Source organism: Zosterops lateralis (genome assembly GCF_965231275.1).
Source record: "Zosterops lateralis genome assembly, chromosome: 19".
NCBI classification, from domain to species: Eukaryota; Metazoa; Chordata; class Aves; order Passeriformes; family Zosteropidae; genus Zosterops; species Zosterops lateralis.
Window position 1 is genome coordinate 972,363 of NC_139779.1, and position 282,961 is coordinate 1,255,323.

Here is a 282,961-nt window from a genome sequence, read left to right on the forward strand (position 1 = left end):
TTTTGTCTTCCAGGGACCTCGCAGCAAGTAGAGAAAGTGCTGAGCCTGATTGGCAAGAAGTTCAAAGAGCTGTGTCTCACCAACATCTACACCCTCCCTCCGCCGATGCCGCTGCCGCTGCACTCCCTGCTGGTGTCTGCCTGGGTGAGTCCTGGCTTGGGCTGGGGATGGAGCTGGGGCTGGAGATTGCCTTACCAGGAACACTCACAACAGTTTTTCCTCCCCGTGGCAGCTGTTCCTCCCCGATGGAGTCACGGTGGAGGTGGTGGTGGCACACCAGGTGGACGCAGGGCACATGTTCCTGCAGCAGCACACGCACCCCACGTTCCACGTGCTGCGCAGCCTCGACCAGCAGATGTTCGCCTGCTACTCTCAGCCTGAGATTCCCACTCTGCCCACTCCAGTGGAAGGCAAGTCATGGATGCTCACATTGTTCTTTTGAGAAAGTTCTGGGCTCCTGTGCAAACCTGCCCCGAGTTAGGAAGTTCCCAGTGGATGAGGATGTGATAGCTCACGTGTCATCTCATCTTTAAGCTGCTGCCAGAGTACAGATGTTGCTCTGCTCTCCCTTACCCTGCTCATCCCTGGAGTACCTCCCGAGCCACGTAGCTGCATGTTGAAATTCAGAGTGAGATCAAGCCTGTCTCAGCTTATTTCCAATCAACTTGGCATCTGGGGTATTTCTGCTGACAAAGTGTGGAGCTGCTCCCACACCTTCATGGTGTCACTGTGTCCGTGTCTGTCACTGTGTCTGTGCCTGGTGTGAAGTGAGGGCTGCATCACTTGGAAAGGGGTTGTGTGTTCCTTTGTGGAGACAGACCTTGCTGTTAGTGCCCCAAAGCTGAGTACTGGGGCAGGGCAGCTTGCTTGTGGCAGACAGAGCTGAGAGTAAAACTCACCAGTTCTGTGTCTCAGCTGCAGGCCTGCTGTGCTGGGGCTGTGGAGGAAGATGGAAGCAGCCTAAGAAATGCTGTTGGTTCTCCATAGATAACTAAGCAGCACTACTCATGCCTGAAGTGCTGATTTTTGGAAATCCACTTATCCTTTCTTCTCTGTGCTCTGGTGTTTTGCAGTTGGTATTATCTGTGCAGCTCCAGGCCTGGATGGGGCATGGCTCCGGGCTCAAGTCATCAGCTACTTTGAGGAGACCGATGAAGTGGAGCTCAAATACGTGGACTATGGAGGATATGATAAAGTGAAGGTTGACACACTCAGGCAAATCAGGTCTGTAGATCCTCTCCCATGGCCTGAGGCCATGTCTGGCTCAAATCCTAATTAGAGGAGTCTGTAGAGTTTGAATTCTGAAAGGTTTTTCCACAGCTGAAGTGGGAAACAGTGGAAAGGTTCAGCTCAGCAATGAGTGTGGGTTTTTGGGAGCGCAGCAAGCTCCTGCAAGGTTTTCTTGAAGGGAAGGGAGAGGAAATGGCAGCTTCTGCCACTTCCACTTCAGTGTGGAAGCTGAGGAAAAGGATGCCTTCAGGAGGCCTTGAAGTGTAATTGATTGATGAGCCAGGAATAAGCTCCTGATTCTTGGTGCTCTGTCCCCACTGTCTGGGACAGCTATGTTGAATCAGGGGTTTCTTACACGAGACCAGTAAATATTTGATTGTGCCCCAGAGCTGGGAGACAAGGCAGCACAAGCCTTTCTGATGGAGGTGGGTTTTGCTTAGAGCCTGATCCAGCTTGGCATGTTAATCAGACAATTTATTGCTGCTCTTAGATTGCTGGGAGAATTGTCTGATTTTTTTTTTTTTTTGTTTGGCTGTCATTAATTTAAAACTGAATTCCTGTAAGAGCAATTTGATTAATCAATGTCACATTGAAGAATGTAGGAGTGATTTAAAGCCCTGTTCTTACTCTGATCCTCTTTTCTTTAAGGTCTGATTTTTTAACACTACCTTTCCAAGGAGCAGAAGTTTTACTTGACAATGTGGTGCCACTTCCAGGTATTGGAGCTCTTGATGTGCTGTTGGCCCTTCTCCTGCAGGTTTCCATGGATGCAAGATGTGTCCAAGCCATGATTCTGTCAAAACCTTCTACCTCCTATTGCCAGTGCAGCCTCTGATGTGACAAGAGGAAGGATTGGAAAAAATTGTATTGTATTCTTCTAAATGTGCTAGCGTGGCATAACCTGTCAGAATCCAGGGGAAAGATGATAAATGTCCAGGCTGTTTCCTGCCTGGAGGAGAGAATGAATTACTGTCCTAAGCAGCATGTTGGCAGCACTGGCAGGGTGTAGGTGCAGTAGCTGTAACTGCTCTAATTCTTCTGTCACAGGGCTCCTGTAAATGCAAACTTAGTTTTTAATCTGCAGACAAATACCTGACATTTTCCTCCTGAAATGACTGATTTGTAAAGTTCTGTGTTTAAATTGCCAAGTCTGCAATGGGAGAATGTCAGTCACTGCCTAGAAACACTTTGGTTTGCTTTTTTTGTCCTTGGCTCTGCTCAGGTGCTGGGCAGCTGTGGTACAGACACTTTGGGTTCCCAGTGCCAGGGGTGCCCTCTGTGCAGGGTCACCAAAGCCCTGAGGGACCTGAGCTTAGTTTATTGAGGAGTAAAACACCAATGGCAGCTCCAAGGTGCTGCAGAAATGTACTTTGCTATCTTTAAAGCCTCCTGATTCATCAGCTACTTGTGTTCACATGATTATGGCTGGTGGCTGTTGGAAGCTCCTCATCCCTTCCCTGCAGAACCAACAGCTCCAGGGGTGGGATCAGCTGGCCAGGAGGTTTCTCAGGCCCAGTGTCTGTAGGAGGACAGAGAACATTTGCTCAGTAGTCCTTTCTGGCCTGGGAAGTCTGTGGAAGAGCTCACTTGCTTTCTCTGCTCTCCTTTCCCCAGATGAGGATCACTTTTCCCCGGAAGCCGACGCCGCTGTCAGTGAGATGACCAGAGGTGCTGTCCTCGTGGCACAGGTACTGCACACATCTACAGCATGTGGCTGGAGAAGTCTTGTTGCTGGTGGCCCTGCTGGTGTCCCAAAGCCCCAGAGCCTGGCTCCTGGGAAGTCCTGGGGCTGGGAGTTTCCAGCAGCACTGCTGGGGACTGGAAAGGGATGAGTATTCCCCCTTGTTTCTAATGCAGGCATGGGGAAGGGAACCTGAAGGGTTTACAGACCACAACAGGGCCTGGTGTCCATCAGGTTTGGGGTCCCCTGGGCCTGCTCTGCTTTGCCAGTCCTCACTGGTTCTGCACCATGGACATGAGGCTGGACAGAGCCAGCACTGGGACGTTGGTGATGTCCCAGAGACTTTTGCAGGCAGCAGCTGCTCACAGTCCAGGAGTGTTCACCTCTTCTGAAGTGCTTCTGGTAGTGGCTGTAGCTGTCCATGCAAGTGAATTTGGGACCAGAATTGCTGCACACTCACATTTTTTTGTGTTTCCAGGTCACAAATTATGACAGTGTCACAGGGCTGCCACTGATACAGCTGTGGAACTTGATGGGAGATGAGGTGGGTATATTGATGTATATGCTGAAAACTCCTTTAATCATAAACCTTTTATTGATTAAGAACTTGCAGAACTCATATTTGTTGCTGTGGCCTCACAACCATTCCACAACCATGTTCATTTATTTACTCTTTGGGTTTTCTCCCCCTCCCTTTAGGTGGTGTCAATAAACAGGACTCTGGTGGAAAGAGGGTTTGCTCGGTGGCTCGACTACTAGCAATGTCCTAGATGCCTTGACAACTCTTTCTGCAGAGAAAAAAAAAAAAACAAAAGACAAAAATCTTGTTTTGCACTGTTACAATTCGGTTTGGCAACTTCCCCCCCGAGGAGACCCGTTCACACCTGCCTGCGGAGTTTTGTGGTCCATTGAAACACGTTCTGCTCAACTGTTACCATTTCACTAGAACAGATACCTCATCTCCAGAAAGGGGGTGTTCAAAGCCATAATGACAGATACTGTAGCTTTAAAGCAAAAAAAAAAAAAATCCTCCCCGGCCACTGCTCAAAATTTAAATGGAAAAAACCCTAAAAGCCTTGGGGGGTGGCTCAAGGCAAAAACCCCCCAAAACGGTAACGGCGCTTTGGTTCGGGCTGTGCCGTGCCCCACGAACTGTGTCTGCTTTCCCCAAAAGTTACATCGGTCGTCCTCTTTTTTAACAGGCCCTGCCTATGAAATTAATGAATGTTATTAAGGAATTTAATGTTCAGTTATGGATTTTCCTGTATTGTGCCAGTAACCTGCACAAACAGCATCCATCTTGTGTCTTCCTTGCGCCGGGAGGTGGAGGAGTTGCGTTCCCGTGTCTCGCTGCAATCATGGATTTTAGGCTTGATCTGCTCTCCCTGCAGGGGCTTGGAGTGCAGGATTGTTACCACTACAATTTTTTTTTTGCTCTGAATTGTCATGTATTTAAAGAAAAGAAACTGCTTGCCAAGCCCAATTGTAGTTTATATTTTTCTAGCCGTGCAAGTCTGTAAATATATATAAAAAAAAAATCATTGTAATATTTTGTACAAGAAAAAAACACTGGAAACAAAGGGAACTTTACAGAAACTTTTTCACACCAAAATGTCCTATATAGGTAGAACTGGTATGGAGTGCATTAGGGTAGCCAAATTATTTGGAGCACCCAAATGTGGGGAGTGTTTCAGCGCTGCTGTTTGAGGATCAGTGTCCCCTTAGGTTGCTGTCTGGTTGAAATTGTGATCGCTGCATCCTTTGCTATGTTGCTGTACAGATCTGTTTAAAAAAAAAAAAAAAAAAAAGTAACAACTTGGCATTACTCTTGCAGTGGTGTTCTCTCTCAATTTTTTTTTGTTGCTCCTTTTTAGATTTCTATTACGTATTTAAAATTTTGCTCAAGTAATTTAAGCTGACATCATGCTCTTAAAAGACATGCCCTCTAATGTGTATCATTTTAGATATGGATTGAACTGGGATTTATTGCTGGCAGAGAAGACACTTGCCAGAAATTGTTGATGTAGTCAGTCCCCAGGAGCTGCTTCAGGTGATTCAAGGATGTGCTCACATCCTGTGAGCAGACACACCAGGGCATCACACATTTATTTGGACAGTGGCCTACAGCAGCCTTTAGTCCAATCCCCTCTGCTAGGGAACGGTTATATCCTTTCTTGGAGTTCTCTCCTCTTTGATTTAATGTTCATGTTTGCAGTAACATCCAGGGAAACCTAAACTGGGTAACTCAGATCTATAAAAAAAATATATCATTTGAAATGTTTCTTTCCATTTCAATTAAAGCTCGAATTTTAAGCCGTCTTAGTGAAACTGTGATGAATTAAGAGCCTTCGTTTCCTGCCTCCATTAGAGCAGCCCTGAGCTCCTTGCTCTGCACCCATGGGGTGGATGTATCGCTGCTTTATTGTTCATGGCAAAGTTTGACTTGTCTGAATGTCAGTGTTTTCCCTCCTTTGAGAGGTGTCAAAGTCAGGAATCTACAACAGGGGTGGGGAGTTCTGCCAGTGTCAGCTCTGTGTTTTCCTCTGGCTCTGCACTGTGCAAGAACATCCTGTTCCCTGTTTGTGTTGAGAGCTGCCTGGTTTTTAAACTGCAGTAAAATAGAACATTGCAGGGAGAGAGGAACTGAAATAAAGAGGTGTTGGCAGGTAACAGATAGGCAGCTCTTTCTTCTTTAAAATCACAGCTCTCAGTCTATGCAGGAACAGAAATTGGGGGAGCTGTTTTAGGTTTGGGTTTTCTTTTGTATTATGGAGAAAAGTGAGTGTATTTGCAGAGATGAGGAGGGGTGTAGTGAATATGGACTGCTTGGAAAAGGCACAGGTCAAACAAGGCCCAGGGGAGGTTGTGGCAGTGGTGCCCTGTCACACCCTGGGGATGAGGCTGTGCTGGGTTTGGAGTGGGTTGTGCTGCTCACAAATCCATCAGTGGCCCCCAGGCAGCTCTGTAAGCCTTGGCTCAGGCCTGGGCTGGCCACAGGCATGTGGAGCTGAGCTGTCCCACGGGCTGCTTTGACTGAAGCCCTTCAAAGGGGCTTTTCCCTTTGGGAAGTGGTGATTTTATTATGGGTGAAATGAATGAGTTCTCTGAAGATGCTTCATTTATAACTTCCTGGAGAGCTTCCACGGGCTGCACAGCACACTCCAGCACTCCCTGCATGCCCAGATCTCCTCTCCAGGCTCTTTCCATGGATGAGAGGTGTTTCCTAGGAGGCCTCCTCCTCGTGGCTGCTGCCCCTTGTCCTGCCCAGGATGGAGGATCAGGAGCCCATCTCTGGGCAAGCAACACCTTCCTCCCACATCCTCTGCAGTGCCAGGGCTGCTCCTTTGGCCGAGCCTGGAGCTGATTTCCCTGTGGTACATTGATCTCAAGGCTCCTCAGGGAGGAGGGCAGAGTTTCTGCAGCAGATGGAGAGTAAGGAAGCCCCTGTCTGACACTGGTGTGTGGAGCACTGACACGAGGAGCAGCTCAGCTCCTCACCTCCCACAGCCACAGGTGCAGCCTGGAGCCTGCCTCAGCACATCCCTGGGGCTTCACTGGCAGAGGTTTCTTCCTAAGAAGAAAGGAAAACGAGGTGCAAGCTGTATTACCCCTTCCATTCTCCTGCATCACACAGATCCATGGGGTCCCACCTCGGTGCTGTCCCTGGGAAGCTGGTGTGTAGGAGGCTGCTGAGCAAGAATCAGAGAACATGTGTCTTGCCTGTGGTTCACAGCCTCAGGAGCTGTGTTTGGCTTCAGTCACCTCTGCTTCTTCCCCCCTTTCTTCCCACCCCATTAAAAAAACACAACAACAATGATAGAAGAAAAATTCTGGCTGCATTGGGCAACAGGGGTGAGGATGGCAGCTGGAGGAGAGACTTGGGGCTCTTTGCCAGAGGAAATGTCAGAGCAGCTTTGCCCTGACACCCCCAGGTCCCAGCTCCTGGGCACTGCTGAGCCTGGTGCTTTCACAGCCTGTGCTTCACACAGAAACTCCCGTGAGCTGCTCTGAGGGCATTTGAGGCCATTTGTCCTTCTGACCTTCACAGCTCCCCGTGGCACTATATCCCACAACTTAATTACCTGTGAGTGGGAAAAGTGCTTCCTGTTTGTTTTCTGCCCCAAAGCCTCCCCAGCTCATCCCTCATCCCCGTGCCCAGGAAGGTGAGTAATGGCCCTGCTGGGGCTTGTCCACACTGCCCTGAGTTCACAGCCTCCTCTCCTGGCCTGCTCAGGCTGAGGCTGCTGAGTTTTGCTCCCTGGGTTGGGGCTGACCCTGAGCCCTGCACCCTTTGCAGCCCTGCAGAGCCTTTGCTGAGGTGAACACAGCTGGAAGCTTTTCCCCTCCTGCTGAACTGAGGCTGTAAAGCTGCTGGACGTGCCCAGGTGTGAGTTTTGGTGACTGAAAGCAGGGTTGGATGTTCCTTACAACACTCTCAACTCTCGTGGAAAGCAGGAGAATGCAATAGGAGTTGTGCTGTAGCTGTGACTACAGCAAGGTTTTAACCTTCCCCTGGGAGAGGGATCAGAGGGACTCTGGCTTGTGTCCTTCACGTCCCAGCTTCAAAACCACCCTGCGTGTTGCCTGGGGGATGTTACTCTTTTTTTGTGCCCTGACTCTGCACTTTGGATTCAAGAACGCTGAAGAGACATTTCATGCTGTTTCAAGTGAGGTGCCCTCATTTCTGGATAGCAGCACTCACAGTACTCCATCCAGTGGTCTGTGTTTCTCTGCTCTGTGTTGTCTCTTGCTCTCCAAGTGCACCTGAAGCACTTCTCTGGCCCTCAAGTGCCGTTCTTGTTCACAGCCATGAGTGGTAGCGTGAGCATCTCCTGCTTCTGTCACATCCCCTGAGCTCTGCCTGCTGCAGGGACCTTCCCTGGCTGCTCCAGCATCTCCCACTGCTCCAGCCTCCTGTTCTCCCCCAGCTTTCCTGTCCCCAGAGTGGGGGGATGCTCAGGAGGGACTCTGGGGAACCCAGCCCTAAGGGAGACACGGCAAAAGTTGCTTTGTCAGAGCAGGAAGAAATGTTTGGCTGCCTTGTCAAACCTGTAGCTCTGAATCTGCTCTGGGACAGCGACACGGATGATTTCACACACACAGGATGGGGTGAGGGATGGCAGAGTGAGCTGCTGCAAGTGCCCAGCCCTGTCCCCACACACTCCTGAGCCCAGCAAGACACCACACATAATGAGAAATGAGTCTTAGTGGAGAAAACTTGGTTTGCTTTTTATGTCTCTGCCCTGTCCCGTTCCCACCCACGCTGATGCCGTTCCCGAGGGGAGCAGCAGCCCCGGGCGCGGGGAGGAGGAGCAGGAGCAGGAGCAGGAACAGAAGCAGGAGCAGGATGAGGACTCTGGTGCGAGCAGGAGCAGCAGATGGCACTCGAGCTCCAGCCCAGCCCCGCTCCGAGCTGAGCTGAGCCGAGCGGGGAGACGCGGCCGCTCGCAGTCCTTGAAGGGAGATGTTTCATCCCAGCCATACACTGCGTCTATAGGACCTCGATTTACATGCCTGGGATGTTCCTCTCCGCTCGCAGGTCCAGATTGTATCTCTGCTTGTGCAGGTTTGTCCTTACACAGTGTCTGGATGGGAGATGATAAAGGGAGAGTGTTCCTTTTCACTCACAGAGACAGACAGACCCCTAATTTGCTTGGATGTGTTTTGTGATCGTGGCGTGCCTTTCCCTCAGAGCTGCCTCAGAACACAAAAACAAGTTCATTTTTTTTTCCTCAAATAAGACCATTTTCTCCCCACAGCCAAAATGAAGTGAGCTTGTTGTCCTCACACTGAAAATGGACTTGCAAATGCAGAAAGTGAAAAGCAAAGTTCAGCGTGATTGTTACAGAGGCAACAGCCAGAGAGGTGTCAGTGAGTCAGGTAAAAATGTTCCTGTAGAGATGGTCACAGTGTGTGCTGGGGATGGACAGGGAGCTCCCCTGGCTGAGGAGCTCTGGCTCCCCTCGGTGTCCCAGCACTGCTGCTGCTCCTGGCAGAGCTGTCACATCCCAGGGCTGTCTGTTTGCAGGGACAGCTGAGCGTCCAAGCACACAAGCCCTGACCCCGGATTCAGACCATGCTCCTTCTCCTCTGGACCCCCGGGACACTTGCCAGTGGCAGCTGGGATGGCACAAGCCCCTGGAGGTGCCACAGCCTGTGTCAGGCTCTGTTTGCCCAGGTTTTGCCCTTGAACAGGGCAAGATACCCCTTCACACCCACACCCCAGCCCCAGGCTGAGTGTGCTGGGACCCCTGTTATTGAAAATGGGGGGGAAAAGCACTTGTGAGCCCCCATGCGTGAGATCCATACAAATCCAGGGATTTTTGTTAGCAGAGTGACCTCTCGGGCAGCATTCTGGCTCTGCAGTGAAGAGGTGCCCTCGTTCTTCCCCTTGCCTGACTCCTGTGTAATGGAAGGGCTAAATGTTTATTACTTTTTTTGTAGCCTTTTCCACTTGCCAATCAAACGTGTCTGGTTGTGGTTTGTTTTGTTTCCGTGTTGCTGGGGCTGTGCAGGACACTCCATCTCACTGTAATTATGGTTCCATCATTGTCTTGGCACAGAAACATCTGCTGTCTCCCTGCGATCTCCACTTCCCTATTTCTTTGGAGAATTCCGTGGATCCCGATGACCTTCTATTTTCCGTGACATCTCAGTGTACGCAGCTGTTCCCCCAGCGTTCCCCTGATTCTCCATCTACCTCTTTTTTTTTTCCCTATCAGCATCTCCAATGCATTTGGAATTTCAGCTCATCTGCTTATCAAATCAATATCTCGCCGTCGCCTCTGCGGCGCTTCGCCCCCCACTGCTGGGCTGCCTTTCCTCTGAGCACAGTGCATCCCCCAGCTTCTGCCTGCAGCCTTTGCTTTCCTCATTTAACAATTTAAAGTCCATTTTCTCTGGCTTTTTATTTTGATTGCGTTGTGCCCTTTGGCTGTCTGGGTCTGAGGCCCGTCAGTGCTGCAGCTCCTCCTGAGCAGCAACGTGCCCTGGGATGGATGGATGGATGGATGGATGGATGGATGGATAAATGGATGGAGGGATGGATGGAGGGATGGATGGATGGATGGATGGATGGAGGGATGGATGGAGGGATGGATGGATGGATAGATGGATGGATGGATGGATGGATGGATGGATGGATGGATGGATGGATGGATGGATAAATGGATGGAGGGATGGATGGAGGGATGGATGGATGGATGGATGGATGGATGGATGGATGGATGGATGGATGGATAAATGGATGGAGGGATGGATGGATGGATGGATGGATGGATGGATGGATGGATGGATGGATGGATGGAGGGATGGATGGATGGAGGGATGGATGAATGGATAAATGGATGGATGGATGGATGGATGGATGGAGGGATGGATGGATAAATGGATGGATGGATGGATGGATGGATGGATGGATGGATGGATGGATGGATGGATGATGTTGCCACTCAAGGTGATGTCACTCCTGGTTGCCAGTGACAAACTGATCAAAGCTGGAGTGTGTGAGGAGAGGAGCTGTGCCGGGGCAGTGAAAGGGGCTGGAGAAATACAGGCTCAGCTGCTGATTTTGTGTGACCTTGGAAAGAGTGTGAGGACCATGAGAGTGATGAACAGAGATACTTCAGGTTTTATTCTGTTCTGGCACCTTTTATTACTAGGATTTTACTCGTGTGCCTATTCTCTTAAAAATATTAATTAAAATCAGTTCTATAGCTGTTGCAAAATTACTAATAAAACTCTGGGATATGACAGGACCTTAAATCTCTGCTTTGTTCTCTGTCTGAGAAGTATGCATCCCAATTCTTCCTCTTCTGTCTCACTTGCATGGCAGGACCCCAGCCTGGCACTCCATGAGGCTGCAGCAAAATTGATCCTAAAAATATTAAAGGCATATGGATTTTTGTTATTTTAGTCACCTTCAACCCATGGTCTGTGTACATCTGAGCTAAGAATATCCTATTCCTGAAAGGTTTTGCAGAAGTTTGGCACCTGGAAGGTGTGACAGAGGAGGGGGGAGCAGGTGGAGATGAGGAATCACACAATAACTTCCTAGATGGATGGAAATAACACCATGTTTGCATCACAGCTTTTCCTCTTTCAGGGGTGTGTTTATGCAGAGCTGGGTTTTAAACAGATCTGCTTTGCATGTGGGTGCTTGTACCTAAGTAGGGCTGTGAAATCATGGATTAAGGGTTCTAGTCATCCTAAAGGAGGGATGTGGCAGTTGGAGTGGATAATGACTCCCTGACTGGGGAGGAAAACGCTCCCATGGAGATGGGAAGCAGCGGGTTTGGGGAGGACTCAGCTCTGTATCCTCACCCAGGCAGAGCTGTGGGAGCATCACCAGCAGCAATTCCTGTTCCCAGGGGACAAGGACAGGGCACCTTCCCCTGGGCTTTTGCCCCTGTACAGGGAGAGGTGCACAGGAAGGCACAGCAGCAGCCTGGCCCCCACACGGGGGCTCAGGTGTTGGGCCAAGTGTGGATCTGGAATGGGCCAAACCAGAGCAAAGGAGTGGGAATTGCACAGGGAATAAGTGTTAGAGGGAATAATCTGCATCACTTAACGCTCCAATGACTCTGGAATAATTGGCTCTTTCCTGGGCATATCCAGAAGAGCTAAAGTGTTCTCCCTGTTGCCTTTTGCCTGGTGATCTTCCAGAGACCTGATTGCCTGCCTCTCCCTCACCCTTTACCTCCTGGGCCCCCCTCCCTCAAATTTCTCCCAGAGTTTGTATTTCCCCCCCAACGACGTCTCTAAAGAACCACAAATGTATAATGTGTATCCCAACGCTTGGATTTTAATAACGTGCAGCAACCCCCATCAGCAGAGGCAATTTCCCATTCAGCACATTATTGCTATTTAAAGCGCCGAGGTATAAAAATGATTGGCAATCCAGCTCTGCCAGCCCGCGCCGCCGCCGCCAGATTGTGATTTTTAATATTGGCTGCTCCGCACAGTCGTTCCCTCACCTTTGACTTGCAGATTTCCCGACGTCAAAACAGCAAAATCATTTTGGGTTGTACCGGGCACATCGCTCGCTGCTGAAAAGAAGCAATTAGCATTAAATATCCCCCTGGCTGGATGTACACAGACACACCCACACGGGCTGGGGCTGCTCTGTGCTTCCAGCTGAGCGTTTCTTCCCCAGCTTTGCAAATATCCTTTACCTGAGCTGCTGCATTTTGGGGGCTGGGGGGCCATGGGCAGGTGTTGTGTTGTCTCTCTGTCGTGGTTATTGAAGAGGGAGGACACCTGGATTCATCCCAGAGGTGCTGCTCAGGGAGAGCTGATGATTTTTGTGTTCCCAGGGTTGTGGCAGAGATCTCACACAGAGCCCAGAGGTGTTGGTTGTGTCAGGGCTGTTCCCATGAACGTGTTGCTCTGGGTTAATGTACAGTGTGAGTAAAGATTGGACCTTTGAGAATTTCTGTTTGAGGCAACCTCACCCTGCTTGCCTTGAGGTGACCAAGGCACAGCCCTTCTTACGTGGAAACAAGACTGTCTTTACTGAGATAATGGCCCTGGAGAGTTCTCTGTGTGCCATATAAAATCCAGTGAGACATGACAGGTGGGTAATTTCTCCTCTGGGGTTGCTTTCTGAGGTCCCTACTCCAGGCCCTGCTGCAGGGTGTCTGGAGGAAGGCAGGAGCAGCCTCATCCTCAGCTGTGCTGGAGGAGCTGTGCAGGAGCAGGACCCACAGGGGGGTCCCTGGGCAGGCAGTGCAGCTCTGGGGTCACACCTCGGGCTCCCACAGCTGCTCAGCCCAGAGGTGACACCGGGGACAGCTGGGAGTGGGGACAAGACTGGGGTGAGGGATGGCATGAGCTCACCAGCAGTGGGACATTAAACAGGGGCCTTTCTCTCTTCTAAAAATACCTTTTCCCTCTTGCTCCCCACAGCAGTGGAGGAGCCACAGTGCCAAATCCACCTGCTCCAGGCAGCTTTGGGGGCAGGAAAGAGGAAATCTTTTGGGAGATCTTGGGGAAATCCTGGTGCCTTGTGCAGATGTGGAGTGAGCAGAGCCCTGGGAAAAGGTGGCCCCTGGAGCCCGGGAGCAGTGGCAGCACTTTGTCACCATATTTACACTTCCACTTGCCCAACATGAAGCGTTTGGCTCTCCTCCACTTGCGGAAGGGATTAGCTACTTCATAACATCTAGACAAGATAATCTCTCCAATTTTGCCTGGAAGAAGTCCCTGACAAAGAGCAGCAACGCAACAATAATGCCAGATGAAACAGTAATTGAGTTTGCCTTCTTATTACTTTCTCCGCTAAGTTTGTGTTGGTTTGAATTTTATTTTGTTGTTGTTGTTGTTGGTACAGAACAGCAAAACAATGTCCCTGAGCTGATTCAGGCCAGCAGAGTCCCATCTGTGGGGAAATGCAGCCACACAAGGATGTGAGCAGAGAGGGGAGGGGGGATGACTGCAGAAGGTTACGTGCAGAGTCAGTAACGTTACACACTCCATCCTCACTGGAGCAGTGCTGCTCTGATGGTGCATCACAGTAACACCCCACGAGAGCCACAGAGCTTTAGTGCTGCATCAATCCAAAATGGCCTCAGCCAGGAGGAACAACACATCCAGCAGCCTCTGCCCACTCCAGCTAAGCATTTTTCAGCTCCCCCAAGCTTTTCCTTCCCTTGAAAGAGCACCCTAGTATGAAATAGCAGGAAGAATAGCCCTGCTGGGCTCCTGAGGGCCTCCCGGCTTGGTTCCCCAGTGATGCAGAGAGTTTCATTTGCAAAGGTGAAGCTGAAGTGCTCTCGAGTGCCAGCCAGGCAAATGTCACCTCCTGAAGCGCTGCTGGACCGTGGGCTGGGCACGGCTGCTGCCTCAGCCCAGACAGCCCCAGCTCAGCACCTGCTCCTGCAAAATTGGGCAAGCAATGGTGCATGCAGGAGACGTGTGTTATCCCAGCAATATTTTAAGGATAACATAAGAGGCTGCTGTCAATCCTGGCCTCGAAGCAAAACACATCATCCTTGTTTCCTTTCTCTGCTTGCTAAGTGATAGCCGTGTATATTTTTAAGGGAATTGTCCTTTGGGTTCTTTTTATTTGTCACTCGGTATCAAAGCTCTAAAGGTCACATTTTTCAAGTTCTTTCCTTGGAGCTTCAAAGACTATACATTTACTTTAAACAAAAACTAAAACCCCAGCAATTTTAGAAAAACTACTCCACACCCAGGGACTGGGGAAAGCTCTAAATACCACTGCCAAAGCCCTGTGCTCTCAGCTCAGCTTAAAGGCAGTTTGCTTTTGCTTCACTGTAACCAGTCTGTAAGTGTATTTACACTGAGAAATTGCACGTTTGTAATTGTGCCCGTTCATAAGCAAGTTCTGACAAACCAGTGTGGAGTGCCCAGTTCTCATTTGAGGCAGGTAAATGTTTGGTCCTGCTCGCCCCATCTGCAGGCTCTGCACCAGTCCCTGATCCCACGGGGACACCAAGGCTCCAGGTGGAGCACGGATGTGCAGGGATGTCCCCTCGGGGCTGTGACAGTCACACAGAGCACACACAGGCACCGGTGCCAGCCTGACCTGGCTGGGTGCCACCTCCAGGACAACACTTGGTGCCTGATCTGGAATCGAGGCACAGGGGAGGGAGATGGTGCCTGGCCCAGCCCTGAGCCTTCCCTGCAAAATTAACCCATCAACGTGATTTGGGTAAGTCGGAAGTGGCAGAGTGACTTCATTAGAGCACAGTGCTCCATGTGGGATCCCAGCCTCCCTTCCTTCAGTGTCTGGAGCCTGGAAGCCACTTCTGCTGGGCTGTCACAGGTTTTCAAACAGTTCTCACTGTGAGCATTAAGCAGGTGGATGAGGCTGGAAGGGAAATGAAAGACCCAAAGATGTGGATCCAGCTCAGGAAGAGTGAGAGGAGCATTCTTACAGACTTTGTCATCCAAAATCTCTTTTGGATCTTACTCTCCTGACAAAGCTTGTTCTAATTATTTGCATAGCTTGATCTTGATATCAATGGAAACTCCAGCTGAATTTTGGCCAAGAAAGGACGGGTATGTCAGGGCCAGTTGCTTAATTATGTTTACAACTAAATTGCTGCAGTACATCTTCACTTCCTCGAAAGTGATTTTCCTCTGCTCTTTAATTTCATAGAACAATATGAAAGACATGAATCTTCATGAAACTCCTCTCCTAATGCAGCAGAGACTCCACAGTGTTTGCAGGCTTTGCTTTTCATCACAAGAGGTCCCAGGGGAGGTTCAAGGTAGGATCCTTGCCATCCCGGCTCAGCAATCACAGAAGGCCAAATAAATAAAGCAGGAAGTTGGCAAAGCCCTGATTCAGCAAAGGCAGAAGCACAAATTCAGCATTAACCTCTGCTTAAAATGATTTGGTACAGAAGAGTTAATCTCATGGCTGCCCAAAAGTCAGACCAGGAATCCAGGGCCTTGACAGTGGGCACATCAGTGCTTTAAATCTAGTGGGAGAGGGTGCTTAAAGCTGAGGATTGTCTTAAATATGGGAGAAGCACTTTCCCTGGTAGGAGGCAGTAACTCAAGGATGGTTTCCAGTCCATGGTAGTGGTGGGGTGTGATTTTGGCCAAGGCACTGATGCCCTCAGTGAGGCTGATGTTGGATGGGTGATTCCAGGGGAGGCTGCCCAGCAGCTCCTCCTCACTCCCATCGCTCCCAGATCCCTGCGGGGAGGGCTGGGCACTGGAGGGGTGTCAGGGCTGCAGCTCAGCCAGGGGCTGCGGGGCTCCCCCTGCTCAGCAGGCACCGCCCTGGGGAAGGATGCTGTAGGGTCGGGATAAGGCTCTGTGTGTATCAAAACACCCACAAGGGAGGGATGCAGGGTCTGCCCTTTGGGTACAGGGCTTTCCCTGGGCACTGGGTGGGAGCAGAGGAGGCAGTGCAGAGCTCTGTCTGTGGTTTAACCCTGTGGGACATCCCCCAGGGGGGAGCGCGGTGCTCCCCCGGCCCCAAACGCCCCAAACGCTGCGGGTGCCGCAGCCGGCAGAGCCCGGCTCCCTCCTCTGCGCGCTTATCTGATCTGCACCTCCGTAATGATGTGGTTAGAATTGAATTATGGCGCTTTAATGTAGTTACGGCTACATTTCCCAGGCACATTTCTTCCTGACGTACAATGCAGGAATTTAGGACGTGGCCAGAGGCTGTGCGGGACTCCTTGTCTCCCGGGCTTGCTGCAGCCTTGCCCCGGAAAGGCCGACTGAGGGGCTCCATCCACATCTGCTGCTGCAAAATCGGCGAATTACACGGAAAACCAGGGAATTGCATTAAAGGTGACAGCCCTGTGTGCAGGAGTGAGGCTCCTGGACATGGCCAGGCATGGCTGGACAGCAGCCCCGTGGCCCACAGCTGGGTCTGGTTTTGTCCTTGTTTTCCAGCTGCAGGAAAATACCTTCACAGATCCATGGACAGAGGGGTGATCTTTAGCCAACATACATGGCAGTGTGACTGTGAGGATTTTGTGCCCATTGAATATCTGTGCTGACAGAGTCTAAAGCCCCGTGGAAACTTTCTTGCTCGTGTGTCCTTTGATGTTACCTTAATGACCATGGAATTTGCTGTATCAGCAATAAGGATCATTTGATTAACTGGAAGGAAGCAAACAAAGTAGTTAACTCTAAAGTCAGGCAGGAAATGATGGGTTTGCCATTTCCATCGTGCCATAGGTGCAGGAATGCCCAAACTTCAAAATGTGAGGGATCCCCACCATCCACAGAGAGGGAGCTTTGCTTATCAACCTCTCAGGGTGTTTTCATCAATTCTGATCTGCCTGTTGTTAATTTGGAGCGATGGTGTCCTCTGGGGAGTGACTTGTTTTTCCTACCCCTGATTCAGCTCCATACTTGAGAATTTTAAATGCATGTGCATATACAAATGAGTGTCTGTATTTATCCACATCCTGCCAGCACACGTTTTGCAATAACTCTCCTTGGATGCTCTTGCTTTCTCCCGCAGTCGATTTTTTTGAATGACATGGAACTGATAATGGATGTGGTTTCAGTGTGATCGGGCTGACTCGTCTCATTCCACCTCTCCTGCTTTTGAGCAGGAATGTGAGGACTTGCTGTGTCTATTTTAGATTCCGTCATGAAAGGAATAATTGAGATTGAGATTCTTAGTCACTCAATGTGGAAGGTCAGGGAATTAATGCTGTGTTACACCAGGCCATTCATTTACTGGGCCTCCTTTTTTTTTTTTTTATTTTTCCCTTAACTGTCTGTAGAGGAAAACAAATGTGGCTCAGGGAAGGTAACGCATCTTCAACAGCACACACAGCCCCAGCCTCTGATAATACACACTGTTTATCTTTATTTTGGGGGTGTTCCAGGGTAGTTTTATCATCATAATTGATTAGTGGCGACAGGGAGAAAAAAATCCAGGAGTAACAGGAAGAAATGATTCCAGTGAATCCATTGACTCAGTGGTAGTAGCATTGATCTACTTCTGGGAATTATTTATGGGAGAAGATTCATAGTTAATAATATTAGTTTGGACTTTGGGAGCAGTTTATCAGAGGCTCTTAAAGGCCTTTGGTAAAAATTAATCAGGGAGAGAAATAAGGTAGACAGCCTGGTTTTGGGAGAGGGAAGGAAATGGGATTGTGGCATAACTCCATCCACCCCAGGGTGAGAGACAACACGAGGGGTAACTTGGGGTGCTCGGATATGTCCAGGCACAGGAGTGAGAGGCTGGATTTCCAGCTGCTCTATCAGACAACAGAGCTGGGGAAACCTTTGGAAAATTCCCCACTAACCCCCTCCTTCAGGTGAAGCCAAGGTGCCCCCAGGACAGTGACCCCCACCAGATTCAGCAGGGAGAGCTGCCCAGGGACAGCACAAACCCTCCTCTTCCCCTTCCTCTCCTCCCTGCTTTGTTTTTGGCTTTAGCTTAATTGATCTGGATCCTGCAATCCTACCCGCAGGAGGAATGACACATCTGAAAAAAGCAGGAGGATTTGTTTAAAGTGAGCTGCTTGGGTTTTTCCTCTGTGTGTATATATAGAATTGCCTGGAAGTAGTAAATAGAATTAAACACTGTGGTTCTGAAAAACAAAATTCTCAGGGCTGTCTGTTGATTTCAAAGCTGATGAAAACAAAGCAGGCTTTGAAATCTTTCCTTGCAGAGCTTCCCCCTCCTCCCTTATCATATGAAAGATGGGCCTGATAATATTTGGGTTTTATTCTTCTTTTGAAACAGTTGAAAAAACACTGTTTTCTCAGTTAAGATGAAAATCACAATGTTTTTAATAAGGTCAGTGTAATGTCTTCATTAGCAAATGCTGAAATAATCTGATGGAGACCTGGGACTCGACAGGAAAAAACTCCAGCATGTACCCAAAATACAGAGCCACATTTGGACCAGGTGTGAACCAGTACTGCTTCCCTAAAATTACTGGTTCTGGGATAACCTATTCCTGTTTAGGGCCTGGCTGCTGTGTTTTTAAGTAACTCCCTCCTGCGCAGCCAGACTCTGTGGTTTATGTTGGTTTTCCTGCCTGGCCCTGGGCTGCTGTGAGCCCCAGGGCTGGGCAGTGCTCACGGGCCTGGGGTTTGGTGGTTTCCTTCCAGGTGATGGAGCAGGTGGAAATAGAGGGGTTGGTAACATGGGAGGAGGAGTAGAGCTCACCACGAGGAAACACAGGTGACGTTAATGGATGGGCAGCCTCAAATTAAATCAAAAATAACCAACACACTAAGTCTGCACTCTGCTGAAATTTTGTCTGCAAGTATCACAAGCAAAGCTGCTGAGTGCTGTGCACTTAAAAGCCTGTCCTCTGCTGTGAATCCCAAGGACACACAGGAAGTCTTTGCCCAGCTTTTTGGAGATGTGGATGATACCTAGACCACCCTGACACCCCAGACCATGAAGACACCTCTTCCATCCCCTGTATTGTGTCTCCCCCAAGGCAGGGCTGGCACAGCCCCTCTCCTGCTGTGGTTCTGTGGGGCGCTGCAGGCACTGGGGTAACACCCAAGGCAGATACACCAAGAAGACCAATTGTTTGCAATGACATATTCTGCATTTTAAATGATCTTTGACTTCCTGGCAGCTCCCCAGCATATCACCCCCCCCTCCTGAATTGTATCTAAATAATGTTTGTCAGGTGAAGCCACAGCTGGGCAGCAGGCAGGGCCCTGCTCCTCACTGGGGACCTCCCAAACCCACCGGCCGATCAATCTCCACAACCTGCTAAATGATAGATGGAATGTAATATAGGTCATTATTTCTTCCCTATGCATGGAAATGAATTATTCAGCAGATTTAGATCCTTTTTTATTATGACACTGAATTTATAGAGCATACAAAACATAAATGCAGATTTCTACAGCCCCAGATAGATGAACTCGTTCTCCAGGCAGCGTGAGGTGGATGCAGCCCCTTGGCATTGCTGCATGGCAAAGATGGGATGTCCAAGGAACAGCTACAGCCTGGGAGATTGGATCTCCCACCTCCCTCACCTGGAGCAGCATTCCTAATCCATGCCCAGCTGGTTTAGGAGCCCAGGATCTCATTGTTTCAGATGTCAGGCTTTCAGGACCCACGCATCTCCAAGGACACTTGGGGTCTCATATCACTTTGGCCTTATAAATACTGATCTTAACAAACAAAATTGTAAAAATTGAAAGGAAATGGATGAGGCCAAAACCTGCCAATGAGAGTAGGTGCTACATAAGTATGTGGACAGGTGTGATAATCCTGAATTTGTCTGCCCTGCGGAGGATCTGGGCTGGTTTGAATCAGTAACTTTCCTTGTTATTGGACTAAATGCTCCAACTTTTAATTGTGCAGCCAGGGAGAACGTTATCCCCGGCCGGCAGTTACAGATGTCAGCCTTGCAGTTCATTAGCTACTTCCCAAATTCCGCTGGGATTTTTGATTTTTAGCATGAACATTAGAGGTTGGAGAGGAGGAGAGCAGAGGGCAAGCCTGCAAACTCTCAGTGGGCTGGAGGAAAAGCTGGGCTTGGGGCTGGGTGCTGGTGAGTGCTGCCAGAGCAGCAGGACAGCGGGTCCTGGTTTGGCACCTGGGGGCTTCAGGTGCTGAGTGTGTCCCCAGAGCATCCCTGGTGCTGTGGGTTTGGCTTCTGCTGTGACAGCAGAGTGCTGAGAAAGAGCAAAACCCACTGAACAGATTGAAAATGGCCACCCCCTGAACCCAGCCTCAGCTCCGGGGGAGGTGGAGAGAGAATAAACTGATAAAGTCTTCCCAAAACCATTTGACCTGTAACGTTTGCTGATGGAAGGGATAGCAGTGGAGATTTCCTTTTAATATATAGCAATCCAAATTTCTTTCTGAGCCATAAGCACCTGCACTGAAGTTTCTTCTGTCCATCAGCAAAATCTGTCTTGTGCTTGTTCATTCTGGAACCCCTTTAAAATTCTGCTCCGCTGCCAGGGAGATTAAAGGGGTAATATAACCCCAGGAACTGCTCTCCTGACTAGTAATTTCCCGGTGATTATTACAAGAAATAGCTAAGATCTAAAGGAGGCTCAAAGGGGGGAGAAAAAGACTGTTCTTTAATCCCCCCCATCCATTTCCTTTGCACATTGGTGCTGCTCACCCTGCTGGGGCAGGGCCAGGTCAGCCCCTTTTCCCACTCTGGAGGAGCAGAGCCTGCCCCACTGCTGAGCCAGAGTTCAGCACTTCATGGCAAAACAAACCAAATAAAGGGAATTATATCCCCTTTTACAGTGGTCAGCATCAGGAGGAAGAGGCATGTTTCTCCAGCAGGCCCGACCTCCCAGCCCTGTGCACATCCACTCATTCCCACCTTGTTCATTAGCCCCTGCTGGAAATACATCCACATACTTCCCCCAGCAAAAAAGATTATAATCACTTATCTGGAAATAGCTGGCAAGCCCAAAACAGCTGTTGCAAGTCTTGGCTGCTGAGCTAGGAGGCACTCCATGCTGGACAGGTGGAGGAACTCAAAATCCACGGATATCTCTGAAAATGTAGGGGAACATGGCTCAGTCCCTCTGGCCTGTGCTCCCACCAGCCCTCCTTCTTTTAAGCAAACCTGATTGCTGTAGGTAATTACACCAACTCCTGGTGTAGGTAATTACACCAACTCCTGACAGCCCCATCCCGTCCCTGCCTGGTGCTGCAGAGCACTGGCCAAACTCCGAGTGGGAAATGCAGGAGCTGAGGGGGAAGCCTGGCTGGGCACTGCCTGTGGCTCCGTGGTGCTGCTGGAGCCTTGGCATGGGGGATATCAGATATGGGAACACTGGGATGAGGGAACAGCAGGAAACAGGGATGCTGGAGCCTTGGAATGCCATGGCACTGGGACATGGAGGAGCCCCAGGACATGGGGACACAGGGACATGAGGGCTCTGGGGAGCACCGGCCTCCAGCCCCTTTCTCTGAACAGCCCCAAAAAGCTGCAATTTAAACCCTGTTCACAGGGTCCGGGCAGTGCCAAGGGCAGAGTAAGTGCAATGCCCAGCCTTGGTGATGGGGTGACAGCTCTCAGTAACGCCCGAATTCTTCCCGAGTGGCTAAAATTTAATTTTCTTCTCCTGGACACGCAGCAGGCACTTCCCGGCCCCTGGAATTGTCCCCCTGGGCCCGCCTGGGCTGTGAGGGGAGCGGGGCAGGGGGGCCGGGCCCTCGGGACGGGTGTCACTGGCCTGAGGGGACAGAACCAGGAGGTCAGTCCCGGGTGTGATGGGCCTGAGGGGACACTCCCGGGTGTCACTGACCCAGGGGGACAGTCCCAGGGCTGTCACTGGCCCGTGGGGACACTCCTGGGTGTCACTGCCCGAGGGGACAAAACTAGGGGCTGTCACTGGCCCGTGGGGACATTCCTGGGTGTCACTGGCCCAGAGGGGACAGTCCCGGGGGGTGTCATTTGCCGAGGGGACAGTCCTGGGGGGTGTCATTTGCCGTGGGGACACTCCCGGGGCTGTCATTTGCCGAGGGGACACTCCCGGGGTGTCACTGCCCCGAGGGGACAGTCCCGGCTGTGGCGGACCCCAGGGTCACTCCAGGGGGGTGTCACTGGGCCGTGGGGACACTCCCGGGGGTGTAATTTGCCGAGGGGACACTCCCGGGGTGTCACTGCCCCGAGGGGACAGTCCCGGCTGTGGCGGACACTCGTGAGGGACAGTCCCGGGGGTGTCACTGGCCCAGTGGACAGTCCGGGGCTGTCATTTGCCGAGGGGACAGTCCCGGCTATCGCGGACACTCGTGAGGGACAGTCCCGGGGGTGTCACTGGCCCAGTGGACAGTCCGGGGCTGTCATTTGCCGAGGGGACAGTCCCGGCTGTGGCGGACCCCAGGGTCACTCCAGGGGGGTGTCACTGGGCCGTGGGGACACTCCCGGGGGTGTAATTTGCCGAGGGGACACTCCCGGGGTGTCACTGCCCCGAGGGGACAGTCCCGGCTGTGGCGGACACTCGTGAGGGGACGGAGGGACGCGCGAGGGGGAGGCGGGGCGGGCGGGCTCTGCGCGGTGACGTCGCGGTGACGTCACGGCTGGGGGGCCACGCGCCGGCGGCGGAGGCCCCGCCCCTGAGGGGAGGGAAGGAGGGAGGGAGGGGCGGGATGGAGGGAGGGCAGGATGGCGGCGGGGGGAGGCGGAGGGAGCGCCGGCGCGGCGCTGAGCTAAGCCGATCCCACGTGTGACGGATCTGGCTGCTGCCCCAGCGCCTCTCCAGTGAGATCCTCCGGTAGCGGAGGGAGGAGGAGGAGGAGGAGGAGGGGGGAAGGGAAAAAAAAAAAAAAAAAAGGGGGCAAAGCAAGCGGAGCGAACCGAGCCGGAGCCGGGCCGGGGGGGGCGGGTTGGGCGGGTTGGGGGGGGTTCTCTAAGGGGCTTCTCGCTCGGCGCGGCCATGGAGGCGGACGGGAGCCAGGCTACCTCGGGGAGCCCCGCAGAGGCGCAGCACGACCCCGGGTAAGTCGGCGGGGCGGCGAGGGGCGCGGAGCCCCGGCGCTGAGGGGCCGTGAGGCGGGCCCGCCCCGCTCCGCTCCGCTCCGCGCCCCTCCGCCCCGCCGGGAGCTGCCCCGTCAAAATGGCCGATCCCGCACCGCCGCTCAACTCCGCTCTGCTCTCTCCCTCCAGCAAGATGTTCATCGGCGGCCTCAGCTGGCAAACCTCACCAGGTAACCCCCGCCCGCCGCCCCCTTCCTTCCCCACGCGTGTCCCGCCCCGCCTGGGCCGCGTCCCGCCGCGCCGGGCCCTGCCCTCACCCTCCTCTCCCTCTCCGCTCTCTCTCTCTCTCTCTCTCTCTCTCTCCGCAGACAGCCTTAGAGACTATTTTAGCAAATTCGGAGAAATTAGGGAGTGTATGGTCATGCGGGACCCCACCACCAAGCGCTCCAGGTAAAAAAAACCGCCGCCCACCCCGCTCGGGATGACAAAACTTCGCGAGTTGCGGTCGGGGCGGGTGGACCCGCCAAAGCCCCGGATCCCACCCCGAAATCAACCCCAAAACCATCCCCGTGCCGGGCTCGGGGCGCTGCGGGACGGCTGTGCCCGCCCGCATCCCCCGGCCCCCAGCAGGGAACAAAGCTGCAGAGGGGCCGGGGGTCGCCCCCGGAGCCTCCGGGGGAGGGCAGAGCGCAGGAAGGAGGGGGGACCCAGCGGTTTATTTTTATGACTTCTCCCTTTGGCTCTAATTCTCACCCCCCCTCTACTCCCCCACCCCCCCTTTCCCCGCCATCCCCTCGCTCTTTGTCTCTCGCAGAGGCTTCGGGTTCGTTACGTTCGCGGATCCGGCGAGTGTAGACAAAGTCCTGGCTCAGCCGCACCACGAGCTGGACTCCAAGACGGTAGGTGCTGCCGGGGCTGCCCGGGGCTGCCCGCCTCGCCGGGGCCGCCTCCCGCCCGCCCGCTGCCAGCCCCGCTCGGGCCGCTGTCAGCCTGTCATTGAACCGGGACCTTGCGCGCCTCGCCTCCTCCTTTAGGGTTTTTTTTTTCCTAGACTCTGCCTTTTAACTTGCCAAAAAGCGGTAACTTTCTTTCTTTCTTTCTTTTTCTATTTTTTTTTTTAATTTTTTTTCCTATTTTTTTTCCTATTTTTTCTATTTTTTAAAATATTTTTTCTATTTTTTTCCTATTTTTTCCTATTTTTCCTATTTTTTTCTATTTTTTTCCTATATTTTTTCTAATTTTTTTCTAATTTTTTTTCTGTATTTTTTCTAATTTTTTTCTAATTTTTTTCTGTATTTTTTCTAATTTTTTCTATTTTTTCTGTATTTTTTCTATTTTTTTTTCTATTTTTTTTTTCTATTTTTTTCTAATTTTTTAATTTTTTTTTTCTATTTTATTCCACACCCCCCCCCCCCGAAAATCCCGAATTCGCCCATACCAACCGCTGGCTCCTCCCCCCTGGCCTTATATTTTATTGAGCGGTGACATTGAAAAAAAAAAGCTGTGGAGTAAAATCCAACTTTGTTTTTTTTTTTTTTTTTTGGTGTTGGGGCTGCAGCATGCTTTCTGCAGGGAACTTTGTGATTCTTTTGATTGATTATTTATGTGTTGTTGAGCGCGTTCCGAGGTGTGAGGGACTTGCTGTCAAAAAGCTGCTGCTGGTGTCATTTCCCAAAGTCATTTTTTGGATTGGTCCCCTCACCTGTGCTGGCAGGGCCCCTGTGAAATGCACTCGGTAATTTATGGGAAGCTCTCATGGTAGAGAAGCCCAAGTCCTAATGTGGTTTTTTTTTTTTTTTCTCCAGAGCTTTTTGCTGCTCTCAGTCTCCAGTGCATAACATAAGGAAAAAAAAATGCTTGTGAGATGCAGCTGATCTTTTTTTTTTTTTTTTTTTTAATAAACATAACATTTATTTGGGATTTTTTTAAACAAAAATTCCCACACCTGAGTTTGCCCCCTGCCTCAACATGCTGTTTTCAGTGTTGGGTCAAACAAAAGGTATGGGGCAAGTGCAGCTCTGTTTTCTCCCTGTGGTCAAAGCCAAGCAAAAAGATGAAGTTTTGTGCCTCCTACTTGGTTGTAGTTTTGAAGCTCGGCAAAGCTGGGAGGGGAGGGGGGAAGGACACTGCTAGAGGTCATCAGAGCTCTGGTGCTGCTGGCTCTGGAGGGGGCTGTGTTTTGGGAAGGAACTGTGCAGAGACATCCTGCTGGGCAGACCCAGCCTGGTCCTTGCTGCCCCTGGGGTTTACAGCCTCTGCTCTGGGGCTTAAGGGTTTTATTTTAACCTCAGCCTGGTGTTAGGAGCAATCCTGCAACATCTCCTGGCTGCCTGTTGTGTGTGCGAGGTTATAGTTAAATGAGGGAAGGGAGAAGCAGGAAGCAAACGTGAGGATATGTTGTTTTTTTTTTAAAAATATAATTTGTATGGAAACAAAAAAGCCTAAAGCTCTTGTAGGAGCAGGTGGAATCTAGTGTTTTAATTCGACCTACAGATTCTGCTGGGCTTGCCTGAACACGAAGCCCATGCTTTCACATGCCTTAATAATTTGATTTTAGGTTTAATCAGATATGGTAAGATAACTGATTCAGCCGTGCTCCTGAAATTAAACTCACCAGACTTTTCATGTACAGCTATATTCTCTATGTGTTTTTAAAGATAAATTTAGATAAGAAGAACAAAGGCAAACAGTATCTTGAACGAGAGTTTAAAAAAAATAAAAAAAATCATGGGAGGACACCCTGTCATATTTCTGACTATAATTAGGTCCTCCCCCAGCTTTTTTCTTGTATCACAGTCTAGTCCCTGCAATGTATTAATTTGCTCTTCTCTGGGGGAGGGGTGAAGAGCTTCACCAGGGCAAATCTGCCTCGCTTTTGGTTTGTGTGATAACGATTGAATCAATCCAAATACAAAACTGACCTTAGAAATCAGTAAGGCAGCTTTACAAGTAGAGCATGGAGCCAGGCAGGTCCTTTCAGGCGTGTATTTGTAGAGTATTGTAGTAACTGTTGTGCAGTATAACAAGGCATTTGACTCTGTTTCAACGTTCAGCACAGGAGGCAGATCGGTTGGGTATTGGCATGGAAACGTCGCTCTTGTTTACAGTTACGTTAAAAGCTTTGTTTAGGTAATGGCCATTCATATCAGAAATAGTATTATAGTCATTTCCTAGAGGACTTGTAGATACAGTAAGTAGAATTGTACCTAACTAACTAATTTTTTTATTTTTTGGTAGAACTTTGATTTTTTTTTTTTTTGTTTTGTTTTTGTTTTTGTTTTTGTTTTGTTTTGGTTTTTTATTTTTCTTTTTTTGGTTGTTTAAATAGTTGACAGGGTTATGCAAAAGGTATGGATTTGCCACGTTGATTGCTAGTGTTTGTCTTCAAAGGCTGATGGTGTTTATCCAAAAGGTTTTGGGAAGGAAAATTCAGTTCTTGTAGAAAATCTGTCGCTGCGGTGCAAGGGACTCCATGCTCTTTGAACTGACCTTCAAAAATGAATGTGTTGCTTTGGAGTTTAATGGCTCTCCCAGCTTTTTACCAGCAGGACTTTGTAGTGCTGTCCCTCTGGTGGGCCTGGTGTTCTTTGGTGGGAAAACTTGTAGTTTTGCAGCAAACAGAGAAATGTGCATATTTTCCCACCTTTGGGTATCGCTGTGGAAAATCCGTACCTGTTGTATTTCCCCAGTAGACAAATGCCTAGTCAGTGCTGAATATATTTGTAGATAATGTTAATCTCTATGAAAAGGTTAGCTTTCTAGATAAATAATTTTACTTTTTATGCTTTTTGAACAATAAAGTGGCATGTAATCGCTCATTTCTCAGGTGTGTCCTAAAAAAAGAGACAATATTTGTGTCTGATGGAGGCAAATCAGTTTATCAGTTGCTCATCAAACGTCTGCGGTATTTCCCATTTTGACAAATTAATTGAGTAAAACTGCTTTTTAGGAGAGGCCTGTGGTTATTTAGCAGTGACAGGAATATTTATCACCACAGGAATAACTGTACCAAATGGAAACATCTCCTTTTCTTCATCATGGTTTGCTTGGAGGGAAAGAAACACAACAAAAGCCAAAGCCAGACTCTAAAAGAAACCCTGTCCTTCTAACACAGTCAGTTATCAGTTGGTTGTACAGACAACCCCGAAAGCAGTTGCAGGTTGCACAGTTCAGGTAGGATCCAGTACTTTAAAACATCCTTTTCCACAGGTAGGATCCAGTACTTTAAAACATCCTTTTCCAGAGCCTTTACGTAGAAGGTGTCTGCGTGCAGGTGCTGCTGAGACCCAGGAGTGAAACCAGCAGCACACAGTCATTTTACTGTGGTTTAGGGGGGGCTGTTGTTAAAAGATCTGATATTTTTGTTTACATCCAGCCTTCTGCTGCGTGCTCCCTCCAAACACCACCGGGTGCCATTTCTTTGCGTCTGCGGTGGTGCCTTTTTGGTTTCGTGTAATTTTTGAATGGGAGAGAGAGAGGAGTCCCTTTTTAGAGGTGACCCCTGTGAAGCTGCCTGTGAGGGTGCAGAATTAGCATTTTTGGGATGCAGAGGGGACGTGCTAATTCATGCAGTGCAAGGGGAGCCAACGCTGCATCTTAAAACAGGGCGGGGGGTAGAGCAAGGATTTTTTATTTTTTTTTTCCCCTGGTGACGTGCTTCATTCATGGATAGTTCAAGTGACTCCTTAATGGGAAACCTTTTTTAGGAAGTTGTTTACTTCTGATTTCGGTGTGTGTATATTTCACGCACATCAAACTCGTTTGTAACTTACTCTCCTCCCTTCCCAGAAATGCCCCTTTGGAGTTCTCCATTGCTCACATATTTTCTTTGAAAGGGAATAAGTCAGATCAGTTGGGCATATTATTTGAAGGAGACCCTAGTCCTTTGAATGTTTCAGTTTTAATAATTGAAATGTGAATAATTTGACTTTGGTTTGACTTTCCTTTTTTGCGTGGTGTTGCTTGTCAGTTAGCAAAACAAAGCAGAAAAGAAGAAGTAACCGCAGAGCCGAGTGCAGGAAGGGGCAGGTGTCAAAGCCACCAAGTTCAGATGTTGGTCAGGAACTCTGGCCCTCTTTCTGTGCAACCTCTAGGGCATGGGGATCATCCTCACCATGCAGTTTTGGTGGTAGAGGCAGCACGCAGGGACTGATCCTGAGCACCCACGGGGATTGCTGCCCAGAAGATGATGGAGGAGAAATGCAGAACAGATGTTTCCTTCCTCTCTCCCCATCTCCCTGCCCAACTCCCCAGACAAACCCAGACTGTGCCCTATCATTTCCAGAGCAGCTCTGGATGACCCGGTGTGCTGAATTACAAGCCTGAGAAATGAGGGATTAATAATTCAGTGATTTAAAATCAAGAATAATGTAAACTGACAACCAAAGCTACCCCCTTTGTTGATTTCCCCCCTTTCTCTTTCCTCAGATTGACCCTAAAGTTGCGTTTCCCCGACGAGCACAGCCCAAGGTAAGTAGGAGGATCGATAATAGGATTTCAGGCACACAGAGAGAATCATTGTTGCCAGGCAGTTCGGGTTTCAGCCGGGGGATTGGCAGGGAAAGCTTTCAAAGCCAAGTGCTGCTCTGGGAGGGGGGAGCAGTGCGTGGCTGTGGCCCCAAAGCTGCTCCGGTGCCGGTTCTGCCAGTGCCGGTTCTGCCGCGGCTCGGCTCCGTGCAGCAGCATCGCGGTGTGCCTGGTGTTTGTGAACAGTGTTTGGATTAAGTGCAAGGCTTCAGGCTTGTTTTGAGCTGAGCTTTCAGTTCTGCGGTTGTGATGGATGGGGAGACATCTCTGCCTTCATTGTTTGCAAATTTTCTTTTGTGTAACTCGAGGGATGCGTTGCGGGGTTGTGTGCGCGAGCCTGGGATGGTGAGTTTGGGATGAGGCTCCCAGCTCTGGGGGCCACTGGGGGATGTTCTGCAGGAGCAGGGGACAGTGAGGTGTCAGTGTCCAGCTGGTCAGGCTGGCCGGAGCGGTGGCCTGGCCGTGGTGTGGCCAGTCCTGGCGGTGGCACAGGGACACAGACACCTCTGCCTGTGCGCTCCCTCCAGGTGCCGCTGGCTGCCATTTCTCCTGTGGAACACAAGTGGTTGTTGCTCTTTAGGTCGTGCCTAATGAAAACAAATCAGTTTCGAAGCCCAACTCGCAGCCTGTGAATTTTGAAAGCCAGAGGCTGAAAGAAAACTTTTGTAATTGACTTTTTTTTTTTTTAATTTGTTTTTGAGAGTCTTATCGGAAAAAACTTAATTTAACTGATGTATGGCACTTGTGTGCACACTTGTCATCTTGGGTAACTTCAGTTTTCTGGTGAAAATGGGAGGAAAAGGCTGCAAAGTTGTAGATGCCAGTCAATAAGGAAGAGTGGTTTGAAGTTGGTGGTGGGAGGATTACCTGACCAACTGCCTGAACTGTTTTTGCATACAGCTCCTCATGAAAGCAAGCAGTGTAACTGTGTGTGTCGAACCATGATGTTAAGTATCGCACAGAATTGGCATCTAGGAAAAATGCTGTCATTTAAAACCCCCAGGCACAACACGGGAGAGGTGCTGGGGAGTTCTTAAAAAGAAAAAAAAAAAAAAAAAAAAAGAGACAACTTACTTGCAGAATTTTAAACCAGACTAATGTAGGCAAATGTTTAGAGGTTCTTTTCTTCCTAGGACATATCTAATAACTAATTGGTGAATAATAGTGTGCCTGGCTTGCTTCTGCACTGAGCAAAGAGTTTATAGTGTGTGGGGCTTGTGGCTTCTGGATTATGTTGCTGGATTGATGCCATCTGTAACATACAATTTAAAGTTACCAGAATTCTGATCTTGTGCTCGATGCGCCTCTCCCCCTTCTCAATGCCTTTTAAAGGTTAATTTACATTTTAAACTGTCTTCGGTGCCAGTTATCTGTTCTTACAGTGTTATTTGGAGAAGTTTGTAATGCTTACAGCAGAGCTGTTAAGCTGTCCCGTGTGATTTCTTCTCTAACAATTAAAAAATCCAGGACATGTTTTACATCGAGGATATTAGTGAGTTAAATTTTTGTGTTAAGGAATGCAAAATCAGGTCGTATTGACAAAGGAGATTTTGTTTTTTCTACACGTAGGGGGGATTTTTTTTTCCTTGGTTTTTGGTAACAGACATCTTTCAGGCGTGGGGCAAATGCTGGAATGGACGTTAAATTCCACTCTTAGCAGGAACTCGCTCTCTCTGGAGAGGTCAGCAGTGTCTGTTGCTGCTTTTTACACATTTGTCCTTTCTAAAGTGTTGGGATTTCTACGGGGCACTTGAAAAAAAATCCGAAGATTGAAAACAGCCTAATTTGAAGACTGAAGAAAATCAGATGCAATAAAGAGCAGATTTTCCATCAATTATGATGTATTATTCTGGCAAGCATTTCATAATCTGAATATTTTGTTTTCTGTTTTTTTTAATTAGATACTGAATTAAGGTTTGGGACTTTGGTTGTTCATTTATCCCAGTTGAATAGCGAATGTTCAGCGTTAAAATGTGACTGTACTTTAGTCTAATTAACCAGCTAATGCTTGGGTCTGTGGAGATTAATGGCATTTAATGAAATGTCTCTGTCTCTCTCTAGGTGCAAGGGGAGAATTGGTTTTTTGTTTTGTTTTGGATTTTTTTTTCCCTGAGTAATCTTCCTTCTTGGTATGTTTAGCAAAATGGGGATTTGTTTGGGTTTTTTTTTTTTATTTTCCTGTGGTTTTCTTGGCGGGGATGGGGCTGAGGTGGAAGAGCAAGGCTGGGGGTGCATTCCCCATTCTCTCCATCCCTCCATCTCTCCATATCTCCATCCATCTCTCCATCCATCCCTCCATCCATCCCTCCATCCCTCCCTGTCTTTAACTCCTCAGTGGGCACAGCTGAGCTTTGCCACTGCCTTTGCTGGTCCCTGTCACTTCTCCCTTCCCTCCTCCCCTGCCCTTGCAAACCCCAGCCCGGTAAAACTCTTTCTTGGAGGATTTTTAAACCCCATCTCCGTGGTTTGACACCTCTCTCTGGTGATGCAAATCGGCTCCCGAGCAAGCAGTGGCAGGTTGTAACAGCCCGGCATTCCTCCCTGATTTCCTTAGAATGACCCTCCAGAAAATCCTCCTGATTGCCTCCAGTGGATTAGGGGATGTGTAATCCTGCTCTCCTTGGGAAGGCCGGCACCACTTGTAGCCATTGTTTTAGGAAATTTGCTGCAGGCTTTAACTCGTTGGGCTTCTGGTGAATATATATGTCTCCTTCCTCGGGGCTGCTGTTCCTTGATAAAGATCTGTCTTGCTTCCCACTGCTGGAAGGCACTTTGTAACAGGAGATCATTTATAACTCTGCTGACTTAAAAAAGTCCTTAAAACGCAGCAGTGATGGGGCACCAGTAGTTTTGTACCCCCTTTTGAATATTGAACACTACAATAATTTGATTTACTATTATAGCCTGCCATATTTGATGTTACCTGCTGTGTTAGGTTGGAGAAGCCTTATCCAATTTAATATGTTCATTAGACATTTTCAAATGTAAGCAAGTTCCTCCCTCAGGGATTTATTTCGAAAACAAACCAAAACAAGCCTGAAGAGCAAAAGGACAGCAGCCTCAGTCAACGAAGTAGCTCCTTGGCCATGAAAATGTCTTTGGTACAGGAATTTGGATGCTTTGAGCCAAAGTTCACAGTTAGTGAGGCTGCCCACAGAGATGTATTTTGTCCTCAGGTTCCTCCAGGGTGGGATTGAGGTCCTTGTACTTCCTGCACTTACTACAGGAGTATAATACTTGTGGTTGTGAGTTGCTCCCAGTGACACAAGCTGCATAAGGTGCAGTGACAAAGGCAGGGAGGTACCAACTGCTGCTGGAGCTGCTCCTGTGGATCCCTGGCATGGGCTGGCTCTGTGTCTGCTGTCCTGAGTGCAGGTGTCCACTGCATATTTTAATTTGGGCTCTAGTCTGTGTGGATTGAGTGTAGAACATCGGTGGCCATTTGGTCACAGAACAGCAGAAGGGCTTTATTTGGTGTGAGAGGTGTTTTGTCTGGCAATGGGCTGGGGATGCAGGACACTGCTGTCTTTATTAGATGTGTCACTGTCACAGAGGTTGGTGCAGGACTGGCCTGGCCCCTCCGTGCCCCAGCTGGGTTTCCTGTCTGCCTGGGCACTGGGCTCTGAGCAGTTCTGCACATCTGGTCCTCCTTCTTGGGCAAGAGGCAGAGTCAACAGCTCTCCTTTCTTGTGAGGAGCTGCTGGTTGGAGCCCTGTGAAGCTGCTGTTCCAGAGCAGCAAATGGAGGGCATGCCCTTCTGGAATAACACCCAGCCTAACCTGGGATTTTATTTTTTTTAAAGCCAACCAGTGGATTTGGATGTCTGATTCCAATTAAGTTAACTGTGGGTGGGGTGTCTGAGTCCCTTGGCTGTCTGATAAGCCTCAGCCAGAGTAGCAGGGAGAGATTTTATTCCAGAGCAAATCATGGACCTTGAAAATCAGGAGTTCTATTTGTTTTCTCCCCTGTTTCTGCCTGTAAACTTCTCCAGGTTAGTCCTACTACTTTCCATCTAATTTTAGGTGTTAGATAGACTTTGAAGTTTTGTTTTATTTCCTCAAAAGAATGTGAACTGGGCACAGTAGCAGAACTGAGGATTCTTCCTTTCCTGCCTCTCTTCCTTCCCCACCAGGCTGTAAAGAGCAGCAAGGTCAGACCTTTTCCTGATGATTTTTTAAAAATTCTTTTTAGATTCCCCCTGCATTTGCAGGTCTGGGTGGAGTGAGAGAGGACATATTTCCTGCTCTTGGCATCAGGCATGGATGTGTAGCTTGATAATAATCATGGTGTCATCTGTGTCAGAGTGGTGTGAAGCCCTTCCCAGGTGGTCTGGGGGCATTTCTTTGGGTGCTCCACAGCCAGTTTGGTGTCTTTTCCAACCAGCCTTGCTGTGGATCCCTTGTCCAGGGTAAGCTGCTCCAAGAATTTGCTTCCCTCTGGCATTGGATGGTCCAGTGGAAAAGTTTCAGAGTCTGAGTGTTGGCTGATGAAGGCAGCTGCAGGCAGTGGGGAATGAGGGTTTGGAAAGCCCTTGTCTTTGGGCTGGGGTTTGTGTTCTCTCTGGTGTGGCTGAGGCAGAGGGTGATCTCTGTCCTTGCATGTCACAGCCAGAGGAAGAAGGGGCTGTGCAGTGGGTTCTGTCAGAAGCAAGAGCTGAGCTGGATTGTTGTAACTCTGTTGTTTTTTTGAGATGTAAACATTTATTTCTTCTCCCCAGTCACTCAGGTAGATTGTTCATGTTGTCCTGAATCCCCACAGACTGTCTTGTACTTGTTAAAATATCTGTATTTCCATTCTCATTGCCTAAGGATGTCTTTCGTGTTAAAAACAGTCCTAATGTACTTTCCTTCACTTTGACATTCTGCTAACTAGAAATTAAAATTGGACACTTTCTAACGTGGGTTTTTTTTTAGAAAAGGAGGTTCTGCATTGCCTGTGTTTTCCTGTATTGTTGGATTATTTTTAATGGCCTCTACCAGGTGACTTTTGTGCACTTGTATATGCCAGGAAAGGTTCTGAGGTGGGGAGGTCAGGGAAATGGAAGGAGAGCAGCCTGCTAACACCCCTGTGCATCCCCCTCTGCTTCCAGATTGAGCACATCTCTGCAAAGTGCTGAGCCTTTATCAGCCCGGGGGTAGGTCTACTAATGACTGATCTAAAACCATCAAATTCATTTATTTGTCACTGCCAGTGACAGGCCAGTTAATGCTAATGGATTCTTTTTTTAGCCTGTTGACTCTGGTGATAGTCTCATAAATGTTGTGAAATCCAAAGCATTAAGGGAACTTGGAACTTATTTTTAGAGGAGGGCCACTGAAACAGGGCAAGGTGGGGTGTGTGCATCAAGATGTGTGTTGTGCTGAGATGGAGAAAAGAGCAATTCTAGTTCATTAAGCTCTGCCTTGAGTCTTTGCTGTTCCTAATACTTATTTGACTGCTCAGCTGTATTTTAGTGTTCTCTTTAAACACGTTTTGGGTCACGCTATGGAGAGAAGCTGTAAATAGTCAGTCATCTTAGGGAAAAATGGCTTGTTTCAGAAAATGGTTCATCTCAGGGCCTGAATCTTCTCTGCCCCCATTGTGTGAGAGCACTTAAGCATATACTTAAGTTGGCATAAGCGTGTGGGTAAGTGCTTTGCTGAATCAGCATGGGCTCAAAGCACGTTATTAAATGCTTTGTTCAACTGTGAAGCCCGTAGCAGAAAAAGATTAAAAGATTACTTTGTGTATTTGACAGTACTTTGTATATGGTCAGTTCCATCACTTCTCCTTCAGACAGGCAGTTTCATCTCTCTCATATTCCCCCTCCACCAAAGGATCTCACTCACAAGAAAATACTGATCTGCAGTTTCCTCAAAAAAACTGATTACCGGGTCTGTGTAGCATCAGACTTTAAAAAAAAAATCATTATTGAAGCTTAATTTAGTCTCTAGCCCTGAAATCACACATTCTGTTTGCCTTAGTCACTGGAATAATTCTGTAAACTATGTAAGTAGTGTTCAACGTGGCCTATGATTTTTACAATATTATTGCTGTAGAAATTGTGGTTTGCTGAGTAATTTAAAAGTTACTGTGAAACTTTGTAGTCAGCTCAGCATGCGGTATTAATAAGTTACTTCTAAACTTTGGCATTTTACTGCTCTCCTGTTGAAAATATTTCTTCTGGGTTTTTTTTTTTTGAGTGCAGAGAAAATCTGAAGAATGTTGGGAAGTTGTTCTCCCCTGCTCAGTCCTTCCCTGTGCTGGGACATCTGCAGCTGGGTGCATTGTTGTGACTGAGAGGCTTAAATTAAGATTGTACTTGGTGTTATAAAGAAGGACCCTGCTAAGGCTTATGCAATTCTGCACATGAGGAATAGTCCCAGAGACCTCAGCGAGCTCAGAGAAATGCAGACAAGGCTCCTTAATATGTTGGTGAAGTGTCTGTGGCAGGAAGGGTGAAGGAAAAGAAGTATTGACAGCAGCAGAAAGCCTCGGTGCCTCTGCCCTGCCCTCCCCCAGCAAAGACTTGCATTAATTTCCCATTGACTCTGATGTACAATAGGGAAGAGGTTTCAAGCTGACTGAAGGGGCAAAGGTCCAAGAAAACTACTGTAGCAAGAACTGATGCAGAGTGACAGTAATGAGGTGGCCTGGCAGGTGGGAGGGAAAAATGGTGGGGTGGGGGAAAGAAACTAATATCTGGTGAATTAAGTAGTTCCCAGGGTTTGAAGTTGTTAAGTCCCTCTGGTTTTATTTTCCTTCGTGTGTGCCACACAGCTCTGGGATGGGACTGAGCAAGACTCCTTGGACATGGGTCCTCCTGGCTCAGAGCTGGGCCCCAGGGGGTACAGAATTCCTCTGCACTGCTCCCAAACCTGTGCTCTGCTGGTTTATTCAGTGTTTTAGCATTCCTGACTCAGAGCTCACCTTTACGTTGTTTCCCTGGGTCAGTTTTGCATCAAAGAGAAGGTGAGGAGCACAGGGGTGAAGAAGTGTTTTGAAGTTTTGGTTTATTTAAAATAGGGACTGTGAAGTGTAGACAAGACTTTCAGCTCCTTGAATGCTGGTGTGAAGAGAATGCCTGCTAGGTAGGGAGTCTGGGGAGGCTTTAACAATTGCTGGATAAACACTGTTCAGGAATCTTCCCCAAAGGTTATGTGATGTGGTGTGAAAAGAGGTTGCCAGGAGCTCGGCATTTGTCCTAAGTATCTGTGAATCCCACTGGACTGGGAGATGTTGCTCAAGTCAGGGGCCTGGTTTATGGCAAAAGCCCTCAGCTGCAAGCCCTCAGCTCTGGCAGGTTTGGTGTTTGTTGCACTGCTGGAAGAAGGTGTTGCTGAGGGGGATGTTGCCAGGGATTCTTCTGCAGTGCTTGCTGAAGGAGTGAAACTCCATTTTTCCTTTTGGCTGTGTTGTCAGTCGTTTATGTTCAGAGCTGTGTTGGTGTGATTCCCTGCACCAAGCCCGAGCTGTGTGCAGGGCTTGATATGTACAAGGAACGTTTATATTTTTGCCAAAAGTTTGCAAAGTGCTGTAAATGAGTGTAAAGAGGTTTCTTTGCTGGTGAAATTCACTTCTGCTGTCGTATTTGGCAGACCTGCAGAGCCTATAGCAGCATGTTGTGTTCAGTGAATTGTGGGAGGGAACAGAAAACATTGAAAAGCAATCCAAAGGTAATGCTGAGATGGGAAATAGGATAGGAATTTTCTGAGGATGGGTCCCTTTTGGTCTGGGTCTGCTACCAGCCATTGTGTTGGGTGGTGTCAGGTCTTGTTCTGTGCCATGTCCTCAGACAGATCTCTCCTGTGAGTGCTGAGCAAGCCCTGAGACCACTTACAGCAAGAGCTGTTGGCTTCTTGCAGCAGGAGCTCCCTCTCCCCAGAAAGTCTCTACTGTAAAGTGCTTGGGGTAGTTTAGATTGATTTTCCCCAGACAGCTCATCTTCCTCCCCAGTCACTTCTCTAGGTCAGCTCTGAGACTCTGGCCCTGGATGGGTGCCCTGCTGAATGCACACCAAACATTTAACTGTACCCTCTTCATACACTTCTGGTGAAAAAAACCTCATAAAACCTGCTATGGAAATATCCCAGGCCTGCTGTTGGCTGGGGTTGGGAGCTGAGGAAACAGAATCACTGTTGGTCAGACTCTGGTGGCCTTGGCATTGCATGCAGGAACCCAACTCAGGTCCTGGTGGGCCTGGTACTGATGCTGCTGCCATTGAGGCAGGAGAGGAAGGGTCAGAGAAAAAAGGGCAGCAGGGGATTATGCAGAGATCTCAGCATGGCACAGAGCACAGCCCGGTGTGGTGCCACAGTAAACGGCTGCCTGTGTCTGAAGGGGATGTTGGCAGCATCCCTGGGCACTGGGGAGGAAGTGTGGGAGGCACAGCAGCATTGTACCCTGCCAGCTCTTTATGTGACTTGTCTTTGAGGGGTTAAACTGGGTTTTTTTGTTGTTGTTCTTAACGACTTTTGACTGTATAATTTGTAAGGGAGGCCCTGACTGTTGTGGCAGTGCTCTGGTTCTCTGCTGAGGCTGTAACTGCTGAGGTTCCTGCTGCACACACCAGCACTTCCGAGCTTGGGAGAGGGGAAACAAGATAAGGATGTGAGGCCACGGCTTGTGAAAGGTTGCTGGTGGTGTGAATTATGGCTCATGCTGGTTTCACGGCTACAAACCAGTGCTGGGAGCAGGGGGGAGCCTGGCAGAGGATGTGGTGGGCTCCAAGGCTGCTCCTGGTGCCCTCAGTAAGGGAAATAGGTGCAGGCCTGGCTCTTTGTGCTGTTCCTGCTCCTCCCTGGGTGGTTACCCCAGGAGTTGGGGCATGGCTGCTGTGGTACCTCATCCTGTGCACGTGGAAATGGTGTCCTGATGTGTTCCCAGAGCTCTGGGGACAGGCTGCCCCAGCATCCTGAGCCTCTGTCTCCCCTGTGCCTGCCTGGGGGCATTTCCTGCCCCAGCCCAACCCCAGGGGAGGGTGGTGAGTGAGAATCTCCTGCCACAGCACCTTTTGTGCTCTAAACTCCTGCCTCACCTCATCCCAGGAGCTGGGATGGAAGCAGCAGGTTCTCTGTGTGTGACATGCCTGGCAGTTTATGTATGAGGAGGGAATTGTGATAGTCCTGTGTGATTTTTATTTTTTCCCTTCTCTCTTTTTCATCCAGTCACATCCACTGTGTCATTAATCTTCCTGATCAGATACAATGGTAGTTGAAAGTCTTCCACAGTTATGGTTCCCCCAAAGTTTTGTGAGCGTAGCTTTGATTTTGTGGTAGTCATAAGAAGTCAGTTTAGATTTCTGGACCTTTTTTTGTAGGTATTTCCAGTGGATATTTTAGTAGAGGCATTTGTCTTCTCTCTCGATTAAGTATGAGTATGAAATAGGAAAAGAACAAAATATGGAGTAGGAAAAAAATATTAAAACAATTCAGTTACCAGTCCAAAAGCCTTAGTGCTAAAGAGCCATGAAGAAGCTTTATTGGAACTATAATTGCAGACATAAGCAGTGATTATCTGTCTTGGTGCCTTTATAGCCCCCATCACTGTCATCTGAACGCGTGAAGCTGATGATAGTGTGAGCAGAACATTATTCAGCTGGTGCTGTGTAATCCTGATCTCTTACACTATGTAGAAAGTAGCATAAAGAGTCAATTCATTTGAAAGTGATGGGGAGAGAAGCAGGTAGGAGAGGAACAAGTATTGTTGTAGAACACCTTACTCATGAATCTTATTTCATCCTGGTTGCAGCTGAAGGAATGCAGGGGCAGGGTAAACGTCTTACATGGACATGGTCAGACAAAATTTTGCTGCTTCTTAATGTTCTTAGAGGTCTTGGACAGGTGCAGCCCTTCATCACTGAAGAGTGCCTTGGTGTGTTTCCTTTAAAATGCTTTAAATTGGCTCCAGCTGAGAGAAGGGCAGCAACACCTGTTTGTCTCACATTCCTGAGAACTGGAGATTGCTGGATCAAGGCAGACAAACAGATGCTGCCAAGCACTTCTTGAGGTGGAACAGAGATCAGAGAGCAAGTCCTGAATTTCTTGGCTGATTATTGGTGCTGGTTATGCAGGTGAAAATGTGCTCTGGGCTGTGAAGAGGCAGAGGGAGGAAGAGGTGGTTTGGTGGTTGGGCAGGCGAAGGAGCAGCGTGTGCAGAGTCTGGATTTTGCACCAATTGGGGAGCCCCAGATTGGACACAGGTAATTTGAGTTAATCCAATCAAGGCCAGTGCTGGGGGCTCTGCTGGAGCCTCCTGTCCGTTGCTCCCCTGCTGTGATGCTCGTTAGCCCTCATTAGTCCCTCACCTGGTGGCAGTTACCTGGTGGCAGTTACCTGGTGGCAGTTACCTGGTGGCAGTTACCAGGCCCAGGTTTGATTGCAACCACCTGCTCTGGGTGGAGGTCGTTACTGGGGGAGCTCACAGAGGAGCCAGAACTGCAGTGCTCTCCTCAGGGACAGTCCACCATGGTCTGGGGCTGCTTTGAGCCATACCAAGGTAACATTTTGGGGATGGTTTTTGTGGTGAGGGGAGATATTTGTTGGATGGGAGACTGGTTATGCTTTTTTTCCCATTTTTTTTCCTGGAATTTTGAGACAAAATACAGCTATTTTAAATGAAAGTAGATGCAGGGGAATCCAAGACTTGTAAGCCTGTTTTTTTTACTCCTGCACTGAATTAGGACCAGGTGAAAACTAGACCTGATAATACATGTTTATGATGGAATTTTCTTCATTTCTTAGTAGTAATTGTCTTTGTTTCTGTTGGAGTAGAAGGAGTTAGCCACTAACTTCTGTTAAAGCAGCTCAAAGCAAAACTTCTAAGTTGCTTAATACACTCCAAGGGCGTTTTAAAAACAAGACCAGAAATCTGGTAGACAAAGACTAGGGACTGTAGTTTTTGGAGGTGTGTGCCTGTGTGTCCACTATCTGAAAATAAAATGAGATGGTGATGGTTTGAAAGTTTCTGGTCTTGAGCTGTGAGTGAAGAAACAGATTCTCAGAAAAGTTTTGTTCAAAATGTTAGTTGATAGTCTGTGGTGTGTGCATTCCTGGAGACTCCAGCATCCTACTTTTACGAAAGGCTTGTGTGCTGAAATGACTTAAACTAGTTTAAATGTGTCCCTTGTTCTCATCACGCAGAGATGAGGTAAGTGCCATCACCCTTGTTTTATGGATGTGCAAAACAGAACGCTGCTCATGTGTTCTGCAGTACTCGAAACGGGGAATTGCTGGTGCCTTAGAGGAGGGTTATTCCAAACCTGGTCTGTGCTGGGGCTGCACTTGGCTGGGCTGTGTGTTCCCAGGTGCTGGGGAGGAGGGGATATGCAGGTTTTTTGGGGGGCTGAGGTGTCCTGGGCAGTGCTGGGTGAGGAACTGCAGTGCCTACGAGGTGGTGAGGCCGTGTGTGGAAATGGCCTGGGTGTTGCATCATGGGAGATGGAAGTGAGTCAGTCGTGAAACCCTCTGTAAAAAGGCTTTTGTAACCAGTACTGGCTTATTAGAAACAGTTGTTGAGGATTGGCCTGGCTGCACTGGGCAGTTGAAGCATCTTAAGAATGGTGCCAGTGGTGCTCTGAGTCTGAGCAGGGCACGAGCAGACACAGGGGGAGGCTGTAAAGTCTTTAAGATGGAGAAGAACAGACTGGAGCTTCCAAACCTCTAGTGAGCTCCAGTGGTATGGGGTGAGAAACAGGGAACACGGAATTGCTGGTGCCCTTCTGGGGGAAGGTCTGTGTGTGTGAGTGCCCAGCAGTGCTGCCTCCCAGCACAGAGGTGTGCTGGGCTTCTGCTGTGGGCACGGGCAGGGGAGGCAGCATTTGGCTGGAGCTGTGCTTGTGAGTGCTCTGCCTGCCCCTGTGCCTGAGAGATGCTGGGTTCCAGCCCTGCAGCTCTGGCACATCCCTGCACAGAGACTGTGCCCAGGGTGGGCTGGGCAGCAGGGACAGTCCTGGGTTCCAGATCAGGCAGGGGCAGTCCTGGCAGGGCTGATCCCGGGTTCCAGGCTGGCCAGCAGGGCTGGTCCCAGGTTCCAGGCTGGGCAGGGAGAGTCCCAGGTTCTTGCCTGTGCCTAGGGCAGACTGGGCAGGGACAGTCCTGGCTGCTCAGGGATGGTCCCAGGTTCCAGGCTGGGCAGGGACAGTCCTGGGTTCCAGGCTGTGCAGGGACAGTCCTGGCTGCTCAGGGATGGTCCCAGGTTCTTGCCTGTGCCTAGGGCAGGCTGGGCAGGGACAGTCCAGGCTGGGCAGGGACAGTCCCGGGTTCCAGGCTGGGCAGGGACAATCCTGGCCAGGCTCTGGTCTGTGGTTGCTCTGCCGGGAGCGCCGGGTGTTGCTGGGCTTTGGGCTCCTGTGGCAGCAGCGCTGCAGAAATGAGGAGTATCATTGTGTTTTATTGTGGCTTCTAAGAAACGCAGCGTGTTTGTGCTTCGGGGAGCCCCAGGGGCTTTGTTTTTCACCAGGCCCGAGCTATTCTTCGGCAGAGCCTTCCTGGAGCGTGAGCCAGTTCTGCCCATTAGGACCGAGAGACAGGCCTGACTGATTTTTGCTCCCTGCTGCATAATAAATCTGATACTAAAATTAGTGTTGGTCTCCCTAGGCCATAATTCTTGCTGAGATTATAGAGAATTGTGTGTGCGGAGAGGAACTGTGGTTGTGTGTGTTTGGGTTTTTTTTATAACCTTGAGTGTCCAATTTCCAGGTTTTTTACTTAACCCCCCCCATCTTTTTCCCCTTTTCCTTTCTTGTGGGAAGTGCTTAGCCTTTCTGTGTATTTTGGCTATTTAAGCCTCTGTCACTGCAGGCAGATGAGTTCCTTGGGAGCTCTTCTGAAGGTTTTGTAATTGAGTCTTTTACCACGGCGACAGGATATTATTAACCTTCAGTAAAGCAATTTATTTCATACTCCTTTGTGGGGATAAGCCTTTTTTCCCCCAGGAAAATACGTATGTGGAAAGGGTTTTGCGTACGGAGGTAGCTGGACTTGCAGCAGTGATTATGATTTTAGAAAAAAATAATAATTGACATGAAAAATAGGCAGTTCTGTTTGCATCAGTTTAAAAGAAACCTTTGGTTCTGAATGATCCCACTCTTGACCAGTGTTTTATTTTCAAGAAGAGACTTTTTGCCTGTTGGTGGCTTTGAAAAGACATTGTATTTCATTTTAGAGCTGTTGATATTTAGCCTGTGTGAGCAGTAAACCATTTTGTTGTCGTCTTTCAGATGGCCTCAAGAATGACCTGAGAGCTGGAGGGAGGAGTTCCTCACGGGGGCTCCCTCTGGGCACGGCCTTTGCCCTGAAATCAAATGCAGACTAGTCCAGAAGTCGTTAAAGATTGGATAGCTCCTGGAATAGCAATTTCCAGCCAGCGGGGGGATGCTGGATAAGTGGCCAGCCTGGCTGAATCCCTCGTGCTCTCCACTGAGCACAGTGACAAAGGCACTGCTCTGGGATTTGGGGAATTCAGGCTGGGGTCTCACTGCAGCTCCCTGCACCCCGATTTTTATTTTAAAAAGAATCAGAATATTTCTTTCCACGTGTCTAGTTAGACTTTTTACTTTGGTATTCTGTTAACTTAAAAAAATTAATTAACAATGCACTTTGTCCTGTGGTTCAAGACACTTGAAAACTCTGTGCTGTCACAGCACTGCTTTCCAAGGAGCTCACCACACCTTGCAGTAGGAATGTGTTATTTTGGCAATTATATTAGATGGAGTAGGGGGATTATTCCCACGTCATACAACGGAGCTTGGATGAGAGGCAAAGGGCTTTGTCCAGAGCTTTACATTTATTAACACACTTGAATCTCTTGGCGCCGTGTGGAGGCTCTAATTGCAGAGTCATCATTTCCCCACACTCTGGATGTGCTGCCTTGGAGTGAGGTGGGAGTCCTGAGTCTGTGGGACTTGTGGTGGCCTTTGCTAGAGCTGCACAACCACCTGCTCCTGATCCTGCTGTGCTCAGCCACCTGCTGCTGTTCTGTGGTTCTGATAGAAACTCCCAGCGCCTCTTTGGTGCTTCCATCCCTTTTCCACGGGCTGGGCTTTTCCATCCATGTCAGAAGGTGTTCCATGGAGCTGGGGAACACTCACCTGCTGCCCCTTGGGGTGAGGAGGAGAAGGGTGGGCTCACCTGGGCACACAGTGTTCTCTGGGGTGTCCTGCTGGGAGCAGGTTCTGCTGAGAAATGTGTTTTGTGGAAGCCCTGGGTGTGCACTGTCCTGTGGCTGTGCCTTGTGGGATGTGCCTGCCCCTTCCTCAGAGCTCATGGGTGTCACTGTGTTCTGTTGGGAGCAGTGAGCTGAGACTTCTGAAAACACAGATAAACAGCACAGCCTTGCTTTTGTCCTGCAGCCTTCACTGCTGGCCGAGCAGGCACTGGTGGTGGCTACAATTTGGTAATATTGCCATTATTAGTGCTGCAGGAGGGCAAAAGGGCCTCTCAAGAATCTCACTGGTGCCTGTGCTCAGCCCCATGAGAAAGGGCCCTTTGCTGTGTGGTCCTTCAGCCTCCCCTCAAATTCCAGAGACACGTTACATGAAAATGTTTTTGTTACGAAGAGACTTCCTGGTCCCTTCACATGCTGGTTTTGTAAAACTTTGCAGCTGGTAGATTTATTCTTAACTCTTCAACCAGAGAATCTTTCTATTTTAAAAATGCTTAAAATACATTCCCCCCTCCACCCCTTTTCTACTCTGTTGTTGCAAATGAGCCCCACAATCTGAAATTTTTTTTTTTCTTTAAAGCTTCCCCACCAGAGATTTAATTAAAATATTGTGAAAGGCAGTCATTGAAAATGAGAAACCTTTTGAGTGGAAGGCACCCTGATTTCCCTCTGCAGAGCTTTTTGTCACCATAGAGATGAAAAGAGAAGCTCAAAATTGCACTTTCCCCTTGTGTGTTGCTACTGAGGGGCCGTGGCTGCAGGTAGCAGCTGCACCAAGATCAGCAGGGCTGGCTGGGGCTGAGCCTTTAACTCTTTGCAGGGCACAAGCCCTGGGTCGGGATTTCCTCCCCTGCTGGAAGCATTTTTCTTAGTTTATTATTCTGTTTTAATTTCCTGTACTTCAGGGCTGGAATTTATCTGGGTCTGTGAAGGGAAGGAACGCAGGGGCCCATCCTTTTGTTGTCTCCATAAAAGCATAACTCAGCACCTCTGAGCACAGCAGAGCCCATTGGGTCTGCTCTGAGCATTGCCAGTGTTCTGAGGTGTTCCTGCACTGCTGAAGGAATGGTGTTGGAATCTCACTCGGCCTTTTTAATTTTCTCTTTTTAAAATATTTTTAGTGTATAAATCATAATTCCTCTTTAGGGTTCAAGCCTGTCTGATTCTCATTTAAAATAGCTAAATGTTGGGCTTTTTTGTTGGTTTTCTTTTTAAAATCAATGGGTTAATGTGTTGGTTTTTTTTTTTTTTCCTTCCAGCAACCCCTCTGGAAGTGTAGGGATTACTAAATCAAAAATACATGCTGTGAGTGGTAAAACTGCTCTGCTACAATTTCAAAGACAGTCCCACAAATTGAAGATTATTGGAGGGGACATGACACTGGGCAGTGTTATGCTTTTAATCATTTTAAAAACAAATTTTTCTCCCTAATCGAGTGAAGAGCAGGCTCAAGTGGATTCTTGGCACAAACATCTCAGACAAATGAAAGTAAAATGTATATTGAAGCTGTCTGCTGTTGTATATTTTATACCATACCTGTCTTGGTGACTGATCTCAAATGGGTACAGTGGTTTAATCTTCAGCTGTTTGTGTGAGACCTGTTGTGTTTAAACTTTCAGATAGAAAGTGAACATAACCCATGTAATGGCATTATTAATGGGGAGTATTACTAAATTGTAAGTTCCAAATTAATGGTTTAACTCTGAGACTAAATATACAGCTGTGTTCTTGTGTAATGTTACAAGACAAAATTAGATCAAGCATTTAAAAGCAGAAGGGCCTCATCCAAACCCAGCGGGTGTTTTCCCAGGGACTTCACTGGGCTGTTCCACCTGCAGTGAGGGTGCAGACCTGGAACCCCAGCAAAGTCACTAAAGTGAGTGTGTGTCCTCCACATGGGCTGTTAACATCTGACTGCCTGAGATACCCGTGTATTTGGAGCAAAATAATAACATTACTTGTTTCCATGGTGGTGGGGACTTGGTTGGGTTCAGTGTGTACCTCATGTGTGTCTGAGCTCCTGCAGGATTATATGTTAATTTTTAAACAAAACACTATTTGGGAGCTGGGCTTGGCTCTGATGCAATTTGCCCTTGTGCTTTCCTTGGCTGTTGCTAATAAGAAGTGCTGGTCTAAATCAGCGTCTTGAAGAATCATCGATTTGCTAATTGCAGATAATCAAGTCCCTGCTCCCTGCTCACGCTGAGACCACTTTTGTTTCCTGCCATTCTGGCAGGGTTTGGGCAGCATCTCCCAGCCTTTGACGTAACCAGCAGAGTGGGTTTGGAGCACTCGTGTTGTTCATTCTCAGAGGTGACAAAGCTGTTGGTGCTCAGGTTTGATGGATGAGGAGCTGTGATACCACTGCCCTTTCTGGCCGAAATGAGCTGTGGAGGTCAGAGCTGGGGGGCTGAGTTGGGGATGGATGTTCATGGAGCTGTGGTTGTACAGCTTTGCAGTGCTCACAGGTTAGTGCAGTCCTGGGCAGTGTCTGTTGTCATCAGCCTCCTGAAATTGTTCTGAACATGAAGTAGTTGCTTGTTATTTTATATATATTTTTTAATGTGCTTCCTCCTGCTCTGTGTTCAGTTGAGGGGGGTGTTTCTGTGAACACAGACCATGCAGAGTGTTTGAAATGAAGCAGGGGCTGATGAAAATTTGTGTCCTGTGGTTAGCACAGTCCACAGTCAGGAGAGTTGAGGACAGGAGGCTGCTGCTCTGGTGGCATCTCCCAAGTGTCCAGGCCTGTGGGTATGGCAGGCTGTGCGTGGGTGCTCTGTGTTCTCTCCATGTTCCCATGCTTTGCCCATCAGGCCTTTTTCATTCCCTGGCTGGATCAAGTCTCACTGAAGGCTGGTGAGCTTTTCTGATGACTTCATATGGAATATCAGTTTATCTCAGATGGTGAAAAAACAGGAGGGCAGTAAGAGCCTTTCTGAGGAGGACCCCATTAGCTGATGGGCATTGTCCTTCCATAGGTGTTAGTCCTCTGGGTCAAGGAGAGCAGGGCAAACCCTCTGAAAGCCCTTGCTTGGCAGATGAGAAACTGGAGCATATTGCCTTGGCTGGAGTGTTTTGACAAAGTAAAGGAGAGTTCTTCATGTTGTCCACGAGGCTGGGAGCAGTCCCTGTGTGCAGGGCAGGCTGTGCCTCAGAGACAGCTTTGCTCTGGCTGCAGGGATTTGCAGCAGGGATCATGTTCAGAGGGCAGAGCCCAGCTGCCCCCAGCCCTGCCCCGTGCTCTGGGGCTGCTCTGGGGTGTGCTGGTGATGCCCAGAGGGGGATGGCAGTGCCCAGGTGTCACAGGGACACTGAGTGCTCCCAGGGGCTGCTGCAGCCGCTGTCAGCCCCGCTGCCGCTTTAAAGCCACACCAGGGGAACAGATGATCACTGGACAGCTTAGGTTACATAATCTCTTTTGGGTTTAATGTCAGGCCTCCCTGAGCCCCATCCAGTGCCAGCTCCCAATCTGGCTCGTAATACTCCTGAATGTCCTTTTAATTTTTATTAATAGCTCTCTTACTGTAGTGTTCCCTGTGCCTGGCTTTGTGTGCTGTGCGTGCCTTGGAGTTCACTGCTCTGCCCCCCTAGGCATCCACTGCCTGGGCTTCCTGCTCCTCCACCAGCCTGGAGCCATTCCCATCTGTTTGCTTTGCTACTTCCAGAGGTACTTTTCAAAAAATGTTGTGGGGAGGGAGGCAGGAGGACTGTCCAGGGTCATAGCCTGTGTGGATTTGGCTCTTCTCCTTCATGGACAGAGCCTGGTCAGAGCAGACCAGGACAGTGGTGCTGAGAGTGATGAAGGTGAGACAGCACAGATGACAAGACAAGCTCTGGCTCCACCTGGATGGGCTCCTACTCTTTGCAAACACAGATTTGTCAGCTGGACTAGCTTTTTTTCCAGTTTAGCTTGTTCATGTCTAAATGAGCTGGTTTGTGGAGACAGAGCACCAGTGATTTGAGATGCTGAAGAGTTGTGTGTTTCAGAATACCAGTGCTTTCTACCTCATCCCTAACTCCATAAGTAGGTGCCTCTGCAGATATTCTCCACTCCTGGTAGGATTGGTGTCAATTCTGTGTGTGTCCCCTGGTGGCTGGTGTTCCTCTGAAAGCACTGATTGTTTGTTTAGTATTTAAAAGAATAACATAATTAAAGTATATGCAGAGGGGAGAAGGAGCTGAGATGTTATTTCAGACCTGAGTAGGAATCAAATAGAAATCTTGCAATAGGTGTGGTTAAAGAGGACATGGTTCAGCAGCAACACCAAGGCTTTGGAATAGTTCTGCATTCCCTGGGACAGCTTCCCTTCCATTATCTCCTGCACGACATTCCGTGCCAGTTAAATAGTTGAAAAATATTGCGGGGAAGATATTTAATGCATTGTGAACATCAGTGTGTTGTAGCAGCTGTTTAAAAAATGGATAATAAAGCCCTGAGGAGCAGAGTGCAGTACCCAGAGTGCTCTGTGTGGCTGCTTTGGGAGCATGCTGGACCAGGGCAGGATTCTCAGCTCCTGGACTGTTTTACTCCCCCTTTTTGGTTTAATTTTCCTACTTTAAATGATTTCTTTGCTGGGAGGGAGGCAGGAGGTAGCTGAGGGGGGCAGGGTGGATCTGTTCAGCTTTTTGGAGACCTCAGTAACCATTGCTGTGGCCACCTTCCACACCAGTAGCTGCTACTTCCTAAACTCTTCCTGTAAGTAAACCATGGAGCAGAACTGATAATGCCATCACGATCTTGACTGTGAGCCAAACTGTGCAAAATCCAGTAGCGTGTCTGAATGGCTAAAAAAGCCCAAAATAAATCACAAAGTGCTGGTAATACAGTCACTGCTGCTGTTTGCCACAGGGGTGGATTGCAATCTGTGATCCCTGGGTGAGTAAGTCTCTAAATTGTATTCAGAGGTGGTGTGTGGCATAGCTGGAGTACCACAGCATCACTGCTGTGTAGCATCGAGGAGCAAGAATCCACTACTATTGTTTTATTTTGTTTGTTTAATTTTATTTATTTATTTCTATTTATGTACTTTTTGGGCTGTGTTGTTTTGCTGGTAGATCTGTGCAAATGAAAGTCAAGACCAAGATGTGTGTGGAACATTAATTTTATTTTATCTATAAATATATGTATGAACACACACATAATAGGCGCCAGAATCTCTTACATATTCGTGTTTGTTCAAGTGTACAAGAAATGTGATTGACACCACTGAAAAGGGAGAGGGAAAACAAAATGAGTTATGGCTTTTGGTCCCTAAACTGCCATTTCTTAGTGTATCCTAGAAGAGCCTTCACCCTAATGATGCTGAGCAATAAATAACACAGGGAAGAGTAATAGCTGCCTATGGTAGCAAATTATAGTTGATTTATTGCACATAATATATACAGGTGCAGCTAATTTAATTAAACACAAGACCTTTTAAATGCTGTAAAGACATCCCTCTCCAAAGCCAATCAGTACTGTGGTGCTGTAATAAGGCTTTAAGTGAAATAAGCAGCATTACAAGCACAGCTCTATTGGTCTGATCAGCCTTGTGTGTGTTTGAGGGGAGGGAGTATTTTTCCATAACCATTAAAGCCACTTTAAGTCAACTTATGCCATGACAAAGTCCAATTTAATGTACTGATGGAAGTTATCCCATTTCTGCCTCATCATGGAACAGCAGCTCCCATGAACCAGCATATGTAGCTTGTTATTTTCTTGGCCAACCGAGGGGTGCTGTGCAGGGGTGGAGGCTTGGATGGTGTGGGATCTCATCCTGGGGATGGGAACAAATGACAAACAAGAAGTCATGATTCCCTGGAGCCTCTCTCTGTTTGCTAATGGATTGTCTCCTATTCATCCCTCATCTGAGATGGGAAAAAGGGACTGTGGAAACTCATGTAGAAGAGCCCAGACATTGCAGAATCCTGAAAAAGCTTAGGATAGAAGGGGCATTATTAAATCTAACCCAGTTCCAACTCTCTGCTGTGGGCAGAGATGTCACTCACTCCATCAGGTTGCTCAGGACTCTGTCCAGCCTGGCCTGGAACATTTCCAGGGATGGGACAACCACAACTTCTGTGAGCAACCTGTGCAGGATGTCCCCACCCTCCCAGGGAAGAATTCATTTCCATTTCCCATCTAACCCTGCCTTCTGTCAGTGTGACCCCACTGCCCCTTGTCCTGTCACTGTCTGCCCATATAAAAAGTCCTTTTCCATCACACAGGTAACACAGGCAGCACTCTGGGCTACCTTATCTGTGTATTCACTTTTCTGGGATTTTTATCCCAGATTTTTATCCCCTCTCTTTTTTTTCAAATCACAAGTTGCACTGGGTATATGTGTGTGTGTGTGTGCATAGAAATCCACCTTGAGCCTGGCTGGGAGCTGCTCCCTCTGCTCCCTGCTGCTGTAATTTCCCCAGAGCAGGGCTGCTGGCTGCCCTGCAGTGCTGCCTCCCTCAGCTCATCACGATGCTGAGCTCAATCCCCACCCTGGGATAATGGGGGAGATGCTCCACGATACTTTGCCACCATTACTTGATTATTTGTGAAAGCGTGAAAGGCTCAAGTAGCTGATTGATTAATTTTTCTCTAAGTTTTTCTTCCCTCTGTTGCCTTCATTTGGAACATGTAATCAGGGAAGGAAGAGGCATTAAGAATAGATGGGTATGCATATGAATGCTTAATTTTTTTTCTAATTCAGGCATTCATGTGGGCACATGTATCCCGCTGCACGCCGTGCTAAACAAACCTCTCCCAGCACTTCTGGAGGCAGATGAGTGAGTTTGGGGTGGTTTTCTCCTCCAGAACTGGAGTGTCTCTGCTCTGGAGCACACTTGGGGAGCGTGAGGAGCGTCCCTGGGCAGGACTGGGGGTGGCTGCGTGCTGGGCTTGGTATCTCAGAGCACAAATCAAACATCTACTTGACCTTTTTATCCCTCAGTGCTGGGAGGAAGGCCAGCAGCTCTGCTGGAAACCTTTCTGGGCCATTTGCTCTGCTCTGTCACAGTTGGGGCTTCCAGTTGTGGGTTTGGAAAGGTGTTTGTTGTCAGCAGCTGCTGGGGGAGGTGTGGAGGGGAGGCAGGAGCATCCTGAGCTGGGGAAGGGAACAGGATGTGGTTCCTGAGTAGCTGCAGCCACCTGGTAACAGGTTTGGTGTAGAGGCAATTGCTGTGCTCAGTGTTGGTGGAGGGTGAATTGTCTGAATTAAGGTGTAATAAGAAGAAAAGCCCCAGATAACTCATTTTACCAAATTGCAAAACAGCTCTGATAATTGTTTTTCCAAAATAAATAGAATTCCTAAGCAAAAGAAAACTAAAACAAAAGCAGCTTCTGTGTTGGTTGATGTGGTGGCTCTATCAAAGGAAAAATCTTGGGTTTCTTTTATTCCTTCTGTTAAAGTTCTTTTTCTGAGTAGTCCTGTCTGTCTCTGGATGCTTTCTGGATGAGGATCTCCATGCCTCAGTTTCTTATCTGTTTAATGGATAGAGTAACAATTAATCTCACTTCTCAAGGATTCTGTTGTGAAGTGCTTTTGAGAAATCTGGCCTCAAATGTCACATTTGATAAGGCTGCTTGAGAGCTTCCATAAAAACTGCTTTTAATTCAAATTATGTTTGATGATAAAATATTGCACGATAGATTGCTCCTTCTCCAGGCTCACTTTCTGTCTTAGGATGTAGAAGGGAGCTGAGACCTTGGGGCCAAAACTGGAGCATTTTTTGAAACCTGTAGTTTATTTAGTGATTGGGGCAGAGGGGAGAAAATTGTCAGAACATTACCCTGAGAGCGAGAATACCAACTTTATGTTTTAATTTCCTTTGGAAAAAAAATAAATAACACCGTGTTCTAAGTAGGTCCAGTATTTGCCCTTCTGTGCTGTACTAATTCTCTTCTTGTACTTGTAGTTCTGATTATGTTCCCTCAGCTGGTACTTCAGGAAACGTGTTTGTCTTTGAGCATGTCTGGTGACTCAGAGACACGTCTCCATAGCATCTGGTGAGCGTAATTGTCATTATTAATCTGCCCCATGCCAATCTGTCCTCGCAGCAGCAGTGGGAGGAAGGGAAGGTGCTGCATGACTGGGAGTGTTCTGCAGAGAAAGGTTGGCTGAGGGTCTTTTGCTTCTTGCCACTGCCTCCAGAACCATCAGGGATGGGTGGCAGAACCATCAGAGGGATGGCAGAACCATCAGAGGTGGCAGAACCATCAGGGATGTCAGTCAGGGCCTCTGCTCAGCTGGGGCTCCCAAAGGAGAGTTCCTGCCTAAGGTGGAATCTCTGTCCTGCCCCTGTTCTAATTCTGTAACACTGCCGTTTCCAAACTTGTGGGTAAGTGTGTTGTAAGTTAATACCTGACTGTAGAGTTCAGGGATTCGTTGGAACCAGATACAACTTGGCATTATCTCCAGAGCTTTGTGCCTTTTCCATTTTAAACGCAGTTGAATGAAGTCTCCCACAGTAAAGTTCCTTCTTCCCTCTCTGGCTTGTGTCAGGGCCCTGCTGCCCTGTGCCCTAACCACAGGGTGAGCCATACATTAGTTTTAAAATGATTTTTTTTCCTTGGACCCACATGCTCTCTGTCCTTACAGGAGGGCTCTAAATGCTCTTTCTGCTCTCTGTCTTCAGTACACTTCTTCTCTGTCTTCAGTAACTCTTCCCAAATAATTCAAATAATCACAGGCTTTTCCTTCATTCCTGTTATTAATCAAACTTGACTGCCTGCTTTTAATGCTTTTTTTCCTTTTTTTTTTTTTCTGATGTGGTGATTTTGGTTGTTGCTTCCATAACAGGATTTTGTTGCCTTTGGCTTCACAATAAATTGGGGAAATTAATGGTGTATGATTGAGAGCACACACTTTAAAATAAGTTAAATGAGAAATAGATATTTTTCTATTACTATTAAAAATACCTTTTTTGTCAGGCCTTTTGTTTTGAGCAAAGGGCACACTCTGCTTTAACTATTTTATCGTATGTGTGCTATTGTAATTTACATAAATGAATTTTAAATACAGTTATAAGCTGTGGGAAGATGTTATTGTCTCTGCACAATGAATGTGGAGATTTATGCTGTGCATACATCTTGTGTGAGATTAACATTTGTTCCCTCGTCTCTGTTGGATAGTGTCATGATGGAGCCTTGAAATCTTTACACAGGTACTTCTCATGCTTATTTAAAACAGCATTTGAATTCTTCTTTTTCCAGTCCATTCATTTCATGTAAATATGCCTTTGGATATTTGACTCAAATCTGATGACATTGACAGAAATAATAAAACTTCTGTTAGGAGCGAGATGGGAACTGCTGTTACACCCTCCCACCCCCTAAATACCAAACAATTCCCATTTTTCCAGGCTTTGTGTGTGTGGAATTCAAGCTCTTGAGCTGTTCCAGTGAAGTTTGTCCAGCCAAGTGCTTGGACTTGGGTTTCTCAGACGGGCTGGGACCATTTTCTGCAGTGCCTGTCTTTTGTCCAAGGCTGGTGACGGGCTGGTTGAGCTCCTGCCAGGATTATTACAGCCCTCAGCTGTAGTGCCTGTGACCTGCAAGGTGCTGGGTGTGCACATCACACTCTTTGGAAGGAAACCTCTGGACGTGCTCTGAGTGTCCCAGGGGGAGGTGATGGCAGGGTTGGGAAGGGAATTACAGCAATCTGGACTGAGGACCTGCTCTCTTCCCACCCTTGCCAAGTTCTTGCTTTTCCTCTGACAGGAAAACAACCTGGAAAAAAGGCAGTTTGCAAATTCTGCAAATCCTTTTTCAAGGGGACGTGCTAGTGAGATTAGGATGGGAAAGCACAGTGTGGAAGAGGAGTTTTTTCCCTCCTGGAGCTCTAGGCTTGGGCAGGAGGGCTGCATGTGCCAGGATGAGTAAGAGAATCTTTGGAACACGTCTAGAGAGTGCAGCTATGGAGCTGGAGCAGGGCTGCTTGCTGACTTGCCAAATACAAGCCACTGGTAAATGCTCTTGTGGGGGCACTTAGCCTGTGTGTTGTGGGGGAGGAGAATAACAATTTGACTTGGGGCTGGTGATTATTCTGTGGCTGTGGTTGAATTTTGCTCAGCTGTAGTGGTGTTTTGAGTTCTGGGGGACAATTACCAGCTCTTCTAGATGTCTCTTTATTTCCACAGCTTAAAAATGGCCTTTGGGGGCAGATCCACCTGAATGATGTGCCTTTCTCCGAGGCTGCCTATTGAATCCTGACTATCCAGAGTCAGATTTTACTGCTTCCCTGTCAGGTGAGGGCCTGTTGCTGGGAGCTGGGCTGGGGTTTATGCACAGACACGCAGAGGGCTGTGAGGGATCCTGAGCCCCAGTCAGACATTCCCATCCTGGAGCCCACGATGTGGGTGTGCAGAGCTGCCAAAGAGAGGGGCAGTGGTGGTGTTCAGTCACAGCTTTGCTTTTCCTGCCAGCTGGAGTCTGTTCCCATTGTGATCGAGAGCATTGTACTTACCATAAATGTTTCTTCTTAAAATAAAAAATGAAAACGAGGAGAGCAGAGCAGCGTGGGTCTGTGCCGGAGGGCTTGGTGGTGCTGGATCTGTGCTGGTCACCTCCTGGGAGCCCAGAGCCCACGGGGGCTCCAGGGGCTTGCATGGCCTCCCCAGTGCTGGCCACGGGCTGGGGATGGGCTGGGACGGGCAGGGCTGGGGACAGGATGGGCTGAGAGGACAGGTTGGGTTTGGGACAGGCTGGGGATGAGCTGGGACAGGCTGGGGACAGGATGGGTTTGGGACAGGCTTGGCCAGGCTGGGCACAAGCAGGCAGTGCCATGTCTGTCCCTGCCAGCAGTTCCTGCCCATGGATGTCACAGGCTCAGCTGTCACTGTGTCCCCACCTCAGGGATGTGAGCTCTGGGCTGAGCCTCTGGGTGTGCCAGGGGTTCTGTTTCCAGAGGCTCTGGGGTGAGGATGTGCAGGGAACAGTCTCTGCTCCCTGCAGCCTCAATTCTCTTTGCAGGCTCTGCAGGGAAGCTCTGCCAGCCCTGCTTAGAGAGGGAGCAATGTTCTGCAAAACCCTGGTTTTAGTTTCTCCAGCTAGTTTAGAAGGATGGGGGGACAAGCAAGAGTAAAACTGCAGTTGAAAAAGGGGAAAAGAACAAATAATGCAAGTATTTTTTTGTTCTTGCTGGTTTTCTGTTTAAAAAGGAGTTAATTTGTTACAGGTGTGAGTAATGACTGGTTATCTGTGAAGCAAAATTTTTTTAGGTGCCTGTGGAAAATAGACAATGTTTGTTTTCAAGGGATAGGTTGTTCTTTTTTTTAAATATTGGCTGAATGAATTCTGCTTCTAAAAATGTATGTACATGTTTCAATGAGGTTTGGTGGTTTTTTAATTTTTTTTTTTTTTTTTTTTTTTTTTTTTTTTTTTGTATTATACAGTTGCTACAGTGAGAGTTTTTGATGCTTTAAGTTTGCATTGTTGCTCCCTCTCTCCCTGGTTTTGGCATTGCCTCTCATGTCCAAGGAATGCTCCAGTCTTAATTTCTTGCTTTTGGGCTGTTGTTAGCTTTCCTGGGAAAGGTGTGAATAATGCTTATTGTTGGGTAAATATAGGTGCCAGTGTGGTTTTCCATAGCAACACGCTCACCTGGAGGTGGTTTCAGGCCTCTGAGAACTCCCTGGAGGGGTTTGGTAAATTAATCCACTGGGAGATGTCCTGCTGGGCAGATGTGGTCAGGGTCTTGTGGTGTCCCTGTAGCCTGGCTGATGTCACCTCAGCCAGGGGAAATAATTAATTGGTGATGTTTGAGCTGCTGTTTTTTTTTTTCAGGTGGCTGTTACTCTTTGAGGTTGGCTCTCTGTGGTGTGGGGTGTCTGTTCCACCTTTTTCTCAAAATTTTCTCAAATTTTTCTCAAACCCTTTGCTCACTGTGTCCCATGAAGGAAGGCAGCTCTGACAAGAAGTTTCTAGGCCAGAGTTGCAGCTATTTACATATGACAATGATGATTAAACTGCTGGAGAGTAACTGCCAGAGACCAGAGGAATGTTTGTGCACTGGTGGCCCCTGCCTCGACCTCCTGGAGTCATCACAAAAGCACAAGGAAATAAATGTTTGGAGTCAGAAGCTTTATCTTGGGAGACAAGGATTGTTGAGCCTTGCCACAGGGGCACAGCACAGACTGAGAAATCAGAGTTGGGAATAGTTCCAAACCCCTGCCATGGGCAGGACACTTTGCAGGAAGGTGGTTATTGCTGAGGTGGATGCTGTGAAGATCAGAATAATCAGAGGGGGTTGGTTTGAGATGGAGCTGCACATGTGTAATGTCTTTAATTTCCAAAGTATGCAGTCACTGAACTCTGCACTTGGAACCATCCCTGCCTGTTCCATGGATGTGGGAAACCAGGGCCAGGTGGGTGACAGAGCCTGACAGTTGATGCTGGAGCTGGATTTAAAGGAGTGCCTGGTTTTGAAATCCAAGTTGAGTTAAATAAGCTTCATCATGATGGCTTGAGCTAATCAAAGCTGTGGTGGGCCTGCTGCAAACCATCCTGTGGTCTTTTGTTTTCTTTTCAGCTCTGTTAGTGACTGTGACATCAGCACAATACTGTGAGGTTCAGGAATAGTCAAACTGAAACCAAAGAGCTGCTGCTGGAGCTTGAGACCAGTGCTGTGGCTGAGTGCAAACAAACCACCTTCTCTCCCTCCCCCTCACCTGTAAATTCATGTTCCATAACATTATTCACTAAAATTCCAGCATGGATAGCTGAAGCTGAAATGTTCTAATGCACAGAACAGCTTGGGCATCCCCAGGCTGACCTTACTTCCCTGTCTGATGGCTGAGGGAAGGGCTGAGCCTTGAAGTCGATGCAGAAATTATATTTTGCAAGCTGTTTTTGAAGGATCCAGCTGGTGTTTCTGGCCAGCCTCACCCATCCCTTGGGAGCAAACATGAGGTCATTCAGCCTCCATTTGCAAGGGCACTGAGCAGGGCAGGAGACTGGGGTTATTTTAAGCTTTTACTGACCAGTGCAAGATTTTAGACAATAAAAAACAGTCATGTCCTGCTGCCTGCCACCTCCAACAGCCCATATTTGAGATTTTATATCATCTGTGTGCGAGCTGCCATGCAGGAGGAAAAAAATCCAGCAATGGGAGTAAGTTTGTGCAGCTCTGTATTTTTGGTAGGTGTTTTTATATCCTGGGGAAAGCTTGGCTGTGACAGCTGTGTGGGGGGATGCAGTGTAGTGACAGCTTTGGGTTGTGCTGAGACTCTGCTGCTGAAGGAGCTGCAGCGTGTTCTCCCTCTCAAAATGCTGCTGTGGGGTTTGGTGTGTGCTCGTTTCTGGAGCTCTGGCAGGGCAGGGTCAGCCTGGAGAGCAGGAATTCTTCCCCCAGCGGGTGCTGGGCACTGCCCAAGGCTCCCCAGGGAATGGGCCCAGCCTGAGGCTGCCAGGGGTGCCCAGGGTGGGATTTTTGGCTGCTTTGCAGACAGGACTGGGTTATCAAAGGTGGGTCTGAGCACTGGGAGGCAGCTGGAGTCAGTGGGCAGGGCAGCCTTGCTGTGCTGGGCATCCAGGCTCTGCTCAGCTCCTCCTCCTGCAGGAGCTGGGGCTTGTCGTGTGTGTCCTCTGGGTGACTCCAGCGCTTTCCTGTCTCTGTTTATCTTGTCTGCCCTCCCCTGAGCTTCCTGGAGCAGGAGAGGAGGGACTCCTGCTCTGTCTCCACACCGTGCCTTGCCCAGGGAAGGGCCCTGATCTCCTCTGCACCTCTGGGGGTGCTCCTCTGTGTCATGAGGAGAATAACTCTGCTGATGAAAGTGTCCTTAAATGCCGTTTGACACGCACACAACTCACATTCCCAGAGGAAAATGTTGTAGGCAGTTTAATCCATAATGCAGGAGAATGGTGGGGAGTTTTAAAATATTGTGGTAAAGAGCTGCTGGTGTGTGGAGATGTTGGGGTTGAGAGGAGTTGTATGTACTTCAGTTCACATCTTTTTTGTTTGTTTTGGGGGTTGTTTAGGACATCTCCTGATGTCATTGCAGGTTTTAGCAGAGCCTTGTTGGTCCAGGAATGGAAGTTAAGGGTAAAGAAGGGAATGTTTGCAATTAGCTACTTCCATGATAAACATATATATCATAGTGACTGATCTATCTATCATAATATGATTTCCATCACTTTGATGTATTTGGGTGATACTGAGGGGAGAGGGAAGCTTGCTTTCCCTGAAAAATGAATCCGAAGCGCATATTGATGTTGTTTTCTGTCCTTCCAGTCTCCTCCCTGGCAGAGTGTAAAGTTTGTGAGGCAAAGTAGCTTTAATGCCATCACTGTCATTCCTTTGCATCTTGAAACGTCGCTTGCAGCTGCCGTCCTACAGATAAAAACTTGTTTCCTAAGCCAGCAGGGCTGCTGTTGGAAAATATGATGCATTCCCTTTGCCAGGCACTGAGAAGTCCTTTTTCCCTGTGACTGAGAGTCAGGGCCCCTTTGGGTGGTGGTTGTGGTTCCAGGTTCCTTGTGCTTTTGGCACAACAGGGTATTCCATTGAGGGAGCCCCTCTGTGAGGGGGAAAATGAAAATGCATTTTGACTTCCTGCAGGAGTCCCACGCAGGAGTGCTGGTGATGCAGGGTGAGGATTTGGCCTGGATGTTGTAGTGACCTCACAGACCCTCATTTTTCAGAGCTGCTGATGTAATGGAGTGGCTCAATTCTGAAAGCTCAGCCTGTGAAATCTCAAATGTGCCCTGATGTTGAGTGGGTTCAGGGATGCTGAGTTGCAGCTCCCAGAGGAGGAGAGTGGCTGGGCAGTGCTGTGGGCAGACAGCCCTGCAGCCTCCCAGAGCTGCTGCTGCCTTGTGTGGCTGATGTTAAGCAAATAACTTCTTCTCTGCTCGCTGTTTTTTATGGCTTTTCCCTTGTTTAAGAATGGATGCTTGAGCTACGTGTTTACCGAAATCCTGTTTTGCTGGGAGATCTGAATGTTTGCCAAAATCTAAACACCAGTGACCTTGGGATTTGGAGCCCTTATGCAAGGATCCAGGAAGGACAAGATCTCTGCTGGGATGCTGCCTGTGACTCTGTGTGTGCAGCAGGGAGGCTCTGCCAGAGCTCTGAGATCCTGCTCAACTGCTTCAGGATGTGCCTTGAGTAGTCCAGAGGAGGAAAGTTTGCCTCCTGGATCAGGAGGGGGAATATTGTTGAACAAGTTGCAGCCTAAAGGGCGTCTCTTGTTAATGAAATTGGAAGGGAAGTTCTTACTGGAAGGAATCTCTTGATCTTGTTTTAATGAGAAGTGAGGAGCGATTGAGTGTGTTCTTTAGCAGGGAGAGCTGGGTGTCAGGCCCAGGGAGAGCACACTTGGAGGCCTTGGTGCAAACTCTCCTCTCTCTTGTTCCTGCCCGTCCTGAGCCCCCTCAGCAGTGTGTGACTGTACTGTTCTTGCTCCAGCCTTGTTTGCACAGCACCAGAATCTCACCAGCAGAGCTGGTGCTCTGCCAGAACAGGGTTTCTGCACACATTGCTGACAACGAGGAGATCCAGCCCTACCCAGCATGAAATGGAGGAGACTGAATCAAATCTCCCTCCCTACCCCATAAAACGAATATTTTCTTTTCTGTCATGAGAACCTGGGTGATGTTTCCCTTGTGTTGACTTGTATAAATCACGTCTGCACGAGCAGCGGTCTCCTCCTCTGCCATAGATAAGCCTTTGATCATTGGTTTTGCTTCTCAGCAAAGTGCCTCCATTGCAGCAGGAGGGCGGCTGGCAGCAAAGGCTGATCGATACTGACTTTTTTTTTTAAACATTTCTAGTTTCAAAGATTAAATATTGTACTAGACTTTATGATTTGAGGTCATTTTAACCTCCTACCTCTGGGCTAAGACAGCTCATCTGCCTCTCATTTTTTTCAGGCTTTGTTACATATGTATTTGAAGCCATATGTAGAATAGTAAAAGCTTGTAGCTCTCCACTGGTAGCAGTTAAAAAAGGGAGGGAGCAGTGTGAGAGCCACGGGCTGTGTGACAGCTAATACTCCCCCAGCTTCTGATTGGAATTCAAAGTGGGTTTGCACCATTTGCCTTCTGTCTTATTTCCCCGCATTAGTGGTTAACCTCAGCAGGACACTCCCATATTATTGTTATTTTCTTGCAGGAAAATTGCCCAAAGAAAATGAAGTTCAAGTCATATCAAGCAGATATTTTTTTCTAAGCCTGTAAGGGGAATTCCTTCTGAATGGGGCACTCCTGGGGAAGGAGAGAGGCAGGAGCCTTATTTAAGACAAGTCAATCAGGAGATGTGTCTCCTCCCACAGCCTGCCAAGGCTGGGAGATGTGATGGTGAAAGAGCTTGATACTTGTCCTCCTTTTCCTTTTGCACATCTCCTGGTGACATTAGCCAGAGGAGATAAGTAAAGAATATTAATTCTGGTGCCATTGAAGTGAGCCTGAGCTGTGAGGAGACCCTGGCACTGAAAACTCAGGCTGCCTCTCTTCCTTCTCTTCACTTTCTCAGTAGAATAATCTGCCTCCTTGAAATTCTCCCTCTACATCTTTTCTTTCTGGTTGTTTGGTTTCTCATTAAGGCAGTGGTTGTGTTTTGCTTTGGGGATGATTGTGTAGCTCTGATCAAGCTGCATCCGATACGTTTATTCACTTTGGAAAGCAAGTGGGATCCTTTAGGATTAAAAGCCCGCATGAATGAATGGGATTTTCTGGTTTTGTGCATGTCTGTATGTACTTGTGTGTGTAATCTGCTCTATTTTTGTACTTTGGTTTTTTAGCATGCATACAGGATGGGTTCAGGCTGGTTTTGAGGGGCATTTTAGAGAGGTGAGGCTGATGCTGGGGTGTGCTGCAGGTCTGTGCCCTGGTCCTTCTTTCCCCAGGGGGTGTTTAACATTCCAGCAGCAGGCTGCTGTGGCTGAGTGTTCCCAGCCAAAGCTGGAATGCTGCTCAGAGAGGTGCAGGTGGTTTGTATTGATAGGTATTTCCATTACTCTTAAGCTGGATTCTGATTTCTGCAGTCGGGTTTCCATGTCCCGAATTGGTTTTGGTGATGGAAATGCTCACTAGAAAAAGTGATTTGCTGTGCACTTCTCTACCCCCTAAAGGAACGTTGTCAAGAATTGCAGGGGAAGATTAAACACTTAGTCTTGCTCTCCTAATCTGAATTGTTCTGTGAAAGCTTAATTTAAAGAGTATGCTCCTGATCCAAATTTGCTGCTCCCCACTGGCGTTCAGCTCTGAGAGCGTATCTATAACACACAGGATGGTGAGGGGGAGGCATTTTAACCTCTGCCAAGATGAAAACACAACAGTTGGGAGAGGCACAATGTAATGGTAAATATTTTATTGACATGTTCCAAACATATTGGATGTAAATTTAAACACTAGCTGAGATTTGTTAAGTTTCCTTGTTTGGATTTTTTTTTTTTTTTTTTTTACGTTCCCCATAAATCCCGGTTCATTAATTTGCTGTAAAGTAACGAACATCCGAGGCAGAGCTTTGCCAGCAAGGGGAGCCTGTGGTGGGTGGTGGGAGCCCCTTGCCATGGCACAGCCCCTCAGAGCAGCCCTGCTGTGGGCTCAGTCACACCTTGGGAGGCCCTGGCACGGGCACAGAGGGCTTGGAAAACCCTCTTGGCTTCATTCCTCTCCAAAAGGCAGAGGAGATAAACCCACACTTGTGTGAGTGATAGCCCAGGAGGTGTAGAATGGGATTTTCTGGCTGCTAAAAGAGGGTGTTGGGGTCTCCAGAGAAATGGCAAGCCCTGTGTAGACTTAATAAAGGCAATAAAACCTTTAAAACTTTTCTTCAGGTGTTGCCACTGTCTTGTTTCCCTTGCCAGTTAGCCCTGATGTGGCTACTGGTCAATAAATTGTGAGGAATGACTCTGAATTTGACAGTGGCTGTAAAAGAAGCACAGCAGCTGCAGGAGGAGCAGGTGTGGGTCCCTCTGCCCCGTGTCCCCAGGCCTGTGGAATCATTCCCCCTGTGTTTCCTTGTGCAGGACAAGAGGAGAAAACCTGGGGGCAGCAGGAGATGGGAACTCCCATATTCCCACTCCCATGGAGTGTGGAGATAGTGAGGGGACCTGGGCTGGTGGAACAGTTCCTGGGGAATCTCATCTTCCGACACCAAGCCCTTGATAAGGACTGGAGGTGGAATTGTCCCTTTTGTGGCTTTAGAACCTGAGTGTTTGTCCAAAAAGCAAAGAATAAAAAAAAAAAAAATAGGATCGGGTCTGCAGCTTGCTGTGAATGTTGCACTGAAATGGGATTTTATAGAGATGCATCCCACTGACTTTTATCAGCACCCTCATAAATCGAAGGTTCTTCATTAGATGTGCAATAAAAGATTTTACTCTCTGAAAATGTTTCTGTTACCTACCCTTGGCTTTCTAATGGGTGATCAGTAAAAAAGAAAAATAAATCCACTTTTGGGTATACAGTTTTGCTCCAAAAGGTTATACAGCATTTATTTCAGTGCAGTTCTTCTAAAATTCCTTTGCTGGAGTATTTTGAGGCTCTTTTTGATTTTCTAGTCTAGCTAATTAGATTTCTGGGGCTCAGAGGACTTGGCTGACTCTGTCTTTGATGCTGTGAGGAGTCCAGAGACAATGATGATGTGTGTATTTCAGCTGTTAACTGCAGTGCTTTGCAGGAACCAGTGACTCAGAAGCTTTGGCTTTCCATCCAGAGGTGGCCTGGTCGTAGCTGTTGCTTTGCTGAGCTTGTTGTAATGTTAGGGTGGGTTGTGTGTTTGTTCCTTTCATAGACTTTCCAGGAGCCAAACCTTCCATTCAGACCTAAGGTCGAGAAAGCAGCTTTTAAAAAATAAACAGAACAGGCTTATCTGCTTTTTTTTTTTTTTTTTTTGAGCCTTGAAATAACTGAGTCGTTACTAAATTTTTTTGAAGGATGCATCTTCACAAATGAGGAGCTGGTGGTGTGGATAAATTCCTGGCAGTGGGGATGCCCTGACGTGGTGCAGCACATCCCCATTGTGGTGAACACATGAACACACAGGGCTGTGGTTGTTAAACCAGCCCCTGCTGCAGCCACACCTTCCACATACCGAATCCACAGACTTGTCTGTCACCTCCACAGCAAGACCTGAAGGATTAAGACTTGAGCAAGGCTTTTGGGAGGATGTTTATGGGCTGGAACACCTGTTCCGGTTGGGATTTGGGTGTTGACTTGTGAAATGTGAATTTTCTGACGTTTATTGAATTGGTGCAGGCAGGAAACGTGTATGAACGTGCCTCTTACCCTTCATTTAGTAGCATCTCATGCAGAGAGGTGCTTACTGATACCCATTTGCTCAGAGTTTACTCTGGAGCTTTTTTTTGAGCAAATGTTTTGGAGCCTTGCCCTCCCCTCTGCTGTTGCTCTTCACCTGCCCTCCCTTGGTTCGTTTTCCCCATTATCTCTCATTAGATGGGCTGCTGGATTAGATGTTAATGATTACAGGCTCCAGCTCTGCCTGCTGGAAGGACTTGTGGGTAATCACAGGAGAACAAAGCTCTTAAACTTGCCAATAGCCATAGGAAACGTTGCTTGGAAGGAAGCAGGAAACGAGGCATCTATTATTATTATTATTTTACCTACAACCTTGATGAGAAATCTGTATATCCTACAGGGACCTTCTCTGTCCCCACCTGGGACCTTACAGGGTCCTGTTGAGGACACAACATTATGCACTAACATCTGGGAGTGTGGATCAGAGCCAGATCTGTGGCTCACCAAAGAAAAATACTTAAAAATCCTGTTGAGGAGGATGAAGGGAAAGATCAAAAGGAGCCATCCTTTTGTCATCTTCTAACAAGCAAAGCACTCTTGTCAAACGTTAGTTATGGAAATGTCCCTTTTGCAGGAGGAAGAGTGGTCCTCCCAGCATTGTGTGTTGAATCTGTGCTTGACCTCAACACAGCAAGTCCTCTTACACACCTTTTATCTTGCCTTGGCTCCCCTGGCTCAGGTGGTGTGTGCAGATGTGCCAGTGCAGATGTGATAGGACTTGAAGAGAGTTGCCACATTAGCTGAGCAATGCTTTTTTTTTTTTCTTTTCTCATTTTGCCATTTTAATCTTGGTTAAACCTCTTAGTCAGAGGGTGATTTCCATTTCATCTTGAGTTACGTTGGGCTTCCGTGCTCATTTCAAGCTCTAGCTTGCCTCCTTAAATTTCTGATGTAACCCCTGTTTCTGCATTGCCCATGGCTGCAAGGAGCCTACCTACTCCTGGGTGTATAAATATTTTCTATTTTTTGTCTTCTTTTGTCAGGCGTTTGGGTTTGGTATGAGCAGGAATGGAAAAGTTTATGCTTGTTTCAGGGGGAAGGCAACAAATGTTTATCTGAATGATCAAAGCAGAATTTATGAGGAAATACAATGGAAACTATTCCTGGCTGTTTAGAAGCTGATGTACAGGGGTAAGCCAAGAGGAACAGAAATGAGAAGAAAAAGTGAACTGAGTACACTCAAGCCAGACTTCTCCTGGGCCTGAGCTGCGGTGTGTTCCCACTAAGCAAATGCTTTTTCTTCACATGTATTTAATACTCACTGTGGATTTGTGATGTGTAACAAAGGACTGGGAAGAGCAATGGTTCTGCTTGTTGTGAAGTGCTACCTCAGTGAAGCCACAGAAAAAGATATTTTTATTCTGAAATATTTCTGAGATACCTAGTATTATCTGACAGCTTTCCACCTCCCTCCTTACCTGGCCTGGCCTTGACCAGTGTGTGCTGCAGGGTCAGAGCAAACCCGGCTCCCTGGGCAGGCCAGGTCTGCTGCCACGGTTGCTCTGCTGCATTCCAGGTTAATGAGCCTAAACCTGTATTCTCAGGCCTCCATTTTGTGTCTCTTCCAAAGGCTGCTGTCCCTGGGATGAGGACAGGAGGCTTGACCAAGCTGTGGTCACTGCAGCCAGGCTGCTGCTCTCCTTAGGGTGACTCTGATGAGCTGTGACAGCCTGACGAGTTCAGGCAGCGGCTGCTGGAAGGGAGCCGGGGCTGGACCAGGCAGGGGCTCCAGCATTTCTGTTACCTGGCCTCAGCAAATGGATTTCAGCACTTCAGGATGTGACAGCCAGGCTGAGGGACTGATGGGAGACACACTTGACAGGGAGTTGGAGTCAGTGCTGATACAGCAGAGCCGTGACTAAAGCTGGTTCTTTCAAGTGGCTGGGCTGTGTCCTGGGTGCTCCTCCTCTGCTGGCATCCCCAGGTGGTTCTGGGCAGCCTCACACACACTGGGGTGTGTCCCTTTCCCTGCCAGCCCATCTGGAGTGACTCTTCATCTGCAGGAGGTTATCTCTGCAGGTCCTGGTGGCTTCATTTCCTTGGCTGTGGCCTGTCCTTCAGAGGACAGTGAGGCCCCTTGACTGCTCTGAGTTACTGCTGAGGAAAACCAGCTCTGTGTGTGTGTGGCTCATTTGGTAACAAGCCCCTTGACATCTCACTGCTGTTTGTTCCACTGAGAATTAGGATGTATCCCCTTGAGGCAGCTTTCTCCTGTCTTGTTGATGTGCCTTTGGGGCCCAAGGTGGGACAGCTCTGCCACTGCAGAGTGGGCTTTAATCTGCATTTCACTGCATTGTAACTCTCTCTGCATTCTCCAATAGTCTTCCTGCAAGTTCTTAATTTTGTTCATTAATCCAGTGGATACGGATACTCCCCTGCTTGCCCTAGGCAGGATCACTTAGGGAATAGTTTCTCTCTTATTCCTTGCAATGGCAGCTTCAGGCTGTTGCTGAACCTTCGTTCTTTAGATGGAAATCAATGCAGTTAATGTCATGCCAGGTAAAGCTATGCTGATACTAGAGGACTGTGTGCTTGAAAATTGAAAGTCTTTGGAGTTCAAAGAACTTCTGTTGCTTTCTTCAAATTCCAACTTGGTTTAGGCTGCTCTAAGTGAACAAAATGGGTGGTTGTATCTATCCATAGTCCTGGTGTGTCAGAAAAACCAGGTTCCAACTGTTGCATCTGTGATGAGGCTGCTCTGAATTGATGAATCTGGCAGCATTTGTCTGGTTTTCTGCTCACAGGGGTGATGGGGACAGGATTGTCCTGGTTTAGTTTAGAAGTGCTTTCAGAGACAGGAGTCTTCAGAAGGCGTGGGAGATGGGAAGGTGCTGTTTCAGCTTCTCAGAGAGGAAAAGTGAGCTGTGGCACCGTGACTTGGGCAGAGCTGCCAGGGGCCATCGAGGGATCACCTCTGAGGCTCAAGCAGGCTTCTGTGTTTATATTAACATATATTTAGAATGCCTCCCTTTAAGAGGGTTCTCCAGGCTGTCTGCTGTGGATTTATACTGCAGGTCACAAATGGAGGCTGGGTGACTCCTCTTTAGAGTTTTTTTAGTTCTTTTTGGAGTTTCATGATGCATCTTGGTTACTAAGTCTGAATTCTTTATTTTGCCAGTAACCAAGTGTTAAACAGCCCTCTCTTGCTATAAAGAGAAGGAGCCACATCTCTGCTGTGTGTCTTCTTTGGGGCTGGACTGTGTGTGTAGCATTAAAGTCAGGTTGTACATGACGTGGTGTTAAATTTTTAACAACTCTAGTTGCCACAGGTTGTGTTTTAAAAGTGTTTTAAAAGGAATGCTCTGTTGCCTGCTCACAGCAGTAAGATTAAATAAAGCCTGTTCCTTCCATTTCAGGCATGGGTTTAGGTGAGGCTGTGAAACTGGTCAGGCTTTGTCTTGTCTGCTTGTCATGGCAGTGTTGAGAGCATCTCCTGGAGCCCACCTGTCCTTGTGCTCTTTGCAGTGTGGGGACAGAGCTCCCACCAAAGGAAACAGTGAAAGAGTAGCCACTGGGAGTAAAGAAAAGGGATAAAACTTGCCAGCTGAGTTATGTTACTGGTCTGCCCTCCACCTCCTCTGGAGGAGTTGTTTGTTAACAAAGGTACTCACAGCTTGGGGAGTGCACCATAATCCTTACAAGTCATTTAAAGCAGTGTAGGCAGTTAAAGATTAATTTTGCATGCAGTGACCTCTTTATTTTTAACTGCTTTGCCTCCTGCATCTTCAGAAATAACAAACAAATGCTCCAAACATACCAACCCCCTTGGAAGACAATGATTTCATTGTGGCTGTGAACATGACATACATTACATAAATATTGGTGCTTACATGCCTGCTGATTCTTTGTCCTTGGATCAGAGTCTTCCAGCCCCGCTGGTCGTGTTTCATAAGAGCTTGGGAGGAAGCACAGCAGTGCAAGACACTGACGTTAGTGCTTGGCCCAGGCCACTTTTCTAGCTCAGGCTGCTTTGCAAGGTGGATATTTTTCAATTAATGTGACGAGACTGGTTTATCTGTCACTTGTGTTGAGCAGGCCACAGCTGCTGTGGCACTGCTGTGCCTTTATCTCGAGCTTTGAGGTGTCTTTATGCTGGTTATTGCAGGATGCAAAAGAGCTTTACACAGACAGTTCGAGCCCTGTGTCATCTCTGGAAGAGGAGCAGCAAGGCCTGATCCCTGTGAAGGCAGAGGAAAGATGCACAGGGCCCTTGTCCTTGCAGCACACAGTAAAGTGTGTTGGGTTCTGCTCAGGGCAGCACGGTCCTCCCACAGCCACGCTGCTCTTTTAGCTCCAGGATGGTGTTTTGTGCTAAGGAGCTGCAAGTCCCAGTTTTCAAACCCTGCTGATGGCTGGTGCTAGAAGTAGTTTTAATTTCCTGAGGGCTACATATAACTCCAGTGGAGCTACGAGTTGCTCTCTGCTTGTTTCTGTAGCTACACCACGCTTGCTTGCAGAGAATGAAATCTAAATCTCTACATGATCTAACAGTAGTTTCCTAAAATATGAACAAAATCAAAGAATGAGGAATGTGTGTTGTTCAGAGCAGCTTGAGAGGCTGAAATACTGACTGAAGTAGCTGAGAGAAAACAAAGTAGGGGGTTTATGGGGTTTTTCTCGATTGTTTAAATGCGTTAAATTAATCTTTGCAGCAAAGCCTTTTAAATTAACTCAAAGTAATTGTGTATATGTGCTCCTGTAATTGTGAGGTCACTGCCTGGATACAGGCAAAAGAGAGGGTGATTTTGGTTCAGTATCTCAGGGCTTGGATCAAAGATACTTCATCAGGCTGAGTCTGTGAGAGAGAGAACTGGTGTGTAACCTGCCCAAGGAGCCTGGGTGGGAGCAGAGCATGGTCAGCTTGTTTAACCTTTGAATGCCTCTTGGCTCAATGGCCCTTGGATACTGCTACTTCATGGAAAAAGTTCTAAATATAGGACTTGTTTGTTGTTGAATAATGACTTTAGAGGGTGGATGCTGGGGTTTCCAGCTCCTTGCAGGCCCTAAGCTGTGCATGAGCGAGATACTGGAAATGGGACCATTAATGAGTCCAGGAATACTGCTGAGCACTAATGCAGCTTGTTGATTTATTTGTAGAATATTCTCTCGATAGTCTGTTTGTCAAAAAAACTCCCTGAGATTAAACCTGAGGGTCATTTTTAACCCACTTTGTTGACTTTTCATTCCCCTTGTTACCTGGTGTGTTCAGCTGCCAGGCAAAGGTTCTGTTCATAAGTCAGCTTGTAAAGGGGATAAGATTTTGAAGGCAAATAGAATGGGCAGGAAATGTTTTGGGGATGGAGATTAACAAGACCATCTTTCTGTGGAAGAGGGAGAAATAAAATCCAGGGAAAAGTGCAGAAATTTGCCTGGGGACCCCCAGGAGGTCAGTGGTGAAACTGGGTTCTCAAACAATTATCAGTCCTTTAACTAAGATGTCATCCTTCACTGGAAGTCCAGAAACCCTCTTGATTTTAACCACCAGCGAGTGAATCTGCTTCCTTTGTGGCTCTGTTTCCCCAGAGCTTTTACCTCAGAAGACCCTAACATCTTGAACAATTTCCCCGTGCAATGCTTGCTTCATTGCTGTTTCATTTCACTAACTTTCACTTGAAAATCAGATGCTTCCCTATCTTTTCTTTTTACTTCCTTGTACAGCTTTTCCCTGTTGCTGCAGCTCATTAAATCCTGCAGCTGTGTGTTATTTAACATCATAAAGTGGTTGGAGATATCATTCATATAAAAGGATACAAAATGAATGTGCATTGTAATTCCAGTCTCGAGGTAGCAAACTTCTCTCTGGAGTTGTGACTTAACTTGTGGCTTTGTAAGAGCTTTGACTTGCCTTTATTTAGCTCTTTTCTGATTCTTAATGATTTGTGTGTAGGTAAATATATTTATAATGCAGTTATTAAGTAATCTGGATAATTATGTACATCAATCTAGGTGTGAAGGTTGCTGGAAGCGTCAGTTCTTTCTCCTGCCCTGAGCTGAGCACAGGTGCTGACTGTGCTGCTGCCCGCTGACCTGTGGTCACACAGTTCCTGTTCTGCTGAAAGCTCATGCAAATAAAGCCATGTACCAAACCCTCTGGGGAAGGCAGCTCTGCCGGTGCCAGGGGCCAACCTCCCAGGAGGAGGAGAAGGTGGCAAAGCTTTGCTTTTCAGTAATTTGGGGATGGGAACCTCGCTGGCGTTTGGCGCGGGGATTTGTCACAGCCATGGCAGCTCTGATGGATTGGATTGGTGCTCATGGCTCGTGGGTGGAATGGAGCTGGCTCTCACCTCTGCTTTCTTTTTCTTTGCTTTTTCAAAGCAGTTTTTTCAAGGCATTTCTGTGCCTACCTTTTCAGTTCTGGAGGTCAGGTATTTCCTCTCCAGGAACTTGGTGAGACTTGATGTGTGTCAATCACACAGGAAACCAGGGCTGATAGGATCTGCTCTGCCTCTGTCTGATTTTCTGGATGGTTTTGTGTGTGTTTGTGTGGTTTGTTGTTGTGTGGGCTTCTCTGTTTGTTTGTTGTTTTTAAATCCAAGTGCTCATTTTGGGGCCTAATTGCCATTGTTTCTGTGTGCGTTCTGGATCTGTGTCAGGGAGTTTGGTGGCTGTGCAGAGCCAGGGAGTTTGGTGGCTGTGCAGAGCCTTTCTGTGCACAGGAACTCTCCTCTCTGCAGGGATGGCCAGGCTTGCAGTGTGCCCTGCTCCTGGGGAGCTGCAGCTTTCCTGGCTGCTGGCAGGATGGCAAACCCTGGGCTGCCTGCCCCGTGGGCTCTGGCTGTGTTTGCAGTGCTGGATGTGTGTGATTCCAGGGGCAGTGGGGGAAGCTGGGGGTGCAGAGTGTGTCCCATGGGGTGCTGTGCTCCCCTGGCACTGCAGTGGAACCTGTACCTGCCTGTGTGTCCACAAGGCTGTTTTGCAGCCTGGCATCCTCAGCTGTGGGACCTGGATCTCCTCCCCAGCTCTGTCCTGTGAGTGCCAGCACTGCACAGGGGCAGCAGGATGCCTTTAGGACTGTCCTCGTGCCTTGTAGAACATCTAGTAATGCCTTTTCACATACTCCCTTGAATAATCATTAAAAGCATTTTCTCCTTTTTTTTTTTTTTTTCTCTTTTTTTTTTTTTTTTTAATCATCCTGGCCAAAGCAAATAGGATAAGGAATTAGAGCAAGCCGAGGCTGGTATGATATACTAAACTATGACTCCAACAGCAATTAACGCAAAGGAATGAACATTTACAGTGCCCTGCAGTTATCCTTACTGCTCAGTGGTAAACTGAAATCAGCCTGCTGTCTGTGGGCTCGCTAGACTAACTGCCATTTCTATTACATTACATGGATTATTGCTCATTTTTCCTTCCATTTTCAGACTTCTCTCAGGCTTAACCCTCCTTCCCTTAACAGTGACCCTGAAAGGTGGGTGCTATAGTTAGTGCAGCTGATGTTGGACACAGCTGAGGGTGTGGAGTCTCCTCACTGGAGATATTCCAGACCTGTCTGGCTGCAATCCTGTGCTCTGGGATGGCCCTGGCTGGGCAGGGAGGTGCAGCCAGGTGAGCTCCTGTGGTCCCTGCTGGGATTCCATGGCTGTCCCTTTGGAAAGGGACTGGATATACTCTGCTGCTCCCTTTCCCACGGCTTTGCCTTGGGCTCTTGAACTCAAATTTGGGGCAGAAACTGAGCAAAGAAGAACTTTCTGGAGAGGTTGGTTTGGTGGTGGACACAACACAGCCATGAGCTGTTAGTGCTTCCCAAATTACCACGGAGGTTACCACGTCCTCACCACTTGTGTGAGGAGAGGGGAAGAGAGCCTGAGCTACAGCAACTCACTGCACATGTGTAATATTGGTGTATGGAGAACATCTGTGTGAAATACACGCTCGGGGCAAGAAAAAGAGTGTGTAATGTAAGAAAATACTGTTACTTAATACAGTTTTTGCTTGGAGGCTACAGTCAACACATGCTGTAATACTTCTTGCTCGTGTGATACAGTAGCAGCATGACACTTCAGATTTATTACTTTTGGTTTCTCTTTAAAGAAATCCTGAATCTGGAATCAGAAGAATGCTTTTTTTTTTTTTGTCTCGAGCCACAGAAGGGAAAATGTTTCAAAATGTCATAAATCAAAAATATATTAAAGGCCAACAAACCAGATGAAAACTTTTTTGGAAGATTGTATATAATATTTGGCAGAAGAGACTAATGCGCTGTGGTTTTTGGCCGAGTTTAGAAATGTGAAATACTCTAGGGTCCCTCTCCTTGAAATGAGCTATTTTTATGTATTTTATCTGTCTATATATTAAAACAAGACCAGAGCTGGTTGTGTGTATAATGTATTAGCGTGTGAGTGTGATTTACGTTAAGTATATTTAATGCATTATATAAACTCAATTACACTTTGATATAGAACGTTCAATTACAAAATGATTTCTGTAGTGCAAGCACTCACTGGATACCTCGATTGTAGCCAACAAATTCTGTATCCTTGTTGACTGCAGGGCTGGCAATGTGTCATTTTTTATGTAGAGTCGTTTCTCTCAGGTCCAAATACCCCCAGACTTTACAACAGGTGTGTTGCTCTGTGTGTGTGTGTTTTCTCTTTTCCTGATAACTCAAAGATGCGCCAGGGAAGCTGTGACTGAGCTGCCAAGGATGGAAGAATTCAGCTCTGATGGGTCTGAACGAGCTGCCTTGGTGTGTGTTTGCTCTCGAGTGAACTTTAATGACCTGTTCCTTCCCCTTTCAGCGTGTGCTCAGGTCGGGCTGTGTGGTTGTGCTCAGGGTAACCGAGGTGCAGAGCAGAGGACGTGCTGTGGGACCATCAGTTAAAGCCGCTGTTTCCTCCTCCGGGGCTTGGCCTCCTGCCGCAGATTTCGAGGATGTTTCAAGCAAGGACAGTCACCCTCCAGACTCTGCTCCTTGGCTTTTCATCTGGGCAGGCTGTTCCAAGTCAGCCCTTTTCTCTTGCTGGGAGTGTGGTACCATCACTGCCCCATGATACACCTGCTGCATGGATGGCTTGTTCCCTTTTTCTCCCCAAACAGAGACTGCAGGTTTTTGGGGATGAGCTTTAGATCCTCACTCCCTGGTCATGTCAGTGATTGCGCTCCTGTACACAGCTGCTCACTTAGGGCTCAGGTCATCTTACAGAGATCTACAAATTCCCAGTTTAAAAACACTTTTTTTGTGTGTGGAATTCCTTGTAAGCCCCAGGCTGCTGTGAGCTCTCCCTGAAAATAATAGCAGAGGCTTCTCTTAAACCCCTCGGGGTCAGGGCCTGAGCCCACACCTGACCCACAGGGACTCAGCCCTTCTCAGGGTGCTCCCAGTGGTAAAAAAAGCCACACAAAACCCTCCAGCTCTTCACATCCTCTTCCTTTCCTGCTGAAACTCTTCCCTGGTGCAGTGATGCTCATAATGCTCCCGAGTTTTGCTGTTTGCAGTGGGGACATAACAACTCAAAGCTACATGTAAACAGCTTTGTTGGCTACTTTTCCTTTCCTTGCTTATATTGTACACCTTAAATGTGCTATTTCTTTTGGCATAATGGCAAAATCACCGCTTATGGGAACCGCGGTAGATAATACAAAAAGCTCTTTGAAAAGAGCTTTATCAGAGTACAAAGTACTTGGAATTGAAAGCCCCTAGAGGGTTGCTTTATTTTCCCCCTTCATTCAAACTTGTAGTGGTGCAGGATCGAGATACATCATGCCCTATTTTCAGCTGATTTGCATGTTAGAGAGAACGGAGTAATTGGTGTTTAACCAGAACAAAAGAGGATCTGTTTGCTAAAAGAAAAAGAATTCTTGAAGTAGACCCTAATACATATACTGCCTTTGTCTCTCGTCTCATTAAGAATTGAATAGGATGGCCTAGTAATTAGAATGTGGAAGGCATTGCTTTGGTGTTGATGCTTTTTGAGCTAATTGGTTTGAAAATTATATTTGATGTAGCTGTAAGGGATGTTGGCACAACACCTTCTTGGGACAGGGACATCCTGTACTCCCATTTCGCTGCAGAAACGGGCACTCTGAGGCAGGGTTTTGTCTCCTGGTTCGGTTCTTTAAAATTTTATTTATTAAAGCCATATTTGCCTTCCCAACTGAACACACAGGATGCATTGTCACATGTAAATAATTCTTCTCTCGCTGGTATGAAAACCTTGAAATGACCTTGGAAGGAGCTCAGCCCTCTTTTCCCAAATAAGTGCGTAGTTCAGCCTTCAGCAAAGTGGAGGTTTGAGCTCAACTGGGTTTGGATTTCTGCCCTTCTGCATTCTTGGAAGGGTTTTGTTGTTGTTGCTTGTTTGGTTGGCTTTTTGTTTCATTTTTGTTTTGACAAAAAGATTAAAACAAATGTTGTTCTTGAGCAAACTGAAGGAAGACAGGTCTGGGATTGTGCAGGAGGCTTTCTTTGGTCAGTGTTTGTGCTTCAGCCTCATCCCTGGTGGTGAGGAGGACATTGGGGTTGGGAGGGTGATTGTTACCTCCCTGGATCCTGACATTGAGTTGCCTTAGTGTGAAAACTTGTTAAGTTAAAAACATTTTTCGTATCTCTTGAGTTGCCAGAGGGAGCTTTGCTTTGGACAAGCCTTTTGAATGGTGTCCCCTGTGCAGGCGCTGGATTTTGGGTGGGTTGAGGGGAGCAGGGAATTGCATTTCTTAGACTGAGAGATCCATAAGACTCAGCTAAAGAGAACTTAAGGGTGTTTTATTTGCTAATGCTGTTGTTCTGTGGAACAGATTGAAGTCTCAAGCCTGTTGTTGGTTCTCTGCAGAGCCCTACACAATCATCTTAATAAAGTATTGCACCGTGGAGGAGTCATTGTGTTACGAGGATGAAATGAGCTTCTAAAATTTCCCCCAAGGTTTCAGTGATAAAAAGAACAGTTTTAAAAACGACTTTAGGTTCTGGGGAGCGTGTATTTAGCAGCGTATTTGTAATTTAGATGGATTCAGCCTCGCAAAGAGCTGCAGCTTGTTTTCTTTGCTTTCCAGGGGTGTTTTTTCTCCTTCCTCGTGGTGGGTGGGCACAAACCTGCCTTTCCTCAGTGCTTGTGTCTGGGGGCTCACCAGGGTGTGTGTAGCATCAGTGTGGAGTTTGGTCCTGCTTTAACATCTGTGTGTTTATTGTATTGCAGCTTTGGTGCTGTGAGGCTTCAGCTTTACGTTGCCCGGGATCTGAATGTCTTAGATATCTTATCTTTAGATATCAGTGACAGTAAACAGTGTAAAACCCCAGCCCAAAGTGTCCCAGTGAGGCCCAGGGTGGGACTGATCTGTTAGGATGATTTTCCTAACCCAGATTAGAAGATGCTGCCTCTGCTCCCTCCCACCTGTGCATTGGTATCTTCAATAAACTCCCATTATTTCCCTTCCTGCATTCTCCGTGTTTAAAAGTGGCCCTGAGAGGCAAAAGGTTTAAAAAGGGGTTAAATAAACTGAAAAACCTGCAGTGTATTTCCGCTCAGAGTTGAAACAAGATGTTGTGGATTGACTCAAAATGAAATTTTTCTCTTTTTTTTTTTTTTTCCTCCCTTTTAAGTTTTGCCAAAATGAAAACATGTTTGTTTAATCATAGGCAAATTCATCCTTCTGGTTTTTTGGTTCTGTTTTGTTTTCAGTTTAGCCAGCAAATTGAGAAATGAAACTGTTCTGCCAGCCCTGCTTCCAGTTCAGATTGCTCTGAGGAGAGCTGGGTGAATCTCCCCCTTGCACACTTGATTTAGGAACCATCAGAATTTCGCTGAATAATACCTTGGAAATGATAAATTAACCATATGGAACTACTTCAGTTTAAGTAACTTGTATGTTCTGGTGATAGCTAATCCCCTTAAAGCGTGGTTTTAATGACCAGTTTGTTTTCACCTGAGGTCATTAATGCTCTAAAACCAGCTGTTAACTGCACCAAAGAGGTTTTTCCTGCCCAGGGAGGAGTGCTGCTGGGCACCCCGTTTAATGGGCTAATAATGCTTTATTTCTGCCCTACCTTCCGGACATACTGGCTGGTTTTAATGGCCCTGTTGGAAAAAAAAAACCTGTTTATTTTCTGCCTGCTAAGGGCTGATCTCGCAGCCAGCTGGGTGGGGGATGCAGGGCACTGGGGCAGGAGTGTGAGCAGGTAAAAAGTGGAAGGATGAGCCTGCAAAGCCATTGCTTTGGGCTCAGGGCATTGTCTGCTCCCATGGCTCTGCCAGACTGGGAATCATAAAGTCATTAGGAATATTAAAACTTCAGACAATGGGCTGTAGTAATTCTCCGTCTCCTTCTGCTTAATTTTTGTGCTAATTTATTGCTCCTCTCTGTTCCTACTTCTGTCACCTAAATGCAAATGCCCTGGCAGCCTGCTTTATGGATAACACTTAAAAAATAATGGTGCAATAATGAGTGGTGAATTGCAGCAGAGATCCTGCTGAAGTGCCTGCAATACTCGCATTAATTCCAAATGAATTAATTGCAGTTAATACTATTGTATTTAAAAGCTGTCAGAAGCCATAACAATGATTAGGGTGTAATAAGTAAAATGTTATTTCAGAGCAGCATGGACGTGTTTTAAAATAGCAGTAGATGGTGTTGAAGTGTGTCTGACCTAATGACCATCAGCAGCTTTTGTGTGGAGATGAATCAGAGGCATCTGAGGAATGAGGGGCCCTAAACCCATTCATTTCTTCCCCTTGACTGGGAGCAAAGGGGTTCTTTGCCCCAGTGCTGTAGGTGGGAGCAGAGGTGGGGTGAAGGAGGGATTTTATCTGGCAGGGCTGTGGATCCCATTGATCTCTGCTGCTGGACCTCATCTGTTCCAGGGGAGGGTGGGAACAGGCTCTGTGGAGCTGTGAGAGATCACAGCTTTAACGTTTATTTCCAGTCCAACTTGGTGCTGTGGCAATTAGATTTATTATTCAGTAGTTAATACTTGTAAAGTAAAAAGCATTCCAGAGCCTTCTGCTTGAGTCTTTGGCAAGGCAGGAACTTCCTTCAGTTTAACCACTTGTATTTGTATTTTAGTTCTTAGTGTCTGGCTTTGAGGAGCTCTACACCTGCAGTTTGTCTGCTGATAGTGGAAAGCACAGAATATAATCTGGCAGATGAAGACAGCTGCATTCTGTTCATCTCAACTCTGAGTTCTGCTTGATGATTTCTAGATACAGTTTCCATCTGACACAAAGGCAGGGACTAATTCTGGCGTGTGTGGGACCGATAAGATTTCAGACCAGATCTTTCTTCAAAAAGAAAAAAAAAAAAGGGAAGAAAAACCCCTTGATGTGTTACACAGTGCAGTAATAAGTTTCCAGGTTCTTTAATTAGATCTGTACTTTAGCTGATTTAGCTGCATGTCTCCATACACAAACGATTTATAAACGGAAAAAAAAAGTGTGTGTTAATCTTGACTGAGTGATAGTCTCTGCACTGTTTGTGTTACATATCCTGCAGCATTCAGTCTTTCCCTTTAACATGGAATTGGACTGAATTTCTTAAAAGAAATTACAGAGCTTTACAGTTGTATTATTAACAGCTTTTTATTGATGTAGGTTTATACGTGTGTTTACATTTATATGTAAATGTAATTATTTAGTGAGGATTAGCAGTCAGCGAGGCCCTCTCTTTCCATTTCATGTGTTACTAGTCATTTGCAAATTCATTTTAGTGTAGGTCAGAAATTATGGTTACTGTTCTATTTAATGCATGAGGTATCCAGGATTCACCATTTCCTTGGACAGCCCTTCTCCTCCAAATCTTCCCTGATTTCTTTCAAAAGCAGAGAGGGTTCATCAGAGTCTTAATCCCCCCCTCCATGGCATTTTGGAAGTGGTGAAATCTGAGCTGTGGAACCTGTTGAACCCAGAGCTGAGTCCTCTGTGTAATGAATGAAGTGGTGGTGGGGACATTGGGGGTGACATCAGGGTGAGCCCTGGGTGCTGGGCAGGGCAGTCAGTGGCTGCTGTCTGCTGGTGGCTCTGATGGTGAGGATGTTTGGAGTGATATCAAGGTGAGCCCTGGGAGCTGGGCAGGGCTGTGGCTGCTGTCTGGTGGCTCTGATGGTGGGGACATTGGGAGTGGCATCAGGGTGAGCTCTGGGATCTGGGTCAGAGAGCCCAGCTGAGCTCAGTGTGCTGCTCACCTCCAGCCTGTGCCAGTGTCACTCCTGGCCTTGGTCCACCAGCTGCTCCAGGAACGAGCAGAACAACTCTGCTTCCTCCTTTCTCTCTAGTTAGAATAGAACTTGGAGCCTGAGGGTATCCTGGCTCCCTCTTGTATAATTGCATCATTCCCACTATTAACTAAAGAGAGCAGATTCTTTTTTTAATAAAAGCTTCCTCACATGCGTTCTTGAGTGTTGTTTTAGTTTGCAGCTACTCACGTTGGAATGCATCCAGACTCCAAGTCCTTATGTTTCCTCCACGTCCCCAAACTCTCTTCTGGGTAATTTGCATTTCAGCACTGCTCAGTTGTACTTTGCTCAGTTTGAGGGAGGGAAAAGGGCCGGGCAGCAGCATATGCTGATTTGCATATGCTAATTGTGCCATGGATGCTTTGCTTCCTTCTGGCAAGCAGACCAGGATATTTTTGTTGTAATATCCTGTTGGTTTAAGGTGAGAGGTAAATCAGAGCTTGTTCTGCTTGATTTACAGCCGGAGTCTTGATTTGAGGTTTGGTGGTAAAAGGTCTGAGATGCTTGGAGGATGTGATCAAAAATCAGGGAGATGAAGGGCAGGACTTAAGAGCTGCAAAAACTCAGGGAAATAAACTTTGTGGTTCAGTAACAGGGAATAAAGGAAGGGAAGAAGCAGCACAGGGCACTGGTGGGTAGCACTTGTGTCATTTGGTGCTGCAGCCTTCAGCAAACACCACATCTGCTGCTTGGGGTCAGATTCCACAGGTTTGGTTTGCTGAAAAGGTGCAAGTCCCCAGTATCAGATCATGCTCATTAGTCTTTGATTTTTAACAAAATCAGGATGGGAGGGAGAAAGCTTTTTGGGAGGGGAGATGAATAAAGCCTCCCCTGAAAAGGTGTTCCCTGATTAGGGTTGAATTTGGGGATCCTTTCTAGAGCTCATGGGGTGTCAGGGAGAAGTGGCACTTGGCACAGAATAAAACAGAAATGTACACAAAATATGGCACAAAAGGCTGTGCATGTCCCTGGGAATTGCACTGTTACTCTCAACAAACAAACTGGCTGCAGTGCTGGCTGGATTTACATTCAGGATCCTCAGCAGCAAAAAGGTTTTGTGTGCTCCGACTCACGGAGCTGATTTTAAAGAAAATGGGCATTTTTTAAATCCTATTTTCCTTCCATTTTCAACCTCCTTTGATGAAGACACTTGAAACACCTTTTTAACTCTACGTTTTAAATGCTTTTTTATAGCCATGAAATATACCCTTCTGTGGTTTTCAGGTCTTTTTAATTTTTAAAAGCCCTCCTTATTGCTGCTGCATAAGGAGAAATTTTTAGATTATGGGGAGAAGCAAATGTGACGTTCTGTTCCGTATTAAAAGTTAATTTAGGGTAGGACTGCAGACTGAGAAAAGTGTCTTTTCTTTTCCTATACCTCCTTGTAATGTAATTGACCCCTAATACCTCTGCAGGATCTGGCACTCACACAGAGGGAAGCAGCTGCCCAGGGGCACAGTGTGAACACAGCAGGAGGAATTTGGGATATTTTAAAGGTTTTAAAGCATGTTGTTGCCTGCAGCAGAGCTCGTGGTGCCAGGTTTGGGCAGCAGGGAGGTGATGTGGGTTCCCTGGCAGGGCAGAGCAGGGAGGTGTCGGGTCCAGAGGGGTGAGCTGGGCTCCAGCCCAGATCCACACTCCAAGCCTGGCCCTGTGAGTGTTGCTGAAGGGCAGAGTCAGTGCCCAGAGTGAGCCCTGGGCTGGTTTGTGGACAGGAACACCTCGGTCCCGTGCTGGCTTTGGGCGCAGCAGATTATTAAGAATGACGAGTTAATTCAGATTGTGGTCATGGAAACAGGGTTTCCTCAGGACAGCTCTTGTCCTGGCTGCCATTGATACAAGCCTTTGATACACTCTCCTCTTAAAAGAGCAGGTTTGTGTAAACACACAGGTGGGAGAGATCCAGGTAGAAGACAAAATAGAACTCTGTGTGAAGCAGAACTTCTCTCAAGTCCTTCTGCAGCCTGAGGCAGCCACAGGCATCCCCATCCCTCTGAGCCTGGGGATGGAGCCACGTCCTGGCACTGACTCAGCTGAGTGTTCCTCATCAGAGGTGGCAACTGAGGCTTAATTATGCAATTGTAATTCTCTGTAAAATGCATCATAAAACCTATTCATGCCTTATGTTGGCATGGAAGAGTTACTCCAGCCTGTACAATGCCCACTTTAGGAAATGGCCTAAATCTGTATTTTTCTTGGAGCAGTGCTAGTCAGCCCCACAGGTTGCTAATAAATATTTCATAACCTTCTATGAAGGATTATGAAAATAATTTGAATATCTAAATGACTGGCTCTCCTTGGCCTAAGCAGAGGCCGGAAACAGGCTCTTGTTCATTTCTCTGACCTCTCTTGGTGTGCCATCAGATTGCCCAAAATTATATCCCCTACATAAACACTGTCTTGTCCTTACTGCCTTGGAATTTCTTTTGCCATTAAAGCTGATTTATATTTTTTTTAGCTCTAGTGGGTAAAATAGTTTTATACTTTGGCACCACTTGGAGTGAAAGATTTAAAAATATCTCACAGGCATTGATTTAGCACAAACTACTTCATCAGGGTGGAGGAACCGCTTTTCACTATTTCACAGTTGGAAGGGTGGGAGGAGAACCCGTTTCCACCTGCCTCAATCCTTGCAGTTTTTATCTGTCCCATACAACAAAAAAAGAAATTATAAGGGGAAGAGATAGAGAGGCTGACACAGCAGTCATCGTAGCTGAGAAAGTGGGCACACATACCCCAGCTTTCCTACAAATTTTAATATATTTTTGTGTATCTGCACTGGTCAAATACACACAAATGATGTTTTATACTGGGAAAACCAGTGCCTGACACTGCTGTGCCATGGCAGGGCTGCCTGGAGCACTGAACCCCCAGGGCAGCCGCAGGAGGAGGCAGTGGTGTGTTCTAGGCTGGGGCACAGCCTGGGAAAGGAGAACATTTGGGGTGACCACACCAGGATCTCTTGGGAACTCTGGCCCTACATGGGTAAAGCACTACCTGAGGTACCTGGGGGGCTCCTCCTCACCCTGAGGTTACTCACAGCACCAGCTTGGATGCTTGATGAGATTTGTAGGCTTTTAGGGCTCTTGACTCTGCTAATTTGACATTATTGAAGTTCTATTTCCCCAACTGTGCTGTGGGCTAAAGCGAGAATGACAGCTTGCTTGTTATTTGCCTGTGCAATATTTATGTATGTAAATGACTGGTGTGTTTGCCTTTATCCCTCCATATAAATACAAGAGATGTATACAAATATAATGAGGAGGTACAGGAAGCTCATTTTGTTTAAGCAAAACGCAGCACATTAAGCCATCATGCCCTGACACTTGTTCAGTGCTGGAAGACAAAAAGGGAAGTGTCTGCCTTTTGTTGGGAGACATGAAACTTGCTGCTGCTTCTTTTCCATGTTGGCTTCAGCACGCCAGAATCGTTGGGGTTTTTATTACTATTATTTTTCCTTTTGGTGAAGACTGAGAAAAGACAAAGACTAAAAATAAAACCCATAATTTTTGATACAACTGTGGAAACATGGTTAGTTCTAACACAGCAGGTGGCTAAGGGACTCGATCGGCAGAAACCAGCAGTGCTTTCAGTGCAATCAAAGTTAAGTGCAGAAATTTAATTAAATGGTAGCAAGGCTGGCAGAAACTTTGTAAAGCAGCAGTGCATTGTCAAATCTAACAATTATTCCAAGGAACACAATCCACAGATGGCGTCTAATTGATAAATTAAGGTTCTGGTGCCTGATTCTGCTTACACTTTAAGGTTCTCTTTTCTTAAACAAAACCTTAAAATTTTTAAGGCTGCATCTCTGTTCTGAAAACATAACAAGCTGGGCTGGGTTTTTTGGCTTGAGAAATGCACTCTTTGTGTTCAGTGGAGGAGGCGTGTGGTTTCTATTTTCCTTGTGTGACTTTCATTCCAGGGAGGATGTGGTGTGTTGCTGGTGAGGTGCTTACCTGGAATCTCAGGTATTTAGACCTCCCAGGGCTTCTGGGGCAGATAGTCACATAATCTCTGCCAGCTTTTACAACCTTTTCCCTTTGCCTGTCTGCCCCTTGAAGCTGTCTGTCAATTTTTGGGCATCATTATCAGCAGATGCAAACCCTTCAGAGCTCCATACTCTGCCTGACAGGCATTTCCAGTGCCAGGCTGGTGACCCTGGAGGGCCAGGCCTGGGAATGGCTCAGATCTCATTGTGGGGTCACATTAAACATCCTTTTGGCTCAGATCTCATTGTGGGGTCACATTAAACATCCTTTTGGAAGGGGTTTCTGGGCTGTTCTTCTGTTTCTCCCTCACCTGAGTGTTGGTGTGAGGAGACCCAGAGTGTATCTGCCAGGTCCTGCAGCAGCTCCAGGTGACATCCTGGATGCCTGTAGAATTTAATAAAACAAACAAACAAGGCTTTATTTTCCCTCTTTCTGAGCCCCAGATATACCAGGGATGTTTTTTCTCTGTGTGTTTCTGATTTCCATGTGTAAATATAGTTCAGGTCCCAGGGTTTAGCACAGCACTTCAGAGAAGGGGCAGGAAAGATTGAATCCAGCTCTTCAAATACACTTGGCATGTTGTCCTCTAACGCTGGAGAGGGTCTTTTCCCCTCAGCTAGTGGCACTTTCCCTCCCAGAGTAGTGTTCTGAACAAGGATGGGAGTTAAAGGGCATCAGAGCACATAATAGCTGCGTGGAGTATGGAGATATACACACACCTGTGTGCACAATACGTGTTTATCCCTTGCTGAAAAAGGAAGAAAATTGTTGGCCTTCCAATTCAGTATTTCCTTTTTTATTTAAGCAATTTTAGAAGATGGATGCAAGAGGGAAATGATGGTTTCATTGTATTTGTCGTAAACTCGGGGCACAGATGCCCTAATTGCTCTTGTGAGTTTTTATGTGTGTTTTTTTGGCATTGCCCTTGTGGTAGTAAATTCTCCATTAGCTGGGTTCTCTGTGACAGAGCTGGGGCCGTTCTGAGCAGTGGAGCTGAATCAGTGCTTGTTATTTTTGGTTACTAACAGTATACTTGAATCCAGGAACTCGCCTTCCCCCTTTCTCCCCTCCTGTGCCTAAATATATCCCACCAGTCAATCAGCACTGGCAGGCATCAATGCTATGGCTGTCAGATCGAGTTAGCTGTGGAGAGCCAGAGCTACTGGCTTGGGTTTTGGGCTTGAAAATGTATTCAAATAGTGGCATTGTCATTTGACTTGCAAATAAGTGTAGTCTGGTAATGGGGCCCTTGTATGGAAAGAATGATGCAGCACTTCAGACAAATCTATGGCTTCTTCCCATGAAGCAGATTAGCAATCATACAATCCACGCTGGTGTTTATGGCTGCACGCTCAGTGAGCACAGACATTTCTGAATTTTCATTAATGGTGGATTTGTAGTTTTTAATGGAACAAAGGAAAAAAACACTGGAAATCAAAGAAATGCTAATGCCTTCCTGAGAAACTTAGACAACATTTGGTTTAGAGGCAAATCTGCTCTGGTTGGCATTTTCCCCTCTTAATTCTTCTCCCCTTATCTGGGCTTGTTGGGTGGTTGGTTGCTGGAGAGCAACACTTAAGTGAACACATTATCTTTGTTGCTGCTCCTTCCCAAAGAGAAGGGACTGGCCTTTGGTGACGGCATAGCGATTGCCACAGCAACCAGGCAGGATGTCACAGATTCACAAGTGTGATTTTACATTCAGAACAGCAGCAGGAGCAGATGGATATTGGAAACAAAGTCCCCACCCCCCTCCCTGTGCCTCCTTGCACTCCTTTGGAAAAGCAGCAGCAGCCCTTCTCACCAAAGCTCTTTGTGGCTGCTCCTGCCTGGTTTCTATGAGTGTGCAGCAGGGACTGGGCTGGTGGCAGTGTCACTGTCCTCTTTGTGCCTTGGGGACTTGGGGCTCAGGCTCAGCTTGGATGTTGTTTCATTAACTTTGGTGCTTTGGGTGTTCTGTTTATTCCTTGGATCCTGCACTTAGCAGAGTGAGCAGAGCAGGGCTGGCTGTGGGCAGGCAGACACGTTTGGGAGCCGCAGTGCACAGAAGTTGGTTGTAACACCCACCCACCGTGTGGGCACCAGCCCCAGGAACATATGCTCAGTCTGTTTGCCCAAAAAAAGACAATATTGGAAACAGATGCAGGAAGGGTTTTGCACTCAGTAAAATTTGAGGTCAGGGCCTCTGATTTGGAGCACAGGGATCTCGTTCAGCAGCCCATCTCTGGGCAGGCTGCAGAGTCACCCTGGGGTGGGCACACAGCAGCTGCAGGAGAACCCCAAACTCGCTGGTCCCTTGTCACAGGAACCCTGTCACTTCTCTGTGAGCCTGGCTGGTGTCCTGGTACTGCAGGTCAGGTCAGGGTGCCAGAGCCCTGCAGGTGGCCTTGGGTTCCTCTGGATGTGCCCCCAGGGCCAAGCCAGGTGAGCCTGGGACCTCCCTGAGCTGACTCTTGTGTTTCTGCAAAACCCTGAGCAGACCCTTCTGTCAGACACTCACAAACTCTCTGGGCTCCTGTGTGTTACAGCCACTTGGGTGCTGATTTGATTAAGAAGCAAAACTGAGAGCCCTGGAGCACAGATGACTTGCCCAGATCTCCTCAGAGACTCCTTATTCTGGTGAAAATTGCAGGCTTCGCTCTAGTGGGCTGAGGCACTCTGAAATTATGCTCGAGTTTAAAGTTTCAAAGGAGTTGGGTGTCAAATTTGCACTGACTTAGATTTCACTAAGAGCAGAGTATCTATTTTTGTCTTGCAGCAGTAGGGTTGCAGACCAAGATCCCCTTGTATTTTTATTTTATTTGACTTTGAAAACACCAGCTGTGATCCTCTACACAGTTACTGGTATGAAGCACATGAAATTTTAATTAGCTTGGGTGAAGGGAAGGGAAGTTCTGGTAATTGATTTAATATATAAATGCCCCTCTGCTTTCTTCAGTTTATGTGCTGGAAAGATTGTGTTAGAAATTTTCCAGTTACAGGGGAGATTTAAATGCATTTTTAGAACTGTCTTGAAATCAAAAAGTGAAGTGCCTCTAAACTATTTAGATGAAAGGTACTATTGATATTTCACTATTTCAGATAAAAATAGATGATATGATTATTATTATTTCTGTTATTTTTACTATTAGTGTCTTAATGGAACCAGTCAGGGAGTGCTGGAAAGTGAACAAAGGAGCATTAGTGATGTCAGTGTGGAGATCACAGGAATTTCCCTTGGTTGGGGCTCCCCTCTTTGCTTTTCCCTGAGCTGTTCCCCTGCTCTCTGTTCACCTGTGTCCTGCAGGCAGCTCCTCCTGCTCAGAGGGAATCCCCAGGCAGCAGCTCCCTGTGTCTCTGCAGGGGACTTATCCCAAAGGCCAGGCTTCTATCTCAGTTCTCTGCTCACCTGTTCAGAGCTTTTGGCCTTGCCTTCTACCTCTGCACGTAATTTCTGCTTTTCTTCTCTGCTTTCTTTTGTGCTTCTTAATGAAACCCTGAAAGAGAAAACCCCTCTGAGCTCTCCCAGCAGCTCCATAGGAAAAGCAGTGCCACTGGTATTAATACCTGCTCCACCTGGGAGAGGCTCCTGGTGCTGGGAATGATCTGGGTGCTCCCCCAGTATTTTACAGACACGCTCTGAAAAGCGTCTTTATTCAGTTTGACTGTTGCTATTATGTGGCGAGGCATTCAATAAAAGTTGTGATTTATGAGATGTGTGTGGCCGTTGTTGTTTTTTGCTCTGTCATCTATCAGGGAGAGAAAAGCCAGGCCTGATAATTCTTGGCACTTGGTTTTTTCAGTTAAGAATGTCAGCTGTCAGGCTGTCAAGAGAAGTTATTTCTCTGGATTTTTTTTTTCTTTTTTTTTTTGAAATAGGCAGAGATCCTGCTTCATACTGTGCTGGGTTGATAAGGGAGTGCTTTCTGTGCTGCTGAAAAGTGTGTCCCATGGTAAGGCCCTTGGTGTGTGCCCACTTAAACTTCAGTGCTTTGTGTTTTCAGTGTGTGACAGCACTTGATTGCTTAATATACAAATGCATTCACTTTCGTTTTTTGCAGCTTTTATGTGATTTTTTTTTCCTCCTATCCCTTTCTCTCTTCCTGAATGGAATGGGGTTTTTTTTTCCCCTTCTCTGTGACTAGGTGTTTAAAAAGTGCTCTTTTGCAAAATATGTGCACATTAGATAATCTGGTGTTGCATAAAAGCTCTTTCATATTTTGGGGGCTTCATGCATGCATAAACCAGGCCTAATTGAAGATAGAGGCTGTTTGTCACGAATGTGACTATAAGGATAGGGGACAGAGGGGAAGAATTATGTTAAATACCAGGGTGATGTGGTTTTTTCTCTTTTCCTTATTAGTTATTTGCAAAAATGTATCAAAAAGTCATTTTGATGCAGTGCACAATAGTATCACAAACTTGTGCTTTGCATCCTAAGTGCCTGGTTAGAGCACAGTTAGGAGCTGAAATCATTCCTCCATTAGTCCCTGGAGTCCTGTGTAAGTCTTTAACTCTCAGCATGTGGTCTGTAATTTAACAGTGGATGAAGGATTGCTGAGCTGCAGCTGCGTGGAGAACCTCAGATTTTCCAATCTGCAGCCTCTCCCCTTGCTCCTGCAGAGGACCCCTCCAAAGCTGGCAGCACATTTGCCTTGAGGGCAGAGCTTTGGAGCTGGCAGACTCTGGTGGTGGCAAATCACTCTCAGAAAGAGGCAGGAAAGGTCTGTGGTGGCCACTCAGCTCTTGGGTGCTGGGATGTGGTCCTGGCTTGCAGCTCTCATGGTGTGGCTGCAGGTACAGCTTGTGGAGGTCTTGTTTTGGTGAGTCAGTCTCCATGGAAAAGGAAAACATTTCCTATGTGTAATTCAGTCTGGACAGCTCACTCCCATGCTTTACATCATATTGAGGGTACAAGGCTGGAGGGGTGGGATGAAAGGTTTGATTGTTAACCTGTATGAGCTGTTCTGATGTACAGCACTGTGTTGCGTGGCTTGTAGATGGTTCTTACAAATATTTTAGTCCTGTGTCTGTCTGTTCAATTCAAGGCACTTTGAGACTACAATTAAAATTTGCAGTGTAGTTACAGATCATGCAGCTCTGGGGAGGAACAGAATCTCCAGATAAGCAGTGTGGGCACAGCTGTGGGGGCAGGCTGAGGTGGGTCTGTTCCTGCAGTGCCAGGAAGAGCTGCACTCTGGCAGAGGTGCTGCTGCTCCTGCAGCTCAGCCCCCAGCACAGCCCAGCCCCGTTCCTGGGGCAGGAGGCAGATGTTAACACTGCTCACATTTGGCTGGAGTCACACTACACAAGTGCCTGTTCATGGGAAGTTGTCCCAGCTTTTCACGTCCTGCCAGACCTGGAAATCCAGTCATCTCAGCGACTTGGCCTTTTTCTGTGACATTTTTGGCAGTGTTGTAATGATCTAGGTACTTGAAAGTCTGTGAGTGTATTGAGCTGTGATAGGCTTTGATACTGGCAGTGTTCTTGCTGGGGAGGATGGGGGAGGAGTGTATAAATCCAGCCAAATGTTTATTTTCAGTGACATCATTATTATTAGAGACCTGTTGGCATTATAGATCAGGTAAGAATGGGTCCCTCCATTGTAGCTGCTGTTGCTGTGAGCCAGTCCAGCACCTGCACAGCACCTCTGAGCTGCTCACCTTGAACAGGGAGCAGTGGTGGGGCATCCTGAGGATCAGCTCCTGCTGTTCACAGCTTGGATGGTGGCACAGAGCTTTGGCTGTGCCTGCTGGGGCTGCCATGGGCTCAGTTCCCTCTTGTTTGGGTGAGTCCCTGAGCTGCTGTGGGGAGCCCAAGCCTGTGGTGACAGTGCTGGTTGTCCTGGCACAGCTCCCTTGGGGAAGGGAGCACAAGAGGTGCCTGTTGTGGTGCACAGGTAAGCCTGAACCCATCAAGGTGTTGCTCAGGGTTTCTTTCCCCCTTGGGTGCTGAGTGTGTCCTATCCCAAAACACAAGGTACAAACACATCCATTCTTACAGAACCTGCCAAGTGCTCAGGTTTACAGTGTTAACAGCTTTAAATAAATTCTTCCTGGAGATAACTGATTTATTAGGCTGCTGCCCTTCTGAAGGCAAAGCTAGCCACAATTAACAAACAAAGCAGCGTCAGGCAGTTATCATTGTGGGTAATAAATCTTTTGATGTTGGGGATGACTGGCTGGATGGGCTTGGAGAGCAAAACTCCAGACAAAGTGTATCTTCAGCATTGGGAAGTGGCAGGGACTGATGTGACACATGAATTTGTGTACCCAGGTGTGTGTTGAGGTGGACACTGGCAGCTGTGGCAGTGTCCCTCGTGTCTCCATTGCTGGTGTTGTGGGTGTGTGGTGGTTTCAGTGTGTCTGCACTCCTTGTTCTCAGCAGGACCTCCAGGTGCAGAAACCAGTGATGTGTCAACTTTAGATAGCAAGAGAAGAGGGTCCATGTCACCATCCAGCTCCTCTTTCAGCCTGGCTCCCCTCTCTGGCTCTGGGTTTTGATGGTAGGTGGCTGAGAAATGAGCCCTCAGAGTTTTGGTCAGTAGCTGTTGTTCCCTGGTGGCGTCTCTGTGTGAATAAACAATTGGTCCCAGACCTGTTGGCGTGGTTTGCAGCGCTGGGGAAGAGATTTCTTGCCGGGTTTGTAAAAATGATCTAAATGGATCCGACATTGTGGCCATAAAACATCTGGAACGTTACACATTTAGTTATGTTACTAGAGACTTGAGTTCATTTTGATGGGCAGTATTTTATCTGCTACTTTTCCCCTTCTGAAAGCAAAGCTTTCTGTAGAGGAGGATTTATAGAAATATATTTCTAGCACAAAAAAAGTCATGCACATTAAGATGTTGGAGTAAAGGAGAAATAATGTCTTTTTTTGGAGACCTTGGCTGATTTATCTCTTGCTTGGTAGTTTGATATGGCCTTCCTAGCTAGGAACAATATTTTTTTTTATTCTTCCTTTAATAACAATAATGTCAGTAACGATGTCTTGCACTATTCCAGCATCTTCAAATCAGACTTTCAGCGGGTTAGGCATTTAATGAGTGAACCCTCACAGGCTCCATTGGGCTGTGGGGATATATTTCTGTTCTTTTTGTGGAAATCAAGGCACACAGCACTCGATTGTGCAACGCACTCAACCTAATGAGGCTTCCCCAAATGCTGCGAGTTCAAATGTGTGCTTAAATGCTGAGCCCTGCAGTCTCCAGCTGAGCTTCTCCCAAGACTCTTTGATACATCACTGCTGTGGAGACTGAAATGACTTGCCCTGTGGTCACTGAGTGAGTAAACATCACACAAGGGAGACAAGCTCTTGTAGCTGTGAGGTGCTGCCTTTCCTTTGGAAAAAGTATGGATGTTTTCCCTTGCCTTGCTTCCACTCTTCATTTGTGGTGCAGCTCCTCAAGGGCCCTTTTATTCCCAGTCAAGGGTTATTTGATCTGCTTTGGAGTGACAAGGATGTTGGTTTAATAATGGCTGGTGGATTCCCTCCCTGGCAAGGGGAGAAGCATCTCCCCTTTGTGAGCTGGGAGTGCTGCAATTCCTGTAATTCACCAGCCCGTTTCTGTGTGTGGGGAGAGGGATAAAAGCAAACACGGCATTTCATAAAACTCTGAAAATATTTCAACAACAATAATAGGCAAATCTGGGCATTTTGCAAGATTTTTTTAGTGGTCTCACATCAGAGGGAAAGCTCAGCCTTGTGCAAAGCCAGGCAGTGGCTTGACTCAGCAGATGAAGTCAAAGCTGCTCATCAGTAACTGATTGCCATGTGCAGCTGAAGTATGTAGATGAAATTAATCAAGGCTAAGGGTTAAAGTTTCCATTTGTTCTTTGCAGAGAAATCATCTGGAGTATGTTGGGGAGGAGGTAAATTGCTTCACACATTTCTTATCCCTTCCTGTGAATTTTTCTTGTTTTAGCAGATTATCTGGAATCTTAACAGAGCTCTCATCGCTGATTTGACAGGGTTATCATGAAAAATTAGTTGATCCTAACTTAGGAGCATTTAAATTATGTCATGCTCTCTGCACTGTAGAGGCAATAAATTTCTTTGGACTGGCCTCAGTGTTTGGAGCTGGAAGAATTTACAAACTCTGGCAGAATCCTTTTTGTCTCCAGTTCAGCATGTGCTGTTGGATTTTGTTGAACACTGAGTTAAAGGACTTTGAGCTTCCAGGAGCCTTTTGTCACTCATCCTGGGGCAGGCTGGAGACTTCAGCAGGTCTGTCCTGGCCCAGTTTCTGCTCCTCTGCACAGGCATGTGCCTCTCCCTGCTGTCCTGCAAACCCCTCCTGGCTCTGGGAGAGCAGGGAGAGCCAGGGCCCTTCTCCTTGTGCTGTTCCAGGCTAAAAAATAAGGCTTGGGGTGTGTTTTGGGAGGCTGATTCACTTGGTTCCCCTCTTTAGTCCACCCTGCTTCACCTGCAGAGCCTCACTACAAACCGACCTTGGACATGCCCTTGGAAACATTGACTGTCACAATTTCATGTCCTGTTGGAGGACAGAGGTTTTCTGGTTGTGTTTGGGACATGGCACACGGTGTTTCCTTTGGGAAGATGGTACAACACAGGTGGGAATTGATGAAATGGTCAGTTAATGTGTGTTCCCAGTGAGCACTGCTGATGTGGCTTCCAGACTGAGTCCCTGGGCAGAATGGCATCTCCCCCTTCCTTCCTCTCTCTCTTCTCCCTCTCTCTGCCCGCACAAGGTGAAGTTTTGCCAGTAGTCTGTAGATTTAGGACCAGAGGTTTAATTGCCTCCCACTGGGGCCTTTGTCCCTCATTACTTGGGCATTGCAAAAATCCCCCCTCCCAGTCACATTGGGCAGTGCTCTCCATTTATGGCTCCAAGATGTATTAATTTAAAAATAATTATCTTCGTTTAAGGTTATTAATGCAGATTTTAAGCACTGCTGAACAGTAATCAGGCAGGCAGGTTGGATAAGTTGTCTGCACTCAGTGACTATTTAGAGTTTCCTTCCTACCACACCATGTACGAGGAGCTGAAGCAACCAGGGGGATTTAAATAGGTTTGCTCTGCTCCCCTGCTCTTGCCTGTGCTTCTGTAACCTGTAAAAGAGTTAACTGGAGCACAGGAGGTGGGAGCAGCCCTGAGGGATGTGATATAACTGCTTATAGTGAGGCTGTGGGGCCGGGAGCTATTCCTGGGCTCTGGAGGGGGGGAGAACTGGCTCTGCTGAATTTTACTGTATCTTTTGATAGGAAGCTTGAAGCCAGATTTTGCTCAAAAGACCTGCTGAGCTCTCACAGCTGGGGCTAATTTTCAGGCTTGGATCTCCCATGCAGGGAGCTGTGTGTAGCGGTGCAGGTAAAGGAGAGCTCAGGGGGCTGGATGGGATGCTCCTGCCTGGACAGAAAATCCTTATTTTGGGAACAGCCCCTTCTTTAGGGGTGCCTGTGATCCCACAACAGGCTGTCATCACTAACTGTACCTGTGGGTGGGTGATGAGGGGCTCCTCCTCCCAGGGAGGGCAAATCAGAGAGTTAAATCCAGCAGCAGTTGGGAAGATGGACCAGGAAGGGCTTTGCTTGGCCCCTGGCCAGGTTTGCTTGTGGAACTCCAAGGATGGCTCTGGCAATTGCTGCCAGTTCAGCCTGTCTTGGAAAAATCAGTTTGTGTGTTCTGCCTCCTGCTGATGCCACCGAGGGAGGGAAGTGCAGCACCCGCCAAAACCCACCCTCCCTGCAGGAACAGCAGGACCCAAGGCAGCCAAAAACCAGCAATACAGCGGGGACCAGGTGAACAGTTTAGTTTTGATTGGGTTGGGAGGATATAACCCCAGCTGTATTTTCCCAGAAATCGGGGGAGCCGATTTACCCCGCTGGGAACGTGCGCCGGTTGTTGGGATTAAAGAGCCTCTTTCATTCCCACGTACCTTCCCCAGCTCTCACAGGATGACATGAGCTTACACAGGGGTCAGGCACAAGGTATTTGCACCGTTTAAGTCTTGCAGAAATCCTATTTTGAATCCTCGAGCGTGTTGTACGTGGCACGTAAAGCAGGGCAGGATTGTGCTCCCGTGGCTCCTGGAGCTTGGAGTGGGAGGTTTGCCCTGGAACACAGGCTCAGCACAGCACCCCCAGCACTTGTCAGCTCTGCAGAAATACCTGGAGACAGGAGGGTTCTGGGCTGTTCCCTGTGAGCAGAGAGAGCTTGGCAGTTTTCACTAAATGTTGCCTTTTTCATCCTGTCTTCGCATCGTGTTTCAGTCGAGTTTTTAATAGCTTTGTGGAACTTCCTAGGAGGATCCCAGAGGCAAAAAAAGCTAAAAAAACCTGGAGAATTCTTACGGTGTGTGCTCTGCCAAGGAAGCCTGGCTGTTCTGTTAACAAGATCACTTCCCCTGTTACGTGAATTATTGTTGTTTTTAATTAGAGGTAATGCTGTAGATTGAACGTACAGCACAATGGGGTATAAAATGCAGTTCAGCACAGATACCAAAGCTGGTTTTTCCAATTATAAACCTATTTAGAAGGTGGGTACACTAGAAATGATGGAATGCCAAACTGCAGATGAGGTGAGCAGGCTGGGATACACGTGCACCCCTGCACACAGTGTTGTACGAGAGAGAGAGGAGTGCTCTGGAAAACAGTTACATATGCATAATTAGTTTAATCTGAAATTAATGCTAATTTCAGCAATTTGCTATGCAGATTCACTATTAGTACTCCAGTCCACTTCCACCATATTGAGAAGTGGAGGATGCAAAGCCTTGATGAATTCCACACTAGAGTGTGCCAGAGCTGGGTTCAGGCACAGGTTTCCAGGGTGTTCCTTGAGCCCCCCATGTGTTGGGTCTGTGTCTCTGTCTCCTGCTTTGGGATTTTACATGGATTTTATTTCCCAGCATGGCCTGTCAGTGGCACACTCAGCACTCATCCTTTCCAACCTCACCATCCTGAGCCAGGAGCTCTGCACTAAAACTGGGGGCAGCTAAAAGGCTGTGTAAAGATTGGTTGGGAAATGATACTAAAAGCCATTGCCCTGAAGTTAAATGTGTAACTTTGTTGACAGGGCCTTGACTCGTCTAGAGGGAATGGTGGGTACTTACTGCTTGAGATTTTGAAATTCTGGGAATCCTGCAAAATATTTCGTGAGCTTAAAATCTTCTTTGTTCATTTTCACTAGTCAGGATAATAACAGAGTTTTGGTGGGGAAGGAAGAACCACAAGAGGATGATGAGCAGCGTTACTGTGTGAGTGTGAGGGATGTTCAGGGGCTTGGAACTGGAGCCCCCAGCTCTGCAAAACCCCATTCCTTCACTTCATCTGGGTAGGCTGGGTTTAGCTCACATTTGTATTGACATGTTTGAGTGGGACAAGGCTTTTGTTCCCAGAGACTGCACCTTCAGCCTGTTGTTCAGAGGAGATTTACCTGATACGCCCCAAACTGATCTAATTACAACCACAACCTTGCACAAAATGGCATAAACTCAGCAGACCTGCCTGGCTAGAGAGCAGGGAAGGTTTTCTTCCTGCTCCTGCACCTCCAGAAGTGTTTGCTCAGTTTCAGAACACAAAGGCGATTATATTTTTCAAAAGCCAAGCCAGTGAAGAGAATGTAACCTTGGATGCCTCCTCGCAGGAGTAGGCACAGGTGTTTTGATGAACTCAGCACCATCACAGTGCACAAACAGAGCAGTTTTGTGATGCTCACAATTAATGGCCTCACACCAGCCTCGGATCTGCCTCTCCTGGCGATTCTTCTGCAGCCAGAGAGAGACACCTTCAGTACACAAACCCTCCAGAACCGTCATGTAGCCACAGTTTGCAGGGCCCTGCAGCAGCCAGGATGGATATATTACCCTGCAAATGAAATCCAAAGACATGGAGCTGTGAGTATTGTGGTTTCAGAGTGACCCAGACCTCCTGGAGTCGTTAATAAAACATGGGCTTGTGATTGATTCACACAAATCGCTTCCTGTTACCCAAAGCCCACTGTTCCACCCCTGGGGCTGCTGGCACAGGATCCAAACCCACCTGTGTGTGCCTCTGTCACCCCATCCCTGGGGGGGTGTCCCTGGTGTGAGCAACCTCCAGAAAGCAGATTGTGAATTTACTCACAGGAAAAGGTAAAGATGCTCAGTGACTCTGACTGGAGGAACTCCAGACTGGGCTGTGTGTCCAGTGCCCTGCTCTGCACTTTTCCCTGGGGAACCTGTGCCCTGTCACATCTGTGTGACTGCTGAGTGAGGATGTGCAGGTCAGAACAGGAGTCAGAGCCTGTTTCCAGCTGGTCCCAGTCTCACACAGTATCTAATGGTTATAAAGTGGTGAGGCCACAGCAGCACAGACAGGTGTGGGGAGAGCAGCTCACCTGGAGAGTGATGGGGAGGGAAATGGGTGATTGCAGCTCCTGGAAACCCAGCTGAGTGTGGTGAGCATCATGGTGAGGGGCTTCCCTTTCACCTGAGGGGGCACAGGCTGCTCCTGGTCCCTCCTGCCCATGTCCTGCAGCTGCATCTCCCCACCTTGCAGGGATCCTTGCCTTACCAGGTGATGCTGTGCTGCCACAGGTGGAGGGGAGGCAGCAGATCAGGACTGCAGGGATGGCTCAGGCTGTGTGTTTTCTCTTCTGGTGATGAGGGAATGTGGGAACAAAGCAATTGAAGCGTCTCTTCAGGGAAAGGTGGATTGTAAAAGCAGACTTAATTTTGTGCTTCGCTTTGGTACCAAAGAGCTGATTCCTGAAACCATTTCCCAGCTCACAACACATCTCTAGGCATTAAAATGTTGTGAATTTGCTTGTCATTACCAATATTTTCTTTGACTGAAGCTTTTGAAACAAAGTGGTCTTTTTTTTTTTTTTTTTCTTCCCTATAACCTTCAATCTTGCTTCTAAAAGCAGTAGCTCTCTTTTTCTTTCTTTCTTGGTCAAATATAAAAATGATGATAATTTCAAATACTGCTTTAGAATAATTGCTTTCCTCCCTCTTTTGTATGACAACAGAAGCTTGGCCTGATCTTAAATCAGATGCTGGCAGGCAGAGGGCTCTTGACAGCCCTGCAAAATCCTTTAGTTACAAGTCGGCTTTAGCCAATTCTTTATTTGTAAATGACAATTTTCTACAGAAAAATATATGCTTGGGCTTCAATTTCGGAGCCCAAGATTGCAGCCAGGAAAAAATAATTGAATTTTTACACTTTTTTTTTTCCTCTCCTCTCTTTTTCTTCCTAACTTAAAAAAAAACCCCAAAACTCTGAACAGAAGAAGTGAGGCTGTGTAAGGTGTGATTGGAGCTGATTGAGGGGAATACCTGCCCTGGCTGATGTTCATGGCTGTGGGGACAGGAGTGGTGATGAATTTGTTCTGTGCTGGGAGGGTTTGTGGTGCTCCAATGTGTCCTGTGCCTCAGCCCCATGGAGGCTTTTCCTGTGGGTCCTCAGTGTGGAGCAGCTCTGGGCTCTCCTCATCACCTCAGCAGCCTCATAAAAGGCATCTCCAGAGTCTTTAGTGAAAAAATAAGAAAGTGGTAAAATCTGCAGGCACCGGGATTGATCCCTGTGCTCTGCTGGTCTGTGTTTGACCAGGCAGGTCCTGCCTCTGCACTTGGGGGTGTTTTTCCCTTCAGTCTCTGGGAGTTGGCTGCTGCCCCCAGTTTCCAGAGAAAGTTCATTTCAGTGCCCGGGGTTGTTGCAGAGGTGTTTGTTGGTTTCCTGAGTTAATGTTGACTCAAACATCTCTCCTGTGTCCAGCTGCAGGGCCACGGGCTGCTCTGAGCCCTCCCCAACCCTCCAGAGAATGTCCTGGGTCTGCCTTGAGTCATGGTAGCCCAGCTGGTTTGGGATCAGCCACCAAAAGCACCTTGGGGTTTGTGTCCCTGGGCTGGTCCTGCCCATCCTCAAGAGCTGCAGGTTAAGGGTGGTGGGTTCTGCTGTGCTGCCCCCTCTCTGTAGGGGATCCAGCACCATCCCTTTGCCTGGTGGGGCCAGACCAGGGCACAGCCGGGTGCTCAGCTCTGGGAACATGCACAGGCTCCTGGAGGGGCTGGTCCAGCCCTGGGGATGGAGATTCCATGGGCAGGGGCTGTGGCAGCTCCAGGATGCTGCGTCGGCAGCTCTGCCTGTCTTTCATCATTTGATTATTTTAAAAGTAACTGTGCGAGTTCCTTTTAAACTGACCCGTGGAAACTTAATAACACATCACTTGGGTTTGATGTAATTGCCTTTCGCCTGCCAAGGAGCATTCAGGCTGTCTGTAGGAAAAGGAGGGGCAAAGGCACCTCTGTTTTGAGACAGTAGCTATGAGGATACAGTGCTTGGACTGCTTTTTCCACTTATATTTGCATTGAGAAGCACAATAAAAATCATTTATTAAAAAAAAATATCCGGGGGCTAGAGTTGTTATTGAGAGCCTTTACTCATCCATCTCTCAAACGAAAACAAAACAAGACAGAGAAAGAAGTATCTAATCAAATCGAATTGGAATTGCTTTTGTAAAGAACTATTCTCATTATCTGGGTTAGGGATGGGATCTGAAAAATATTTCTTTTTTTCCACGTGTTGTTTGAAATAATCTGGTTAAACCATATGCTTGTCTTGTAATTTCTTACAGATGGTCACAAGAACAAAGAAAATATTTGTAGGTGGATTATCAGCTAATACAGTAGTGGAAGACGTGAAGCAATACTTTGAACAGTTTGGCAAGGTAAGTTCTGCCCAAGTGAGCACTACACAGTTGTTCTTTCTTCCCTTCCTTTTTGAAAGTGTGTTTTGAAAAACAAAAGTGCATTGAGGACTGAGCTCAAAGGAGGGCCAAGTTTTGGCCTTTCCATGTCATTTCTCGAGGCCTGAGGGATTTCTTTTCTGTTTGTTGCTTGTGTGAAGTACAACATTGCCAACACTGTTTACTTCCACTAAAGGAAAAAAGCATCACTGGGAGGTGAATCTGTGTCTGTTCAGGAGAAGTCTGACCCTTGGCTGAGTGATTACACAGTTGTCTTCTCCATAAAATCAGCCTTCTGTTAGCCCCGATCTCAGTGGCAGAAAGGGCACATAGACGTATTGGAGAGCTCATTAATTTGTGAAAGTGCCTGAAGGAACCACGTGAAAAGCAAGAGTAATGTGGAAGTCACTAGAATATCCACTGAATTTCTTCCTAGAAAATCCTTCTGCAAGTATGTGTAGAGTGCTGGCAACATTGAAAATAATATAAAAATAATCCACAACAAAAAAAACACAACCCCACAGCAAAAAACCCTCACCAAAACCCCAAGACAAACAAGTTTATGCAGAGAAGGAGATGTGAACCTTGCCAGAATAGTGTTTGCTGTGATGTAACAGCTCAAAGCCCCTGCCCAGGCTGGAGCTCAGTGACAGTGACTTCATGGAGCTCCCTGGATATCTGGACACAAAGTCACAGAGCTGCCTGCTCTGAGAGCATTTGTGGTACCACCTCCTGCCAGCCCCACTGTCCACAGGGCTCCATGGATTCCAGCTCCATGGATTTCCATCCTAACAGCTCGATTCTTGCTTTTTGGAGTGCAGCAATTGATGTTTTAGATGCAAGATTGCGTGAGGACACAGCGGGGTATCCCAGAGCAAAGCAGCTCCCGTTCCTTGCAGTTAGTTTTATGTTTCTTTTATCTGCCCTGAAAAGCCTGAGCCAGGCAGGATTTTGTTGAGGGCTGAGGAGGCGAGTTTATAAATGGTTCCTGTGCTGGATTGATAGTTGTTTTGCAAACCAGTCATTTTATTTTCAATAATAATCTTCGATTCCGGCAGGATGTTTACAGCCTGCTGAGCCTTTTATTAAAGGATTACATGAGCTTTTGGATGTTTCTTCTGTAGTTACTTCTAATTGCAGAACTCCACTAACCTGTATTTTTCAAGTTAATAATAGTTTCAATATAAGCGCTTTGCATATTGTCTGGATGTTGTCTTAATATAGTCTTTTTAATTTCACCATCTGGTAGTTTCATGCTTGCAATTTTACAGTCCCTGAGAATGCAGCAGCCAGGGCTGTGTCTGGGAGTGACTGGGGGATTCAGGACGTTTTGGTTCTGCTTTCATGCTCTGCCGTTCTTGAGACAGCTTAGCAGAGTTTTGCCTTCCCAAAGGCAGTGCTTTGGAAAAAATCGAGTGGTTTTTTTGGTTTTTTTTTTTTTTTCAAGTGTCTTAATTTTGCAGGCCAAAAAATGTAAGGAGCTGAAAATTGCACAAGTTTGGGATCAAGGTAGGAACCCATTCCCATGTCAGCACAGCTGGGGTGTCCCACTGAGGCTGCATGTCCAGGCACCAGAGCTGAGCTCCTGCAGGGTCAGGTTTGCAGGGTTTGGCCCCTGTCACTGCTGTCACTGTTTCACAGTCCCTGCTCCAGCTCGTGGAGAGTTTGGTGGTGTTTGGAGCTGAGGCTGCTTGGCTGTGTGACCCAACCCTGGTGCAGGTGTTTGGGTTCTCCCCACAGCTCTTTATCAGCTGGGACAGTTTGGTTCAGGGTGTTTTGAGGTGATTCTCCTCGAGGCTCTGGTTGTCAGGAGGTGGTTATTTACCCTTAGAAATGGGTCAGCTAATTAGAAGACTCGTTAACGTGGTGTGGACAGTGGGATGCTGTGTTCAGATACAGGACTGATGTGCTGCAGGACCTTGCAGGAGTCAATCCTCCTCCATCCCCCTTCCCTGCCCCTCCAGGACTCCCTTGCTGACATCCAGCCCTCTGAGGCAGGTCTGTGCTCAGCACACATTTCCATTTCCGTGCAAACAGTGATCCACATCGATTGGCCAGCTCTGCCTTTGCTTAAAATCAAACAAATTGCATTACATAATTAATGTGTGAGGAGCCACCCATGTTTGATAAGAGCATCTCAGGTGATTTGCTCTTTGAAAAGCTGAGCTTATTTATCAGCCTGGAAAAAATTGCTTACAGACCTCTGTGATTCCTGCAGTCCTGTTTGTGCTTGCTGTGGAGAGGAGCTTTGCAGCCAGGGGAGGTTGTTTTGGTGACTGGAGGTGGCTCTGAGAACACAGGATGTGGGGACAGCAGCTCTGGGGCCAGGTGGGCTCACTCGTGTCACTGGAGTTGGCAGGAAAGGGGCGAAGTGTTGAGTTTGAAACTGCAGCTTTTGAAGAGTCAATGCCAGAACTTTTGTCTCCAAGAAAAGGAAAAGTAAGCCCACTATTGGGGGTACAGCACCAAAGTATGTGGTAATGATAATTCCTGAAACTTAGCTTGTAACATTTCTCATAGTGATTATTTTTTTCTTTCTGCAAAAGCCCAGGAACCCCAGATTCCCTTCTGGGAAGGTGGGCATCCTTAGCTGCTCTAAGCTGTGGAGGAAAATGGGGAAAAGTGGCCTGAATGAAGCCAAAAGCCAACACAGAATGAGCACAGAGCAGTGTCATGAACAGCCTTGTGGCTGCCTGGGGCTGTGAGGCTGGTCCTGTGCACCTGCAGTTGTTGTAGGGCTCCCCAGAGAGGCTGGTGGGCTCTGGGTGCAGGGGAAGGATTCTCCTTCCAGTCATTGCAGGGAACAGAATCTTGGAGGACATGAGAAGGGCTAAGCTGGGAAAATACCAAACTAAGCCATAAGCATTTACAGTCAGAAGAAGAAAAAAAAGCCATTGTATTACTCCTGATCCTGACATTCTAATGCAGTTTTGTTTGTGGGATCCTCTCCTATTTCAGTTTCAAACATTCTTACAAACAAAATAAATTCACTGCCCATGTTGACCCGTCTGGGCTCTGCAGCCTCAGCCTTGTGCTAGGTGTGAAAAGCTGCTGAGGCCAGGCTTTAAAAGGAATTTAAATGAGAAATGTTAGAGCTTAGGAGATCCAGGGGGAGCTCAGGGGGGCTGGCATTCCTCCCCTCGGGAGAGACCATGGTACTGCTGTGCTGGGCTGCAGAGCTGCCTGTTTTCTGCCTGTCTGGAGGGGTAGGAAGTGTGGAGCTCTGAGACTGGGACATGTTGCAGCATTTAAAAAAGGAGAAGACCACAGCAGACTCCTCAAGCCTTGCCTGGAGCCCCGTGAGCAGCAGAGGGAAGCTCTGAGTGCTGGTGAGTTGCACTTGTGAGGACCTGCAGGTCCTGCACCCCCAGGGCAGGGAGGGCTCCAGGTGTTCCCAGGTGCTGCTCCCTGCACAGAGCAGCTCCTGTGGGAGCTCCAGTCCTTCCCCTGCACCTTGCAATTACACTTCACATGGCCAACTGTGTAATTAGTTTGGAAGACTTATGCCTAGTCATTGGTTTATCCTAATCGGCTTTGGCTTTTCCCAACAACAAAGTGAGCTTATTTTCCTAAGCTGAAACAACTCTGCTCCCTTTGTTCCTCTCTTTTATTGTCTCATTCCTTTCATTCTGTTTTACTGCCAAAGTTTTGTTTCATTAGGCCTACAAGTCATTTCCAATCCAGTGGGCTGCTACAATAAGGCCTTTATAACTCAGCTGCCCTGGTTCCCATGTCCCTTCTGGTGCAGAGCCAGGACTTGCTGTTTGACATGGGATTTTAACCCTTTGCCTGCCCCAGCTGCTGCTCCCCTTGGTGGGGCTGAGCCCCTGATGAGCTGGGGGATCCTAATGATGGCGTGAGGCCGTTAATTGTTGGGATAACGGGCTCCAGGTAACGTGTCTGGGCCCAATTACGGCCACAGAATTCCCAGTAAAAACCTCCTGACTGTAACGAGTCCTGGTGGGAACAGTCCTGGGAATGAAAAGGGCACTGTGTCCTTCCAGCAGGGTGGGAACAGAGTTCTGCTGAAGGTACGTTCCAGTTGTCCTGAGCTATTAGATCAGCTCATGTAGAGCTGTTCTTGTAGGAAAATCATGTTTTCTTGTGTAGGAGAGAACACAAATTTAAATTTATCCTTTTTTTGAACCAGAATGGTGATGTCTGAAGGAGATGTATGAAGTAGTTTTGTGGACAAACAATACTTTCCCATATTGCTGTTTCAGACTGCTGGAGGAACAGCTGGTGGTGGTGGCCCCAGATGTTTTATTTTCAGTCTGAGAGCACTGGCTCTTCAATTTTCCTTTCACAGGAATCCTAAAGTGACTTTCAGGGAAGGGGGCGCTCTGGCACTTGTATTTTATTTTAAATTTGCAGATGAAATTGGCCCAGACCAGCATGCATTAATTTTATTTTCTGTCCTGGCTTGCTACAAGGTCCCTCAGACCTTTCAAAGGCATGTTCCAGCTTCACTTGGAATGTGTTGCTTCCTCAGGAATGGCTTTTAAGATTTGGAAATTTTGAGACAAGACAGGATTTCTGAATTACCTCTCTGGATTTGAAATGTTTTGTACAGTCACTTGTTATTTCCTGTGAGACGCAGAACAGACCGGTGGAATAATAATAATATCTGGATTCTGAGTTGGGTCTTTTTTTTTTTCCGTGTAACGGTTGAGTTTTGAAAACATGTAGTTCTCTCATCTCTTCCTTCTATAGCCTGTATTAGTGTCTAATGTTAATTAAGAGAGAGAAGGTGCCTTCTCACACCTGTCCTGGCTCCACAGCCCCTTAGCTGGGAGCTGTGAACAGCAAAAATGAGAATTTCCTCCTCTGTTTGTACCATGCCCTGCATGCAAATAACAACCAGTTTAACCTTTTTTAAAAATACCCTTTGTGATGAAGCCCCTCTGTTTCCCTGTGTCAGGAGGGAAGGAGGTGGGATCCTCACAGAGGATTTCAGCCTAATGGGGTGGTTTACATAAATCCCTTCCTCTGCTCCCCTCCCTGACAGCTGTGAAAATATAAATCAGGAAAAACAGGAGAGAAAACTCCTCCTTGTTTGGCCAGGCTGTCTGGGTGTGAATGAGTTAATGCACTGCTGTGGTATTAAACACTCCAGTGGTTTACTTTTCCCCAAGACCTCGAGTATGGCCTCTGAAGATGTTTTTACAATAAAGTTGTTAGCATGAGAAAAGGTGGTTTTCTCACCATGGGTTCATTTTGGGGGGATTTGGGAGTCTGTGTGGAGCTGGGGCCAAGGCCAGAGTCGGGAGGTGCAGGGAATTCTGCTCTATGAAAGTGAAAGCTTAGTTAATTTAGCCTTGGCAGAGAGTTTGAATTGTATTGTCACCTCAGTTGGACATTGATATGTAGATTTAACGGTCAATAGGAGACATGGATGGGCTGTCCTTAAAGCATTTGCTGTGCAGAAAAGTCATTTTTCAGGCTGACAGATTACTAGCCTTTCACGTTTTTTCAGCACTGTATTTCCCTGTTCAGTACTTGGGAATTGGTTATGGTTTTTGAAATGAAGGGACAAATTTGGACTCTTATTTACATTGTAGTTTATAATAGCTGCAGTTCCCAAAACATTTGTAATGTGCAGTAAAACAGAGAATGTGATGGGGTTTTTTTTTTTCCCACTGCTGCCCTCAGTGTTCCCTTCCAGAGTAAGTCCAAGCTCAGAGCTCATCCTGTTCTTGTTTCTGAGTTATCTCTGTCCACCTTGGCAAAGCTGCTTAATCTGGATCCCCTCATCTCCTTACAACAGACCAGCAATAAACAAACACGTCATTGTTTGCAGCTCCTCAGGACTTTGGGACAAGGAAAAGCAGAGTTTTTGGGGTTTGTTCTGTTACAGGAGCAGCATCCACCTCCTCCCCACCACTGCTTGTGCTTTAAAACTCCCCTGCTTCCACATTTCCTTATTTCCACCTTATGTCCACGATGTGCCAAAGGATAATAAATATTCCTTTAAATTTTACCTTTGGCATTTGATGAGGGATCCGGGATATAAGGGTCCCTCATGGCCTAAAGCACTTTTTATTATTTCTTCTCCCTCCCACACATGCCTTTTTTAATTTTTTTTTTTTTTTAAACAAACTGAGAAACTTGATCGTTGCTTGAAAAGCAGCCACTGTTTTCATGCTGCCAGTGAGGAGCTGTACACAGGAAGTCAGTTTTTAGGTGGTCTGTAATAAGCCACATGCTTTGTGGAAGTGGTTTTGTTATAAATTAGATGTTGGTTTCTACCTGGGTTTTATGAAAAGAGGAAATGTTAAGGAGGGATTTGTGGGCACGGAGGCGGTATCAGAGCCCAGCAGAAGTTTGAAGTGCAGTTTTTATTTCCTTTTCTCCTCTGGTTGATGAGGTGCTGAGGAGGCTTTGTGCTGTAGCACCGCAGCCTGTGGGAGATGAGTGAAATCAATCATTATTCCAGGGGCTGTGTTTGGGGAGAGAGGAGTTACATCAAAATACTCAGGTTTCCTCCTTCAACGTGCATGTGAATTTTTTTTTTGTGTATGTCTTTGTGTCAGTTTTACAACTGAGCCAAACCCATGGAAATTACCTATATCCTTTCTGAGACCCCAAAGAAATAAATTTTGTTTTTCCCCCCTGCTTTAATTTCATACAAATGCAGTAGGCTATATAAAACCCCTAACAAATTGAGTTAATCCTGTTTGGTAAGATGTTTATATTATCCCTGGAGCATTCTTGGATTCAGCCCCAGTGAGTGGGGCTGGAGATGCAGAATTTCCCTGGAAAGAGAAGATTTGGGAATGCAGTGCTTGGGGGCATTTCTGAGCCCCATTTGGGCCCAAGGGTCTGCCTGGAGCTCTGCCCCACCAAGCAGAAGATGGTGATGTTAATCTCCAGCACTGGGAGCCAGGTGAAATATCTGATGGACATTTTCAATATCTGCTGTGAAATTGCATCAGATTCCACTTTGGCACTTGTCTGTAAGCTCAGCCTCCCGGACTCTCCACAAGTTATTTATAGGTGTAGGTGCTGCTCCTGCCATCCCTCCAGGGCTCTGCTGCTCTTGGAGGAGCTGCAGCTCAGGGGGCCCCAAGCTCAGCTTTGGGAAAACCCACGTTTTAGCACTGGTTCTCTAATGAAAAAGCAGCAGCAGTTATTTAAACCTGGCAGGGTGTAATTGAAACTCACAGGTTTGGGAGGCTCGTGGTCCAGGTGAGCTGGTTAAAACATAATTGATTGGAGAGTCAGCATTTTATCAGTGCCATCATCCCACACAGTGGAGACCCCAGCACTGAGTGATGGGAGAAGTGAGAATGTTTGAAATGCAGCTCCAAGTCTGGGCCACAAAGAAAAGAGCTTTTAAAAGTGCCCAGGAGGAACGTGGTAAAAATTGTTCCAAATGTGGAGAAGAATTAGTGGGAGCAGGTGTAATAATGCTTTTTCCACATGGAAAGGAATGGCCATCATTCCTAGAGGTGAAATATCTTGAGTTTTGCTCACACGTGGAATATTGAGGTGAGACCAGTTTAATTAAACTGAAGTTAATTCTGCAGGGGTGGAATATGAAATTCATTTGATGTCCATCATACTCATGTCTCTCTCTCTGTTAGGAACACTTAATACATTATTTTCTTGGGGGAATTAAAAATGCCTGCACATGTTTGGGTGGAAATAGAGTGGTGGCCAAGCATGAATCACATCATCCTATCAATAATTACCATTCCTGGTGATACCTGCCAGCCCAGAGAGGGAATGGTACAGTGTATGTATGTATAAATATAACTGCAGGAACGGGGACAAGGGCAAAGTAGCTCAAATGAAGAGCCAATTAAGATAATCTAAGCAGAATGAGGATTAACTGCCTCTTAATCTGAAGGATACCCAAAATGCCTGTGGCCAGTTTAGATCAAGCAAGTGTTAGGGACACTCACGGGGCTTTGGGGTGAGCAGGAATGAACACAGAGTGTTCCCCCTCTGCCCAGGGCATGGTGGTGTTGAAATTGTTCTGTGTGGCACAGAATGAGCCTCTGTGCTGTGGTGGAAGTTTGGAGGAGTATTGGATGTGTCATAAAGAAATGATTGCAGGTATAAGGGGAGTTAACACCTTGTAGTTTTTCTTTCCCAGAAAGAGGAGAGCACTCGTAACTCTGTCACAGAAGGAGCTGCTCTGTGTTTCCTTTTAAAAAAAAGTTTAAAAAACATTTTCTTTAACCGTTTAGCCCTTGTTCCATTTGCTGCTGCTCCAAGTGAGGCACCTGCAATGTATGTGATGGTGAAAGGGGCACATTTACACCCGTGCTCCTGGAGGCTGGTCTTTAATTCCAGCAAACAGGATCCACATACAGGATTCCACTTGGAGTGTCCATTCATTCTCCTGCTGTCCTGGCAGGGTGTACTGGGTGTGTGCTACCTGCAGTGAGGGCTCTCAGCTCATGCTGGGTGTTTGTTGGGAACAGGAGGTGCCCAGAGTCCATTTTTGGGACAGGGAGTGCCCAGACCCTATTTTTGGGACAGGAGGTGCCCAGACCCTATTTTTGGGACAGGGGGTGCCCAGACCCCGTTTTTGGGACAGGGGGTGCCCAGACTCCAGTTTTGGGACAGGGATGCCCAGACCTCAGTTTTGGGACAGGGGATGCCCAGACCCCGTTTTTGGGACAGGAGGTGCCCAGACCCTGTTTTTGGGACAGGAGGTGCCCAGACCCCCTGGCTGTGCCCCCTTTGTGGGGCCTTTGTGGGGCAGTCACGGTGTGAGCTCTGGCTGTGCAGGTGAAGGTGCCCCTGTTGGATCTCTCACTCTGCCGGGTGGATTAGCGAGTTCACATCCGTGCCATGTTAATTGTCAGGACTGGGAGGGTGGGAGCAGATTTCACCGGGGGGCAGTGGAAGAGATCCAATGAATTTCCACTCCGTTTCACTGCTTGGCAAACCAGCACTTACTGTCACTTTGCATAAATAGGTTTATTTCAGAGGGTCAGCCTGCACCACTCCCCCCTTCCCCTGCCAGCCCACCCTCCCCTGAAGGAGAAGAGGCCGAGGAGCATTTAATTTCCCCAGCAGCAGGTGCTTGTCATCCATCTGAAGAAAGCTGCCAACATCTGGTGCAATTGCCTCGGCAAACGCAGTAACAAGGCGCCTGCAGTTCAAACGCAGAGAGAGCATTGCCTCTTTAATGATAACAAGCTGTTGGCTTCCCCTCTGAGATGAATTCATCTCACAGATGTTTGTCTAGTTTTGGCAATCTTATCACTATAGCTTTGGTGATTATGCTCAACTGGAGACTATTACTATAAAAGAAGTTTGAACTTGTTCCATTTTTGCGTTATTTATTTATTTAGCCATTTATTTCTCTGCTTTCTGGATATAATTTGTATCAACAACTGTACCGTAGGTCCCATTACCCACGTCCCCTCACGGTCTGTGTTGCATCTGCTGAACAGTAGCTCCCCACTTGACTCCCACCACTGGCAAATGTCTTTTTCAGCCACGCTGACGTTTTTAACATTCCCCATCAACAGCTTTGTGGTTTGAACCCTCTATTTAACACTACATTTTCTGGGATGACTTGGCGCTCGCTCTGTCTGTTCTCTCTAATAACTGCAATATAACTCTGTATTTCTGCAAAGCGCGAGGCGCCAAGAATATTCTGGATATTCTGTTTGGACGGCAGCGCTGTGGTGACCTTGGCAGGGCTCTGTAATGACAACTCACGACCGTCTTCATTGTTGGATCTTAAACATTTCCAGCCTCAGCGTGATCCTGCAGAACGTGGGGACCTGCAGGCTGAGGGCTCCGGTGCCTCTTTGCTCTTGTTTGCTTTTCTAACATGCCTGTTTTGTTGTTTTTTTGGGGTTTTTTTTTTAAGGAGACAATTTCTCCCCCAAACGTGCGGAATTTAATTCTGGTAAATAGGATTTATTTTTGGAAACGTGCTTGTGAATAGGTGACTCATGCCTGAATGAAGATGTGTCACTGTTGGTGGGGACACCACGTATATAATTTCTTGGGTCTATAAATAGATGCCAGTCCAAATACTGGTGACATGGTGATGCTTCACACCGACTCGTTAGCTCAGCCTGGCTGCTCAGGAGAGTGTTTAGAGTGTCAGTCTCTCCTGCTGGAGCAACAATTTCTGCTGATGCTTATGGAATAACATCAATAGATTTGTGAAATCCTGGGAGCACTTAATTGGCACGAGCACGTTCCCCCTGCTGCCGTCATGGGGTGTGCTCGTGTTCCTTCTCTCCTTGCAGAGGTGGAGAAAGGGAGTTTTGGGGTGTTTGGGTGCTTGTCAAAAGCCAAGGGTACCACCTGCAGGCTCCTGAGATTCAAAAACTGGGTTTGCTTGTTTGTTTTTGTTGCTAAGGAGCCTTTAGGCTGAACACACAGGATCAGAGCTCGCTCCCGTTTTCAGATCCTGGAAGTGGCAGTTCCTCGTTCCCGTTGTTGATGCTAAACTGTGGCTCCATGTTGTTGATGTTTGCTCAACACCACTTACCCACCAACACAGCACATATGGTTTAATGGCTGTCTTTTTTTCTTTTTTTTTTTTTTGTGCTTCTGCTGTAGTTACAGTATTATTAAAAATCCATTAAATTTTGATGTACATCATAAAGTGTGTGCTCCCGTGAATGCGAGCGCAGATAATTATTTCTGATGAATAAACCAAAAGGACAAGTATATAAGAAGTTCATCCTGCAGCTTTCAATTTTCATTATATACATCTCCTGCAGGGGCAATCGTTGTGATGTTGCAGCTGGTTATTTCTGAGGCCTGGCTCTCCCCGGAGATGGTTGATGACAGTGCAAACTTGAACTTGCACAAGTGCCAGTGTTTTTGTGGTCATATTTGTAGATAAACGGTTAAGCAGCCCTCGGGAAGGCAGAGGGTGTGAAGAGACTGCAACACAGCAGCCACTTTCTCCATGTTGGGTCGTTGTGCGTGGGCTTTGTGGAATCTCAGAAAGTAACCCAATTATTTCTCATTAAAGTAACCCAGAAACGTAGCAACAAGCAAGGTGTCATTGCTAAAACACCACCAGAAATCTGGGCAAACTTTCCTTGGTGTCCAGGGTGTGAAGCAGGCAAGGGAATCATTAAAAATAATGCATTATAGTGTCCATAAAGTTTCCTGCAGTATATAATGGCCCACAGGGGCCTCACCTAGTTTTGTGTGTATGATATGGTTACAGCATCTCATTAACTTTCCCATAACACCATCTACACTTCTCTTGAACACCCCCTTCAGGCTTCACAGGTTTTGCCAAGTATTTCCTAATAAGCAGGAACTTGAATATTTATCATGCTTGCCTTTTATCCCCACTGGGCTGAAGAAGTGGTTGGCCTCTCTCCTGCCCCCTTAATTTCCTATTCCTGAATGCTCTGGGCAAAGCCAGCTCTGGCAGGATCCACTTCTCTCACTGAGAATACTCCCCTCAGTTTTCCCAGCTCTGGTTTTAAGAGTTGCCCCTGCTATTTCTTGTGTTTAAGAGCATGTCTGCACCTGGGGATTAGTCTTGGTACAGCACATAAACTTGGTCTTGGAAGCAGCACACAGCTGTCCCAAATGAGAAAGCCAAATAAGTCCTAGAGAGATCCCACCAAATCCTTTGTACCTGTGGTTTCTTTGCACTTGGATGTTGGTGCTCAAAGTGCCTGGATGGGCTGTGTGTGGTGACCTGGTTCCTTTCAGCCCTGGGAAGGCTCCTGCAGGGCTGGGCACTGCTGCAGGCTCAGCTGAGCTCAGGGAGGCTGGTCCTGGGGGAGATGATGTTTTCAGCTGGCGTGGCCCTCAGATGAGCTCAGGGATAAAGGGAGGGATGGAGTTGTGCCTGTGCTGGGTTTAGGAGTTCAGCCCTGCAGACGTGGCACTGATTTGCTGTGTTATTTTTGGTCTTATTCAGGTCTTTGTCCAAAATCTGGGACTAATAGTGTGGCTTTCCTCTTGCTGCTGTAACTGCAGGCTGTTCCAGGGGGCTGAGCTGGCTGTGTGCAGCACCTTGCAGCGACCTTGATCAAAGTCACAGTGCTGCTGCGAGACCAAATGATGACAAATAAATTCACCTTCATACAGTTTAGTCTAGCTGGCTTTGTTCCTTCATCCCTGATCCTCCCTGCAAAGGGTTCTGTTTACTTTCCCTGAAATGGAAGAGGCCCTGCTACACAGTCCTCTTTCAAAAATAAACCTCTGAAAAGGAAAACAAAAGAGAAGGAACAAAAATCAGACATTGTCCGATTATACAGAGCAGATCCTGATGCTGAGTTCCAGGCAGCTGGAGCCAGAGGTTTGTTTAAGTGTAGCACAAATTCTACCATTTTTGGATGGTTTGAAACTCTCTGCCTCTCCCTCCTGTACTTTCAGAAAACAATCAAAAAAGAGAACTGCCCATCCTGTCAAAGAGAAGAGCTGCAGAGTTTCAACACCCAGGATGGCAAAAGCAAAATGAAGGGACAAAAACACTTCCCACCTTTGTGCTCTGCCTTCCTGAGAGTGGCCTTGAAGCTGTGGGGTTTTTGTGCCAGCCAGGCTTTAACACCTTGCTGGCATCAGCAGATGCATCTTTACAATACACAACAGTTTGCAGTCATGTTTCTGAAGTAAATAAGCAGTAAATGTTGGTTATTCCTACCCTCAGAAGAGCTGAGAGGGAAAACTGAAAACCTCTGTAATGCCAGAACTGCCCTGTGTTCATCAATAATTAGGACAGGGGTTCCTGGTGGGAAGGAAGTTTTGTGCTTGGTTGACTTGCAGGTCGTGTTTTCCATTTCTTTGCTGTTTAAGTGGAGAGGTTTATATACTATTCCTTGACCTAAAAACTCCCTCTGTAAAAAGTACAGAAGGTGCAGGTTGAGATAATGCATCTTTTGGGACTGGAGGCTCACTCCTGCCCTCTGTTTACTTGGTGTAAATCAAACTGGGCTAGAGCTGTGCAAACAGGCCAGGGCAGCTGGTGCACCAGGGGCCGTTCAGCCCTGCCATGGTGGTCAGGCTGGGTGAAAATGCTGCTGCCCAGGGCAGTTTTGCCTTGGCCTCTGGGGATCAGAGAAGGGCTCCAAAAATAAAAGCATTATTAGAGGTAACTGGAGTTGGTTTGCACACAGAGCATAGGAGTGAATGTGATCCAGGTGGAGCTGTGTTTGTCTACATGAGCTGTGAGGTGGACACTTGGTTTTGAGCAGTGTGGGCTGGGAGAAGCATCTTAAGGAAGGAATTCTTCCCTGTGAGGATGGGAAGGCCCTGGCAGAGGGTGCCCAGAGCAGCTGTGGCTGCCCCTGGATCCCTGGCAGTGCCCGAGGCCAGGTTGGGCAGGGTTTAGTGGGACAGTGGAGGGTGTCCCTGCCCATGGCAGGGAGTGGAACAGGATCTTCAATGTTCCTTCCAGCCCAAGGTTCTGTCTCAGCTGAGCGAAGGGTCTGTCTGTGCTCTTCCATGTGCCATTCCCTGACTCCTGTGGGCTCCCCAGGCAGGTTGGAGTGTTGGTGCATCAGCCCCATCAGTGTGTTGTGTGTGCTACAGCCCAGCCAGGAATCCCTTCCCTTGCTCAGAGTGCTGCTGAAATATTAATGCAGAACAAATCATCCAGTTTAAACCCAACATCAGACGGAGGAGGGAGCAGTGGGGTGTGATGCTCACTGTGGTTTGTACAGGGAAATGTTCCTCCACTGCTGCTGGGTCCTCCTGGCACAGTGCCCTGAGCCAGGTGGGCAGGAGGAGGATCTCTACTAACCTGGTCCTCTTAAGTGTTGGAAGTTTGGGTCCTTAATCCTCCCCAGCTCCTGGGAACTAAAGTGAAATGACAAAAGGAGCGTTGCTCTTTTGCATCATCTGTGACTGATTGGGAGGGTACTTGGAAAAACTTAACTGCTCTTGGGACTTCCTCACACAGGCTGTTTAAATCAGTTATTTTTCCCAGATGGTAAATCTAGGGAACTTCCTCGGCAGCCTGGTGATAATAATACTACTTATATAGCACTTTACATATTCCAAGTGCCGTCCAAAAAGCTGATCTGTCTTGTCTTCTGCAGTGATGTGTAGTTAAACTTGAAGCATATTGGCCTGAATTTGTAGTTGTTTATCAGCCATCTATCTGTGGGTGAATTTACTTTTCTGATGGCTTGTACCATGTGAGCAAACTCATTTCTCCTGTGGATCTTGACATTAATTCCAGTTTTTCATCTTGGTGTAGTGAAGATGATCTTTAAGCAGAGCAGAGAAGAAAGATGTCTTTCTGGCTAGTGCACTGCAAGAAAGATGAGCACAGCTTTGGAGAAATATTTCAGCCTGTGTAATATATAAATAAATGTAGACCCTGGGAATGAGTGTGGTTTTCCCTGGGGAGTGACCTGGCTGCCTTGTGGCACAGGAATGACCATTGCCTCTCTTACATCATCTCTCCAAGGCTTTGCTGTTCTTTAAAGGTGTTTCCAGGGAGAGTTTGGTGCAGGCAGAGGGAACAGCTTTGCACACCTGCCTGCAATTAAGGAGTTTGTTTTCATTCCCCTCGGTGGTTTATGGCAGTCCCAAGGACAGTCTGTGCCCTGTGGAATTGTCCCTTGGGCAGGTGTGTGCAGTGCTGGAGGCTGAAGGCTCCACACCCAGCCCTGTGTCCCCTCCTGGTGTCACCTCGGGCAGAGCCCAGGGCTGGCACGGGCAGGATGTGGAATGTGGAGGCTCAGGGGCTGGGTGAAGCCTTGTGGAAGAGTGGAGGAAGGAAAATATCCTCAGTGAAAGGGGCCAGGGAGAGAGAGCCAAGTTCCTCGAAAGAGGACCTCGCAAGGAAGGCGCAGATGACATGAAAAAGTAATTAAAAGGAAAGCCCTAATGGGACGTTAGGGGGAGATGCAGCTGGAACTTGAATAAGCAAATGTAAAGAGGGAATTAAGTTTGTAAGCTTTCCTCCGAGGAGCTGCTGGGGAAAACAGGGCAACAGCTTCTGCTGATGTAAATCAGCATTGAGCTGCTGAAGAGCTCCAGCCTGTGAGTGTGGCTCGTTTGATATTTGTTAGTCCTAAACCTGGAAAACACACGGGAAAGAGGCTGTGGCGTTCTGCAGAGGTGACGTGAAGGACACAATTCCAAAGTGAAGGATATCGGCTACAAAAACAAAGGGAAACTGTCGGTAATGTGGTTTGCCTGGGGCAAATTGGTAGTTTGCGATAAGTAATATTAATTTAAGTGTATAATGCTTTAAATTATCTGGATAATTTAATCTATGTGATTTTAAAGAAATGATTTATCAGCTCTGATCTGGAATAAAAATAAAATAAATCAAATGAAACAAAACCCTTCAATTAATATTAGCACTTTCACTCTGGAGAGTAATACACAGCAGAGACGTTTATTTTTAGCTGTGAAGAATTTGCATGTGTGTTTCCAGATGTGTTCTCAGACTTGGTGCTGCTTAAAATTCAGCTACCACAGTACGTAGATCCCAATTTTCTTTTCCGTAGCATTTTGTCTCTGCCACCGTGGATGTAATTTTTTTTTTTTTTCTCTTTTTTCCCAGCAGAGGTGGTGGAGGGGGGTGTGATGATTAAGGCAGCCGGTAAGTCTCTTAGCTTCCTCTGAACTTTACTCCCTCTGCCAGGAGTGACCTATTTAGATGAGGCCCTTTGATGCAGTTGGGGAGGTCAGGCGAGGTCAGAGCACTGGCCGTGCCAGAAATCCCACAGATGCAGGAAGGCAGGAACTCGTGGAGGATGCAGGCTTGAACAGGCAGCCGTTTCAGCGCCTTCCCTCTCCGCCTGTGCGTTTGTTCTCTCTCTGAACCCCTGGAACAGACAGGGCTGGGTGCTCTGCAGTGTACAGAGGGGCTGGAACACCCCTGTGCTCACAGGCAGGTACAGGATCCTCGTGGAAAGGCCAGCAGGAGCCTGGAGCAGGCACAGCACAGGGCTGGATTCCCTCTGCTCCACTCAGGGATCGCTCAGCAGATGCAGATGGCAACCCTGCCTCCCTCCCCAGCTCCTCCTTCCCCGCGTCCTCACAGCCTCCCAACAAGGGGCTGCACAGATGTGTGAGATCCTCTTTAATTCCTCTAATTGCCGTGTGGAAGAAAGAGAAGGAAAGGAGGAAGACTTGCTCCTCTCAGCTCGGTTGTCCCAAAGTAAAATCCCAGCTGAGCAGCTTAAAATAGATGGTCAGCTGGTTGTGAGGGCTGGAACTCGCCCCGAGAGCATGGCATCTGTCTGCCAGGAATGCTGCCTGGGCATCAGGCTGGGGAAATTAGGACTAGAGCTGTGTGTGTGTGTGGGAGACAGGCTGCAGTGGGGATGGCAGCAGGGCTGGGGATGGCGGCAGGGCTGGGGATGTCACCAAGGCTGGGGATGGCAGCAGGGCTGGGGATGGCAGCAGGGCTGGGGATGTCACCAAGGCTGGTGTGCTCCTGTCCTCTGGCAGGGGAATGGATAACACAGCGACCACGGACAGCACAGGTCACAGCGTGTCTGTGCCCCTGCTGCTCCTCCCCAGGACTGCCCTGCCAGGCCACTCACAGTGGCACATCTAATAACTGATCCAGCTTAAAAAGAGGGAGAAAAAGAGATTATGCCAACGATACCAGCACAATGACCAAGTGTGTTTTACCTTCTGTGCTTCCCTCCCTCCCGCGGCCGGGCTGGGTCCAATGGCTGCGCTGCTTTTCCTCGGATGCAGCACAAAACAGATTTTTCTAGTGGCTGAATTTAATCACTTAGATGCAGAACACTGATAGACTGAATCAATTTAATTCCTATTGCTCATGACTGGGAGGGGAGAGAGGGGAGGAAGGAAGGTCATAACAATTTAGCAAACAACTTGGCTTAAAAGCATAACCAATAGGTCGTCAGTGTTGGTTTTCTTTGGGTTGGGGTGTTGTTGGGTTTTTTCTAAACCTGCCCAGGCCAGAGAACATGGTAGCCTTGGGAAGGGGGGGAACACTGTGTCGTGCAAGGTGGGACAGGTCATTTATTGGTGTGTGAAGTCTGAAGTGCTGGAGCTGCCACAGAGCTGTGGGATCAGCTCCATCAGGGAGGAATGTTGATGCTCCCCCCTGTTTTTATTTTGAGGGAGCTGTTGGAAAAGGCATCTCATCGTTGAGCTGTGAATGTCTGGAATGGCACGTGGTGTCTGAGCATTTGTTTGCTTCAGAGCATCTCGGTGTGAGCTGTGGGATGCCTGGTGGTGCCAGAGCTCTTTGGGAGGCTCCAGTTACCTGCTGAGGCACAGTCCTGCCCACAGAACAGAAGGATTGAATTGGAAACGGAGCAGTCTGTGACTCTCCTTGCAATACAGGGCCCTGCTGCTCCTCAGGTCTGTTGCACTTAAAATTGTACCCCTTCCATACAAAGCCCAAAGGGCTGGCAGTGCTCTTACAGTGCCTTTTCCAAGGGAGTTGGCTCTGCAGAGCATGGGCTGTGCAGGTTCTGTACGGCCCCTCCCTGGTGCTGCTGGGCTCCGTTGCAGTTTCAGTGGTCCCAGGAGATAAAGCTCCTGTGAAGAGGCCCCCAGGACTGGCCTGGCTAAGCTGTTGATTCATCTTTAACAAGCATCCAGCAGTCCCAAGAGGAATCCCAGGCCCATCAGCTGAGTACCAGCCCTGGGTGTTATTTCAGAAGAATCTTTACCAGTTTCTCACGCAGCTCTCACCCTGCTGGGTGCTGCAGGACATGGGTGACACTGTCACCTCCTGGGGGACACCCTGTGCTGTGCTTTGCAGGGCTCCCCGTGGGTGCCAGGGCCTCCTGAGGTGCCCTCCAGCTGGACAGGCAAACAGCACAGCCCTCACCCCTGTGCTGCCATCCCCAGCGAGACACACAGCAGGGCTGCAGCAATGAAAGCAAACTTGGCCAGCCTGACAGCAAACTTGGTCGCCTGCCACAGCCATTGGCCCATATGCACAGTGGTAAATAAAAGCTGGAGTTGAATTCCTTTCAAGTTTTATATAATGTTCGCTACAATATGGAGCAAGAGGAGGGGGGGAATCCCTCTTATGAGCAGTTCTACCAAAACACAAAGCTGAACTTCTCTTCTGTCAGGGGCTGTGCAGGAGGGCAGGATGATGTTACAGAGGAGGGAATTGTGGAGATCATCACAGCCTGTGTGGGGCTGTGGGACCTCCACAAACAGCCCCAGCTCTGCCCCGAGCTGGGCTTTGGCTGCTGTTCAGTGGGAGGCTGGTGGCACAGCAGGAGATGGCAGAGGGAGGGCAGTTAACTCAGAGGTGTTTGCTGCCTGCTCAGCTCTGTCTGCAGCCTGCACTGCGTGTGCAGCTGGGCAAGGACGTGAACCAGAGCAATGACAGAGGGAGCAGGAGGGGAGGAAGTTCAGCTGCGCTAAGCGATGGTCAACTTAAAAATAGACCCATCTATTTATAGCCTTGGCAGGGCTCTGCCCCCCCGAGTGCTCCAGCCTGTCTGCAGCCACATCTCGCATAGATATTTATATACACACACATACACACATTTGTGGGCAGAGGGGACCCTCCTGCCTGCCCTGGGGCAGGAAGCCTGCAGCAGTCTGGGTGCCTTTTCCCTCTGGGTGCCTTTTCCCCTCCCTGCCTGTGCTGTGAAATGCCCAGCTCGTGGGTGGGTGGCCTCTTCCCTTACAAACCCCTGCTCAGAAAATACCTGCCTCTAGTTGAAACTTAATCAAATTGAATCTTAATTATATGGGGCCCCCAGGAAAAGTTATGATTTTTTTTAATATACATTAAAAAAAAAAAGGCGGGGGGGGGGGGGGAAGGAAGTGTGTCTAGGGACTGTTTCCTTTGAGATTGTCTGTCCAGCACTGAGGACTTTTCTGTTTGTTATCTGCATGTCTATATTCAGTTTAATTCTGTGACCTGTCAGGTCATAGATATTTTTGGTTTTTACTTGTACAGTCCCTTGCATGTTGAGGCCTGACCCTATAACTGGTGTTTCTGCAATGGAAATAATCAGCAGAGTAGATAAGCTTTGATGGATGGCACTGTTGGCCAGAAAAGCCAGCACAGTTAACCACAGGGAATAACAGTGGTTTTAGAAGGGACTGGGATGTCACAGTGGTACTGCTCCAGCCTTCCAGCAAATCCTGACTCTTCCTCAATATATTTGTACCTCAAGGCCCCTTTGCCTGAATTAGACATGAAGTTTAGTAAGACTTTGTGGGAGAGTTTCTTGTGCTTGAAATGAAACCAACTGGTTTTATTCCAGGGAGCACATTGAGGGGAGATTAATGTCTCTCCATAAACAATGCCTGTAAGGGCAGTTGTGGGTTCTTTTTGGGCTTGGTTTTATTTTAATGGAAGACTGATTTTATTTTAATGTTTCAGCTTTGGGCTTCCAGTTCAGACTCGAAAGCCAAAGCTGCTCTTTTCCCTCAGTAGCATGCACTTAAGGGTGGAATTTCTGCTTTAGTTTTCAATCTCTTGTGCTTTTGTCATTTTTTTATCCCAACCTTATGTGTTCTTTAAACAGTTTTTTATTTAATCATTTATTCTTTTAAGTGGGCTTAATTGTATAAAGATTATCATGCATAAAGAGACGTCTATAATTAGAAGGGGGATTGGTGCTGTTAGACAGTGTTTTAGTGAGGAAAATTACAGTGTTCATAAACTGTTTGGAGAATGGAGGCAGCATATATTAACACTCAACAGGTTTTATGTAATCCTAAGAGAGGATTGACTCTTGCTCACTTGGATGAGTTTTAAGCTCTTCTCCAAGCTTAGTGCTCCCTTCCCTTCCTTCTCTTTCTCCTGGTGCAGAAGTGGAAACAGCCCTGTAATCTGCTTTTCCTTTTTCCTTGAAAGCAGGAATTACTACTAATAATTGACAGTTTTGTGTTGGTTGGGCTGTGAAGAGATTTGCCTTTGGCTGCTCCACTGCCCTGACTCTGCTGCCCCTCACTTGTGCCTGTGGGGGACCTGGCACTGTTGGGACAGTCCAGGCGATCTCCAGCTCCAGGGTATCACCTGTGGGATGCACTCGAGGTGGTTTAGAGCATCCTGGGATCCTTCTACACTGAGTTCTGCCCAGTTTCCCTGGAAAGAACACGTCCCCACTGCTCCTCTTCTTACTGGTGCCTCCTGTTACAGTGTGTGTGCATAAACTACAGATAAACACACAAAGTGTTGTGGTGCTCCATTCCAGGTAGGGAATTGAGTGGGAAGAATTCCTCTGCACATCATTTGTGAGCTGAAACAAGCAGGAGAAGCCAGTGTGCCATGGCTTGGCAGCCTGCCTGCACTCCCTGGATTGTCAGAATTTCTTCTCCCTCCATCTCCTCCCCTTCCCCATTGAAATGACATGGCCACAGGGGACCATTGATTTCTGCTCTCCACATTGTTAATGAAAAATTCCTTGTTGGCTCCTGGTTCTCTAAATCCTCTGAGACAGCTGCAGCAGCTCAGATACTTCAGGAGCAAACATGCCAGGCTGGGTGATGTATGACTTAGTGAACTTTAAAGGGACAAAAGGGTCAGCTTTGGTTGGCCATAAACCCAAACGAGGCTCTTATCCACGGGATTATTGCATTTTCTGCAGCCAGTTTGCTGTGCATATTTTGATAACTCAGTACACAGTTTCCCTCTCTGATGGCACACAAGATTTATCGTGGTTCTTAATGCTTAATAATTGTATTTTGAAGTTCAGTGTCAGCCAAACAAGAGCCAGGAGTCTCAGTGATGCTAAATAAAGCCTTCTCACGGTTTCTCAGGACTCCACATGCAGTCCTCCTTTCCTTCCCTTTGCCAAGTTCAAGCCATTAATTTTGAGGGAAGGGGAAGTATTACTTTTAGATCACCTTGTAATGCTTTGTTGCCACATTTTATGTTCCTGGACAGCACGGTAGTGGAACTCTCTCCCTTTATGAAGTGCAGGGTGCAGATGGCAACTCATTAAAACTTTAGTGATAATCACCCCTCCTATGGAATTACCACTTAAATCTGGTTAGTAGAGGAGGAGGAGCAGTGTCACAGGAACATGCTGCTTCTGGGTGATTTAAAAGCATATGGGATTGAGTGTTTTATGTGTGCCCCTTGTCGGGAGCCCTCAGAGCAGATTGCCAGAATTGTTGAGCAGTTACAGTTTAATGGAGGTACAGGAGCTTTTGCTCTTGATCCCTTTGACAGTTAAGCTGTCGTCTCCAAGTGCATTTGGGAAAAAAAAAAAAAAAAGTCTTTTGAATGCAGCTTTTTTTTTGCAGAATAAATGGAGGCAAGAACAAGTATGTGAGGCAGCTGGTGAGGAGCTTTTTGGTCATTTCAAGGTTGGGAAGCATTCTTTGGGGAGTGATGCATCATTGTTACATGGCCTCAAAGCAAAAAAGGTACTTGCTTGTTTGTCCTCACTTGTGCAGATGGTAAGAGGAATGGTCCCAAGGGCCAGCAGAGAGCTTGGAAGTGCCTGGCAGTTAGAAAAAAAAATCTGGATTCAAGTCTCAGCACTGTCACAGGTTTTACTTTGGGAGTAAAGTCGCTTAGTCTCTGTCTTGGTTTCCCACCTGTGGAATCTGGCTGAAGTGTCACTGCCTTCACTGCAGCAAAGCATTGGAGATCATGAAGTGTTGAGGTGTGAGCAGGACTGAATATTAACTGTGAGCAGAGAGGGGTCTTGGCTTGTGTTTTGAGTGTAACTGGGGAACTCCTGATTTCCAGGGGCAGGTAATGATGTCTGCTCTTGCAGGCAGCTGCATCCAGGTGAAGAGGTTACCAACATATTTCAGAGGTGTCTGTCTAAAAAACTCCCCAAATAACTCACCTTGCCTGGGTAACTCAGGTGCAGGAGGGGTGGGGATTGTTTTTTTTCACTGTTCTGAGGACTGATGTTGTAGTGTCCCCATGTCCCCTGTCTGTGTCTGCCTTTCCATGAATCTCCCTGGAGGGCAGCCAGAGCCTGGGCTGTGCTCCTGCTGCTGGCTGCAGGTCTGCTGGCTCTGGGGGCTGAGCCACCAGCCAGAATTTGGCCACTGTTTTCCTCTGAGTCACATCTGTCTAGTCTTCCTAAAGCAAACAGAGCAGCTTTCCTGCTTTTTTGGTGCTGCTGAGCCCAGGTCTGTTCCCTGCTTGGCTCCAGCCTGGCTGTGCCTTGGAGCAGCGCTGCCCAAAGGCTCACACCTTGTGTGCCAGGAAAGTGGGATGCCTGGGAGGGAAAAACAAAATGTTTCCAACAGTATCCTGCCTTCAATCAGCTGTTGGGGTGGGAAAACCTTGATGTAGGATGGGACACAGCAAGATTTCTTAAATATGGCCCTTCCTCCTCGTTAAAGGTGTATTTGAGTTGATAATTGTGTGTTTAGTGCATTTTAATGAATTCCTGGTTCTGTCCTTACACCCAGCAGAGCCTGACTGGGGCTCAATCCCTTTGAGGCTCAAGCCCCTTGCTGAGGACTGGATTTAAGTGCCTTTAGGTGCTTTTTGCTTATCCCCTAGTTCATGTTTTTCAGCAGTCACACTCTCACAGCCCGAACCTGTCCTGGCAGTGCTGAGGGGGGTGAGGAACAGCAGAGGGGCAGCCACTCTCCCTGTGGCATCACTGCAGGGATGTGCTGGGGGTCTGAGAGGGACTTTGGCCTGCCCAGACACCTCCTGAGGACCTGGAGCTGGTGGTCAGTGCTGCCCATGAGGGTTGAGCTCTGGGATCAGCCTCTTTGCTCTGAGTTCACATTTCAGCCTTTCTGCTTTGGGTTTTACAGCTGCATTTTCAAAAGCAGACCAAGGCCTTTTTTTCTCTCTCTCATCTCCTCTTTAACAGCCACTTGAGCTGTTGGGGGACACTGGGTACATGTTTACTGGTAAAGTGTTTCTCAGTGCAACTCTCAGTAGAGTTATTTGGAAGTACTTGAAAATAACTGACTGTAGCTTCACCTCATCTCCCCTTTGCCCCTCATACCTCACACAACGTTGCAAATTTTACATTCAGTGCCCTAAAACTTAAATGCACATCATATATCTGTGAGTTCTGGAGCACTGCTGGATGTTGGGTGCTCAGCATGGTACAAACCTGGGCAAACCACATAAACACAAGGAGTTTCTGATTTGTATATCCACATGCAGCACAGTGAAGAAACAAAGAACCCACCCTCCTGGAAGGGTTTCATCTTTTGAACAAGGCACATTAGCAGGAAAAAAAAAAAAAAGTAAAAACCACACTAACATTTGTGTGCATTTGTTCCAGTACAAACACACGTGTTCCCTGGCAGCAGCTGTGGATGAGGAGCTGCACTGAGCTGCCCTGTGCATGCTGGAAATACTTAGTTCTGCTTTATTGCTACCTCTGCCCCCCTAAAACAACCTTAAAAAAAAAGAAAGATAAAAGAACATCTGCTAATGCATAACTCAAAACAAAAAAGCTGCAGAGGGAGAGTCACTGGCTTGGCTGCTGCTGAACTCGGTGAGAGGTTCAGGGGAGCACTCCATCCCAGGCAATGTGCTCATGGCCCTCCATGCTGGGGTTTATAGTGGTGATAGTTTCTATGGAATGATGGCATTTGCAGATTAATTTTTGATACAAATCCCTACCAGCTCGTGATGCTGGAATCTGGTGTCTCTGTTGACAATTGCTATTTTTGGTGGAAGCAAACCCCGAGGCCTTTGCAGTGCTGCTGTGTGTTGAGACACTGCTGTCTGCACAGGGGAAGTGGGGCTTGCAGCAGCTCCGTGAGGACAGGGATTCTTCTCCCTGATGGAATGGAAAACTTCAAAGTCAAAGGTTTGGACCAGTGATTGCAGTGCTTTGCTATTAAGTTCCTTTTGGTCTCCTCATCTTTTTAAGTGCATTTAGCTCCTAAGTGCACAGATGGGGGGGGTGATTCAGAGACCTCACCCCTGCTTTTGGGTGCTTCACCAGCAGAGGTTTCACTGTGAAATGCTGGTCCTGGACTGTGTCCAGGAATGCACTGAGGATTGTAAGCACAGTGTTTTGTTTGGTTTTGCAAAGGAAGCTCAGTTTACCTTTAATTGTTTTGTGCACATTTCCAACTGATGCAGTTTATTTTCTTGTCAGTGGCTGCCTGTGCTGGGAATGTGAGAGGCTGGATCCTTCCATGTCCTAGGCCAGAGCAAGCCCTGCCTTCCACACCTTGCACGTGGCTGTTCAGTGCCTGCCTGCTAATTGCTTTTGAAATCGTCACTTTAAAGCTCTTGGTGGGGGACTTTTGATTTTTATGAGGCTTTTTTTGTAAAGAGCAAGAAACTTTGATGTAATTTGAGTGTGTTGGTGCCAGATACTGGGCAGTGCCTGGTGCTCCTGTTTGCTCCCAGGTACCCAGAGCTGCCTGTTCCCATTGCCCAGTTTTATTTGTAGCATCTTTCTCAGTGGTGTTTGTAGATTCGGCTGGCCAGGGATGTGTGGTGCAGGCTCCATGGAGGGCTCCCATACCCCTGTTCCTTGTCCCCAGGTGACCAGGGTAAATAGACACACCACATGTTATTTATGCATTCAATAATTTTCTGTTCTTTTGCATTTCCATGTTCCAGCTCTTACTGTGTTTCAGTGATTTGTTCCCTTTGCCTGGAAATGAAAATTCCTCTTAGCTGTTTTTCTAGGAATTGTTTTCTCCCTCTTCCTGATGACAGTGCAGAAGCTGCTGGAGGCTGATACCTCTAGAGAACATGTGGCTGTTTCCAGATGCTTCAGCCCCTGCAGCATCCTGCAGGGAGTTCTTTGGTTTCTGCTGGGGCTGTGCAGGCACAGCTTTTATTTTTACCCTGACAGAATTGTGCAGGACCCTTCCCAAGTGCTGGGAGCCAGCAGCCACAGCTCTGCTGCCTTTCCTTGTGGAAGGGTTTGGATCTGACTGCTCACTCTGCTCCAGCATTACTGGAGAGGAGGTCTGGCACAGGAATAATGGATGTTTCATGGTGAAGGTGAAGTTTGCAAGTACCCCTGTGTGCTCGTAGCCATGGCTGTCATTTACTCGTCTGTCAAGAGGGTTTGTTTTCCCAAATAACCCTCTGAATTATTCTGTGTAATTAACTCATGAACTTATTTAAAATGATAAGGGGGTAGGGAGGAGGAGAGGCAGCGTTGTGGAGCTTAGCAGAGCGATAGGATTGCATCACTTTTCCCCACTGATCGCAAGGTCGTCTCCAACAGCTGTTCCAGCGTAATTACCCAGCCCAGGCTCCATGCTTGGAACAATTGAAAAATTACAGGGGTCACTGGCTCGGTGTCTTAAATTTTAATAAGTACATAAAAACAAAGTGCTGAGTTATTAAAAATTAATCCTGCTAAGCGGTTGTTTAGGCTTTTTGGAGATGGGAAGCCTTGAGAGTGTCCATTTGTCCAGCGGGGCCGGAGCAGCGCGGGTGGTTATCGCTCCGGCCACGCTTTAATGGGAGTGTTAAGTTTGATTATTAATTCAATCAAGGTCATATTTTGTTTACGCAGAAGTAGAATGAACTGTGGCCCTCAGTAATCCTTTCTCTCCTCGCTAGCTCAGCCTTTGTAATTCCTGTAAGCTGCTCACAGCAGAGTTGGGATATTCACACAGCCCAGTGGATGTTGTGCAAGTGTCGATTATCGCGCGCGGCCCCGGCTCCTCCTAAGCACAGAGATGTTCTATTAACACGGAACCTAAATCTGCCAGCATTAGCATTATAAGCCTAATTTCTTCTCCCCCCCTTTTTGAGGCTTTGAATCCTGGTTATAAAACTTGGATCAGAGCTGAGAGCACAGTGAGTGTGTTCTTCAGAGAGCACTTGGCTGCATTCGGAGCTCCTGCTCGAGTTCTGCAGCTCCATGTGTGTGCAAAGCCATGAGAACTTGCCACAAAAAAAAGTTGAAACCTTTCCCTGCTGGCCCACCTGGCATTGTTTTCCCAGGCAATTCAATATAAAGGACATGCAAAGCAGGGAGGATAGGCTGAGCCTGGGGGTGGGCTTTGGAATGAGACCTTTATTTCCTTAAGTTGTGTGCAGGAATTTGTAAAGGAATCCAGTAGGAATATTTACTTTTATTTAAACGTAAATAAAGAAGATGCAGGCTATCTGGTGCCCCAGGGATAGCTGGAGAAAATCATGAGGGGCATTAGACGTAATCTGAATTTTCAGATAGCTGTAGAATAGGATATTGGGTCTTTTTCCTCCATCCCAAGCTCAGGCCCTTGAGTTATTGCTGGCCAGCTTCCCAGCCTGCATAATGGGACATTTTTTTATGTAGCAGGTCTAAAACTTTCCTGAAAAAGTGAAAACTTTGGGGACCTTTTGGCCAAGCTGCCCCTTTGAGGAGGAGAGCTCTGGAGAGAGGGGCATCCTCAGGCTGGGGCTGAACTTCACAGCCCTGCTCCCTCCCAGCCTGACCTTGAGCTGCTGAAATCCACAGGCAGGAATATTAAGATTAAAGTGATGCTGATTTTCTGTAATTCACTGGGCTGTAATTTATGGCTGTAACTCAGAGCTGAGCAGTGACCATGTGGGTGTGCAGAGAGCCAAATGGCAGAGAGCCACAGGCACCTCCTGTGCCCCCTTTTTCCCCCTGTACCCCAAAGAAACAAACAGTGGGGAGTTTTTCTCCTCTCTTCAGCGAGGACTGTGCAGGGCAGGCTGTGAATTTCTCCCTCCTCTGGCTGATGTTAATATACAATCCTTGGGGTGATGGAGGGGAGATCTGACTGACTCTGGAGCAGTGCTGTTCCCTCATCCCCCTGCACGGAGCTGCCTTGCACTGTCTCCCCTCTGTGAGCAGCGAGGGGAAAGAATAGCAAGAGCCTTATTAAGATGTTTTTAGGTAACGTTTGCTCAGCTGTGAAGATTTTTCAGAGTCTATTAGGCAGCCAGTGCTATGGAATCTTAAGGTTGATTTGAAAAATTGGCACCTAATGGTTTACAACTGGAATAAATTTCCAGAAATTGGGCTGGGGAGAGAAACTTGTGCCTGTGTGTGTGTGCCATGGTGAGCCCTGCAGCAGCCAGGGGCCAAGGCTCCCTCCCAGCTCTGCCCGGGATTTTTCCCTTCTAATTAGGGAATGTGAAGAGTTCAGATCAGCTTCTATTCATTTCTCTGTTTTGCCAGAGTTGTTTGATGAGCCTCTCCTCCTGCCTGGAGTCTCTTTCTCCACTTTTCCTCCTCCTGCCGCGTTTTGCAAAGGCCAAATCCTGAAAATCCCTGAAAAATTAATGGGGCCTCAATAGGTGCTTTGCATCCGCTGCTCCCCCCTCTCAGCACCTACTGCTGGTCCCTGCTGAAGGATCTGCAGGAAAGCAGCTCCCAGCAGCTGCTCTTTTGTGTGCAGAGCTGACCTGGAGCAGCGTGGGGTGCCCTGGGTCACCCCGACCGCGGCTTCGCTCTCGGAGCTGCTGCAAATGTCAGGGCAGCTGTGTCCCCACTGCTGTGTCCCCTCCCCGCTCCCTGGGTGCCACCAGCCAGCACCAAACCTCATCAGCCAGCTGCTGAATAATTGAAAGAGTTGCCTCAGAGGAGCTGGGCACAGGGGGAAAGGTCTCTGCCTTGAGAAAACATGAAAAAGTCTCTCATTTTTGGTGTTTGAAATATTCAGAGGGATCCTGGAGGGTTCTGAACCCGTAAGCACCTGCTTTTTTGTCATTATAGAAAAGCCCTCGGTGGTTTTCATCGTCGTTATGCAATTTCCAGTTAGCTGGTGCTTGTTTTGCAGCCTGGATTTAGAATGCGAGGTGCTGGCAGGGTTAGTTCTTAGGGTGGACTTGGCTGCAGGAGTCATTTCTTCCCCTTCTGTCTCCTGAGGTCTCAGGCTCTGTCTCTTCCTCCAGAACAGAGAGACACTTGCTTCCCTGTCCAGGTTTGGTGCTTAATTATTTTCCTTGAGGACTTCAGACATCCCTGGTTTGCTGTGGCAATGACTTGCCTTGTGCAGAGTCCCCAGAAGAGCCCAAGGCTGAGAGCTGAGCCATGTTCACCTTCCTGTGCCCTGCCCATGGGATGGGGCTGTGCTCCTGCATCTCCTGGGCTTCCCCACCCTCCAGCATTCCCAGAGAAGGTCAAAGGCCTCCCTTTTTTCCCTAAGTAGGTTGGGGTTGTTTTTATTCCCTTTGTTGATGGAACACCCCTCCCTTTCAAGGAAAAAAACAAAATAAAGTGAGAAGTCTTCTCCATTTGATGGTGTGTAAAGGCTTTTTAAAGCTAAACAAGAAAACCAATTATTTTTCTAACTGCTTTACTCCTTCAAATCTTTCACTGTAATGGAGATTTAGAATCCATCACTGTTTAGCTATTATTTCTGTGTAAAGAGTCATGCCCTATTGCACCAAGCAAACAGTCAATTTTTTCCATTATACTTCGCTGCAAATAACAAGGGTATGGAATAAATGACCCGTTTTGGAGCAGATCTCTCTCCATGTGGTGCCTGTGTCTCTGGAGGAGGGCAGGGAAGGGTTAAGGCATTCCTGGGTGTTCTCTCCACTGGTGGGAGCTGCCACAGGCAGGACCAAACCAACACTCCCCCATGTCCCCAAGTGCCACATCCACACATCTGACAACCCTCCTGGTGGAGAAGATTTGCTTAATATCCAAACCTAAAGCTGCCCTGGGGTCAGAACCTGCACTGGAGGCAGCATGAGCAGGGTCCTTGGCTGCCCTGGGAGCAGGAGGGTGATTCTTCAGCCTCCTCATGGTTGTCTGACTTTTATTTAAATGCAGGAGACTGGCAGGCGGGGTGTGTGTGTTGTGTGAAAGTGTACTGCACAAATATGTAGCCAGCAGCTGCTTTTTTTAAAATTAAACAGACACTTGAGGTTAAAAAATCCCCAAGTTCAATGTAAACTTCCTTCTGTGCTATTAAATTTGGATGGCATCCAGAAACTCGATAATTTTATTTTATGTCATTGAGTCTGTTTGTTTACATTTTGCATTTCATTCACATTTCAGTGCCAGGGAGCAGCTCTTGCCTTGGAGCTCTCCAAGGGGGAGGGCATGGTGCAAACACAAAAAGCTGGCTTTTATTTGATGACTTTTTTTCTCTTTAAAGGCGTTTTAGTGGCAGCAGTGTCAGTGGCAGCTCTGCAGTGACCGTGGGTGTTTGGGGCACTCTGAGCTGAGCAGCATCCTCAGTGCAGAGCAGGATCCAGCTGTCTCACAGGAGCAGCTGGAAATGACAGTGAAGGCTGAAAGAGGAAAGTGTGATAAATTAATGGACTAAAACACCGTCGGGGACTCGTTAAAGGAAATAGCTTCAGGAGAAGCTGTGAGGAGGATTGGAGTGTGAAGGGGAACGGGCTCTGCCACAGACACGGGTGTTTCTGGGGAAGTGCTGCTGCCTTTACACAATCTGATCATTAGGAGAAATTGATCCTAATGGGGAAGTTACAGCTTTTAATGTGGTTGAGAGAGAAGGGAGGAAGGTGGAAGAGTTGATTTAGGTTGGCAAGAAAAGGGGTGGTGCCTCTCTGAGTGTCTTGGGGTTCAGAACCTGCAGAGAATTATTTGACTGAGGAGCAGAAACAACAAGGGAAGCAGAGGAAGTAAGATTAATAGATTTAGCCTGGAGGTTGAAATTAAGTTTAAGACTATCAGTAAGTGAAAGGAATAGCACAGACTGTTGCTTAAGACAGTGAAGGTCTATAAGACACAGAATGTCCCTTCCAGTGTTGTGTTCCCAGGATCTTCACACTCATATTTCATTCCTCTTCTACAGTGTTTGACTTGCATGACTAAGTAAAGACTTTTTTCCTTTCTCCTTTCCACCCCTCCTTCTTTTTAAAACTATTTTTTATATAGGCTGTTCCCAATTGAGGCTTTTATTGAGAAACAAATGCTTCTGGTTAGCTTCTGTGTGGAATCTGTCCAGCTTTAAACCATTGCCACGAGCAAAATCCATTGACAGAAAAAGAAAAATCAAAACAAACATTCCCCAAGGTGGGGGCACTTCTTTAAAGGGAAGGAATTTTTTTATATTTAGGTCTCTATGTAATAGATGCACGTCCATGGCACACAGATATTGCAGGCAGTGCCCTGGGGCTCTGGCCCTGTGGGCAGGTTACATAAAGCCCAGCTGGCTGCAGGGAGCCAGGGAAGAGTATTTTGGGGTGGAAAGGGGAAAATGAGTGTGGGGTCAGTGTGGTTTGCAGCTGAGGAAGGGCAGGAATCCCCCCTCCCATGGATGGTGCACACAGGGTTTGCTGGGGAGCTCTGGGAAAGAGGCTTTGGAGTTCTTGGGTGATGTGGGGTTTGTTTTGGTTTGTTTGTTCATTCTTTCAGCTGCCATAGCTCAAGGGAGCACAATTTGAGTGAAATCTCCTGGGTAGTTGTGTCCTTCTCGTGCAAGCCTGTGTTCCCTTTTCCCTTCCCTTCCCCACTCTGGCCCAGCAGTGCCTGCAACCCCTGCCTGTGCTCACAGACCCTGGGCCAGAGCAAGGAAAGCACAGAACAGTCCCTGTTTCGTCTGCCAGATGTTGTTTTGTGCTCTCCCTGACCCTGACCAAAGCCAGGTGCTCCAGGCAGAGCCCAGCTCAGAGCTGTCCCCTGGCAGTGCTGGGGGCTCTGCTCCCCCATGGCCCTGGAGGAGGATCTGCCCCAGCCTGGAGGCTCCAGGCAGAGGAGCTGGGGCTGTGACAGGGCTGGAGTGTCCAAAGGGTGCCAAAAACTAAGTGAAGGTCAAGGAGAATCTCTAGTTTGTGAACTTTCTGCCAAAGCTGGACAGCTGCTTTCTGCTGCTGCTCTCCTCTCTCCCAGCTTTTTTTTTTTTTTTTAATTCCAACATATTGAGGAGCGTGATTTGTTCTTGTTCTTGCTTTTGTTTTTCCAAGGCAGTGAACGTGTTTTAGACAAACATAATGAAACAAGTTAGAAAAATAAAAGGAATGGAAATAACCTCATCTAAAGTGGCAGAGAAAAACCACTCTTGGCATCATCAGCTGTGCTCAGGGTGAGGCACAAACTATCTCAGCATGTCAGAGACACTTAAATCTGCTTTATCTGAGGAGCCCTTTGTGGAGGCAGCAGTGCAGTGCAGCCACTGCTGGTGGGGCACAGAGGGGCTCTGGTGCCTCCTGGTTTGGTTTGGTTGCTTTTGCAGGATTTTTCTGGCCAGAATTTTATTATTGTTTCAGATCTGTCGGACTTTTAATATGACCTTTTAAAGAGTGCTGGGTGTAAAGAAGGAATAATTAAAACCCCAAAGCCCACGCCAACCTGTCACCTCACTGTTGAGTTCCTTCACTTAATGATTGGAAGAACTGAGCTCTGTAGGTGACTTTGTCCTGCTTTTATTTCCAGAACAGTGATAACTCTGGAACTCTGGCTTTGGGAAACCTTGTCTGTTTGCAGATGTTTGCAATGGGGGATCATTTTCTGATCTGCCTAGAGAAACAACTGTCTTTTATCACGATTATTGCTGGGGAGTCTGAATGAACTAAAAGACCTCCTGTCACAAGAGTCCTTAGAAAGATGTTTGTATTTTTTTTAAACGGGAATAAAATTGTTTCTTCCCTTTTTTATTAAACAGTAATGCAGGTTCAGGCTGCGTTCTGGTGAGTCTTTAATTGGCACAAAAGGGCAGTTTAGCTTCATCTTAAGGAAGAGTTGTCAAACAAGCTGGGATTGTTTGGCACTCAGGAACATGCTGAGCAATAGGCTGTGATTTGCATCTTCTCAAACATCACATAGAGCTGGAAGTTACTTCATTGGCATGAAACGAGCCTCTAATGAAGACACTTCTCCAAAGCTGATGCTGCCCCTGCAAGAAATAGATTTCTTGTCAAAAACTTAATTTCTGGGCTGGAGAAGGCAGATTGAACCCCCTGTGTGAGGCTCCAGCTGCAGGAGCTGACTTGGCAGGATGTTCATGGAGCACAGACTGGGATGTGCTCTGTGTTCACACAGCCCAGGCCTGTGGCTTGTCCCTCCCTTTCCCCATCCCCTGCACCTCTGGAGATTATAAACCCCCAGATCTTGTTTTGATCAGCATGAGGATGTTCTGGAGCATCTTGAATTGAATCAAAGCAGCAAGAAATTGGTTTTTGCAAAGAAGCTTCTTAAATGAAAGAATTCCATTATGTAATTTATTTTTTTTTAAAAATCTATGTAGTAATTCCTTTAAATTCTGCTGTGTATCTCTTGTATAACATAGTGGCTTGAGCCAGAGCCTGCCCACCCTCACAGGGAACAATTCCTGCCCAATATTGAATTTAAGCCTGCCCTGCTGTTTGTGGAGTGCTCAAAGTGTCAGTGGTGAATGCTGAGTTGCTGTGGCTGTTTTTGGCTGGCACTGGGGTGTCTGTGACAGCCTGAGCCCTGCTCCCCATAGCAAGAGTGCCCTGAGATCCAGGGGGATTGGAGCTTTACTTGGATGGAGAGACAGCTTTTAGGTCTCAGCTTTCATTTCGTTGTTGTTATTGTTGTTTTCCAAATTCCCTTCCAATCCATCTGCTCTCCTGACATTCCTTTTTATGTTGTTCAGGAGACGGGGAAGGAGTTGTATTGTGAGCGTGGTCAGGTCAAACTCCTCACTTTTATCTCTGCTCTCTGGTAGGTGATGGGCATTTGGGGAATAAAACACTAAAAACAGGGTTTAACCAGCCTTTGTTTGCTGTTGTCCAACTGGGCTTGAGACAGCAACAGAGATGGGAACAATAAACAGGGAGAGGAAGGAGAGGTTTTAAACAGAACTGTGCTTTTTCTTCCTATTCCGGTGTTCCTGGAACCTGACACATTTTGCTTTTTAGTCCCAACTGTATTAGTAAAAATAACACACAAACAAGGTATGTTTGGTGCAGCTCAGCACAGTTCTGGCTTTTGCTTAGTTTTTTTATGCATTTATCTCCATCTCTGTGTGTTTCTGGAGGGTTTCAGTGTGTTCTGAAAGTGCTGAAAAAGAAATAATTACGTTTAATGACCGTCCTGTCTCATGTTGATTTATTTACCCCACAATTCCCTGTAGTCCCTTGGGATCACCATCCTGGAAGGGGCTTCAGAGCTGAGCTTTTTCCTATCTCAGGCAGCCTCACCCTGTGGCCTTTCCAGACCCCTGGAGTACTCTCAAGGTGATGTTGGCTTTTTTTACCCTCCCTGGTCCTGTTTGGGAGCTTGTTTGATACCTTCCTTGTGTGATGGACAGGATCTCACCAAATTTCTCCTCTCATTTTCTCGGTGGCTGTTTTATACCCACTCAGTTCACTTGCAGCTCTGTGGGGATGTGGGACCCCTTTGTTGAAAATCCCACCTCCAGAGTCATGCAGCAAATGCCAAAGTCTCCCCTTTTTTCTCTCCTTGCTGCTGGTTAAATCTGTGTTCACCACGCTGTGAGAGGTGTGCAGCTTGGTTTATTGGTTTAATATTATTTGTAAGGATGTTTGCAGAAGGCTTTGCTGTCTCAGGTCACCCTGTCGGGAATTTTTTCTGCTCAGTTGTTGTCATTTGGTGTTCTGTGTTTTTGGGGGCTGCTTACTCAGTCCCTGTTCTTTTCCTTATAGCAGGTGACTGCTTTTCACAGAAAATGAGGGAGCCTGGCAGAGAGCAGCCTTGTTGGGCCAGTTTTGTTGTGCTAAACAGCTTTTATTCTTTTACATATTATACTCTCCCTTCTCAACCCTTCTCCACACCAGTTTAGTGTCTTGTTTTGCTCCTCTGGAGCATCTCTGGGGGTCACAGAGGGGATGGTCTGGGATTGCAGCCACAGGGTCCTGCCCCCTTCACCCACATTATAAAATCCTGTGAAATGAAAGAGAATTTCCTCCCTGGTTTTGTTTCAAATCATAAGTACCAGGTAATATTACCAATTAAGTAATATTGTGCTATCCTCTTCTTTCTTTCTTTCTTTCTTTCTTTCTTTCTTTCTTTCTTTCTTTCTTTCGTTCTTTCGTTCTTTCGTTCTTTCTTTCGTTCTTTCGTTCGTTCTTTCTTTCGTTCTTTCTTTCGTTCTTTCGTTCTTTCTTTCGTTCTTTCTTTCTTTCGTTCTTTCTTTCTTTCTTTCGTTCTTTCTTTCTTTCTTTCTTTCTTTAATCCAGTCTCCAAGTGATTTACCTGGTGGATGCCTTGGACTCTTGGGGGGTGTTGTTTGTGTGTTTGTGCCCATGCCCTGCTGTGCTGCAGGCACCAGGCACTTGGGAGGAGTTTTTGGGAGGTGCAGGTGAGGCCAGGCTCCCAGGCAAGGTTTGCCTTCCCTCCCCATCCTCTGGGTTTCATACCCACCTGCCCTGGGGAAAGTTATCTTTGAAAATCTCCACCTCCTTCAGAAAGGCTGATTGGAATAGCTGCACTGCTCTTAATTTCTAAACCTCGGGAGTAGCTCTCCAGCAGGAATAGAGGCTGGAAAACAAAGCAATCAGCGGCAGGCTGTCCTGCTCTCTGGGCATGTTTGGTTTGCAGTGTCTCAGGGGATGCTCAGCGAGTTCTCTCAGCGCTGTGTGAGGGTGGGGAGTTGCACCCGCAGCATCTCCAGCTCCTTGGTGTTTAAAGAGTTGAAATGCTCTGATTACAGCTCCTAATTTTGTTACTTTATGTGGACTTTCTACTGTTTGAATATTTGATTTTCATTTTTTCAGTTTTTTGCGCGTGTATGATGTGTCTCCAGTGGAGATACCCGTCCTGCTGCACATAACAAACCCCAACCCAACCTAATTCCACCCCAGTAAATAACTCTGGAAGTAAATCTCTTGTCATACTGCCTTTATAAACACCTTTTTAGATTGAGGATGAGTGACAAGACGTGGCTGAGTCACTGGAAGGGCATCTCTGATAGGGGTGGAGGAGCCTTTTCAGATGTGTTTTATACCTGCTTGTCATCACAGCCGGAGGAGCCGCGCTGCCCTTCACCGGCTGCGGCTCTGAAAATGACAACTGGGAGATTGAAGATGGAGATACTTCTGCATTCTGCCTGGGGCTTCCTTGTCTGGGAAGGAGGAGGAGAGGAAGGGGGTGCTGGCACTGCCCAGTGCAGGGGACAGCCCACAGTGAGCACAGGAGCTGGCACACAAGGCTGCACGGACTCTGGATGTGCTTATTAGATTTTCAAATGTTATTTAGCTTGATTGCAAGCCTTTTTATTTTTTTTACCAAAGGAGTTAAGACATGGATATAAAAGATAATAGAACTATAAATTGCAAGTCAGGTTCTTATGAAATCAGTAAATTATTCATTTAGCAGTTGTGTGTGTGTGCTAATTTCATGTTGCTATGGTAGCTCGGGGTGGAGCAGGGAGGTCAGCCTGCAAACCAGGAGCTTTGGGGGGCACAGGGAGTGTGGCACAAGCCTTCAGCTGGATGATAAATTGCCTCTTTATCTGCTCTTGTCCAGGGAGAGCCAGAACAAGCCACTGAAGGAGGTGTTTCACACCAGGTAGCAGTTTTTGGAATTAGACCAAAAATCACACATTTCAGTCTTGGACTTTGTTGAAGTGTGTTTTGTCTTTGTGACATCTCTGCTCAGCCTCTCCCTGGGGACAGACAGATCCCACCAGCTTTGGGGCTGCCTCCCTGCTGTAGTGCAAGGTGGAAATGAGATGATCTTCCACCCCAAACCACTTTGTGGTTCCATGATCCTGTGATCCTGCCTCTGCTATTGCTGCTTGTGGGAAATGGGTTTTTTTTCCAGCTCCTGCTTTCAAGGAGGGAACATCATCTTCTCTTGGCAGAGCTGGCACCAGCAGTGGTGGGTGGCCAGGCAGGTACTGACCAGTCTGTGATGGACAAAGTAAAACACTTTAAAATGTGGCCAAGGCTCTTTCATTCCAGACCCAGGATTTTTGGGAAGGGCAAGTCTTCTGAGCTATCTCAGGTACAGACAGGATTTATAAATTGACTGTGCCTTGAGTGTTTCCCAGAAAACTGGGAGGAAGGAGAGCAAACCCCCTGAGTCACCCAATCCAGGTATGTTCAGGCAGGGAGTGAGGGCTCCAGGCTGCCACTGCCCCTCTCCCTTCCACCTCTGTGCTCCAAATAGAGTTCCAGGCATCACTACAGCACTGAAGCAAATCTTGGCAGACTTTGGAACAAACGACCTGTGAGGCTGCCTTACCCAGAGGGAAACAACAACTCTCCCCCAGCTGTGGTACCTGCTCTGCTCTGCCTGCTTAATTGAGCCCACTGTGGATGTTCAGGAGCGTGGGCAGCTCATTTTATTCCTGGGGACACCAAATGCACGGAACTTTGTGCATTTGGGGGAATGTTTGTGGTGTTTTGCAGTGGGCAGTCCCCAGCCTCGCTGCTGGCCCACGTGCTGAGTGCTGCTGCACTCAGGTAAGGAGATAATGATCACATCATTAAGACACTACTAAAGCTGGCATCACTTGTTAGGTCAACATATCGATCTTGACATTACGCTGCAAGATTCTTTTTTATAGATAATGCCTGTCCATCCTGCCTCTTGCTCCAGGAGGAGGAAAGAAGAGGGAGAGAGGGAATGCAAAACTCAAAGTGTCTTGACATAGATCTTTTCCCCCAGAATAAAAAGCACTTTGCTCCTTAAAAGATTTGCTGTGCTGTGGAGGCTCCAGCCTTGTTGCTGCTGATGGGATTACTGGCAGATTTCCTTTAAGTCCATAGAAATCCTGAGGTGGTTGCTGGGCTCTGGACAGATGACTTTGGTCATTCTAAAAAAAGAACCTCCTTTAGCCTGGTGTGTTTGGGTGCCCAGTGCCTTGCTGGAGGCAGATGGGTTTGGAGAGAGGCTGAACTGACCTGCCCTGGGGTTTGGCCCCAGTTCCCCATGAGCATCCCCTCAGTCCACTCTCCAAATAACCTCCCTGGGGTGGTTCAGCTTCCCTTCCCAGCTCAGTAGATATTTGCATTGTACCCATCCTCTGAGCAGATTAGAAATCTTGGAAATGCCTTTCCTGTCTCCCTGCAGAATAAAACACCTCTCACTTTTTTAATAAACTCTTGTCTCGTTATCTTTTCTGTATTGAAGCTGTCCAAGCCAGTTTTTCTCATTTCATTGGGCTCTTTATATTGTGCTACTTAAAGGCAATTTATAAAAATAGCAGCAATTTTACTTTATATATATCTATGTGTGTGTTTGCTATCACTAAAGCTTTATTTGGTATTTTAATCTGGGCTTACTGACTCTACTTTTAAGGACTTACAAATCAAAAGTGATAGTTCCAAAAATGCTTGATGTTTTTTAGTCCCTGACTTGCAAAGAAGCAGCACTTTACACCAGTGCTGAGCTGGTTCACTATCCCTCTAAATATATTTCATTAAGAACATAAGTCCATATGGTGTGTTAGGGAGAAGGGGAGTGCAGAGCAGAACCTGTGTCTGCCAAAGAAAACTGTTTTGATCTAATGTTGAGCATAGTACAACTTTGGGGGGAAAAAAAATAAACATTGTCAGATGGGTCCTGCCAAATTTCATGATTTATCAAGAGTTTCAGGCTGTTCAGCGGAATTTTTTTTTTTCTTCTGAACACTCCAGTTTGTGGAGTTGTGTGATTTACACAAGACTGTTCATTTTCGTTTTTCCAACATGTTGTAGGAAACACCCTCAGAACGTGGAACCAGGAGGTGAACATGCAGTGTCAGCAGGTTAATGAATGCTTTGCTGCATTACATTGAGGATCTGGTGGGGTTTTAGTGCCTCTTGTAAATTGGAAATGGTTGTGCTGTGGAACTCAGAGTGAAAGGGGAACTTTTTTAGGGTGTTTGGTGTATGGGATTTTCTGAGGTAAATCCATCAGACTTGTTCTCCCATTCCCTTGGAGCTTCACTGTTTTCACTTGCTGCTTCTGAGCTCCCAGTAACACCCCTGGGTGAGCTCTGAGCTTAGTGCTCTGAAGTAAATTTTAAGGACTAAGATGGGGGGATTGCAGTAGAAAATGAGGATGAGGAGGAGTCCAAGGGCCAGTGTCCTCCAGCTGAACAGCAAGGTTAAAATCTGCCTGCTCCAGCCTGCTGTGGATCTGGGTGTGACATCAGCGCTGTAGCTTTACTTATGGGAGGGGATAAATCTAATTTCTAGTGTACTTAAAACTGGGTTAGCAAAAGCACAAGCAAAATACTGTAGAGGACATTTTTTACCTCAGCCTTGTCAGGTGCAACAGAACCTTCCACTTTCTCTTAAATCCACTTCCCAGCTCGCAGCCACCACTTGGAAATGCCTAATTATAAATTTGTGAGTCTTTTCCTTGCTCGTTTCCAGGTTATTTTTCTTTCTTTCCTTTTCTTTCCACCCTCTTTTTTTTTTTTTTTTTTTTTCCTTTTGCCTATTTTAAGCCTTGGCTCCAGAACGACCGCTCCGCTTCCCACAGCCCTTCATCACGCAATGTTTTCAGCAGACACTCAAGAATTAAACATGTACAATTTCCATAATACTGATTATCCCTGTTTAAGTGCTATTTTAGAGGGTATTAATTTCTGTTGCAGTAGCAGGCGCAGCACTCAGCACCAGCAGCCCAGTTTTCCCTCTGTGCCTTAGGCTGGGGTTTGCCTTCAGCTGGGATTTGGCTGGAATTGCTCTCCACTGCTTTTAACCCCTATTTTAGTGAGAAGGGAGGGAGGCAGAGCCATCCTGGAAAAGGAGCTGATGCTGGGCTGGAGGAAAGCTGCCTCTGTCACTTTTGATATTTTCTGGGGTTTTTTTTTTTGTATGCAGAAACACAAAGCACAATTAGAATACAGTTATATATCCTCATCGTTATTAAAGCTTGGATTAACATGACATAAAGTTTTGTCTGGGGAGCCTTTTGCTATGGCTCAGGGAGCATTTTTGTGTGACAGTAATAGGCTACAGTTAATATACTTGAATGATACCAGAATCTGTGTAATAAGACAGAACAAAGAGGGTTTATTTGAAGCTGAATTACAAAGGTGGAATTATCATTGTGAACAATCCACCAAGATCGCGGCTTAATTATCGGATCTGGCGTTATTTCGGCGAAATAACGCGGAGTCAGGGAAGCAAAGTTAAAAAAAAAAAATCTCTCTCCCATCTCGGAAGGACATCTTGTCACTCAGGAGGGATTGATGTGTGGACCTGTCAGCTCATTCTTAACACCCAAATCCTCTCTTTGCCCGTTTTTTGCCGTTTGTTTGATTTACCGAGCCTGTTTGCCGTGATTCAAGAGGCTCTTGTCACGTTTTCTAGGAGAGATTCATCACCGGGACATAATCCATTCAAATGGCTTTTGGGCGAGAAATAAAAAAGTGTTTGAAGCCAAGAGGTTTCAAACAAACCGTTCAAAGGCAGCTGTTGGAGAGGGAGGAGGGAGGGTTGGGATTGTTCTCCAGGGCCTGGGGAGAACAAGGAGTGGGAAGGTGGGAGCTTCTCTCAGAAACAGTTTGGGAGAATCTGGGGAGTCTGGACTAGACAGGAGAAAAGAGACACGTCCCATCCATGTGGCCACCACCGGTTGAACACACATGGAAATGGCACCTTTGGAAAACTTTGGGCCGTTTTCACGTGTAAAGCATTATTCAACCATCTTTGTGTTTGTACAGACAGTCCTCCCCCTCTGCCTCGAATCCTTGTTACACAGATAATAAGAGTGGGGGAGTCGGATTCTTTATAAAATTTTCATTTATAAACTAAAGAGCATCGCTTCTTTCTCACAGAAATCACTTCAGTGATGTCAGGAGCTGCAGGAGGTTGAATTGACTTCAGCAACAACAAAAAAAAACCCTCTCACAAGAGAAACCCTTGTTTTCCCTTCAGCAGACTTTAAAAAGGGGGGGAGTACTGTGATTCCAGAATCCCAGCTCCAGTGATTACCCTGCAATCCCCGTGCCATCCAGGGGTAATTAAAAATTGCAGCTGAACCTTGGTTCCAGATGCCTGGGTGAGGCTCTGTCAGGCTGATGAGATTTGGCGTTGTTGACACGTGTAAAAACTCAATTTACCAGCAGTACCCATCGTTCAGTCCTCTCCAAACAGGATGATGGAGAGCAGGGTACACACACCTCCGAGGGCAGGGGGGAGAGGAGCTGTGCCCAGCACAGCAGCACCACTAATTGCTTTCTTTTTAATATTATATTCAGCCTTTAATAGCCTGCTCTCCTGGAGGATTGCCTTTCCCAGCATTTATTGTGGCTCGCTCCAGAGCCTGACCCGAGAGTGGGAAGGGGTGGAGCTGCAGGGAAGAGAATCAAGGTGGGACATTAAAAATCCCATCCTGGCAGCACAAACTGGTGATGCTGAGTGCTCTGATTGAGCTGGGCTGGGAGGGCCAGGCTGCAGTGAGTGTCCCCAGGTCCTGAGTGGTGACAGTGGCACTTGGTGTCCCGTTCTGTAAACCGGGACCGCGGCGCCGATTGCAGCCACAGTTAATGTGATGATGATTTCTGCCCTGGACAGGCTTAAAAGAATCATTCCCTCAAGTGCTTTGGGCTCCTGCCCTCTCATCAAGAATAACTGGGGTATTTTTAAGAGGTAAAGAGGAAGCTGAAAAGCCCTGAACAGCAGAAATCACAGCAAGTGCTTCACGTTGGTTATTTCCTCTCTGGAACTCGCCAAGGTGTGGGTGGTGCAGGGATGTGCTGGGGCTCTGAGCTCAAGGAAATCCACATCTCAAGCTCTGGCTGTTGCATAGCTCTGCTCTGTCCAAGCAGGTTTTTGAAAGCAAAGCCAGGGACTTGTCTTCTCCTGTTCTTATCATTAATTTGTGGCAGTGGGAAAATCACTTGTGCTTCCTGTGCGTGGGCGCCGCGAGCTGCCGGAGCGAGCAGCCCGTCTGTGCGGGGGGACTCTGCTCCAGCAGCCTCAAAGTCATTTTTGAAAAGTGGTGAGTCATCAGTATAATGAGTTAGGTGAGAGTACAGTTCTCTGACCACTCACCCTGTCAGCAGGCTGAACGGGGAGAGGATTTGGAGTGTTGTGCACAGGCAGAGCTGCTGCAGCCACCATCCTCCACCTGCTGCAAAGTCAGGGTTGGAGCGTGGGCTTGGACCCCCAGGCCAAAAAAATTACACCTTCTTGAGTGCAGCATCATCAGCACTTGTCACAGCAAAGGTCTGGTTTGCAAATGGTTTTTCTATAAATTAAAAAAAATCCCCAAATGTAGAGAGATAAGCTGTGTTTGATTTGAGGTGGAAAAATAAGGGAGGACAGTTCTGTTTAGAACAAACAGCCCTGGAAAAAATATTCCTTAATATGCAAGTCGGTATATGAAAAGAACAATAAAAGGAAAAAGGATCCAGCAGGAAATAAAATGAAACTTTTTTTCATTACAGTCAAAGAGAACTTAGATGAGTTTTCCTTTGCTAATAAACTGCAGTTTGATTCTGCAGCTGAGCCTTTAGCTGGAGCTGGCTGTGGCAATTGTTCATCCTTTCTTTTTTTCAAATCTGGGCAATAAAAAAGCCCTTCATGCATCAGGAAGCCTCGTAATGCAATCCTTGTCTTATCTTCACACTTATTCAGCAGGTATTTACGAAAGGGCAGCAGGAAGCTCTTTAAACCCGATCCTGTTACTTTGCTCAGGATGTCTCTTCATCAGATCTGTGTCCCTGAGCCTGGCCTGCCCTGGGACTCTGCTGCAAAGGCATCTGTGAAAACACCCTCCTTGCTTGTGAATAGAGTTTTTCTCAGTATTCTCAGCAGCAGGGAGGGCTCTGAGCTGAGTTTGTGTGTGTGGTTCAGGGCACTCAGTGAGAGCCCACAGGTTGTTTGTGGCATCCCAGGATGGTCTGAGTGGGGAGAGGGACATTAAAGCCCATCCAGTGCCACCTCCTGCCATGGCAGGGACACCTTCCACTGTCCCAGGCTGCTCCAAGCCCTGTCCAGCCTGGCCTTGGGCACTGCCAGGGATCCAGGGGCAGCCACAGCTGCTCTGGGCACCCTGTGCCTCCCCACCCTCAAAGGGAGCAATTTCTTCCCAATATCCCATCTAAACCCACTCTGATCATCTCGGTGGCCTCCTCTGGATTGGGAGCTGTGGCTGCAGGAGGGAGGCTGGTGCTGAACTGGTGCTGCAATGAAATGAAATGCCAACATCCCTCTCACTGCAGGCACAGAGGAGGAGCCGTGTTTAAATCTGGTTTTCCCATCAGGATGGGGAGGCTGCCCTGGCACTCCAGGATCAGCTCCAGCCAGGCCTGGTGGGCAGCACCTCAGAACTGTTGTTTGGAGAAGAAAACAGATTGCAACTTTGCAGCGCTAATATGCAAACGAGCACTGTGAAGGGAGGAAGAATTATTTCTGCTGACGGTGCCTAATGTTCCGTGAAAGTAAAATCACCGACGCCTCGCACCTGGCTGCCTGGAATGCTGAAGGAGCAATGTTCCAGTGATGCTGCCAGAGAGGAGGGGAGGAGAGGGGTCCTGCCCTGCCCCATGGGCACCCCTGGAGAGTTACCTGGGCTCAGAACACCTGAGGGAGGAAAGGAGCTTTGGTCCTGTCAACTCTTGTGCTATTTGATCTGTTTAAGCTTCAGCTGGGTGATGCTGTTGCATGGAGCCTTTGCTTCCCAAAGAGCAGAAGTTCTCCAACCTTTTGGCATCAGGAGCTTAAATCTGTAAAGCCCAACAGCTCCAGTGTGAGCCCCAAAAGAATAGTTTAAAATTATTATGCCTGCATTTAAAAAGTAGCCCTTGTGTGGGTTTGTTTTGTGTTTTTGTCTGGTGGTAACTCCTTCAGGCAGATGGGGAGAGCACAGGGAGCAGGAGTTTGGGCTCTTCATTCACTTGTGGATCCCACAAGGAAACACTTGCCAGAAGTTCTTTCCTTGGGGAGGTTTGTAGAAAACAATTCACAGTATGTGCAGGGAGATGGAGGCCTCAGTAAGAGATGGAGAAGGATGAGTGTGGGAGGGGATCCCTCGATGCCAACAGGGAACCAAAGGCAGAGTTCCAGGCTGGTGCTTGGCTCTGGGGCCAAGGGGTCACTAAAACGCCTGTAATTCAATTTCCCTTCTAGTCCCACCCTCTTCCTTGTCTGTTAGATGGGTAAAACACAAGGATGTTTTGAGGCAGGGTGAATTAAGTGTTTGTAAGGGAACCTGGATCCTCTCCAGCAGATGTTTGGAACAGGATTCTGTTCTTGCCTCTCTGGGGAAGGGCCGTAGCAGGAGCTCTGTGATTTAACCCCAGTTTCAGACTGAATGACTGGTTTTAGCTGCTGTGGCACCTCTGTCTGTGCCCAGGTCACTGTGTGTGTGTGTGTTACACTCATGGGTACAAAATGTGTCACTGTAGGAGCCCTTGATTAACTTATATGACATGTGCCATCTGTGTCACCATCCAGAGCTGTTTCAGGTGTGTAGGAAGCCCTGGATGGTGACACTTCAGGACCTGCTGCTGTCCCTAGACACACTGAGGGCAGTGCCCAGCTCTGCCCGTTCTCAGCAGGTCTGCTGTTCTGCAGTGAAATCTGAATTTTGGGGTGCAATTCCCCATCAGTGAAGGGCTCTGGCAGCACCTGGTGGGTTGTTCTCCCCATCCTTGGGGGTCTGTGTGTCTGCAGTGACCTCGAGCAGAGCCTCAGGTCCTTGCTGCAGGGTGGTTGAGTTTACCCCCATCCCCTATTCCCCAGAGCACTGGGCTGCAGCTGGACATTCCTTCCCTGTGTCACTGCTGGCCTGGGAGAGGGGCAGGAGGACAGGGACAAGGACAAGGACAGGGATGTCCCTCCAGCTCCAGTGCTCTCAGTGCCGGCTCCTGACTCTCTAAATCCATTCCAGAAATGCAGCACTGGAACCTGTTTTCCCATCAAGCTGAGGAGACCCAGGGGAGGAGAGCTGCCTGTGCTTGGGGCAGGGATCGTTCTGGACAATTAGACCTGGCTGTGGGACTTGATTGCAGAGTCACCCCTGCCCAGGCTGGGCTCTGACGAGGCAGCTTTTCTGTTCCCTAAAAGCACAGCAGCAAATTCCTGCCCTGCAGCTGGGAGAGGGCAGCTCTGCCTCTCTGTGTTCTCTTCAGCTTGATTTCCATAGTGAAACTCCCTGCAATAGCTGGTGGTGCAGGTAACTGGGAGATGAGGGACACCTGCCTGTGTCCAGGGGAGTGATGAGCTGCCTCCCAAGGTGGTTTGGTCAGTCCCATTTCCATGCAGGGACCCCAGTGTCTCTCCCTGGATTTGTGGGTGAAATGTCCCTGGGAGTTTATCCACTCCCAGCCATTCTGCTGCTGGAGAATTTATTTCCTTATGCCACTGGCCTGCCTTATTTCCCTTCCTCTTCCCACCACCTTCTCTGCTGCAGCCTCAGAGGCTGAAGAAGGATCTGTTTTTATATTTCTGAGTTGTTCATTGCTCTGGTGGGGTTTTTTGTGTTCCCTGTTGGTGTTTTTAGCTCAGGTGCTGGGAATCTGGGGAGCACGAGGGAAGCTCTCAGTCAAGACAGCAGGTAAAGGAACACTCCAAGAGTCCTCACATAGTTTATAACTCGATGGGAGCTTTGCTTTCATCAATACTCCGTGTTATTAATGCCAGAGAAGGAATTAATGAGAAATCGTCTATGAAGTCATGTTTAATTTGTCCTGCTGTGGAAAGCTGTTTTTTTTCTGGAGAGCATTAGTCATTCTTACATCCCCCTTGGTAGAGTAAGCGTTGAGTAACGTGTTCATGTTTTGCAGGAGCGTTTTAAAGCCCAACAGTAGCCACGGTGCTTTTTGGCAAGTGTTGGGGATGCTCTTTGCCATGTCACGGCTGGTGAGCAAGCCCTGAGATTAACGTGATTGAATGACTGTTTTAATTTCAGCCCTGATGGAGCAAAATTAGTTACAATGATATGTGTGTGTTGAATAAAATTGTAGTTTTATTAGCTATAATTGCTGAAGAAGACTTTTTAAAGCCTTGACTGCTGGGGGGAAAAATTGCTAGCACTGGAATTCGTGCTTTTGCACAGTATGGCATTGATTGTTATGGTGGTGCGTAATCTGTCAGCCCGAGGTTGGGGAGTTGTCACCAGGGCACACAGGGGAGGGCTCAGCCAGGGAGCTCACCCTGAGCCCCCCAGCACCCCGGGGAGCACAGCCCACATGGTGCCTGCTCCACACAGGAGGTGAATCCCTCACTGGGGAGTTGAGAACCAGAGAAGCTGGAGCATCACTCCCAGCCTGGAGGTCCCTCTTTGCTCCCTGGAGGATGGGGACAGCAGGGTGGGGTGGTGGCAGAGGGACCAGCCACGCTCTGAGCTGGCTCTGGTGTGGGTCATCCATGCTGGGACACAGTGCAGAGAGAACCTGGGTGATTTTCAGGGGGGTTTGGGCAGGAGACACAGAGCTGTGCTGGGAGCAGGGGGGAGTGTGTGTGACAGAAAAAGGGGGGATAATTTGTTTCTTTGTTTAATTCTGTTGTAATCAAGCCCAGAGGCCTGGTGTGGGGGAGCCATTTCAAATTGTCTGCCATGCAATAGGCATTTGTCTTAATTTCTGTGGGGGGAGGTTGTAAATCTGCAGGAGCGCTTGGATTTCACATGCGCATTTCAAATAACAGCACCTGACAGTTCACTGGCAGCAAAGAGCTTTTTCTGCTTCAGAAAACAAAATATTGGAGGAGTTGTGCAGTGTGGATAAATAATTTGAGGAATTAGACCAGAATATCCAGCACACTTTTCTTGGAAGAGCAGAAGGAGGTGATAGAGCTGTAAAGTTCACGAGTCAGGGGTGGAGGGAGGAGAGGTACAACTGGATTGTGTGGGTTGGAAATTGTCCTTCAGGAATTCCTGCCCTCCCCAGACCCAGCTGGAATTGCCACTGGGATCCAGCCCAGGTGTAATGCCATTTGTCTGCCCTAATTCTTCTTTACCTTGAAGGGATGGAGAACATGGTGCCAGATCTGCCTGGGGGTGTGGAAAACAACCCCTCCAGCCCAGGGGGCACCTGCAGGGAGCACAGGAACACCCCAGCCTGCTCTGGGTGTGCTGGAAACCCAGGGTTTGGATCAGGAAAAGCCTTCCTGGCCTGGATGAGGAGGCATAAAGGCTGCTGTGTGTCCCTTCAGTGCAGTTATGGTGGTTTCATTGGGGAAGTTTTACTCAGTGAGTAAACTAAACTCAAATGGAGGGAGCAGAACCAGGTGTGGGATGGTGGTGGGTGTTGCTCCTGTGCGCACAGGCAGCTTGTACAGGAAATTTGGCTTCACAGGGAGGGTCCATGGGCACCTCTTGGCTCTGTGAACATGCACTTGGAGAGATACAGGGTGAGGCTTAAAGTTTTCCAGAAAAAAAAAAAATGGTTTGGTCCTTTCCCCTTTCAATGCTCCAGTTTCTGCAGCAGCACCCTGCAGATTCTTCTGGAACCTCTGCTGGGCTCTGCAGGGCACTCAGTGTGAGTGACTGTGGGCTGTGCTGGGTCTGATCAGCTCCTGCTGCCTGGTGGGAAAGAGGGGTTGAAAATCCCAAAGAGGAAAGTAGGAGGAACGACTGGAGAATATTGTGTGTTCTTGTGCTGGGCCAGATCACTTGCATTAAATTCAGAGATTTTTCTGAGTACAATTAATAGTCATTTTATTTAGGTCACCCTGGTTTTGTTGCTTTAAATGTATGGCTCCATTAAAGTGGAAGAAAATCAAATAAATTTATCTCCGTGGAGCCTTTTGTGAACTGGTTGGGCATATTTTAAATAACCCTGGGAACTGTTAGGATTATTAAAGCCTTTGGCTCCTCCAGGTTTTTTTTTCTTCCCTCCTATTCTCCCCTATTCCTCCTTCCAGGCAGTGAGTAATGAAGTGGTAGAGCCCTTCCTTTTCTCAGAGCCCCAAGTGGATTGGGAAAAAAAAAAAAAAAAAAAAAAAAAAAAGAAGTTAAATAAACTGAAGCCCATTAGTTAGGCTTTATGTAAGAAACTGGGTCTGCATTGGCTGTATGGATGGGCTGTGCTGGGACAGAGGAGTCTGGGGGCCTTAAGTGTCCATTTGTAACCAATGTTCACTGGCAAGTCTTTGTTTTCTTCCTTTTTTTTATTTTTTAGTTACCCTAAGTCCTGAGACTGTTCATTTTGTAATTCTCACTTGATGCTGAGAATGAATCTGGATTAATCAGCTCCTTTAAATCCCCCATATCGAGCCTGCTGGTGTCTGGGTGCCCTGGCTGGGGGTGGCTCAGCCTCCCCCTCCTGTGCTGGTCCATCCAGGGCTTCCCTGGGGCTGAGCCGTGGTGGGTGATGGCCAAGCCTTGCAGGGCCAATTCCATCTTCCAGTCCTGCTTCTAACCCTGCCAAAACCTTCCTTTCCTCTTTATGCAAAGTGTGAGCTGCATGTTTTTGAGCTGAGACCTGGAAAACTCACAGTTGAGCATCTTTAAAGCACTGGGCAAGCAAAGGGCTGGAGGAGGGGGTTAACTTGGGCAGTCACTGGATGTGCTTGAGTTTTTGCCTGTGGGTTGGGTTTTTTTTTCCCTTCCCCTGAAAGAGGGATCAATTTGCTTACTCCAGGGTTTACTGCCGGTTACCTTGACTGTGTCCCTTATTTCTCCTTGATGAAAACTTGAACAAGCCGCTTGTGTTTGCTTCAGAGAGAACCGTGAGAAACGGGCTGTGTGTGTGAGGCAGTGTGGTTTGCTCATTCTATTCAGCCCTTTGTATATTCAAATTCTTCTAGTTTGAGTTCTTGCTGTTCTGCCAGATTTCCATACCATTGATGGGTTTTCTGCATTAATAAGTTTCTCTCCCCCCCCTCCCTCCCATACCCTTCTCCACCTTTTTGCAACTGGTGAAAAGTTTTTCTAAGCGCTCTGCCCTCTCCATATTGATTTCCTTCTCCTGCTTGTCTCACCAGCTCTCAGATGTTTTATTTTGCAAAGCGTTAATAGAATTTTCCTTTTGCCGCCGCACTTTATCTATTCAGGAGGTTTCAAGAAGTCTCATTGTGTCACCGGACTATGGAGGAAAGAGGCTATTCTTCTGCCACAATGCCTGCCCTAAAAAATAACGCAGGGTGGGGTAAGCACAGAAAGGGCAGAGACGGAGATAAAATGTTCTGACCTTAGGAAAGAGAAAAGATAACCAATTAGACATTGTTGAAAGGGCACCAGCTGGCTCAGAGAACACCCCACTGATCATTTTTTCTTCAAGGCAGACTTGGGCCACGACTGAACTCGGCTGCAGAGACACTCCCCCCGTGCAGGTTTCGTGTGTGGACTGTCAGTGCTGACCCTTTTCCAGGGATTTGCTGCCTGAGCCTGAGCCCAGCAGTTGGAGGGGGGCAGCTCCAGGGTGCCTGTGCTCCTGGGGGCCTCAGGAAACCTCCCTCCTTGGATTAGCCCCTGCAGCCTGTGCTTGTTACCGCTAATAGGGATTTATTTGCATAAAAAAGATTCCTGCCAAGATCATCATTCCAGCTTGGTGCACATGGCACGGAGCTGTGTTTGCCCAGGGGATGGTGCTGTGCTGGACAGGTGGGAGAAGGGAGGGGACCAGGGTCTGCACTCAGAGCCCCTCAGCCCCCAGTGCTGTGTCTGGTGCCAGGACCAGCCCCTCCTCTGCCCTGGCAGCTCCTGGAGGAGGAGCAGGATGAGGCTGCACAGGAGGTTCAGCAGCAGCTGAGACGTGGCCATGCTGGAGCATCTCTTCCCTCCCTAACCAACACAGCAGCCTGTTTGAAGTCCCCAGTAATGTCCTTGCAGGAGGAGGTGGCATTTTGGCAGGAGAGCTGCACACAGGGTAGGGGGACAGAGACCTCCCTGTGCCCCTGCACATCCAAGAGCTCTCAGAGCTCTGGGACGGGACTGGAGGGAGAAAAGTTCCACATTAAACCTTTTTCAGTGGGGGACAGAAGGTGGCTGATGCCTGGGCTGAGGAGGCAGCAATGCCCCAGGAAACAGCAGCAGGTGCAATGTGTAATTTTTGGTTCCAGCGAGGCCAAGACCTGTGAGAATGAAAAATAAAGATTGCTGAGCAAACATAACCCTGGAGCAGAGATAAGCAGCGTGCAGGGTGAAGGGCAGCCTGGTCCTTATCTGCCTCCTGGTATTGCTCATCCTGGTGAGTTTTCCCCCTTGGAGGGAAGACAGACAGCAGGACAAACTGCTCTGTGTTTAATGCAGTTTGGGTTTTTCAGTGCATCAGCGTCTTCAGGGCTCAGTCAAGATGGGTATCAGGAGACCTGCAGTTCTGCACTGTCTCAGGCCATTGCCAGCACTTTCTGCAAACCAGTTTGACTAAAAAAGTTAAGGACAACTTAAGCAGAGACAGATTTTCAGATGAATTTTAGGTGTCATGTAAGGTTTTGCTGCACTATATTTTTTTACCATCTTCTGGAACATATTTCAGTCCTTCAGAACCTCAGGGAGGTTCAGCTTGTGTTTTCACCACCTTCCCAAACTCCTTCTCCCCAGCCAAGGCTGGGAAATTTTTCACAGACATAGATTGGATGTTTCTCTGTTGCCTGAGAGGACATTTGGGGGGACAGGTGGACCCTTGGGTGGCACTTTGTGAGAGGAGGAGAGTGTGGAACTGTGTTGTAAATCACTTAGCTAAAACAAATGATTTCTAGAAAGAGTACAAGCACAAGGAAGTACAGAAAAATTACTGGTGGAAAAAAAAAATTCTTAAAACCTCAAACAAGCAAACAAACAAGAAATCCCAAATCCACACCCCAGAAGTGGAGTCCTTTAGAGGATAAAACCTTTTCTTTAAAGTTTTTCTCCCTTCCTGCAACACCTCCTGTAATTCAGTGTCACAGGTTTTCATCATCCCTGAGTTTACAGCAGGGAATTGCAGGTCTGTAATTTCATCTCAGTTTGCCCAGGACCCACCTGCCCCTGTTCCTGCAGCCTCAGAACAGCAGCTCAAGGTGTGGTGGTGCTGGGAAATGAAGCCCAGCACAACACCCCTTGTGCAGTAAGTACAAAATTTTAGGTGTGGCTGCACAGATTAAATGGAGGTGGAATAAATCATGCAAATCCTAATGAAAGTTGAAAGCAATTTGGTTGCACTTCAATACGTTTCATCAGTCATCTCTCTTCTGAAGTGGAAATGCCGAGCCTGATGCGAATTAAACTTTCTCCCTCCTCCCTCTCCCCTCTTTCCTCCAGCTTTTCAAAAGCCCTTTTGAAAACCTCTGAATACCTTTCTTGGCTGACCAGATTTTACCCTGCTCATGACTCTTTTAACCTAATTCTCAGCCAAGAGAGTGACTCTGGTTTGGAGAAGTCATGGGCTTGATTTGTGTCCACATTTCCTCCCTTGGCCCTTCCTGCTCTCCCTACAAAAGGGAGATGAGGCATGGCCAGGGGTGGATGTGAAGTGGAAGAGCTGCTGAGATATTTGGCTGTTTATGGCCAACACTTACTGGTCACTTTTCTGCTTTAGGATCAGACATCAGACAGGGCAGGGAGGTGGAAAGCAACAGGTTTCCTAAAGGAGAAGCTGCCTCTGGCCAAAAACAAGGAGTTCTGCTCCATCCAGGCTGCTCCTGTCCATGTCCCCCTCCCTGGTGTGTGTCTGAGTTGCCAGTGTGTGTTAAAGCACAACTCTCCCTCTTTGTCTTGCAGGTAGAGGATGCCATGCTAATGTTCGACAAGACGACCAACAGGCATAGAGGTAAGAGGGGCTGGAGCTCTGACCTCACAGGGTGTGGCAGCTTCTGCCTGGGGGAGCAAAAACCACATTCAGTGAGATGAGCCAGTGGCTGAATGCCTGGCACTAAATCCTCAGTGCTGCAGGTGCAGAGGAGGGGCTGGTTGGCATGGAATGCCTCATGCCCGTGGATTTTGTTGTTGGAAATGACTTTCCTGGTCATTGTGAGGACCATTGTCAGGCTCCCTGGAGAGTAAATCCATGGAGCTGGATGTGCTGAGGCTGCTGGGAAGAAGCATTGGGTTTGTACCGAGGTGGTTGGCATCAGTTAAGCTGGGCATAAGTCCAGTTAAGCTGAAATACCAGGAAATGAAGGTGCTAAATTCTCTACTGGGATTGCAAGTGTGCTGGAGTTGTGAGAGTGAGGGCTGCTTGTCCTCCTGTGGTGGTGGCTCAGAACAGGCAGGATCTCCAGAGGATGAATTTCCCTGCACATATTTCACAAGAGAGAAGAGGTTTCATTGCTTCTTGCACAGCTCAGTGAAAGGAGCTGAGAGTTATTTTCTGTGTTATGGCCATTGCTCTCAGTGGAAATAAAGGATGCTGCTCTGTCTCTTGGAGAGCTGGTGCCATTCCTGCTGCATTCCTGAGCCCTGCCGTGGAGATGGGGCTTGAGGATGGATTTTGTGCCATGGTTTGGCACATTGGCTCTTGCCCCCGTGCCATGGCTGCTGGTGACTCTGGCTCCTGGCTTGATGTGGTTGCTGTCTCAGGCACAGAGGTGGCAGCTGCTCTCAGATGTTTGGGGAGGCTGCCAGAGGTGGAGGTTGTCTCCTTTTGCTGAAATGTCCCAAATCCCAGGGCTGAGTTCCCGCCTGGCTGTGCTGCACTGAGCTCTGTTCCTGCCCACCAAACTCTCTGTGGTCTCCACACCTTGTGCCTGCCCTGCTGGGGCTCTGTAGGGCCCTGAGAGCAGAGCAGGGCTGTGTGAGCCCTCCCTGCAGGATATCTGTGTGCTGTCCCTCAAGGTGACCCCTGCAGTGTCCCCTGCCGTGGCTCTGTGCTGCTCTAAGCACTTCCCCAGGCAGGAGGGCGCGGTGAGTGTTGGTGTCTGTGCTCTGGGAGTGCTGAGCTCTGCTCCTGCAGCCCTGGGTCAGCGTTTCTGGGCTCTTTGGGGAGGCTGCAGTGCTGTGCCAGGGAGCCCTGCAGGTCTGAGCCTGGGTAATGAGCCCTGCAGGGTGGATTCCTTCTCCAAAAACATCTTTCCACTGACTCACCAGGAGTAAAGGTCTGCTGGAGATGAGGGCTGCAGCTCTGGGGGGCACTTCAGTTGCCATGAAACCTTTTGGGTTTTCCTCCACTCTGTGTGTTGAAGATGAGAGGCAACAGGTCATCCTTTCTTTTCCCCCTGGGAATTCTGTGAATTTATTTCCTTGGCTAATTTTTTTTAATAGCTTGTTTTTCCTACATGCAAGCCGTGACATTTTGCTCCACATTTGCATCCCCAGTGTGAACTGCTGGGTGAGATCTAAGTGGGGAGGAACTAAAAGTCACAAAGGACCAAAAGCAGGCTCCACATGCTGCCATGGGGTGGAGGTGATGTTACCCCAGAATCTCCCCTGGGCTCCATGGAGTCAGACTCTGCACCCAGGGGACAAATTGGGCTGGAGTCCCTCTCCTGGTGAAGAAAGGAGTTCTCTGGCACACAGAGAGCTCTGTTTGGGAGGCTGTATCCCAGGGAACAGGCTTCCCCATTGCTGGGTGAAGGGCAGAGCTGATGTTTGCTGGGATTAGCCAAAATTCCTGGCAGCCTGTGCCCAGGGGCTGCACACAAGGCCCTCGCCCCTGCCAAGGACAGGTGGAAGGAAAAATCAAGTGTAAAAGGCAGAGTAAAAGTCCTCTTCATCTTCACACTTGAATTTATCCAGCCTTTTGTGGGATTTTTTTCCCTGCTCTGTGCAGGTAGCTGGTGCTAATCAGCCTAATGAACTGGCTCAGGGCCGTGGTGATGAAGTGAGTTCTGCCGATAAAATCACCCCAGATTTTACAAATTGTGACACTCTGATTGTGTTGGAAGCGTGTTTAAAATGCTGTAGTGTGCAGCAACAGTGTTAATGGCAATTCTTAAAACCACTTGTGGGTTGCAATCTGTTTCTTCAAATTAGCCACGGGAAGGAGAAATGGCAGATAAAATATCCGCTGTGGTTTGCTGTCGTTAGTCTATGCCTGGAATAATCATCGTGGGCATGGGAGGGGAAAAGGATTAAAATTCACTCCCTGCTGCTAGAAGGCAAGATAAATTTCCTTGCAAGAAAATTGAGAGGCTTTGTTGACATAATTCTGGCACGTGTGTGTTGCTCCTGTGTTGTGTGTGTGTTTGGTGAGTGTGTAAAACCTGCACCAGCCCTGCTTGTGGAAATGCAGGGGTTGAACCAGGCAGGGGGAAAAGGATTTTCAAACTGCTCCCCCTGGCTTGAAAACCCCACCCAAAATAAAAACTTTGTGTATGGCATGGAGCACTTTGTCTCTGTGGTGGACTGGGAGGTCTCTTCCAACCTTAATGGTTCTATAACCTTAGAAATGCCATCAGGCCAGTCGTGCTGTGCCTCTGCAGGAGTATTTTAATGTCCAGCTATTCCTGGATGTTCTCTAAGGAAAATGAGACTCAGCTCTTGGATTTCATGCTGATCTGTTTAGCCATCTTAAAGGCAGGCTGCAAAATCTGTGTTTAATTGGAGTGGTTATTTTTTGGTGTATTATAGGCAAGACAATCCCCAGAATCACTGGGATATCTCCTTCCAAGGGTTCCTCTGGCTGTGACAGTGGGCACACAAAGAACCAGCACTTGATAAACAAATATCTCTGGGTCAGCTTCTTCAGGTGCCTTTTTTTTTCTTTTTCTTTTTTTTTTTTTTTTTTCTTTTTTCTTTTTTTTTGGGAACAAAGTGTTGGTGATCCTCTATTTCTACTACTGTATTCCTGCAGCCTTCCAAAAACCACACACAAAAGTTCTCCCAACATTCTGGCAGATCACTTCTGTCACTTTCTTCACTGCCTAAAATTTCATAGAGCTGAAAATTACTGGGTCAATCTTGAAAGGGTTCAGTAATTGGAAAGAAAGAAAATGAAAAAAAAAGAAAAAAGAGGGTGGTGTTATTTTGTTACCCTTGCAAAGTGCAGATAAGATCTGGAGTTCAGCATTAGTTATTGATCTTTGGGGGTGTAGGGAGCCTGGCAGGATGATGATGTCCTTCTAACTTCATTATGGAGAGGAGCTCCAGGAAGCATCTCAATGTGCTGGGGTGGGGGCCGTGCCCTTGGGCTGTGCTCCCGCAGACAGAGAGGGGTTGTTGTCTCCAGCAAAGCTGAGAAAAAGCCCTGGACACAGCAGGCTGCATGGGGAGGAGCAGTTACATCAATGGAGGAGTGCAGGAGTGGCTGTCCCGAGCTGATCCCAGCAGGAGGGAGAGCTGAGCCAGGAAAAGGGGATGCAGAGGTTCCTTATCTCAGTGAGATGCTCTTGGTCCCAGCCCAGGGTGATCCCTGCCCAGCCTGTGCTTGTTCTGTGGGTGCTGGAGCCTTTCAGCCCCTCCAGCAGCTGTCCAGGACCTGCATCACAACAGCGCCATGTCTTGGACTCACAAAAAGTTTAAGGTTTCGAGTGAGTGAATCCCCCAAGCTGTAATTGCAGGAATTGAGTGTAATACTATATGTTTTTCAAAGCCGTCCAGCCCCCAGAGTTATTTTCATATCAACTAACCCTCTTGCACAGTTAAGGATGGCAGCAGAGAGAGGAGGGAAGTGACAGCGTGTGATTTGGACTCCTTTAATCTTAAAACTAAACAAAATTAAAGTGAAGCAGGCTGTCTGTGGGGTACAGACAACATCCTGCATGTCAGGGGTTAAAACACCTCCAGGGATGGACCTGATTGTGGCAGAGCTCTGCTGTCACTTGGGCTTTTGCAGCTGTTGGCAGAGTTTGTTCCTGTGCCTGTGAGGAGGGTGCCCAGGCAGGGCTGGGTGACACCTGGATGTGTCTGGGGCTGTGGATGGTGGGTGAGCATCCCTTTGGCTCCCAGGTCCTTGCAGGGGGACACCAGGACACTGCTGGCACCCTGACATGGCATCACACACTGCTGTGCCCAAGGCTGGGGGCTGATCCAACCCCACAGAACTCAGACTGAAAGGTTGGTGCCCCCCACCCCACCAACCCACAGCCCAGGGCCTCTCCCATCCTTCCCACAGCTCTGCTCTCCAGGAGGAAGGTGAGGGTTGAGCTTTGTGTCTGTGCCGTGTCTTTCCAGCAGATTTCAGTGCCTGAAAGTAATTGTCCAGGTGGAAGCAGTTGGCATAATGGTTGTGTTTATTGGGAGTGATGCTGTTAGACAGATATCAGCTGTGCCTCGGCAAAGGAGGCTTTTCTGAGGAGAAAAAAATAACCTTTTGTGTTCTGTCCTGCTGCCAAAACCTCAGTTCTGGAGCTGATCTCTGAAGTTATAATTGACATTTTTATAGATGAGATATAAATATAATTAAGTCACTGCAATTATTTGTTTATCACCATCTCCCTCAGGCCAGGCAAGGTCGTGTGCATTTAAAAATACATCCCCAGGCAGTTTTGAGAAAAGAGTAGTTAAAATATATAGAAATAATTGCCTAATTTGGTCATTTTGAGCGTAGCTTTTCTTGGCTTGGCAGCAGCCTGGCTATATAGCACTGAGTATCCTTAGAAGTGCTTGGGGGGAGCCTTCCTGAGCTCACAGATTGTGCTTTTTAGGAGAACAGGGCTGGGGGAGGTTTGACTCCAGCAGGTTTGACCCACAGATTTGGGGGAAGCATCCCCGGCCACGGCGACGATGCTTTTTTTTTAAAACATAAAAGTGCTTTAAGGGCTTTGGATGAAAAGTGTGACATAAGCTATAACTGGAGGCAGTGTTATTGTTATTGCTTTCCGAGATGAGACGGGCTTTTATTCCCCTGTCAGCTGTATCACTTCAGAAATGGGACTCCAGAGAGCGCGGCTGTTTTGCGGGAAGCGCCGGCTCCGCGCCGCTCCCTCCCCGTGAAATCCATCCCAGGGATGGACACGGAGAGATTTAACCCTTGCTGACAGAGCGGAGCAGTGTTTGTCTTCTCCAGGGGAGCAGGAGCTGCACACAGAGGGTTTGGAGAGATTTTTAAGCAAATATTTGCTTCTAAACTTCACGCGAGGGCTGCGAAGATTCATTAGTTAATATTATTTACCATTTCCACACCTATCAGTGAACACCATCAGTCACACCTGTCTGTTTGGATTGCAGCAGTGACATGTGCCATGTTAATATTTTATATGTGTGTGTTTTTTAATATTACATCCTCCCCTTATAAATATTCATTTCTTAAACACATTAACGGCTGCAAGGCTGCAGAGCAGCCCTGACATCTCTGCTCTGTGTCACCTCCAGGCTGGGGGATCCAAAGTGGGAGCTGGGATGGCAGCAGAATGTGGCTTGCCCAGCTCTGTCCTTCTCTGTCCAGCTCTGCCCACCTCTATCCTGCTCCCACTTCAGTGTTAACAACCACAAAACAAAACCCAAAAGCTGCCAGTTCTCAGATCCATCTCCCATGTCTTTTAATTTCCCGGCCGGTGCCTGTCTCTGCTGCCCTGTGAGGTGTAAAAATACCCAGAGTCAGGTTGGAGTGAGCCCCGATCCCAACAGGCTCCAGTTGGGAATAGCAGATCCTGGCCACGCTTTTTCCAGTGATTATGGAATATCTCGGGTGGTTCCAGCCCTGCTGGCCCTGGCCTCACGCTGGATGGTGCCACCTGAGGCTGGCAATAATTGCCCGGCTCTGTGCTGCCTGTCAGACCTTATTGCTTAATTTTATACCCGTAATGAAAATTCCATCCAGAGGAGGAGATGGAGGGAGCAGCTGCCCTGGCTGGGGATGCACCCAAGGAGGAGATGTCTGTGGATGTTTTCTCTGAAGTGGGGGAGAGGCTCCACTTGCAGCAGCAGTCAGAAAAAGGGCTGGCATTTTTATTTTCTTTTTTATTCTATTTTTATTTCCTTGTTTTCTTATATTCTTTTATTTTCTTGTTTAGCAAATAAACTGCAGTAGTAATACTAATTAGGGAAAAATTCCCTCCAGTAAAGGCTGCAAATTCAGCTCAGGAATTAGTTTGGAACCTCTGATATCAGAGATTTTACATTAAATATCAACTTTAAAGCACATTGTAAAGGGCAGTCAAGTTGTACACTCATTTTTATTTTGTCCTCATGGCCAACATGGGTGAAGAAATCCCTTCATTCCCTGTGCCCAGAAGGAGAGCCCTGTGCAGTCTGACCTTTCTGACCTGGGTTTATCCAGGAGACTTGTACAAGTTGAGGAGATGGTGGCTGAAGGGCTCAGTCCCTTTAATTGACCTTTTTGGGGTGCAGTAGAGGATGGTTTGTGGGGTTTGTGATACCTCAGGTAGGAAAGCAGAGGCACAGAGATGGGAGGGAACAGTGGTGCCTGTGGTGTCCAGGGCAGAACCACGAGCAGGAACAGGACATTTCCTTCCTGTGGAACTGTGATTTGTGGTCTCTGTCTCAAAGTGAAAAATCTTCATTCACTTAGTCCTGAAGTGCATCAGTGACAGCACAGCTAAACCACAGTTGTACTGGAGGGGGCAGAGGAAAATCAGCACAGCCCATCTGGTCTCTGCAAGGTTCTTCAGGAAACATAAAGTGAGGGTTGTGCAGATATTTCTGAAGTTTTCTGAGTGATGATCATGGTTCTGTCACACTTGCAGGGGGTGGGTTTGTGTCAGAGACACCACGTCGTGTGCCAGGCTGGGGCTGCCTTGAGGAGTGAGGTCATTTAGTACAAACTCAGTTTGCCTTCTCACTGTCACTGCCAGGCAGCCAGCTTGAGTGACAGAGAAATTAGCACAAATCCTGATGAGCTCTGAGCAGAAAGAAACCCTAAAAGCCACAAATAAGTTGTTGCTTATGAATCTACCCAGCTGATGAGACCCAGCCCCTTTTGCTTCCCCAATGCAGGAGCCAAGTGATTAGCAGGGAGCACTCTGAGCCTTGTGGGACTGTTTGGAAATGTTAATTGAGGAAAGGCCAGAAACAGGAGGAGAACAAAATGCAACATTTCCATAGACGGGCAGCCTGCGTACAACGGGCAGAATTAAAATCAGCGTGGTGACCTTGAGAAAAGAGGCAGCTCCTCGCAGCGAGCCCAAAAATGTGATATGAAAACAGGGAGAGACTCTGCCTCACTCCCTCCCTGCTGTGTTGGCTCCTTCTCCCAGTGGATAAGAGGGAGCAGACTGGGTGAGAACTCTCCAACGTGCACAGGGAGAGCTTTTGTTTTTCACACACCTGTGTTTTCTGTTGGTGGGGTTTGTTAATGAGTGTTTTGGAGCCCTTGCAGGGAAGGTGAGGAGGAGGATGCTGCAGCAGAGGGGCTGGTTTGTCACCCCAGAGTGAGTCGCCCCTGTCAGCTGTGCTTGGTCCCCTGTGCTGCTGAAGCCTTCAGTTGTACAAGGTCACTGCCACATGTAAAAGCCTCCTGGTGATCTGTATAAACAGATAACACATCCCCTATCCCCTAAATCTTGAGATTCAGCAGAAACAGAGGTTACAGGGATAATGCTGGTAACAAAGCTTTGGCCCCTGAGCCTCCATCAGAGCAGGCTCCACCACTTGCTCTCCCCATCCTCACACCCCTGGCTGTGGTTGTTTCTGGATATTTAAGCATTGGGAATTTGGGGGGGATGCTGATCCAAGCTGGGCAGGTTCCTGAACACGTTCTCAGGTGTGTGTCCCTCCCTGGGGAGCAGCAATTGCTCCCTGGGTTGTGTTTGTGCAAAGCAAAAGCTCCAAATGACTCTGCTGCCGAAGGAGGACTTGTCAGGAGGAGTGGAAATGGAAGATTTCTTTAATTAGTTTGATTAAATGTCCTGGCATGGAGTGATTTTGCTTATCCTGTATGTTTTTCTGTATATTTAAGCTGAAGTAAGAACATCTGGCACTTTTTTCACTGGATCCGATAGAATAAGTTGAAAAACGGCTTCTTTCAGAAAACTGCAGGTCGGCACATTTGGGTTGTGGGTTTTATCTTTTTAATTTATTGAGTGTTTTCTGGACCAGAAAACTACCTTCAGCCAGAGCAGTAATTCACAGATTGCTCCCCATTTTAAAACACCTTCCCAGTTCTAAGAGCTTCCTGAATTCTGTGCTGTGGGAGGAGATGAGGAGTGAACAGTTCCAGTGCTGTTAACCCTGCTCAGCCCTGCTGTGGGTGATCCCAAAATCCTTTTCAGCTGTGTAGGGAATGGAGCCCCACGTTGTCCCAGCTCAGATGTGGGAATGGGAACGCTGGGCATGGATCCAGGCTGGCTCTGTGGCTCACACTTTGGCCACAGAACCATCTCTCCACATTTACTCTCACCGGGACCATTGCCAGCCCCAGGGTCAGTCAGGTGGGAGTTGAGAGGTTGATTTCAGTCCCAGCAATGCCCTGGTGATGGAAATCTTCCTCCTTTACCCCTTGCAGGAGGCACACATGAACACACGTGTTCCACAGAGCGCTGGAATTAGGGCAGGATCCACAGGGAGAAACCTGGCAGGAGAATTTGCTTCCTTGTGGCAGCAGATATTCCCCTGTCAGCTCATGGGGAATTCAGATGAGCTAAAATCACTTTTCAGTCTTGGTGGGGGCTTGGCTTTTGCCATTCCTGTTCCTCTTCACCCTAAACTCAAACCAATAACGAGGCTAAAATATTTGCTTTTGTGCTGCCTTGGATGCAAGTGCAGGAAAACAAAAAAATCAGATCATGGGAGTGGGATTTGTTTCCTGTTCCCCCACTCCTGGTGGTGTCCCACAAATTTTCTCCTGGCCCTTTGGCCTCGTTCTGTTCCATACCTGCCCCTGTGGTTCAGGAGGGTTCTGGAGCAGCAGGAGGGTGGGTGAGATGGGCTGCAGACCTGCCTGGCTGCCCGGGGAAGGAGCAGCTGCACAGGGAAGATGGGAGCAGCTGTGGGTATGAAATTAGTCATTCTGTGAAGAAATGGATTTGATAAATAATAAAACAGTGGTATTAACAACAGATGCTTTCCAGGTCAGATGACTTTGATAAAAGCACCCAACAGCCGTGGGTAATGGTATGAAAAATATGTATCTATATTTATAGATCTATTTATATGAAAAGGCATATAAATAAGTGTGTGTGTATATGCTCTCTGTAAATGTACCTGACATTTTATTTCTGGTTTAAAATGACAGTGGAAGTGTCGCTGCTCCCGTTCTTCACAGGCTTTGAGACTTGTCAAGAAAACCTGAAATTTGATCAATTCCCCGAAGCCGGAGCTCCCTCCCCTCCTCTCCACAGCACAGGCTCCATTTGTTTTTATTTCATACCTTTTCATTTTGATAACTGTTTTGATTTGTAAAATACCATGCCTTATACAATGTTTCCTTTATGATGATGTAGTGCGCGCTCTTCTTATCTTTCACCTTAAATCTTTGATAAGAGCATTTTAAAAATGAAATTGCTACCTGGCACCATTACACACTCCTGGCTGCCTGCCAGCAGAGATGGAGCTGCTGGAGGGGAGAGGAGAGGGGAGAGACTCTGGAGAGCCTTCCCGAGGAGAGCAGGAGCTCTGCTGGGATGGAGGAGGCTGAGGAAGGGCAGGGCTGGTGTTGGGATCCCTGTGGCCTGGGCAGCACCACAGCTCTGCAGGGTCAGTGCTGGAGGAGCATCTGTGGATGGCAGGGAGAGGGAACTCTGCAGAGCTGAGATATTCTAGAAACACGGGGGTTTATTGCAAGGGTTGTGGGTAAAAAGGGCTTTGCCTTCAGTCAACAGGCTCGGCTGGAGGGAACCCCAAAGAGAGAGAGAGAGAGGGTGTGAGGTGAGGGAGGTAAAAGAGCTGAGAGGGGTAAGAGAGGTGAGAGTAAGAGAGAGGTCAGAGTAAGAGAGCAGTAAGAGCAAGAGAGGTAAGAGAGAGGGAGCGGTAAGACAGATAAGAGCAAGAGAGCGAGGACCTCATTACAATCCATTCTATCTCCTTTTGTGTTGAATATTCTAATTTACAGTGACCAACTGGCACAAGATATAAAACCTACAGACTTTGCCTGCAGCCCATGAGAACTGCTCTATCACCATATCATCCTGTATTCTAAACTCTAAAGAGACTTTTCTTATCCACCTTTTCCCTGATGCCTTGGCAGGGTGGAGAGGGGCTGCACCCTTGGGGCCTTTTGTTTTCTGTCCTTCCACCCATCTCCAGCTCATCCCCGTCTTCCTGCCTGCCATGATCACATCTCAGAGCTGGATTTCATTTCTATTTCACTCTCAGGTTTTACATCTCCAGTATTTCTTACCAGGCAATCATATCCTCAAACCCTTCCTGTCCCATCTTTGCCAACACAGTGCCAGCCCTGTTCCAGAACATTCCCCTCTCATCCCTCCCTTCTAAATTCCATGTTAATCCCATGGCTGCCCTCACAGCCACACTGGGGGCACAGGAAGCCTGCAGGGGTCACTTTATTTTCCCCTCGAAGCTGTCAGGCTGAGCTTTGGGGATGTGATGTTTTGGTAGGGTAACCCAGCAGTACATCCCAGTAATTGAAATGTTTTTGGATAACTGTTGCTTGTGCTGCAGAATGTGATTTATCAGGGGAGGCATCAGCGGTGGGAATATCAGTAAATAGAACTGTCTGACGTGGCAGGTCGTTTTTATTTTAATGTGGTAGATTTAATGAACTCTGGTTGCTATAATTCATGGCAGTGGTGGAATGCATCCATCCCCCTCCTGATGACATTGGTGGCTGCTCTGTCCTTCGTTAGTGCCATTGTTGTGGCAGGAGAGCTCCACTCTCTCCTTTGCATTCCCAAAGTGCCAGGGGTGGGCTGATAAACTGTTGGCCTTTTTACATTCAATACTATTAGCAATAAACATAGATGAAAACTTCCACAAGTAGTTCAGGCATTGTAAATTATTATTATAATTTATTGTATCTCTTGAAGGGGGTTTGCAGAGACTGGTGGGTGTTCCCCAGGTGTTGGGGACGTGGCTATTCCTGCCCTGACACTTTTCTGGGACTTTGTGGGGTTGGAGAGCATCAAGACCAAAGCCACGAGCAGCCCCCACATCTGCTGCCAGGTGATTAAATAGCATTTGTGTCCAGCCTAACCCAATCTATCTCACCTCGCTGAGAAAGGGAAAAAAAAATATATATAAAAAAATCCTGCATCAAAATTACTGCTTTTGGAACTGTCTTGTCTCTTTTGAGTAGGAACTGGAGACAACTAGACAAGCTTCAATGGAAGCGAATAAAGCGACGTTACTTTGTGAACACAATCTTGTGGTACCAGTCACTTCTCAACAGCCATTCAATCAAAATGCTAATGGCAAAGGCAACAAGGGAGCGAGGTTATTGTAATCCTAATTGATAGGCTGCAGGGATGGGGTTTGATAAGTGCTGTTGAAGGGATGTTTTTGAAATATGATTCCCTTTAATTACAATGATACTAATAAAAACTGAACAAATGATTTAATGATAGTTTTCTAGGTAACGGCCCCAAGATTTTTGTTCCAGTTATTTTGGAAGTTGGTTTTGTTTTTTGTATTTTTTTTTCTTTTTTCAAGCAGGAATTATGGAAATCACCTTAAAAATAAAGCCATAGTGGCAGGTAGTGACTTTATCTCAACTTGCGTGGCTACTTTGCATCAGAATTAATACTGTCATATCTGAGGCTCTTGAATAAGAAATCCAGTCATTTATTTATACAATAGACTTTGCTGAAAGCCCACAGTTGAAGCCACATCGCATGTAGGAATGCATTTAATATCTCACGCTTATAATAATTAGGATCAATTATGCCAGCGAGGATTTGGAAATACATTTTGAGGGAGGGGCTGAGGGGCATTCAGGGGGGTTTTACAGCACATCAGGGTGGGATGGTGTGAGTGGAGATCATTGGAATTCAGTAATGGGAAGCTCCAAACTTTCCCAGGGCAGCAGCATTTTCCCTGTGCCCTGATGGGTGGGAGAGCTGTGCCAGTGCTCCCTGTTCTGTGACTCTGGAAACAGGAACACAAAGAGAAAGGGGAGATCTGTCACTGACAGGCAGCCTCTGTCTCAGCTAATTTTTGGTGATTTAATTGATAACAAAACAAATAATTTGGCGGGGGGGGGAATGGTTGTTTTTTTTTTTTTTGCTGTTGTTGGCGTGGGCAGGGGCTCCTGGGACGGGGAGGATGCTCTCTCTCCTGCCTTTCAATTTGTCAAGCTCTCTCTCAAAGATCTGCCAGAGAAGAAAGGGTAATTAATAGGCTTGAAGTCATTTCCGATGTGTCAGTATTTCTGCCTTGCTTCCAAGTGATAATGTTCGCTGGCTCTGGGCCTCGGGGGAGCCTTCCATCTTATTAACTTGTCTAGGAGAAACAGTGAGTGGGGACAGCTTGGGCCAGTGGGTGACATGAAATAAGGATTTGTGCTGCAGCGAGCTGTAAACACGGGGGCCAGCTGAGTAAAAAGTGGAAAGGAAAAAAACAAAAATAAAGGAAGAAAAATATATTAAAAAGGCCACCGGTCACAAGTGCAGCTGATGGAAGGGGGAGATGTGCTTTATTTAGGGCAGCCTGTTCTCAGTGCACGGAGCTGGATATTGTGCTGTGTCACCCATGGCCAACTTGAGCAGTGCCAGAACTGGGTCCTGGTTCTGTCTGGGTCCCTCTGAGTCACCTGTGGTCCAGTTTGTGGCTCTGCTGCTGGAAAACCTCCTGTCAGACGGGCTCTGGGGGTGTTTCATTTTAACCAGAGGTAAATATGGAGATCTGGGGCTGTCCCCCATCCTGCTGGGCTCTGTATGGAGCCACCACCCCAGACAGCTGCAGGGCCAGCAGTGGCTTTGGGATGCTCAGGACAAACAGGAAAGGAAAGGGACCTATTTGTGTCACACCCCAAGGACCAGGGCCATGTCCTCATCCCTCTGCTCTTTGCCAGCTCCGTTGGCAGCTCTGCAGCATTTCCCAATTGGGTTTGAGACTTTTGGTGTCACACTTGGGTGTGGAGGCGCCTTCATTCTCAGAGGAACCACAGGGATTGAGCAATCCTGCCCCCTGCACAGAGCCTGGGCTTGGGGACATTGCACAACAGCCCAGTGCAGCAGGGCCAGGGTCCCTGGGCAGAGCATCTCCCAATGGGATGAGGAGTCGTGCAGTGGCTCCTTGATGGCCCATTAAACAGAGAGAGCTCCTGGAGGGAGTTCCCTGTGAGTCCTGGGCAAGGCATTGATGGGCCATGAGCAGAAGAGCCCAAAGGAGGGGCCTGGGAAAACACTGCCCCACCTGGTTCCAACAGCTCATGGGGATGGGGATGGGATAAATACTGTGTGCACATCCTACACCACAACCCAGGACAGGACTGTCCTTCCCTCTGTGATCTTCTGAAGGAGCAAACCCGGGTGTTTGGGGGAGGAACAGGATGTCTTTCACATATCGACAAGTTTTGTTCCTTCTCTTTTCTTTCCTCATCTCTCCCCTGTTGGTCAAGCTCACTTCTCCCATTCCAGAGAAGTTGTTATTGCTAAACACCTCTGAGCCTCTTGGCAAAGCCTGAGGTGGACAGTGAACAAAACAAGGAAGGCACCTCAAAGCTCTTCAGTGATTAAACCACTTAACTGGCAAGTTCTTCTCTTCCACTGCAGAGCAAGTTTCTGCCCAGTGGAGTTCCCCTTGCAAGCACTTATTAGGGAAGCTCTGGTATAATCTAATTAAAATTTGGTTTAATATTCTGTGAAAATGAAAACTGAATCCTCCCTGCTTGAAAGAATGACCGTGCATGTATTAGTCCTCTGTTTTGTTGTTGTTGTTGGCTTATTCAAATATTAACACTGCCTGCACGCTCAGGATGATGGTTTGTGTCCATTAACAGGGCTTAATTCCCAAATTTAATGATGAGTGATACACAGGAGTTGGTGAAAGCTGCTTGCTGGATATTTTTTATTATGTTTTTTATGCTAATGTTCCTTCCTGGAGGTAAATAAGAGGAGGGGATGCTGAGCAACATTATTACTGTGAAATTAAAATAAAGTCTCATTATTTGAGGATGGAATTTAGTGGCTGAAGGTTTACTCTTCATCTGCAGCTTCATTCTGAATTCTTCCACCTAATTACCTGGTGATTAGTTGAGGACAGGCATTGCTCACCTTGGCCTTGAGCATCAGGTTATCTCCTGGCAGGGTGTTGGGGTGGATGTATTTGGTGCGTGTGAAGAAGGTACTGACTCCAGAAAATAGGGAATAGCAACTTTTCTGGTCAGACTTAACTCTTCTTTAGGGAAAAGCTTTTTTTGGGAGGAAAAAATTTGCAGAATTTAAAGCTGGATTTTAGCTGAAGACCACACAAACCTTTTATTCTTGCATTGAAGATGGGAAAATTATCTGAATGCCAGAAAACCTCCAACTATCAGAATGTTTTCTTCCCTTTCCCCACCTGTATTTCTGAACTTGATTTTAAAGGTGGAAATATCTCTGTTGCTGATCTATTGAAGGTTCCCATCAGTGACCAGCAGAAAGGCTGCTCTGGTGTGTGTCTCCTGTGGGCAGAAGATAACTTTAAAAAGCTCTGTGTTTATCTGGAGTGGGAGGCAGGAGCCACAGGGATGGATCACCAGGAACTTTTCCTGCACAGGGAACAGGGACGGGAGGATCTGCCAGGAAAATGTGTCTGGAAAGTCCCCTCAGAGCAGATGTGGGGATTGCAAAGTCTCTGAGGGTTATCAAAGGCAATTTCCCAACTCGGGCAGGGCAGGCAAAACCAGCACAGCCCTTCCCTCTGCTCCCTCCTCCTCCTCCTCCAGGACAGGGCAGGGTGAGGCTGTGCCAGGCTGGAGGGACTGCAGCCAGTGCTCTGTTGTGATAGCAACTCCAGAAACAAGGGCTGTGTGGAGTGTTTGCAAGGAGAGCTCTTATTCTTGAGAGTTTAAAGGGAAGGTGCTCAAAACCCGCAGGGAGAGCAGCCTGGCTGCACCCGGGGTCAGCGTGGGTTAACACACAGGGTTATGGTGTGCCCAGCAAGGAGCCCACACACCCTGGGCTCAGTGGGGTTTGTGCCATGAAGCCCCTGCTTTGCAGTGTCCCCCCAGCCCTGTGCTGGTGCTCTGCCCACAGGTGACCACTGAGCCCTTGGACTGACCAGGCTGGAGAGGCTGATGGGGTGAGGAGGAGTCTGGCTGTGTGGTGCTCACATCAGCCACAGTGCATGGGTGTTGAAATGATCCAAACAGTCAAGAGCTGGTTTCATACCAATTTAATGGCTCACACAGCTGGTCAGAGGTGATTTTGGCCCGTGGAGGCACCTCTGGGGACTGCATTATCTCCCAGTCCCTTTGCACTCCATGTAAAGGGTAAATCACCATCCTAGGAGAGATGGATGGAACGTGGTGTCAGCCTCACCAGGCTGAAACCACAATGACATCATGAAACAGATGAAAACATTAAGTCTTTCAAATTATATGTTCAATGTGTCACATCACAAGGGCTTTCCATCCCTGCTGATAACCATCACCATAACCTTATCTGGGCTTCCTGGCCCATACATTTCTTACAAGCTGATAAACTTTGAGCTGGATGAGAACCAAGTGTGCCACGTTGGTGATGTCTGGTGGGGCTGGAATAACCTGCCCAGGGGCTCATAACAGCAGGACCTGCTGTTCCAGAGGATTCTCTGCTCCAGGTCCTGTGTCCAGGAATAGTCTTAAGCTGCGTCAAGGGAAATATAGGTTGGATATTAGGAAGAAGTTTTTCACTGAAAGAGTGATTAAATACTGGAATAGTCTGCCTGGGGAGGTGGTGGAGTCACCATCCCTGGATGTGTTTAAAAGAAAAACTGGATGTGGCACTTGGTACCGTGATCCAGTTGAGATGTCAGGGCTGGGTTGGACTCGATGATCTTGAAGGTCTCTTCCAACCCGCACATTCTGTGATTGTGTGATTCTGTAAATGGTGGGCTGCAGGTGCTGCAGTGATCCTGCCAGGCAGGCACCGTGGCCAGCAGGAGCAGACAAACACCAGAGAGCTTCAGTGCTCCAGGAGTGGGATGATGCCTCGCTTCACTTGGCATTTTAATCTCTCCCAGCACTAGCTTGGAATAAGCACTTTTTTAGCGCGCGGTGATTTATTTTGTTAAAAACCCAAAGCATTATTCATAATTATGCAGTTTTATGAGAGTATCCATAGCGGTGTTCTTCCTGTGGTTGGCTGTGGGAGCTGGAATAATATTTAAACAAGAGCCCTGGGGAAAGGACACGCTCACATTCGGCGCAGGGCTCAGCCTATTGAACTGGTGTATAATTACCTCTATTCAGCACCACTGCTCCAGTTATCAGCCAGCGTCAGGGGGAAGGCCAGCGCTTCAAAATGACACAGCTTGTTAGAGAACATCAAACTTTTTTAATACAGTTAATGATCCTGGGCTATAAATAGCCTGTTCCTGGTGGCTGGCGCTGAGGGTTTGTGCTGAGCTGCACGGTGCTGTAGTTTGTTGGGTTTTTCTTTTCTCCTCCCCACAGTTACTGTAGGTCCTGCCACCCAAATGCTTTATAAACTGGGTAAATAGACCCTTTCTGGGTTGGGAGGTGAAGGTCCTGCCAAGCAGGAATTTTCCTGAGGTTGTGTATGAGATGGGAATCCAGCAGCTTCATCCTCCTGGTCCTTTTGACTCCTGCCCCCCACCATGGACCAGAATGGGGATGGCTCCTCTGGGGCTCCCCACCTCTCCCATGCCACTGAATAATCTTCAGTGGGAATTGCCAGGCCTCAGTTTATTGGCAAGACGGGCAGGTTTCTATATGCTGTGCCCCAGAAGTTTCCTTTGTCCTTTCTCCGGTTAACTGGACTACAGTCCTGCATGGACTTCAGGGTCATGGAGGAGAGTTTGGAGATGGGACTCCCTGACTTTGGCGGCAGCTGCAGCCCAAGAGCTTGAAACAAGAAAGACTTGGTCCCAAGGAGCCCTGGTCCTGGCAGTGCCCTGCTCTGACCCAGTAAATCCCCAAGCAAGTGTAAATCTGCTGAGGGGAATTGTCTGCAGGAAGCCTGGCCAGAGCATTTCTCTGTGTCACGAGCAGTTCCTGCTCCCTGGGAGTGCACAGGTCCCTGTAGGTTGCTTTACCCTTTACAAAATGGGATTTGAAGCAGCCCAGAAGTCTGTGAGTGGCACTTTAAAAGCTCAGAGTGCTACACACACTGGGGGCAGTGTGTGAGGCTGGGACAGGGCATCAGGCTGAGCTCTGGAGGGTTTCTAGTCATCAACACTGCTGAGCTATCCCAGGAGAATAAATACCCAAAACCCTGCACTGACTGCTGAACTTCAGCAGTGATGGAGCAGCCACGTTCCCACTGCCCAGAGGTGAGGCTGTGCCACAGCTTTGTTCTCTCTGCCTGCAGAGACCACGGGAAAAGGTCATCACACACACACACAGCTCCTCCTCGGAGAGCTCTTTGTCTGCTCTGAAAAGGGGGGCAGCAAAGGGGATTCTCATGGAATGTCTCCCCCCATGCCTTCCCCATTCCAGGCTCAGCTCAGGAGCTGCTCCGTGCTGGATCCGTGGCTTTGGTGTGGCTGGGGATGGAGCTGGAGGCCTGTGAGAACACCCCAGGGGATGCTCAGGGTGTGTAATTAGTTCCCCTTTTCCTCTGCCTGTGGCTGCTGCTCCTGGTGCTTTTGTTTTTGAGGATAAAGATTTCAGCGTTTTCCCCGATGGTTTGAACAAAGGTTGAGCGCGGGGGGGAAATCCATAAAACAATGTCACCAAAACACAGGGAGGAGAGGGAAGCTTTAATAAAGCTTTGCTGGGCCTGTGCACCTGGGAATGGGATGGATTGGAGCAGGAAGGAGGCACTGGAGAAGGTCACCTCTGGAGGTGGCAGATGACAGAGCAGCTTTGGGGAGCTTTGGCAGGAGCCCATCCATCCCTGTGTGTGTGTTCATCCCACCCTCCAGTGGGTGAATCCCTGGGATCCTGGGCATGGGCAGAGCTGAGGAAGCTGTTTGTGCTCAGGTGGGACAGGGATAGATGAAAAGGGGAGAAAATTTCAAGGGAACCATTCACAGCAGGGAGTGACTGGTCACAAAAAGTCAGAAGACAACAATGAGGCACTCAGAGATAACAAGTCATGGATTTTTGGATGGCTCAGCAGAGAAAGTCCCTCTTTTCTTACCTCATCCGTCTGTGCCTGGTCTTTAAAAGCGGCTGCAAAGGAAGGGAAGCACCTGCTGTACCTGAGGAGCCTCGGGAAGCCTATTTTAGATGTGATACTTTAAAATTTAGATGTCATTATTAGCAAAGGGCTCTGGGTTTTGTGCTTGTCTTAGCCTTGTTTTCCTTCTCCTTTCCCAGCAGATCCCTTTTACAGAGCTGCTCTGCTCTGTGTGGTCCCCATTAAAAGTTTCCTTTCCCAGGGTGATTCTGCTCCTTTGTTGCATCTGGTTCTTGCACACTTGATACTATCAAACAGCAAAACTGCTTTTATTGATGCAGCAAAGAACAATGGGATTTCTCCAACAGTGCTCCCAAAATAACACTCGTTGCTTTTTTTATATATATATATATATATATATTGCTGGCTTCCGACAGTGGAAAAAAAATGATTAAGATCTGCCAGGTTTACTCTGGTCACTTCAATGGGAGATTGGTAATATCAACAAACGACTCTATAAATGGATTATCTGCTGTGCTCTGGCACTGTGCTGCTGCCCTGCCCGTGCTCCTGGGGTGAGACAGGCAGCTGGGAGAGCAGAAATATCCTCATTTTCCTGCAGGATTGGGCACAGCTGTGGGTGCTGGGCTTGTGTGGGGTCACTGGAGGGTGATGGGGTGGGTTGGACAAGGGCTGCTCACACAAACCCTTCTCTGGGTCACCTCATCCTCCTGCACGGGGAGCAGGAGGGAGGGAACACACAGGGACCCACTTCCCAGAATGTCTCAGTGCTGGATTCAGGTTTTCTACGTGAAGAGGTGTTGGGATAAGTGTGTCTGCCATATAAAAACCAACTCTGCCGTATTAAAAATGTGATATATGCGTTTTAATGGCTGCTGTCAGCCTTGGCCCCTGGACATATGTAAAATCTGATCACTCCTGACTATCTGGAGCTATTACTGTGGAAGCAAATCTGTTTGCCCTGTTTCAGGGGAGGAGCCTGGGATGGATCCTGGGGCTGGGAGCATCCCTGGTGTTAATCAGGAGACACTGGGACACTACAAGGCAGATCACTGCTCTAGTGAAGGTGTTCCTGCCCATGGCAGGAGGGTGGAGTGGGATGAGCTTCAAGGTCCCTCCCAACCCATTCTGTGATTCTGTGTTACCTCACTTCACCTGTGGTCCTGGACAAAAATCAGATATCAAGCTGACATTAAAAAGGGTGTTTTCCCCAGCTCATGTACTTCTATCAGAGCTTTCCTGGGAACACACACCCAAACAATTTCAACTTCTTTCTCATTCCCGTGCACACGGGGCAAAGCTGGGTCAGCATTTGCAGGGATGTTTGAAGCTGGATCTCAGACCCTCAGTGCTGGTGGTGGGAGCTGGTTTCCAGGAATAGCTGAGCAAATACTTTGCTCTTTACATGTGTATCCAGAGGAACAAGTGGTGCGTGCATTCAGAGCATCTGTCCTGGCCAGGCTCTCCCTCACAGCAGTCTGCATTGTTTGCTTAGGCAAACTCTGACACGGTGCGTGAGCAGCGGGGATGGAGTCCTGGCCAAGGATATTAATAATGTCCAGGAATGTTGTGTGCTGCCTGAAGTTTTAGCCTGGAGGGGTCACACTGCACAGCTCAAGGGGATTAGCTTAACCTGAGGCTAAGCTGCTCATTTTTGCTGGTATTTCCCTTGACCCTAGTCAATTATTTCAATTCCTTGAATAGTTTCTTGTTGTTTGGTGCCCGGTTTGTTATTTCTTTGCATTGTGATATATGGAGTCAGCAGGGCAGTGGAGAGTCTGTGCTCTCCTTCCCAGGCAGGGCTGGCAGGTGCAGCCCAGGGAGGGTGAGGTCCATGCAGAGCTGCAGGGAAAAGCATTTCAGAGGGTTGTGGGTGCAGCAGCAGCATTTCACCTGGGTGAGGAATGCAAATCCAGCAGCTAAAGCACAGTGAGGAGGGACATTAATGAAATTGAGGGGCTTTCTGCACTCCATGAGGGGGGTACACCTGTGGAATGTGCCCTCATGGGCTCGTTCACCTGAGCTTTGGGGTTGGTACTCACACAACGGGGCCAGGGCTGTGCCAGTCTCACTGTGGCAGCACCAGTGGGGAGGGAGGGGGTGTCTCTGCTGGATCCAGCCCCATGCTCTGCCCGGGGACTGCAGTGACAGCTGCCAGCAGTGTCACCAGTGCCCTCCTGGAGCCCGTGCTGGAGCCTGGCCTCTCACCTGCCCATTTGTCTTGGCTGGGGCTCGTGTGTTAATGAGAGAACGACACCTGCACGCTCCCAGCAAAGTGCCCTTCACTCTGCCTCCCATCCTCTGCAGTTTGCAGGGAGGACTCTGTAACCTCTGCTGGCAGCCCAGGGCTGTGTGTGTTTTGGGGGGGCTCTGTCCCCCCCAGCCCTGAGCTGTCTCTCTGCTGCTGCTGCTGCAGGATCCAGGTAGGCAGGAGTCACCTTGAGCGTGGCCGTTCAGCTGCTGGAAACATTTTCCCCCTGCAAAGTCACTTCTGGAGATGCATCATTTCTCTGGGGGCACCTCTGGCAGCTGCTGCACCCCAGAATCCACAGTGGGGGGGAAGGGGGTGGTTAAATTTCAGCAGCACAAACAAGGGGAAGGTTCTGGGCTTGGCAGGTGCAGGTTTTGGCCTCGTTCCTCCACCACGGAGCTGCTCCTGCTTCTCCTCCACTTGCTGAAATCAAGCAGAAATCCCTGTCTTTTAAATCCCTTTTAGTTTGGGGGGAATGGTTGGCTGCAGGGTCACAGCAGCCCAGGAGGGAGCAGGGCAGGGGTGAACTATGGCCCTGTCACCAACCAGGGGACACATTCCTGGTGCCTTTTGGTGGCAGGGGCTCTGTGACAGAGCCTGAAACTGAGATGTGGCACAAATGGGCCTGGATGGGGCAAGCTGGGGGTCTGCCCCTCCCAACCTCCCCATGCAAGGCACCCACAAATGCCCCACTGCAGGTGGCCATACATTGTCCCCCCTCTTTGTCACAGAAAACACAACTTTGGGCTCTTGGTTGCAGAAGAGACAGCTCTGGGAAAGAATACTTGCACTTTTTTAATAACCTATTTCTATAATTGAAGGATTTCAGATTTCTTTTGTAAGAGCAAGCGCCTGCTTAAACATGGAGACAAATACAACCAATAATATGTACTTGAAATTTAATGCAGGCTAATTCATTTTGGCACAGTCCCAGATATGCTGATTAAATGGCCTGTGAAGTGCTACAATATCTTGATAATGTACATTCCACATTTGATTATATAATCAATTATGTTGCACCTAATAACATTTAAAATTAGTGGAAAAGCTGTGAGCAGATTGTATCAGGTGCAGAGTGGGTCTTGGGCAGCTTTAAAAGAACTTCTGCCAGCTTACACTGCGAAGGAGCAGGCGTGGATGGATCTTCAAATACTGTTCTTCAGGAAACCAAAGACTTGATAAAATTTCTGTTAATTTTGTGACTTGATTTAGAATAAAATAAGCTGCTCTCCTGGTTTGCTGCTGGCAAAGGGACCAATATTTCCTGTCAAGAGATGACCTTGTACTGCGTGTTCAGAGCAGCCCTGGTGATGTTGGCAGTAATTCTGTGGTACCTTTATCCCCTGGGCCAGACCCAGAGCTCAGCTCTGCCTGTGGGGCTTTTCCTGCACCCACCAGTGGGAACCAGAGCTCCCCTTCACTGGCTCTTCCCTTCCTGGGGAACTTGAGTGTTCATTGCTGGGGAAAGCCACTTCCTCCACCATATGAGACACTTAAATGTGCTGCTGGTTCCAGCTGTGGGCACTCACTGCTCCAGAGGGATTCCCCAGCTGGCTGATCACTGTGATGAGCAGGGAGCCCCGAGCTGGCACCCTGGAGCAGATTTGGGAAGTGATTGTCGTTCCTTTTTTGGCAAAGTGAGTGTTTTTTGGGTGACTGGCAATGGCAGGTTAGGGGGAATTTGGCCTGGGTTTTATGGCTCTCCAGTAGAAGAGGGTTGATGGGAAACAAATGTGTTATGGCCCCAGACAAGCTGTTGCTCCATTTTTTGTTCTGTTTAAAGCAGCACTATCAACCAGTTGGAATATAGGCTTGGAGTATCGCAGGGAGTAATCTAATTAGTATGAAGTCAATTCACTAGTTCCTTTTGTATCTCGTGATTAAATAAGTGGGAAAATGGCTTGAAAATTAGGTGCTAGAACAACCCAATTACATTTCTGTAGCTTTTTGTATTCAATTTCATAAACAATTTTGCTCTTCGCTGGTTAATCAGTGAATGCCTTTTTCCAGTTTGAAAAGCACTTTTGAAATTATAATGCAATTAAATTGTGTGTGGATGTTCTGGCATAGCGAGCGCGAGGGCTGGGGGCCTGGCAGCCAGCCACGCTCTACCTTGACAGTAATGAGTTCCCGAGCTGGCAGCTTGCTGCTGTCATTCATAATATTGTCCACGCTGGGCTGGTGGGAGAGGCAGGGCTGGGGGATGCTGTCAGAGGCTCTGCTCGCTCCCAGCCGGGACATGATGCCAGGAGCGAGCCCACCACGTTGTGCCAGCACCCAGTGGAGTTTATCACTGAGCTGTGGAGCCTCTGTGCTTTGAGCTTTTCCTTTTATTTCACCTTCCTTTTTTTTTTTTAATTTTTTCTTTCTTCTTTTTTTCCATGAGGCTTTGCAAGGCTGGAGGTTGGCAAGGGATAAAGGGGGGGATTAAGTGTTGTTTTCCTGGGGGGCATGACAGGGACATGAGGGAGAATATCTCAGTGTCCTGTTATCAGAGAATCACAGGATGGTTTGGGATGGAAGGGACCTTAATGTGGCCCCCCTACTCAGAGGGGTCTGGACCTTCCCAGAGGACAGCAGGCAGCAGACAGGGCAGGACATGGAAAGCTTTTTCATTTTTCTGACTCCATCACTTCTATACACTTTTTACAGAGGGCCAGGATTGGCCCAAGCAGGTTACAACCTGTTGGTCACTCTGACCATCAGTCAAGTTCTCTTCTCAGAGGAGAACTATGCAAAACACAAGATAATTTCTAAGAATACATATAGTTTACATCAAGTGGTGTGAGAATCAGGCTGCAAAGATTCAGACACTTGAAAGCAAGAAAATGCTAAAGCTCATCCAGTGAGAGTTTTTCAGCACTTGCTTTTTGTGCAGTGTTAGTCTTGTGTCCAGTGGGAGCTCAATTCATCCTCCTGGGGAAAGGTGACCAAGCCTGAGGGATCCCAGGATTTACAGCCCAGCAGCACGAGAGGAGAGGCAGAAAGCTGTGCTAAGAGAAAAAGAAATAGTGTTGGAAATAATGACTTGCTTGGCAGGTTTTAACAAGTTCAGTAATGGTATTAGGTGCCCTTGGCTCAAGATAGTAACCTCCTCTTAAATGATCATTACCTGGCTAATAAAGAGCTCTGAGCAGGTCATTACAGCTTAATTTAGACGTAGCATCCTGTTTGGTTTGCACAGCGTGCCCATCTCTCAAGCTGTTGTGTCTGTTCCCTGGATAGGAGGTTGGGATATGGGATTGCTTGGGTTTTCACATGGGGATTCTCCCCCAGCCATCCCAGGGCACAGGAGGGCTGCTCTCAGCCCTGGGTGGGCACAGGCAGGATGATGTGCAGGGCTGAGGGTCCAGCCTTGTCCCCCCGCACTGTCCCAGCCTCTGCTCCCTCCTCATGAGCCCTTGTGCTTCTCTCCCCCCATTAGCAGCAAGTTTTGTGTGCAAATAATTACCATATCCAGCCCCCACACGTTATTAATATTTAGAGGACATCTCTTTGATAAGCCCATCTTTTCAGCCAATTTCCTATTCCTTCAGAAGGCAGAGCATCTTTCCTCCCAATTTCGTAAATCTGTTGTTAAAGGGAAGAAAAGGAAATGGAAAAAAGGATTTTTTTCCCCCCCCTCCAAACCCTGACACCAGGCTGGGTTCTGCACTGCCTTTGTCAGCCCTGGATGGAATTATGCATCATGAATAAAAACTGCTGTCAACATGCATTGGGTTCGAAACATTAGAGCATATGGTATGTGATTATCTGTATTGTCAAATGCAATAAAGTGAATTTGGATATAATAAAAAATGTAATATTTTAGAAATTTGGTAATAAACTGTGGAAGAATTGACAGGCAGAGAGGATCTGATGCCTGTGGGCAAACAGATAAAGATGGCAGGACGTGGCTGAGGCAGCATCAGGGGCTTGATTTTCTGATGGGAGCCTGAGTGGGCTGAGTGACACCCAGAGTGGTGGCCTTTGTCCCTGTCTGACTGTCCCTGTCCCTGTCCCTGCCAAAATCTCTAAGTCTCACTAATGAACAGACAGAGGCACATGGTTTCCTGTTCTGGTTGTAGATGGATTAATTGGATTTTACAAATACTTTGGGTTTTTCTTCTCTGATAGCAAAAAGAAACCTGTTGGAGTCTGGTGTGTTCTCCCACCCAGCAGCATTCCCAGTATTTCCATATTATTGACTCCTTATGAAGCTGAGAAATCTGTACCTGAGTAACAGGGAACAGTGAAAGGCTGTGAGGGTAGGACTGCTCCCAAATACTGAGAAAAAAAAAAGGGTGGAGATAATTTTCCCCTGAGTATCTCCCATTCCAGCCTGATGCTTTAATTCCCTGCTGCTGACAAATCTGTGCCTGTTGAGACACAGGTGTCCCCAACAGAGAGAAGCTGAACTGGGAACAAACTTCAGGGCCTCCTGTGTGGAAAATTCTGATGGAAAGGTGCAGATGTATCACACGTACCTGCAATTTTTCTTAGGTCACCGCTAATGCTTCTAAATGATCCGCGAGCGCATTAATCGTTTCTGTTAATTAACAATATGATAAAAGTGGCATTTAGTAAGCTCTGCGTAGTGCGAGTCTCAGTCATTATGTACTCAGTGCTTTGGTTTGATTTTCAGAGCGTTAATAAAATAAAATTTTAATGAAGATTTGTTGTTATGAAAGATTTATTAGCGGTTCAGGTGCTGCTGACACGAGCGTGGTCTGTGACATGCACAGGGGTCCCTGGTGCTGCTGCCACTGCCAGGGCTTTGCCTGGGAGCCCATCCCAGCCCTCCCTGGTGCCCTTTGGACCTGGAAACCTTGGGTCAGAATGGCTCATTTGAGAGGAGGACAAATCCCTGTACTCTTCACCCTCCCCAGAGCTGATTTGGGTGGATTTTGCCCCGTTCAGGAGGACAGCAGCCACAGGGCTGCTCACCCCAAGATGTGTTTTCTTGTTTCTCACTTTGGAAATGCCAAGCAGCCTTGGGAGGACGGAGCAAGGAGCCTGAGCCTTGCAGCCTCCCCAGACAAAAGCAGAGGAGGGTTGTGCTGGTGCCCTTTGTCCAGCTGTGCACTGACCACTGCTCCTCAGAGCAGGGCTGGCCTCACTTATCTGCTCATTTCATTGTGAGAGTTTACTCTCCTGTCGTGGAGAATATACTGACACTTGAAATATCTGCCTGTGTGTGCCAGGAGAACCTGCCTGTGTCCCAAACCCGAGGTGTGCATTAACACCCAGTGGATGTGCAGGCACATCTTGTCTTGGTGGGTGTCACTCACAGCAGCTGGGCTGGAGAGCAAATGCTACAGTTAAATGAGGATATTTTTCATCCTAGACCTCAGGTTTTAACCTCCTTCTTCCCCTTCCATCTGCTGGTGCATCCCTCTCCTGGTGATAGCCACAAGGGTGAGGTGAGGTCCTGTTCACCTTGGAGCAGGTGGTGCCTTCAAGGGGGGTCACCAATCTCCCCAGAAAAGCTCTCCTTGGAGATGAGGAGGTAAAATCTGAGATGTGTGTCTCACATCATGGTTGTGTTCCCTAAACGTGCAGAATTGCTCCTTTGGAAACCAGAACCTCTCCTTCTGTGTGTTTGCAGCACAGGAAACTGGAATAGTAGGAAATAACAGCTTTTGTCCTAGACAGTTTTTGGCTGTAACAAGCTGAGTTACAGTGTGAAAATTCAGAGGGACAAGGAAATGAGGGGGAAGAAATGTGGGATGCAGACCACCGGGAATATTTAAGTGATTTCTTCAAAGACACAACATAAGGAGGTGGCAGAGTCAGGGCTGAGTTTTCAAGTCCTGTTGGGTTCTGGGACTGAGAGATGAATGGCTTTTCCCTGACACAAGATTAAACCCCAGATCCCCATTCCCAGACTCTGGGAGTAAGAACTTGTAGTACTTTCACAGACAGGAGTTAAAAACATCCATGGTTCACTGTCTGGGTAATTGAGATGTCCTGTCCTCTCTGCTCAGTGTGTTCTGTTCATCTGCAAAGACAAGATTTGGTGACAGTGATCACAGGACTTGGTTTGACATCCCCCTCTCCACCCCCACTGCAAGTTTATTACTATTTATTATTATTTTTATTTTTATAAGGCAGCTTGGCAGGCTGGGAGCTTACTAAGGAACCTTTTCCTCTCTGATTACAAGGGATGTGTGAATAAAGCAGAAGAGTATTGATTCACACCAATCTATGCATCGACTGTGTGGGAGCCACTTGCAATTCCCAGCAGCACCAGAAAGCTTTGCAACAGGGAGAAATATGACCAGGCAAGTTGAGAAAATAAATTAAACTAGTGTCAACTTTTCTTGTTTCTTCCCTCATTATTAATGGATGGAATGGGGCTCGTTTATCAAGAAGAGGAAAAATTAATTGACACGGGCTTTAATGTTATTATGCCTGGCTTGTCTGGTCACATTTCTTCATTTTTTAATTTTTTTTTTTTCTTTTTACTTTTGAAAGGCATTTTATTACCTTTCACAGGACCAGCTGCCAAAACTGTGGGTATAAACAAGAAAGCAGGTGCATAAATAATACCACAGCAGGACTGGACTTTCCTGCCTTTCAGAGCTTGAGTAACTCAGATCTGAGGAGCGGAGCAGACACGGGCCAGGTCCAGAGCCCTGACACAAAGGGAGAGCTCTGCCTGAGCTGATATTTCCTCCTGGTGCTGCTGGGAGCTGCCCTTGTTCTTTGGGATTGCTGTGCAGGACAAAAGAGCCTTGGTGATCCCCTGAATATCCCAGAATATCTTCAGGAGCTCTCTGGTTGCTGTAAGTTCTGCAGGAACTGTAGGTTGCTGCAGGATGGGGCTGTCCCAGCTGCAGGGACCCCCCAGGCTCACCAGCAGTGTGGGCACAGCTCGGGGAGAGGCAGCACAGCAGATGAGACTGAATGACTTGCTTCAGACAGCTTGGGACTTGAAACAGGCTCTAATTGCAGTGTCTTCACCCAGCAGAGCATCTCTCAGGGGGCTGCAGAGCCCCTCAGAGCTGTGCCTTCCTGCTGAGCTGGGTTGATGCAAGTTGAGCAAGTGCTGCTGGGGGTGCTGGGGGCTGAGGCTGGGTCTGGTCTGCCCATCAGGGTTAACCCCAGCACTGGCCTGGGTTTCACCTCTGTGCCGTGGGCTGCTGCAATCACCTTGTTTTGCCTGTTGTAAGAGGAGCAGAGGTTGGACAGCGAGACCTTTCCCCGGGTGAGCTGCACTAGTGTGACTGTGGCAGCAGTGACGTCCTGTGTGTGCAGGCACAGCTGTGACAGGATCACTGTGCAGCCAGGCCTGGGGCTCTGGGGATGCTGCTGCCAGCCAGGGAAAAGGAGATGGATTTCATAGCCATGGCATCGTCATCTCTGCTATATTTTACCAAGTTTGACGTAAAAACTCTGGAGTGATGACAAAAGTGTGAAATGCAGTTGGTTGGAGTGTGAAAAAGAACAAAGTGCAGAACACGGGAGCCCTGACATTTGGTGTCTTCAGTCTGGCTTCTTAATAGTATTTATGGCTTCTGACTGTTCTTCTACAGTATTTTAATGTTTTTGTGGTTTCAGTTGCTTTCTGTGAGCAATGTTTGTCTTTTATCTGGAATATTGTGGCAGAACGTGCTGAGCTGACTCTGTGGAGCCCCTTCCCACAGGCCTGGGCAGCTCTGGTGGCTGAACAAGGCTTGGCATCAAAGGAGGTTTTTCCTCACAGTATCCCAGAATCATTGGGGGTGGAAAAGACCTCCAAGATCACCAAATCCAACCTGTGCCTGATGCTCACCTTGTCCCCAGCCCAGAACACTCAGTGCCACATCCAGGCTTTCCTTGGACACCTCCAGGGATGGGGACTCCAAACCTCCCTGGGCAGAGCCTCCAACCCTTTCCATGGATAAATTCTTCTTCTTTCTGGTGTCACGTTGTGTTGCAGGATGTGTCCTGTTGTCAGTCAGTGTCAGGGCTGTGGCATCATTTTGGTGCCTGTTGGTGCCCCTGAACCAGCAGGTGAATGGAGTGGAATAACTCCTCATTCCCAATGGATTCCAGAGGAGGGTTTTTCACCTAAAGGTCATGGATTGATGTCTCAGCTTCCTTTAGTGCTGGTGCTTGGCTCAGAGCCTCTCTTTGGGGCATCTGTTTGCCTCTTTACTTTATTTTTCTCCCTCTTCTTTGTCTTTTCTTTTACAGAAAAAAGATTATTCAAATGAATATTCAGTTTTATTCATTTGAATAAAAAACCCCCAACCATTTGACTCTGTTAAATGCTTATCTCTTAAATAGAGCTTGTTAGCTTCCAATAATAGCTTCATTCAGAAGGATGCAGTATAATTTCATTTTAAAACGTGTGCTCCTTGACAACCGGAATCCTATTTCTGTCACCGTTTTCAACAGCCGCCTTTGTTTTGGGTTAATCTTTTCCCTACACTTCCCAAGAAGCATTTTTTTTTTGTTGTTGACTCTTAGTACCTCTCAGAAGAAATAATTGTCTGTTTAGCCCAGGAAGGTTTCTGAGAGTTTTGGTAATTTCAATACGAGCGTGTGTTCATTATGGGAAACTAATAAGACCAAAGCGTGCGGGGGGATCTTGGTGTGGGTGCAGTTATTAAAAGTTGGGATTTGATATCCAAAAAGGGAAACAAGAAAAGAATCACAGAGTGGATTGGGTTGGAAGGAACCACCATCAGGTGCCCATTCCATCCCCAGCCATGGGCCAAGGACACTTTCCACCATCCCAGGTGGCTCCAAGCCCCATCCAGCCTGGCCTTGGACACTGCCAGGGACACTTGGACACTTTCCTCCCCCATCCCAGGGAGGAATTTAAGTGCCTGAGACCTGCAGGTGAAAATCCTCTGGTTGCTCCCATTGAGTTTGAAATGTTGGCCATTGTAGAGCTCTCCCCTGGTTTTCCTCTCCTTTTTCTCTCCTTTTCCTCTCCTTTTCCTCTCCTTTTCCTCTCCAGGCTACTCTGACCAAGAAACCTGCAAATTCCTGCTAACACCTACAGATTGTTATCTTATTGTTATAAAATGTGGAAATGCAGAAAGCTGAGTGGCCATCTGATCTAATCAGACAAATAATTCCTTGATAAACCTGTGCTTGAGCCATATGGAGTGGGATGAGAATGGGAAATTTGTTCAGACACGTAATGACTGCAGCGGCTTCCTCCTGGTGTTGGAATATTAGGGCTAATCTCCTAAATTCCCTCTCCCCTCCATCCTGGCACCAAGACCCGACACAAGTTGAGAGAGAAATCCTCAAAGTGCAGCACTCAGCTAATGAGCTGCTAATGATGAAGATGTTGCTGGTGCTCAGACAATTAATGACTTGTAGCCCCACTGGCCAGGCTTTGCTCCCAGCTCTGGGATTCCTGGGCTGCCACATCGAGCCACTTAACCACAAAAATTTTTTAGGTTTAACTGCAGGTCTGTTTAAGGTAGATTTAAATGGGGTAATTTAGAAGGCAAATGAAAGACGTGAGTTATGTAAAAAAAAAAGTTGAAGCTGGTGCCTGCTCTAAGTGCAAAGCAGAGCAGAGTTGTGAGCCTGGTGTGCTGTGTGTGCCTTGGAGAAGGGCTGGAAACCATTCCTGGTGATATTTCCCCCAGTAAAAGGGTCTGGAGTGGAATGGGAGCATTCCCCATGGCCACAGGCACTGTGCACTCCCCAAAGAGCTGCTCAGACCTCACCTGGAAATGCACTTTCAGCCAGAGGAGAGGCTGGCAGAGGAGGGGCTGGACAGAGGGACCCTGGGGCTGTCCCTGCTCCTGGGGCTCAGCCTTGTGCAGTGTCCCACCAGTGCAGACTCCAGCAGTTTCCAGTTCAGGGGATGGACTTCATCCTCTCAGTAGATTCTTAATGTTTCATTAGCATAATTGGTGTCCATGTTGACTCACAGAATCACAGAATGTGCAGGTTTGAAGATCATCAAGTCCAACCCAGCCCTGACACCTCAACTGGATCATGGCATTGAGTGCCACATCCAGTTTTCCTTTAAACACATCCAGGGATGGTGACTCCACCACCTCCCCAGGCAGACCATTCCAGTATTTAATCACTCTTTCTGTGAAAAACTTCTTCCTGATATCCAACCTATATTTCCCTTGACGCATCCAGCCTTCTCCAAGACATGAGATTAGGGCTTTTTCACCAGCCTGAGGATTTTTGGCTGAGGCAGGAGCAGGAACACTGCATGTAGCTGTGGTGGGCTGCCAGACTCCTCCAGTGCAGCCCCAGCAGGGCAGGCAGTGTCCAGCCACAGGCAGGCAGCAGGCATCAAACAGCCCCAGCCAGCCCAAATCCTCGGCTCTTTGAAGCAGCAGTGCAGGAGAGAGGAACTATTAGATCAGAAGCCTTAAATGTAATGGGTTCCTGGAGGCCTCAGGATGTCCTGATGAGGTATTAGAGGAAGTAATTCAGGAAGAAAGGGACAAATAACCACCTCCGGAGCGGGGCTGACCCTGCTGGCTGCAGAGCACACACAAACACAAACTGCTGCTCTGTCTTTGGGGTTTTTTCTCTCCTTGCCAGGGGTAAATGAGGGATCATCCTCTGTCTCCTCAGGTTTTTATGGTTTTTGGGTCGTGTAATGAGTCAGCTCTAATGGAGAAGTCCCGTGGAATTAAACAAGAGATGAAATCAATATGGTTCCATAGAAATATAATTGGGTTTTGTAGAGATTGCTCTTAAAAACCTCTAAGGTGTAAAAGAAAATACGGCCTTATTGTAGTTTCCGAGCCATCATGTAACTGGGGTGTAACTATCCATTAAATTCTGCAGGATGGATCAAAAAATCCATAAGGAGGTTTTAATTCTCCATTAAATCCTATGGAAGAGCTGGAACAGAGCAGTGTTAATTTTCCCTGAGACAATGCTTTTCCCTCCATTAGGCTGCAATGAGCTCAGGAGCAGCTCCATGGGCAGCAGGTGTAGTCACACATGTGTGTTGTTAGGGAAGTTTTCCAAAGTCCCAATGGCTAAAGAATGCTTTATTAAAATGAAATTATAACACTTAACTAATGTTTTCCTTACTCCCCTTTTTTTTTTTTTTTTTTCTTTATTAAATAGGATTTGGCTTCGTAACTTTTGAAAACGAAGACGTGGTGGAAAAAGTCTGTGAAATTCATTTCCACGAAATCAATAATAAAATGGTGAGTGCTGGTGCTCCTTGTTGTGCTGGTGGCAGTGAGCTCTGACCCAGAGGTGTCCCAGGGGTGGTGGCACATCCAGTCCTGTTCCAGTCCCCTAAAGGCTCAGGCAGCTGCCCCAGGGCGGATTTTGGTGCTTTGGGAGGATGTGAGTTCAGCTTCTGGAGCAGAGAGGACCCAGCTGAAGTTCCTCCTCAGTGACAGGCAGGTCCCAGGTTGTGGGCTGCCCTGAGCCAGATGAAAAGGGCCATTTGTATTTCAATTGCTGCGGTAACTTTGATATTTTCAGCTAAAATATTCTTTTTCCCTTTTGTCAAAACATCCTTTGCTTCTCAAATGTGTATTCAGATCTGCATTGTATATTGGTCTGATATGTGTTCACAGACTTTAAATTTAATAATAGAGCTTTTAGTGTGGATAAGATCAAAGCAATCTCCTTGGCATATGCTGGAGGCCCGATTCAATATTTGACTTGCTAATTTTTCCCAGGGCACTGAAATAATATTCCTCATGTTGTTCCTCCCTGCAATATGCATCTGAAATAAAAGTGAGGGTCCCCTTGGCCAGATGTGGGGCGCTGGGGCAGGGCTGGGGCAGTGCTCCTGGTCCTGTGGGGAGTCTCTTGCCCAACTCCAGATGGAGGCAGTGGACTTTGTCTCTTCCTGTCCCATTGTCCCCAGCCCCTCCTGCCCTGGGATCCCCTGAGTGCCTGTGGGGTGGGGGGAGCCTCATTCCCTTCACAGAGTTTCTTCTTCATGTGCCTTTAAAACAAAAGAGCAGAACAACCCCCAAGCACCCCCACACCACAGACCCAAGGACGAATTAGCAATGCCTGGGATGTAAATTTAGGGATTGGCAGGTGGGAGGGAAGAGCTCCCCTCCAGGATTTTCCTATGCACAGCAGGAGAGCACACTCCACAGGTTTATTTATTCCTCACAACAGGAGCAGGGCTCAGGATTGCCCTGGGGAGGTGCTGGGGGGAGCCCCAGGCAGGGTTTGATGCTTCATCCCTGGATCTGCACCTATGAGCTGGAAAAGCCTCACCAGGCTCTTGGCATCTCCTGGGAGGGCAGGAATAATGCAGAGCTCTTGGGGAGGATTCCTGCACAGGTGGGAAGGCTGCACAGGAAGGGAGCATGGAGCATGGAGGATGGGACAGGGTGAAAACACTCAGGGAACATCACAAAGAGCAAGAGAAACAGTTTTGAGGTGTTGGTGTTTGTTGTTGGGTAATTAAAATATCCCCTTCCCACTCCTGTGCCCACTCAGTGCCCCCTCCAGGTGCCACCATCTCTGAGCCTTCTCTTCCTGTCACTCCCTCAGCAGGGATTTTGAAAGCAGCCCACGAGCGAGGGGATGAGACATGATCCTGTCTTGGGACTGACTCATCGCCCTGCTGATGTGTCTGCAGCTGAATCCAGCCCTTGCGGGGGCCAGGAGCTCTGTGTGCCTGTGACAGGAGCTGGGAGTGACACATTTAGGTCCCTGGGGACAGGGTTGGGCTCAGGTCACACTTGGGTCATGTCCCCTCTGTCCCTGAGCCGTGCAGGGGACAGGCTCTCACAGCCCCAGCCTGAGGCTGTGGGGTTTGCAGTGGCTCGGTGAGCTGGGACTGGGACACCCTGTCCTCATCCTTGTCCCCATCCCTGCCTGCTTCCATGTCCCCATCTCTGTCCTCATCCCTGCCCCTATCCCTGTCCCATCCCCGCCTGCATCCCTGTCACATCCTTGCCCACTTCCCTTTCCTCATCCCTGTCCTCATCCCTGTCCTCACCCTGTTCCCATCTCTGCCCTCTTCCCTGTCCTCATCCTGCCCACATCCCTGTCCCCGTCCCTTTCCCCATCCCTTTCCCCATCCCTTTCCCCATCCCTTTCCCCATCCCTATCCCCGTCCCTATCCCTGTCCCCATCCCTTTCCACATCCCTTTCCCCATCCCTGTCCCTGTCCCCATCCCTGTCCCATCCCTGTCCCACCCCTGTCCCCATCCCTGTCCCCATCCCTGTCCCACCCCTGTCCCCATCCCTGTCCCATCCCTGTCCCACCCCTGTCCCCATCCCTGTCCCCATCCCTGTCCCACCCCTGTCCCCATCCCTGTCCCATCCCTGTCCCACCCCTGTCCCCATCCCTGTCCCCATCCCTGTCCCCATCCCTTTCCCCATCCCTGTCCCCATCCCTGTCCCCATCCCTTTCCCCATCCCTGTCCCTGTCCCCATCCCTGTCCCTATCCCCATGGGCTCAGGCTGGCCCTGAGCTGTCTCCTCCTCCTCTCCTTGTCTCCCCAAACCCGGGGCCAAGCAAAGGGCAGAGGGGTTGCTGCTCCCCAGCCTGTTCCCAGCTCCAGCCTCCCTAGCAGGCTATTTTTAGCTCATCCATTCTGCTTCTGTTGCCATCCGTAAAGCTTAGAATGTCAAATGTAATACTAAACGAGCAGTAGGACAGTGAAAAGAAAATGCCAGCGAGGTATTTAACAAATGGAAGTTGGAATTTACGTGGGAGGCCAAAGATGCTCCAAACATTGCGGGGGGACAGTAAACCCAAACGAGCTGTCCTCAGGTAATTGTTCCTCTGACAGGAGCAGGCTGCTTTGCAAAGAGACACCCGTTTTTCTAAGAAAAGTAAAAGTAGCTGGAAAAGAAACGTGCTGGAGTCATTGTTTTCCCCTAGATCCCACTGTGGTGGAATCATTCACATCCTGGGTACAGAGAGGGGTGATGAGCTGGAGTCAGGGTCTCCTGTCAGGCTCTAGAGCAGATGACAGAAAAGTTGGGCTGTTCTAGAACAGGCTGGGACACTGCCCAGCACCTGTGGCTCTTGCTCCCTCTCAGGGTGGGATTTTGCAGGTTTTGTGGGCTTTGGGCACTTCAGGGATGGGGCAGCCACAGCCTCTGTGCCAGGGCTTGTCCCAGACCCTTTAACTCCAAGCCCCAGGCATTGATCAGTGATGTGGTAAATCAACAGACCCACGACTCAGTGCATTTTTTAAACCTCTCAGCTGCTGCCTGGTGTGGCCTGCCATGGTGTGAGTGACACGTTGTCCCCAAGGTGCTGGAGCCCACCAGGCTGCAAATCACACGTTGCTGGCACAACAAAGTCTCCTTGTCTTTGGGTGGCTCAATGGGGGTTTGTGCATTGTGGATATTGCGCATTCTGCTTTCCTCAAAATAGCCCTGGTTTTCCCTGGAAAGCTGTTAACCAGGGGTTTGTGAGACATCCTGGGCTGAGAGCTGACAGCCTGTTTTGTTGTGCTGGGTATAAGAGGCTTTTCACTCCCAGCTCAGCCCTCCTGGGTTCCCGTGGCTGAGACTGCTCCGCCTGACCCAGGAGTACCCCAGTGTAAGGTTAATTCTCCAAACTAGACTAAACAAAAATAGTGAATTCTAGTTTCCCTGTCTTTTTTTCTTTTTTTTTTTTTCCTTTTAGCCTCAGAGTTAAACCTTTCTTTGTTGGGCTGCTGAAAGTGTAGTACATCCTCATATGAGGAGGTGGAAAAAATCTGGAAATTATTAAGATGCCCAGAAACGCTGAATTGAAAGTTTGAGTGAGGTCCAGATGTGTGTACAAAGACCCTTATCAGGCAGCTCTCGGGGGCAACTCAGTATGGAGCTGAGGCCTGACTCATAAATCCATATCCATTTCTTCTTGGAGAAGCCCCATTGTATGTCCTGTCACTTGTGACATCCTTGTGCCTCCAGGGTTTTCCCTTGGGGTAACTGTGGCTTTGGGATGGTTCTGGCCATCTCCATCCCCTTCCCTGGGAGGACAGGGCTGGATTCTGAAGAAGAGGAGCAGCCAAGGGCTGGATTCTGAAGAAGAGGAGCAGCCAGGCCCCTTTTTTTCCTGCTTTGCTGTTGATGTAGAGCCCCCAGTGTTGTGGTGCTTCACTCCTGTTCTGCCACTGTCCCAGTCTGTGATGGGATGGTGCATGGGCAGCTCCCAGAGCACCCCATGGTCTGACACTGATGTCTGGCAGTGTGACAGTCCCCTGGGGAGGAGCTGGCAGGGGCTGGGCTCACTCAGTCTCTTTCCCAGGACAGCAGAACAGGGCCACACTCCCAGTGCCATATCCCACATGTCCTCCCTCCCATGGGGAGAGAGTCTGTCTGGGTAACAGAGAATCTTCCTGCCCTCCATATGAGGTATATTTGTTTATAGAGGTTTAGGAATTATTTTTCTTCCCTACTGGTGACTTTTGCTTCCCCTTTAATCCCGGTTTAAACCCCTCTGCAGCTCACTGCCATTCCCTTTGAATCCCTGTGTGCTGTGGAAGTCAGAAGTGGTGCCAGGCTCACAGAAAGCAGCAGTGGGCTGAGTTATGGTTGCAAAAGCTAATTACCAGGTTATTGTTCCTAACGGTGCTAATCCAAACTTCATTTCCCAGTTAATTGTCCGTCCACCCAGGCTGGATGGGTTTTATCATCCCGACTGCCTGAGGTGTAACCAGTGGCCCTCCCAAAAGATGTGGCTGGAAAATGAAGTGACAGGACACGCTCGTGGTGCTCTCCCCATCATTTGACTGGAGGAACGTTCTGGGCAAACTCCTGTTAAATGACAAAGTTAGAGGCACAAAAGCTCCAACCTGTGGGTTCAGCCTGCAGAACCACTTCACATCACCTTCCTGCTGCTCAGAGGGTGCACTGAGCTCTGGAGCTGTAGGAATAGGTTGGGATAACTCTGGTTAGCTCCAAACCCTCTGACTGGGGCAGCTGTAGCACCAGTGCCAAGGGACACAGGAGCTGGCTGAGCAAGAAATCATGGACAAGTGCTGTATTTCTCCTTTTTCCTGGGAGAAAGAGGCTGCCTGGGGGGGGTCCTGGATGTCAGGGCTGATGTCTCACAGGGCATTGGTAGCATTGCCCAGTGGTTCCAGTGGCGTTGAACAACTTCCAAAAGGCAGCAGGAGTAACTGAAAGTGAAAGAATGCAGATCCTTTATTAATAGGGTTTACAGAAATTTTCTGCTGGGTAGAAATATTGATTCTTTATTCCTATTTTAAAAGGAGCTTTTTGTAATGATCACTGGGAGTCGTTCTCTGTTATCGATTGCAGTGGAGCCGTGCTGGAGCCCTCCCTCCATTCATCCCAAGTGCCAGGTTCCCTTTCAGGAGCACAGAACTTCTTAAATCAGCACTTCTGTCATCTTTGGGGGGCTGCAGTGGGTGGTTAAAGAGACACACACGTTTGCTCTTTCCAATGGGGTTACGCTGTTCTAGAAGTTCACCTTTGAGCGGGAGGAGGTGTGTGAGGAGAGGCTAAAAATAAACCTCCCCCCCCCATTTAAGTAGATCAGTTCTGCATTTGACATTTACATGGAATTCATTTGCATCTCATTTGTACGTGTTTCTGCTCAATAGGTAGAATGTAAGAAAGCACAACCTAAAGAAGTGATGTTTCCACCAGGGACGAGAGGAAGGGCACGTGGCTTGCCGTACACCATGGACGCTTTCATGCTTGGGATGGGAATGTTGGGTAAGTGCCACAGCCTGCACTCCACAGCCTCTGCTGCCTCCCTCCTCCCCAAAGCCCTAAACCACAGGGCTGAGCAAATCCCTGCACCTGTGTGGGTGCCAGGCTGGAACTTTAGCAGGGGTGGAGTGAAGAAAATAATCCTGTCTGTGGTAAATGATTAACTCCCCCCCCCCCAACCTCACCACCCCCCCAGCCCGGAATATAAAAAATTTGCATTTAAATGGATGTTTTAAATAGCCTGTTTTACTCTTACTCGCAAAAAATAGAATGATGAAAGATGCAGTGTGTTCATTCTGACTAAAAATGATCTCTCCCCTTTTTTAGAGGAATTGAGTCACACGTTATTCCCCTTCTTTTAAAGGTAGCTTTGACAGTTCAGCATAGATAATTGAAAATCTTGCTGGTTCTTAAATGGCATGGATGGGGGAAGGGGGGGGATGTGTAACAGGACAGGTCGCAACAATAATTACAAGTTCCAAGGAGATGGAATGGTATTCTAGTCCTGAGTATTGTGTCCAGAAAATACTAATTAAATGGGATAAATGATATTTAATGGCAAATTCCTATTTGTGCACGAGGTCTATTTCGTTATAATTGGTTCTCATTTGTTTCTGCCTAGATAATTCTTTCTAAATAATGTGACAACCCCAGACACTCTGTCCTCCGCCAAAATGCTGCTATTCCATTGCCAATGTTGTTTTTTTTTGTAAAACACCACTGATTTTAAACTTTCTACTCCCTTTGTATCCCTGGACTTCCATGTGTCCGTGAAGGGAATGGGAGGGCAATCCAGAGATATCCTCAAGCAGCACTGAGCCTTTCCCAGGCCAGTCTTCCCCTTTAGGATGTTTTGAGTTCCCTCTCCTGGGTTTAGATGATCCCAGAAACTGAGCACAAAGCCCAGCCTTGAAATTTGGGTTGCCCCGAGCTCTGCTGAGCAGATTCAGGGGCTGCCTGAGATGCTGGAGGACCCCCAGAGCCCAGGACTCAGTTCCTGCAAGGATCAGGCTGTTACACTTAGGTGTCTGACACCAGGCACTGCTTGATTTGATAGGAAAAACTCGCTGCCATGTTTGCTTTATCTCTGAATTAATAGTACTTCTGTTGGTGTGGCTGGAGTGATCCATTTCTGGGGTGTGTAATCAGGTTATTTCAGCTGATCATCTGTTTTGCTGTCCCCACGCTCCACTGCCACCCTGCCCCACAGTGTTTGGAAATCACATTTTATGCTTAAAATATTTATCTTGCTCTAGTCAGTCCGTGATTTCGTTACCTGTGTGTTCCCAGTGTGCCTGAGCCATTGCACTTGATTTCTGCTGTTTCTCTTCCTTTCCCACCTGCGCTGCCCGAGGTTGGGGTGGTGAGGTGCAGTGTGGAGGTGTCTGTGCCACTGTGCTGGCCTGTCCTGCTGTGGCTGCAGGAGGAGACAGTCCAGGACACCCTGGGAAGCCAAAAAGATCCCTGGCATCATCCTCCACCATATGGCTCAGCCCTTTTCCTTGCACAGAGTGAATGGAGCAGGATCCACCCCGTGTCCTGAAGGGAAAATTCAGCCCCTGGGTGCAGCGGGAGTCCATTCCCATTGGGGTTATCTCTCTGGAAAAGGATCATCTCAAGCTGTGGGAATGAAGGAAAGGAGCCCTCAGTGAGTGGAGCTGCACAGAGCTGGGGCACCTGTTGGTCCTGCTGCAGGAGGAGGCCTGGCTCACCCTGGGCAGTGCAGCTGCAGCCAGTCCTGCCCTGCTCTCCCTGCATTTCAGATCAGGAGGGACTGGCTGAGCGTTAGTGATTGATCCATGGTGAAGGCCAGATGCTTCATTATCCACTCGAGCTGCTTTTTCATCTTCCGAGTTCCTGCTTGCTACCGTGGCACCGTGTTAAATAATTAAGTGCTAAACAAGGAAATTGCAGCACAGGAGAGCAGAGCTGCTGGATGGCCTCAGAAACCCCCCATCTCAAAGGCTGCAGGGCCCATCCCTGCAGGAAGAGGGGCATAATTAACCCATCAAATGATCAGACACAGAATTCCATCGCTGCCGCTGCCGAGCGTTCCGTGGGGTCTCACAGGGCCAGGTCAGGTCACTTCTGTTCCGTGCCCAGCTGGACTGAGCCAGAGCAACTGGGGGTGCTCTGGAAGGATTTTTATACCTGTTTCCAGAAGCCCTTGCTCAAGGTCACCTTCTCCAGCTGCTGTTCCTGGGCAGAGGAGGGAATCGGAGGAACGAACGCACGACACAACCCAAAGGAAGGAGCAGGGAGCGACTCCCTCCAAAGCTATTAAGGAAGTTGGTCTTTTTCATTAATCACGGCCTCCCCAAGGAGCCTGCAGCAGCCAGGGTCTAAAGGTGTGCAGGCAGCCGCTTCTGTGATGATTTGGTTGATTGGAGTAAAATTAAAGTGTTCTGAAAGGATTTTTTGACTCGTGGAGCGTGGGCAGGCTGAGCCTCCTTGCCAGGACGGCTGCTGGGCTGTCTGGGGCTTGAGCTGCTGCTGGGGCACACTGGTCTCAGGGAGAGCAGGAGCTTTAGTGAGCCTCTCTGCATAAAGAGTGGAGCAGACTCAGTTCCTGATCTCCCTGTCAGCCCACCAGCAGGAAGAGCTGCTCCCCAGCCCCTTGGATGCTCAGAACAGGCTCTGTGTGCTCCTCTCTGTGACTGATGAGAGCAGTTCGGTGGCCAGGAAACTCTCTCTGTGCCTGGAGCCTCACACTGGTGTGCAGAGCAGGAGCCCTGGCACCCAAGGGTGTGTGGGTGTCACAGCACTGCCCCAAAGCTCTTTATGCTCAGTGCCTGAAAACTTGTAAAGAAGAGAGTGACAGAGGAGTGACATGAAGAGGAGATGGTTTGTCTCCCCTCTCATCTGAAGCTGCTCTCTGCAGTCACCACAGTGGTGACACACAGCTCTGGAGGTGACCCTGCACTGCCTGCCCTGAGCTGGAGGCTCACAGCACTCATTTCTCCTGGTCATGGGCATCATCCTGGTGTTCAGTGTTAAAATTTGGCTCCTTTTAGCTTGCAAACCCCTCCAGAGATGGAAACACTCAGCCCCAGGCTCACACCCTGCAGTGCCAGAGCAGTGAGTGGTGGGAACACGGATTTGGGAAAGGCTCTGGCAGAGCTCTGTGTTCCTGCACACGCTCAGTCCAGGTAGGCTGAGCTCATGCAGAAAGGAAGCTTGTGCCCTTCAAAGAAAGTCATTCCTTTTTCCACCAGACACTGCTCACTGGAGGAGCAGCTGCAACTCAGAGCAACATTTGGAGACAGCAGCTTCCTTGCATTTTCTGGAGCATTGGAACTAATTTTGCATGGGTCCCCTGACTCCTGTGTGCTCAGCGTTCCCACATACTGACCATGAGCTTTCGTCTACCCCATTAGCAAATTTTAAAATGAAAAGACATTTCCACAGCCTGGACAGGGGCTGGGTAGAAGCAGTGGTGTGAAAATGGTTTGGCTGCTGGTTTGAGTTCTGCTTCCATGGACAGGAGGGTCTTGCTTTGAAGGAGGTGATCCAGTCAAAACTTGGATTTTTGGTTTGCTTGCAAGGAATTGGTCACTCCCCAGGACTACCACACAAATGAGCTTCTGAGTGCCCAGTGCAGGATGAGGATGGCACTGATGGGATGTTGGGTAGGTCACCGTGGCCATCATTTGACCTGATGGAATATCCACGAGGGCGTGGTGTTAAACACCATTGATATTCAGCCAGGCAGTGTCCCCATGAGGATCAGGCTTCGAGTCATTAGAGCAGAGCTGGGCACTGCAGCACTAAATGAAGAGGAAAATTGAAGTAATGTCGTATTATAAATTTATGATTTCATCTGCCTGACTTTGAGAGCACTGAGCAGTGCCAGCAGAGTTCCCGGGCAGCCTGGCTGGTGCTGTGACTGTGAGGCACAGGCAGGTTTGGCCAGGGACAAGCAGGGCTGCCCTGGGGTCAGAGCCAAGCCCATTCCAGGGCAGGCAGCAGAGGAGGTGACATCCAAACCACTGTGGGCAGCTGCCATTCCCCACTGTGCTGCTCTGCCTGGGGCCACAGGTACCACACCTGCAGAGCTCAGGTGCTGCCCTGTGCCCTGACACTTGTGAGCTGACAGATCTGCCTCAGAATTGTCTGAATCAGGGTAAGCTGAGTTCTTCCTCTTGGCAAGGAGACAGGGGCTGCAGTGATTTTTCACTGGTGTTAATGGCGCTGCTTACTTAGCAAACAATCCATTCATCAATAGTGTTGTTTAAAAAAAAAAAAAAGAAGGAAGGAAAAAAGGTTTGTAAAGCTTAACTGTGAAAGATCTGATTTAATGACAGAGGTGATTAATTTCTAAGGGAATCCAGCTGTTGAGCTGTGAAAGGAGGGCTCAGCAGTGTGTGCTGTGCTGTCCGGGGCTGCCACTGCTTAATCCCATCATCAGAATTCATCCAAGCATTTTTATCTTCCACTTTGAGATTATGATTAATAGTACACTGCACGTATGTATAAATCTGATCGGAAATGGAGGGACTTGCTGCAGCAGGAAAATAGCCGGGTGATGGATGAGTGTATTAAAGGATAAATAAAAGCAGAGATAGGAGCCCCCCAGAAGAGCCATTGGGCTGCTGAGTCTGTTCTGGGCTCCAGCCCAGCTGCTGCTGAGATTCCCACTGACTTCAGACAGCAGGAGAAAACTTTTCCTGATGGTTTCGTGGTTTGGAGAGGCCTGGGCTGACGCTGAGGCTCAGTGGGGACGTTCTGTAGTTCCAGTGCACTGGAATTGCAGGGGGTGGTGCCTGTTCTTAGGAAACTCAGTGAGGAAATGTTGAGGATCCACGTGAGGTTAGAATTTTAGGAAACCCCCTGAGTGTACAGGACACTTTGGGACATTGGCCATCCAGGTCAGAGCAAACAGCCCCAGTGAGGGCAGAGGGAAGGGCTGTGGGGAAGCTCAAACAGGGGTGTCACAGTGTGTCACAGGGATCAGTGGGACATCCAGCTCATTCCCAGCCAGGAGAGAGAAGCCAGCAGAGCTCCTTCACTGAGGTGTTTTTATCCACAAAATGCTCTCAAGTGAGTTTTTCTCCTCATAAACCTCCCAGAGCTGCCCGAGGTCAGCTCTTCTCCCTCAGAAGGGGCTTTTGGAAGCACCTTGCACAGCTTCCTTTTACTTTCCTGAAAAATTAAAAGCTCTTTGACTCCCTGGCTCTCAGTGCTGCTGCCTCCAGCTCTTTGATGTGTTAACTGTTGTCCTTCACACTCCCGGGATAAAGAATTACTACTACCTTAATCTCCAACTGTCAATAGCTCTGAAGCAAAGTACATTCATTGTAAGCTCTCCAAATGTCAGAGCAAACCCGTGTTATGTGTTTAGCCTTAGCATTTGGCATTTACTCTTGCAGCTAACAAGTATGCACAGTCCTTGGGCTCCAGACACCAAAGTGCATGTTAATTACCAGAGTGACAGGGCTCCTGCTCGGAGCTGGGCCAGCTCGAGATGTTTCTATTCAGGATAATGATGAAACCTCTCTGCAGTTTGGCACGAGCAGAATAAATCTGATTTTTTTGGGTTTTTTTTAATACCTTCCGTAAAATTAGGTCTCTCACCCAGCCTCCTTGTCATTGTGCATTGTGTTAAAAACCAAAAAAATAATTAAAAAACCTTCCAAAAAATTCCTTCATTAATCCTCAAACTTCTCTCTGTTTGTTTTTTTTTGTTTTTTTTTTTTTTTTTTACGTTTCTGTGATCAAGGTTACCCGAATTTTGTTGCAACATATGGCCGAGGATACCCTGGATTTGCCCCAAGTTACAGTTATCAGTTCCCAGGTACGTACATCTCATTCACAGATTTGCTTCATTTCCCCTCTTTCCTTCTTTTTTTTTTTTTTTTTTTTTTTTTTTTTGTGGGGTTTGTTTTTTTTTTTTTTTCCTTTATTTTAAGTCCGTAGCTGCAAGCTGAGACAGGCAAGTCTGCAGGGAGCATCTCACACAACAGCAGTTTGTTGATTTTTATTTTTTTTTTACTATTTTAAAATAGACCTTTATAGCGACATCTTTTCAACACATTTATATTTTTTTTTCTCCTAGTGTATAAATTGGTACTGGTTATTTGAAAACAAACTTCTTAAATTAAAAATAAAAAAAAAAAAAATGAAAAGCAAGAGAGATCACTGGAGAGCTGTTCCCCTCCCTTTGATGGGTTTTTCCTTTCATAGATTCTGTAGAGCTACACACAGACACACACACAGGGACCCGCACACTGCTCCCCGTGCTGGCCTGTGGTAAGTGAATTTCACTTCTGGAGTGCAAAGTCCCACCTTGCTGTGTTCTCTGGGGGGTTCCCTGCCAGGAGCACAGTGCAGCCCTTGGTGTGGATGATGATTTTTTGGGTGGGATGCCCTGCTCCAGCCCTGTGTGGGTGCTGGGGATTGGTGTTGGTTTGTGGGGACTCAGTGGAAAACCAGGTGATGGAAACACAGAATAGAGAATGGTTTGAGCTGGAAGGGACCCTCAAAGGTCCAACCCCTGCAGTGAGCAGGAGTTTCTTCCACAGATGAGGTTGCTGAGCCTGGAACACTTCCAGGGATGGGGCAGCCAGCAAAGCCCATCCAAAGCACATCCCATAGTGAGTGGGACTGGCACCACACAGGTCACAGAGTTTCCTTTCAGCCCAGGGTTTTCCCAAGCAGAAGGAGCAAACAAAGCTGTGTCTTTGCTCTGTTTGTGGCTGAAGCCCCACCCTGTGGGGTGAGGAGAGCCCTTAATTCCTGAGCAGCTCCTCACAAGGGTCGTGTTGCTCCTCAGGGGTGGGAGCTTGGGGTGACAGGGACACCCAGTGAAGCCCCTGCAGTGAGCAGGGAGGGGCAGGAGGAAAAGCAGCACCTCACAGGGAAGTTGTCCAGGATGGGTGAGGATGTGGACAGTGCTTGGCTACACCTGGGGCTACACCTGGAGCCTTGTGTCCAGCCCTGGGTCATTCAGATGAGACCCTGCTGTGGAAAAATAGAGATTGTTATCTGTAGGATAAGCAGTGTCCTTGTGATGGGGTTACTGTGCAGCTGTTTTTTGCAGGACTGATAACACTGAGGGGAGCAGCGCTGTGAGGGTTTGTTTATTTGAATTCACAAATGCCAGGGCTCTTCTGCTGAAAGCTGAGCCACCTCTCCCCACCTGTGATACATTTCCTCACCTGGACCAGGCCAGGTCTGAAACAGCTGGGGTGTCAGGCAGACAGCAGAGCTGCTGGGGTGACACGGGGCTGGTGGGGACAGGACACTCACACCCAGGTGACACCAGCTCTGGTTCCACTGGAACCAGGGGGGGACAGTGTGCTGGGGCAGGATTGCAGCCAGGAGGAGTTGGAGGTGAGGAAGAGACTTCACCAGGTGTGTGTTTGTGTGCTTCTCATGCTCTGACTCCTCACAATTCCATGTAGCAGCTGATTCATAGGGAGGCATTGAAGGAGAGACACCTTTGATAGGTTTGATGATGGAAATTGGCAGAGCTGAGATGAGTTTAATTATAAACATGTCTAAGGCAAACGTGTTTGCTCACTGACAGCAAAGGCACCCTTTGACTCGACTCCTCCTTAGATGTATTTTTATTAAGGGCTTGTTTTTATCAAAGCAGGACTTCCAGTTACTGCCTGGCTATTTTCAGCCTCCTGCAGAGATTGAATATGGAAAATAAAATCCAGATGGATTGTCCCCACTGGAAAGCTGTGGGGCCAGGCAGCTCCAGGAGATGCTCAGGGTCCTGTCTCACCTTGTTGAGTTCCCCTGCCCCAAAGCTCTGTCCCTGCTCCCCTCCTGCTCGGATCAGTTCCTCCTTAGCAGCAATCAGAAGCTTTCCTGAGTTGTTGGGAGTTTCTCAGGCGATTTGGGGCTCTGGTGTCCAGGATCACAACCCAGCAGAGCACTGGGGGCACAGGAGTGTCCTGGCCAGGGGATGGTGTGAGGAATGAATGGTCCAGCAGTGGGGTGGGGTGTCCCCCCTGCTGCAGCAGCTGTTTGGGGCACAGAGCCCAGTGCCACAGGGCACGGCTTGGCACCAGGGAGCCTTTCAGGAGAAAGTTGTCAGGTTTAAAATGTCAGCGTTGTGGTTTGGAGGGAGAAACACTTGGCTGTTTCTCAGGAACATCCCAGGTCTGAGAGCTCCCTCTGCCCCTGCCCAGGGCAGTCAGAGGTGGTGCAGCCTCAGTACAAACACACAGAAGAATGTGCAGGCACACTCTGGGCTGCTCCCAGCAGCTGTGCAGTGTTTGGCACAGCACACTCCTGTCCTCCTGCCTGTGCTCCATCCCCCGGCTGGGCTGGGGTCACCCCAGGGCTGTCACAGGCACTGCCTGCACAGGTTGTGCAGCCCAGATACTATTTCAGTAAATTAAGGCCAGGAAAAGGAGTTCCCTGCTGATTGAACTGTCCTGATGGTTTTTCCTGTTGTCCAAGTGAATGAGGTACAAATGCCAGGGTTTGCATTGCCATTCCCTTGTGTCCCCTCAGGGCTGTCCCATGTCCTCTCCCACATCCTCTCCCACATCTCTGGTGTTTCCTGTGGCATGGGACAGCCCCTGGCTCCGGGGGCAGGACACACAACCCTTTGGCAACTGCTCTATCTCCTCCCATCCCGTTGTTCCTCCCAGCCCTTCCTCATGCAGTACATTGCCTCTTTTCTTTTTATTTTAATTGCAATCACTCCCTTTCTGTGTCTCTTCTATTTTTTTTTTTAATTTTTTTTTTTATTTCTGGGACTTATCTTTTCAGTTTAATCTATTAATTTCTGTTCTTATTTCACTTTGCAGACTATTTGCCGATTTCACAAGACATAATTTTTATCAACTAGTTCTTAAAGATGCATAACAAATTAATCTGGGTTTACTACAGTGCTAATGAGAGAGAGACAGAGAAAGCCTGGGTGGTCCATGTTTAATATCAATGTCCACTGAAAAATTGCTGCTCTTACTGGCTGGTTTGATTGACTGGACTTTTTATTTTATTTTTATTTTTTTTAAAGGCTCCATATCCTCACTGCTTTTGAGTTTGCTTTTTTTCTAATTTTTTTTTAATTATTTTTTTTTCCTCTGCTTTGTTATGAGTTTTTAATGCCCACTTGGAATGTAACTCACAGGGATGGGGGTCAGGGGCGTTCCGGAGGCATGACTTCTCACAAACTTTTTAGAAATCTTTTTTATTAAGGAAACAAGAAGGATGATTGGGTTGATTTGGTCTCACAGGCAGCCCCAAAGAGAGAGTGACTGGCGCTTTTTAACGTGGTGACGTCCAGCAGTAGCACAAATCCCACCTGGGGTGGGGTGAGTCAGGGGTCTCCTGTCCCTGGGACCCTGTGACCCTGTAGTGTCCCATCCCCTTCCCTTTGGCTCTTTGGGAGCTGCCACTGTCACCCCAGGGCTGTGGTGAGGTGCCACAGGAGAGGGGCTCAGGCTCCCCCAGCAATCCCAGCAGGGCTTGGGACAGGGAAAGGTGTCCCTGCCATGGCAGGGGTGGCACTGGATGGGCTTTAAGGTCCCTTCCAATCAAACCATTCTGGGTTTCTCTGATTCTTTGATCCCAGCTCTGACCAGCAGTGGTCCTGCACGCTCCCTGCAGCCGCTTCTCCTTCCAAACTTTGCTTGCAAATCATGGGCAAATTCCCCAAATTCTGGCCAAGCTTTCCCTGCTTTAGCTGCATCACCCTGCACCTCTGCATCTCCCCCAGGAGAGCTGCAGACCTCCATCCATTGGCTTTAACAGGAGCAGAGTCTGGACTTTTGGGTAGAAAACACACATTCTGATTGAATTCTGCCCTTCTTGAAGTGTTGCTACCCATTTGATAAGTTTGTGAGAAGTATGTTGCATGCTTACAGTAGGACTGTAATGCATTTTAATGTTTGTTAATCCACTTGTTTAAAATGTTGGTGTCAAAGGCTCTACAATCCATGGCTGTGCTGTTCATTTCATTAAAGATGCTTGATGTAATACTTGGGTAGTTTTCTTTTGACTTTTCTGCAGGCAATAGCTTTTTTTTTAATCTGTATGGCTTCTTATTATTTTGTTTGGGGTTTTTTTTTTGCTATGAATTGCTTTGCTTTTGTGAACTTGTCTTAGTGTGCATGATTTGCAAACATTTCAGCTATTGTGAATTTTCTCATTTTTTTGTAAATAGTCCATCTGTGCTTTTCTTTTTTTTTTCTTTTTTTTTCTTTTTTTTTCTTTTTTTTTCTTTTTTTATGACTTTTTTTTTTCCTGTAAGTAACTGAGGTAGAAAATAATAATAAATTGTTTACAACGGATCTGCTGTGTTGCTGCTCTCTTAGCTTGCAATTTGAATATTTTGGTTTGGACACCCCAAATAACCAGTACCAATGACAGTTGAATAAAAGAATATAAAAGAATAAAACAACCATCACTCACACAACAACCATCAGAGTGTGTGACTCACTGTTTGAAGAACCTGCAGAGGAGCAGTTACATGTGAGCTGTGTTTACAGCAGAAATTACACCCCCCAAAAAAAAAAAAAATACAAAATGCACTCAAAAGTGGTGGGAGAGGAAATTGCAGCACCCCCACTGTGGTGGGATGTTTCCTGCACTGTCTTTATCCCAGTTGTATTTTCTCCTATCATCCATCACCTGAGTGTTTGGGGATTGTCGAAGTTTCATAGGAGCCTTCAGGTTAGAAATTTAAATTATTTATTTTAATTAAGGGTTTGTTTGCTTGCGTGTTTGTTAAAGCTTATTAAAACCTTTGTATATGGTGAGAGGTGAGAAAAACAAATACTTTCACAAACTTTGCAGAGCTCAGGGAAATATATTTGCTGATTAATACTGGTGCTGCAAAGGCCACCAGCTCAGCCTTGGGTCGTGCTCCTGCAGTGAAAATGCAACACAAGATGGTTCAAAGTCTCAGACTGATGGGGTTTGTTATTATGAGGGCATTTAAACCAACTTTGTGTTGAAAATTAATTCAGTTTCTTTCCTGATGCAAATCCCCCAGTGTTCACCCATCAGTGCTGGGCAGGAGGTGTCCTGGGTAGGGTTATGTGTGGTGCTCAGCTGGGAGGGAAGAACTAGAAAACAGGAATTTTCCAGGTGAGGAGAAGGAATTGGTGGCAAAGATAAGGGGAATTATTATGTTATGCTTGAGGCTTCTTTGTCATAGTGGCTTGAGAGGAGGAGGAGGAGAGGGAAGGAGGTTCCTGTGTCTGGGGTTTAGGACACCCCATGCAAGTCCTGTCATTAACCTCCTGGTTAATAACCTGGGAGTGCAATGGGGATGGAAAATGGTGTGTCTGCAGCATCCCAAAGAGCCAACCCTCCCCTCTGCCCCACGTGCAGTGGTGTAAAACACCCACCTGGGGTTTATGGCCCTGCACTGACCCAAAGACACATTTCCCTGTGCTGGAGCACCCAACTTCCATCTCTGCCGAGCTAAAGTGATTTTACAGTGCTGCCTGCACATGGCTCCTGTGCCCACAGGGAGTGATGGAGTCTGTATTAATAGGGGTCAGCTGTGTAAAGCACTCTTCAGGCACTGTTACACAAGTGTAAGGCTTGTAGAACATTCACTAATGGGAGCAAAGTTTGTCTGGTCGTGATACCAGAATGATCAAACATAATTCTCAGAAAAGGAGGACCTGGTGGCAGCTGCAAAATAGGAGGAGGAAATGTAAAACCTACTTTAAATTGTTCACTTAATTAAGCCGTGTAACAGCAAGAGACGTGGAACAATGCTGGAGATTTTTCTCACCCCTTTGTCTAACTCTTTCTTATCTGCTTAAACCCTGCACTGCATGCCTTGTTTCCACCTAAACACATCACTGCATCTGCATGGCATCACTGCTTTACAGAGTGCGTTTGGAGTCTGTTGGAACCACCTCTCTTCCCATCTCTCCGTTTCAGCCTCTGAAAACAAAGATTTTAGACTGGACCTGGTTTAACATTAAACTTTTGGGTGTTCCTTTGCTGAGGAGGGGCCGTTCCCATTGCAGGAGGAGCAGCTGGAACTGCAGACAGCAAAGTGAGAAATTAATGTAGCAGAGCCCATAAATCCCCAGCCAGAAGGTTCTCCTTCATGGTTGTGTTTTGATGCAGGAAAAAATGGTCTCTAGGGCTGTGCTCTGAGTCCAAACAGAGCTGAAGCACCTTTGGGTTTTAGGCACAATTTTTCTGAGAAAAGATGTGGTTTTTTGATGTTGCAGAGAAATGTGTAAAAGGTTTTTTCAGCTTCTATTTCCCCCCTACCCCTTAAAATAAACTTATTGTTAGATTTAAGGTGAGATTTTGCAGAGAGGAGCTGTTGGTCTGTGTTGATGGTCCAGTGGCAGCCAAGTGTGGGCAGTGAAAGTGGAGCCTGTCCCCCTTTTCCTGCCCCATCCTCTCAGTGTGAGTGAGGCTGCACTGGACATTTCCCTAAATATCATATCTGGCTGAGGCCCAAAACTGCCCAGGTCCTTCATTAGATTTTTCTCCACTTATAACTTGAATAACTGAGAAATAAGAACATCTTGAACGTTGGACACTGATTGTCCTGTTCTTGGCTGCTCACTGATCTGTGCCTGGTGTTACAGCCTTTAAAACCTGAGGTTCATTGCCCTGTGAAAATGAGTGATCCTGAAGGGGCAGAGAGGAGAGAAAAGGAAAAAGAATCCAAACTGTGTTTTGGGGTGATGCTGCAGCTCCAGAGTGATGCTCTCAGCTCTGAGCAGGCCACAGCTGCAGTGACCAGGAGGGTTAATGAGAGCAATTACTCACAAGAGTAAAGAGGCATAACACAAACACTGGTGTGTGGAGGAAAACAAGGATAACCCTGCAGGAGGAGGAGTGTGGGCTGGTAATGCCCATCCTGCTCTAAGGAATTTTCTGTGTCTGAACCAGCCAGAGCACGATGACTCCCCTGCCTTCCTGCCTTGTGCCTCAGTGGAGACAAATTTTAACAAATCGAGGCTGGGGTTGCAAAGAACTGGATAAGATTGGTCTCATTATAGCACAGAAACATTGAAATGTGAATGTTTTAGTAGCTGGCCACTGAGGAGCTCCCACATCCTGCCTTGCCCAGGAGCAGGGATGGTAGTTGCTGCAGCAATGCTTTGAAGATTTCTGGGCTCAGCATCCCCACCTCTCCTGTGACCTCTTTCATCATTTGGATTTTGGGATGCCCAGGGGCAGTTCCCCCAGTGAGGCCCTGGGAAGGTCCCTGTCTGTGCTGGGTGAGCTCCACGAGTGGTGAAGAGTTCCCCAAGCTCTGGTAACCTTGCCCTGTGATTTATTGCCTTCCCTTTTATGAAGTTGCCTCTTTGTGTTGAATTTTTCCAGCTTCAGCCTCCAGACACGAGTTCTTTTTATGCCTTTGTTCATCACCAAGGACCTGTCTTTAAATAATACTTACCCAGATAGTTTAGATCATTCATAAAAAAATGGAGACAAGCAGTTTAACCAAAGAGCTCATTTTCTTTACCGTCGGAGCGGCGGAAATGAGCCTTGAAGCAAATCAGTGCCACGTTGCTGAACTCCAAATAGGAGCTTTAATGTGCTTCCATCCAACCTGCCCTTGTTCATCCAGCAGCAGGTGCCTGAAATGCAGAAATTCAGAGCTCTGTGCTGTGAGGCTCCTGGGTGTTCCTGCCCCTGCAGCCATCGTTCCCTTTGTGCTTAAATTGGGGATTAAAAATCTGTGGTGAGTGTTTGACTTTGGCCTTTAAAGTGAGTTGTGAGTCCAGAGGAGGACACTGAGGTATGAAAGGGATGGAGCATCTCTCCTACAAGGAAAGGCTGAGAGGTTTGGATTATTCATCCTGGAGAAGGGAAGGCTTCAGGGGAGCCTACAGGAAAAAGAGAGAGACTGTTAACAAGGGCCTGGAGGGACAGGACAAAGAGAAATGGCTCCAAACTGCCAGAGGGGTGGGTTGAATATTGGATGTTGATAACCTAAATCAGCTGCCAGCTTTTGCTGCTTGGTTTGTGTTTTTTTGAATAAATAGGGGGTTTTTTAGATCAAACCGTTTGCCTTTGAGAAGTTTCCCAGTTTTCAGTGTAGTGAAATAACTGCAAAAGGGTTATTGCACTTGAAATGCCACAGAGTGATAGTTTGGAGACAAACAAGGCTTTGTCTCACTGATGCATAAAGTAATTACTGGGCAGAAATGCACCATTCTCATCCTAAAAGCCACGGCCTGAGAGTCCCAATAGCTGAAAAATGGCTCATTTACTGTACATAAAGTGGAAGTGCCAAATTTAAAACGAACTATATTTGGGATTTATCGTTTTGTTGGAATTCCAGGACGGGAATATTTGCAGATCATAACATCCATCTGCAAACAGCCCCAGGACAGAGCTCTGCAGGCTGTGCCCTGGGTGCTGCAGGGGCTCTGGGATCAGGGTTCAAGATGCACAGTTGAAATTCCCTAATTTGCTGAAAGAGATTTTAAACAGGGTTGATGTAACACAGTGGAAAAAGACAAAGGGGATGTTGCAATACAGGCCTTGGAGATGCTAAAAGTGTTAACAGAATTGATGAGAACCTTAGGAAAGCACTGTCCTGTTTCCCTGGAGCTCTGCCCTGCTGTGCTGGGGTGTGGATGGCACTGTCCCACCTCCTCACTTTGATCAGTTGTAGGGAATATTTGATTTCTCTGGCTGTATGTTCTTCTCTAAATATTCAGCACTGAGTTGTTCATCTAAAGCTCGGAGTAGTAGCAGGTTTTTTGGGTTTTTTTCTTTCTCATTCCTTATAGAAAGGGAGGGGGAGTGTGAGACAGAGAGCCTGGAAGATGAAGGTTTTAAACATAAAGGGATTGTTTTGGGATGGAGCTTTCCCTTGTGTGTGTTCACCATTAAAGAGGACATTTTTGCCCGGTAAATTGGACCCACGCCTGCCTGCCTTCAAAAAAAAACTACCAGGCTCTTCTGCTTCATGGTTTTGAGTCTCTGATACTTTTGAAATGAAGCCTAAAGATCCTCCAAAGAGGATAACACAGCCTAATGGAAAGAATAATGCAAGTGAGAACCCAGCTGAAATGACAGCTGTGAGCCTGGAGCAGCTTTTTGGGCTGATCAAAGCTGCTGGGATTGCTGCTTGAAAAGGGGGATCAGCCCCTGGGAGTGCCCTTTGGAAAGGGGGAAACAGCTCTTTGGAAAAGGGGGATCAGCCCCTGGGAGTGCCCTTTGGAATGGGGGAAACAGGTCTTGGGAGTGGCCTTTGGAAAGGGGGAACAGGTCCTGGGAGTGCCCTTTGGAAAGGGGGGAATCAAGTCCTTGGAGTCCCTTTGGAAAGGGAGGAACAGCCCCCCCCAGCTCCTCTCCCTGCTCAGCCCACACATGAATTCATATTCCAGCCTTTTTTCCTGAGAGATCCAGTGACCCTCCTGAAGGGCTGGGGTTCAGGTCAACACACTGGGACCACCAGGGGTGTAAGAAGTGAAGTGCTGGGAGCTGGAGGAGCCTCTGAGCTCGATGCTTTCAGCACAAGGACCCCCAAAACACCCTGCACAGACCAGTCTGCTGCTTGTGTGTGAACACTCCAAACACCCCATGAACACAGAGCAAGGGGGGATTGCCTCCTAGGTGCAGTTTTATTTAATTATCCATGCCTGTTCCATGATTTTGGCTGTTTCCTGAAGTCAGGTGGTGATTGGAGCATCTCAACTTGCGTTTTCTTGTTTTAAATCCCTGCGCTCATTGCTGAAGTCTGAACGTGCAACCTCAGGTGCCCAAGTGCTTTGGCCATTAAAGCAGAGGGAATTCTTTGCATGATATTTTTTGATGTAAGAACTAATTTCATCATCTTTGTGCCCTTTTTTGGGGTTGATTCCTTTGGTCTGACTGGTTGTAGAGGATAGGGTCATGTTTGCTTTGAGGATGCAAGATATTTTGGGCTCTTCAAGGGCTGATCAGAGCAGGGCTGAAGGAGTCAGTGATTTCTCTTAGAGCCAGAGCTGCAGGAAGGGGTGCAAATGGTTCTTGGGTTATTCCCTCGTGGTTGCCCTGTAGCCAAGCCCAGGCTGGAGGGCAGGAGAACTCGGTGGTTTAAGAAGGGATGGTCCCACCAGAGCAGGGCAGAGATGTGGTGAGCCCCTCAAGCCCATGTGAAGACTGGCCTTGCCCAGGCAGGGTTGTGCTCACCAGATTTGTTCACAAAGCCCCTGGAAAATCTGCTCAAACCTGCTGCTCCAGGGCTGTGCCATCCTCTGATCCCCCTTCACCTGTGCCATGGAGAGACAACAGCCATGGACTGAATCTGGGACCTCAGGGCAAAGAATTTAACCCAGATCTGTCCATCTTCCCTCAATTGCTTCACTGTTTAAAGTGAAACTATTGATGCAGGAAGCAGGAAAATTTTATCTGTGAAAAATTGCACTTGGAACGCTGGTTTTGGCTCATTCTGAGCAACGAGAGAGCATGAAATTGCTGTGAATCCTCAGGGCTTTCCTGGACAGCGTGTGAGCCCAGTGCAAAACGTTTATTGTAAAATCCCTTCTAATTGCAGTGCCTGAAGTGGGCCCTGCTGGCCTCTGCAGTGCCCCTGGGCTTTGTTTGCTCTGGGCAGCTGGGAGCAGTGGGCACACAAAGCACAGGGGTCATTTGAGCAGGAATCAGTGCCTTAAACAAGCACCAGGAATGAATTGAGCTCTCCCTCCACCCTTTGGATTTTCCAGGTGACTTCAGAAGGCTCAGAGGGAGTGGGGCTGGTGCTGGCCACACTCCTGAATGTCCAGGGTGGGATCCAGAGATGCTACTGCCATCAATGCTCCCCTTGGCTTCGAGACATCCATTCCTGCACCCAGTTACCTCCAAGCTGCTTGTTACAAATGAACTGGGGGGCTGGGAGCTCCTTGGCAGCTGGCACAGGGAGCAAAGGGCCTGCTGTGGTCCTGGGGGTCCCCCACAGCAGCAGTCCCTAATGCCATTGCTGTCTCTTGGAGGTGCCTGCACTTGCCAGGCATTGCTGAGTGGCACTGGGCCACTGTCCTCACACTGCTGGCTACAAGTTGTCCTTGTCCCCTGCTCCTTGTCCCAGTGTCCTGTGCTGGGATCCCCATCAGGCAGAGCAGGATGGTGTCAGCTGCCCATCTCTGCTCAGGGGGTCAGGAGCAAAGAGCCCCAGAGGTGCCACAGTGAGCTGGCAGAGAGATGGGAGGTCACACAGCCTCAGTGGCTCGAGGGTCAGGAGAAAAGAGCCCCAGTGAGCTGGCACAGGGGTGGGAGGTCACACAGCCTCAGTGCCTTGAGGGTCAGCAGCAAAGAGCCACAGAGGTGCCACAGTGAGCTGGCACAGGGGTGGGAGGTCACAGAGCCTCAGTGGCTCGAGGGTCAGGAGAAAAGAGCCACAGAGGTGCCACAGTGAGCTGGCACAGGGGTGGGAGGTCACACAGCCCCAGTGGTGACAGGGAGGCTGTTCCCAGCTGAGCCAGCCAGGGATGCCGTGCCTGGCAAAAGGACATTTTAGCAGGGAATCGATTGCTTTCAGTAGGTTGGATTGATTGGGGGATCCTCCAGTGCTGGAGCCACCCTGTGAGTGTATCAGTGAGGAGGATTTGCCAATGGTGGTGATCAATCCCTGTTTCCATCTCGTGCTCCTCGAAGCTGTACCGTGGCTGCTCCGCCTGCTGTTCCCGCACGGAGCACGAGCACAGATCACACTTGAGCAGTTTGGAGTGCCGTGGAGCAGGGATGCTTTTATCTCACAATTGGGATAAAAGCTTTCTTCAGGGGTAGAGGGATTAATTTTTCACACATCTGTCCACTGGAATGCAATAACGGAGCCTTTGTTCAGGCTCTTTCCGTGGAGCGCCCTCCCCACCCTTGTTATTTCACTCTCCTTTTGCACGGCAAAACTTTTTGTCCTGCATTTCAAATAGATCCTGAGCGTCCCTGGCAGCTGAACAAGAGAAACAAACTCTCCAGCCCTGTTTTTTGTGCTGTTCCCGGGGGGTGCTCGATGATTCGAGGGGTATTTGATTGGTTTTGGCAGAAGCACTTTATTCCACAGCTTTTTTGTGGAAAATCCACAGCTCCTTCTATCTCGTATGGATGGTTTAGGGAGCCCCTGGAGCTTCCAAATGAGAGATCTGTGGGCAGGCAGCTGGTGTGGAGCTGCCATGGGAACGTGAGGACACTGCTCTTGGCCCATGGGCAGGGAGGGACAGGGGACAGTGCCAGCTCTGCATGAAAATGAAGCCCCAGAGCCTCAGCCCTTGTCCTGCAGATGGTTTCCTTGCTCTTTGGAGGTTGGTTTTACTCTTAACACCAAAGTCTTCTCACTCCAGCCCTAATCATGTGTTGGGGGACCCACTCAGGGCTGATGGCTCCATCAGCAACGAGAGGGAATTTAACACTCAGGTTCAACAATGGTTATATATTATCCAGTCTGGATGAGCTTCCCCCCACATCCCACTCCACAGAGGCTGTGGCAGTTACCAGCAGAGGTTCACCAGGAGGAGCAGGGCTGGCTGGACAGAGGTTCACCAGGAGGAGCAGGGCTGGCTGGACAGTGGTTCACCAGGAGGAGCAGGGCTGGCTGTACAGTGTTCACCAGGAGGAGCAGGGCTGGCTGTACAGAGGTTCACCAGGAGGAGCAGGGCAGAGCTGGCTGTACAGAGGTTCACCAGGAGGAGCAGGGCTGGCTGTACAGAGGTTCACCAGGAGGAGCAGGGCTGGCTGTACAGAGGTTCACCAGGAGGAGCAGGGCTGGCTGTACAGAGGTTCACCAGGAGGAGCAGGGCTGGCTGTACAGAGGTTCACCAGGAGGAGCAGGGCTGGCTGTACAGTGGTTCACCAGGAGGAGCAGGGCTGGCTGTACAGTGGTTCACCAGGAGGAGCAGGGCTGGCTGTACAGTGGTTCACCAGGAGGAGCAGGGCTGGCTGTACAGAGGTTCACCAGGAGGAGCAGGGTTCTCTGTACAGTGGTTCACCAGGAGGAGCAGGGCTGGCTGTACAGAGGTTCACCAGGAGGAGCAGGGCTGGTTGTACAATGCTGGTCTCTGTGCACAGGGAACACCAGCCTGGGGATCCTCTGCATACATTTACCTGTGCTATTTTTTTTTTTTTTCCCTCAACAGCCCTATTACCATATTTAAATGCAAGTATGTCTTTTTTTGATTGATGTTTTAAGTAGTTTCAAGTTACTCTAGCCTAGTTCTCTGCTCCTTGCCCTGGTAGCTGAGCCATAGTGCTGAAGGTAGTGGGCTGTAGTGTGCTGGGCTCTCTCTCTTGCTCTCAGGCTCACTCTTCTCTTTCTCAGTGCCTCAGTTGTTCTCCTGTGGTTCCTCAGCCTTGCAAAGCAGCTGTGATCGTGGTCCTGGTGCCCGCTCGAGGTGCAGGTTCCATTGTGGTGGCCACCCTGGGCTTGTCCTGTCGGGTGGCAGGAGCAGTTGGAGCTCCCAGAGACCAGGAGCCTCCCTGGAATCGTTGACTTTGGGGTTTGGGGCTCTTGCTGATTGCCTGGACTTTGCCACTGCCCTCTTAAAATACATATATTGAATGTCAGAGTCCCTGGCAGTTCTTTTGAATATTAATTAAGTAAATGTGCAATCTTGCTGGCAGCATTCCATTCCTCTGCCAGGACTCTCAGCTCCCTGGAGCAGGGAGGATGTCATAGAGCTCCTTGATCTGCGGCTGGTTTGCTTTCAAGAGCTTTTTCCTTTCTTTCTTTCTTTCTTCCTTTCTTTTTTTAAAACCACATTCCATTGAATTTTTTTTCTGCTTGATCCCAGCGAATTTGTGATCTTGACACGAGGACCTCCTCATATTTTCCATTACTGCTTTGTCTATAGACCAGCACGTTATTATCACTTGCAAATAAGCCCGGAGCAGAATCCCCTGGTTGTTTGGGGAGTTCCTATGGGAGTGTGGAGTGCTGCAGGCTCTGCCTCCTGCCTTTCCTCCTTGTCTCCACGGCCAGCAGCCCCATTCCTCCCGTGCCAAGGGGAATTTGTGCTGGCACTGGTAGAGCAGGCACCCGGCCAGGGCTGGGCTGTTCCCTCTGGTGGCACAGAGGATGGCGAGCTGTGGATCCCTGTGCCCTGCAGAGACTCGTGGTACCCTCTGGCTTCTGTCTTTACCCTTCTCCTTTTCTCCACGGCCAGGTTTCCCAGCAGCGGCTTACGGACCAGTAGCAGCGGCAGCCGTGGCGGCAGCAAGAGGATCAGGTAGGGGGGCCCGTGGAAGAGCAAACCCTCAGAGTGCAGGGTCAGGTAAAAGCTCTGTCGGTATTCTGTGTGGCTGCAGCTCTCCATCATTTCTCTGATTTTCCTCACACTTAATCCTGGGGACCTGAAAACAATCAATCAATCAGAAAAAAAAAATTAGAGAAAAAATAAATAATCAATCCCAACCCAAACTACAAGCAGAGGCCACGGGGGCTGGAGCACCTGCAGGAGATTGGCGTGAGAACTGCCAAAACCAGGGTAGATATTCCAATTTGTTTCTTTCTTTATTCCTTTATTGCGTTGCTTTCTTTATTTGTTTGGTTTTAAATTCGAGGCTCTAAAAGACACCCCGAAAAAAAAAAGATTAATTTGCGTTTTCAGAAAAAAAGTTTTGGTTTCTCACAGGAGGAAGCTGGGGTTGGGTCGAGGGGGTGGCAGCAGCTCTGGGTGCTCCTGCTGTGCCCAGAGCCACTGTCACCTCCTCCCCCATGGCCAGCATGGGACACCCCTGTGACAAGGGGTTGTGTCCCTTGGGTGGCATCACTTGTGCCAGCAGCACACAGCTGGCATTTCACCACCCCTGCCTGCCCCAACCCTGCTGCTTCCATGAGGAACAACAAAGCTTTTCTTCTGTCCTTCTGGAAACTTTTTACTTTTTTTTTTGTTTTTTTCCCTTAAGGGAAACAAATCGTGTCCAATTGCCGTTACTGCCTTAGGTTTAAATTCTGCTGAAGAGGTGAATGAGCTCAAGGACAGAGCTCAGAGCAGCCCTCAGTGAGCCCTGGGCTCCCAAAGCAGGCTGGGCTGGGGTCACTGCCGGGCTGGAGCTGCTGCCAGCCCCGTGTCCTGTGTCCCAGTGTCACCTCAGAGGGCTCGGGGCTGGCAGCACCTCCCAGCCCTCTCCTGGCTGAGCTGGGGGCTCCTGGAGGTTTTTCCAGGCAGTGCCTTAAGGAGGCTCTTCCCAAAAAGCCCCGACTGCTTTTGTGAGGGAGTAGGAAGGAGGTGGGCGCAGGCCCAGGTGTGTCGAGAGAGAGAGAGAGAGAGAGCCTGATGCCCTGGAGGCCAAAGAAAGACACCAGGAGAACTCCGTTCCATGCAAACTGGCACTGCTTGCAGGCTACAAAGGACTCTCTGTACCAGTTCCATCCTGTGGCATGTAGAGAGCGCCTAAGGGGTGACTTGCCAGCCTGGTTGTGGGGGTCCCCCAACTCCCAGCTTCTCCTACTGCCTCAGCACAGAGGGGGAAAAAAAAAAACAAACCAAAACACAAACCCAAACAAAACCCAAGATTGCTTTTGCATATGCTTCCAGGAAAACAGACCTCATTGTTTCTGCCTCTTCCTCATGTTTTGCCCTTCAGGTTTTGTTTTACGTGCAAACAGACCTGGTGAGTTGCCCCTTAGCAAGGCACAGAGGGTTTGGCTGGATTAACGTTGCTTCCCTGATTATTATTTTTTTTTTTTTTTAATCTGAGTGCTTTTGGTGCCCATTACAACTGAACTGAGCATTGATCAATTCTGTGCCTGAAAATCATTTGTCTTTAATTTGAGTGTTTTTTGGTTTCTCTTTTGTTGGGTTTTCTGATTTGTTTTTTTTTTCGGTTATTTTTGTTTTTTGATTTGAACTTGCAATACGAAACTAAACCTAACCCTAAATTAACAACACCCTTTCTGGCAAGTTTAAAGAGCAGTATGGTGTTTGGAAATGTCTTTTCAAGCCTCAAAATTGCCTGCCTGCACAAAACTGGCAAAAAAACCCCAAAACTTGAATCCAAAGAGCCCCCGCCCCGCCCTGAGGTCTCAAGGAGGAAGGTGGGTTTGTCACCAGCCCTGCTCACATCTGCACCAAGCCGTGGTCTGGGAAAGGGGGGGTTCTGTAGAGTCATCTCCATCCAGAGCTGGTTTTGGAAGGGACATCCTGGGTTTGCCACTCCATCAGCAATGGTAGTGAATTGTATCCAGGAGCAGTGGAGTCCGATCGATCTTGCGCTGCAGTGTACGGGCCCGATTCATTACAAGAAAAAATTATGGCTGGGGTTTTTTTTTTCCTTCTTTCCCGCTCAGTTGGGTTTTTGTTTTTCCTTCACAAATTCGCACTGCCCTCCTTCACGTGTGCCTGGTCCAAAGCACAGAGCACAGCACGGCTGGCCCTAACTGGCCCCTTTCTGCCAGGAAATGGGAAAGAGCTGGGAAACACCCGGGGCAGGCACTTCCCACCACCCCCAGCTCACTGGGAGAGCTCTGCCCAGGGCTGCTGGAGAGGCCCCAGCACAGAACAAGCATTGTCCAGGGGGTTCCTGGAAAGCATTGATGACAATCCCTGTCATCAATGTCCCCATCACTGCTGCCTCTTCAGCAGCTCTCGGGCCCCGTCCCGCCGGCTCTTCCCCACCTTCCTGGCATCCTCCGTGCCAGCACGGAGACTGAGCACCCCCAGAGAGCATCCACCTTCAGCTGCGTGTCTTGGTGTCCCCAGGAAGCTGCAGCCCTCTCACTCCCATCCCCTGGGCACTGACCACCTTGGTTTGTTTGTCCCTGGGGTGACATTTCCTCCTCTTGGGACCACCTGCATGTTTGCTGAGTCAGCAGGGAGCCTGCTGGGGGGCAGGTACCTGCTCGGGGCCTCCTCCCTGCCCTCACCCCTTCTTTTTCTATGGCAGCTGTGCCACCAGCCGACCTTGCTAGATAAAACAGGTTCTTCTGTGTCACAGCAGGTCTGTCCTACAAGCAGCAGAAAGGGACGTGCCCCTGTCCCCGTGCTCAGTGCCACCATAAATTCACGTCTCGCGTGCCGGCAGGGTGAGCGCGGCGGTGCTGCTCGCCATAAATCACGTCCCCACTCGACATCCCAGTGATGAGGTGACAGCTGAGGTCCTTCCAGCAAGACAGAGGTCTGGCCACATCCATTCTCTCCGGGTGGGGCTGCGCTGCCGAATCCCTCCACTGGTTTTGACAACCTCACCCATTCTTGTATTTTTTTAATGAATTGGGACCTGAGCCACGGAAAAACGAGCAAAGTTAAAAGTCTGAATGCTGCAAACTCCTCCTAGACAACTTCACTATCAGTGTCACGTTTCTTTTGAATCCACCTGACATGTTTTACGTGTAAAACATTTTTGTCGTGTAAATGCTTTTTTTGAAATACAGTCATTGTGGGGGGGGGGGCACATTTTCCTCTTGCATTTGACATGGGAGGGGTTCATCTGGCAGGAGAGCGAGACGAGGAAAATTTGGCAGGAGAGGGTTTTCGTTCCTTCCTCTTTGGTTCATTTGACAAGCCTGAGATTTTTCCAGTTCCCAACCTGTTGCTACCAACCATTCCTCCCTGAGGACTGGAGACAAAAGCCATAAGGCCACACTAATCCAGCCCTGCCCCAGCTCCCTCGGGCAGGCTTTGCCCGCGGCAGCACTCGGCACAGTGGGACAGCTCAGTGCCACGGCACCAGGGGCTGCTCCCCACCCCAACCCCTGGCACATCTGGATTTTGGGCCCCAGTCCCGGCTTGCCAGTGCTGCCTTTGAGCCCTGCGCCCCAACAACCCCTTACTGGACTTTATACTTGCCAGCTATAACAAATCTCGTAACGTGAGCTACTGACCTTGATGGTGAGTGTGAGCAGTTATGTTTTGTTGTTTTCTCTCTTGCTTGGTTGGGGCTGCTGTGAGAGAGGGTGTCTCTGAGGCAAACTTTCCGGCCTCTCTTACACTCGGACGTGCACACCTCCTCTCAAACACTCTTCTGAGCGCTCTCAGCGGGAAGGTTTGTCCACACCTATTAATCCTCTCTCAGTGTCCAGCTTCTTGTTAGTAGCAGCTGGTTGCATGTTTTTTGCTTGTTCGGACGAAACGGTTCGAGAAACGACTCATATCAACTCTTGAGAAATGTCTCTATTTTTTTGTACACTTTCTTTCTTTTGATGTTTTTTATTAATTTCCCTTACTTAAAAAACAAAACACCTGTCGTCCCGTAAAACATTTCACATCTCCCCTTGCCTGTTCTTAGAGTGTATGTATCTGTGGGACTGAACTAAATGCATGCACTGTAGTAGTCGTACTGGTAGCAGTAGATGTAGTTGTAGAACATGCATTGTCGAGTTGATATTACAGGCACCATCAACGCGAACGAGCGTGGCAGATAAAAAAGCAGAGCCTTGGTCTGATTGAAAGCGTAGGGATAACACAGCAAAGAGCTGCTGATGGCTTGGATCCATAGAGCCCTATTGGTTAAATCCCATTATCTGGAAGTTTAAATTGAAGCCGGCTGTAGGCAACCTACACCCTCCGTACAAGAACCCGCACATGCTGTGATGCTGAGAGTAAAACTGACCTTATTTTTTTAATTATCTTTTTTTCAAATTAACCCCCCCTCCTAGGATTTGGAAACACTTGACTATAATAACTGTATTCTCTTATTTTTTATTTTGTATCCAAGAGAACTTAGGGTATTTTTCAAATCATTTTACAATCATGGTTTCTCCATCAGCCTGTTACTCGTCCATATTAGCCCATAGACTCATTTGTTGGCGGTCGTAGACCAGATGTGCCACACGCAAATCACTCCATTTGGGAATCCAAATAATTCTGTGTCTGTGAGGCAGCTCCCCGCTGCCTGTCCTGAGCCACCGAGTGATTGTTTGTAGGTCATAAACCTTAAATCTTATTATGCAACAGAGACTCCCAGTCTAGTGATGGGTTCGTACTCATTGCCATGTCACCCAGCTTAAAGGGAACATTTTTAAATGAAGATTTAACATTTCATAAATATCAGCCTGAGGAGTTCGAGGCGAGTTCATCCTCTCTGCCACGAGCCAGCAGTGGCTTTGCTTCTCCTGCCTGGGTTTCTGTGCTAAACTTGGAAAATGCAGAGACGGCGCCGCAGTCAGTAAATCCAACAGATGGTAATTGAGATCCCGAATTAGGCTGTGGTTTATTTGTTTCCTTTGCTGCTTGTCAGAAAACATCCTGATGGGAGCAGAAAAGCTCCTCTGTGGTGTGGTCACCCCTCCCCTCCTCCCCAGGCCCTGGCCACCCCCAAACCCAGCTGTGCTGGGTGGGAGAATCTCCCTGCTCTGCTCATTAATGCACTTGAGGCAGCAAGGGCTTTCAAAGGAAATAAAATATCCAGAATGGGCTTTCCAGTGTAATTAAGGATTTGTATCTGCTCCTTACCTCTAATAGAGCGTTGAGTAAATCAAGCAAACAAGCACTGGGGCTGACACAGCGCAAGGTGAGCTGAGTGCCCCTGGTGCTGCCAGGGAGCTGAACCCTTGTGTGTGTAAAGGCAGGGATGAGGTTTCCTTGGGATCTCAATTTTCCAGGGAAATGGGAACCCGCCGTTCAATGCACATGATGAAGTGAGGAGGGTGCCTGAAAGTCAGCAGAGCCATGAATCGCGTGGGGTCGAGGAAAGCCTTGCCTGATAAACTTAAGGAAGGTGCTCTAAAAATCTAATCTGCTCATAGTTTAGCAAATTACAGCCATAAAAAGGGGGGCAGTGGTTGGTCTGTGTGTGAGGGGGGAGAGGAGCTGCCACGGGCTCATGGAGGTGTCAGGAGGAGCATTTCAAAGATCCAGCCACGAACCAATTTGGGATTTCTGTGGCTCGCTGGGAGGACTCCCCTGTGGCACAGTGGCTCTGCTGGAATTGCTCTCCCTTTTTTATTCTCCTCTATAAAAGTACATAAAGTTTAATCCTGGCTATGTAATCTCAAAAGCCAGAACCTAACAAGTGGGACCACTTGGGAGCAGCAAGGGCTGGAATTTCTCACTCCACTGGAACCGCCAGTAATTCTGTGACAGAGCCTGGCGGGTGATGCATTGGGAAATTAATGGCTGCATTGGATTTTATCCTTTGCTTATCTCCCTGGCAGAGGCAGCGTGTGCTGGGGAGCACGGCGGGTGCCCAGGCAGGGACCCCACACTGAGGGGGCTTTGGGGAGGGGTGGGAGCTCCCAGGGAAAATCATCCTGGTTTGAGTAGGAATTCCATCAGCCAGGCCCAGCACGGAGCAGCCCCGGGTGGTGAATCTGCTCTGGAGGAGCCACATCACATTCCCATGGGTGGTTTTGGCCTTTTTACTGACAGTACTGGGAGCCCTGCAGTTACTTATCTGTCTACTACCCCAAATTTTAAAAATAATAATGAAAGGTGCATCTTTTCTGTTTGGCTCAGAAGTGCTGTGCTGCTCCAGGATGGGAATCCCACAGGTCCTTCTCAGAGCAGGCTCCAGGCAGAGGAAACCCTGTGTTTTATTTTACTGTAGGATGCCACTTTTGGATCTTTTTTGATCCACGAGGGACTGAGCTTCTTCCTGCAGTGCCAGGGAGAAAATTCAGTAAATATTAAACAATTTGGTGCTGCTGCTGCTGCTCGACCTTGGCCACAGTGGCTGGTGTTTGACAGGGCACTGGGCTGGAGTCTATTGAGGTTAAAATACATCAGCTTTAATCAATAATTTTGTAATAGAAAATCTTGTGCGCTTGATAAATCATCTCCAGTGCAATTAGTGACCACCTCTGAAGTGCAGTTGAAGTTAATCTGTAGCGAATTTAGCGGGTAACTTTTAATAGTCTTTTCCACCGGGAGAATTATTTGCCACGGGAAAATGCTCCTCGGAATGCTCATCCAGAGCTCTTGAATTTAGGAAGAAATTCTTCTCTGTGAGGGTGGTGAGGCATAGGTTGCCCATCCCTGGAAGTGTCCAGGGACTTGGAGCAGCCTTTGGACAGAGGAAGGCACATGGCAGGGGCTTGGAACAACTTTGGTACCATCCAAAGCTCTGCCACAGCCAAATATCCATGTTTTATTCCCTTTCTCCCAGCAGAAGCTGGGGGACAGAACTGTTGGTGGCTGTAATTAGACTTTGCTCCCCTCAAGATGCAGACAAGTTGTTGCAGAGGTTGAAGTGGGGTCTCCAGTCCATGAGATCTTTGACCACAGGATGGTGTCTCATGAATTTTAATCCCTAACCAGGTAAAATCCTGCCAGAGCTGAGGGCAGTTTGCCTCTCCAGCAGCAGTTGCAGGCTGTTACCCATTAGTGCAACAACTGCTAACCGTGAGGCAGTGTACATTGGACTGACACACTACTGTCAGTATTTTCATGCTGATTCTCTCCCCAAATGCTTTAAAAGTAAATACATAATTACAGTGATGTTTTTTCTCCCTCTCTTCTTTCCGAAATAAAAAGCTGCCAGAGGAGCAGGGTAGTTTTTCCTTGCAGCAGATGTTGCTGTGCATCTGGCTCCGTGCGAGCTCGACAAGCACGGCGGGTTTGGAGTTGCAAAGTGGATCTGCAGGTATAGAAACCTGAGCTGTTTAAAAATAATAAACTCACACAGCTGGGGCTTTTTGTGAGCATTTCCTGATGGTTAAAAGAGGCCAGAACTCTGTGCCCTGACCACATTGGGGTGCCAGCTGCTGACACTGTGGCTGGTGCCACCAGCTCTCCCCCAGGCACTCTGTGCTGGGCAGCAACTTGCCTGGTGCAGACCCTCCTGCAGGAAGGGATGGCTGCACAGGTTTTACAGGCTGGAAACCTCTTCTGTTACCTGGACAAGCCCCCTGTGCTCCTGAGCATCCCCCCAGCCCGTGGGGTCCAGCAGCACAGGAATGTGCCCCCCAGGCAAAGCCCTCCTGCAACTATGACTTGAATTATGCAGCAAAACAAAGACCCGTTTTTTGGTTTAATTTTCCTCCTGTATTGTCTGTTATTGTACAAAAGGCTTCAATTTCAAATTACAGGAGTGATAGCCAGTTAATGTGGTACAGTGGGAGGCCGGAGTTGCTGTTGCTATGGCAATGGAGTTCGGCTCATTTGTTTTGTAGATGAGTAATTACTACGCAATTAGAGTAGGCTAAAAATAAAGGGGCCTTTTGTTCCCTCTTACTCATTAATATTAATAAAAGACCTGTCCGGGCTGTGGTAAACAATTAATGCAGATGTGGTTTCCCATGGTAAAATTAACAGCAGCTTTCACGCTCCTTGGCGTGAGGTGAAGGCACCAGCATCACCTGCCTCAGCTCTCCCTTCCTTTTAAATGGGAAAATGGTTACAAGAGGGGTCTGTGATATCCCAGCATCTGAGCTTTAGCTCTTATTTGCCAGTTGGATGGGTGGTAATAAGTGTTAAAGCTTGGTGTGCAGGCACAGACAGCAGGAAGGGCGCTGGGGTCGGCGACACAGCGAGCGCCCGCAGCCCGCCCAGGGCTCCAGGGGAACCAGCAGCAGCAGTTCTGAATGCAGACAGCTCCTCATTCATCCCCCCTGGATCACTGCCAGGCCTGGAGCAAGAAACTTGCCCAAAAGGCTGAGCACAGGCAAGGACAAGCGTGGTGCTGCTGAAATGACTCCAGCACGGCGTGTTACAAACAGGGATCGACAAAAAGGAGTGTAAGGAACAGTCCCAAGCGTTTGGTGTGAAGTGAAAAGATGACAGTACACTTAGCCTGGATATTAGGGTGAAATTCTTCCCTGTGAGGGTGGGCAGGCCCTGGCACAGGGTGCCCAGAGAAGCTGTGGCTGCCCCTGGATCCCTGGGAGTGTCCAAGATACTCCAGGCTTGGAGCAGCCTGGGATAGTGGGAGGTTTCCCTGCCCGTGGCAAGGAATGGGACTGGATGTGCTTTAAGGTCCCATCCAAACCATTCTGTGATTCTGTGATGTATGTAAACAATAATCACATCATATTTTAAATTAACTGTAAAACCAGTTTAAATTGGCAGTTAAGAAAATAACAGGACAACATTTATCTGCCCCTTTGGTTTATTGGTGAGTTCCAACAGAACTGTTGCCTGCAGGGAGGGACAGCAGAGCAGCACAGAACTGGGGCAGGGGCTGATGGATGTTCACCTGCTCCCTGCATCATCCCTGGGGTGCTCAGCACCCCTGGAAAACACCACCAGGAATTCAGGACCTCTCCAAAGGGCAAATTCCCCAGCCCAGAACCCTGAATCTCTGCTGGGGGGGCTGTGGGTGCACAGAGCCGCGTCCCTCCCAAACTGTTTAACTAATGGAGGGAATCGTAGCAGAGCCTTTGTAAGGTCGACATTTGTTTGTTGTTAAGGATCTAATTAGAAACATGAGAGGAAGCTGAATGGCTGCTTGCTCGGCTAATTAGCGACATGCACGAAGACCACTTTGAACTTCAAGGACACAAAGCTATTAGCGCTTACATCAAAAATGGATTAAACTTCTGTGCTTTTATAATGATTAAAGATGAGCCGCTCGAGAGGAAATCCTTTTGTAAGGCTGTGACAAGAGCTGGCTCCCTGGCTGCAGCTCCTACAAGCGGAGCTTTGTGTGGCCCCCGTGTCGCGCTCGCGACACCGCTGACACACGCCATGGAAAATGGGATTAGGCGATAAATATTGATCGTCGGCAAAAAAAAAAAAAAAAAAAAAAAAAAAAAATTTACAGCGGAGCTGCAAAGTGCAGTTATTTGTCCTGCTGCATAACTGCAGGAATTAGAACGGCTGGGCTTGAACGCGCTGAGTTTTGTGTCTTCTTTTCTAGTGGAAATTGGTGCGCATCAGCAGATGTGGCGGATGGATGTGTTGGGTGCAGTGCTTAGCAGAAACAGGGGCTCACACAAAGCAGTGGCTTTGTAAAACACCTGCACCAGGTGAATTTTTATCTTTTATCTTCCCTGAGCGTGTGGAAGCTGCCCAGCTCTCGCTCCTGGCTCATCTCAGGTAGTGTTGAGCAGTTGGTTTGTGTCGTGCTGCAGGAGGACACTGAGGCTGCAGCAGAGCAGTTGCCACAGGATCCCAGGTGTGTTATCACCCTGTTGTGCCCAGCTCCAGGAAGGTGGGCAGCTCTCAGCCCTCCCTCCTGGTTCCCACTCACTTCCAGCTGTAATTGCTGAGCAGAGCCAGCTCACCACCCACTGCTTGCTGTCATTACCCTGCGATATTTTGATGTGTGAAGCCGTTTCCGAAGGGGCTGCAGAGGCAGAACAACCTTTGAAAGTGTGACTGCAGCTAGAAAATAACGTACAAATAGTACCTTGTTAGGGCAGATCTCGGTGTGTCTCAGCCTCATCACCACTTATTTTGCTGATGAGCCCGACAGGCTGTTGTATTTCCCTTTTTCCCTGCAGGGCCAGAGTAGCTGCAGGGGAGGGATAACCTGGGGCGGCCTGGCTGCTCCCCGTTCTGGAGCATGTCGGGGTGACAGGGAAGGCACAGCACCCGCCTTTGATTTTCCACTCAGGCCTGAGCCAGCTGTCATCTGTAGCTCTTCACACTTGCAGAGGAGCCACATCTGCCACAGGGTTCTTAGAGAGAGAGAGTTTCCTTTTCAAGTCTGCTTGGGAAGAGCAGAGGGATGCGGGTCCCCGTGAGAGATGTACAACACGGCAGCTCTTGTCGCGACGCCAGCGTTATTTGTTTTTCTGGTTTGTCTCCCACTTTCTCTTCCAGCGAGTTGGGAGCTGTTTGTACCTTGTTATTCTCCAGAATATCTGTGTGTTTCCAGCTCATTATTTCGGAGATGTTTGTGAGCTGGAGCATTGATCTGAGCTCGAGGTGTGCCACACGCTGCCTCCGACAGAAACCACGCTCTGTGAAAGCCCAGGCACAAGGAAGTGATGCTTCCAGTGCCACAACCTGACCACAAACGAAGGGGTTTGGAGCTCTGTGAGGTGATTGCTGTAGAAAAAAAAAAAAAGAGCCTGAATATGAGCTTTTATTTCTCAGTGCTGTGCCAGTGCACTCCTGCAGCCTGAATAGGCCACTGAGAACCAGGAGCACCGATGTCTTATTTCAGACTGGCATTAATTTGTACATCCAGTCCTGGCTAAATGACATTCTGGTTGTTAGCAGCTCTGAAAAGCAAGGTACAAACTCCCATTAACTTCAGCCCTGACTGCACAAAGAATTAGCTTCGGCCAAGCGATCTGTAACATGGGTGCAGTGCTGCTAATTATATTTATAAGGCTCTGAGCACTAATGATGGAAGATTTGCATGCTGAAGTTGTGCTGGTTTATTTAAAGCACCAGCGTCACACGGTGGGTGCTGCTCTGTTAGTCATGCCTGTGACAGTGTGGCCATTAGTGCCACGCTCTGGGACACTCGGGGTCCCCAAGGAAGGTGGGATTGTCCCCACACCACTCACTGTGGTTTTGCTCTGTGTCCTCTCTGTGCTTGGGTGGTTGGAGAGGCTGGAATGGTTGGGAACAGGTGATACTCCTCCTCCTGTGATAGTCTTCTCTTAAAATCCAGCAGTAAATGGACTCAAATTAATAAATTCATAGAATCCTACAGTAGGTTGGGTTGGGAAGAACCTCAAAGACTCCCATGTCGTGGCAGGGACACTTACCACTACACCAGGTTGCTCCAACCTGGTTTTGAAATTAATGCCACCAGGGTGTGGGGCAGTCCCCTGTGCCAGCTGGGCTGCCCAGTGCCCTGCCCAGTGCCCCTGTGCCCTGCCTGCTCCCATCCCTGTTCCAGCCTCCAGTATTATTATATCATTTACTCCTTTGAGCTGGAAGATGATGTTTTGCAAGCGTGTTCTATGAATTTTTCATAAAGATAGAAAAACAGACTAATCTCGTGGAGCTTTGAGTCTTGGTGGTGGGTAATGGCTTTGATTTAAAGCATTTTGTCTTAATGATAGTTATATTGAAAATTTCCTGCTGCTTTCAAGCACGTTTAGTTATTATCATAAACATTGATGGTAGAAATGCCTGCCAAATTGTGCGTGGCTGTTTATGGCAGATGAGAGAGTCATCCAGAAATTAGAGCGCTGGATCAACAAGTTGTGAAGAAACCTGTTTGTGCAGGAATCCAGCCTGAGGCCAGTGGGACAAGGAGGGTCTTGAAGGAGAAAAGGGCTGAAGATGACCAGCTCTGGTTGTAGGATATGCTTGACAGCAGATGAAAAATTAATTTCTGATGAGAATCAGAATCAGTTATGTTGGAAAAGACTTCTAAAATGAGTGAAAGTTACTTTAATCCCACAGTGCCGAGCTCCCCTGTCCCTGCAGAGCTGCTCACCCCATGCATGGCTGCCCAGGGACAAGGAATATCCTACCTCAGAAATCCAGTGAATTGTGGTGGTTTCTTTCCCCCATGAGGATTTCCTCACTGTGCACTGTGTCAGGGAAGGCAGACACACACATTCTGCACTGCTCCTCACCTAGATTTTTTTTAAAAAATTTAAAATAGTCATATTTGTTATGAATCCCCTGCAAAGGTGTTTAAGTCTTTGGGGTTTGTTGCTGTAGGAGAGGGAGGGGTGTAACCAAGACTCCAGGGGATGATAATTCCCATCCAATGTCTTTCTCAGTCCTCTGTTCAGATACCCCTGGCTTATTTCCTTTGAAACACTGTATATTTTAGTGGTGCCTAAATGGGTTTTTTATCATCAGGTCTCATTTACTAATCCCTAAGGGCCCGACTGTCATCCCAGTGCCGTGTGAGTTCCCCTCGTAGGACAGTGATGTCAAAATCCTCACGTCTCTTCTCCTTTTCCCTTCCTCCTTCCCTTCATCATCCGTGGCTGAATTGAGTTTATTTGGGTGGGATTCCAGCCCCCAGCCTGTCGTGCTTTGCCCAGCCCAGCCTGTTTGGGTCCTCGTTAGTGTAACGCTGCTCGTAAGGCAAATGTCAGCAGGAATCCTGCCTTAGAAATTTCTCAAGAGTTCATCCAGGGAGAGTTTATCTTTCAGCAATGACCTTTCTTGTTGAACACGGATTAAGGTGCGAGCAGGGCCTGTTGTGAGCGTGGCAGTTTGCAGGAGGAGGCTCTGGATGCACATCTCACCCTCCTGCCCCTCCCTCAGCCTGGGCTGCCAGGCTGCTCTGGGTTCCAGCTCTTGGCTCCTTGACATAAATCACTTGGCTGAACGTGGAGAAGCATCTCACACGCATGTTAAATGGGGATAAAGGCTCTCTGCTGGAGGATGGGTTGGTAATAAAAGCCTCCCTGCTTGAAGAGGTCCAGCTCTGGCTGTGCCAGCCCTGCACAGCAGCTCCCAACTCCACCAGCACCAATATTGGCATTAAAAAAAAGCCTTGCTGGGGCTGCTTTATGAACCCACATTTTTTATATCATTCTCACTTTCCCTCCCTGCTTTTCAGTGCTCCCCAAGCCACTGTGACACTGAGGACAGTCAGCCTGAGCTCCCCAAAGCCTGTCCCTCTGGCCTGCAGCAAACGTTCACCTGCTGATCAGAATTCACAGGCTCAGAGTCTTTTCTGTAAGAAAAACCACAGTAAATCCTTAGTGAAGCAAGCAGGACATTAACCTGCCCTGTTCATCACTGCCAGAGCTCCTGGCTGCTGGCCCTTGATCTCCATCAGCACAGGAAGGAGCTTCTGTAGCCCAGAGGAGGGAGGATCACTGGGGCTGAAGATAAAAAAAAAAGGTGGTTGGCTCTGACTTAGAGGCACATCTAATCTTTTCCACATCTCTCCTGACCTTGATCTATCACAGGGCTTCCTGGGGACGCTTGGGAGTGTGAATTTTGCATAGAGGAAGCCTTTGAGCTGGAGGTGTTCAGGCACACTGAAGTTGCCCACTGCAGGATGGATTCCTGTACAGTTGGCTGGGAAATGGGACCTGAAATGTGGATCCTTTGCTGCCAGCACTTCCTGAGTGCTGGCAATTCTTGGAAGGGGAGAAGATGGCCCTGCCAGCCCTCAGTCAATGCTGAATCAGGATTCATGGTCAGCTCAGCCCAAGCCCCTGCTGGGACCAGGCAGGGAGTCAGGCTTTGCTCCTGCTCCTGGCATCAGGTCACAGTCAGTGGTTTCCTCCCCTCCATGGGCAGCACAATCCCCTGACAGTTTTTCAGCATCAACCTTCCAAACATCTGCCCCAATTCCTGTTCTTGCCATGGAAGGTTGGTGGCATGGGGAAAGTCTCCCAATTCCTTCCAGCCTGCAAGGAATTAATGTCAGTGCTCTGCCATTCCCACAGTTCAACTTCTGACAACCTCCAGTGTGAGGAATTTCATCATTAGGATACAGGTTTTCCAAAAAGTATTAACTTTTCTTAGCGATGCAGTATCTGGAGTTTAGAGGATTGCAGGCATTTTTCCTTCTTCCTTTTAGTCTCGGGGTACTCAGGTTTGTGTAAAACAAACTTGTTTCCAGGTAGTTCTTGCCAGAACACATCAGGATTTTTGTGTTGGGGAAGTTGTTCAGGGTCCCTTTGCTGTTGTGATGGTAAAGGTGCCTCTGGCCCCAGGTGAGCTCACCTGAGCTCCTGGAGGAAGACAAATACTTACCAACTAACCATGGCTGAGCACATCATTAAAATACGGCTTTCTGAGGCTGCTGAGCTCAGAATTATGGGAGCTTTCTGTGTCATTTATAGGGCCTGGAACGAAGTGTTGGCTCTGGAAAAGCTTCCAGCTTTTTCTGTGGAGTTTTTCAGACACCACATGGAGAGGTTCCAGGGCATCCCAGCCTGCACACAGCCTTTGGCATGGCCCATTTTCCCTCCTGTGGGCACTGTTGGAGTGTTGAACCCCTGGTCCATAGATGAAAAATCACCTTTTCATTACCCACCTGAATAACCCATTGCCAGCTCTTCCTGCAGGTGTGAAAGCCTTTACTTCCAGTCTTCAGAGATGGGAATGAGAGTGGCCGGGGTGGGATGTGGGGTGAGTCTCTCTGGTTCCCCAGTTGGTTGTTCTGGAGGTTTCTGGTGCTGTTGAGGGGTTTGCAGGAGTATTTTACTAACAGGATGCTCCTGGCTGTGCCATGTCCCGCTGTCGCTCGGGGTTTTCTGTGTGACTTGGCAGGAAAATACACATCCATTTTATTGAACCAAAGGGAAGGAAAGGGGGGAAAAGTGCTGGCTTCTAGTAATAAAGGGCTTTGGAACATCTCAGCTGGATATTTTTCTTCACGAGCGAGAAGGCCAAATGTTATCTTGACATTTAATCTTTAATAATAAAAAAAGGCTCTTTGTTTGCCAGCGAAGTCCAAAATCTGTTTACTCTCTCATGCCTTATTTCTTTTAACTTGCTAGCTTAGATGTCCTACTTACCCTCCCCTGCTACCAGTTCAGAGCTGTGGTGAATCATTTATTGTCCAGAGCTGACTTCCCTGTCACCACAGAGCCACCAGCTGCCAGGTTTACTTCTCTTGACCAGTTCATTCATTGGAGAACTGGGGAGCCTTTGGATGGATGATGCAGAGGAAGGGGCCAGGGCAGGAGAGGTGCAGGCTGTGCCCACTTTGGTGAGAGCAGGGGGCTCACTCCAGGCTGGTCTCCAGGCTCAGGAAAACCCTGTGGTCAGTCCATGCAGCTCCATGGCCACTCCAGACTTTATAATTTCAGTGTTTAATGAGGATTGTGAGACGCTGGCAGCCAGAGGAAAAGGCTGAAGGGGCAGCCTGGAGGGGTGGAGATGGAGGTGAGGGGGTCTGGGGCAGGCTGGGCCATGTCTGGTCCACTGGCCATCGTGTCGTGGTGCTGCCCATGGTGGGGACACTGTGGGGACACTGTGGGGACAGTGGGGACACAGTGGGGACACAGTGGGGACAGTGGGGACACGGTGGGCGTGGGCAGACCAGGCTCCCTGTGCCCCCTTGCAGGGACCACCCAGGTGTAGCTCCAGCTTCCCGCAGCCATCTCCATCCAGCTCCTCCCAGTCCACTGACTTTCCTTTCGCATTGAAACTTCTTCCTCATAAATTCTACATCCAAGAGCAGCCGTGAGAAATGCCAGAAGCCTGATCATCTAACATGCTTTAATATCTAAATTTCTTCTTCAGTGTCATTCTTATTTACATTGTTTTTCTTTCTCAAAAAAAAAAAAAAATTAAGGGAGGAAAAAAATTAAATTTTCTTTTACTTCCACATTAGGAGGTGAGTTGTCATCCACCCTCTGGAATTCTTTTTTGCTTTTGATCTTTATTTATTTGTTTAATTTTTTGGTTGATGTCCCAAGCATGGTTTTGGAGACGAAGGTAGGTCTTCGTTCTCCAAATCAAAAGGAAAAAAAACCTAAATAAAATAACACTCTCCTTGGTCATATTTAAAAGAGAAAAATCCAAACCGTTCCATTCCATATAATTTAAAAAAAAAAAAAAAAAAAAAAAAAAGATAAAATCAACTATTGAACTATTTCTACAGCTTACTGATCTAAAAGGGCGGGTTTTTTCCAAAAGTATCGAATGGATCCAAAAAAAAAAAAACGATTTTCCTAGACGTGATTCAAGTTATTTGCTGTCAACATTTTAATATCAATATTACCACAATGTGTAGTCTCAAACTAGTTCCTTTGTAGTTTGCATGGGATGTGAATGCTGTCTCGGCGTGCCCAGACCTAGAGAACTTGTTACTACTGCATGAGCATCAAGTCAGATGTTGAAAAATACCTATTATATTTTGTGATAATTTGGTGAAAATGAGCACCTCCAGTCTCTGGTTGCAGTAGTGTGTTGAATGATCGTTCTTTTTTTTCTTTTTTTTTTCTTTTTTTTTCTTTTTTTTTTTTTAAATTATATATATCCATATATATATTTTTGGAGCTCTAAGCTTCGTAGTAGTCCGGGCTGACTTCTTCTCCAGTACTTGCTCTCCTCTCGCATGGCCTTGGTTAAGTGTTAGAATTTGGGCCTAGGCTGTTTATTCTGGTGTTTGGCTTTTGTAATACCCGGTGCATGCCCCGGCGTCTGGCCTCATACCCAGCTTTATTCTCTGCACACCAGTCTTGAATAGCTACAGTGCTCAACCGAATTTTGGCGCACCCGCTTCCCCGGCAGGCTCCAACCCAGCGCGGCCAGGAGGATTCCCCGGGGCCAACAGCCCCGGGCCCGTCGCGGATCTCTACGGCACGGCCAGCCAGGACTCCGGCGTGGGTAACTACATAAGCGCCGCCAGCCCGCAGCCGGGCTCCGGCTTCGGACACGGCATCGCCGTAAGTACCCCCAGGGGGATGGGGAGTTCATTGTTGGGGTGTGGGAGGGGGTCTGCTGGGGTTTGGGGTGGTGGTGGTGGTCCCATGGTGAGTGCGGTCTCTCGGTGACAGAACCTGTGAGCCATGCCTGACGCGCTGCTCCTTGGAATGATGGCTAATTGTCAGGATATTCCAGCTGGAATGGTTAAGGTTGGAAAAAATGCCCTGAATCCAATCAATCTGGCCTTAGAGCAATCACCAAAAATGCCCAGAATCCAACCAATCCAACCTTAGAGCAATCACCAAAAACTCCCAGAATCCAACCAGTCCAACCTTTTAGCAATCACCAAAAATGCCCAGAATCCAACCAATCCAACCTTTGAGCAATCACCATGTGGAGTGATCACTAATTAGCAAAATATTCCAGCTGGAATTGTTAAGGTTGGAAAAAATGTCCAGAATCCAACCAATCCAACCTTCGATCAATCACCACCTTGTGAACCAGACCATGTCACAAATTCCCATGTTTCCAGGGATGGTGACTCCACCCGTTCTAGTGATTAATCAATCTTACACCAAAGAGATTTTTTTTCCTGATATCCAACCTGATTTTCTCTTGGTGCAAAGACTCCTTGGAGCCATCTGCAGCCAGACATGGCACATCCCAAAGGGCAATATTTAATAAATAATGGGATTTAAATCCCTGCTTGTCCATATGGGCTTCATATCAGCCCAAGTATCATCATGGCTGATGCACCCTTTGACAGGCAGACCAACAATCCCTGCTCCCACTTAATGAGCAAAATTAACTGATTAATTTGGCTGGTGGGACGCCCAGCAGGGGGACAGGACATGTCCTGCTCCCCTTGACCTGCTGGCTGAGCTCTGGGGCAGGTTCTGAGCGAGGGGCCGCGCTGGCCGTGGGGTGAGCGCAGGGTCTGCCGTGGCACTAATGAGGGCACAGATTGGCTTAACCAGGCTGCTCGTGGCTGTGTCACTGTGTGTGAGCATGAATGGGGCTGGCCATTGACACGGGGGGTCCTGCCCTTTTTGGGGGGCAGGCAGGACTGGGGTTTGATCTCCTGGAGGATGAGGAAGTGCAGAGGCTCCCCCGAAGGTCACTCAGACCGAGAGGAGAGCTTCACTCCCTGATGGAATTGGATGGGGGGAGAGGGAGTGTAGTGCAGACAAAGTTCCCAGAATTGTTATTTTTTTATTGCCAAACCTTCTGCCTCGGTTTGTGCTCAATTCCCATCCTGGGCTCTGCCCCTCCCGTGGTCACACCACGGACTTGACAATCCCTGTGGATCAATTCTTGCACAAACGTGGAATATTCAGACTGCCACCTCTCACCACTTACAACACCTCTTAGTTCCATTTTTCACCTAAAAACCTGTTTGTGCTTGAAAACGTGGGCACTTTGGTCTCAGCAACACCTGATTTTTCAAGTGATAGGACACCAGGTCTAAGCCTGGGTATCCATATTTGTCTGCACTAACACTTCCCAAAGAACTATTTTATAATTGACTTGCAGATTGGCAGCCTCTTAATTCCCCCAATAACTGCAAAGAATCCCATAGCTTTTATTACATATGTATTTGTTTAACACTCTCCATTTACTAACCCTGGTTTAAAAAATAAAAAAAAAAAAAGGGAGAACCCTAAAGCTTATTTTTTTGCACCTGGGGGAATGAGAAGATGATGGTCTTGGAAAGGTGACCATAGGCTTGAGCACACTGGTGACCAGAACAGCTCTTGGAAATCCCTATTCATGCTGGCAACACAGTCTTTCAAGTTCCTTTGATAATTTCTTGGCAAAAAAAAAAAAAAATAATAATCAGCTGTTCCCATGTATAGAGACTGATGAACTTAACAATTGTACAATTTTAGGGACCTTTGATTGCAACGGCTTTTACAAATGGATACCATTGAAACGTTACACATGGTTGGTTGCCATCTCACTTGGAGGTATTACAGTATATCCCATTTGTACTTTGTGCTGAACTACCATCTCCCCTATATTTACTTTTAAGTGAAACGATTTTTTTTTTTTATCTTCATTTCGTCTTTCCTTGGCCTTTAATCATTCCTTTCTGTGATTTGTGTTACTCAGATCAACCTCACGGGCTGGAAACTGGAAGACAAATCCAAAGCTAAACCCCCCAAAAGTCACTTTTTCATCTTCAGGGTGCTTCATGCAGTAATTTGAAGAGGCAGAAAACCCAGAAAACTGTGGGGAATCACCCCCAGTGCCAGCAGCCAGGATCCCAATGGGATCAGAGATCTGCTCCCCATGCACTGGTTTAAAAATAACCCAGCCCCACTGCTTTATTACTGAGAAACCATCACTCTTAATTAAGTCCTGTACCAAATATTACAGCTAAAAGATAACATTGTAACTTGTAACCATAGAGCAATTATCAAGATTAAAAAAAAATTAAACCTGAGCAAATTAAATTAAAGGCATTACCTGAGCACCACCACAGCCCTGGATCGCTGCCAGTTTCCTACCCTTTGAACTAAGCTCCAGTTAATTAAATGTTTAATTTTTATTTTTTATTATTATTTGGCCTTTGGCATATTTCATCTTTGCAAACAAATACTCTTAACGCTCGGAATTGGAATAGATTAGAAAATGCAATGAAAAGCAGAAGTTATCCCAATTAAATGGCAGAGGTTTGACTCCAGAGCTCCGAGCCCGGACAGGCAGCTGGATGTGACAGATTTTATTTCCCTGCCTCTTGCCCACCACTACATGATCAATGCTGCATCATTTACCTTCAAAAATCAGTCTATGAAATCAGAATTAAAGTTAGTCAAGGGGCTGGGAACTGTGGAAAATGTTCAGACACTTCAAACTACATAAAAATAGATTTATACCTAAACACTAGTGAATAAAGAGGGGGTCTATTTACTCTCCATCTCAGAGACACACAGCAGTGTCCTGAAATTGTTCTGTCAATTGATTTTGCTCCACCAAGGAGTGTTTTTTATAGAAAAAAAAAAAAAAAAAAAAAAAAAAAGCACCATAAACAACTCTTGCTTAATCCCAGCTATTACTTGCACCTCGTGGTGTCTGTTGGCCGATCAATTTGTCAGGATCCCTCCCTTTTCAGCCTTTGGAATGGTGAGGTGGTACCCGGGGCCAGCTGGAGCCCGAGCAGAACATCATCACTCAGGCTAATAATGCAGTGACTGCCAGATTGATGGGCTGTAATCACTCCTCACTCCGCACAGCCCATCACTGCAGACATCACTGACTGGCCAGCGCCGAGGCTCACACCATTAACGACTTCAAAACAAAGTGCTTTTAATGTTGCTCATTACTAATTAAAATGGATTTTGAGAGGAGGAAATGAGCCTTATTATTAATTCCTAAAGGAACGCTGAGTTTGAAGCGGCTGGTCCTGGCATCTCCTGGGGCAGGGATCAGTTCCCACATCCCTGCAGGATGTTGCTGGGTTTGGGGATGGGTTTTGGAGCTCATCCCAAAACAACCAGGGAGCATTGCCTGGCCAGCCCTGTGAGCAACTGCCTGCAGAGCCAGTGCCCTAAATATTTATATCTCTTTTATAAATCTATATCTCTTTTATACATTTATATCTCTTTTATACATTACATATCTCAGCTTTAAGCACTGGCAGGGACGGAGCGTTTGGAGGCTGAAGCTCCAGTGTCAAATAAATCCTGGCTTGCCTCAGTGTGCCCAGGTAAAAGTTGTCACCTTCCAGGGACTTCAGAGAAAGCTCATTTTAACCAGAGAAAGCTCATTTTAACCAGAGCTGTGTGAATTCACGGTGTAACAGATGCCTGAGGAGCCGTTTTTGCCCTGGCCATGCATCAACTCACATTTTACTGTCCCTAAACCAGCAGAGCCCCCAGTCCAGGCTTAGCTGGGATGGAGCTGGAAATAAGAGCAGGGAATCCATGAGACCCCCCTCTCCTTTGGGGGCTGTCCTGGGAACAGCCAGTCCAGGGTGGCTGCAGAGTGTCTGCAAACACATTTTTTTGTGGGTTTTTTTTTTTTGTTAAAAAATCCTAATTTACCTCAATTAACTGTCCCTCCTGTCCCATGTGTGTCCCTGTCCACCTTCTCCCCACGCAGAGTCTCTCTGGATGTCCGGGCAAGACAGGGCGAAGTTTCTGAAGGGCCCCACGGTTGGGTGATCTCATCAGACTTTGAGCACTACATCATCACCACCATCACCACCATCACCATCATCACCGCCAACGCAACCTGGAGGTGGCACTCGAAGGACTTGGGTTGTTTAAAAAAAAAAAAAAGAAAAAAAAAAAAAAAGAAAAAAAGAAAAAAAATCTCTCTCATCATCTCATGAATCTGCTGTACTATAAAAACAACAGCTTTTAAAAGTATGTATATAAAACCCATTTTCTTGTTGGTTTTATTTTCTCGATGGGCTCCCCCCCCACCCCACCCCACCACATCCCTCTTTTTAAACCTCTCCAAACCCACATCTTTTCGTAGCCCTTTTTTGACATAGTCTCGTAGCCACATAGAATTCTTTGTGTACGTAGCAAGAGCCTAACCATAGTGTAACTGTTATATTACCGAGTTTCTTTTTTGCTTTTTTTCCTTCCCACCTCCTCCTCTTTCTCCTCCTCCCTTCTGTTTTTTGTAGTCGTTGTTGCTTAAAGGATGCTGAGATGGTGACAGGGGGCACGGGGGGCTGGCAGGGCACGGGGAGGGGGGGAGCAACAGGTTCTCTGGCCCTTCTTTTCCTTTTCCTCTTAATTCTCTCTATTTTCGGCAATAAGGAGAGGGCGACGGACTTTCTGCGCGTCCTTTTTTTCTATCTAAGTGCTTTTTTTCTTCTTTTTTTTTTTTTGTTGTCGTCGTCGTCGTCGAAAGAGGTGATATTATAAAAGGTTTTTTTTTTTGAAATTGTGAGTTCTGAGAAAAAAAAAAAAAAAGGAAAAAAATAATAGTAATAATAATAATAATTAATAATAATAAAAACGCTGTAAATACGATTCCATTAACTACATAGAAACTTATTAAGAAAGAGAAAAAAAAAAAAGAATACAAACCTATTTTTGTGATGGAGTCAGCCTAAGGCAGTTTCTCTAGGAAAAAAAAAAAAAGGATGGGGAAAAAAAAAAAAAAAAAAAAAAAAAGACAAGGAAAGTTGTAGCCTTTTGGAGCTGCTGCCAGAGCTGGCCCAGGGGGGTTTGTGCTGCTGTGGGACCCTCCCAGCTCAGAGCAGCAGCTTCGCTCTCACACGTGCACAGCTGACACAGGAACAGGCTTAGTGGTGGGTTGATTTTCATTTAAAACCTGCTTTTTTCCCAAAAACTGATCAAGAAGCTACGATTTTTTTCCTACTTAATGCATTTACGGTTCAAAGCACACCTTTATTTTGGTTTTAGAGTTGGGGTTTTTTTTTATCTTGGTTGTTTGTTTTTTTTTTTTTAGTCATTGTTTTAAACTAGATCAGCTTGCTGTCCAGTCATTTCAGCTGCTCTGGGCACCTGAGCAGTGTCCAGCTTGCATGGTTTCCTTTATTATCCATCACTTTCTGTATTATCAAATTAGAAAGCAACTTTGGTTGGTTTTGATTTATTTTCTTTTTTTTTTTTTTTTTTTTTTTGGGAATACCTCAGTGCTACAAGTTTCACCCTAGAAGCAACGGAAGATTTTAATTTATTGTAGTTGTAAACAGAATTTAAAAAGAAAATAAAAGTATAAAAAACATCATTGCACTGTGACTGGTAGGGGAAAAACTGACAGTTTCCTATTTGCACATGTTTAATATTTGGCTGTTATATATATGGTCCTCTGTTGGGGGAGGAAACTTATGAAGGATATTTTTTAATTTAATTTTTTTAATATTGGTAAATAGGCCTGCAACAGCAAACTAGAAGTACAACAATGGTAGGTGGCATTAAGAACATACTGTAGTGTGGATATATTTCTTCTTTTTTTAACGTAATATTTGACGAGTTTTATTAATATTTTTTTAAATTGTTACGTTTATAAATTTGGTACTTTAGGTACAGCCAGTATAAGACACTGAATGCGACATTTGTTAAAAAAGAGCTGCTGCACTCCTATTTTTGTAAATTTTACTAACAAGTAGACTAATGTAGACATTCAATAGACAAGGTAGAGCAAAGCATCTTTAACAAAACAAGGCACCATACTGCTAACCGAAAGGAGAAACCTTGTTTTTTCTTGTTTTTAAAAAAAAAATAAAAAATCATGCTTTTTATGTAATATTTTAGGTTTTTTTTTTTCTTATTTCAGAACAACCAGGTTTAAGCAAAAATGCTGGACGCTTTTTAAAATCTTGAGACTTGATCAAGTAATAAAAAAGAAAAATAAAAATAAAAACCGAATTCTTTAAAAAATAAAAAGGTTTAAAAAAAAAAAAAAAAAAACCTACTACTACTACGAAAAAACCAAATTCCCTGCGATATTCAGTGTGCAAAGTCAGGGAATTTTTTATTGCTATTTTGTCAATGTTGATGATGTACTGTACTACCAGTTGGTTTTTTCCTCTCTCCATTCCCTGTCACCTCATAGAATATTCTTTGTTGATCATTGTTGTATGTTAATAGTGTATAAAAATGGCTTATCTTGTAAGAGTGCTGTCCTGATGGTAGTGTAGTGAATTTTTCCCCCACCCCCTCTCTTTCTCTCTTCCCTCTTCTAGTACATATTGGTAGGTGTATCGTAATTAAGGTTAAAAATTTAGATGTAGTTATTCAGATTTAGGACCAGTAAGGATAGAACTTTCTCTTATTTAAGAAAAAAAAAAAATTGCTAATAATTTTGGGAAGGTTTTCCTTTTTTTGAGTTTGTTTTTTTTTTTTTTCCTTCTGTGCTTTTTTTTTTTTTTCTCTCTTGTTTATTATTTTTCTTTTGTTGATCTGATGCGGTTTCAACTAACCAAAGGTCTCACAATGTTAAAAATGCTGGCAAACTCTTTAAGGCATTTGTAGATCCCCACCCTTGACTTTGGATAGGGGATGTGCCATACTACCTTAAATGCTAATGCTAGATATGCAAAACTGGATTTTTTTAATTTATTTTTTAAAAGAGGGAGGCACGGTATATTAAAAACGATTTTACTAAGAGAAAAAAAAAAAACCTAAAAAAAAAAAAAAAAAAAAAAAAAAGAAACATATTTTTTTAAGAATGCTCAGAAGAAATTGCTAAAATCTGTGTGAATATGTTTTAGATGTTTATATACCTTTTGAGAAGTCCCAGTGGCCCATAGCACAAATGTCGTGGAATCCAAGATGTTTTTGATGTGGCTACCTAGACTAAGGTTCACGTTAGTCCCCCACTCATCTAGAAATCAATTTTGAAGGAATTTTTAATTTTTTTTCCTTTTCCTTCGTTCGTTTCGGGGGGTTTTTTTGTAAAATTTTTCAGCACAAAGGTTCAGCTCCACCCTTTGTTTTACTCAAGCCCAGGGAGGAGCCAAGGATGGTGGAGCCATGGATTGGTTTGGGTTGGAAGGGACCCCAAAGACCGTCCAGGGTCACCTCCAGGGAGAGCCCACAGCCTCTCCACACCCTCCCTGCCCTTTGCTGCCCCGGGATGACCAACCCCAGGATTTCCAGCACTGGGTGACCCGGGCAGGGCCGTGTCCCCAAAATCCAGGGACGTTTCCAAGGAGCCACAAGTGCTTGGGACTCTCCCCCTTGAAATGTCCTTTGTGATCGGCTTGGTTAATGCAAAGCCTGATCTGTCCTTTGGGGTTTTTATTATTTTATTTTTTTTTTCTTACACTTCATAAATGTTCATTTTTTTTTTGGTTGAATTTGTAGCTTGGACTTTAAGGTAGCATGGCTCTCTTTGCTGTAAGTTTGTTTTTTTGGGTTTTATTTTTCCATTGTACAGCAGCGTCTGCTGGTGAATGTCACACATCTCGCTAGGCTTAGTTAAACCATTGGGTAATTGTGGGTGATAAAACGACCTGAAAGGTGTTGGGATTTCTTTTCTTCCCTGCTTTTCATCTGTAGTGTGAATGAGGGCTAGCGACTCCAGCCACACTTTGTCCCTTCCTGTTTCGTTTCTGCCATTCACTCAATGCAACATAATCAATAATAAAAGCAATATAGTTTACTACATTTTTACTGAAGGCCAGCCATGGTTCTGTATGATATTGCATATGAAAAAAAAAAAAAAAAAAAACTGTTTACAAAAACAAAAAAAAAATCGAAAAAAAAAGAAAAAAAATGAAAAAAAGAAACAACACTAACTCATAGCTGTCTTTTATGCTATGGCAATGTCTCTTTGGGGGTGGAATCTTCCGAATATCTTTTTTTTTAGTGGTTTGGTTTGTTTGTTTGTTTTTTTTAAAAAAGCGACCTAGCTGAGAGAGAGAAGGGAGAGCTGAGGTTTAGTGAGAGAAGAGAAGAGACAGGAGGCATGGAAGACACACGGTCTGTGCACAGACACTGTAGAGTTTCCTACGTACAGAATCCAGGCCACCCCGTGAGAACACTACGTGAGGAGATTCTGTAAGCTAAAGCAATACTTTAATACTGTAATAAAATTACCAAATAAAAAAAAATAATAATAATTTTTTTTTTTAAAGAGGAAAGAAAAAAATAAAAAAAAAATAAAAAAAAAATAAGTAGTTTGAGAAAAAGCAAATCCTCGTGGTCGGGTGTCGGCCCCCCCCCCCCTCCTTTCCCCCTCCCAGCAGTCTGAGTGTGTTGTGTGGAGAGTTTGGTGTCCGAGCAGGGGCTGGTGGGCAGTGGGGTCACTCCAGGACCCCCCAGGACCCTCCAGGACCCCCCTGGGCCCGTCTGTCGTGTGTAGGTAGAGCCCCCCCATCACCCTCTGTCGTACGAGCTCTGAACTCCCATCAGTACTAAGGATGCAAGTGAGCATTTCAGGTGGTCATAAATGTACCTAAAATAAACTATGGCACAGTGGCAGGCCTAGCCCTTCCTTTTATACTTTAGTATGAACTGATGAGAACTTTGGTAGTGACTTTTTTTTTATATATATACATATATATATGTATCTATATATATCAAGCATCTTTCAGGTCTCTGTGTATGGCTTTCTGAAGCCCTGTTGTAAAATACTATGTGGATGGGGGTCTCTCACATCACAGATGTGGAAAGTATAATTTTATATTTGTATTTTCAAATAAATAAGTTTGTGAAAGGTTTCCATCCTCTACTGTGGTCCAGAAATCAATGTGTTTGTCTGACGAAAAAATACAATAAACTGTTTTGAACAGATCCATGGACTCCATTTCATTGGGGGGAGGGGAAAGATTTATTCCTGTGGGGTGAGATCAGCCCCATCACCCCAAAATTCATCACCTTGTTGTCCCTCCTGCTCCCACATCCTGTCCCCCATCCCAAGGCTGGTCCCTCACCCTGTCCCCTGCCAGGAGCATCTTTGGCATCACCAGCACTAGTCCCATTTCCAATGGGTGGCCACTCCCAATCCTGCTGGATAAATTCCCAGTCCCCCACATTCTCGCTGTGTATTTTTCTCACACCCTCTCTCACCTCAGATATTCCATTTCCCTTTGGCTTGGCCTGGAGCAGAGCCAACTTCCCCCAGCCCTCCTTTGAGGTTGTAAACACTCATTATTCCAGGATGACACAGGTTTTCCTTTCCTGGGGAAATCAGGCTGTGGGATTGGGCAGGGATGGAGGGGATGCTCCAGCCACAGCAGCATCAACAAAGCTTCCCACTCCCCCAGCCCCTCCAGGGCATCCATTCCTTTCCAGGACACCCATCCCCTCTCCAGAGCATCCAGTCCCTCTCCAGGACATTCAGCCCCTCTCCAGGGCATCCATCTCCTCTCTAAGACATCCATCCCCTCTCCAGGGCATCATCCCCTCTCCAGGGCATCATCCCCTCTCCAAGACATCCATCCCCTCTCCAGGATATCCATCCTTTCCAGGACATCCATCCCCTCTCCAGGGCATCCATCTCCTCTCTAGGGCATCTATCCACCCAGAGCATCCATCCTCTCCAGGGCATCCAGCCCCTCTCAGGGGCTCATCCAGCCCCTCTCCAGGACATCCAGCCCCTCTCCAGGACATCCAGGACATCCATCCCCTCCAGGACATTCCCCCTCGGGGTCCCTGGGGCTCCTCCCAGTGAAGGTCAGAGCACGGCAGGATGCAGGACGGGCTCTCTGCAAAGCAGTCAACACATCAAGCCCTTAATGGGATTGATGATTAGTGGAGCACCGAGGGGAAAATTAGATTAGAAAAACAAATGAAAATAATTTCGGAAGTCGTGTTTGTTCTGGGGTTGGAAGGAGCTTCCACTGCGAGGGCTGCAGGAAACGATTTGACTGCAATCCAGAAGAAAAGGAGCGCAGGTCTGGAGTACATTAGTGTGGTGGGAGGCCGGGAATAGCAGCCACTTAACCCTGTCATTCAGCAAACATTAGTGAATTATGAGTGTATTATATGTGGGTGATGTGTTTTGTGCAAAGCCCGCGGGCCTGCTGTAGCAGCACTGAAATGGGACTGGGGGTCGGTGTCAAAATGTAAATTTTTATAACCGGCTCTGGAATAAAAATAAGATTTTGTGTTCGCCTCCCAGCTACTGAAATCAAATTGCAGCCGAAAATCAGAGTTGTAAAATAAGCAAAAATTTCCCTTCCCTGTCAAATTAGTGCTCCGATAAAGAAAACAAGGGAGATAAATGTGATTTACTTCCTCTCTCCCTCTTGTCATAAACATTTATGGCCAGGGCTGTGAGGATGAGCTGCAGGAGGCAGCTGGGGGCATTGGGGTTGTGCAGTGTCACCCCTGGGGGGGCCATTGGGGTTGTGCAGTGTCACCCCTGGGGGGTCCTTGGTCACCCAGTCCCTGCTGTAGCACCCATGGGGTGAGTGAGCTCTGCCACATCCCATCCTGTGCCCCAAATCCTGCAGCTCTGCCTTGTCTCCAACCACAGGTGGCTGTCCCAAAATCTCGGAGTAAATCCCGGGTTTATTGACTTTGAGCACCCTCTGCTCTCCAGCATCCCCCACCGAGCATCCCGAGGCTGCAGTTCAGCAGCAGAAACCAAGCCAGCATCTATTAATTATGAGCTTAAGCTCTCCCTCTTTCACGGCTATTTACAAGGGCCGCCTCATTGTTAATACAGAGTAATAAAACAGAGGGGTTTAAAGCTCATTTGTTCCACTGGGTACCAGTCCCTGCGGTGGGACCAGCCCTGCTGCCACCCAGCCTGAGAGCTCTGAAACCCTGGTGGGGATGAAACACACCCCAAAAAACCCACCCTGAAAAAAAAAAATCCACCTTTCTTTACCCTTCTGCATTCAATTATATCAGACACCATAAGAAATGAGCAATTCTAGCAGCTCTGCATGGCGAGGGCTGCAGTTTTCAGAGGTGGTGGCAGCGCCTGGCTAAGGAGAGACACTTGTAATTCATTAGTGCTCTGCAAAGGGCACCGCTACTTGACTCCGCTTGTGCATTAGGCAAAGGCTGATTCCTGCTATTTACCTCCACGGCAACGGCTGGAATGAGCACGGAGCAGCAAACAGAGCTCGTCAGAGAGCCATGGAACGGTCTGGCTTGGGAATAACCTTAAAAAACATCCAGTTCCACTCCCTGGCACAGGGTGCACAACCTGCACTATCCCAGGTTGGTCCAAACCTCATCCAAGCTGGCCTTGAGCACTTCCAGCTTCTCTGGGCACCCTGGGCCAGGAGTCTCCCCAAATTCACAGGGAAGGATTTTATCCCTGTATCCGAACTAAATCTGCCTGTCTTCAGCTTGAAGACATTCCCCTTGTCCTGTCACTGCACTTGTGAAAATAAAATCTGTTTCCAGAACGAGTGGGAGAGCCCAACCCTCACTGTGTCCCAAGGTGCCCAGCCTGACCTTCCCAACACTAACACCTCCACCCTGACAGGGTCAGGGCTGCCGAAATTTGGGCACATTTCTGAATTTCTGGCAGCCCGGGGCCAGCAGAAGACAGTGCCCAGCCCAGACTAATGGCTGTGACACACTGAGTGCCACCCGCCCCGGCAGCGCTGAGAGGAGCCCGGCTCGTTAATAATTACAGATTAAAAACTAGTTATAAAGGCAATGAAGACTGAAAGGTGCATTAATGGGTGACCCGGCCTGGTGCCAGGCGTGGAGAGATGGGAACCAGCGTTTGCCGTGTCCCCATGGCTTGGTGACACCCAGCAGGGCTCTGTCACCTCCTGCATCCACAGAGCGCGGCTGCTGCTGTGACACAAACATCGGAGAGAAATAAAAGACAGGAGAAAGTGTCTGATTATTTTTTCTAAGCCTTTCGGCCACCAGTAAAACTGTTCAGGATTTACACAGGGCTTTACCTCTTCAAAGCAGCAGTGTGTTCCTCTCAGCCCCTTTCATCCACACATCCAAAGTGCTTCCTTTCCTATCCGTCCTTTCACAGCCCTTTTGACGGGTGGGGAATTCCTCTTTTTTAACCTTGAAAAAGGGAGCCTGGCTGTGCTGTGAGCTCCAAACCCTCCTGAGTGGTGCCATCCCTGTCCCTGTCCTGCTTTGCCCCGGCAGTTACACAGCCCAGGAGGCCTGGGCTGGGATGCTGAAGGGGGATGCAGCACCCGGGGCCGGGCTCAGCATCACCTCCTGGGCCTGGAACCGCTGGGCTCCACTGGGGCATCACTGACCCGCACACGGCCCCAAGGACAAGGGGCTGAGCTGTCAATATTGATAGTCGTGACTCTGTAAATGTAACGTCCCTGCTCTGCTCCGCGCCGGCCACATCGATCCCAACAGCCCGGGAGTGACAGTGACAGCGGGGACGACATGGAAAGGTCAGCGAGGTGGACATGGGGAGGACACTGGAAGGTCAGTGGGGTGGGGGCACTGGAAGGTCAGTGGGGAGGACATGTGGAAGGTCATCAGGATGGACATGGGAAGGTCAGTGGGGTGGACACAAGGAGGTCAGTGGGAACGACACGGGGAGGTCAGCAGAGAGGACATAGGAAGGTCAGCAGGATGGGCACAGCGAGGTCAGTGGGGAGGACACAGGAAGGTCAGTTGGGAGGACACTGGAAGGTCAGTGGGGAGGACACAGAAAGGTCAGTGAGGACAACATGGGGAGGTCAGCGGGGAGGACATGGGAAGGTCACTGGGGTGGACACAGGAAGATCAGCAGGGAGGACATGGAGAGGTCAGAGGGGTGGGCACAGAAAAGTCAGCAGAGAGAACACAGGGAAGGTCAGTGGAGTGGACATGGGGAGGTCAGTGGGGAGGTCACTGGGGAGGTCACGGGAAGGTCAGTTGGGCAGACACTGGGAGGTCAGTGGGGTGGGCACAGGAAGGTCAGAGGGGATGACACAGTGAGGTCATGGCCCATCTCAGCCTGGCACAGCCGAGCCCCCTGCAGACCCCAAACCCTCTGCAGACCCCAAACCCTCTGCAGACCCCGAGCCCTCTGCAGACCCTGAGCCCTCTGCAGACCCCGGGCCCCCTGCAGACCCCGGGCCCCCTGCAGACCCCAATCCCCACACTCTGCCCACTGCAGTCCCCCCGCACGGTACAAACGAGTCTCCGGTGCCACCCGGGGCGAGGGGAGGCGGTGGCGCTGCCCCAGCCCAGCCCCAGAGCCGCTCCAACAATGCTCTGCCATCAGCAATCAGAATATCCGCTCATAGAAAATCAAGAGGCAAAATAATTGAGTCAATAGCGCTGCCGAAGGATTGTGCTCCTTCAGCCCCATTCTTGTGCTAACAATCCTCCAGCAGGGCTGAGGATTCAAAAGCTCCCAGAATCAAAAAAAAGAATTGATTTGATTCAGAGCTTCAGCCCGGGCCTGTATTTAACACATCATTTTTTTTGCTTGCTCTACATAGAATAGAAACTGTTTGAAGGCAGAGGGGCTGGGGGAGAGAGACAAGGAGAATATTCTGGATTTGCCGCTTTTCCAAGAGGGGTTGGACCCACTCTGTCCCCCTGGGCAGACCCTGGGGACCCACAAAGTGACACCCCCAGGCCTGTGGCTAAAAAACTGTGGCTAAAAAACGGGAGGGGAGAGAATGGAAAGAAGCTCCGATCGCTGCCCGAGCCCTTCCCGCATCCTTCGGGCTCAGAGGATGTTTCCCCTTGGGAAAAGGCTGAAGGTGCCCTTTGACCCCTCCTGGTCTTGGCACAGGTTCATTAATTCTCCTCTCCCACTGCCAGGAGCGGAACTGCAGGATTTGCCGCCCCAAAAGGATGGGAATCCCAAATTCCCAGCGGGAGCTCAAATTCCCTGCAGGTTGTGCCAGCACTCCCCCCTCCAAACCAACCCTTCCCAGGATCCTGCAGCATCCCAGGGAGCTCCTTGCCCCTAGAAAAAGTCTCTGTGTCAATTCTCTGCTTTTTGGCAAATACCCATTTTTTTCACATTTTCATTGTATCTGTAATAATTTCTGGAAGCCCTTCTTGTTCTGCTTTTTATCTCTGAAAAGGGCAAGAAAAATCCTCATCCCGCCAAAGAAGACAAGGTAGAAAATGCAGAATTTCCCCAGATTCCATTAAACAACGTGAAGGCAACGACCATCACTGGGAGAGGATCAGCCACAAGAACAAGAAGAACAACCTCCCAGTCCCCTCCAAGGCTGCTCTACAAACCACATTTTAAAACATCAGCAACACTGAGGCACCTCAGAACATCAAAAACACTCATAAAAAAAAAAAAAAAAAAAAAAAAAAAAAAAAAAAAAAAAAAAAAAAAAAAAAAAATCTGAATTAACTGCAGAATAAAATTAAAAAAAAAAACACCAGTATCCCAAACAGGGGAAGGAACAAGTGCAGCAGAGCCATTTCTCTGCTCATTTTGAGGCACACAAAGTTCTTTTTAAACCACTTTTGGGTTGTTCTTACCCCTGGCAGAGCCCAGCTGGTGGCTGCTGACACAGCAGGGACCCCCCAGACCCCCACCCAGGCTGCAGATCTGATGTGTTGATGAGCAAAGTCGTGTCGCTGTAATAAGGAGTGTTTATTTGAATAATAAGGTCAGGGAGTTAAGTAGTTGGTATTCCACTCGTAGGAAGCAGTTTGCACAGTGTCACTAATAATTAAAGGGGTTTTTTGACTAATCTAGTTGCTCTTCCTAAATATACTCCACTCTGTTCAAGAAACTCATCAAAGCAGCCAAGTGATCTTCGAGGTTATTAATCTCCTTTGCTCCACAGCTGGAGCAAATTTATTTGCTTGAATTAGCATGTAATAAACTTATAATAAAGCTGCCATAGCCCTCGCTTTAGAGATATAGTTTGTGTAATGGGTAGTTAAATCCAGGTAATGTGGTCCTGGTCTTTGGGCTGGGAGAGGAGGAGGAAGGAAAAACTCAGCAGAGTTATCCCTGGAACAGGGGTTTGGTGGGATTTATTCCAGGCCAGGAAAGGTTAAACTTTTTTGGAGCTCAGTGGGTCAGATATTGAGCAGAAATTCCTCCCTGGGAGGGTGGGGAGGTGCCCAGAGAAGCTGTGGCTGCCCCTGGAAGTGTCCAAGGTGAGGCTGGACAGGACTTTGGAGCACCCTGGGACAGTGGGAGGTGTCCCTGCCATGGCAGAAGGGTAGAAATTGATGATCTTTAAGGTTCCATCCAACCCAAACCACTCTGTGACTCTGCCATGAGCAGCCCCTCTGCCACCTCCAGACAACCAGGGACAGCTGAGACAAAACAATATTCAACAAATCCCACAACACACCAAAGGAGGGGTCCCCACACAGCACTGGGGACCTTCCCTGGCCACCAAAGGAGAATTAGCCCCAAAAATCACCCTCGGGGCTGCAACCCCACCCTGCAGAGACCCATTGGAGCAGCACTGGATGCTCAGGAGCTCCCAACACCAGCAGCACCCACAGCTCAGGGATATTTCAAACAGAGCTGAGCTCGGCTTAGGGCGTCCAAGTGAGAGGAATAATTTTCTCCAGTTCACCAAGCTGAGCCTTTCTAGGCTGCATTTCCCAGGAACAACAATAAATCCTCTCCCTTTCCCCTGGAGCACTCCCAGCAGCACAGCTCCCCTGGCTGGGAATGGGCAGGTGGAGACTGATGTGGCAAAAAGCAAAGTTCAGCTGCACAGGGAGGACTGGCCCCCACCTCCTCCTCAGAGGTTATTATTCACAGAGCCCGGGTAGTAAATAATTTTTTTTTTCCCTCTCTCTCCATTTCAGCTCTTTTCTGCTCCTGCTCTTTGCTGGAGCAGGGCCTGGGCATTAGCCAGAGGTGTCAGAGGTGTTAGACAAGGTATTAAGGAGGTGTCAATGGTGAAATAGCTGGGATTACAGTAAAGTCTAAATAAGGTGTAAAATAAAACCAAAGGTGATAAAGTCGTTGATAAGAAAAGCTGGAGAAAAATAGGAGTGCAATTATTTTTCATCCTGCTTGTTCACTCTCACAGTGCATTATCTATGGCTTTGCAAAGACTTAAGTGAGATTTTTATTTTATTTTTTTTTTCTCCCTAGTCTATGGTATTTTCTCCAGGCAGCACCGCAGCTCCTCAGCCCTGGCAGGGCAGGGGAACATCCAACACCTCCACACAAACCCACACCTGCCCCAGGAGATGCCCCTTCCTCCTCCTCCTCCATCCTTGTCTGTTGGCAAAGATGGGACAGGAAGGGTTTGAGGATGTGATTGCCTGGTAAGAAATACTGGAGATGTAAAACCTGAGAGTGAAATAAAATGAAACCCAGCTCTGAGATGTGATCATGGCAGGCAGGAAGACGGGGATGAGCTGGAGATGGGTGGAAGGACAGAAAACAAAAGGCCCCAAGGGTGCAGCCCCTCTCCACCCTGCCAAGGCATCAGGGAAAAGGTGGATGAGAAAAGTCTCTTTAGAGTTTAGAATACAGGATGATGTGGTGATAGAGCAGTTCTCATGGGCTGCAGGCAAAGTCTGTAGGGTTTGTATCTCAGGCCGGTTGGTCACTGTAAATTAGAATATTCAACACAAAAGGAGATGGAATGGATTGGAACAAGGTCCTCACTCTGTTACTCCAACCGCTCTCTCGCACTCTTCTACCTCTCTTACCTCTCTCTTACTTCTCTCTCTTGCTCTCACCTCTCTCTTCCCCCTCTTGGCCTTTTTTACCTCCCTCACCTCACACCCTCTCTCTCTCCCTCTCTCTTTGGGGTTCCCTCCAGCCCAGGCTGGTGGCTGACGGCAAAGCCCTTTCTACCCTCAACCCTTGCAATAAAACTCCATGTTCTATAGAATATCTCAGCTCTGCAGAGTTCCCTCTCCCTGCCCTCCACAGATGCTCCTACACTTGTCCGGGGGATGGAAGGGGAGGACGGGCTGTGAGGACTCACCTTCCCCAGCAGGAGCCCATCAATCACCCCACAGCCCCTCATCAGCCAGACAGAGCTCGGCTGAGGATGGAGAGCTCCTGCTCCCCCTTCCCCCCGAGATAAACCGTGTATGGGGAGAAAAAATTAAATAAATAAAATGAAAGAAATTACTCCGGATGGCAAATCAACAAATTATCTCTGATTACTATCCGGGTCTCCCGGCCTCCTCTTCCTCAGTGCTCATCAGCTCAGTGTGCTGAGCCCTCCTGGCCCTGCAGGGCTCGTTCCTGCCACAGCTCCCTGCAGCACCCACAGGCAGCACCCTGGGGTGCAGGTGGGAATCTCATAGGACCCCCCTCAGAAGCTGGAAGGACACCCAGGAGGAGGGAGGTGCCTTTTCAGCAGCCAAAATTCCATTAGGATGCAATGGCAGAGCTCTGCCTGGATTCCCTGCCTCTGAACCATTTCTGCCAGGCACAAACCAAAATGAGGGTGTTTTTTTCCCAGAAAAAAAAAAAAAAAAACAAAAAAACAGGGGAATAATTCTGGTAAAGAGGGAAAAAAAAAAAGTTATTTAAAAGCACGTTCATCTGCAATTCTCCCAGTGCTGTGAAGGGTTATTAACTGATTGGATTTCATCACATCCCACTTTGCTGCTGCAGAGGCTGATTGTCCCGTATTTGCATTTCTCTTGGACAAGCAGCAATCCTGGTCCCCACGGTGGGCACAAGGCCAAGCCCTGGGATGGCAGAGGGAGCTCAGCCCCATCCCATGAGGGTTAAACCACCAGAACAGCTCTCTCAGCATCCCCGGGCTCCATGGGCACCCAGGAGCTGGGGAGCAGCACCATTTCAGCTGTGAACTGTGCAGAGTTAATTTGTTCGGGTTCTCTGGAGCTGCCAGGAGGGCTGACATCACCCAGGAAGGCATTTACAGAAATGGATGAGCACCAGCAGCAGATGGATGTGCTGGCCAGGAGCAGCTCAGGTACACAGGAGTGTGGTGTGCCTTCCCTGCTCATCATCCTCATTAATTATGTCTTTGCTCCAAAGCCATTTCCATCAGTGAGGCTTCGCTGTAACGACCCAGGCACAGCTCAGCCACTGCCTCAACCTTCTCACAGCACAGAAAAGGAGATTAAAACCATCAGAAATAAAGGGTCTGTGATTGGGCAGAGTGCTGAGGGGGTGTTAATGCCAAGGGACAGGCAGGGGGACAGGCTGGACCCCAGGGTGCCACCAGGGCCACCCCAGGAGCTCCCAGAGCTGGCTCTGGGACAGCTCCCAGTAGAGATGTGACATTCAATAACCTGGGCTGGGTTCCTGCTCTGATGGGACATCCCAAAGCTGAACCTCAACCCCAACAGCTCCTGCTCCAGTCCCAGCTCCAGGGGAGACGAGATCCCACATATAATAACTCTGCATTTCACTCTGCTCATCCATCAAACCCTGTTCCTCCTCCACCTCCAGAGCTGGGGATGGATGGGAACTGTGCACAGACAGCTCAGTGCCAGCTGGGCAGGGACAGGGACAATCCCAGGCTGCTCCCAGCCCTGCCAGCAGCACCCCTCTCACCTGGGAAACACGAGCTCTGCAGGGTGAGGGCAGTGGGAAAAGCATCTCCTCCTCTTCCAGGGCAGCAGAGATGTGCTGCAAGTGCTGATCACAAACTTTGCAGCCCTTTGGGGTGGTGTAAAGCCCACTGGGATGTCACAGCTCCTGTCCCCAGTGTCCCCATGGATGTTGTCTTCATCACCCAGCTCTCCCAACTTGGTTTTTCAGGCAAGAAGCGCTGGGAAAAAAAACCAGAAATTAATGTTTAAAAGGCCAGTAAGTGCCTTGTTTGTCCAGGCAGCTATTCCAGCCCTGTCAGCACAGCCAGAGCCACCAGCAAACCACCAAACCAGCAACTTCACCCGTCCCTTTTGTGTGTGCAGGGCATCCCACCCTGCTCTGGGAGAGGAGCAGATGAGAGCCTGGATTTGGGGCAGGGAGGAGAGAGCCCAGCCTGGCTCCTGAGGGTGGGGATGGCAATGTCCCCAAGCAGGCAAGGGACACAGCCTGGGGGTCTGCAGAGTTTCCACAAAAACTCACCCAGTGTGAGTATTAGACACTCACAGAATGGTTTGGGTTGGGAGGGACCTTAAAGATCATCTCATTCCCCCCAACAGGCAGGGACACTTCCCACTAGACCAGGTTGCTCAGAGCTCCATCCAGCCTGGCCTTGAACACTTCCAGCTCCAATACTGGTGTCCCTAAATAGGTCTGCACCACTCCCTGTGCTGCAGGGACACGTTCAGGGTGTTGTCCCCCAGCCTGGGGCACCCAGGCATGGCCAACACAGAGCAGGGACAGCCAGGATGGCCTGGACACTCCACAAATCTCCCTTCCTAAAAACACTTCAGCCCCTGGACCTCAGCAAAGCACCAAATCCCATAAAAGCTGCAGAATCCCAGTGAGGATGCTCTGGACACTCCACAAGCCTTCCCTTCCCAAAAACACTTCAGCCCCTGGATCACAGCAAAGCACCAAACCCCGTAAGAGCTGCAGAATCCCAATCAGGATACCCTGAACACACCACAAATCTCCCTTCCCAAAAACACCTCAACCCCCAGACCACAGCAAGGCATCAAACCCCATAAGAGCTTCAGAATCTCAGTCAGGATGCCCTGAACACACCAAAATCTTCCTTCCTAAAAACACTTCACCTCCTGGACCCCAGCAAACCCCAAAAGAGCTGCAGAATCCCAATCAGGATGACCTGGATACATCACAAGGCTTCCCTTCCCAAAAACACTTCAGCCCCTGGATCACAGCAAACCCCATAAGAGCTGCAGAATCTCAGTCAGGATGCCCTGAAATCTCCCTTCCCAAAAAACACTTCAGCCCCTGGACCACAGCAAACCCCAAAAGAGCTGCAGGATCCCATCACCAGCAGCTGCCTGAGCCCATCAGCCCAGCCTGGCACCGAGGGAGCAGCCAGGGTGATTAATATTGAACATCAACAAACAAAACAATTGCAAAGTCAACAGTTTAGGGGGAAGAGGGGCTGCCACAGCCCCGCGGTCCCGAGGATTGTTTTAAATGTGCAAAATGCCATCTCTCTAAATAATCAAACTCCACTGCTGCGACTCGGAAATTGCCACCCACGGCTAAAGCTCCAATTTTAAACGCATCCTCGAGTCAATCTTTGTAAATTCCACATTAAATATTGATCAGCCCCAGAGAGGGCTGGCGCGGCGTGTTCAGCATAGATGTGCCAAATCCAAACGGAGGTGCCTGGGAAGGGGAGTTTGCCCAGATCCCAGCACAGGGCACGGAATGTTGGAAGGAATATTGGAAGGAAGGAAGGAAGGAAGGAATATGGGAAGGAAGGAATATGGGAAGGAAGGAATATGGGAAGGAAGGAAGGAATATGGGAAGGAAGGAAGGAATGTTGGAAGGAATATTGGGAAGGAATATTGGAAGGAAAGAAGGAATATTGGAAGGAATATTGGAAGGAATATTGGAAGGAATATTGGAAGGAAGGAAAGACTATTGGAAGGAATATTAGAAGGAATATTGGAAGGAAGGAAAGACTATTGGAAGGAACATTAGAAGGAATATTGGAAGGAAGGAAAGACTATTGGAAAGAATATTGGAAGGAATATTAGAAGGAAGGAAGGAATATGGGAAAGAATATTGGAAGGAAGAAATATTGGAAGGAATATCGGAAGGAAGGAAGGAAGGAGACAAGTGGTGCTTTCCCTTCTAAACACACCAGCTCCAACCACATTCCATGGCAGCAATGAGTGCATCCCCAAGAAATTCAAGTTACAGCATCAGGGCTGGGCTGATTCCCAAATTCACTGGAGGGCTCCAAGGGGGAGGTGTGTGAACCACCAACATCCCCACAGATCCCACTGGGAAGGGCTTTAAGGAAAACATGATTGTTGGGAAATGATCCCTTCCATTCCCAAATCCTCAAACATTGTGCATGTGTATATATATATATATGTATGTGCCTGGAGTATTATGAAATCATACTTGAAACCCAGATTCCAACTCCATTTCCCAACCACTCGTATAAAATTTTCATTACAGATTGCTGCCCTGCAGTGGAACCAGAGGGCAACTTTATTAGAGGCTGCCTGGCAGCAGGAGGATGAGCCAGTCGACAGCTCCAGATATTCCCCTGCAAGATATGGCAGAGTGCTGGAAATGGAACAGATTATATATATATATATATATAAAAAAAGTAATTCAGAGCAATTTCTAGTAAAGAGTCAAAGAACCATATAATTCAACGTTTATATAGACAAGGCTTCAAGGGAACTATTCAAAATAAAAAATAAAAAAAAAGAGGACGAGGTAACGGTAAAAAAAAAACACCAAAAAAAAAAAAACCCAAAAAACCCCCAAATAATAATAATAATAAACAACCCACCAAAAAAAAAAAAAAAAAAAACAACAAACAAACAAAAACAAACAAACAAACAAAAAAAAACCCCAAAAACCACTTTGGTTTGATTTTTCCTCTTTTTTTAAAATTTCCTTTTTAACTTGCCCTGTTGGTTTGTGCCACCCTTGGGGGTGTTGTCCCCCATTGTCCTGCAGGGACAATTCCAGCTCCCAGTGCTTGTCTGGCTGCTGCTGCCTCCCCTGCCCTTCCTCACCCCACCCAAGGGCAGGTCCTGCTTTTCCCAACAAAATCCACCAGCCCAGCATTATCCTGATGCACAAACCAGGGATCATCTTCCCCAAAAATGTGCCCACCTGCACATTTTCCCCTTCCTCCTCCTCCCACCCGGCTCACTTTCGGTGCTATAAAAAGAGCAGAGGAGAAGACAATCCTTTTCCCGGTGATGAATTAGGGCTGGAGCAGCCCAGGGCACCGGGACCTGCAGCATCCCCGAGGTGCTGCAGCTGCAGCCGGCCCTGAGCCTCTCCCCCATCGTTTGTCATGTCCTGACACTGATAAAGAGCTTCTCCAGCGCCCTGCCTTTGCAGGAACATATCCATATCAAAGCTGCTTGGATCATCCTTTTGCAAAACTATCTGCTGCGGTTTTTTCTGGCCTAGTTTTATCCCTGAGCTCCAGCTCCTGTTCTTTCCCCCTGTAGCATCATCATCTCAACCTGCCCCAGCTCCTGAGGCTGAAAACTCCTGGGGAGAAAAGGTGCTTCCACATCTTCCAGCCTGCAAAGCCTGGGTGCATCAGCCAAAGACATTCCTGCAGCCAAGGATGCCCGTGGTGGGATGGAAATGTTTCAGTCTCACTCTCAGGCAGCACCTGGCACAGCTCAGAGCTCCTGGGATGTGGGGATGGAGGTGCTACCAGCCTCTACCTGGAGTTACAGCTGAAAACGGCACCTAAATCCTCAATATCAGCTCAGGTCAGGGTGTGTGGGGTGGGAAAGCAAAATATTCACCTCCTTCCGAGGTGCATCACAGCTACAGGAGCAACTCTGTGCAGGCAGAGCATGAGCAGTGCCCTAAAGCCATTGGGGAAACCATCTCCTGCCTTTCCAACAAGGCAAATCCCACCTGGGACACCCGGGGGGCCAAAAACCAGGAACAACAACCAGGAACAACAACAACCAGGAATAACAACAACCAGGAACAACCAGGAACAACAACCAGGAATAACAACCAGGAACAACAACAACCAGGAACAACCAGGAATAACAACCAAGAACAACAACCAGGAATAATGACAAGGAATAACAACCGGGAACAACAACCAGGAATTGCTGCTGCCTTTTTTTCTTTTTCTTTTTTTTCCTTTTTTTTTTTTTTTAATCCAGAGATGCTTTTCTCTCTATTTGATGGCACTTCAAGAAGAGCTTTAATGAACAGCATCTTCTTGGTTGTGAGAGGCAGAGGCAGGCCAGATCACACCAGTGATTCATTAGCATCCCATCATGTCTGCAGCCCCCGTGTTCCCCAGCCATATGGCCAAGCACCGTGTGCTTCCAAAATCTGGGACATCTACAAAGGCTTTGTCACCAGCAGCCATCACGCTGGAGTGGCCCGTGCTGACGTGGAGATGGGGAACATCTTATTTCAGGATCTGCTGGGGTTGATGGAGGGGACAAGGTGACTTTGTGGGACGTCAGAGTCCCTCCCTGCTGCAGGCAGGATTGCGATCAGGATCTCCCTGAGAACAAACACATCCCCAGAGGGGAGGCACAGGGAGAGGGATGTGCTGCCTGCCCAGGTGGGAGCCACAGCATCTGCTTTTCTCTCCCAGCAGGTGAATTCTCCAACAGGAGTGACCAGAACTCCCAGGGACATCAGCCAGGTCCAGCTGAGACCTCAGCCATGGAAATCAGAGTCCTTCTCCCCAGCCCCACCAGCAGCAACATCTGGCCATGGCATTCGGTGCCCATAAATAGATGTTAGGTGACCAAAAATAGATATTGAGACACCATGTTCAGCCTCTGAGAGCAGCAACCTGCACAGGAGGCTCCTGCCTCTCACCAAGGCATGGAGGGGGAAAGGAGACCCCAAAAATAAATCAGGGAACAGCAGCACCCCGAGGTGCCAACAGACCCTGGGGGGTTTTAGGGTGGAGGAACAGGGAATTTGCTGTGGGGCATTTGGACCAGCCCAAAGAGCTGCTGGGACATTTATCCTTGGAGAGCCCAGGTGGGATCTCCCACCCTGCTGAGACCTCCTGCTCCTCCTCTCCAGCACCACCAGGAGCTCTCCCAGCATCTCACCCCTGTTTTCTGACAAGCCAAAAAGTCCTTCCTGACCCCCAGCTCTGCCTGGGCCCCATCAGGAGGGTCTGTGCTCCCCCTGCACTCACCAGCCCCTGTCAGCACTTTGTTAGGCAGCCCTGTGGCTTCTTTAGTTTAAAAATAAAAACTAGGAAAAAAAGAGGCGTTTTCAAAGCTTTAATGGCTTTGAAAAACAACACGGAGAGTTCTCTTTACTGCGGGAGAGGTTAATGATCTCCCTCTGCTACAGAACCAAACCGGACATCATAATAAATAACCGTAATAAGATATAAAGCATCACCCAGAGCCGTTCAATGCAGAGAGCGGGGAGGAGTTGGGATGCATTTCCATTATTCACAGCAACTGCCAGGTGGGGAAACGTTCAAAGTGAAGGCAGTCAATTAAAAAAATGAAAAGCATCAGTTAAACAGAGAGGGACTGGATCTCGTCCTGCCTGCCACGGCCGTGGGCTCTGGTTCCTGCAGCCCAGGGCAGCTGATTTTCCCAACAAATCCACCAGCCCAGCATTGTCCTGGTGCACAAACCAGGGATCATCTTCCCCAATAATGTGCCCACATGCAATTTTCCCCTTCCTCCTCCTCCTCCTCCTGCCTGGCTCACTTTTGGTGCTGTAAAAAGAGCAGAGGAGAAGATAATAATTTTTTTAATTAATTAGGGCAGGAGTGTCACGGCGCCACCACAGCCCACAGTGGCCCTGAGCTCCAGGGGACACTCAGTGACTGCCAGCAGGGGTGGCAGGCACAGAACCTGGGAATGGGGTGGGCTGGGAGGGACAATAAAGCTCATCTTGCTCCAACAGCCCTGCCAGGGACAGGGACAAGCCCCAGCCCTGGTTGGGCTCACAGAGCCCAAAATCCCCTGCTCACCCCACAGCCCATCCCTGGTTGGGTTCAGACCCCCAGTAACACCCTGCTCACCCCAGAATCCATCCCTGTCTGTGTTCACAGCCCCAGGAACATCCTGCTCACCCCAAAGAGCTGCTCTGCCCATCCCTGGTTGGGTTCAGAGCCCTAGGAACACCTTGCTCACCCCAAAACCCATCCCTGTCTGTGTTCACAGCCCCCAGGAACCCCCTGCTCACCCCACAACCCATCCCTGGTTGGGTTTAGAGCCCCCAGGAACCCCCTGCTCACCCCAAAGCTGCTCTCCCCATCCCTGGAGAAATGTCAACACATCCTGCTCTTCCCAGAGCCTCCTGTGACACCACAAGTCCTGGGACACCCAGGAGGATCCTGACACCAAAAAGTCCATCAGAAACACCAGCAGGGCAGGGACAGGACCCTACAAACCCCAGGCCAAGGCGGGGTGACCCCCCAGCTGCCCCTGGCCTGTGCAGGGAGCAGGGACTGATCCATCCCAGCCTCAGGAGGAGCCCCCAGAGCGGTGCTGGGCAGGGGAGGGCTCAGAGTTGGTCTCCCAGGGCATTAATCACCTTTCCCGAGGCTCTGCAGCCTGGACAGACCTATTAATCAGTTTGGTATCAGCCCTCCAGGCCCCTTTGTGTGGGTCCCTTCCCATCAGAGCCAGATAAGATTATCAGTGACGAGCAAGACACCCATTGAGCAACACCTGCCTGGAAGAATGGGATTTTATTTTACTTTTTTTTATTTATCCCCCTGTCTCAAAGATGAGCTGTTTCTTGTCTTGTCAAACCACATCCTTTTCTTGAAAGGACCAGCTTTAAGAATCCAATTTGTCAAGCTGGACCATCATTTGAGAATCCATAAAAAGCCTCGGTGACTTTATCAAAAAAAAATAAATCAGAAGGTTTTAAATGGTAACTGAAAGGGATTTGAAAATAGGTTGAGTGGCCTACATCAATTAATCTTCAGAGAGCTGGGGCTTTGTGGAGCTGGAGTGGCAGAGAAGTGTCAAAAAACTAGTTACTGGGCTTGAGGAGATGGAAACCATCGATATTTCTCCTCTTCTTTTTTCCCTTTTCCTCTTTCTCTGACTCTCCAGAGCACAGTGAGACACCACCCCCTGCCCCAGGGCTCTGCAGGGCTGGGTGGTCGAGGGGCCACCCTTCCCTGGTGACATTTTCACACCAATTGCTCCCAACATCAGCCAAGGAGGGCCAGAGCTGCTCTGCCCTGGGGTTTTGGGTTCTCCCTGACCTGAGATTCAGGAGGTTCTGGTGGGTCTTTTCTTGCCCTCTGAAGGTTTTGAGGCTGTGCTTGGCACGAGTCTCAAAGTCTTGGTTTTCTCTTGGTTTTTCATGTGTTTATTAATTTTTATCTCACAATTCTCTGTGTTTGGCCAAGGTGTTCACAGCAGGACACGATGTGACTGCCCCCATGATGGGAGGTCACTCTGCCTTTATACAGATAATTACAAATCTATTATTTACCATTTCATACCAATGTCTATCACCTGTACTAACAGAGTCATTTCTACTCTGACCCAATCCTATCAAACCACCTTGTGCCCACGTCACTGCAGACAATGGATGTCAAGGGGGAAGGAAAAGGACTCAGGGTAACACCCTAAATCCTCCACCTTGTCCCCCATTCAGCTCCATTCTAAAAACCCAAAACTATAAAACTTTCCACCTGATGATAAACCACACCACTGTCTGTCACACATTTGTGACTTGCAATTCTTCTCTGTGTTAGAAGTTTTTTCTCATGGACCAAAATCAAAGCCTGTGTCCTGCTGGGCTCTGTGCCAGGGAAACCCCCCTGCACAGACCCCAGACCCTCTTTTTGGGGGTCTCAGACCCCTCTGCTGAGCTCTGTGACCATCCAGAGCACCCAGAGGGGTGCCCTGGACTCTGACACTCTGCCACCACAGCTCTGAGTCTGTCCCTGTCACCCAGGCTCGGGGACAGCCCCTGGCAGACACTGGTGGCACTCACAGGTGCCTCAGGAGCCTCAGGGCAGACAATCCTGTGCTCTGAAATCTGCTGCTCAGTCATTTCTAGCCCAGAGTGAAGCCTGGGCAAAATGAGGACCAAAAAAAATAAAATAAAATAAAACTGTTTTAATGAACATGGACCTCAGAATGAGCAGAAGGAGCTCTGGGATTCTTCTCCTGGGATGGGGAGGGGACAGAAACCACCTGAGCATCCCCAGCATCACCAGCTCCACTGGAGAGGGAGGAGAGGAGGGCAGGAAGGGATAAATGCTCTCAGCTCAGCCTTGGTGCCCCAGCAAAGCCCTGCAAACCCAACAGGAGCCCTGGGGGTTGGCAGAGTGAAGAAAATTAGGGATTTGCCGAGGAAATGAAGGTTTTTCCCGGGAAATGAGGGATTTGGCCGAGCAGAGTCAGCCCCTGGAAGGACAATGGATCTCCCCACCTGCCTAACGTGGGGTGGGACAAAGCAGAGCCCCAGGGATGGGCCCCAAAGGGACACCTGGATGGAAAACAGGGACTGGACAATTTACCAGGCAAATCAAGAGCTCAGGAGGATCCAAACCCTGAACAGGGAAGGGGATGTGAGGGGGCTCCAGATGGCTCCACGCTTAGCGCAATAAAAAATTCAATCTGACAGCCAAACGTGGGGCTGGAGAATAATAATAAGACAAATAATTTCCTTAAAAAAACCCGAAAGGAACCCAACAGCTCGAAAATATCTTCATTTGCTGTGAAGAGCAGGGACCATCAGTTATTTCCTGCACATCCACGAGCCCTCCAAGGCTGTTTTGTTGCAGAAGCAAAACGTAAGGACACTTTCCTCATCCAGGGGAAATAGATCTGGTTTGGAATTCAGCCAGAAGGGCTGCAAGTCCGGGCTCTGAAGCGAAGGTGATAACTTTACCAATTAAATATGGATGTGATTTTTTTTCCCCTCTCCTTTCCCTGGGATACTTTTGCACTGCCATTAGGTGATGATATAAAGACACGAGGCCTCCTGGTGCAGCTTAATTGCTCCTATATAGAAAAATGATGAGCTGGATTGTGCTGCACAAGGGCTGCTGTGGCTATTGCTGCTTTATTAATAGGGGAGAGCGACGTGGGGTTTAATTCTTCTGCCCAAGGAAAAACGGGGAGACAGCAAAGCCCTGCTCAGCAAATAGCTCAGCACTCTCCAAACTGCTCCACTGAACAGCAAGGGGCTGAGCAGGGAGTTTATATTTAATCACACACTTAAAGGGTTTTGCTGAGTCGAGACAGGATGAACTCCCAGTTAAGTGAGTTTTTATTCCCATATCCTTGTGTTTTTTCCTTTTTGTTGATGCACAGCACAGACAATGCTGTGGTTTGTGATCTGCTGCTGGATGATTTCTAGTCCAGGGTGAAGCCTGGGCAAGATGAGGATCAAAATAAAGCTGTTTTAATGAACAAGGACCTCAGGATGGGCTGGGAGCAGAAAGGGCTCTGGGATATTTTCCCCTGGGATGGGGAAGGGGCAGAAACCACCTGCAGCACACAGGGATGAGCAGAGACACTTTGCTTAGAGGTGAGCAGGAGGGAGAACATGAGGGGCTGGAAAAGTGGCCAAGGAATGCTGTCTGATATCTGATATATTATCATTATTGTTATCACAGAGTCATGGAATGGTTTGGGTTGAAAAGAACCTTAAAGCCCATCCAGTGCCACCCCTGCCATGGGCAGGGACACCTTCCACTGTCCCTGATCCCTGACCTTGGGCACTGCCAGGGATCCAGGAGCAGCCACAGCTTCTCTGGACACCCTGTGCCAGGGCCTCCCCACCCTCACAGGCAGAATCCTTTCCTAATATCCATTTATTACAATTATTATTCAGCCAGGGCCTCACCCTCATAGAGAGAATCCCTTCCTAATATCCATTTATTACTATTATTATTCATTTTTGGGAAACTATTACTATTATTATTCAGCCTTTGGGAAAACAGTATTTACCACTTCATATTTTCAGCCTTTACCTCCTCAGCAGCCCCACTCAGCCCCTCCTAAAAATCCACATTTCCTTCTGTTTTCTAACATTCTCTCTAGGAAGAATTTTTTATTTTAAGGGACTGATTCTCTCCCCAAAGCACCTGGGGGTTCACCCACCCTCTGCACAACAAGCAGGGGCTGCAGGGGATTTGCATTTGGCTCTGAAGGTTGAATTCCATCCCTCAGAAGCCTCAGAAGGAGAGGCAGCCACACTAAATTGATGCCAACAGAAAAAGCCAGAGGTACAAATGGCTGGAGAAAAAGGCTGTGATGAGATGTGACTGCCCCGAGTGCTGGGAACACACAGAGCAAAATGGGAAAAGACCACCTGGACCAAGAGAAAACGCTTCTGATTGCTCGAGGGAGGGAAAAAAAAACGGAGTTAAAGATCATTGGAACGGACAAGGCAATCTGGCAGAGCCAGGATTGATTCCAAGAGCGGGGGCTGCACCCCTGGGATGCAGGAGTGGAGCATCCTCAGCCAGGGAGGGAACACAGGGCTCCTCCTGCCCCCCACAAGGCACAAAACTCAGCCCTGGGGGGAACTGGGATCTCCCTGCCCGGCAGGAGTGAAACAGAGTGATTTGGGAAGAGAAATTTAGGGGGGTTTTTTGGGTGGGATGGGCTCCTGCATCTCCCTGAGTCTGAGGAGTTTGAGCCTGAGTGATGCTCTGTGCACCCTGGGAGGACAGAGAGTGCCCTGGATTTCACACGGGTTAAAAACCCTGGGGATTCACACGGGTTTTATAAGGATTTGTGTCCCAGTCTGTGGATTCACACAGGTTTTTTAAGGATCCTGCCCAGGGCTGTGGATTCACACAGGTTTTTTAAGGATTCTTGCTCCAGGCTGTGGATTCACACAGATTTTTTTAAGGATCCATGTCCCAGTCTGGGGATTCACACGGGTTTTCTAAGGATTTGTGCCCCCAACTGTGGATTCACACAAGTTTTTTAAGGATCCATACCCCAGGCTATGGATTCACACAAGTTTTTTTAAGGATCTGTGCCCCAGGCTGTGGATCCACACAGGATTTCTAAGGATTGGGGCTGTGGATTCACACAGGTTTTCTAAAGATCCATACCCTGAGCTGTGGATTAACAAAGGTTTTTAAGGATCCATGTCCCAGTCTGTGGATTCACACAGGTTTTTTAAGGATCTGTGTCCTGGGCTATGAATTCACACAGGTTTTTAAGGATCCATACCCTGAGCTGTGGATTAACAAAGGTTTTTAAGGATCCATACCCTGAGCTGTGGATTCACACAAGTTTTTTAAGGATCTGTGCCCTGGTTGTGAATTCACAAAGGTTTTCTAAGGATCCATACCCCGGGCTATGAATTCACAAAGATTTTTTAAGGATCTGTGCCCCAGTCTGTGGATTCACAGAGGTTTTCTAAAGGCTACACAAAGGTCAGAGCCCCATGAACCTGCAGGAGCAGCAGCAGCTCCCTTTGCCTCATCCCAAATCTCCCCCTGCACATCTGCCCTGCTGATCCCTCCCTCCTGGAGCCCACTGGTGATGGCAGAGATGAGGAGAACAATAATGATGGATCCATTTCCTCTACCTGGGGCGTTTTTAAGCTGTCTCATCTCAGAAATGAGCCAATTCCAGGGGTTTTTTACACAATAACCTGTTGGGCCCTGCCAGGCACGGGCAGATGGTGGGGTTGTGTTCACACATCCCAGGCAGGGCTGGGACTCCTCCACTGCTCCATTCCAAGGTCACGGAATCACAGAATGCTTTGGGTTGAAAAGCACATTAAAAATCATCCAGGAACTGCCTGGATTCCCCTTGGAAGGGAAGAACAAAGGTCAGAGACTGGCCCAGCTTTCTCTCCCTGATCTGCCTGACACCCTCTGACCCCTGTGACTCCAGAACCTCAGGAAAATGGGGATTTTCTTTGCTCTGGGTGCTGAACAAGCCTCCAGCTGCAGGACAACACTGAGCCCAGCACAGGCAGAGATGGACCCTTTGCAAAACAGCCACAAGCCACATTTCTCCCAACGCCATTAATTATGTCTCGGGCTACTAACCACGAGCAAATTAGGATGATTTTCCTTCCCAGCATCACGTTTGCTATTCCCTTTCTCTCAGGCCTTCCGAGATGATTTCCCTGTCATGTTTCCCATGTTCACACTCCTATTCCAATCCACCTTTTATTGCAACTCCAAGTGTTCCTTTAATTCCCCTCCTCGCGTTGCAATTTCACGTTTCCCAAACATTGGGTGTAAATGGCAGCAGCTCCTGCCGCTGCCTCCAAATTAAATGAGCCAGGAGGAAAAAAAAAAAAAAAAAAAAAAAAAAAAAAAAAAAAAAAAAATATTCCGAGGCGTTTTCGTGGTTTGAAGGACGTTTTAAAGGCAGGGAACAAAACCTGGCTCCTGAGGATGCTCGTGAGGGTTTAATCAACAGAAATTGCAAAACAGGGGGTTGGAGCAGAGTAAAGAAGATGGGATTGACTTTTCCAACCATCCCATAGAGCAGGGCTGGTCACCTCAGCTGTATTTTTGGGGTGTCTGGAGAAAATAAAGAGCCACCAGCAGCAAAAAGTGGGGCTCAAGTGACTTTTTTAACCCAAAGAATTGCAAAAATTGACTTTTCCAACCCTCCCACAGAGAAGGGCTGTATTTTTTGGAGGGTCTGGAGAAAATAAAGAGCCACCAGCAGCAAAAAGTGGGGCTCAAGTGACCTTTTTAACCCAAAGAATTGCAAAATCGAGCGTATTTTTTTTTAAGCTGCTTTTTTGGAGAGTCCCTCGATAAAGACACAAGGAAAATACCTGGAGAAGAGTTTGTGGCACCACAGAAACTCCTCCCTGTGCGCACCTGGGATGGAAAACAAACAGCAGCAGAAAACTTTTGTGTCTCTCCTCTGTTAATTATGATCTTCCTTTGCACAGAGGAGCTGCCATTCATTCATTCAGGCACTGGTAATGGATAGTTTCTATTTCTATCTTTTATAAAATTCAGGTGATGGATTGATAAGGGCCAGAGCTGGGAATGGCTCTCCTGCACACCCCCACAGCCCCCTGGATCTTTTTAAATATTTCACTTGTTTGAGATCTTTATTTCACAATTCGATTTCCTGTAGTACAGTAAATTTATCTTAGTCACCCAGTCAAGTTCTGCTCTGAGTCTCTTATCTCCTCCTCTCCCTGCAGCTGAAGGCCCATCACTATCAGCTCTGATAAAACCAGACACGGATCTCACTGAGACCTTGGAAGCCCCAGCAGGTGGAAATTCAGTGTTCAAACCCCTCCAGGTTGGCTGGAAAAGCTGCTGGAGGTTCCTGCCAGACCAAAAGGACAGTGGGGACAAGGAAAATCCCAGTGGAGGGGATTGTTCCCAAAGCTCATCAACACTGGGATGTGTTTTCTCCCCATTTAAAACACAGATTTTTAAATATCTCCACAATGAGGAGCAGAGAGAGCATCTCACGCTGCCCCAGCAGAGCTGGGGAGGGGATGGGAGCCAATAAACTGAAATAATAATGGAAATAAACCACAGCAAAGAGGTAAAGCCCAGTGACCTTCTGGTGCTGTGGCGCTGACAGAGCTGAGAGCGAGCAGGCAGCACCACCTGGTGCCACCGCGCCGGGAAACAGGGAATCTGTGCCCGGGAAAGGGGGAAATAACCGGGAAAAGGGGGGGAAATAACCGGGAAAACTGTGCCAGGGAAAGGGGGAAATAACCGGGAAAGGTGGGGAAATAACCGGGAATGCTCTGCCTGGGAAAGGTGAGGAACCAGAGAACTGGGAAACCTCTGCCCAGGAAAGCTGGAGAAATAGCCAGGAAACTTCTGCCTGGGGAAGCTGGAGAACCAGAAAACTGGGAAACTTCTGCCTGGGAAAGGTGGAGAAATAGCCAGGAAACCTGTGCCCAGGAAAGGAGAAACAGAGAATTGGGAAACCTTTGCCCAGGAAAGCTGGAGAAATAGCCAGGAAACTTCTGCCTGGGAAAAGTGGAGGAACAGAGAACTGGGAAACCTCTGCCCAGGAAAGGTGGAGAACCAGAGAACTGGGAAACCCCTGCCTGGGAAAGGTGGAGAATTAGCCAGGAAACCTCTGCCCGGGAAAGGTGAGATTCCACCCCCAGACTGATTTTTCTCACCCCCCCACCCCGGGTGGATGCTCCGGAGAGGCACTAAAGGGTGTCTGGGGGAGCAGCAGAGCCCTCCTGCCTCACTCCCAGCACAAACTCTGCTCTGGGAGCCTCCCCATCCCTCCTGGCAGCATCCAGGAGCTCCAGGATCGAGGGAATCCAGGGGATTCCACAAGTGGCTGTTACAGCAAGACACAGAGCTCAGGTCCACTCCTCTCCCCAGCTCTTGGGGTGATTTCCAGCCCCAGGACCAAACCCAGCAGGGCACCCCATCAATCCATCTGCAGGAAGGTGATTTATCTGCAGGGGAAAGCCATGGAAATTCCCAAACCCTCTTAAAATATCCTTTTCCTGGCTCTAAACCATCAGCAAGTTGCCAGCTGGGGAATGCATTTGTCTGCTCCCCTCTGTGTATTTTCTGCTTTTCATTATAATTTGCTAAATAATACATTACAGTGAGTTATTTATCACACTCAGCAGCCTCACAACGTCTCCTCCGTGCCGGGGGAATTTCACCCATAAATCAGACACACAGATATGGTTTAACCCTGCACCCAGCACCTTCCCCCTGCCCCAGCAGCCTCCAGGCTCTGCTGGGATAAAGGAGAACCAGGGAAAAAGGGAAAAAGGGAAAAAGGGAAAAAGGGAAAAAGGGAAAAAGGGAAAAAGGGAAAAAGGGAAAAAGGGAAAAAGGGAAAAAGGGAAAAAGGGAAAAAGGGAAAAAGGGAAAAAGGGAAAAAGGGAAAAAGGGAAAAAGGGAAAAAGGGAAAAAGGGAAAAAGGGAAAAAGGGAGAGCTCCAGCCCTTCTCCTGGTGACTCTGAGCAAAGAGTTTGTCCAGCTCCAGGTTGTCACTGCTGGGAAATGAGACAAGGAAAATGCTCCTCTCCAGTCCCAGCAGGAACAAGGAGAGGGAGGATTTATGATCCTTCCTTTGAAACAAACTGGTTTGCAAATATGGATCAATTTAACTTCACACCATCCATTTTAAATCAACATTATCCAGGTTGGGAAATCAAGGCATGGAAGGGAAAAATATTACAAAAAAAAAAAGGCAGAAATAGGAATAAAACCCTCTCTATGTGCTTTAACTACAAAATCATCTTTCCTCATTAGCAGCTAATCAGAACTACCAGAGGGGAAGAGATTACAGACAGGGCGGAGAGGGGAGTAACTCACAGAAATACAGACATCAGAACAGATTTTCATTTATTTACTCATTCATCACACCGAGCCACGAGCTTCCAGCCCATGAGCCTGCATCAGCCTCGCAGGATTTTGGGGATGCAATCTCCAAAAATCTCCAAAGTGAACAGGTCACAGGTATGTGCCATCTCAGGAAGGAGAAAAATCAGCACTTTGGGGTTGGTCTGATACTGCTTTGCCTGTTGGATTATAAGAAACCACTAATCTTCCCTCACCAGCCTCCTAATCTCCCCAGGAGCCCTGATACCTTATCTGAGACTGGCTCAGTGGAGAGCAGCCTGGGTTGCCTGGCACTGGGGTGGATTTCAGGGCTCTGGGGTGGATTCCAGGGCTCTGGGGTGGATCCCCAGGGCTCTGGGGCAGGGAAGGGCAGCCAGGGGTGCCCAGGGGTGCCCCAGGAGCCAGGCTGGGAGCAGAGTGGGGAAGGGCAGCACCAATGTCAAATTTGGGCTGTTTGTTCCTCAACTGAGCAGCTCCAGAAGGAGCCAGGCTCTGAGTGCCAGGGCTGAGCCCCTGCAGCCTTTCTGCTCCCCCAAACACCTCAGGGCACACTCAGCCCATCTCTGTGTGTTTAGACACCAAAATTGACCATCACCAGCAGTTCAAGGGCTTTTTTTTTTTTTTTTTTTTTTCCCTCCCTGTTTTTCCTCAAAATTATTTGCAAGAAGCCAAGAGTTTTATTTACTCCAGGCAGGGAAATATCTCATTTCAAGCTTTCCTTTCTCTCTTTAGTTCATCCCAGCTCTCCAGAAGGGAGGAGAGACTCCCACAGCTGAGCACCAGCCCCAGACACTGCCCTGGGCTGTCCCCAAGGTCTCCAGAGGGGACAACAGGTGACAGCAGCCCCAGGATGTCCCAGCAGAGCATTTCCTGCAGCATTCCCAGCCCCGCTCACAAACCAGGAATATATTTTTAAATAAGAGGAGGAAATGGTGTCTTTGTGTCAGGCAAGTGGAAGAAATCCAGGACCAAGAGACTGCAGAGCCTTTCCACTTCAGACAGCAGGTGCTCTCCAAGATGTGGTTATGGCAACAAAATAAATGATGGATAATTGCTTTTGTGACAACTTGCCAATTAAATTAGACTCAGCAGAATAACATAATGACAATTTGTTATGCTCTGGTGGGCACTAACACACCAATCATAATTAAATGCTATGACTGAAATAGAATGCTGCTGTACACAGGAATATATAACCCCAATTCCCTCCCAGTGAAACATTATAGGTTCAGACTTGATTTCAATTTCTGCAGGATAATAGCATTAGTGCACATCAGAATGAGCTTGCAATATGCAGAGAGGCAGCAGCAGCACAGGGACAGACAGGGCCAAGGGCAGCTGAGGCTCCTGCAGGGACCCCCCCAGCAGGGCTGCTGCTCCGGGCTCAAAGCAGTGGAGGACATCCCAAAAATCCCAAAATATGGCTGAGTCTGGGGAGATTTCACATCCCTGTCTTGGGGCTGCAGCTGTGGGAGTGACCCCAGCCCCAGGGAGAGTGACCCCAACCCCCAGGGGAGCCAGAGCTGATTGGAATGGGGCCACAGGAGTTCCTGGGGTGGCACTTCCCTCCCTGCCAGACTGAGCTGTGGGACACCACAGAGCCTGCCCTTCCTGGAATGATGATCAAAACGTTCATTAAACACACTGGTGTGGCCAGGAGTGAGCTCAGCCCACAGCTGGGATCCCTCAGGGACTCAGCCCTGCTGGCTGACCCAGCCAAACTGGCCCTGGGTACCATCCCTGGGTCACAACTGACCAACAAGGGGGTCAGTCCTGCCTGACCTTCACATTTGAAACAGCAGCAGCTTCTTCAGGCACTGCTGAGCTCAGCCTGCTGCTCTCACTGGGTTGCTCTGACCCTCCTCCTGCTCCTGCCCTGCCCAGGGGTTTTGTCCTGCATCCTGCACATCCCAGAACTCCCAGGCCAGGAATTACTGTGCCACAGACCCAAAACACTGCAAAGAGCACCAAATCCAACTCATTAAAAAAGCCCTAATTTAGAAGCAGGAGCAGGCAGGAAGCAAAAGTGACACTGCCCAGGCTTTGCAAAGCAGGAGCCACCCCTGTGCCATCCCCTCTGCAGTGTGGGAACACATCAGGGCCAGCACCCTGCTCTGATTCCACATCCATATTTCTAAAAAAATACAGATTTCTGGAATATTCCAAAGCTCAGAGCAGGGCAGGTTTGAGGACCAGGCCTGGGCTGAAGCAAATCCCAGAGGATTCCACAGAGTGGCAATGCCAACAATTTTCTATCTTATTTGGAGCTGCGTCCCTTAAACATTAAACCCTTTATTTTGTGCCTCGGTGAGGCTTGGCACTGACAAGGTCACATCACCTGTTTTCCAGCAAAGCTGATGAATTATTTTGGCTGCTCCTGATCCTATTAAACCCTTAACTCCCCTGCCCTCAACACATACCAGCAGATAATCCACAGCCCAGAACACATGGAGGGGCTGAGCAGAGCTCTGGGAGCAGCTGCTTCAGGGTTAAAACAGTCCTGCAGCCCTGACTTGTGGGACTGGAGGTGTTTGTTCCAGCAGGACAATTCCAGCTTGGGAGAACACCCAGGGAATGCTGCAGCACCCCTGGGAGAGTCCTGCAGTCACCAGTGTACCCACACTCTGCTGCAGGGCAGGGGGCTCCCCTTTTGGGGTGAAAGTTTTGCACCCCAAAACTTCCAGGTGAATCCCCATTTTTATTAACTGTCCTTGGAAACCCTCTAGCCCGGCTGGCAGAGCTCTGGGAGGCACCACTGCCCTGCTCATCTCCTCTCTGAAGGCTCAGGAATGAAGGTTCTGTATAATTTGGGGTATTTATTATCCTCTAAAACAGCCCAGCAAGAGGAGAGAGGAGTGTTCGAAGAGCAGCACCGCGGGAGGAAAGTCGGGAATTCAGCCAGGAAAGGTCACAGGGGCTGGGGGATGGATGGCGGGGCAGGAGGAAGGAAAGGGAAGGAAATCCAGCCCTGGGAATCCTTGGAGCATCCCTGGGGCAGCAACTCCGCCGGGTCACACCCAGGGGAAGCAGCGACGCTTTTTAAAATATTTTCTGGCGCAAGAAAAATCAGCCCAGGGCTGCAGGAGGAGCCGGGGATGCTCGGGAGGAGCCGGGGATGCTCGGGAGGAGCCGGGGATGCTCGGGAGGAGCCGGGGATGCTCGGGAAGAAGCGCTCGGTGCCGGGAGCGGAGCGCGGCTCCCACCTAGCGGGGAACACCGGCCCCACTGAGCTCCTCCTGTTCCCCCATCGGTGATAAACCACCCCAGAAATCCTGAATTAAATCCCCTCCGTTACAGCAAATCCCGACAGTCAGTATCGCCCTCCCGGCCCGGCAAACGCAGTTCAAACTCATCAGTGTAACTTATTTACACCGAATTATCCGGTTTGTTATGTGGTTTTGTGTTAATTGCACACAATTCTCACATTCCTCCCCCTGTGGGTTCTCCATCACCCACCAGACACAACAAACTCAGGGCTCGGAGGGTCCTGAGCGTTTCTGCATCAACCGGGGGCGGCTCCAGCAGAGAATTCCCACATTTACACCGCGGGAGGAGTCCTGTTCTCCCTCCCCTCCACCAGAACAGATTTCCAGGCAATCCTGCACACATTTCCAGGCGATTCCGCACATTTTTGGCCACTTACCTGCCTGGGAATAACGCAGGGCACCGAGGCACAAACTGCTCCTGCAGGGGACGGGCAGAATGTGAGTTTGCTCCTCACAAATCCAAGGATTTCTGCCCTTCCCAAGCCGTGTTTCAGCTCTCTGGGCACGGAACAATCAGCCCATACCCACCTTCACCTGTGGCCAAGGTAATTAACGACCTACAGCTGATTATCCTCAACGGCCCATAATTAACAAACGACCTACAGCTGATCACCATCAACGTCCCACAGTTACCTGCCTGGAGCTGATCATCATCAATGCCCCATAATTATCGACCTACAGCTGATGATCATCAATATCCCATAATTATCGAGCTGGAGCTGATCACCGTTAACGTTCCAGGTGTTGGAGGGGAGGAAAATCCCCCCAGGGGTGTCTCAGATCCATCCCCAGGTCACAGCTGAGCCCCAGGGAAAATCCAAAGGCTCCAGGTTGGTCCAGCAGGGAGGGATCTGCCCCCAGAGCCCTCTGTGATCTTCTTCAACACAAAATAAAACCAATTCTGACCTCCTTCAACACAAAATAAAACCAATCCCGACCTCCTTCAACACAAAATAAAATCAGTTTTAATTTTCTCCCCCCTGCTCTGCACAGCAGCTGGTTCAGGGCACATCCCAAGGCTCTGGGAGGGCTCTAAATTCGGTATTTATTGTTGGATCAGGGTTAAAACAGAGGGATTTTTGCTCTTTGTAACAGAACTCTGTGCTCCTCTGGAGTGGGAATAAAGTTTGACCTTCCAGGGGTAAGGGAGTAACTCTGCTGCAGTCACAGCACAGCCAGGAGGGAATCAAGGCACAGAAATTCCAACCAGGGGCATTTTTACACCCTGTTTTCCCTGCCCCTGAGCTTCCTGCACCACAAACAGCAGCAGGAGCACTGAACTGGGCAGGGAGGGAGAGCCCAGACATCATTTACACCTGTTGGTGGCAGTTTGGGATTTTAAAAGAACAAATGAAAAAAAAAAAAAAAAAAAAAAAAAAAAAAAAAAAAAAAAAGAGACAAAACAAACTTTTTCATACAACCCAAGCCAAAATGTTTAATGGAAGATCAGCCAAGCCACTGGATTTGCAGGCTGGGGAAGAACTCCCTCCTAATCTCAGGAATTGTTGTTGGTATTTTTATTTTTTTTTTTTAATACCAAAATTCCAGCAATTCTCCCTCAGCAGCATCACCCTTCTCTCAGGAAAACAGCTGGAACATCCCATTCTCACACCTCAAAGGTGAATAATTCCAGCAGGAGTCACTAAAAAACTGCAAAGTTTTTAAAAAACTGCCAGATAACTCTAAATTATCTGGCAGTGCCACACCTCAGTCTGAATTTAGGCAAATATGGAACGGGAAGAGCACATTTCTATAAACGGCTCCTCTCCTCAATCAGCTATAAAAAGATGACACTTCAACCAGCTGCTGGAACACATCAAACAGGATCTGCCTTTCCCCCAGCAGGAAACATCCTCACTGCTGCAAAAACCACACACCTGAACAGGCAGAACTTCCAGGTTTTGAAGAAAATATTTTAATTTAATATTTTTTTATACAAGGCGTTTTCCAACTGGATTTCAGAAAACAACAAATAATAATAATAATAATAAAAATAAGATGATTTGTGATTTTATCAGTGTGGAGGTTGTCAGAGGGGAATAAAGAGGATCTGCCTTTCCCCCAGCAGGAAACATCCTCACTGCTGCAAAAACCACACACCTGAACAAGCAGAACCTCCAGGTTTTGAAGAAAATATTTTAATTTAATACTTTTTTTATACAAGGCGTTTTCCAACTGGATTTCAGAAAACAACAAAAAAATAACAATAAAAATAAGGTTATTTGTGATTTTATCAGCGTGGAGGCGGCCAGAGGGGAATGTGTGTGGTGTGGACAAGGCTGGGGGGCAGCAGGGACGTGTCCCCTCAGGGCAATGTCCCCAGGAGGGCAGGGCTGGCAGGACACAGCTCAGGCTCTCAGGAGGGGCTGGCACTGTCCTGCTGTGGCCCTGCCAGCCCTGGGGGCTGCTCCTGCCTGTCCCTGTCCTTGTCCTGCAGCTCCCCCAGCACAGCCTGGAGCTGCTGCTGCAGGGCAGGACCTCTGGCCCCAGCCCCCTGCGGCTCCTCCTGCGGGGAAACGACAGGGAAAGTCACATTAAACAGGGGGAAAACCTTCTGTGACTGTAAAAAAACAGTTTCTTTTTTTTTAATCTGTAAGTTTAATAAAAATAAAATTAAAATAGACAATTAGGAGATAAAAAGCAAAAGGTTTTTTTGGCCGAGGGTGCTTAGCACACCTTTCACGTTTTTACATTTGGATATTTAAGGATTGTTGTGTTGAATAGTCAATAGATCTTAATCAAATATTCTTTTTTTTTTAATCTGTTTTAAGTATTTCCTATCACTTTATTTTACAGATTTATTTGTGGGTGGCTCCACTTTGTTTGGTAACATGGGTATAAATTTTTTTTTTATTTTCATTTGGATAAGAAAACAGAAAGTGAACAGGTTTTTTTATGAAGGGCCACAAGGTGATTCTCTCTCTCATAACTTTTGGTTTAGTTTAGATGTTACAGAGAAGAGAGAAAAAACCTCAAGTCTTCTACTGTTAACCTATTATAATCTGAATATAAATATAAATATAATATAAATATAGTATAAATATATAATTGTAATATATAATCTATATTATATGTATTCACAATTATTATTTATTCATATAAAAATAATATGTTGTATAATTTTAATTTTATTATCTATACATAATTATTATAATACATAGTATTTGTATAATATTATTTTTCTATATATTATATATAATATATATTCATTATTTATATATATTATACATGATGTATTATATATTCTATATATAATTTTAATATAATTGTTATCTACTTATAATTATAATATTATTTATATATTATTATTTATTTTATATATAATGTATTATATATATTATATAATTATTATCTATTTATAATTATAATATATTTATGCTGTATTTTATATATTATATATAATAAAATAGATATAAATATTAAATAATCAGGAAATATACCTTCATTGCCTTTCTAACCTCTATTAATAAAACATAACACAGTTTATACACAATTTTTTCCAGTCTAATACAATTACCCACATACAACGTGCATTTATAACAAAGGCTGAGGAGAGGCACAGCCCTCTGTGTGCCCAAAGAAAGTTTAATTATTTTAATTCGTGCTGAGATTGTTGTGGAGTCAAAACAAAGTGTCCCCAGGGCAGGACATTCCCTGTCCTCCAGCTCAAAAAATACAAAAATTCAACACACAACAACAAAAACACAAAATCCCAAATGCTTTAAACAGACACTCTGCATTGTTGGGACAATTATTCATTTTTATCAGCACAAAAAACCCTTTTCTGCCCCACAAATCCCTCAACCAGGGCCAAGAGGGGAAGTTTCTCTGCACAGAAAATACATTTTCAGACCCTCAGGAGGGTTTAATTCAGACCTCACTCAGTTTTCAGGGCTGGGAGTGGAGTTTCCTCAATCCACAGCTCAGGGAACATTCAATACTCACTTTTTCCACTCCTCTCCTCTGCAGGAGGATCCCACTGGCCAAAAGGGCTTTTCCTGTTTCCTCAAACAACTTTTCCTCTTCAATCTTCCCTTCCTCCTCCAGCTCCTGGTATTTCTCTACAAACCTGGGGTGCAAAATTGCATTTTTTACCCTCAGAATGTCCTGTTTGAGACCAAGGAAGAGGAGAAAAGGGGAGGCTCAGGAATATTCCTGATTTCACTGTCCCCTCACCTCTGGCAGGTGGATTTGAAGTTTAACTGGCTCAGGTTGAAAGGTCTGGGGCCGTTGCCATAAACTCTGTAAAACTTCCTGCTCAGGAGGGGAAAACAGATTTAGATTTGACAGTTAAATCAGGAGGAAACTGTTAATTCAGGGAGCAATAACAACATTCAGTTAATTATTTGTGTTTTTTATATGAGCCTGGAGTGTCCCTGGAGCCCCAGGATGGGGGAGGTGACTCTGGATGGGCTTTGGGGTCTTTTCCAACCCAAACCAGCCCGGGATTCTACAGAAATTAATTCCAATTTTTAAATTTCATTAATAAATTCGAGTTAATTTAACCAACCACAGATCTGGAGCTCCTTCTGTGCCGGGCAGGGATCTGCCTTTAAAACCCCGGGAAAGATCATAAACCCCACCCAATTTATCTCCCAAAAAAACCCACAAAATAAAGCGGTAAAAACCCAAAAAAATAAAACGATAAAAACCCAAAAACAAAGCGGTAAAAACCCCAAAATAAAGCGGTAAAACCCCAAAAATTAAAACTATAAAAACCCCAAAATAAAGCGGCAAAAACCCAAAAAATAAAGCGGTAAAACCCCAAATTAAAGCAGTAAACCCCTAAATTAAAGCGGTAAAGCTTTAGAGCAGCCCGGGAAGGACAAATAACGCCCTAAAGGCCCCCGGTGTGCCCCGGGCCGCACTCACGCCCTCACGGTGTCCTCCCGGTAAAAGATGGGCGCGATGGGGTCCCGGGCCCGCCCGTAGCGCGGCCGCGCCACCCGGTACACGGGCTCCCGTAGCGGCGGGAACGCGGCGTACACGTCCAGCCACACCGGCTTCTCCAGCAGCCCGATGCGCACCAGGTTCCGCGCCCTGCGGGGGAAAAACGGTGAGAGCTCAGGGGCCGCGCTCACGGGAGAACCGGGAGCTCCCTCCAGGTGAGGCCCTGCCCCGCCGCACCGGTTGAAGACGCTGCCGATCTTGTGCGTGCGGCTCCCGGCCACGGCGGCCATGGCGGGCCCCGGAGCCGCCACACCCGGAACCGGAAATGGGAGCGGCACGGAACCGGAACCGGAGCGAGCGCCGAGCGGCGGCGGGAGAAACTGGCCAGGCAGCGCCAGCCGAGTGCCGAGCGGCGGCGGGAGAAAGCGGCCAGGCAGAGCCAGCCGAGTGCCGAGAAGGTGGCCAGGCAGCCCTTTCCTGGCTGGGAGCAGCTCCTGGTCACTATAGGTGCAGCCTGGTCACTATGTCCAGTCTGGTCACTATAGGTACAGCCTGGTCACTATAGGTGCAGCCTGGTCACTATGTCCAGTCTGGTCACTATAGGTACAGCCTGGTCACTATAGGTGCAGCCTGGTCACTATGTCCAGTCTGGTCACTACAGGCACAGTCTGGTCACTGTAGGTGCAGCCTGGTCACTGTAGGTACAGCCTGGTCACTGTAGGTGCAGCCTGGTCACTGTAGGTGCAGCCTGGTCACTCTGTACAGCCTGTCACTGTAGGTGCAGCCTGGTCACTATAGGAGCAGCCTGGTCACTCAGTACAGCCTGGTCACTGTGTCCAGCCCGGTCACTCAGTGCAGCCCTCAGCCCGGGAATGAGCCCAGGGGAAGGAAGGAAAGCACATCTCTGCTCCCATCCTGCAGCCTGGCGAAGGAAGGGGGCAGTACATTCCCACAGCAGCCAGCAGCGATCCCGGGAAATCTCCAGCCCCGGGCTGGTCTCAGCTGCTGCTTTCCTTAAAACGCCGGTGGAGAATAAAACCCCTGTCCCTGTGGAGGAGAGGAATTCCAAAGGGAGGTGCTGGAGCTGCTCCAAGGGCTGGGCAGGCCCTGGGCTCTGCACTCCCAGGATTTCTCCAGCGTTTCCATGCTTTTGACATTTAAGGCAAGAATGCCTTGGCTTTTTCCAGGCTTTTCTTTGGCAGGGGAGGTTTGTGAGCCACACAAATGGGGCTGGGAAGCTCCAATCCTGCCAGGAACCGAGAGCTGGCCCAGGCCAGGTGGGTTTGTGCCATCCCTGCAGGTCTGGGGGATGCTCCCTGTGCCCCCCTGCTCCTGTCACTGCCCCAGGAATGGGACATTGGATTCCTGAGGAAATCACTGGACACTGATTCAGCCCCATCAGGAGCAGGGAGGAGCAAACCAGGGCAGATTTGGGGTGTTTGCATCTGAAGGGCACAGCTGGAGCTGCCCCTTCCCTCCCCAGCCCCCCTTCTTTCTTCTTCCTCCTGTAAAGAGTAGAAAAATACAGTGTATTTTTATATATAAAAATACATATACTTTAAAAAATATATATATATAGTCTTAAGAGTACAACAGGACTTTATTATAGGAATTACTATTAAACATCTTTAAGAAAAAAAAAATCACTTATGGAAATAAATTCTAAAATAGCCACACTCACAAAAGTCACAGATCAGTCTGGTTTGTTCTTTCGAAAGCTTTTTTGTAGAGAAATGATACAAACATCACTGAGAATTGTACATTTTTTATGTCAGAAATGCATTTTGGCTCCCAAGCCAGGTCTCCACTTCTTAGACCTGACTTTTTGTTTTTCCCAGGACACAGAAACAACCCCTCCCCATCTCTATTAAAATGATGCTTTGTGCCTCCCAGGATATTTTGACACAGCTACAGAGTGACACAACCAGAGGCTGTGCCTGGCCTGGGGTGTTTGAGGGCAACTTGTGGGGAGGTGGTGGTGGCCAAGGGCTCTGAATGGCCATGGTGGTTTTGGTGCAGGAGCCCCAGCAGGGTCAGAGCCAGCAGGGCTGGGCACTGCCACCCACCTGTCCCCTCCTTCCTGCTGTCCCTTTCTCAGTGGGAGCACCTCAGAGCTCAGGCAGAAAAAGCAGAAGCAGCTGCTGGCCCAGGACTGCTCCAGCAGCAAGCCTTGGCTGGGTTACAGAGGTGATCCAGGACGTGTCACAGCCTGAGAGGAGGGACAGAATCCCCCTCCTTTTCCTGGCTGATGCTGCTGAGCTGTGTCCCTGTGCCAGCCTCCCCAGGAAAGCTCAGCCCATCCCCAAGCCCTGCCCAGCCCTCCTTGCCTGCTCTGGGAGGGCAGAATTCCCCTCCTGGCCCTCGGTGCTTCCTGTGCTCATGGAAACTCTGGGACCGCAGCCCTCGGTGGCTGAGAGGGGCTGGAACGGTGACAGGCTGATCCTCTTCCAAGTTTGACTTGCTTCCAAATATGCAGAGCTGCTTTGGGCCGGGAGGGAGTAACAGCAGCTTCCTGCGGCCCCCAGGGCCAGCACAGGGTAGGGAAGGTGCCCCTTCTTCTCTTCAGCACTCTCAGAATGGAAATCCCAGCCAGGGACTAAAGGATTTTCTTTTTCTTGATTCACCCTGAGCCAGGTGCTCCTGCAGACCCAAATCCTCCCCTGGACAGAGCAGGCTGGGCCATCCTGAGCCCTTGCAGCACCTCCTGAATGTCCTGCACAGCACCAGGGACAGCCCAGGGTGGCTTGGGGTGGCCCTAACCCATCACTGTGTCACTGTCACAGCTCAGGACATGCTCTTCAACCCTCCAAAAGCCAAGGAGAGGACACCAAAGCCACTATGGGCTGGGTGGGGTGGGGATTCTGCAGCTTTGATTGCAGGAACCCAAAGCTCTCTGGCATCCCAAGCTGCTCCCAGCCCAGCTCATCCTGCCCTGGATGAGTTTTGTGTCTGAGTTTTGTGTCTGGAGACCTCACCCAGAGCCTGCAGCCCCAGCCAGACACCTGGAAACAGCCCCAGACACCTGGAAACAGCCGTGCCCGTGGCCAGGAGCCGGGGGAAAGTGGAGCTGAGGGGATGCCCAGATCCCCAGCGAGGCTGCAGGGAACGACAGCAGCAGCTCCAACAGGTGCAGCAGCTGCGGCACCGGCGGGGGAGGAAATCTTGGCGTCCACTTCAAAGGCACACGGGCTCTGTTGGGATTGAAGAGGAGCCTGCCGGGAGCCAGCGCCTGCAAGGGGGACTTTTGTTACCAAACCCTGCAGAGAGAGGCAGGGAAAACAGTTTGCGTGAGTGTTTGATGGCTGGGGCTCCTGCGTCTGCCGCCTTCACAGCTCCCATCCTGCAACATTTGTGCTGCTTGGCGGGAGCCCGAGAGTGAAACAGGCACGTCTAGAGCCACCTCCTGCATTTGGCAGGGAACGTTGTGCTGATAGAGGAGGAGAAAATGTGCTGGCGGGAGCGAATTCTGACTTCGCGCTCGTCGCTCGTTACTGACACAGCGAAGGAATTTGTTTGTGTAATTATTCTGAGCGTGACAGCATCTCTGAGAGCTGCAGGATTCTCGTGCTGTGGGCACGAGGAAAAGGCTCTGCTCCTGCCCCAGCTATAAACTCCATGCTGAAAACACCTCCTCCAGCAGCCCTGCCAAGCCCTGGCTGGGGCTTTGCCTCTTACCTACACTGGGGGCATCCCTGGAGCTCCCAGAATCCAGGAGCAGCCCCCAGACCTGGGGGAACATGTCCTGCTCCATCAGTGAGGGTTAAACTGGTGTGAAATCCAGCCCTTGGTGGGACAAAGCTCCCCAACTTCAAGGCAGTTGTAGCAATGCCGAAGGCAAAGGTTTAATTCAAAGTGAAACGCCTAGGAAAAGAAGGCCTTTCCTTTATAAACAATTTATATTATTCGACTATTACCTGATCTGAATCTCTGCTCATTACTCCTAGCAATAATAGACAACGGCTGTGTTAGCTTCCCTTTCTTTCTCCCGTGGTTTTTGTTCCTGTGTGCGCAGAGTGAGGTTCCATCAGACCACTGGGGATATGTTCAGAGTGCTCCGGCCAGGCAGACCCCAGTGTGAATGGATCCTCCTTGGTACGGCTGATTTCACTCCTCCTGCTCCTCCTCCCCAGCCTGAGCTCGCTGCCTCCTCCTGCCCTGCTTTTTTTTCATTTGTTTGTTTTATTCTCCTTTTGTATTTTCCTCCTTCTTGGCTGATTTGCTCGGTAGGAAAAGTTGTTTTCGAACCACCGGTAAGAAAACGTTGTGCCTCACTTCGACACTTCGGAGGAGGAGTACAGCTTCAGAGGGGGAACAGCCAAAATCTGGGTGATTTGTTGGGTGGGGTTTTGTCAGCCATCTCCTGGTGAAGCCTCGAGCACGTCCTGTGCCAGCAAGAAACTCCAGTGCTGGGACCTGCAGGGTGGGGAAAGAGAACAGCACATAGTCAGGCTCAGCCACACAGTGACAGCACCCAGGGCTGTCCCAGCCATGGGCACTGACGGGAAAGGTGGGACAGGAAGGGCTTGAGGATATGATTGCCTGGTAAGAAATACTGGAGGTGTAAAACCTGTGAGTGAAATAGAAATGAAGGGCAGCTTTGAGATGTGATCATGGCAGGCAGGAAGACGGGGATGAGCTGGAGATGGGTGGAAGGACAGAAAACAAAAGGCCCCAAGGGTGCAGCCCCTCTCCACCCTGCCAAGGCATCAGGGAAAAGGTGGATAAGAAAAGTCTCTTTAGAGTTTAGAATACAGGATGATGTGGTGATAGAGCAGTTCTCATGGGCTGCAGGCAAAGTCTGTGGGTTTTGTATCTCGTGCCAGTTAGTCACTGTAAATTGGAATTTTCAACACAAAAGGAGATAGAATGGATTGGAACAAGGTCCTCGCTCTTTCTTACCTCTCTCTCTTGCTCCTACCTCTCTCTTACCCCTCTCAGCTTTTTTACCTCCCTCACCTCACACCCTCTCTCTCTCTCTCTCTCTCTTTGGGGTTCCCTCCAGCCCAGGCTGGTGGCTGAAGGCAAAGCCCTTTTCACCCATGACCCTTGGAATAAAATCCCGTGTTTCTAGAATATCTCAGCTCTGCAGAGTTCCTTTTCCCTGCCCTCCACGGATGCTCCTCCAGCCACTGATGGGGTTTGTCCCCACCCAGACACACCCTGGGCCAGCATGTTGACCCTCTTCCAGCCAGGCTGGGCCACCCACACCATCCCCAGGTGCCTCTCACCGTTTACTGCCCTTCCTTCGGCGTCTCCTCCTCCTCCCGGAGCTGCTGCCGCCGTGCTTGGAAATCTTCATCTGAAAGGCAGAGGCAGGCGGGGGCTGCAGCCACCTCCACACCAGGGCACTGCCACACCACAGCCCCAGCTCTGGGGAGAGCCCAGGGGAGGCAGCCCAGCTTTGCCCAGGGCAGGGTTTCCTCCTCAGAGAGAGAATTCCCAGTGGGACTCGGGGAGTTTCCACCAGAACACGCCTGAGAACACCAGATGGAGGTTTTCGGCCCACAAGGGTATTTCTGCCAGGCGTTCACACCTGAGCCAGCCCTGGGGTGATGTGGGGCCACGCACAGCACACACAGCACAGCCTGGCACAGCCTGGCACAGCATTCCTTACCATATGCATGTCCCTCCACGTCATCGAGGAGATTTGCTGTGGAAGCTGCTGTCCCCATCCTGCACCCTCTGCTAAGGAAAACCAGCTGTGGGGCCAGATGTGGCCATGGCACCACAGTCCCCCTGCCCAGCCCTCGCTCCAGCCACAGAGGTGCCCTTGGGGAGCACCTGAGTGAGGCCTCCCATGCCCAACAGCCCCTTTCAGGATACACCTGGTGCTTCAACAAGTGTTTTCTTTTTGATTTCCTCATCTTCGTCTTCTCGGAGAAGGCTCTGGCGAGTTCAAACAGCTTCTTACGTGTGGCTGGAGGGAAGGAGCAGGGTGAGGGTCTCACCCAAAAACCCTTCCCAAAGCTGCCACGGGCAGTGGGAAGGAGAGGGGCAGGGCCAGGGGTGTGAGAGCCACCCCAACACCCTGTGGTGATGCCCTGGGTTTGCCAGACTCAGAGAGAGAGACAGGTGGGAGACATTGATCCTGGTGGGAGATGCTCATGTTTTATCCTTTTGCTGAGATTTCCATGATCTCCCTTACCCAGCCCTCCCAGTGTCCCCAGTGCCTGCAGCCCAGCTGAGGCTGCCCAAGCACCTTGGTCTGGTTCATGGTGGGAAAAGCAAACTGTGACTTCCCAGAGTGAGGATGAGTTTGGGAGAGTGCAGGTACTGCTGTCATCTCCCCCTGCCCACTCCTCCAGCCCTGCCAGCCCTGATGGGGCCTGCACAGACTCACATTTTCCCATGTGTTTGAGCTTGTCTCGGAATAAGGCATCGTCGGACACGGCACCGCCGGCCTCGCTGGTCGCAGAGGGAGCTGCATCACCTGCAAGGCAAAGAGCTGCTCACCAGGAGTGTCTGCCTGCTCAGGGGGGGCTTGGACAAATCACCTCCATGACCCAATTCCAGCAAAAGGACAAGAGCAGGGGGAATGAGGGTGCTGGCATGTGGGGCTGGCTCTGGATGGGACCCTCTGGGGACACAATGTCAGGGACAGGGTGTGCAGAGCTGTGGGTGCTCAGCCCCAGCACCAGCACCAAATTCTCCCCAGGTTCTGACTGTGCTCTGGGTATTGGATTGTGCTACCCAGTGGGTCAGGACCCAGCTCAGTCAGGGAACTAGGGACCCCCAGAGTCCCTGTTCCCCAGGTCTGTGAGCCCAGCTGGAGCCCTGCCAGGCTGCCCAGGCTGCCCAGCCCCGTGCGGGGCCATCGACAGACACCAGCTCTAATTCTGACTCTTGGGCAGCTGCTCTGCTCTGAGGTTAATCAGGATTACCAGGGAACAGTCATTATGCCTCCAGGCACAATCCTCTGCTCCAGCCCAGGCACGGGAGGGCAGGGATGGATGGAGGAGCATCTCCATGTGAGGAGGGCAGGAGAAACCATCCCCAGGACCCACCAGCTCCTCTCCCGTGCTGGGAGGGCAGCAGGGAGGGATCAGCCAGTTTCCTCCCTCCACAGACACTCAGCTGGGCAGAGGGATGGGAGTGCAGGGGCTGTGGGGGATCCTGCTGTGGAGAGACAACACTCACATGTGTCTTGGAAGTTACCTGATAATACTGAGGAGAAACCAAAGTCGTTGCTGACAGCAACACTGCTCGACTTGGATTTTTTTGACTCGTATTTCAATCGATCTGAAACACAAAAAGCACAGGGCCCGCTCGATCAGGGCCTGGGGGCAGAGCACATGGCTCTGCTCCCCTCTCCCCTCCCGTGGCTGCCCAGGGACAGGCTGGTGGCAAGGGAGGGAACTTCAGCACAGCCACCACAGGCACCCAGCACACAGGAACTGCCCACCCACCACAACACACGACGAGGCCACCCGAGGTTTTCCTGCCACCTGCAGTGACAGGGCTGCCAGGACCCTGCAAAGCACCCCTGACATGGCTGGGGAGGGCTCAGAGGGTTTGTTATGGGTTCTGCTGGGCTCTGCCAGAGATGCTGCAGAGGGGTGGGCAGGGGGAGGAGAGCAGGAGTGCAGGGAGAGCCCAGCAGTGCAGGCAGCTCAGACCACCAGCCCCCAGTGCTTTGGGATAAACTCTGATCCCATGGGCAGGGCAATGCTGCCAGCAGCAGCAGAAATTTCTGAAGGGGCCTTTTCACCTCTCTCCAGGGCGAGGAGGAAATCGCGGTTCCTCTGGAGCTCCTTCATGAACTCCTCGTTCTGCAGGAAGAGGGCGATCCTCTCGTCCTCCAGGTACTGCTTCCAGCGGCGCTCCTGCTCCAGGGAGCCCTGGCCCCGCGGGAGGAGCCCCCGAGGCTCGGCCTGCCGGCTCCCCTGCGAGCCCTGGGGGGGAAAACACGGCTCAGCTGGGCTGGGGGGCTCAGAGGGGTCACTACAGCAGGACCTCGGGCTGAGCTCAGCCTTTGGCCCCTCTGTAGCTCCCCCAGCCCCAAGTGCTGCTCCCCCTCTGCCCAGGGCTAAAGGGACAAAGGGGGGACTGATTTTTCAGCCCTCTGAATGTTTCTCTAGAGTTTTCTCATGCTTGTAACAAGAACAAAGACTGGTGTTTGGTAAATAATGTATTCCTTTCCAGAAAGGACAAATTAATGGACTTCTGAGTTGACCACTGGGGTCAGAGGGGTGTTCCTGTTGTCCCTCAATCTTTGACCAAATCCCAAAAACTATATAAGTCAAGATCCCCAAATAAACTTCCCTTTTTTTCCTCATCTCACTAACGGGTGAGTATGATTCTTTTCATGTCCTCTTGCAACAGGGGACAGGGAATCCCTGCCTCTGCCCCTTGGAAGGGCAGAGGGGACAGACATCCCACATGGGAACCTTCTGCAGCTCCTTTTGCAGAGCAAGGCCAGCACAGATTTTTTAACTTTAAACCGTGGGGTTGTGCCAATACCAGAACCTGGTGTGGAGGCAGGAGAAGGTGCTTTATCTGCCATCTCTGAAGAGCAGAGCCTGCAGTGTCCTGCTGACAAACATCCCTGCACGCCTCACACCTGGGGAGCAGCACGGCCTCATCCCTGCCTACAATATTTATCTGATTTGTAGCTGCTCCCAGAGAGCCATAAAAAGCAAAAGCACACAATTACTGGGGAAAGAAAAGGGCAGCTGCTCCTCTCCTCCCCCCTGAGCCCCAATGAATTGGCATGCTCCTATTCCCAGAAAGGTAATAGAGCCCGTGGAGCTCAACTTGAGGGCAATCATTCATGAAAACGTGGCAGGCTGCCTTTGGAGGTGAAACAGGAGGGAGGAGCAGGGTGCCTGCAGCCCCCACAGCCCTCACCATGCCAGGAGGGTGCTGGATCCATTTAGGGGTTCCTGTGTTAGCAAAGGGCTGAGGGATGCCCTGAAATGTGGCTGGAGCTGAGCTGGGTGCCCACCATGTGCTGGGGCTGCTTGTTCCCCATGAGATGCTGCCCATTGCCTGCCCTGCTGCAGGCACCCAAACCTTGTGGCTTAAAACAACCATGGAGCACAGGTGGACTCTGATTTCCCAGGGGCAAATCCTCTGGCTTGCACTGGGTTTCCCACCCAAATTCCACTGCAGCAGCCCTCAAGTTGCCCTGGCAGTGCTGCTCTCCTTTACCATTCCTGGTCCTGCTGCTCCTCACCAGAGCACTGGGCAAGATTTTCAAATAATCAAAAATATATGGTGCTTATGGCAAGTGGCATTTCTGGCACTAATCACTGGGATAATGGCAGGAAAAACACCAAAGCTTTGCTGAGAGCTCTTTCACATCTTGTCTCGGCAACAGGACACGCTCCAAAACTTTTTGTTCAGTCCTCAACTTGTACCCAGATGCCTCCAGCGTGCTGGTGCTGCAAGCTCAGGGTGGCTGAGGGCTGGGATGGTGGGATCCCACCCCAGGAGCTGGGAGTGCAGGCTGGAAGGGGTGGCCAAGGCTCACCTGTGTGCCAGCCTGTGTCTGCTGGGGCAGGATGCGCAGGAAGTCCTCGGGGAGGTTGCCCAGGAGTGGAGGGTTCCAGTTCCTGTAGTGTGTGGTGCTGGGCACATCTGTCCTGCAGGGCAAGCACAGGCAGCACCTCTGGTGAGGAGAAAACCCACCAACACCTGCCATGGCAGCGTGGCACAGGCCTGGCACAGCAGAGCCTGCCCAGCCCCACCAGCAGTCCTGAAAACCACAAAACCTCAGCACATCCCTGAACATGCAGCGTTATAGCATCAGCCCTGCAGAGTGAAAGCTTTTCCTAGAGTGTTTGCAATCTTTGGGGGCTGCATTTCAAGCCTTGCCCTGCAACTCTGCACGCTGGGTTTTCCTTCTCCCTTTATTTCCTTCAGACTCCCAAAAACCAGCCTGGTGGAGCCCCAGCACTGCAGGGATTTGCCCATAAAGCTGACAAACACCTCTCACCAGGTGTCACAGCCAGGCTGCACAGAGGGGCAGGGGCTGGCACAGAGGGGCAGGGCCTGGCACAGAGGGCAGGGGCTGGCACAGAGGTGCCCAGGGCTCACACCTGCTGTCCCACAGCCCCACACCTGCAGCCAGAGGACAAGTGTGAGCCAGCTGAGGTGTGTGCTGAGGAGCCAGCACAGGGCCTGCCTACCCAGCACCTGGTGTTTTCCAGCAGAGTCCAGCACTCCCCGCCCCCAGGAGCTGATTTTTGCCATTCCACAGCGCTGCTGGAGTGGCTTTCCGGCCCCTCAGCTGTTCATGTTTAGACCCTCACAGGGATTTTTGAGCCAGCTGTGAACTTCATTCATCTCCCTTGGCTTTGTCTCACTCGACCCTATAAGGAACGGGGCCAGCCAGGCATGCCAGGGCCAGCTGCCTGCAGCCTGACCCCGTGTGCTGGCAGAGACACCCGTGTGCTGGTATAGACCCCTGTGCGCTGCACAGACCCCCATGTGCTGCACAGACCCCTGTGTGCTGGGACAGACCCCTGTGTGCTGGGACAGACCCCCATGTCTTGCTCAGACCCCTGTGTGCTGCACAAACCCCCGTGTGCTGGGACAGACCCCAATATATTGCTCAGACCCCCATGTGCTGGGTGGAACAGGGTGCCCAAGAGCCACAGGAGGTGGCCCAGGAGCCCCAGGGGGTGGCCCAGGAGCCCCAGGGGGTGGCCCAGGAGCAGGAGCCGTGCGGGGCTGGGCTCACCTGGGCGGGGGCGTGGGCGGGGCGCGGGGGTAGCGGCTGCCCAGCACTTGGCTCTCGTAGGCGGGAGGGGAATACACGGGAGGCGGCTCCTCGTCAGAGCTGTCCGGCTCCAGGGTGCGCTCCAGGATCTGCAGGGTGAGAGGATGGGGTGAGGGCAGGACAGGGAAATGCTCCCTTGAGGGCCAGAGCTCCAAGTGCAGCAGCAAAACAGGGATGGCATGGGCTGAATGCTGGTGCAGAGAGGATGGGGGAAAACTCCTCCAGACTTTGATGGAGTTTGGAGGTACTGCTTTTGAGGAAAGAGTGTGGGTGAGCCTATCCTTGGGTGCACACAGCCCTGGGGAGTCTCTGACAGCAGCAGAAGGGTCTCTGTTGGGTTCTGGACTGAGGAAGAGCAGGAAGAGCACTTATCTTGAGCCTGAAGCACTGCCCAAGACAACCTTTGAAGCAACAGCCCAGCTGCTCCGGGCACTCAAACCTCTCCCTGCCCGCAGCAGTTGAGTCACACAGTGCCCAGGCAGGAGGAGAGAGGACGAGACTGAGGTACCCACTCGTCTGTGGAAGGCAGAGCCCCCAGAGAGGAGCCCAGGCAGGTTACCTCGGGGGGGATGCTGTCCTCAGAGTCCGAGCTGTCTTCACAGCCGCTGCCGTCCAGGTTCATCTGCAGGAGCTGGTCGATGGTGGCATCCACAGCACCATTGTTGGCCCTCAGGACGCACTCGATGATGTCGTAGTCCATGTTGGGGAACATGGTCTTGAAGTCCTCCATGGCCTGGTTGAACTCCAGGCGCCTCACCTGCCTGGCGGGGCGGCTGTTGTTGAGCTCCTGCGCCGAGGAGCCGCCGCGGGAGCCGCCGTTGCTGCTGCTCCGGCGGAAGAGGCTCGTCATGGTGGGTCCCGGCTGTGCCCCTGGCCCTGCTCACGGGGGGCTGCCCCGGCTGCCAGCCCGCACCATGGGTGGGTGGGTGGTGGGTGATGGGTGGGCGCCGGGGGTCTCGATCCCCGTGGCTCCGCGCCTCAGCCCCCAGAGCAGGGCTGCATTCTCCCACCTGCGGAGGGGACACGGACAGAGTCAGCAAGGGGACAGAGTCACCCATGGGACAAGGTCACCCATGGGACAAGGTCACCCATGGGATGGCACCCAGAGGCTCTGTAGGCCTAAGGTTTCTAAGTCTAGAACATTTTTTAGCCTGCTAGCAGCTGCTAACTTTTCAGGACAAAGTCACTGAGGGGATAAAGTTGCCCACAGGATAAAGTCGCCCATAGGATAAAGTCACCCACAGGAAAAAGTCACCCACAGGACAAAGTCACCCATGGGATGGCACCCAGAGGCTCTGTAGGTCTAATGTTTCTAAGTCTAAATTTTTTTTTTAGTTTTCTAGCAGCTGCTAACTTTTTCCCTCAAGGAAAAATGTCTCAAGAAAGTTTCTTCTCAAAACAACCTTGGCAAACAACTTATTCTTTCTCAAAACAATCTTTCTCCAGCTGGTGTTTTGCTGTTTCTCTAGTTAACCAGTAGGATTTAAAAACCGTCGTTCCTATTCACCAATCATGTTAAGTCTGTATCAGAACACCTTATAAAAGGTAGTAAGAATTTAAAAATAAAGCCTTATTTTTTCTATGCTCTTTGCCCTCTGAAATACTTGGAGTCTTTCTTTACAGTGACAAGGCTCCCCCTGTCCTGGCAGGGGACATTTGGTTCTGTTCCACCCACCCCACAGTGTCCTGGTGGGACTGGGCCATCCCTGCAGTGGACCTGGGATCTTTTCCACCAGAATGCAAGGCAAGAGAAATGGCATTGCTTCCACTGCCCAGATTTAACGTTTCCAGGTCTGACATGTATTTATAAACACTGTAAAATCACTCTTTAAAATAAAACTCAGAGAGTGTCAGAGCAGGGGGCTAAAATGTTCTGCAGCAGCACGGCAAATGGACCCTTTGGAAAAGCCACCAAATCCAAGATTAACATTCACTTTAAAACCATAAACAGATTATACAGCTACTGCTTCTCGTTTGAAAATGCAGGGCCAAATTCAGTTCTGGATTAACTCCACCGTTTGAAACAGAATTACCCCAGGAACACTTTTGATCCATAATATCATTTTCAAAGGCTTTTTCCTGAGCGGCAGGCAGAGAGTTCAGGATAACTGTCCCTAAATGGTATTTAATGCAGAAGAACGTGCCAAGCACATTTCTTAGCAAAATGGTATAATCAGATTCCAAGCCATTAAGAGGAGCAGTCACCTCTGAAGGTCACCTGGGCTCTCAGGCTGTGTGTCACAGCCATGTCCCCAGTGCTTGCCCCTGTGCCACCCCACAGCCCTGAGCTGCTCCAGGGGCTTTCCAGGGGCTTCCTGAGGCTGCTGAGAATAAAACACACTGGCAATACATGGGGAACTCAGTGGGAACTTGGGGAGAAGTTAATTTTTTGTCACTCTGCTTAGCCCCCATCTTCATTCCCAGGGAGAGCACTGCTCTGGCTTGGTACCAGAGGAATCAGGGGACGATTTCTGCTCCAGGCAGGATCTGCTCTCCTCCCCAGGCCTCTTTGTAATCCTGGCAGCATTTGCATTTGGGTGCACCACAACAGCAGCTCTGTAAAAACACCAGGACCCAACCAGTCACCACACCAGGGGCCATCCAGTGCCACCTTCCCGTGGCATTTGCTCCCAGGCAGGACGGGACCCAGGGAAAAGCAGCAGCAGAATTATTGTCAGGCACAAGGGGCCATTTCCAAACAGCACCAGGAGCCCCCAGCTGGCTCCTGCTCACTAATAATATCCATTTAACTGGTCGCTCAGCCAGGATCTGCCTCCAATCCCAGTAATTCCCAGTGCCCAGGATCAGGCTGCCAGGAGCCAGGCATGGAGCAGGAACAATTCCGACAGCTCTGCCCGGCTCTATTCACTGAGGACAAATAAATCCACTGGAGTCAATTAATGAAACACTGCTGCTCATTCCTCCTCCACTCCCCTGACTCATTCCCAGCAAAGAGCCCGGCATTGTTCACACCTCTGGAATTATACTTTAATTGCAATATTGCATGGCTGGTTTAGTCACGTATTAAATTGAGTTGTAACACATGCACAGGGTACACACCTCCCCTTACAAGATTTGGCTGCTCCAGGATGGGGAACTGAGCCTGGACACCCATGGGAGCACAGCTTATACTGGATACACACACACACTAAATCCACCTATGGAGATGAGAGTTCCTTTGGAGAACCACTGGCTCAGCAATGCTGTGCAAGCTCATTAACCTCAAATAGCAAAATAACCCCCCCAAAACCAGGCTGGAAATCCCCAGATCTCCATAAAGTAACCGAAGTACCTGTGGCTGGGGAATCTGTCTCCCAGGATTTCACCTTAGAGTGTGGATTTAAAGGTTTCCCTGTAACCAGGAGGAAATCATGGCTGTGGCAGGCACTGGAATCCCCCTGCCAACACCAGCTCTGGGGAGGTGTTAGACAACACTGCACAAAAGTCTGGGACAGCTCCCTGCAAGTGCTGGATACTGACTGAGCACAGCAACGTGCTGAGCCAGGGGAATCTGGTCAGAAGATGAGCAAAATTAGGGATGGGGACAAGATATTTTACACCAGAAAGGCTCTGCTGCATATCTGGCTTCAGACATGTGTTGGGACCTTCCTGTCCTGAGATACACCCCAGGAATTGGGGGCTGGCAAGACACAGACCAGGGCAGTTCACATGCCCCGAAGGCTTTTAAATCTACTTTTCAAAGTCCTGCTGCTGATCCAAAGAAATGCAAATCGTTGCATCAGCATGAGTTAAAATCCAAGGAAAAGCAGAGTGGCCCCGTGGGCAGGAGTTGGTGTAAAAGATCCATCAGGGAGCTGCATTCCGAGGATCCTCCCCAGTTCCTGCTGTCAGCAGTGCTCAGGTGAGCAGTGGGGAGGGCAGCTGGGGAAAGGGCTCAGCATGTTCCTGACCCTTATTTCTGCCATGTCAGTGAGGGGCTGGGGAGATGCCAAGAAAAGCAAAATCCTGGGGATTTCCCAAAAAAGGAAAGAAGAAGCTGGTGTGTGACTGCAGCCCAGGCAGGGGCACTGGGGCACTGGGCTCCTCTTCCCCTCCTGCCCCAGAACCCCCTGTGCTGACTCCTTTGGCTGCTGCCTGATCGACTTTCTCCCTGCCTGACAACAGCTCCCGCCCTGTTTATCCCGCAGCAGGACCCTGAATGCTGTTATTCATCTGCCAAACCCAGGCACAGCCATAATCCTTCTCCCTTCTGCTGCGCCCATCACAGGAGGAGCTTAAAGGCTTTGTGAGCTCTTGGTCTGTGTGTCCCTGTCCTGCAGGTCGCAGAGAGCAGGGACAGGGGCTGGCTCTGCCCTCTGAGCCCCCTGACAGCACAGGATAAACCCTCCTGTCCTGGCACTGCCTGGTCCTGCCTCACCCCAGCTGACCTGTGCCACCTGTGCCAGGTGACATCCCAGTGCCCGGTGACATCCCAGTGCCAGGTGACATCCCAGTGCCCAGTGACATCCCAGTGCCCAGGTGACATCCCAGTGCCCAGTGACATCTCAGTGCCCAGTGACATCCCAGTGCCCAGGTGACATCCCAGTGCCTGGTGACATCTCAGTGCCCAGTGACATCCCAGTGCCCAGTGACATCCCAGTGCCAGGTGACATCCCAGTGCCCAGGTGACATCCCAGTGCCTGGTGACATCTCAGTGCCCAGTGACATCCCAGTGCCCAGTGACATCCCCGTGCCAGGCTGGGGACACACACAGAGCCAGCACTGGATTAGGAAGGGGCTGCCACGATGCCACATCCACACCAAGTGCTGGGAGGGGGCTGGCACTGGAAATGCAGTGTTTTGGTGTCACTGCACAGCCAGGACAGCCCAGGACACTTTCCCACACACCTCCAGGACTGTTGTCTCACTGCACACTGTGCTCAGGCACGGGCACACCTTTGGCTCATCACTCAAAACCATAAAATACAACCAAACACAAGCTGGTCTTGGGGTTCACCCTGCTCTTCTCCCACCCAAGCTGCCAGTGACTTGCCCAATTCAGAGCCAAGGATGAGAGCAGAGCCAGGAGAACGCCTCAGTCAGGCTCCTGGGGAGGGATAATGCTCACAGCCTGGGAGGAGCATCCTCCTGAGCCCGGGCATCCTGCCTGGGCACTCGGGACCTCCCAAAATCGGGCTCTTGCCATGGAGGGACGGCCCAAGGGGAGGCTCTGGGGCAGGCACGGTGTGGAGTGGAGGCTGCAGCTGGATAATCCCGGGGGTCGGCCACAGCGGGAATGTGGAGCTGGAAGCAGCAGTGTCTCCTGTGGCTCTGCCGGGAACACACAGCCCTGCCGGAGGAGCTGGAACAGCCCTGGGACTGATCTGATCGCTCACAGCCCTCTCCGCTCAGGGAACAGCCTTGGCACCGAGTGCAAACCAGAATATTCCCTTCCCCAGTGTCTGCTGTGGCTCAGACAGCAGATGGGATTGCTCAAACGCTGCCCAGGCCCTTCTCCCCTGCTATTGCTGTGCTGTGCTCGTGGATCTCCCATAAAAACACCCCTCTGTGCAGGCAGGATGGGGGTGACACCACTGAGTGTCCCCCCAGCCCTCAGGGCACTCATCCCACGGTGGCTGCAAGCCCAAGCCTGTGGTGCCTCAGCTGGGGATGCAGAACAGACGTGCAGAAGCATTTCCATGCTCAGGATTATTTGGAGAAAAAGGCTGACAGCTCCCCCAGTTCCTGGAGGGAAGACTCTTGGAAGAAGTCTCGAAAGTCAAGGATGTTAAAGCAGAAATAATGGCTCTGTCCAGAGCAGATGTGCTGGGTTCTGCTGCAGCCAGGCCCCTGCAAAGGGATTGCTCAATGTGGGAATGGGAAGTCTGGGAACGTGGTGCTCAGCAGCTGCAGGTGGGACTATAACAGGACTGAAACTGGGATGAAAATAAATTATCAGGAACAGAAATTATGCTCTTTTCTACCACCAAACATGCCAAGGATGTGCAGGACGGGCCCCTACCAGTCTCCCCTAAATCCCCTTGTCACCTTCCCCTGTGCCTGAGGGGATGCTGTGCACCCCTCCTGGGCCCACAGCCTGGGAAAACTGCTCCGAGCAAATCCTTTTTTCATGGAAACAAATAAGCACCTGAGGATCTCCTTTAATACTTGTTCTACCCGGTATTAAAATGGCTGGGTTTAAGCCCTTTTCAAAAGCAAAAGCAATCAGGGGAGGGCGAGCACAAGGAAGCCCTGCTTGGGAACCTGTGCAGCACCAACAGGAATTTCCCCTCTTGGCTCCGGGGGCAGGAGCAGAGGAACCAGGAGAGCTGTGGAGTGATGATCCCAACCCCAACACGGTCTCACCCGAGTGCTTTACTGGGGAGCCCATGGACACCTCTCTGAACACTCAATATCCACGTTTAAGGGATGCAGTGGCCTGGGGACACGCTCTGCTCTCCCACCACGGCCCCAGGACAGATTTATGGCAGCCCTTTGTGAGCAGACCAGATGTCAGCCCTGCACAGCACCCAGCTGGCTCCTAAACCAACAACAACACCCCGAGAAAACCTGGGGGAACACACCCAGGGCTGTCCTGGGGAGAACCCACCTTCCCCTGCCAGGACCTGCAGGGCTGCCAGGGGGGTCCTGCTGTCCCCAGCCCTCTGTGCCAAGCCCGGCAGAGTCACCCCCTGTTCCTCGGCATTGTGCAGCTCTAATCCCCGGCTTTCACACGTTTCCCAAGGCAGGACCACAGTAAGTCCACATTAATGAGGCAGAGCCAGATCCTCATCCAAAAGTCGCCTGCCTTGCCAGCCAAGCCGCCTTTGCACTGGTTTCATTGAAGGTAATTTGATCTTGGTAGGACGACATTCCTAAAATAGTTGAGGGAATTCAAACATGAAATAAGGTTTCCAGGAAGGGATTAAAAAAAAAAATAAATAGGTCAAGCAAGTGTGAGCGATTAAAGTGACCCGGCATCCCTTTGTACGGTTTAACTGCGGCTCTGCTCGACTCTATCTCACATCGAGGTGTAATAAATTAGCTCCAAGAGGTTGCCCAAAGCAGCCAGGCTGATATAAGATTATTGCAGGAGGTGGCTGGTGTCGGTGACCTTTCCTCCCCTGGCTTTCACCGCCGACACCAAACACTCAGGGCTCTGCTGAACCATCGGCTCAGGGCTCGGGCCATGGGACAGCCCATCCCCAGCTCCCTGCCTCAGTTTACCCATCCCAAAGCTGGCAGGAGGGAAGCCCAGGCAGCCCTCGAGTGACACAAACCCATCTTTAACTGCTCATCCCTCCTGTCCCTCTGTGCTCCCAGCTTGGTACAAAAGCGCTGGGAGTGAAAGAAAATAAAAATTCCTGCGGACACAAAGGTGTGTGGCATTCCCTGGGGACTGGGCTCAGGGCAGGGCGTGTGGAGCAGTCACTGCCAGGCAATTTTTGGGTCAGGTTTGGGCACTGGGGGAACATGAACCCGGCTGGGGCAGGGCCGACCCCTCTCCCTGGATAATTAGTGTGGCTGATTCCAATCGCTGGTCAAGGGTCACAGAAATTAAAGGAAGGGAGGAAAAAAGGGAGAAAGAGCCTGAGTAGAGGCAGTCCCTTCCCCTCTGCAGAGCAGGAACACACTGGAATGGACTGGGATTGGACTGGGCTGACCCTGCCCCGGGCTGGGACGGGTCTGCAGGATTTGGCCCTGGGCATCCCACACAGGCAGGGACAGGCAGGGACAGGCAGGGACAGGCTCCAGCATCTCCAGTGGCTGCTCTCCTGCCACCAGGGCTTAAGGGCCGTGGCTCCCTGTGCAAAGGAAAAATCCCTGTATTGATTCACCCGGAGCTCTGGAGCACAGACCGCACGAGTTTCTATGGAAACAAAATTAGTGGAGTAAAACTCTCCCTGCCAAGCACACGGTGAATTATTCACCAGGACAGGCCCCTGGCCAGAGGGGCTGCTGAGAAGATTTAAAGGTGATCACAGAGCGGCTGCTGTGATCCCCCTCCCCTCGGGGACCAAAGCACGGCCAGGGAGGATGAAAAGGCCCTGGGTTTCCATGTGTGTGTGTGGTGGGAAGGTCCTGAACCTCCCTCAGCACAGCCACATCCCCAGGGAGAGGATGGGGGCTTCCCCCCAGCTTCCCCCACTCCCAGCCCCTTGCACCATGGCACAGCAATAATATACAGTACAAGAGGAGAGAAGAGAGAGGGGAGAAGGGAGGAGAAAAGAGAAGAGAGAGAAGAGAAGAGAAGAGAAGAGAAGAGAAGAGAAGAGAAGAGAAGAGAAGAGAAGAGAAGAGAAGAGAAGAGAAGAGAAGAGAAGAGAAGAGAAGAGAAGAGAAGAGAAGAGAAGAGAAGAGAAGAGAAGAGAAGAGAAGAGAAGAGAAGAGAAGATCCTGGGAGGGGCAGGACCAGCCACAGCCCGGCTCATCCCACAGAGCACTGCAAGCCAAGGGCTGGGGAAGAAAAGGCCTGATGAAGTCACAGAGAGAGGAGGGTGTTTTTATGAGTCACTAAGCCATATGGCTGTCCCGGGAAAGTGCCGAGCCAACAATCCAGCACTGCTGTACCCTCATTGTCCTGGGACAGCCTCACGCTGTAATTTGGCTTTTGTCCTCCCTCGTGCTGGGTGACATTGCTGAGCAGAGGAGAACCTGCCTGAAAGGCTACACCTCACCAGGGACAGGTATTTCATTAAAGCCCTATGTCAGGCCCCTCCTGGCAGCCAGCACAGGCTGCTCCATCCCGGCACAGCCCGGACTGTGGGGCACAGAAATGCCCTGCAAGCAGGAATGTTGAGTTTGCTCCATCACTGCACATCACAGAAATGACACGGGACACTAACCTGCATTTGAAGCCAGGCCAAGGCTCAGAGAAACTCTGTCTCCTCAGCAGCAGAGTCACTGCTGTGCCAGCACAGCCCAGTTCTGGGTGGCAAAGGGAGCCAGACCCCCAGCAGGGGCTCTGCTCGCTGCCCCCTTTGCCAACAGCCACCACAACGGGTCACCTTCTTCTTCAAAATCCCATCTTGCTTCTCTTTCCTTATTTTCAACTTTGCATGACTAATCCAGGTACATCCCATCCCATCAGCTGATTTGTGCTGATCGTGGCAATCACCAGCCAGGGAGGTTAAAAGCCACAAGGGTTTCAGAAGGAAGAGTTTAGGCTCCAGGAGCTGGGAATCCTCCCCAAAGACTGTCCCCCCATCCCCAGAGCTGCCCTACAGCCCCAGCCCCTGCTCCCAGTGACCCAATTCCATCAGCAGAGCTTAGTCTCTCCATTTTCTGGAGATGCTCTCCCTGTTTCCCCCTGCTCAGCCCTGCTTTCCTGTGCCAAGCACAGCCAGGCTCCATCCCAGTGTCTGTGTGCCCATCAGACTGTGCCTTCCCTGGGGAAGTGAGAGCCAGGGCAGGGATGGACCAGCTGTGAGGCAGAAGGAAGAAATACCATTTCCAGGAGTCAGAGCTCATTTCCCAGCAATAAAACCAGGCTGGGGCTGAGGAAAAAAGTACCACTAATGGGGATGCACATCCCACACCACTCCAGCCATGGGGAAGTACCCAGGGGCTGTAACTTGAATAAAAGCCATCAGCAAGGCTTGGTTTTAAGCAGCACAGCTGTAGATTAGGCTCAGAGCAGGGCCTAAAGGATCTGCCATTCCCCACAGGGATTATTGCTGTGGATGATGCTCTGCATGGGCCAGCCTCAGCTCCTGGCTCTGAGTTATGGCTCCTCCAGCAGAGAAAAGAAAAGGGAAAAGGGAAAAGGGAAAAGGGAAAAGGGAAAAGGGAAAAGGGAAAAGGGAAAAGGGAAAAGGGAAAAGGGAAAAGGGAAAAGGGAAAAGGGAAAAGGGAAAAGGGAAAAGGGAAGGAAAAAGAAAACCTTTCTGCTTCCTTCCAGGGAGGGGAATGGCTCAGATCAGCATCCGCCCTTAACTGCTCCTCTCTCCATCCTCCTCAGGCCCATTATCCCCACTCCACCCACTCACACACTGCTCTGGGGACCCAGGGAAGAGCCAGAGTCTCCAGTGCTCATAAATGCCACCTAGAAAGGAAGACCTGAAGAGTTTGTGCTTCCTGGAGTTATTTGTGGGTGGATTTTATCTCCTTTCCCATCTATTCTCAGTGTGCTTTGGTGAGGAGGGTCCTCACTGCTGGGTGGGCAGCCTGCCTTCCCTCTGCCAGGCTCCAGACAGGGCTGTGAGATGGTTCTACCTCCCCAAAACAACCCCCGGGGATCCAGGCAGACCCCAGGGACTGGAACATGCCTGGATTCACCCTCCAGACAGGGCTGTGAGATGGTTCTGCCTCCCCAAAACAATCCCTGGGGATCCAGGCAGACCCCAGGGACTGGGACCAGCCTGGGGACAGCTCCTGCAAGGCAGTGCCTGCGGGTTTTAAGACACACTTGTTTGTTTGTTTTTTTGTCGCTGGGCAACAGAGAGGATGGAAAAAATGTCAATGTCATATTGTCACCTCTGAGTCACCGCTCGGCACGGGCCGAGGTGGCCCCGGTCCTGCCGGAAAGGGGCCTGAGACACCCCCAAAACATCTCAAAAACAGCTCAAAACCGGCTCTCCCTGCCTGCCCGGCCCTGCTCTGACACCTTCCCCATCCCCGCAGATGGGGACATCGGTGTCCCAGGGGACAACTTCCCGAGCCTTGGGAAGGCGAGGCAGGGATTTGCATTCCCCTATTTGCATTTCCTAATTGCGCCTGCGGGTTTCCTGGGGCAGCGCCCGGCTCCGGTTTCCATGGCAGGTTTTGTGCGGACCTGGAGAACCGAGGGGAGGCACAAAGAGGCCACAATGGAGCTGCCACTCACCCGCATCAAAGGCGGCTCGGACGGGGCAGAGCAGCCCAAACCCCCCGGCTCCCCCAGCACCGGGGGACCCCCGGGACAGGGGAACAGGGGGAGAAGATCCCTGGTGGCCGGTGATGCGCTGGGGACATTTGCCAGCCTGGCAGAGGGAGCGGAGTGACAATCGCTGTCGCCCAGAGGCAGCAGCTGCTCCTCGCCCGTCGGAAGTGGTGCAAGAGCTGGACCCAGATGTTCCCCCTGTTCTCATTTCCTGTTGTTTTCAGCCAGCTTTCCACCCAGCTGGGTGGGTTGCTTTCTCCTTCCAGCTTCCCTCTCCATTCAGGGACAGCCTCGCTCGCTGCTGTGCCCATCCAGAACAGCCAAAACAGGGAAAACCTGGGAAAACCTGGGAAAACCTGGGAAAACCTGGGAAAACCTGCTGCAAACCCAGC

The 282,961-nt window shown here is 48.5% G+C and overlaps 4 protein-coding genes across 14 annotated transcripts in view; 2 read left to right on the forward strand and 2 right to left on the reverse strand.

Moving 5' to 3' along the window:
• The window catches only part of AKAP1 (A-kinase anchoring protein 1), a 16,909-nt gene extending 13,176 nt beyond the window's left edge, over nucleotides 1–3,733 (forward strand). For both annotated transcript variants that reach the window (XM_083875186.1, XM_083875187.1), the window contains exons 5-11: nucleotides 14–144; nucleotides 233–410; nucleotides 1,074–1,224; nucleotides 1,879–1,946; nucleotides 2,845–2,918; nucleotides 3,390–3,455; nucleotides 3,611–3,733. In XM_083875186.1, coding sequence (XP_083731312.1) covers nucleotides 14–144; nucleotides 233–410; nucleotides 1,074–1,224; nucleotides 1,879–1,946; nucleotides 2,845–2,918; nucleotides 3,390–3,455; nucleotides 3,611–3,670 — 728 coding nt within the window. In that variant the 3' untranslated portion in view covers nucleotides 3,671–3,733. The remainder of the gene's footprint in view (nucleotides 1–13; nucleotides 145–232; nucleotides 411–1,073; nucleotides 1,225–1,878; nucleotides 1,947–2,844; nucleotides 2,919–3,389; nucleotides 3,456–3,610) is intronic.
• An 18,704-nt stretch (nucleotides 3,734–22,437) lies between these two features.
• MSI2 (musashi RNA binding protein 2) lies at nucleotides 22,438–225,152 on the forward strand. 8 transcript variants are annotated; one of them, XM_083875246.1, is made up of 14 exons: nucleotides 22,438–22,812; nucleotides 22,981–23,021; nucleotides 23,160–23,241; nucleotides 23,606–23,690; nucleotides 28,219–28,260; nucleotides 94,410–94,502; nucleotides 144,719–144,767; nucleotides 176,246–176,328; nucleotides 181,678–181,792; nucleotides 187,509–187,583; nucleotides 201,835–201,942; nucleotides 218,566–218,774; nucleotides 220,644–220,721; nucleotides 222,859–225,152. In XM_083875246.1, exons 1-13 carry the CDS (start codon nucleotides 22,751–22,753, stop codon nucleotides 220,683–220,685), a joined length of 1,086 nt encoding a protein of 361 aa, XP_083731372.1. In that variant the 5' UTR covers nucleotides 22,438–22,750; the 3' UTR covers nucleotides 220,686–220,721; nucleotides 222,859–225,152. The 8 variants fall into 8 exon arrangements, with proteins under 8 accessions (XP_083731372.1, XP_083731373.1, XP_083731375.1 ...); XM_083875249.1 differs by having other exon boundaries at nucleotides 22,439–22,812; nucleotides 218,620–218,774; XM_083875248.1 differs by having other exon boundaries at nucleotides 22,439–22,812; nucleotides 201,835–201,897.
• Nucleotides 225,153–257,371: 32,219 nt separating this feature from the next.
• Nucleotides 257,372–261,366, reverse strand: MRPS23 (mitochondrial ribosomal protein S23). The gene is made up of 5 exons (XM_083874926.1): nucleotides 261,283–261,366; nucleotides 261,028–261,195; nucleotides 260,332–260,409; nucleotides 260,101–260,224; nucleotides 257,372–258,661 (listed from the first exon to the last, which is right to left on the reverse strand). Exons 1-5 carry the CDS (start codon nucleotides 261,333–261,335, stop codon nucleotides 258,512–258,514), a joined length of 573 nt encoding a protein of 190 aa, XP_083731052.1. The 5' UTR covers nucleotides 261,336–261,366; the 3' UTR covers nucleotides 257,372–258,511.
• Nucleotides 261,367–262,542: 1,176 nt separating this feature from the next.
• On the reverse strand, nucleotides 262,543–272,662 carry CUEDC1 (CUE domain containing 1). Of its 3 annotated transcripts, none has more exons than XR_014591414.1 (11): nucleotides 272,328–272,662; nucleotides 271,730–271,857; nucleotides 270,518–270,629; nucleotides 268,754–268,937; nucleotides 268,201–268,284; nucleotides 267,386–267,475; nucleotides 266,869–266,962; nucleotides 266,660–266,718; nucleotides 266,274–266,344; nucleotides 264,960–265,458; nucleotides 262,543–264,274 (listed from the first exon to the last, which is right to left on the reverse strand). XR_014591414.1 is itself a non-coding variant. In XM_083875245.1 (10 exons), exons 1-9 carry the CDS (start codon nucleotides 272,616–272,618, stop codon nucleotides 266,277–266,279), a joined length of 1,110 nt encoding a protein of 369 aa, XP_083731371.1. In that variant the 5' UTR covers nucleotides 272,619–272,662; the 3' UTR covers nucleotides 264,312–265,458; nucleotides 266,274–266,276. The 3 variants fall into 3 exon arrangements, 1 of the variants encoding a protein (XP_083731371.1); XR_014591415.1 differs by having other exon boundaries at nucleotides 262,543–264,302; XM_083875245.1 differs by lacking the exon at nucleotides 262,543–264,274 and having other exon boundaries at nucleotides 264,312–265,458.
• Nucleotides 272,663–282,961: the final 10,299 nt, after the last annotated feature.

Coding starts and splice junctions, on each gene's coding strand:
- MRPS23 (XM_083874926.1), bottom strand. CDS start 261,335: ATGGCCGCCGTGGCCGGGAGCCGCACGCACAAGATCGGCAGCGTCTTC. Junction 260,410..261,027: donor CGGGAGGACACCGTGAGGGC/GTGAGTGCGGCC, acceptor CCTCCTGAGCAG/GAAGTTTTACAGAGTTTATG. Junction 260,225..260,331: donor TTCAAATCCACCTGCCAGAG/GTGAGGGGACAG, acceptor TTTGCACCCCAG/GTTTGTAGAGAAATACCAGG.
- MSI2 (XM_083875246.1), top strand. CDS start 22,751: ATGGAGGCGGACGGGAGCCAGGCTACCTCGGGGAGCCCCGCAGAGGCG. Junction 22,813..22,980: donor GAGGCGCAGCACGACCCCGG/GTAAGTCGGCGG, acceptor CTCTCCCTCCAG/CAAGATGTTCATCGGCGGCC. Junction 23,242..23,605: donor CCCACCACCAAGCGCTCCAG/GTAAAAAAAACC, acceptor TGTCTCTCGCAG/AGGCTTCGGGTTCGTTACGT.
- CUEDC1 (XM_083875245.1), bottom strand. CDS start 272,618: ATGACGAGCCTCTTCCGCCGGAGCAGCAGCAACGGCGGCTCCCGCGGC. Junction 266,963..267,385: donor GCTCAAACACATGGGAAAAT/GTGAGTCTGTGC, acceptor CCTTCCCTCCAG/CCACACGTAAGAAGCTGTTT. Junction 266,719..266,868: donor CACTTGTTGAAGCACCAGGT/GTATCCTGAAAG, acceptor CAGAGGGTGCAG/GATGGGGACAGCAGCTTCCA.